The sequence below is a fragment of the Mobula birostris genome, chromosome 11, assembly GCF_030028105.1.
Source record: "Mobula birostris isolate sMobBir1 chromosome 11, sMobBir1.hap1, whole genome shotgun sequence".
In the NCBI taxonomy this organism is placed as follows: domain Eukaryota; kingdom Metazoa; phylum Chordata; class Chondrichthyes; order Myliobatiformes; family Myliobatidae; genus Mobula; species Mobula birostris.
In genome coordinates this window covers 19,352,340-19,640,697 of record NC_092380.1, presented here as the reverse complement: position 1 = coordinate 19,640,697, position 288,358 = coordinate 19,352,340, and the positions used below count along the sequence as shown (strand labels likewise).

The window sequence follows — 288,358 nt, the reverse complement described above, 5'->3', positions numbered from 1 at the left end:
TATAACCTACGGCAACCTGCGACACTGCCCACAACACCACCAACTTTCATGTCATCTGCAAACTTACTAACATCCCCCCCCCTTTCCACTTTCTCATCCAATTCATTTATTGAAAACCACGAAGAGTAACGATCCCGTAACAGGTCCCTGTGGAACAGCACTGGTCACTGACCGGGCAGAATGCACTCCAGCTACAACCATCCTCTGCCTTCTGTGTGCAAGCCGATTCTGATCCTTGAGGTCAGTCTCATTTGCAAGCACCCTTTCCAGCCATGGCCTGAACAGAATGCTACAGTACAGCACTAGAAGAGGCCTTTTGGCCCACAATGCTCTGCCAAACTAATTAAACTAGTTAACAAATGCCTAACTAATCCCCTCTGTCCACACAATGTCCCTCTGTTCTCTGTATTTGCTTATCAAAGAGCCTTTTAAACACTTTGATTATATTTGCCTCCACCACCAACATTGGTAGCAATTCCAGGCACCAGCTCTCTACAAAAAAAACTTGCCCTCCACCTATTCTTTGATTTCACCTCCTCTCACTTCAAATGCGTGTCCTCTAGTCTGAGGCATCTTGATCCTGGTAAATAGATAATGGCTGTCTATCCCCTCTATGCCTCTCATAATCTTATAAGTGTCTCTCAGGTCTCCCTTAAGCCTCTGCCACTCCAGAGAAAACAACCCAAGTTTGTCCAAACTCTCCTTATGTCATTTAATCCAGACAGCCTTCTCGTAATCATCTTCTGCACTTTCTCCGAAGCCTCCACATCCTTCTATAATGGGGCAACCAGAATAAAATGCAATACTTCAGCTGCTGTCTTTGCAACATGGCTTTGTGACTCTTGAACTCAGTACCTTGGCTAAGAAAGGTGAATGCCATATGCCTTCTTCACCACCCTATTAACTTGTGCAGCCATTTTCAGGGCTGCTATGGACTCGCTGTCTCTGTACATCAACACCACTAAGGGTCTTGCTGCTAACGGTGCATTGTGCCTTTTACATTTGATCTCACAAAGCGCATCACTCATACACGCTGGTTCAAGGTCCATCACCTTATATCTGCAACTGATCTATATCTCACTGCATCTTTTGGCAAGCTTCTACATTATCCCACAATACCACTAGTCTTTGTACCGTCTGCAAACGTATTAACTAATGCATCCATGTTTTCATCCCAAGTAATTTCTGTCACAAATAACAGGGGTCCCAGCATTGATCCCTGCGGAACGAAGCAGTGACAGACCTCCAGCCATAATAAATCCCATTCATCATTGCCCTCTATGTTCTAAGAACAAGCCAAATTTGAATCCAAACACGAGGAATTCTGCAGATGCTGGAAATTCAAGCAACACACATCAAAGTTGCTGGTGAACACAGCGGGCCAGGCAACATCTCTAGGAAGAGGTACAGTCAACTTTTTGGGCCAAGACCCTTCATCAGGACTAACTAAAAGAAGAGCTAGTAAGAGATTTGAAAGTGGGAGGGGGAGGGGGAGATCCGATATGATAGGAGAAGACAGGAGGGGGAGGGATCGGATCTCCCCTTCTCCCTCCCACTTTCAAATCTCTTACTAGCTCTTCTTTCAGTTAGTCCTGACGAAGGGTCTCGGCCCGAAACGTCGACTGTACCTCTTCCTAGAGATGCTGCCTGGCCTGCTGCGCTCACCAGCAACTTTGAAAGTTGAATCCAAGCCTCTTAACCTTCTGGATGAGCCTACAGTGAGGGATCTTGTTAAACATCTTCCTAAAATCTAAGTAGATAGCGTCCACAGCTCTACTTTCAATCAGATAATCTGCTCAGATCCAAGTCATTGATAATCTAATTTTGGGCAATCCTTGGTGGACCATCCATCAGCTTTCCTGCACTCGCATATGAATGGCCGAACGGAGCTGAGCAGATGAATGATTCCTCTCCTAATGTCACAATTGCTAGAACGGGTGTTGGACAAGCTGTTGCTGGCAGAGGAATATAGTTTGAGAAACAAGTTTTAACATTGTTCCTTTGCCGAGAATTAGGTCATCTCCCATTTATTTAACCATGTACATGTCTGACTTACTGTGGCTGAATCAATACCCAACCCAAATGCGTTGCGTATACCCTCCAAATGGAGTTATTTATTTTTCATTCATTTATGGGATGTGGGCATCACCAGTTAGGCCAGCTTTTATTGCCCATCCTTATTTTTAAGAGTCAACCATTGCTGTGGATCTGGGCCAGAGCAGGTAAGGACGGCAGGATTCCTCCCCTAAAGGACATTAGTGAACCAGATGGGTTTTTACGACAATCAACATGGTTTCATGATAAACAGATTTTTGTTTATTGAATTCAAATTCACCATCTGCCCAGGTGGGATCCGAACTCCTGTCCCCAGCGTATAACTGGGTCTCTGGATTACTGATCCAGTGGTGATTACCACTGCGCCAAATCATAGAAAAGAAACGTGGGCTCTTGTAGTCAAGCATTCTCAGTCCGGTGACCAAGAGTGCAGTCCACCCTAATTATTAAAAATTCCTGGCTGCAATATATTCACCTTTGGCTTTCCTTAATTGCTAACGAGAAGGTGATGGTGAGGCAAAGCCTTTCCGGTGGAGACTCTCCCACAGTGATGTTGGGGTAGGAGTTCCAGAACTGACACCCAGTTACGCTGAAGGGCCAGCAACATATTTAGAGGTCAGGTAGTGTAACTTGGAGATGAAATTGGTGGCAGTGGAGTACCCATAGCCTTACTCTTCTTTCCTTCTTGGTGGTAGAAGTCAGAAGTTTGGGAATACGTCCAAAATATGTAATGCATCGCTGCAGCTACTGTGCACTGTTTGATGGTGGGAATGTTTGATAAGATCTCATTCAAGTAGGTTCCTTTGTCCTGGATGCTCTTGCAGTTGCATTCATCCAGCAAAGTGGAGAGCATTCTATCAGACTCCAAACTTGTGCCTTGTTCGCTCGGAATGACAGGAATTAAGTCAGGATATCCAGCCTCATACCTGTTCTTGGAGTCAAGTATTTGTGTAACAGGTCTGATTGAAATACAAATGATTTAAACTTACTGTTGTTATCGGTATACACACATAATGTGTAAATGCCATGAAAATTTAGTGTCTTGAAGCAGCACAGTACGCAAGATAAGGACGAACATAAGTTAATTTAAGTTGTACACACCTTGCACGTCTGCGAAGTAAACAACAAAATAAACAGAACAGTGCTGGTGCAAGATTGAGAAAGAGAAAACAATTATTGTCCTAGGTAGGGTTGGGGATCTTCATGTCAGTTCATGAACCTGGTAGCAATGGATAAGAAGCTGTTGTTGAACCTTGAGGTGTAGGTCTTCTGGCTCCTGTACCTCACTTTCAAGGACACTTCATCTCATGTTCTCGATATTTATTGCTAATTTATTGATTATTATTATGTGTTTGCTTTTGTATTTGCACAGTTTGTTGTTGTTGTCTCCTGAACATTGGGTGAACACCCAAGGGTGTGGTCTTTCATTGATTCCATTATGGTTATTATTCTATTATGCATTTATTGAGTGTACATACAAGGAAATGAATCTCAGGGTTGTACATGGTGACATATATGTACTTTAATAATACATTCACTTTGAACTTTGACTACTACCCTTTGATAGCACTGAGAAGTTGAGGATCTCTGATGATGGATGCTGCCATCCTAAAATTAGATTAGATTAGATTATGAGGACACGCAGTCCTCTTTTATTGTCATTTAGTAATGCATGCATTAAGAAATGATATAATATTCCTCTGGTGTGATGTCACAGAAACACAGGACAGACCAAGACTGAAAAACTAACAAAAGCCACATGATTATAACATATAGTTACAACAGTGCAACAATACCATAACTTGCTGAAGAATAGGTTATGGCACAGTAAAAAAGTTCAAAGTCTCTCGAGAGTCCCACATCTCACACAGACGGGAGAAGGAAGAAAACTCTCCGTGCCATGCCCGACCACAGTCCGACTCTGAGTCGTCCAAAAACTTCGAGCTCTGATCAGCCCTCCAACACTGAGTACCGAGCACCATCTCTATCCGAACACTTCGACCTCAGCCTTGGTCGCCAGCAGCAGGCAAAGCCGGGGATTTTGGGGCCTTCCCTCCGGAGATTCTCGATCGCACAGTAGCAGCGGCAGCGAACTGGGCATTTCAGAAATTTCTCCAGATGTTCCTCTGCTTCTCACGTCTGTCTCCATCAAATCAGAATTGTGCACGGCGTCCTACTTACAAATACGATATCATTTCACCGGAGTGGCTACGCGGGCTGTGTCGCGCCGCCATCTTCTCCTCCCGCCCATCACCTCATATATATGTCCTCAATGTGAGGAGAGCTGTAGGCACATAGCCCGCTGTAGCCATGACACCACTCTCTGTCAATGCTGCCCCCCAGGATGCTGATGGTGGTGGTCCTGGCAACAAGAGGACATTGAATATTGAGGGGAGCAGGTTAGACACTGCCTTATTGGTGAAGGTCATTGTGTGGCAAGCTTAAAGCCTGCATGTTGTAAGCTGCTAATCAGTCTATGTTTTAAATGCGTTTTCTCCAGGCACGGTACTGTATGCTCAGTTTGCTGGGGTGCTGTGAATGAACTGCACACTGTGCAGTCATTCTCACTTCTGACCTTATCATGGATGGAAGGTCATTGTTGAAAACATCTGTAGATTTTGAATCTGGGACACTGCCCTAAGGAACTCCAGTAGTAATAGTCCTGCAGTGATTCCCCCCAAAAGCTGCCTAGTCGTCAAGGACAGTCACTCTTACGTCATTCAGCTCTCTGGATCAAGGCAGTACCGAGGTCTGGAGCTGAGTGGTTTTGGCAAAATCCAGACCGATGTGCAGTGAGAAGGCTATCAGAGAGTAAGTGTTGCTTTGATAGCACTGTCGATAAGCTTCTGTCACTTCACTGCTTCCACTGGGCAGAAGCCACCCAGGATGTAACTCCCCAGTCAGCCAGCATGTGTAGGAAGTGGAGCAATATTCTCAGAAAGGGGCAGCTTGGCCTTTCAAAACCACCCTAATATTTTGAATGTGCTGATCTGAATCCTGGTGCACCACAGCTGACATAGATGCCCACTATAGAGGACGACCTCAGTCTTTACACTCCAGGCCAAGACCGTAACCCATGAGTGAAACGGCAAGGATAATGGAAATAATCAATGCATTTTGAAGTTCAAAGTTCAACGAAAATTTATTGTCAATGTACATATACGGCCCTGAGATTCGTTTTCTTGCGGGCATACTGAATAAATCTAAGAGCTATAGCAGAATCAGTGAAAGACTGTACGCAACAGGGCAGACAATGAGCAAAAGACAACAAACTGTGCAAAGACATGAGAGAGAGAAAAAGGGATCAAACTAGAGTCGTTTAGTTGAAGAATTAAGAGAATGTGCTCTTCCTGTTCCCAGAACAGGGCAGTACAGAAGAGCATTCAAGTACAAAAGGGACCATGCCTCTTTTGGACTAACCACATAAGAGAATATCTTTTCTCAGTTAAGGGGACCAGAAGTGTGAGCTATACTCCAGATGCGGCCTCACCAACACTCTGCCCGATTGTAAAAGAGCTTTCCTATTTCTGAACTTCAATTCCTTTTCAATAAAGGCCAAAGCACCACTTCCTTGCTTAACAACCTGCTGCAGCTGCCTGCTAACTTTTTGAGAGCCATGCACAAGAGCACGTAAGGCCCTCTGTACTTCACTAATTTGTAGTTTCTCTCTGTTTAGATAATAATCTGCCATTTGATTCTTCTTATCGAATCTATGACCTCATACCTTCCCTCACTAAGCAACTTTTGCTGAGTTTTCACCCACTTAAATTTATCTCCTGCTGCAGAGTCACAACATTCTCATCACAACTTGCCACCTTTCCTCACATTTTTGTCTTCAGCAACATTATACTCTGTCCCTACCTGCAAGTCATTAATAGAAACAGTAAGTAACCAAGGGCCAAGACCTGATCCTTGGAGTACTGTGTTAGTCCAACCACAGACAAGAGACAATCTGCAGATGCTGGAAATCTAAGCAACACGCACAAAATGCTGGAGGAACTCAACAGACCAGGCAGCATCTATGGAAAAGAGTACAGTCATCATTTCGGGTCCAGACCCTTCAGCAGTACTGTATTAGTAATGGTTTTCCAACTTGAAAAATGCCCATTTATTCCAACTTTGTTCGATGGTTCAATGGTTCCATTTAATTTCAGAGAATGTATACAGTATACAACCTGAAATGCTTACTCTTCACAGACATCCACGTAACAGAAGAAAACCCCAAAGAATGAATGACAGAAAAATGTTACCCCCCTCACACCATTCCCACACACAAGCAGCAGCAAAACATCAACCCTCCCCCATCCGCTCCCCCCCCACTTGTTCCAGCGGGAAGCTTCAGCGCCCCACCATCCACCAAGCAAGCAATAGCAAAGCCTCCAAAGGTCTCATGATCTACAGTCCAACAAACAACAGTCCATAATCCAGAACTTCAACATGCCACAGGTGCGCTCTCTCTCTCTCTCACTAACAAGAGTCAGAGAGGTGTCACCTTTTCCACAGCAAGAGGGAGACCAAACAGATCGCTGTTTCGATGTTACAATCTGAAGCAACACTTATTTGAGCTCATCCGGCTTGAGAAGCAGCAGACTCTTCACCCTCCCACCCCCGCCGAGGGAGACAGAGCGCGATCGCCCGAGTGCAGAGGCCTCTGACAGCCGCATTGACTGTCTCTATGTTCCGATCTCTGCAACGCTCCAATTGGCGACACTGGTGAGGAATTGATTAGTCCTCCAGGGGCCACCCGAGGCTGCATCCTGCAGGCTCCAGGGGTGCACGTCTTCCTGGCCGCTCCTGGAACTATTGAAAATGCTAGGCGGCTTGGCATGCTCCAAAAATGGGAACCCATAGCAGTTTGAGTGCAGCTGCAGATCACGGACTCCAGTAGGACCCCAGCCACCAGGGAAAGAGACATTAAAGAGAAGGATTTAAGCTGTTTTGCAGATGAGCTTGAAAAAGTCACCCCCTGGTGTCAGCTTGGCTTCTCCCCAGAAAACTCTGTTTTTTGTGATTTTCAATTTCAACACATGCCAGCAGATTTCCTCCGAAACTTTGAGCTCTTAATTTATGCATCAGCCTTATTATGAGGCACCTTGCTGAATGTCTTTTGTCTGACGTTAACAAACACTCATTTTTTTCATTCCTAACAATTACATCATTAGTGTTAATTCTTAGATTGCCAAGGTGTTTTAAAGTCTCCTCTAAGAATGCAAATGATGAATTCTCTTGTGCTCTGAAAACAAGTGAAGTTCGGTGACCTAGACAATCTCAAAGTCAAAATCACAGGAGAAGTAAGTAAGAAATGCACAATGACAAGGACAGGTGTGCTTTTTGTTATAGGGGGGAAAATGTTTGATAAATCAGGGATATATACCCTAATGAGTCAATGGTATTTTAGTGGGTATTTTAAAATTAGACATCAGGTATAGAAGGGCGGATGAACCCTCTTGTAGGGTCAATGGCCATCTAGCAAGCACGTGCCGTGAAGCGCGGAAAGGGCATCCCTTGCATCGAAGCTTGGTCTGGCCACTCACTGCAACAGAACTTCCTCCAGCCGTCTTGGACCCCACCATGCCACTGGATCCAGGAGGAGATGTCAAGAGGGTGGATCTGGACCTGTGCAACCCCCTACTCACCTAAAATCCAATCACGCACACACTGTTCCTTTCTGTGGAGTGGGGTATAGACCTCACTAACTGACTGAGAGGAACCATCATCATCCTATGGGATGGATAGCCAGAGAGAGAGAGAGAGATAGAAGACAACCAAAGGAATCCTCTTCAATAAGTTAAGAAGACTCTTGAATGTTGTTCATGTGTCCCTTACCAACACTGCTGCCTTTTCACCCTTGGAATCTCTGACTCCACAATCGCAATGTTTCCCCCTTGTATTTGGGTCAAGGGGATTTATATATTCATGTGGGGACCCAAGAGCAGCCCACAAAATGCTGGAGAAACTCAACAGGTCAGATAGCATCAGTGCAGGGAAATGGACAGTCGATGTTCCAGGGTCAAAATCCTTCAGTCTATCAGCACCAGCTATCTTTACCATAACCACTACTGAGTCCCCAGGCGCTATGACAGAATGAATGGATTCTTCATTGTCACATACTGCAAGTGTGTAATATCAAGCGCCGCTACATCACAATTTGCTGAGTTTGAAAATGACACCAACACTGCTAAACACCACTTAGCTTGTTCTGATAAAGCTGCACGATATGAAGACTGAACGTTTGAATCCAGCCAAAGTACAGAACCATCACTCAATCTCTGCCCACCTATGTATATATTAGATTAGTTTAGATTAGATTAGATTATGAGGACACGCAGTCCTCTTTTATTGTCATTTAGTAATGCATGCATTAAGAAATGATACAATATTCCTCCGGTGTGATATTACAGAAACACAAGACAGACCAAGACTGAAAAAAGCTGACAAAAACCATGTAATTATAACATATAGTTACAACAGTGCAAAACAATACTGTAATTTGATAAAGAACAGACCATGGGCATAGTAAAAAAAAGTCTCAAAGTCTCTCGAAAGTCCCATCATCTCACGCAGACGGTAGAAGGAAGAAAAACTCTCCCTGCCATGAACCTCCAACGCCACAAACTTGCCAATGCAGCACCCTGGAAGCACCTGACCACAGCCGACTCTTGAGTCCGTCCGAAAACTTCGAGCCTCTGATCAGCCCTCCGACACGGACCACCGAGCACCATCACTGCCGAGCACTTCGACCCCGGCCCCGGCAATAGGCAAAGCCAAGGATTTGGGGCCTTCCCTTCCGGAGATTCTCGATTGCTGCAGCGAAACAGGCATTTCAGAAGTTTCTCCAGGTGTTCCTCTGTGCTTCTCACATCTGTCTCCATCAAATCAGGATTGTGCACGGTACCTACTTAACAAATACCGATATCATTTCGGAGCGGTCGTGCAATATGATTTGCATGTCATTACACCTCATGCGGCCCACACCTGAGAGTCTGTATAGTGCTATATTTTGATTAGTTAATAGGATAGTGTTGAACTTTCCCATGTGTCTCCTGCCATGACTGAACATCTCCACCAGACAATCACCAGTTTATTCCTGTTTTGGCCTTTCACCTTTCAACATACTCTTAAAATTACTGCTGGTTGAATTTTGGGAAAATACTGCTAAAACACACACTTTCCTTATTGCCCCCATTTACATAAATGGTTTGTATATTCTTTTGTGCTGGCTCCAAGAAAAAGATCTCCAATTGGTCCCATTATTTCTCCACAGGCCTACAAATTATTAATCCTTCAAATGTTTACTGAATTCCAAAGAATAAAAATGCACATGAAAATATTGGTTCTGGTGTATTAAACCTTGGATGGTTATTGATGGTTGGGGAGGATGCTTCACGGAAACAGCACAGAGCAGGGCACCTTGAGCCCAGCTTGCCCATGCCAACCGGGATGCCCAGCAAGAACATTAGGTCCTTATTCCTCTATGCCTTTCCCATATACGCATCTGTTCAAATGCTTTTTAAGCATTGCAATTGTGTCCGCCTCCACCACCACTCTTTCTGGATATTCACACTCTCCGTGTTAAAACTGTACCCCTCAGATCTCCTTTAAATTTCTCCTCGCTCACCTTAAACCTGCTCTATATAGTTCCAGAAGTTCCTGTCCTGGCAAAAATGGTTTTCACTCTGTGTTGTTTCTGGTTAAAGACCTAGCACGGTAACAGGCCCCTCCAGCTTGACCAGCCCACACCACCCAATTACACCCATGTGACTAATTAACTTACTAACCTGTACGCAGGTGGGAGGAAACCAGAGCTCTTGGAGGAAACTCACGCAGTCACAGGGAGAACGTTCAGATTCCTTACGGACAGCGGCAGGAATTGAACCTGGGACACTGGCGCTGTAATGGAGTTACACTAACTGTGCTGCTTCATTCTATGTACTGTATGCTCCTCAGCATTTTATAAACCTCCATAAAATATTGTAATTGTATCTGGCTCCACCAGATCTTCATTCACTACCCTGTGTATTAGAAGATTATCCTTCAGATCTCCTTTCAATTTCCCCCCTGACTGATTCTCTTTAGTTACAGACTCAGTTCCCTGGTAGAATAGATTCTGATTATCCTCCCATCTATGCCCTTCATGATTTTTAAAGCCCTGTATGGTCCAGTGAGAATAAACTCAGCCTAACCAATCTCTCCTTACAACCACAACCCACCATCCCAGGTGACACCCGGTTGACCTCTTAGAAACATAGAAAATAGGTACAGGAGTAGGCCATTCGGCCCTTCAAGCCTGCACCGCCATTCAGTATGATCATGGCTGATTATCCAACTCAGAACCCTGTACCTGCCTTCTCTCCATACCCCCGATCCCTTTAGCCACAAGGGCCCTATCTAGGGAGGAAGGGAATGTCGACTCAGACCATGAGAGGCCTGCGTCGGGCATTTTCATGCCTTACAAGGCGCAGATTGGAAGTCTGTGTGGGGCGCCACTCCTTGCACAGACTAGAGCAATGTGTGGTTAAGTGCCTTGCTCAAAGGCACAAACACGCTGTCAAAGCTGAGGCTCAAACTAACGACTTTGAGATAATTAGACGAACGCCTTAACCAATTGGCCACGTGCCCAACACCAATATCTAACTCCTTCTTAAATATAGCCAATGAACTGGCCTCAACTGTTTCCTGTGGCAGAGAATTCCACAGATTCACCACTCTCTGTGTGAAGAAGTTTTTCCTCATCTCAGTCCTAAAAGGCTTCCCCTTTATCCTCAAACGGTGACCCCTCATTCTGGACTTCCCCAACATCGGGAACAATCTCCCTGCATCCACCTGTCCAATCCCTTTAGAATTTTATACGTTTCAATAAGATCCCCCCTCAATCTTCTAAATTCCAGAGAGTATAAGCCTAGTCAATCCAGTCTTTCATCATATGAAAGTCCTGCCATCCCAGGAATCAATCTGGTGAACCTCTTCTACACTCCTTCTCTTGCTAATGCATCCACCTAGTAATGTGGCAACCAGAACTTTCGAAATATGCCATCAGCAGTCTAACCATTGCTTTGTACTATTGCAGCATGATGTTTCAACTCTTATTTTCAATTGTTTGGCCAATGAAAGCAAATGCCTTTTTCATAAGCACAATAGAATCAATCAAAGACCACAGGCAATGGGACGGATAAGCAACCAATATTGAAGAGGCAGCAAACTGTGCAAGAAAAAGAAAAATAACTAAATAAGCAATACATATCGAGAACATGAAATGAAGAGTCCTTGAAAGTGAGTCCATAGGTTGTTGGAATGAGTGATGGGGGTAAGTGAAGTTCAGCAAAGTTGCATTCCGAGGTCTTCTCTGTGTATATGCACTCCTGAGGTCCCTATTATTTCCTCAACATGTCCTACCTGAATTTGACCACCTAAATTGTGATGAGTTCTTTGGGCTTGTGTGGGATGCCAGAAGGCATTGGGCTCTAAGGTTTTTAGAGCACCTGAATTGACTTATTGGTGTTTAACAACAGTTGCTAATCATTTAGATTTCCTTGTGTTTTTCTCGAGCGAATCGCTCTTTGTAATGATGTCTCCTGGTGCTCTCGATTTAACTTGTTAAGTTTATTTTGATAGGCTCAGGGATTTCGTGTTACTTGTATTATTTAAGTGGACACCTGATTAGCATTAATCGCGGGGTCTTAGTTTGGAGAATGTTACATCTCGCAGTATCGCTTGGCCAGACCACCAATGTTCTTTTGGAATTCTAATGAATAAACTCTGGTCACTGTTTCCACATTAAGAGGCTGTCTTTCCTTTGCAGTTAGGTTCCAATATTGGCAGCGCACATTGTGTCATAAATTCCATTGCCTCACACTTATCTGGATTGATTCCATGTCACCACCCTGCCCAACTTTTCAGCTGATCTATACACTTAACACCTTCCCTGCTGTTGAAAAAAATCTGCCGGATCTGCTTCCAACATCCCTTTAGGTCGCCCATTCCAAATTCTAACAAATGAATGCATGCAATATTAAAAATAATTCAGCCTCATCCTACTCCCTTTCCAAGCTGTCACACTCCTGTTTCATCCCTAAGTACATGCCTTATGCTCACAGACTCTACTTAGCTCACCAGTGGCTTAATCCAATTTATAAAACCATTGTCAGAATTTTGAATGATGTTCTGAAGGAGGTTATGTTAGCATTGGTATCAGTGGCCCATAAACTGCATCGTTACATCAATCTGGACCGTGCAGGTGTAATGTATCTTTGTTTTCTGTGTCACAGCCTAGTCCGGCCAATTGCTGTAATCACTCTGAGTTCCTGTTACCAGGTCCCATTTGAAAATAATATTCCCTCCTTGATCCATACTCCAGGAAACTAGTTTCCTCAAATCTACAAAACAGACTTACTGACATGTTCAATCCCTCACGCAGTGCCCGAGGTCTCATTTCTCCCACGTTCCTTCTTAAGCATCTATTCATTGCCCTTCAGCTGGCCGTGCGGGTAAATTCCCGGGTTGGGTTCCCGCCTGCCACCTTCACAACACGTGATCATCTCCCGACACCCGTTGCCCAGCACAAAATCAGCGCCAAATTCCCACCTGACCTACACAGTTATGAAGAAAGCACGACAGCGGCTATATTCCATTACGAGTGTTGGTAAGTCTCAAATTTCTATGGAGAGTGTTCTAACTGTCTGCATCACAGTCTGGTATGGGGACTGGGGACACTGTACAGGATTGAACTAGGCTGCAGAGAGTTGAAAACTCGGTCAGCTCCACCACGAGCACTAGTCTCTGTAGTATCCAGGACATCTTCAAGGAGCCATGCCTCATAAAGACAGTGTTTATCATTAAAGACCCTCACCACCCAGGACAAGCACTCTTCTCATTGCTACCATCGGGGAGGAGGTACAGGAGCCCGAAGGCTCACACTCAGTGAAGCAGAGGCAGCGTCTCCCCTCTTCCATACAACATCAAGACATGATAAAAAAAAGCCCCACTAATAAAATAAAAATATGTAAATAATAGCAATAGTTATAATTAAGCAGTTGCTGCTCTTCAGAAGGGCCTGCTCTCTGTCATTGTGCTGTCTACTGTGTAGTATTTCATTGGGTTACATTTTGAGTGGTAATCTTTTCTAGGTCTATTTGTCTTTCAATGTTTATTATAGAACGATGCGCAATCAAGGTTGAAATATACCCACACAAACAATAATCTTCATTCCAGAAATAATGAGACATAACTTTTCAGGTGAGCAGACTGCATATTATTGAAAAGTCTAGTTCAGTGAGCGCTGTGGTGTCAATCAGACATAATATGAACCTAATTGCCCTTGCCAGATTTGTGCATCCAATCCCATTTATGCTCATCTCCTGAAAAGTAGAACACCACATTTAGGAAACTGGTACTTCACATACATTCTATCAGACATTAGCAGAGAGAGTGGGATCCTGAGCAGGTCGGGAGCCATTTAAAAACAAGTCTTGTTGGGAATTAGTCATGCTTCAAAGCAGCAGGTGAGAGAGAACAGGCTTTGAGCAAAGGGAGCTATTTAAAAACAAAAACAACAGGAATTCTGCAGATGCTGGAAATTCAAGCAACACACATCAAAGTTGCTGGTGAACGCAGCAGGCCAAGCAGCATCTGTAGGAAGAGGTGCAGTCGACGTTTCAGGCCGAGACCCTTCGTCAGGATGAAGGGTCTCGGCCTGAAACGTCGACTGCACCTCTTCCTACAGATGCTGCTTGGCCTGCTGCATTAACCAGCAACTTTGATGTGTGTTATTTAAAAACAACAATGTCTCGTTGGGAGTGAGTTTTACTTGAACCAATAAAAAGAAGCAAGGTTTAAGTGGAGCGGCCATTGTCTGAGCGCACCAGGGTTAGAGTGGTCAGGCTCCGGCATGAACAACTGGAGACTCCAAGTAATTTCCTAGTTTAAAAAAAAATTATCTTTCTTTGTCTATTGGTACATAGTTAGTGCAGTGAGATTGGATCCAGTGTTAGTGGTATGTTCCATGTGTGAGCTGTGGGAATTCTAGAAGACCTTCATTCTTCCTGATATCTATGTTATACCTGCATGAAGTGTATCAAGCTGCAGCTCCTTGGTGACTATGTTAAGGAACTGGAGTTTTGTTTTTCTATTTATTCATTTACGGGATGTGGGCATTGCCAGATAAGCCAGCATTTGTTTCCCATCCCTAGGTGCCCTTGAGAAGGTGGTGATGAGCTGCCTTCTTGAACTGCTGCAGTCCCTGAGGTGTAGATACTCCCACAGCGCTGTTAGGGAGGGAATTCCATGATTTTGACCCAACAACATTGAAGGAACGGTGATATGTTTCCAAGTCAGGATGGTGAGTGACTTGGAGGAGGATTTCCAAGTGGTGGTGTTCCCAGATATCTGTTGTTCTCATCCTTTTGCTTGGTAGTGGTTGTGGGTCTGGAAGGTGCTGGTTTAGGAACTTTGGTGCGTTGTTGTAGTGCATCTTGTAGACAGTACACACAGCTGCAACTGTTCGTGGATGGTGGAGGGATTGGATGCTTGTGGAAGGGGTACCAATCAAGTGGGCTGCCTTGTACTGGATGCTGTCAAGCTTCTCAAGTGTGATGGAGCTGCACTCATCCAGGTGAGTGGCGAGTATTCCATTACACTCCTGACCTGAACCTTGTAGATGGTGGATAGGTAGATGGTAACTCAGGAGGTGAGTTACAAATCAGTGACCTTCAGCTCAAATGGAAGAATGAGGAGGTGATAGATAGGAACTATAGGAAGATAGTCACCCCTAAGCTACAGGAGGTAGATACCTGTCAGGAGAGGGAAAGGGAATAGGCAGCCAGTGCAGAATACCCAGTGGCCATTCCCCTCAATAATAAGTATACCACTTTAGATATTGTTGGGGGAGGATAACCTACCAGGTTGAAGCCACAGTAACCAGGTCTCTGGCACTGACTCTGGCCCTGAGGCTCAGAAAGGAAGAGGGGAAGAGGGCGGAAGAGTACTGCAGCAATGATAGGGGATTCCACAGTTAGAGGAGTAGACAGGAGATTCTATGGACATGAGGGAGACACCCAGATGATGTGTTGCCTCCCAGGTGCCAGGGTCAGGGATGTCTAGGTGTGAATCCACTGCATTCTAAAGAGGGGGAGGGTGAACAGCTGGAAGTCATGGTACATATTGGTACCAATGACATAGGTAGGAAAAGGGAAGAGATCCTGAAGAGAGAGTATAGGGAGTTAGGCAGAAAGCTGAAAAGCAGGATCTCAAGGGCAGTAATCTCTAGGTTGCTGCTGGTGCCAGTGAGGGATGATTTGGCAGATGAATGTGTGGCTGAGAAACTGATGCAAGGGGCAGGGTTTCAGATTTTTGATCAATAGGATCTCTTCTAGGGAAGGGATGATCTGTACAACAAGGATGGTGTCATAGAGGGGCGCTGGTGGCAGACCCAAATGCAAGACACAGACACTGAAGCACTAGGAACAGGACTAGGCATGACAAGGAAGCAAGGGGAGAAGGGAAGATAGGACGTTAGACATGACACGGGCCCTGGACGAGACAAGGATTCAGAGCCTGGGCTAGGAACTGACTAGGATAGCGGAACCAAGACATGGAACTGGGAACTAGGAGCCTGGGCTTGGACTCTGAGCCAGAGACTGGACAAGGACCCAGAACCTGGGTCTTGATTCGAGCTTGGACTCTAGAACTAGGTGAGGACATGACGAGGCTTGGGTTCTACGAGGTGAGGGTACTTCAAGACTTGGGTATGGACTCCGAGCCAGAGACTGGGCAAGGACCAAGGACCTGAGACTTGACTCGGGCTTGGGCTCCGGAACTAGGCGAGGACAAGACGTAGCTACAGGATGAGGAGAGGCAATAGGACTGGACATGAGACTCCTGGACAGGACAAGGGAACTCCAGCACAGGATGGGGGATCTCCAGCACTGGGCTGGGCAAGGTACTCCTGGGCTGGGCAGGACACATGGACAAGACGAGAACACAAAGCCATGGCTTAGACAGGACAAGGTTCTAGGATCGTGGCGAGGACTGGACGAGACCTCAAATCCTTGACTTGGTCGAGGGAGAGACAGGAACGCAGAGCCTTGGTCAAGGGAGAGACAGGAATGCAGAGCCTTGGTCGAGGGAGAGACAGGAACATGGAACACAGAACTAGGACCCTTCCTTGGAAATAGGATGTAGGGTCGGGACTCATACACAGAACACAGAGCCAGGACCCCTCCTTGGGTACGGGACATAGGGCCGGGACTCATTACACAGAATGCAGAATACAATGAGACAGTTACCAACACAAGGTAGTGGCAGACAGCCAGACCTACCTAGCGAAGGTGTGGACACAGACGGTTCCCAACAATAGGTAGCATCAAACTGCCAGACCTTCCTAGCGAAGGCGTGGACACAGAGACAGATCCCAACACTATGTAGCAGCAAATGGCTGGACCTATCTAGTGAAGGCGTGGACACAGAGACAGATCCCAACACTATGTAGCAGCAAATGGCCGGACCTACCTAGTGAAGGCGTAGACACAGAAACAGTTCAAAACAATGATAGACAGTTCCTTATCTTGCTCCGGCGATTGAACTAGACAGCAGTGAAGGCGAGAATTACAGGCAAGGCAAGGCTTCAGACGAGGCAAGACGAGGCAAGGCTTCAGGTGAGGCAAGGCGAGGCAAGGCTTCAGGTGAGGCAAGGCAAGGCAAGGCTTCAGACGAAGCAACAGAAGGAAGGGATTCAGACAGGGGATATGGACAGGAAAAAGACAGCAACCAGAGGCTTCTTCTTCTTCTTCTTCTTTGAGTTTTTACGGCAGTTGGCATCCACATTGTTGCATTACTGCCATCTTCAGGATTTATTGTCCTTCACTGTCCATTCACTTTAAAGCCGTCTTTCCAGTCCTGTCGCCCTTAAAAAACTAAACAACCATTTCCTCCCCTGATCTCTCTCCCCACATTCCAATAAACCTTTTAATCTGTTCTCTACCAGTCCTATTTTGTGTAATTGTTGTAACATTTGTTGCCTTTCCTGTGCAAATTTCCAGCATGAAATAAGGATATGCTCTATTGTTTCACTCTCCTGACGTAGATCGCAAAAACCTGTTGGATGCTTATTTATGATGGCCAGAGTGCCATTAAGGTTGCTGTGCCCAATTCTCAGTCTACTTATAATTACTTGCTCCTTCCGCTTTACTCCCCTACTTCTTCCTATATCTACTCTGTTCTGAATTGAATGTAAATGTCTTCCTTTTATTGCTCTATCCCAATGCTGCTGCCACTGTTGATTTATCCTTCTCCACACTATGCTCTTCCCCTCTGATTTTGATAGTTTAATATTGACCTCAATAGATCCTTTTTTGACGGCTGCTTTTGCCAGCCTATCTGCTGTCTCATTTCCCATAATACCCGAATGTGCTGGAACCCACATGAATGCGATATTTTTGCTTTGTCTAGCCAGTCTTGAATTTGCAAACGGGATTTCATAAAGCAGATCCTGGTGACCTCTAGCTGTACCTGCCTTAATGCTTGCAAGGGCTGACACAGGATCGCTACATATCGCAATATTATTACAATCAAGCTGTTCACTCCATTCTAGTGCTAACAATATAGCAAACATTTCAACTGCATATACACTCAAGCAATCAGGTGTTCTCTTGCTAATTTCCACTTGATAAATTGGTACAACAATTGCAGACCCTGTTGCACCTGTTTCTGGATCCTTTGATCCATCAGTAAAAATCTGCACGCCTTTATACTTACGTTCCCTATAACTATGATATTCACTGAGAATATCAGCCGTCTTATTACTGTGCTTAATCTTAAGCAATTCCAAATCTACAGAGGGATTTTCTAATACCCAGAAAGGTCTGACAGGCCACACCACACTTGGACAAAACTCTTTATCGTATACATCCATATCTTTTGCTGTTTGCTCTCCTGTCCAGCCAAAACTTTCTTTTTGTGTCCTCTCCTTCTCCCAGCATGTCTGCAACACCTTTTTTGTAGGATGGCTATCACCATGCCTCCTTAAATTAATCCAGTAATTGGCCTCCAGCTGTTTACCCCGCAGCCCCAATGGCATTTCATTTGCTTCAACTTGGAGTGCACACACTGGGGAAGTTCTAACCGCTCCCAAGCACACTCTTAGAGCCCGAGCTTGCACGATATCCAGTTCTGCCAGCACGGATAGCGCAGATTTTGCTGCTGACCCATATACAATATTTCCATAGTCTAATCTTGATCTTATTAATGCTACATAAATATACTTCAGTGATGCAAAATCAGCACCCCATTCCAATCCAGCAAGATCCAGCAAGTTTTTTCGGATATATTAAGAGTAAAAAAGTGGATACTGTACTAGACTGCTGGAAAGTGACTCTGGAGAATTAGTAATGGGGGACCAAGAAACTGCAACCAAACTTATATATTTTCTTCAGTCTACTCTGTGGAAGACACCAGCATAATGCCAGAAATTTGAGAGTGTCAGGGTGCAGAAGTGAGTGCGGTTGCTATTACTAAGGGGAAACTGAAAGGTCTGAAGGTAGATAAGTCACTTGGACCAGGTGGACTACACCCCAGGGTTCTGAAAGAGGTTACTGAAGATATTGTGGAGGCATTAGTAGTAATCTTTCAACAACTACTAGATTCTGGCACGGTTCCAGAGGACTTGAAAATTGCAAAGTCACTCCACTCTTTAAGAAGGGAGGGAGGCAGAAGAATGAGAACTATAGGCCAGTTAGCTTGACCTCAGTGGTTGGGAAGATGTTGGAGGTGATTTTTAAGAATGAGGTCTTCCAGGGCTCTTGGAGGGACATGATAAAATAGGCCAAAGTCAGCATGGTTTCCTTCTGCCTGACAAATCTCTTGGGATTCTTTGAGGAAGTAACAGGCAGGATAGACAAGGGACAGTCAATCAGTGAATGCTGTTTACTTGGATTTTCAGAAGGCTTTTGACAAGGTGTTGCACATAAGGCTGCTGAACAAGATAAGAGCCCATTCTATTACAGAAAAATACTAACACAGATAGAAGATTGGCTGACTGGCAGGAGGAAGAGTGGGAATAAAGGGAACCTTTTCTGGTTTGCTGCCGGTGACTATTGGAACCACTTCTTTTCACATCATATATCAATGACTCGGGTGATGGAATTGATGGATTTGTGACCAAGTTTGCGGACAATATGAGAATAGGTAGAGGGGCAGATGGTGTTGAGAAAACAGAGAGTCTGCAGAAGGACTTAAACAGATTAGGAGAATGAGCAGAGAGGTGGCCGATGGAATACAATGTGGGGTAGTGTATGATCATGTACTTTGGGAGAAGAAATGAAGGCATAGACCATTTTCTAAATGGGGAGAAAATTCAAAACTCAGAGGTGCAAAGGGATTTGGGAGTCCACCCATAGGGTTCCTGAAGGCTAACTTGCAAGTTGAGTCATTGGTAAGGAAGGCAAATGTGATGTTAGCATTCATTTCCAGCGGACTAGATTATAAAAGCAAACATGAAATGCTGAGGCTTTATAAGGTATTTGTCAGACCGCATTGGGAGTATTGTGAGCAGCTTTGGGCCCTCATCTCAGAAAAGGTGTGCTGGCATGGAGAAGGTCCGGGGGAGGTTCAGGAGAATGATTCAGGAATGAAAAGATTAACATATGAGGAGTGTTTGATGGCTCTGGGCCTGTACTTGAGGGAGTTTAGAAAAGTAAAGGGGGATCTCATTGAAACCTATCGAATATTGAAAGGCCTAGATAGAGTGAATGTGGAAAGAATGATGTTTCCTATAGTGGGTGAGTCTAGGACCAGAGGCGCAGCCTCAGAATGGAGAGATATCCATTTAGAACAGAGATGAGGAGGAGTTTTTAGCCAGAGGGAGATGAATCTGTGCAATTCATTGCTGCATTTGGCTGTGGAGGCCAAGTCATTGGGTATATTTAAAGTGGAGATTGGTAGGTTCTTGATTAGTCCAAGGTGGGAGATTGGGATTGAGTGGGATAATATTCAGCCATTAAGGAATGGCAAAACAAATGTGATGGGATAAATAGCCTCATTCTGCTCCTATGTCTTATTGGCTGGAAGGATATTGTTTGCTGTTGTGTGCTGGGACAGCAGGCTGAGGGTGGCAGACACCAACAGAATCAACAGACTCATTCGTAAGGCCAGTGATGTTGTGGGGATGGAACTGGACTCTCTCACGGTGGTGTCTGAAAAGAGGATGCTGTCTAAGTTGCATGCCATCTTGGTCAATGTCTCCCATCCACTACATAATGTACCGGGTGGGCACAGGATACATTCAGCCAGAGACTCATCCCACCGAGATGCAGCACTGAGTGTCATAGGAAGTCATTCCTGCCTGTGGCCATCAAACTTTACAACTCCTCTCTTGGAGCCAATAGGCTGGTCCTGGACATTTCATAATTTACTGGCATAATTTACATATTACTATTTAACTATTTATGATTCTATTACTATTTATTATTTATGGAGCAACTGTAACAAAAACCAATTTCCCCCAGGATTGATAAAGTATGACTATGACTATGACTATTTGTTTTATATTTTCCCAGATACCTATTTATGCAAATCCCATATGTTCATATGAGACCCATATCCCTTAATGACCTTCCTATCGAAGACCTGCCCAAACACATTTTACATGTTGTATTTGTGTTTGTCTTTACCATAATCTCTGGCAGCACATACCAGGTAATCACTACTCCATGTATGAAAGATTACCCCTGAGATTTCCTTTAATTTTCTCTGGTCCACACTATTTCCAGAATGCCCTGCAAAGCAGATTCTTTTTATCTATTCCATCGAAGCCTTTCATAATTTTATAAAGCCCATCATGTCACCCCTCAAAGGTTCAAAGTTTCATTTATTATCAAAGCATGTATCCATATACCCTACAACTCTGAAACTTGCCTTTTCCAGATAGCCACAATAAAAAGAAAACATGACAGAGAGAAACATCAAACCCAACTCCCCCACAAAAAAGAACAGCATCCCAATCATCATCCCCCCAAAACCCCCAACCCCCCTGCACAAAACAGAACAGGAGAATTGATCCCCAAAAGCAACCTCCCCCCCCCACACAAAGCACTAACAGAACACAACAAAGCATCAAACCCAAACCCCTCCCCTCGCACAACAAAACAGAAAAGGAATGGGCAATTAAAAAACACAGTATAAAAAACATAAGTTTGAAAAGGTCTACAGCCCATAAATGCAACAGTCCAATCCATAAACGCAGAACTACGATACCATCCTATGATATCACCGACATTCATCGAAAGAGAGGGACACCACACAAGGTAGAGAGGCCTACCTACCTGCCACAGTGAGCCTCCTATGTTCTAAAGAGAGTAAACACAACCTATCTAATCTCTCTTTATAATTGCAGCCCTTCACTTCAGTCAAAATCCTGCTGAATCTCTTCGGTATTTTCTCTTTCGCTACATGACCTTCCTGCAGAATGATGACCAGAGTGTTTAGTGTATGACTATGAAAACAAAATTCCTGGAGTTTCCTTTTTAACCAGGCAAAATCTCATGCAATCAAGTGCAATATGAACAAGGTTTTGCACACATAAAAACATGACATCACACACATAAAGCATGACTACCGCTGTACCATTGAGAGCATACTCACCAACTGCATCTCAGTGTGGTATGGCAATTGTCCCGTATCGGACCGCAAAGCACTCCAGTGTGTGGTGAAAACTGCCAAGCAGATTATCGGCACCCAATTGCCCGCCATTGAGAACATCTACCATAAACGCTGCCTGGGCAGGGTGAAAAACATTATCAAGGATGCATCTCACCCTATCCATGGACTTTTTACTCTCCTCCCATCCGGTAGGTGCTACAGGAGCCTCCGCTCCCGCCCCAGCAGCCACAGGAAGAGCTTCTTCCCTGAGGTTGTGACACTGCTGAACCTCACATCACAGTGCTAAGCAGTATTGCACCCATATTGTACTGTCTCAGTACTTTTATATTTGTATGCTGTAGCACTTACTTCTTATTCGCAGTTATTTTGTAATTAACACTATTCTTTGCATATCTGGTCAGATGCTAACTGCATTTCATTGGCTTTGTATCCGTACTCGGCACAATGACAATGAAGTTGAATCTAATCTAATTTGATCCAATCTAATATGAGGGGTGATTGATAAGTTCGTGGCCTATGGTAGAAGGAGTCAATTTTAGAAAACCTAGCACATTTATCTTTCTCACATGTACACACTTAGTCAGCAGTCATGGAGCATACGGATCCCTTCTTTGTAGAAGTGGTCTACGGCAGGGGTGATTGGTAAGTTCGTGGCCTAAAGTAGAAAGATTTGAGTTATTAACTTCAAATTTACTGTACTTTCACTCAAAGAGTTGAACTGCACATGCGTGTAATGAGAGCTGTATAACTCATCTCCTTTTACCTTAGGCCACAAACTTATCAATCACCCCTGTTGTGGACCACTTCTACAAAGAAGGGATCTGTATGCTCCACGACCACTGGACTAAGTTTGTACATGTAAGAGGAGACTATGTTGAAAAATAAATGTGCTAGGTTTTCTAAAATTGACTCCTTCTACCTTAGGCCACAAATTTATCAATCACCCCTCATAAAAATCATGACATCACAACTCTTATATTCATTGCTTCAGCCTATGAAAAAAAGCCTTCACATGGTTTCTTCACTTTCCTATCCATTTTTGTCACAACTTTTATGGAGCTGTGGACTTGTATCCCAAGGTCTCTCAGTACATACATTTTCCTGAGGTCCCTGCTATTTGCTCTGTATGCCCAAACAGAATCAGACCCCTAAAGTGCATTACATCACACTTGTCCGTATTAAATTCCATCTAGCACAGCACCACCAAGCTTTCCAGCTATCTGAGTAGTTCTACCCTTAGACAACTTTCTACACAGTCTACAGCTCCACCAGTTTTTCTGTAGTGCTCAACCAATTTCATAACTATATACAAAAACCAAATGCTGGAATAACAGTGCATCAGGCAGCCTCTGTGGAGGCAGAAGAATTGTTAGTGTTTTGGTATGAGATCCTGCATCAGAACGCTAAGTGTCCTTATATTCTCATTCAAATAATTTATACATATATATGTAGGGCTCTCAGCATACTAGATGGACTGTTAACTGTTGATCGCTTATTACCAAAATGGCTTCTCTGAAGTGTTATATTAAAATGCCTTCTCGTAATGTTAACTGCTGAGCAAGAGGTTCTCTGTAACTGCAATGCTTGAGTTATATAGGGAGATAATGGAAATCATATTTATTTGTTAGCCAATGGAAGTCATGTTCTGTTATCTTGTATATGTGTGCTGAGTTGAGGAACGCGGGCTTTTTTCGGGAGGCGAGCAGAGAGGACGGACGTGTGAGGAACGGACGGTGGTTCCCGGGCAGCGAACACCGGACCTCGGGGGTTCGGATGGTGGCCGGAGTCTTGGAAGGACATTGTGGATGGAATCGGAGGAGTGAGCTCCAAAGTATTAAAATATTATGTGCACAAGACTGATAAGTTACTTATGTGATGCCTTTTCTGGTAGTTGTTTTTACTAACCCATCACCAAAAATTTGCTACAAAGTATAATTCTTTACTCGCACTTTGTATATTGTTTCATATTTGTGTCATGGCTGATCATTGGGTGACTCAAACCTTATCCACACCAAAGCAATTGCACTGTTTGGTGGGCTTGATGGCTATTCACCCTAGGCAACAGGGGGTCAGTGGGGCAAAGACCCTTACATATATTACAGACTAAAAGGCCCAGCACTTCTGTGATACATTACTTGTTACAGCCTCCCAATCAGAAAAGCACCCATCCACCACTAGCACCTTCCTCCTATCGCCCAGCCAGTTTTCCATCCAGATTGCCAATGCACTCCTGATTCCTTTTGCCTTAACCTTCTGGGTCAGAATGCCATGTGGGACCTTGTCAGGAGCTTACTAGAGTTTATGTACTCCATGTTTGCCGATCCGCCTTCGTTAATGTTTCATTCACCCTAGCTGTTTAGTACACTTGAAGACAGATTTCCAGAGATCCAGACAACTCATTGTTGTTGACTACAAAAATCTTGACTTCATTATTGAATTTCCCTGCTTGTTCCATCCTCAACCAAACTCTGCTAGAGTAGCTTTGTGTCTGGTGTGACAGACCTTTCTCTGAACTCTTCCACTGAGCTTTCTCACAAACTAGATATTTGTAGTGCAACTTAAGTCACAGAAAAAATAATTTTTCTTTATAAAATGTGGCTATTAGTTTCCCAACCAAAGTAAATGCCAATCTTTGGTTCAAGGGTCAGTAAAGATGTTCCTCAGAAGCTTGGGCACTTGCAATAAGAAATGTGCCTTCAGACCAATAAATAGCCATAAAATTTTGTCCAGAGTTGATCTAAGAGATAGCTTAGAACATTCAAGACTCAAAGCATCAGAAGTTTTCAGTTCCACATAAACTGTAAACATTAAAATGTTTGCAATCTTAAAAAACATAATGAACAGGAGGAGCAGGCTCTCCTAGATAATCAAGTCTTGACTTGAACATCAAACAATGCTCGTTGTTTCTCCATTCTTGTTGGCTTTCATGTCATTTAAATGCCTGCTAATCTCTGCCTTGAATATAGTCAATGATACTATCTCCACAGCTGGGGGAGAATTCCCAAGCTTTACAGCCCTTCAAGAGAAGAAATTCCAACTCATTGCTGTTTAAAATGATTGACTCTATTCTGAAACAACACTCTTTTGTTCAGATACCCCCGGAATCAGAACCAGGTTTATATTACTGACATATGTCATGAAATTTGTGGCTTTATGGCAGCAGTACAATAGATAGAATATACTTTAAGTTACAGTAAGAAATTAAATACAATTATATATCTATCTATCTATCTGTAAATATATATACACAGGTGTATAGTTGGCTGCATGGACACAATGTGCCAAATGCCCTGCTCTGTGCTTTATGTTTCTATGATTCTATAGAGGTTCTGGTCTTACATGTTAGTCTGTAAATACCAGTTTACCAAAACAGTACCCCAAAGTGTTGCATTTGCCAGAGATCTTATTCAGAACAATGACCAGGTTGGATGAATTTCCAAGTTAACCTTACAAGAATTTATTTCCAGATCATCAATGGTGTTAGAAATCAGCCACTGATCATTCTGCTGAGGTGGAATCCAGGCTCTTTCCTGGCCCGAAGTGTCGACTGTTCATTTCCCTCCGTAGATGCTGCCTGACCTGCTGAGTTCCTGCAGCATTTTAGTGTGTGTTGCTCTGAATATCCAGCATCTGCAGAATCTCTTGTGTCCACCAAACTTGGTCACTGAAACAATGAGTGTTTTGAAGCAGGTTGTTTTTCTCCCAGATAGTAATTTGTTTCTCTATAAATACAAGTCACTGACCTGGGGAGCTGTGACACGTCAATGGCTATGGGCTCTAACCTGCCAGAGCGTTCTCAGCTTCAAATATGTGACTAATACTGAATGTGAGAACAAGAGCTCCTGGTATGTTGTTGTCAAGTTCTGCTGTCAGGATCTGGACTTATTCAAGTTGACAGAAAGATGAAACAAAAGACAAAGAATGTTTATACTTACACTGCCTCAACATGACCATTGTCTCAAGACCACAGTAAACTACTTTCAGACTGCAGTGACTCTTGATGTTTTGAAACACTCCCAAGGATATGAATTTCACCATTGTCAATGAAAATTCCAAATGGATCTGACAGCATTCTAGGCTCTTAGGTAATTGCATTCAAAATGGATATCGCATGAATTAGAAGGAGAACTAGGAGGATTAAGGATGGGAAAGGCCTGCTCTTGGGTAGCACTTTCGAGAATCACAAAAAGCCTCACAGCCAAAGAAATAATTTTTGAAGCTGGGACACAGCTCATCTCATCACAGAAACCAGCTGCCCCTCCATGGATTGTGTCTATAGTTCCCTCTGCCCCAGTAAAGCAATCGACATAGTGAAAGCCCCTGGCCATTCTGGATATTATTCTTTTTCTATCAGGCCGAAGATATGATATTTGAAAGTACATACACTCAGCTCAAGGACAGCCTTTACTCTGCTGTTATAATACCATTGATTGGATCCTTAGTATGATAAGAAAGACTTCTGGCCTCGCAATCTACCTCTTTATGACCTTGCACCTCATTGTCCAAGTGCAGCTGGTACACTTTACTCCGTATTTTGCTTTTGTTTTACCTTGTTCTACCTCAATGTCTGGTGTAGTGATTTGATCCATATGTAAGGTATGCAAGACAAGCTTTATTATGCACTATTATCGTGTCAAAATGTACATCTGAGTGTCAAAATGGCTGTTGTGACACGTCTAGTGTGGTAGTACAGTGGGTGGTGGTTGTCACTCTCACTTTCAGTTTCCAGCACTGGCTAGCAGTCTTGCGAAGAGGAGAGCTGAATGTGTAAGCCCCTCCCTGCCCATACACAGCCCCTCCACCAGCAAGCCTCAGGTAGTGCCTCCTCACTGGGGGACACATGGAAACTGAACTCCTTTCAGACCCAGGCTCAACTACAGAGGATGGGGAGGAGGTCTGGCCCCTGCTCACTTACCACCCAGGCTCACCGGTGTGTGGACATGCCCCGGTGCTTGTGATCCAGATCCCCAGCTATGGGTAAATAGCTCCACTACCTCGTGGGCAGCCTCGGGAGAGACGAAGGCTACGGGAGTAAACCCAGACAGCAAATCTGGAGTGGATCCCCTAAGGTGGCTGGACGTCATTGAACATCCTTCCGGCAGCTCCTGGAACCAAGCTGGTGCCAAACAAATTGCTTCGTAAGCTTTCCTTTGGACTACACTGGTGAGGCTGAGAGGGGGATATTGACAACTGGGCATCTCAGGATCTCCATACCTTCCACCCAGGCTTGTGATGATCACCATCACCCATTGTCCATCAAGACAGATGGATGCCAACCAACTTTTAGGATCTCTTCTTCTCATGTCCTCAACATTTACTGCTTAATTATTTATTATTATTTTTCTCTTTTCTTTTGTATTTTTCAGTTTGTTACTTTTTTTTGCACAATAGTTGTTGTCCATCCTGTTGGGTGCGATCTTTCATTGATTCTATTGTGTTTCCTGCAGCTGCTATGAATGCCCACAAGAAAATGAATCTCAGGGTTGCATATGCTGACATATATGTACTTTGAAGACAATCCTTTCACTATATCTCAGTGACAATAATAAACCAATTCCAAATATTGTAAGTCAATATATTCCCACAATGTGTGTAATATATATTTTATATATTTTCCCCCCCTTTTATTCTCTCTCTCTTTTTTCTCCCTCTGTCCCTCTCACTATAACTTCTTGCCTGCTCTCCACCCTCTGGTTTCCCCTCCCCTCTTCTCTTTCTCCCCAGGGTTCCCGTCCCATGATCCCCTCCCTTCTCCAGCCTGGTATCCCTTTTGCCAATCACCTGTCCAGCTCTTGGCTCCATCCCTCCCCCTCCTGTCTTCTCCTATCATTTTGGATCTCCCCCTCCCCCTCTCACTTTCAAATCTCTTACTATCTCTCCTTTCAGTTAGTCCTGACGAAGGGTCCCGGCCCGAAACGTCGACTGTACCTCTTCCTACAGATGCTGCCTGGCCTGCTGCGTTCACCAGCACTTTTTGTGTGTGTTGGTTGAAGTGTGAAATGAGTTGTTTATAGGTTGATTGGACACCATTGCGAACTCCCTGCAAGGCCTCCTACTTTGGCCCATAGTGACATTTAAAGGACACAGGAACCCTAAACAGTGAACTCACTACTCCTGGTACTTACAGCATATCAGATATGTATCGTTATATGTATATAACATCATTGCATTAACAACGTGGCTTAGGGAGGGAGGAGAAGATGGCGGCGCGACGCAACGCGTGCAGTCATTCCGAATGAATATCGTATGTGTAACTAGGGGGGCCGTGCACAATCCGGATTTGATGGAGACAGCCGTGAGAGTACGGAGGAACACCTGGAGTAACTTCTGAAATGCCTGCTTCGCTGCAGCTGCTACTGTGCGATTGAGAATCTCCGGAGACAAAGGCCCCAAATCCTCAGCTTTGCCTAGTGTTTGTTGCCGGGGCTGGGGTCGAGGCGCTCGGCAGAGATGGTGCTTGGTGCTCGGTGTCGGAGAGGTGGTCAGAGGCTTGGAGTTTTCGAACGGATTCGGAGTCGGACTGTGGTCGGATGCTTCCAGGATGCTGCATCGGCAAGTTGGTGGCGCTGGAGGTTTACTGTTTGCGTGAGATGATGGGACTTTCGAGAGACTTTGAGACTTTACCGTGCCATGGTCTGTTCTTATCAAATTACGGTATTGCTTTGCACTGTTCTAACTATATGTTATAATTATATGGTTTTTGTTAGTTTTTAAGTTGGTTTGTCATGTGTTTTCATGATATTATTCTGGAAAAACATTGTATCATTTTCTTAATGCATGCATTACTAAATGACAATAAAAGAGGACTGCGTGTCCTCATAATCTAATCTAATCTATTACCATGTAATGCATCAATTCTGCACAGGGCCATTGTTTTTTAAGACGATTAAGTCTGAAAGTAAAGATGGACATCATTTTAAAACTGATTAGAAGTAAAGGTATTGAATTCAATGAAAAAATATTGTGTTCTGCCCAATTAGGTTCTGAATTACTTTTCATGACTTTTGAACTCAGTGCCTCAACCAATAAAGGCAAACATATGAAATAGGAGCAGGAGTTGGCCATCTGGCCTGTCGAGCCTGCTCCGCCATTCAATAAGATCATGGCTGATCTGGCCATGGACTCATCTCCACCTACCTGCCTTTCCCCATAACCCTTAATTCCCCTACTAAGCAAAAATCTACCCAACCTTGTCAAACTCACCATATGCCTTCTTAACCACCTTGCAGGAGCCATATATCTGTTCTCTAACTCTGTTGCACATTTATTGTTTATTATGCTCACTACTCACATTAGGGGGGCTGTGGTAAAAGCGAAGGGAATAAGTTAAATATTCTTGTTTATTTCATGGCAGTATGTAACTTGGGATCGGTGGAGGTCAAATCTTTTGCTGAGATAACACTCAATAATTCTTAATGATATGTTTGCTAATTGCTAATAAAGGATCGAATAAAGGGTTCGACTTTGGGAGCAATCATTGGAGCTGTGGGTGCAACAGTCTATACAGTCGCAGGCAAGCGGCAATTGGCTTGTTTTGATTTTGGATTAGTTTTGCTGCTACATTTCTGTCAACAAAAGTTTCAGCAGTTATACCAAATGAGCATCAGCATTTGATGTGTCTGAGAAATTAGAAGCACCACAGACAGCCTGGAGCAGTTTGTGGCAAGCAACAACCCTTCATTGATTCATGTTGCATGTTTTTGGGTTTGAAACACAGTTTTGAATGGTCATCGCTGCTGTGTCCAGCCGGGTTGGGCTGAAAAGCTGTATGGTGGTGTTTGCCTCAGTTGTTTGACCCTTGATTCTGTTGAAACGCTGAAGAATTGCATCGCTTCCATTGTTGAAAGTTGAATTGAAACTGCCATTGTTTTGTCTGGTTTGCGCACTTGTAAGACAAAATGAGTTCAGCTTGAAGCAGTGACCTTGAAGCTAAGATTATGAGAGAAACTTAATCCTGGGGAAAGTAAAATATTTACAAAATCATAGGACAGTCTGTGACTACATATAAAGAAGATGAGTAACCGGATGATGATGTATGCACTGACAATGGCGTGTCTAATGTACATGCAACTCGTTCTGCAGCCAGTAGCAAAACATTCTGTGTGTTTGGCACCACATTAGCATGCAGTAGCACAGTGGCTGATTTAGCAGAGTTATACACAAGGCAACAAATATTGAGGGATAAACATGCTCTGGAAGGAAAAAAAATGGAACGGCTTTGAAGAAACCAGGAACAGATGGAAGTGCAACTGACTATGAAGATGGAAGAGCTTAAGCTGCAGGAAGAAACTGCAGCCCAGATGGTTAGAATTTAAGTGCTAAGGGCTTCAGGTGCTGTGAATGCTAAACATGCTCCAGCAGGGCAGTTCTGTGATGAGAGTTCCTATGTTGACATGGAACAGGGGAAGTTCAACAAACTCAATATCAAGGTGAATACCTTTAAGAAACAAAGGAGCCATGAGTTTGCACCCCAAGGGGTAGTTCAGGGTGTTCACTCTCAGCCTGCACCAAGGAATCACTCTGAGCCGATGCCATATCCAATAACACAAGGTGCTCCAGAAGACATTGTTCTACGGTATGGAGACGCTCGTGTTTCAGATGGTAAAGGTCTAAATGCTGAGCTGGAGGCCATAAGGACGTGAAAGGAAATAACAAGCATAGTGACGCAACAACAATGCATTGCATCTCTACCTAAAAGAGAGATTCAGCTCTTCGATGGCAATCCATTGCAGTCCCATTCCTTCATGAAAGCTTTCAAGAATATCATTGAAAACAAGACTGATAATTATAGTGACTGTCTCTCTTCTCTTGAACAGTTCACTGGAGATTGTCCAAAAGTTTCCAGTGGGCCAGCGCGGAGCAAAGATATCTAAAGGACCAGGCTTTACCTCAGGAACATTTTGGTGATGAGCACAAAATTGCAGTGGCCTACAAGGAAAAGGGTCTTTCTTTGCCACATATCAAATCAGAGGACACGTAAGCTCTTCAAGACGATAGTCTTTTTTCTTAGAGGCTGTTGCAATGCCGTGGAAAACAGAAGTGGAACATACCTGCTGATAGGAGGATTGTCATAAATAAATTGCCCAATGATCTTTGAAAAGAATGGAGATGGGTGGTCTGTAAACTGCAAAAGAGGCACAACAGTAAGGTTACTTTCACTGACATTGTTAATTTTATTGAAAAGCAAGTGAAGATTGCTGCACATTCAGTGTTTGAGAAAGAAATACATTGCTAAATCACCAACTGTAGGCAAATGTGTGAACAAAACTGGGTCACAAATATCTTCTTAAGCTAAGGGAAGCAGCTTTCCAACTCCTGTGACTACTGTGGAAAGTTAAACTGAGCCCAGAGCTGATAAGGGGGATGCAGATTCGAAACAAGCCATGAATGAAACAAACACAGCAGTAAGTAACACCCTTGTAACTAATGGGGGCTGGTGATCATGATTGTAAACTTCCTATAATTCCAGTTCAGGTGAAGTCTAAGAGGAGTAACAAGACTGGTTTTATCCTTTTGTAAATGAAGGAAGTACCACAGTGTTCTGCACAGAGAGCCTCATGAACAAGTTCAACCTGACAGGAAAAAGAACGTGCATCCTGCCGAAGGGTCTCGGCCCGAAATGTTGACTATTTCCTCTTTTCCATAGATGCTGCCAGGTCTGTTGAGTTCCTCCAGGAATTTGTGTGTTTTGCTTCTCTTATGCATGATAAGTCAAGAGAAGATCGAGCACAGCTACGCCATTTCAGGATTGGAAGAGGCTGGCTTAGATAATGAAAGCTATTATGAACTGCCTGACTTGTATACACAGGAACGTATGCCTGTCCGCATAGGGAATATTCCTTGTCAGTGAGATCTTCAGGAATGGTCTCACTTGAAGCATGTTTATTTGCCGGAAATTAAGTCAGAAATTGAGCTACTGATAGGGGTGAATGTTCCCGAGGCACTGGAGCTGTGGCAAGCGATTTGCAGTGTTAATGATGAACTCTATGCAATCAGCACAGTGCTGGGTTGGATTGTTAATGGATCATTGAAAGGAAACTGCGGTGGTGGAAGAGACTACACTTGTCCAGAGCTGACAATGAATGGGACCTCAGTTTTGCACTTGGATAAGCTTTGGCAGCTGAGATTCAAGACAGAATTTCCTGATTGCAGTCAAGAAGGACAACCTGGGTTGGCAGGAGAAGATCATAATCCAGGACAGACTGCTTACCAAAATAGGACGTTGAGATTTTGTGTCTCCTGTGTTTGGCAGCATGTAGTTGTAATCATCCTAGTATAATAATTGGGGAGTTGAAATGTAGGAGCCATGTATCTATTCTCTCCCATGTATTGTATTCTGTGTTGTGCATTTATTGTGGTAACTAGTCACATTAGAGCAGGGTATGGTAAAAGCGAAGGGAATAAGTCACGTATTCTTGCTTATTTCATGGCAGTTTGTAGCTTGGGACCGGCAGAGGTTGAATCTTTTGCTGACCACTGAGATAGCGCTCAATAATGTGTAACTGTAGTTTGCTGTTGCTAATAAAGGATCGAATAAAAGGTTCTACTTTTAGAGCAATCATTGGAGCTGTGGGCGCATCACACAAGTATGAAAGTCCGTACGGTCTCAGGCAAGCAGCAACTGTTTTGCTTTGTTTTGGATTACCTTTGCCACTGCACACCCTGTCATCCTGTGCAGCTACTTTCAGGGAGCTATGAACTTGGACCCCAAGATCCCTCTGCTCTTCAACACTGTTAAGGGTCTTGCCCTTTTTACATTTGATCTACCAAGGTACAATGCTTCATACTCGGACAGGTTAAACTCCATCTGCCATTTCTCTGCCCTATGTCCTGTTGTATTCTTTGCCAGTCACCTAGGCTATCCACAGCACCACCAATCTTCATATCATCTGCAAACTTACTAACCCACCCACCTACATTTTCATCCAGGTTATTTCTAAATTAGTTGAAATAAGCTCTGTAACTCCGAAGGTCTGCATCGCAAAAAGAATTTCCTCATCTCTGTCCCGAATTGGTGACCACCTCTGTCTTGATACCATGCCCATTACTACTTAGTGGAATATTAGTTCAGCATCAACCTGGCCAGGCTTGCCCAAGGTCTGTCCAGATGAAGGGTTTTGCAACAGTATGTTTTTTAATGGAATAAGTACATTTAATGTCAGAGCAATGTATACAATATGCATCCCGAAACTCTTTTTCTTCAAAAATATTCACAAAAACAGAGGAGTGCCCCAAAGAATGAATGACAGTTAAAACTCAGAGAGGCAGAGTGGAGTCAAGATGGCGCTAAATGGCGACTCCTTTGTTTGCATCTTCAGAAACAACTCTATTTCTATCTTTGATATCTCCTTTTCAAGGTTCTTTTGAAGACCCTGACCTGGAGTTACACTCTGACCTTAGTTCTTTGCAGGAATGGAACCTGCTCTCAGGGCCTCATGACCGGCCGCTTTTTGATATCCCAAGGAATACACTGGGTTTCAAATTTATTTTTATTTTAACATAAGGTTTGTTGGAGGAAAGCTAAATATGATTAAAATTAAACAAAAATAATCTCCTTAAGCTTCCAGAGACCGTAGTGGTTAGCACAACGCCTTACAGTACTAGTGACCCATGGCTCATTTCCCGCCGCTGTCTGTAAGGAGTTTGTACGTTCTCCCTGTGACCGCGTGGGTTTCCTCCCACAATTCAAAGGCGTACTGGCTCGGGGGATTAATTGGTCATTGTAGATTGTCCCGTGATTAGAGTAAGGTTAAGTTAGGTCTTGCTGGTCAGCGTGACTCAAAGGTCTGGAAGGGCCTGTTCTGCGCTGTATCTTAATAAAGATTCCCAAAGGGGGAGCGATTAAAAAAAAATTCTGCCATATTTAACAATCCAGAATAAAGCTAGAATATGTGGGTAGCCAATGTGATGCATTTTTTAAAGAAAGGATGCATATATTTAATATATATTTAAAATATGTGATGTATATAGAACATAGAACATAGAATAGTACAACACATTACAGGCCCTTTGGCCCACAATGTTGTGCCGATCCTCAAACCCTGCCTCCCATATAACCCCCAACAATAAATTCCTTCATATACCTGTCTAGTAGTCTCTTAAGTTTCACTAGTGTGTCTGCCTCCACCACTGACTCAGGCAGTGCATTCCACACACTAACCACTCTCTGAGTAAAAAAACTTCCTCTAATATTCCCCTTGAACTTCCCACCCCTTACCTTAAAGCCATGTCCTCTTGTATTGAGCAGTGGTGTCCTGGGGAAGAGGTGCTGGCTATCCACTCTATCTATTCCTCTTAATATCTTGTATACCTCTAACATGTCTCCTCTCATCCTCCTTCTCTCTAAAGAGTAAAGCCCTAGCTCCCTTAATCTCTGATCATAATCCATACTCTCTAAACCAGGCAGCATCCTAGTAAATCTCCTCTGTACCCTTTCCAATGCTTCCACATCCTTCCTATAGTGAGGCGACCAGAACTGGACACAGTACTCCAAGTGTGGCCTAACCAGAGTTTTATAGAGCTGCATCATTACCTCGTGACTCTTAAACTCTATCCATCGACTTATGAAAGCTAACACCCCATAAGCTTTCTTAACTACCCTATCTACCTGTGAGGCAACTTTCAGGGATCTGTGGACACGTACACCCAGAGCCCTCTGCTTCTCCACACTAAAAGTATCCTGCCATTTACTTTGTACTCTGCCTTGGAGTTTGTCCTTCCAAAGGGTACCTCCTCACTCTTCTCCGGGTTGAACTCCATCTGCCACTTTTCAGCCCACTTCTACATCCTATCAATGTCTCTCTGCAATCTTTGACAATCCTCTACACTATCTACAACACCATCAACCTTTGCGTCGTCTGCAAACTTGCCAACCCACCCTTCTATCCCCACATCCGGGTCGTTAATAAAAATCACAAAAAGTAGAGGTCCCAGAACAGATCATTGTGGGATACCACTAGTCACAACCCTCCAATCCGAATGTACTCCCTCCACCACGACCCTCTGCCTTCTGCAGGCAAGCCAATTCTGAACCCACCTGGCCAAACTTTCCTGGATCCCATGCCTTCTGACTTTCTGAATAAGCCTACCGTGTGGAACCTTGTCAAATGCCTTACTAAAATCCATATAGATCACATCCACTGCACTACCGTCATCTATATGCCTGGTCACCTCCTCAAAGAACTCTATCAGGCTTGTTAGACACGATCTGCCCTTCACAAAGCCATGCTGACTGTCCCTGATCAGACCATGATTCTCTAAATGCCCAGAAATCCTATCTCTGAGAATCTTTTCCCACAGCTTTCCCACCACAGATGTAAGGCTCACTGGTCTATAAATACCCAGACTATCCCTACTACCTTTTTTGAACAAGGGGACAACATTCGCCTCCCTCCAATCCTCTGGTACCATTCCTGTAGAGAACCAGGACATAAAGATCATAGCCAGAGGCTTAGCAATCTCTTCCCTCACCTCGTGGAGCAGCCTGGGGAATATTCCGTCAGGCCCCGGGGACTTATCCATCCTAATGTATCTTAACAACTCCAACACCTCCTCTCCCTTAATATCAACATGCTCCAGAACATCAACCTCACTCATATATTTAAGAAGGATGCATATATTTAAATATATGCAATGTATATATTTAAGAAAGGATGCATATATTTAAAAACATATGATGCATATATTTAAGAAAGGATACGGAACATTACCAAAAAACTATGAATGAATCAGCTTGAAACTGATAGGAGGAAAATAATTGAATCCTCACTGAAGCGAGATCTCGAAAAAATATTCAGAAATCAAACTATAATAACATGGATTTTCAAAGTGGGAACTCTTACTTGAGGAACCTGATAGGGTTCTTTGAAGTTAGAGAGAGTAGGATAATGATAGAAGACGAGATTAACCCTGACTTGATTCTGTAATGTTTTGGTAAACAGAGTTGAAGAAAGTAATGGAATGGAGAGTTATCTAGCTGTGAAATAAAATGGGACAAAAGTTAATGGCTGTTTTTATTCATTTTCAAGATGTAGTTGCAGGTGCTTGGGGGTATGCAGTGGTGAGCCATTTCTTGAACCACAGCAATCCTTTACAGTAGATGATTATTCTAAGACAGCATTTCAGTTGAGCTGAGGGATCTCCCAGGTGTTGTGGGCAAACATTTACCTTGTAACCAGTGTGAAGTGAAATAGTTATCTGTTGATCTCACATTGAAGCTTCTGGGAGTGTGCCATATGCAGATTGATGTATTGCCTTCATTAACAGAGCGACTCCACATCACTGGCCGTAAAGCACTTTGGCAACTTGTGAGATGGGCACCATAGGAATGCAAATCGTTTGTTTTTTTGCTCAATTTTTTAGTCTTTCTTGTGTTCACTTGCAATTGAATGAATGGTCTAGCGGGACCCAGATATTCAGTCCAACTGTTTTTAGCTGCAAGGGTTATTATAAATCCTGTGCTCGATGCAGTCTTAAAACAGCATTTCACTTCCAAAGGCACTACTACCAGTGCTGAAATTACAAGGCAATAAAACTTCCCTGCTGTTTTCAGTTTTGCTGTCTCTCATCATAGTGTGCATTAAACCACAGGACAGAAGATGGCTGTGGGAAGTCCTATTCTGAGCTTAATGGTCTCGGCCGGGCTGTAGTGGAAGCCAGCCTTGGTTTAAAAAGCTGCAGGGTTTCAAACTAATTCTCCCTTCATCATAGGAACAAAGGAAATCAAACAGGAATAGCCATTCGGCCCCTCACTCATGCCCTGTCTTCAGTAGGATTATGACTGATCTTTTTACTGCAGCAGTCTTTCCTGGACTATCCCAGTACTGGAAAATAATGAGTGGAGCAATGTGTCTGATGCAAGTTCAATTATTTTCATCTTCTATCATGTCTATCATCACACATTGCCCAACATAACATTACAATGCAAGAAAGATGTCCCATTCACAGGCTGAGGACGTCTTGAAGCATTTTACCCAGTTTTGGAAATATTGCAACATAGGGAACCAGAGTATGCAATTGTTGCACAGTACATGAGACAGCACAGAGGAGACTCAGTAGGATGTTGGCTGGAAGGAGGCACTGGAGAGGCTAGATCTTATTTTCCTGGAGTGGATGAGGTGAAGAAAAGATATGGTTGAAATTATGATGGTAATAGATAAGAGTAGACTCTTCTTCCTTATCAGAGATGAATAAAACTCGGGGACATTGACTTAGGTTCCCATCCGCCTGGGTTAATATTAGGGGTGTGTGACATAAAAAAGATTGGGAATGCCTGATTTAGCAAAAGGGGAAGAGACTTTATACTTTATTGTCGCCAAACAATTGATACTAGAACGTAGAATCATCACAGTGATATTTGATTCTGCGCTTCCTGCTCCCTGGATTACAAATATTAAATATTAAAATAGTAAAAATTAGTAAATATAAAAATTTAAATTATAATCATAAATAGAAAATAGAAAAATGGAAAATAAGGTAGCGCAAAAAAACTGAGAGGCAGGTCCGGATATTTGGAGGGTACGGCCCAGATCCGGGTTAGGATCTGTTCAGCAGTCTTATCACAGTTGGAAAGAAGCTGTTCCCAAATCTGGCCATATGAGTCTTCAAGCTCCTGAGCTTTCTCCCAGAGGGAAGAGGGACGAAAAGTGTGTTGGCTGGGTGGGTCGTGTCCTTGATCATCCTGGCAGCACTGCTCCGACAGCGTATGGTATAAAGTGAGTCCAAGGACGGAAGATTGGTTTGTGTGATGTGTTCACGATCTTCTGCAGCTTCTTTTGGTCTTGGACAGGACAACTTCCACACGAGGTTGCGATGCACCCTAGAAGAATGCTTTCTACGGTGCATCTGTAAAAATTAGTGAGGGTTTTAGGGTACAGGCCAAACTTCTTTAGTTTTCTCAGGAAGTAAAGGCACTGGTGGGCCTTCTTGGCTTAGACAGGATCTGAGAGGAATCTTCTTATCCAGAGATTGGTGAGGACCTGGAACGTACTGCAAGAGTCGCAAGCAGAGACATTGACTCCGCTTAAAGGAATGTTGAAATGAACTGTTAAATTACCAAGCATAACAGGCTATAGTCCAGGTGCCGGATGCTGAGATGAATATGGATGGGGTTTCTCTGGTTACCACAGGCATGGCAGTCTGTTTCCATTGAAACTCATATCAACCAGACTGTGAGATGGAAATCCACTTCTAGCTGCTACTGCTAAATGGAGATGACAACGTGATTACTTGGAGACGATTGAATACAACTTTAAGAGTTGTGTTTTTTGTTTCACGGACTCTTGGTTAGTTCCTCCCATTCCGGAGGCAGCGATTCAGATTGACGGGCCCACAATACACCGGCAAGATAGGACTACTGCTTCTTTTATAGCCAAAGGCTGGCGGGGGGTGGGGGGGGGGGGCCGGTGGGTTTGCTTCATGATAAATTCCTCATGGTGTACAAATGTGGAAGTGCTGTCCCAGTCTTGTTCATCAGATCTGGAACACCTCGTGATCAAGAGTCACCCATTTTACCTGCCGCAGGAGATTTCTGTGATCATTTCAGTAGTGGTGTACATTCCAACTCAGCCAATGTCAAACAGGCTCTAGATGATCTGAGCAATATAATCAACATGCATAAAACAGCAAACCCTGATGTCTTCACCATCACTTTGGGGGATTTTAACCAGGCCAGCTTGAAAAAGTCACTAAATAATCATCATCAACAAATCACTTGTAGCATGAGAGGAAATAACACACTGGACCCTGTTACACCACCATGCTATTCCACACCCACACTTCGGAAAGTCTGATCACCTGTCTGTACTTCTCCTCCCTAGGTATAGGCAGAGACTGAAGACTGCAGCACCAGTAGAGAGGACCAGGAAGATATGGACAAGGGAGGCACAGGAGTGCTTATAGGACTGCTTGAGTCAGTGGACTGGTTTGTATTCAGGGATTCATCTTTGAATCTGGATGAGTATGCCACAGTTTTTACTGACTTCATTAAAACCTGTGTGGATGAGTGTTTGCCTACGAAAATTACTGTACATATCCAAATCAAAACCCGTGGATGAACCAAGAGGTTTCTAGTCTACTGAGGGCTGGATCTGTGGCATTTAAGTCTGGCAGCCCATATCTGTACAGGAAAGCCAGGTATGACTTGCACTGGGCTATTTCAAGAGATAAGAAACAGCTGTGAGTGACGAATAAACTCTTGTTGGGCTTCCAGCTGGGTACAGGTATTGATTATGACCGACATTTCGATGACAAATTCTGCCACCTTCATTAGGGATGATGCCGGGCACGTCTAGTCCGGTGGTATTTATACCCCCGTCATCAGTCCCTCCTGATTGGTTGGTCTTAATCTAATCAGGTTTCCGCTCTCCCACCTTGTTTATATTTGAATTCCAGTTCTTAGAGCAAGACCTTTGTCTTCGTGAAAATTCTTTTCCTCTAGTTTTATTTCAATGGCTTCCTTTACCAGGCAGTCCCAAAAGCCACTGGCACGGCACAGTAGTAGTACTTCTCTATATTTCTATATTACTGAAGAAATGCTGGATTAATTCCATCCACAAACCCATGAGAAAGCTCAAGTCGCTGCTTATGCAGGTGAACGATGACCTGGGGCTCAGGTTAGCTAGCATTTACAGGATTCCCTGTGAATGTGGAACAGTGTATATTCGCCAGATGGGATGCATGGTGGAAACCCGCATCAAGGAGCACAGGAGGTGTATCCATTTGGATTACCTGGAGAAATTGGCGGTGGCAGAATGTTGCATTCACAATGGCCATAGATCAACTTTGATGGTACAAAACTACTGTGCCCTGCCAATGGCTTTTGGGACTGCCTGGTAAAGGAAAGCCATTTAAAAAACTAGAGGAAAAGAATTTTAACAGAGACAAAGGTCTCACTCTAAGTAAGAACTGGAATTCAATTGTAAACAAAGTGCGAGAGTGGAAAACTGATTGAATAAGGACTAACCAATCAGGAGAGACAGACCACAGGGGTATAAATACCACTGGACTAGACATGTCCAAGCATCATCCCTGATGAAGATGGCAGAGTTTGTCATCAAAACATCGGTCATAATCGATACCTGTAGCTGGCTAGAAGCCCCAGAAGAGTTTATTCATCATATATGCTGGGAAAGCAGTAGACCTTTTGTCAATTCTAGGTGAGGTTGAATGTGACGTTGGATGAATGTCAACCCTGGCAGGGTTAGCAGGCCATTACTTCCTACAAAGCAAAATGCAACATCATGAATGGCAGTGATGCTTCATTCCCAGACAAGCTCAATGCCTTTTGCTCTTGCTTTGAAACGGAGCATATAACTACAGTTTCAAGGATCCCTGCTGCACCCAGTGACCCTGTGATCTCTGTCTCAGAGGCCGATGTCTCCTTTCAGGGGGGTGAAAGGTGACAGGTACCAATGGAGTACCTGGTAACGCTCAGAAAACTTGTGCCTACCAACTAGCGGGAGTATTCAAAGATATTTTTATTCTCTCACTGCATTGGTCAGAAGTTCCCACCTGCTTTAAAAGGGCAAGAATTACACCAGTGCCCTACAGGAGAAAGGTGAGCTGCCTTAACGAGTACCGCCCATTAGCATTCACGTTTATGGTGATGAAATGCTTTGAGAGGTTAGTCGTGGCTAGAATCAACTCCTGCCTCTGCAAGGACCTGGACCCACTGCTATTTGCCTATCGCCACTATAGGTCTAAGATGGACACAATCTCAATGGCTCTTCACTTGGCCTTTGATCACCTGGACAATACAAACACCTATGTCAGGATGCTGCTCATTGACTATAATTCAGCGTTTAACACCATCATTCCCACAGTTATGATTGATAAGCTACAGAACCTGGGCCTCTGTACCTTCCTCGGCAACTGGATCCTCGACTCCCTACTCGGAAGACCACAATCAGTGGGATTGGAAATAACATCAACACCTCGCTGACAAACAACACTGGCGCACCTCAGGGATGGGTGCTTAGCCCACTGCTCTACTGTCTCTATACCCATGACTGTGTGGCTAGGTATTGCTCAAATACTATCTACAAATTTGCTGATGATACAACCATTGTTGCCAGAATCTCAGATGGTGATGAAAGGGCGTACAGGAGTGAGCTATAATGGCTAGATGAATGGTGTCGCAGCAACAACCTTGCACTCAACCTAAGTAAGACCAAAGAGCTGAATGTGGACTTCAGAAAGGGTAAGACAAGGGAACAGAAACCAATCCTCATAGAGGGATCAGAAGTGGAGAGACTGAGAAATTTCAAGTTCCTGGGTGTCAAGTTCTCTGAGGATCTAACCTGGTCCCGACATATCGATGCATCTTTAACCACAGAATCAACCTGCGCAGCTGCTTTGAAAGCCCTATAGACTCGGACCCAAAGATCCCTCTGATCCTCCACACTGCCAAGAGTCTTACCATTAATGCTATATTCTGCCATCATATTTGACCTACCAGAATGAACCACTTTACACTTATCTGGGTTGAACTCCATCTGCCACTTCTCAGCTCAGTTTTGCAATCTATCAATGTCCGGCTATAACCTCTGACAGCCCTCCACACTAACCACAACACCTCCAACCTTTGTGTCATCAGCAAACTTACTAACCCATCCCTCCACTTCCTCATCCAGGTCATTTATAAAAATCACGAAGAGTAAGGGTCCCAGAACAGATCCCTGAGGCACACCACTGGTCACCGACCACCATGCAGAATATGACCCGTCTATAACCACTCTTTGCCTTCTGTGGGCAAGCCAGTTCTGGATCCACAAAGCAACGTCCCCTTGGATCCCATGCCTCCTTACTTTCTCAATAAGCCTTGTATGGGGTACCTTATCAAATGCCTTGCTGAAATCTATATATACTACATCTACTGCTCTACCTTCATCAATGTGTTTAGTCACATCCTCAAGAAATTCAATCTGGCTCGTAAGGCATGACTTGCCTTTGACAAAGCCATGCTGACTCTTCCTGATTATATTATACCTCTCCAAATGTTCATACATCCTGCCTCTCAGGATCTTCTCCATCAACTTACCAACCACTGAAATAAGACTCACTGGTATAATTTCCTGGGCTATCTCTACTCCCTTTCTTGAATAAAGGAACAACATCCGCAACCCTCCAATCCTCCAGAAGTTCTCCCATCCCCATTGATGATGCAAAGATCATTGCCAGAGGCTCAGCAATCTCCTCCCTCACCTTCCACAGTAGCCTGGGGTACACCTCTCCGGTCCCGGTGACTTATCCAACTTGATGCTTTCCAGAAGCTCCAGCACATCCTCTTTCTTAATATCTACATGCTCAAGCTTTTCAGTCTGCTGCAAGTCATCACTACAATCATCAAGATCCTTTTCCATAGTGAATACTGAAGTTAAGTATTCATTAAGTACCTCTGTTATTTCCTCTGTTTCCATACACACTTTCCCACTGTCACACTTGATAGGTCCTATTCTTTCACATCTTATCCTCTTGCTCTTCATATACTTGCACAATGCCTTGGGGTTTTCCTTAATCCTGCCCACTAAGGCTTTCTCATGGCCCCTTCTGGCTCTCCTAACTTCCTTCATAAGCTCCTTCCTGCTAGCCTTATAATCTTCTAGATCTCTAACATTACCTAGCTCTCTGAACCTTTTGTGAGCTCTTCTTTTCTTCTTGACGAGATTTATTACAGCCTTTGTACACCACAGTTCCTGTATCCTACCATAGCTTCCCTGTCTCATTGGAACGTACTTATGCAGAACTCCACACAAATATCCCCTGAACATTTGCCACATTTCTTCCATACTTTTCCCTGAGAACAACTGTTCCCAATTTAAGCTTCCAATTTCCTGCCTGATAGCCTCATACTCCAACTGAACGCTTTTCTAACTTGTCTGTTCCTATCTCTCTCCAATGCTATTGTAAAGGAGATAGAATTATGATCACTATCTCCAAAATGCTCTCCCACTGAGAGATCTGACACCTGACCAGGTTAATTTCCCAGCAGTTCGGCATAGACCTACTTCTGTGCTGTATTGACTTTATGACTTCCAAGAGCTCTGATTGGTTGAACCTACCAGAGATTGTGTCTCACAAAAAAAAAGATAGAAGCTGGTCAACAGTGAGGAAACTTCCCAACCATGAAAGGCAACAGTGTATACGGAAGATTATTATCCCATTATTGGGTATACAGTGCTAACCATTTAAAGAGTATATGCATTTAACCTGCCACCTATCACCACTGAAACGATGAGAGTGGAAGGAAGACATTGGTCACAAGCAATGGATAAATGCTGAGCTCAGTCTCATCAGAATCAGAACCAGACTCAAGTTTAACATCACCAGCATATATGCCGTGAAATTTGTTAACTTTGTGGCTGCAGTACAATGCAATACATGATAAATATAGAAAAAAACCTGAATTACAGTAAGTGTATAAGTGCATATTAAATAGTCATATTAAAATAAGTAGTTCAAAAACAGAAACTAAAATAAAACTAATGAGGTAGTGTTCATGGGTTCAATGTCCATTCAGAAATCAGATGGCAGAGGGAAGAAACTGTTCCTGAATCGCTGAGTGCGAGCCTTCGGGCTTCTGTACCTCCTTCCTGATGGTAACAATGAGAAGAGGGCATGTCCTGGGTGGTGGGGGTCCTTAATGATGGACACCAACTTTCTGAGGCACAGCTCCTTGAAAATGTCTTGGATTCTACAGAGGCTAGTACCTATGATGGAGCTGACTAATATTATCAGTCTCTGCAGTTTACACTGATCCTGTGCAGTAATAGCAACCCCACCCCCAAATCAGATGGTGATGCAGCCTGTCAAAATGCTCTCCATGGCATATCTGTAGAAGCTTGAGTGTTTTAGATGACAAACCAAATCTCCTCAAACTCCTAATGAAATATAGCCACTGTCTTGCCTTCTTTATACTTCTACTTCCATCTACCTGCACTGGGACTATAGCCTTCCATACCTCTACCATCCATGAACCTGTCGAAACTTCTCTTAAATGTTGAAGTTGAGCTCCACTTGTGCTAGCAGCTTGTTCCACACCCTCAGAAGCCTCTGTGTAAGGATTCTCCTCATGTTCCCCTTAAACTTTTCATCTTTCACCCTTAACCCATGACCTCTGGTTGTACTCCCACCCCACCTCAGTGGAAAAAGCCTGCTTGCATTTACTCTATCTATACCCCTCATAATTTATCAAATCTCCTCTCAATGTTCTATATTCCAAGGAATAAAGAAATAACTTATTCAATTTTTCCTTATAACTCAGGTCCTCCAGATCTGGCAATATCCTTGTAAATTTTCTCTGCACACTTTCAACCTTGCCTGTAGGTAGGTAACAAAAACTGCACACAATACTCCAAATTAGGCCTCCCCAATGTCTTATACAACTTCAACATAATTTATCACCTCCCGTACTCAACACCTTGATTTACAAAGGCCAATGTTCCAAAATGGACCTGTATTCCCAGATCCCTTGTTCTACTGCACTCCTCAGTGTCATACCCTGGTTGCTTCTACCAAGTGCAAAACCTCACACTTGTCTGCATTAAATTCCATCTTTCATTTTTCAGCTTATTTTTCTAGCTGGTCCAGATCCCATTGCAAGCCACGATAATCCTTCTGGCTGTCCATTACATCCCCAATCGTGGTGTCATCTGCAAATTTGCTGATCCAGTTAACCACATTATCATCCAGATCATTGATATAGATGACAAACAGCAAAGGACCCAGCACCGATTCCTGTGGCACTCTACTAGTCACAGGCCTCCAGTCAGCGGGATAACCATCTACTACCACTCTCCGACTTCTCCTACAAAGCCAATGTCTAATCCAATTTACCACATTATCTTGAATTCCAAGCAACTGAATCTTCCTGACCAACATCCCATGTGGGACCTTGTCAAAGTCCTTGCTAAAGTCCATGTAGACAATATCCACTGCCTTCCTTCATCAACTTTCCAGGTAACTGCCTGGAAAAACTCCATAAGATTGGTTCGACACAACCTACTCCACATGAAGCCATGTTGACTTTCCTTAATCAGTCCTGTCGCTTAGAATACCTTCTAATAATTTTCCCACTACTAATGTCAGGCTCACTGGCCTATAATTTCCTGGTTTATTTTTCGGGTCTTTCTTAAACAGTGGACCAGCATTGGCTATCCTCCAATCCTCTGGTACCTCGCCTGTCGTTAAGGATGATTTAAATACCTTTGCTAGGACCCCAGCAATTTCTGCACTTGCATCTCGCGCTATCTGAGGGAACTTCTTGTCAGACGCTGTGGATTTATTCACCGAAATTTGCCTCAAGACAGCGAACACCTCCCCCTCTGTAATCTGTACAGGGTCCATAAAGGTGATGCCACTTTGCCTCACTTCTACAGACTCTGTGTCCACCTCCTAAGTAAATACAGATGCAAAAAAATTCATTTAAGATCTCCACCATCTCTTTAGGCTCCACACATGGATTACCATTCTGATCTTCTAGAGGACCAATTTTGGCCCTTGCAATCACTTTACTCTTAACGTATCTGTAGAATCCCTTTGTATTTTCCTTTATCTTGTCTGCTAAGGCAACCTCATGTCTTCTTCTAGCTCTCCTGATCTCCTTCTTAAGTGTTCTCTTGCATTTCTTATACTCCATCAGCACCTCATTTGTTTATACCTGCTATGCACCTCCTTTTTGTTCTTAACCATGGCCTTGATATCTCTCGAAAACCAAGGTTCCCCTCACCTGTTACGTTTACTTTTTATTCTGACAGGCAGATACAAGCTTTGTAATCTCAAAAGTGAAGGCCTCCCACTTACCAAGTATACTTTTGCCAGAAAACAGCCTGTCCCAGTCCACACTTGTCAGATTCTTTCTAATACCATCAAAATTGGCCTTTCGCCAATGCAGAATCTCAACCCAAGGACCAGACCTACATCTTTGCATTTTCACTTTGAAACTAATGGCATTATGATTACTAGATGCAAAGTGTTCCCCTACACAAACTTTTGTCACCTACCCTGTCTCATTCATTAATAGCAGATTACGTATCGCATGTTCTCTTGTTGGCACTTCTATGTACTGATTAACAAAACTTTCCTAAACACATTTGACAGACTCTATTCCATCCAGTCCTTTAATGGTATGGGATTTCCAGTCAATATGTGGAAAGTTAAAATCACCTACTATAACAACCTTATGTTTCTTGGAACAGTCTGCGATCTCTCTACAAATTTGTTAATCTAAATCCCTCAGACTGTTGGGTGGTCTGTAATATAGCCCCATTCACGTGGTCATACCTTTCTTATAACTCAGTTCCACCCGTAACGCCTCACCAGACGGGTTCTCTATTCTGTCCTGACTGAGAACTATTGCGATATTTTCCCTGACTAGTATTGCCACTCCTCCTCCTTTAATTCCTCTTGCTCTATTATATATAAAACAACGGAACCCCGGAATACTGAGTGGCCAGTCCTATCCCTCTTGCAACGAAGTCTCATTAATTGATACAATATCATAATCCCAGGTGTTGATCCATGCCCTGAACTCATCTGCCTTTCCTTCAAATCTTCTTGCTTTGAGATTAGATTAGATTATGAGGACAGGCAGTCCTCTTTTATTGTCATTTAGTAATGCATGCATTAAGAAATGATACAATATTCCTCCGGTGTGATATCACAGAAACACAGGACAGACCAAGACTGAAAAACTAACAAAAATCACATAATTATAACATATAGTTAAAACAGTGCAACAATACCATAACTTGATGAAGAACAGGCCATGGCACAGTAAAAAAGTTCAAAGTCTCTTGAAAGTCCCAGGTCTCACGCAGACGGGAGAAGGAAGAAAACTCTCCCTGCCATGCCCGACCGCAGTCCGACTCTGAGTCGTCCGAAAACTTCAAGCTCTGATCAGCCCTCCGACACCTGAGTACCAAGCACCATCTCTATCCGAACACTTCGACCTCAGCCTCGGTCGCCAGCAGCAGGCAAAGCCAGGGATTTTGGGGCCTTTCCTCCAGAGATTCTCGATCGCACAGTAGTGGCGGCAGCGAACCGAGCATTTCAGAAATTTCTTCAGATGTTCCTCTGCTTCTCATGTCTGTCTCCATCAAATCAGAATTGTGCACAGCGTCCTACTTACAAATACTGATATCATTTCACCGGAGAGCTGCGCACGCTGCGTCGTGCTGCCATCTTCTCCTCCCACCTGCTACACATCTCAGGACATTAGTTGCACCATGATCAACCTTTTGGTTCTTGACTTTATCTGAGGTCCTAACAACACAACACTGTTCTGGTTCCCATTCCTCTGTAACTCTAGCTAACTCTCTGTTATCTATTTCCTCTGATTACTATACTTGCATAATTACGGTCTCATCATCTAATTCCCTTCATTACCAGTAACTCTGGTAACCTTTACCCATCGCACTGTGCACACTCGCAGTTTCAACAGATTACATTTCAACACAGTTTGTAAAGCAACTTAGAGTCCAAAGGTATGCTGACACCCTGCAATCAGGTCAAGGAAATAAGGATAGGATGCTCCTCTTGACTGGTTTCCATGGTCCAAAATGGAAAGACCGTCTGCATGGACACCAGTTGGTGAGGGGTTAGGTCTAACTCTGAAGCAATGTTGGTTGAGTAGTCCAACTGGCCAGCATTTGGTAAGGGGTCTCTTGGGTGAGGAACTCAAAGCTGAAGACAGTGGGGTTGTCTTAAACAATTTAGGAAACTTAATACCTTCCACATCATGGTGGATCTCAGTCCAAACCCTGCTGCCTGCATCCTGACTCATACCAAGACCAAGTAAACCAATTCACTGAGCTCTGAGATCATGCAGTCCTCAGTGGGGCATGGATTCAGTTTTATGTAGTTTCCACTCTTCTTCCTAATCCCACAGAGAGTCTCCTACTTTTTTCTCCATAAATTCCTTCAACACAACATAACCTAAAATCTTTACTTGTCAAATTCAGATCCCTTGAGCACTGATCTGTTGACAGCCGTGCCTTCATCTCTGGAGTTCTCTCTCTCTGGACTTCTCTACTTCTCTCCTCCCTTTGGCCCAGTATTAGGTAATCCACTCTGGTATTACCATATATAGTTCACAACAGCCCTTTAAGGCATTTAACATGTTAAAAGTACATTTTAACTAAATATTCATTTACAGGATGTGAACTCCAAGGCTATCATTTATTGGTTATGCTTAATTACCCTTGAGAAAGTGGTGATGAGCATTTGTCTTGGGTCATTTGTACCAATACAAAAGAAAAGCTTGCTAAGCCATTTCATAGCCAGTCACATCACAATGAGTCTGGAGATACGTTGGACCAGGCTAGGTTGAGGCCAGCAAATTTCCTTCCCTAAGGGACACAAGTGAACCAGATGGGGTTTTATGACAATCTGCTAGTTTCATGCTCACCATTACTAATGCTATCATTTTAATTCCAGATTTATGTAATTAACTGAACTAATTAACTGAAGTTAAATTCCACAGCTGCTGTGCTGGGATTTGAACTGATGCCTCCGGATATTAGCCCAGCCCTGTGTATTGCTAGTCCAGTAACACATGGTTCTGATGCCATATATAAAGTTCTCATAAGGTTGTCTGTCTTCTCATTTTTACAAGAACCCCACGTCTAAGTTATTAAGAGGATCTCAGATACGCTACACATCTGTCCAACTACTCACCCTGAAGCACACAGCACAGGGAATTAAGAGGCACATGGAAAAGAGAATTCACAGATATTCAACTCATTCCTGACTTCTCTGTCAGATCCCATTAATGAAGTAATATCACATGTCGAAGTGCAGAGCGAGCTGATCAGAAAGGAGCTAAGCTATTCTTTGGGGAGTGACTGCAAGGACCCAAGGTTGCAGACTATTGTCTTATGACTGATAGCAATCTCAGCCAGCGTGGAGAATTCCTGAGATAAACGAGCTCTGACAGAGATGGCCTTGTTGCCATAGCAACGTTCAACTTCAGCTTTATGACAGAGGGACAACTCTACCTGTTGCTATCAGAGGAGGAGCAAATTTCTGTAATCCTGACAATACTGGCCTCTGTGAGTTCTCCATCGAACCCCTTCACACTAAAGTGGATGTTTAACCAATCTAATTCTCCAGCCTCAATAAAAGTTAGGCTGAAAATTGAAAACGTATACAAGATTGAGACAATTAATCTTTCCATCAAAGCCACCTAATCTACCCAACTTCCAACTGAAGCATTTTAATTCCCCTGTTGGGAGGACCACAGGATGATGGATCACATACCCATCAGATTGATGTCCACCATCATTTGGGCCCAGATTTCTAACCAAGTAGAGGTCAGCAAAGTCCTTCCTTGCATGTGAAGCAGGTGGATGGTCCTAACTTATCAGTTCTCCTTTGGTTATTTACTCCAGATTTACTCATCAATGTAAGATTGCTTTGGGATAGCTAATCTAATGAAGCAGTTCCTCCCTGATCTCCTTTCAACCTGTCACATGTTTCAGTCCCATGCCTTTACACTGTAGGACCCTTTACCCACTGAACCTCCCCCACACTGCAGTGGTACATCTTGTAGAACTGGTGTCTCACATCTCTAGTGACCTGAGTTTAATCCTGATTTTGGGTGCTGTCTGTGTAATTTCCACGTGACCACATGGATTTCCTTGGGGTGTCCCAGTTTATTCCCACGTCCCAAACACCTGCAGCTTGATAATTTAAATGGGAACTATAAATTGTTCCTGGTGCAACCATGGGTGATTGAACCTGCGGGAAGCAAGAGAGTTGAGGAGAAAGTGGGGAAATTAAAGAAAAAGGAGTTAAGATAAGATTAGTCTAAACGGTTCTTCATGGCCGATTGGAACAATGCTCTAGCTCCCTATGACTCTGAGTAGTCTTCACTGCTTTTCTATGCTAGCTAATTCCATATTCCACTAACCCCTAGATATAAACTTTCCATCAAAGCCACCCAATCTACCCAAATTCCAAGTGAAGCACTTTAATTCTACCTGCTGGAGGACCACAGGGTGGTGGATCACATACCCATCAGATTGATGTCCGCCATCATTTGGGCCCAGATTTCTGGCCAACTAGGAGTCAGCAAATTCCTTCCTTGCATGTGAAGATGGAGTGCCATTGACAAAGCATGAGCTGTCTAATTTTAATCCCTACATTCTGAGGTAGATCAAGGTAGAAGGGAAAGGCATTGGGCCCACAATGAAGATAAAACTTTGACTATACATTTATTTCTTCACCATGGAAATATTCTCCAAGACTGAGCAGGAAAGACATATCACAAACCTTAACTATGATGTTATACTACCCTTGCCATCCTCATCCCTTCTAAAGTCCACTCACATGCCAACCTCAGTCCCTGTCTTCATCATTAGGGAACTGCCATCTTCCTCAGCAAAAGCACAAGCAATAGCCCTCCAATGCATAGCTGAGCATTGACTCAATCATGAAGAAGCCACGCCAGCATCTCTACTTCATGAGGAATTTGAGGTGATTCGGTAGATCACCAAAGGTTCTTGCAAGTTTCTATAGATGTACAAAGGTGAGCATCCTGGCTGGTTACATCACAGCCTATACAATGCCCAGGTTTGCAAGAGGCTGCAGAGTCATAGACCCGGCCAACTGTATCGTAGGCACTGCCCTCCCCACCATTGAGGATATCTTCAAGAGGCGGTGCCTCAAGATGGTGACATCCATCATTAAGGACCATCACCACCCTGGACATGCCCTCTTCTTTTTACTGCCATCAGGGGGAGGTATAGGGTCCACGCTCAACCATTCAATAACAGCTACTTCCCCTCTGCAATCAATTTTCTGAACAGTTCACAGGAGCCTGAAGACCCACACTCAACAATTCAGGAGCAGCTCCTTTCCCTCTGCCATAAATTTTCTGAACTGTCCATTTATGAACAACCAGGAACTCATTATTCCTTTTTTTACTGCACTATTTATTGTGTAATTTATCATGATTTTTTATTTTTGTGCTGTACTATTGTTGCAAAACAACAAATTTCATGTCACATAAGACAGTGATAGTAAACTTCATTCTTGCCAGCACTGAAAAGATGAAGAGCTGAAATTTGCAAAATGCGTTTTAATGCTGAGACTTCATTTTTTTGCGTGTATTTAACATTGCAGTCCAAAAGAAGCCATTTCCATTTTATCACATTGAAAATGCTGTTTTTGCAGTCTTGGGTAAGAATTTTTCATACTTACCTAATTGTTTTTTGGAATTGTGCAGTACAAAAGGAAGCCTCTGCCCATCATTCCTGTGTTGACTCCTCGAGAGAGCAAACATATCAGTCTCACTCCTCTGTTCTCCACAGCGAGTATTTCCTTCTTAAACATTAACCTAATTCCTTTTGAAAGTTGTTTCTATGTTTCTATGTTATTGAACCTGTTTCTCCCATCCCATCAGAGAATATACTCCCAATCATAAAACAACATTCCATCAAAATACTTTCCTTCCTGTCATTTCTTGTGCTTTTCTTTTCAATCGTTCAACATTAAATCTGATTATTATCCAAGCCATTTGTCAAAGAGACCCAGCTTATTGAAAATGGAAGAATGTAGAGCATGTTTCTGAAAAATATCTCTTTTCTCATGGAATGACAGCGATTTATAATATAGCAGGAGGCTGTTCTGACACTATTTGGAGTTCAGAGACTATAGAAGGTGACAGTACTGAATGAGATGGGATGTGTTGGGGATTGTGCAAAGTTATAGAGTGGGGTTCCCAACTTTTTTTATGCCATGTATGCTTACTATTAACATAAGAGCCTGTAGACCCCAGGTTGGGAACCCCTGCCATAGAGGGATTTGAGCTCAAGATAGATAACTTTAAAGTCACAAAGAAAACTCTCAGTTCTCTATTTAAGTGCTGGCCAGATCTACACCGAAATTTGCTCTTGCAGCCTTAGCAGCTTCGCAAACAGTCTCTTCCACTCAGGGGTCAGTGCTTGCAACTTACTGAGAGCCCTGGCCACATCCAGCTTGCTGGAAAACCCCAAAACAGAGAGGAAGGCATCCCTGTGACTGCTGCGTTTCTTTACTCTCCTTTGTTCGAAAGTAGAATCGGAATGGTACAAATTCAGTTTAAAGAACTTTAAACATGCCTCTGTTTAAATAATTCACACATATATAACTGGTTAGGACACTGAATAATTGATGCAGATTTTAATACTTATTCAGCACTAAGTTTGAAATCTGCATCAATTATTCTAATCGTTAAACCTTGGACTTGGAGAAAATATTCAGGTTTGATTGAAGACACAACCCACTGATATTTTACATCAAGGGATATGTATCAATTTTCTCTTGCCATTATCAAGAGAGTGGAATATTTTCCAACACAATAATTAGTGAAGCTTTGTAGCATCTTTGCTGACAGTTAACATTTGCAAGCTGTATTGAGGTAACATGAAGCAAGCTTTCCTTAAATAAGAAACTCCAAACTATTCTCTGTAATATATTAACATTCAGGACCATTGTATACCTTGTAGAGCAGGAATTGATTAAAAATATTCAAGGGCTGTTACTTACTGTGAGTCAGTTGAAAATTTTCAGCTTCAATCTGCGATCCTGAGCACGTGGGGGAACACAACAGTTCAATCAACACACACGAAATGCTGGAGGAACTCAGCAGGCCAGGCAGCATCTATGGAAAAAGGTACAGTCGACGTCTCGGGCCGAGACCCTTCCACCAGACTGGAGGGAAAAAGAACTGATGTAGATTGGGATACCATTTTGCCAAGCACCGGAGTCTGCCAGAAGAAGCAGGATCTCCCAGTGGCCACCCATTTTAATTCCACTTCCCATTCCCATTCTGATATGTCAATCCATGGCCTCCTCCACACTCATGATGAGGCCACACTCATGATGGAGGAACAACGCCTCACATTCCATCCAATTTTGCTCTTGACATGTGTATTTTGGTTTCAATCTCCAAGACTAGACTCCAGTTTTAATTCAGTAAACACAAGACATTCTGCAAATCTGGAAATCCAGAGTAAGAAACGCAAAATGCCAGAGGAGCTCAGCAGGTCAGGCAACATCTTGGGAGAGGATTAAAGAACCAATGTTTTGGGCCAAGGACCTTCACAAAGGGTCTCCAGCATTTTGTGTGTTGTCTGCATTACTGAATGTCATTTCTGAGACACGTAGACCTATGATGTGGCGCAGAAGCCAAAGGATGGGAGAGAAGTAAAAATTTTAGAAGAATTAAAACAGAAACTCCATGCGCTTCTAGAAAGATCAAGCAGAGGCAGAGGAGAATGGGCTATCAAGTTCTCCTGAGACAGGGTTGAAGTGGGTAACTAAAGGTGAGTAATAAAATTGTTCTTAGGACTGGTTGGATGGGCAATTAACCCCCACACAAGAATTAGGATCAGCGATTTGTAATGAACTCGCTCTGGAAGAACTTGTAGAAGCTCAAGAAGGTGGCACCCTGCCACTTTCTCAAGTGGATTGAGCAATAATGCTGACCTTACCGGTGATGGCACATTCCAAGAAGTAGACTCAGTGGCCATATTATTAGGAACATCTGTACATCTGCTCGTTAATACAAATATCTAATCAGCCAATCATGTGGCAGCAATTCAAGGCATAAAAGCATGCAGACAAGGTCAAGAGGTTCAGCTGTTGTTCAGATCAGAACAGGGAAGAAATCCTGGAGCCTGGGCAGAGAAATTCCGGTGCTCGTTCAACTGGGCTGGGTGTGAGATTGGATTGTCTGGGCATTGAGTTGATCTGAAGAGCTGGAGAGCGGCTTTGGGCTGGGCCCAAAGTGAGTCACTGGGTGTCATGGTCTAGGCCCAGAGCGACTTGCTGGGTGGTGAAATCTGGGCCCAGAGTGAGTCACTGGGTGCCATGGTCAAAGTGAGTTGCTGGGTGATGAAATCTGGGCCCAAAGTGAATCGCTGGGTGGTGTGGTCTAGGCCTGGAGTGAGTCTAGGGTTGCCGACTTTCTGACTCCCAAATAAGGAATAAAAGTAGCAGTCAAATACGGGACACTTGTGTTTACCCTGAGAAAGACTACGATGACCATGAAGCCTTGCGGGGGCATGTGTGTGCGAGCATGCGTGTCTTTTGCATATGTGATGTATGCATGTCGTTTGCATACGTGACGTGCACGTGTGTTGTTCGCATATGTGACATGTGCATGCGTGTGCGTGCCGATTTTTTTCCTACATATCGGTTTTGGCTTAATCTTCCTGATTCTGTTCAGTGAAACTACACTGTACATACATTATTTCTACTTTATATAGGCTGTGTATTTATCATATCATTCCTGCTTTTTACTATATGTTAGTGTTATTTTAGGTTTTATGTGCTATTTGGTATGATTTGGTAGGTCATTTCTTGGGTCTGGGAATGCTCAAAAAGTTTTCCCATATAAATTAATGGTAATTGCTTCTTCACTTTACGCCATTTTGACTTACGAATGGTTTCATAGGAACGCTCTACCTTAGCGGGGGAAATACGGGATAAGGGCGGTCCTGTATGGGACAAACCAATTTAGCCCAATATATGGGATGTCCTGGCAAGTATGGGACAGTTGGCAACCCTAAGTGAGTCACTGCAGCAGGGTCCAACTGTGAGGTATGATTTGCTGTTTAGATAATTTAAACACTGGCCCAGATCAGAAGCAAGGGCTGATTTTGCTTGCTTTTTGCGCTCCTCGCTCCTCTTTGCAGGGTGCCAGAGCCCATGGCTGTTCCGTCATCGGGTCAATTTAAACGCCAGCCCAGATAGACTGAAAAGACAAGGAGTCAGACGGGATGAGAGCCAATTTCACTCGCTCTACTTGATGGTCGTCTCCATGGCACTGAGGCTGTGAAGACTGCCCTGGCTGTTGTGACCCATGCCTGCTAAAAAGATGAACTGATAAGTGAGGCTTTGGGCCTACTTCAGGCTGCTCCATGGTTCGGATCTAAGGAGTCAGTTTTGGTTTAGATTGTTATTGTTTGCTTCAATTGATTCGAGCCAAGACCCTTCATCAGGACTGGACAAAAATGATGAGAAGTCAGAGTAAGAAGGTGGGGGGAGGGGAGGAAGAAGTACAAGGTAGCAGGTGATAGGTGAAACTGGGAGAGGGGAGGGGTGAAGTAAAGAGTTGGGAGGTTAATTAGAGAAAGAGATAAAGGGCTGGGGAAGGGGAAATCTGATAGGAGAGGACAGAAGGCCATGGCAGAAAGGAAAGGGGGAGGGGCACCAGAGGGAGGTGATGGGCAGGTAAGGAGATAAGGAGAGAGAAGGAAATGGGAATGGGGAATGGTGAGGGAAGCAGGAGTCCATTATTGGAAGTTTGAGAAATCGATGTTCATGCCATCAGGAGGCTACCCAGATGGAATATAAGGTGTTGCTCCTCCAACCTGAATGTACCTCATCACAGCAGCAGAGGAGGCCGTGGGCTGACTGACATGTCGGAACGGGAATGGGAAGTAGAATTAAAATGGGTGGCCACTGAGAAATCCTGCTTTTTCTGGTGGATGGAGAGTACATGTTTGGTGAAGCAGTCTCCCAATCTACGTCGAGTCTCACCGATATATAGAAACACTGGATAGAGTACATGACCCCAACAGACTCACAGGTGAAGTGTCGCCTCACCTGGAAGGATTGTTTGGGGCCCTGAATAGTAGTGAGTGAGGAGGTGTAGGGGCAGGTGTAGCCCTTGTTCTGCTTGCAAGGATAAGTGCCAGGAGGGAGATCAGTGGGGAGGGATGAATGGACAAGGGAGTCATGTAGGGAGTGATCCCTGCAGAAAGCAGAAAGTGGAGGGGGGAGGGGGAGGGAACGATGTGCTTGGTGGTGGGATCCCATTGGAGGTAGCGGAAGTTACGGAGAATTATTTGCTGGATGCGGAAGCTGGTGGGGTGGTAGGTGAGGACAAGAGGAACCCTATCCCTGGTAGGGTGGCAGGAGGACGGGGTGAGGGCAGATGTGTGCAAAACGGAAGAGATGTGGGTTAGGACAGCGTTGTTGGTGGAGGAAGGGAAGCCCCTTCCTTTGAAGAAGGAGGACATCTCCTTAGTTCTGGAATGAAAAGGCTAATTCTGGGAGCTGATGCAGCAGAGCTGGAGGAATTGAGTGAAGGAGATGGCATCTTTACAAGTAACAGGGTGGGTGTAGTCTGGGTAGCTGTAAGAGCTCCTTACCTGCCTGTTACCTCCCTCTGGTGCTCCTCACCGTTTTCTTTATTCCATGGCCTTCTGTCCTCTCCATCAGATTCCCCCTTCCCCAGTCCTTTACCTCTTTCACAAATCGACCTCCCAGCTCTTTATTTCACCCCTCCCTCTCTCCTGGTTTCACCTATCACCTACTACCTTGTATTACCTTCTCCCCTCCCCCTACCTTCTTACCCTGACTCCTCATCTTTTTTTCTCCAGTCCTAATGAAGGGTCTCGGCCCGAAACGTCAACTGATTACTCTTTTCCATAGATGTTACCTGGTCTGCTGAGTTCCTCCAGCATTTTGTGTGTGTGTTGCTCAGATTTCCAACATCTGCAGATTTTCTCTTGCTTGAGTTGCTGTCTTTGCCTGGTCTCAGCGGTGCTAGGCCTTCGGAGCTAATGGACCACATGCTGTCTCTCCTGGGAAATCACCTTCCTTGTTTCATTTTGAAAGGACTCTACATGCAGCAAATACCTTAACAAGTTCGCATAGCCTTGCTAATGTACCAATGAAAGACCACGGGGAGCTTGCTAGAGTGGCTGATAGTCCACACTCAGCGAGGCAATGGTGCATCTTTCCTCCTTCTTTCTCTACCTCAATAAGCCCAGTCAGCAAAACCCCCAACGTAAGGATGCCCACACCAGCTGGGTCTGTGTTTCTATCACGTTCGCTATGGTACAAATACTAGGAAGTGCCAACCACCTTGCAGCTTCAACGGTGCCAGCGCTCCGGGACATCAGAAGTCCATGAACACCGCGGGTTCTGGCTGCCAGGGTTGTCTTCTGTTCATTATGGACACCCTTTCAGGGCGACGCTTCCTGTGTGACGTATTAGTGCCGGCATCGCCTATTGATGAGAAGACCAAGAGCAAAGGAACCTTACCAACAACGGCAGGATCAAGACTTGTAGGACATGACGGGTGAAGCCCTTCTTCAGTGGGTGACGTTACACATGGGACTTCGTTCAGGCTAAAATGGCTAGACCTCTGCTCGGTGCAGGTTTCCTGTGTGCTCAAGGACTGCAGCCTGTGTGGTGTGCCAGTGGGAAAAAAATTAACTGTCATGTCCAGGCGCCCTTGGCACCTGTTCAGGTCCCTGACGACAGCTTGACCTTGTCCTGTGGACCTTTTTGGTCCTCTTCTCCCCCCCCCTCAACGGTTTCACACACCACCTTACCAGGGTGGGCTGTACCACCGGGTGGCTAGAAGTCGTCCCTCTAGCATCGATAATGGCTCAGAGATTCATCAGCTTCTGGGTTGCTCATTTTGGCATCCCATCTGATATTTCCTCCCACTGTGGTCCTCAATTCAGATCAGGCCTTTGGTCTGTGATGGCCCAGAACCTCAGCGTTAGGCTACATCACACCACGGCGAATCACCCGGAGTCCAAAGGCCTATGCGACTGGTTTCACCACTTCTTAAAGGCTGCTCTGAGAGCTTCCCTGATGGATGAGTGTGGGCATGATCATCTCCCGTGGGTCCAGCTGGGACTCAGAACAGCTCCAAAAGAGGGCTTGCAGTCATCCAGGGCCGAATTGGTGTACAGACAGCCATTGTGAGTGCTAGGTGAATTCATCCTTGACACCATGACTGCCAGGTTGGCCCCTTAACAGCATCCCACCTTCCTCGGTAAATTCAATTCCTTTGCACCTATTCCTACCTCTCATCATGGCGTACAGCACTCTTGGGTTCCTGTTGACTTGAATTCTGCCTTGTTTGTGTTTGTCCACCATGATGCACACCAACATCCCCTTAGGCCCCCTAAGTGATGGCCTGTTCTGCATTGTGAAATGGAGCAAAAAGACTTTTATCACATATAAGAGGGGTAAATCAGAATGTGTTTCGGTAGATCACCTTAAGCCAACCCACCAATATTTGAAGGATTCTGCTACCATGTCCCTGCTGTCATGACAGGACCATGAGCATGCCAACACACCTTTGGACGAGACAGAGGCACCTGCTGTTCCTCCACCCATGGAACATAGGAACTGGGCTCCAGACAGTCTCACAAGGCCGGTTTCAGTGAGGAGGGGGCGGTGAGCCTGTATTGGGTAACATAATTGGTGGAATTCACAGCCACTGACATTGAGTTGGGGTTCACTTTAAGAGGATGCTCTGACGTGATGATGTAATTACTGTACGTAAAGTACTTTTTCCACGCTCCGTGCTCAGTTTTGGTGTTCGGTAAATGACTTACTACGGTTTCTCTTAAGCATAAAATGTCTCCGTCATTTAGTTTGTGAAAACCTACAGGTGAAAATGCCTTGAGAGAGGTCAGGGGAGAATAGCCAGACTGGTTCAAGTTGATAGGAAGGCAATAGTAACTCAAATAACCACGTGTTACAACAGTAGTGCACAAGAATATCTCTGAATGCACCACATGTCAAACCTTGAAGTGGATGGGCAGAAGACTTCAGTACACTCAGTGGCCACTTTATTCGATACAGGAAGATAGAATAGAATTGGATAGGATGGGGATAATGTGATTGCCTTCTCAGGGACCAGTGTCCAACACCGCTTGTTGCTTGCCAATCATCCCAACACAAGAAAATCACTGTTGGAGTTCCTCAGGACAAAATCATCTCCAGACAAATCATCTATGACCCTCCTTCCATGTTTGCTGAAGATTCCACAACGTTCAACGTTCATTTGCAACTTCTCAGCAAGCAGCTCTTCCCTGCGTGCATGAGGCAGCACAGTGGTGCAGTTGTTAGCCTAACGCTTTACAGCACCAATTTCCCGTCGCTGTCTGTACGGAGTTTGTACGATCTCCTCGTGACTGAGCAGGTTTCCTTCAGGCTCCGGTTTAGACGTACAGGTTAGTAGGTTAATTTGGTCACTTGGGTGTAATCGGATACCACATTCTCATTGGCCAGAATGGCCTGCTACAATGCTGTATCTCTAAAAATAGCTTTAGCCCCATCACCTGTTAGGTGGCAAGTAACATTCATGTAACAAAAATGCCAATCAATTTGTCCAACAATAGTCTAACCTCTTGATATTCAGCTGTATGACCATCAGTGTTCTACGGATCACATCACTAGCCAGAATCTCAGCTGAACCAACCAGCTAAATACAGTAGCTAAAAGAGAAAGTCATCAGAATGAAAAGACCTTAGTTTACAAACCCAAAGTTCCCTCAAGATGGCAGCAAAGTAGAATAAAGAAGAAAGCGAATTGGAAACAGGCCCTTCTTTAGCTGGAGTGTAGAATATAAGAGCATGGAGGTTTTTGTGCAACTTCCTAAAACATTGTTCAAGCCACAGCTGGAATGTCATGTGCAGTTCTGGTCACATTATTGTGGAAAGGATGTGACTTCAGTGGAGGGTGTTCAGTGGAGATTCACCAGGATGTTGCTTAGGATGAAAGATTGGATAGGCGGGATGTAATTTCCTTGGAGCAAGGACACTGAGGAGGGAACTTGATAGACGGGTACAAGATAGCGAGGAGAAAAGACAGGGTAGGTGGTAGAAAGCCTTTTCTTTTAGTAGAACTGTCTAAAACCAGAGGGAATAAATTTAGGTTAAGAAGCAAAAGGTTTAGAGAGGATCTGAGGAACAGTTTATCCATCTTTGTGGCTGTATTCTGAAATACGAACCTGAGAAGGTGGTGGAAACAGGTAGTTGGCATCCATCTGTCTCGAAGGACAATGGGTGATGATCATCAACACAAGCCTGGCTGGAAGGTATGGAGATCCTGAGATGCCCAGTTGTCAAGATCCCCATCTCGGCCTCACCAGTGAAGTCCAAAGGAAAGCTTATGAAGCCATACGTTTGACACGAGCTTAGCTGCAGGATCTGCCGGAAGGATGTTCAATGACGTCCAGCCGCCTTAGGGGCTCCACTCCGGATTTGCTGTCTGGGTTTTCTCCCGTAGCCTTCGTCTCTCCCGAGGCTGCCCACAAGGCAGTGAGTCTACTTACCTATAGCTGGGGATCTGGTTCACTCCTCGAAGCAGGTACTCTCACAAGATTTAAGAAGCATTTGGACAAGCACATGAATCACCAAGGCTTTGTAGGCCATGGACGACTAAGTGCTGGTAAATGGGGTTGCTATGACTTAGTAGTGAAGGTGTCACCACTTTCATCAAAGCTCTAACTTAAATCCACCGTGATTCCTAGTGGCAAGAATGGGTGAGAAGAATCCTCTTGAGGAAAATCATTTTAGTTCTGTGAGTGAGGCAGGAGGAACAGAAGCTCTGCAGATGCCAAAAATCCAAAGCAACACAAACAAAATGCTGTAGGAACTCAACGTGTCAGATAGCATCTATGGAAATGAACAAGCAGTCGACAATTTGGGCTGGGACCCTTCTTCAGGACTGGAAAGGAAGGGGGAAGACGCTACAATAAAGAGGTGGGGGTGAGAGGAGGGAATCTGAAAGGAGAGGAGAGTGGACCATAGGAGAAAGGGAAGAAGGAGGAGACCGAGTGGAAGGTGGGAAGAGGTAAGGGGTCAGAGTGGGGAAATGAAGAAGAAGGGGGGAAGGAATTTTTTTCACCAGAAGGAGAAATCAATGTTCATGCCATCAGGTTGGAGGCTACCCAGACGGAATATAAGGTGTTGCTCCTCAGCCACACTTTATGCCTTTGTGATGGGAATCATCAGGGATAAAGATTTTTCTCTTCCACAGGGCCCTGCAGAAAATGTCATCATCCAGCAGCGGGCTTTCAGTTTAATGTCTCAGATCAACACTTCAGAGCTGTACCCTGGATTTTATTATTACAGGATTTGAGACCACAGTCTTCTGAAGAAACTGTGGACCTCTCCAAGCCTCTGTGGCCTTTCAGCAGGTGATGAAAATACAACTTCCCATGCAGCTCAAAGACGAGGGAAGATCAGCGACCTTCTAATCCTCTTCTCCTTTTAAATCCCATTCCTATTCTCAGAGGCTCATGGCAAGTGATGAAGGAAGCTGCTTGGGCTGCTGAAGCAGTCCGCTCTCTTTCTGAGCACCAGCATAATCCTTCAGGGATCAAGGTATTACCATTCCGATCTCTGTGATCCAGACGCTGTCTGGAATGACGCCAGTCTGGCGACTGGAAAGACAAAACCCTTGCACCCTGCTTTCGGAAAACAAATCACAGAGTGGGGAGTGGGATTCTGGAAGAAGACCATATCAGCCCATCACCTCTCAGGTGGCCATAACAGGGGATTTGATTTTAGACTGTCAGATTGCAGACTTCAAGATTTATTTATTTAATATATTTGTTTGTTTGTTTGTTTTTAATTGAGATACAGCATGGAGCAGGCCCTCAATGATAAGTATATAACTTTAGATTCAATTGATGGGGACAACCTTCCAAGGGGAACCACAGTGACCGGATCTCTGGCACTCAGTCTGGTGCTGTGGCTCAGAAGAGCAGAGAGTGAAGAGGACTGCAGTGGTGATAGGAGATCCCATAGTCAGAGGTACAGAGACGAGGTTCTGTGGGCACGATAGAGACACCCAGATGGTATGTTGCCTCCTTGGTGCCAGGACCAGAGATGTCTCGGATCATGTCATGGCATTCTCAAGGGTGAGCAGCCAGAAGCCTTGGTACATAGTGGCACCAACGACATAGGTAGACAAGGTGAGAAGGTCCTGAAGAGAGATTTTAGGGAACGAGGGAGAAAGCTGAGAAGCAGGACCTCCAGCATAATAATCTTTGGATTGCTGCTGAGGAGCTGGTGCAGGGGGGTAGGGAGTCAGATTTATGGATCATTGGGATCTCTTCTGGAGAAGGTATGACCTGTACAAAAGAGATGGATTACTCCTGAACCCAAGGGGGTCCAATATCCTTGTGGGCTGGTTGGCTACAGTTGTTTGGGTGGCTTTAAACTACAAACATTTGTAATTTTACAGAAGGATGGGAACCAGAGTGATAGTGAGGTGGTTAGTTTACAAAAGGGGGCAATGTGTAGTGAGATTCCTAGCAATGAGAGGCTGATGATGGGGCAATATTGCAGTCAACAGGATGAGTTGCAACGTAAAAGGTGGACAAAATCAAAAAGGGTGAATAAAGACTGAAGGTGTTATATTTGAATGCGCGCAGTATATGGAATAACCTAGATGAACTTGTAGCGCAGTTATAGATTGGCAAGTATGACGTTGTAGGCATCACAGGATCATGACTGAAAGATTATTATAGCTGGGAGCTTAATGTCCAAGGATACACATTGTATCGGAAAGATAGGCAGGAAGGCAGACAGGGTGGTGTGGCTCTGTTGGTAAAGAATGAAATTAACTCATTAGAAAGAGGTGACATAGGAAGATGTTGAATTATTGTAGATAGAGCTAAGGAACTGCAAGGGAAAAAAGACTCTGATGGGAGTTGTATACAGACCCCCAAACAGTGGTCTACAATTTAAAATAGGAGATAGAAAATGCACACCAAAAGGACAATGTTACGATAGTTATGGGGATTTCAATAAGCAGGTAGATTTGGAAAATCAGGTGGGTGCTGGATTCCAAGACAGGGAATATCTAAAATGGCTAAGTGATAGCTTTACAGAGCAGCTCATGGTTGAGCCCACTAGTTTATCAACTATCTGGATTGGATGTTGTGCAATGAACTGGAATTGATTCGAAAGCTTAAGGCAAAAGAACCCTTAGGGGAAAGTGATCATAGTGTGATTGAATTCACCCTGAAATTTGAGAAGGAGAAGCTAAAGTCAGATGTATTACAGTGGAGTAAAGGAAGTTACAGAGAGGCATGTTGGCCAGAATTGATTGGAAAAGAATATTGGGAGGGATGACAGCAGGGCAGCAATGGCTGGAATTTCTGGATGCAATTCAGAAGGCACAGGATATATACATCTCAAGGAGGAAGAAGTATTCTAAAGGCGAGCTGATACAACCGTGGCTAGCAAGGGAAGTCGAAGCCAACATAAAAACTGAAGTGAGGGCATATAATAAAGCAAAAAATTATTGGGAAGTTAGAGAATCTGGAACCTTTTAAATGCCAACTGGAGGCAACTAGAAAGTTATTAAGAAGGTAAAAATGGATTACAAAAGTAGGATAGCCAATAATATTAAAGAGGATATCAAATGTTTCTTCAGATACATAAAGTGTAGAAGAGAGATGAGAGTGGATATCAGACCACCGGAAAACAATGCTGGAGAGGTAATAATGGGGTCAACAAAAGAGCGGGCGAACTGGATAAATATTTCACATCAGTCTTCGCTGTGGAAGATACTAACAGTATGGTGGAAGTTCCAGGTCAGGAGTCATGAAGTGTGTGAAGTTACCATAACTAGATGAGAAGGTTCTTGGAAAAGTGAAAGATCTGAAAATAGATAAGTCACCTGGACCAGATGGTGAATACCTCAGGATTCTGAATGAGGGGGCTGAAGAGATTCTGGAGGCATTAGTAATGATCTTTCAAGAATCACTAGATTCTGGAATAGTTCTGGAAGACTGGAAATTGGAAATGTCATTCCACTCTTCAAGAAGGGAAATAGGCAGAAGAAAGGAAATTATAGGCCAGTTAGTTGGACCACAGTGGTTGGGAGGATGTTGGAGTCGATTGTTAAGGATGAGGTCTCAGGGTACTTGGAGGCACATGATAAAATAGGCCATAGTCAGTGTGGTTTCCTCAAGAGAAATTCTTGACTGATAAATCTGTTGGAATTCTTTGAAGAAATAATAATCAGGATAAAGAAAGGAGAATCAGTTGATGTTGTGTACTTGGATTTTCAGACGGCCTTTGACAAGGTGCCACACATGAGGCTGCTTAACAAGTTGAGAGCCCATGGTATTACAGGAAAGATTCTAGTATGGATAAAGCAGTGGCTGATTGGTGGAAGGCAAAGAGTGGGAATAAAAGGAGTCTTTTCTGATTGTCTGCCGATTACTCATAGTGTAACACAAGAATCTGTGTCGGGACTGATTCTTTTTATGTTATATGTCAATGATTGGGTGATGGAATTGATGGCTTTGTTGCAGAGTTGCAGACGATATAAAGGTAGGTGAAGGGAAGGTAGTTTTGAGGAAATAGAGCGGCTACAGAAGGACAGACAGATTAGGAGAATGGGCAAAGAAGTCGCAGATGAAATACAGTGTTGAGTAGTGTATGGTCATGTACTCTGGCAGAAGAAATGAAAGGGTTGACTATTTTCTAAATGGAGAGAAAATACAAAAAATATGAGATGAAAAGGGACTTGGGAGTCCTTGTGCAGAATTTCCTAAAGGTTAATTTTCAGGTTGAGTCTGTGGTGAGGAAGACAAATGTGATGTTTCATTTCCTGTGGACTAGAATATAAAAGCAAGGATGTAATATTGAGAATTTATAAAGCACAGGTGTGGGCCCCTTATCTAAGAAAGGGTGTGCTGAAACTGAAGTGGGTTCAAAGGAGGTTTACGAAAATGATTTCAGGATTGAACGGCTTGTCATATGAAGAACGTTTGATGGGTCTGGCCCTGTATTCACTGGAATTGAAAGAGTGAGGGGTGACCTCATTGAAACCTATTGAAAGGTGAAAGGTCTTGACAGAGAGGATGTTTCCTATGGTGGGAGTGTCTAAGACCAGAGGACTCAGCCTCAAAATAGTGGGGCGTCCTTTTAGAATGAAGGTTAGGAGGAATTTCTTTAGCCAAAAGTGGTAAATCTGTTGAATTCATTGCCATAGGCAGCTGTGGAGGCTAAGTCTTTATGTGTACTTAAGACAGAAGTTAATAGATTCTTGATTGGTCAGAGAATGAAGGGTTACGGGGAGAAAGCAGGAGATTGGGGCTGAGAGGAAAAATGGGTCAGCCATAATAAAATGGTGGAGCAGACTTGATGGGCCAAATGGCCTAATTCTGCTCCTGTATCTTACGGACGTGTGATCTTTTGGTCTTCCGGTCCTCTGGGCCACTCCGTCCAGCAATCCCCAAATTTAATCCTCACCCAATCATGGCACAATTTACAATGGTCAGTTAACTTACCGACTGGTACGTCTTCGGACTGTGGGAGGAAACAGGAACGCCTGAAGGAAACCCACTTGGTGAATGTACAAACCCCTTACAGGCAGTGGTGGGGAATGAACTCGGGTCACCTGAACTGTAAAGCGTTGTGGTAACCAGTACGCCACCATGCTGCCCTGTTATTAGGCAGGGATGCTCTGGAACAGATGTGGGTAAATGGATACAGGACATTATGATCAGCGTAGCAGCGACTATTGGCCTCCCCTTTCACTGGAAATGGGTGACATCTCTCTGCCCACTGTTAGTGAGAGAGAGACCCTGTGGCATGTCGAACTGTTGGGTAAACAATAGTTTCTGTTGACTGCAGGTCATGATCTCTCTTTGGGGGCTTTGCTGTTGCTTGCTGGGTGGTGAGCACTGACGTTTTTTTGCCGAAATGGGTGGGGGGAGGGGAGAGATTGTTGCTTTGCTGCTGCCTGCGTGGGGGACGGGGGAGATGTGGGCTTTGGGGCTCTAATGTTCTTTTGTTTCTGGTGCATGCCTGCGAAGACCAGCTATTTCAGGTTGTAAACTGTATATATTCTCTGATAATAAACAGAACAATTTGATGATCCATTGACAGCCACAAGGGTTAAATGGCTTCCTCCTTTTCCTTTCTAGGTTTGACTCCAAGTCCTTGGTAAGAAAACCGAATGGCTTTCATTTGCTTGATGTTTAACGTGGCTGTGTGCTTTTTTGGATAATGCACTTAATCTAAGCTGATTGTCTGCAGCTGTGACAAGCTGTGCAAGCACAGTTTGATGGGAAGGAGCCAGTTAGATCCATCTCCTGCTCCATTCACCCTCTCTCATCTGCTTTTTCCTTCCAGAGGTTGAAGTGGACCTTCAGACTCGACCTGCCTGTGTCCCAGAGTAATGTGTCCGAGAGTTTTCCAGGTTCAGAGAAGCTGGTTTTGACTTTGCCCATCACCACAGCCCTTCAAGGTCTCCAGTCCTCTAAATCAGCTCCCTTGTCTTCAGTTTCTTCAGCTACACCGTGGGTGAAAATGCTTTTGGCTGCCTACGGCTTAACCTCTGCAATTCTCTTCACAAACCCTTCCCCCACTCTCTCCTTTTATCGGCTTTGACCACAAATGTAAGAGAAAAAAAAACAGATTTTGGCCACTTGACCCCTCAAGCCCACCTTGCTATTCAGTAAGGTCATGGCTCATGTTGGCTCCAATTTCCTGCGTGATCCCCATAACCCTTGATTCCTCCACTGAATAAATATCTATCTCTCAATTATTTCACCTCCACTCCTCCCTCAGGCAGAGAAGTCAGAAATTCACAGCTCTTTAAGAGAAGAAATTCTTCCTCATCTCCAAACTATTGGGCAGTCTCTTGTTTTGAATCCGCCCCCCCCCCCCGCCAGTTCTATATAGCAAGGGAAGCAGGCTCTTTTTTTAAAATTTGTTCACTAGAAGTCGATATTAATAGCAACGGCAGCATTTATTGTCCTTTGCTAATTGCATCTCACCTCAGGAGCCAGGTTACAGACAAAATCTGTGTTTCTCATTACTGCTGATACCAGTCTTCTTTAAATAAAGAGGCCATCAGATTTCTAAATGAACAATGAACCCATGTGCACTACCTCAATTTGTTTCTCTCTTTTTTCACTACTTAGAAATGTAGAAACATAGAAAACCTACAGCACAATACAGGCCCTTCGGCCCACAAAGCTGTGCTGAACATGTCCTAACCTTAGAAATTAACTAGGGTTACCCATAGACCTCTATTTTTCTAAGCTTTTCCAGATTTTATCCAGAAGTCTCTTAAAAGACCCTATCGTTTCTGCCTCCACCACTGCCACCAGCAGCCCATTCCACGCACTCACCACTCTCTGTGTAAAATACTTACTCCTGACATCTCCTCTATACCTACTTCCAAGCACCTTAAAATTGTGCCCTCTCATGCTAGCCATTTCAGCCCTGGGAAAAAGCCTCTGACTATCCACACGATCAATGCCTCTCGTCATTTTATACACCTCTGTCAGGTCACCTCTCATCTTCCGTCGCTCCAAGGAAAAAAGACAGAGTTCACTCAACCTATTCTCATAAAGCATGCTCCCCAATCCAGGCAACATCCTTGTAAATCTCCTCTGCACCCTTTCTATGGTTTCCACATCCTTCCTTAGTGAGGCGACCAGAACTGAGCACAGTACTCCAAGTGGGGTCTGACCAGGGTCCTACATAGCTGCAACATCACCTCTCCGCTCCTAAACTCAGTCCCATGATTGATGAAGGCCAATGCACCGTATGCCTTCTTAACCATGGAGTCAACCTGCGCAGCTGCTTTGAGCATCCTATGGACTCGGACCCCAAGATCCCTCTAATCCTCCACACTGCCGAGAGTCTTACCATTAATGCTATATTCTGCCATCATATCTGACCTACCAAAATGAACCACCTCACACTTATCTGGGTTGAACTCTATCTGCCACTTCTCAGCCCAGTTTTGCATCCTATCAATGTAACCTCTGACAGAACTCTAGACTATCCACAACTTATTCAATTTAATTTTAAAAATACATTTCTTATTGAAATTTATCATTTTTTATTATTATGTATTGCAATGTAGATTGCTGATTGGTCAGGGCATGAAGGGATATGGGGAGAAGGCAGGAGATCGGGGCTGAGAGGAAAATTGGATCAGCCATGATGAAATTACGGAGCAGACTTTATGAGCCAAATGACCTAATTTTGCTCCTATGTCTTGTAGTACTTATGGTAATATACTGCTGCCACAAAACAATAAATTTCACAACATATGCCAGTGATATTAAACCTGATTCCATGTTTATTCAATAAATCAAATTTAACTTCCACAGCTACAATGACGGAATTCAAACTTGTGTCTCCAGGTCAGTACTCCAGAACTCTGTATAACGGTCTAATAAATTGTGGGGAAGGGCTGATCATCCAGAGAACTGAGTTCCAATCTAACTTCAACAGTCTGGAATTCACATTCAGTAATGGAATTCATTTCCAGTAATGCTCACTGGCTGTGAGGCAAGAAAAGCACAACAGCATCTCTTCCACCTCAGGCGACTGAAGAAGTTTGACGTGACCTTCTACAGGGGCACCATTGAGAGCATCCTGACTGGCTGTGTCACTGCCTGGTATGGGAACTGCACCAACCTTGATTGCTGGGCACTGCAGAGAGTGGTACGGACAACCCAGCGCATCTGTGGATGAGAACCTTTGCAGACATTTACAGCAGCAGGTGTGTAAAGAAGGCCTGGAAGATCACCGGGGACACCGGTCACCCCAACCGTAAACCCCTTCAGCAGCTTCCGTCTGGCCAATAGTACCACAGCATTAAAGCCAGGACCAATGGGCAACGGACAGCTTCTTTCTACAAGTCATTAGACTTTTAAATTCACGTCTTTACATTATGACGGAGTCATAATGCAAAGATTTTTACTTCCTCATGTTGTGGGATGGATGTAAGATGTAAGTAAATTCTCAACTCAGTAAATCCCTCAAGGTGTAGATTTAAGGGGACAGGTAAAAGATTTAAAGGGGTCCTGAAGGGCAACTTCTTTACGCAGAGGGTGATGTGTATATTGAGTGAGCTCCCAGAAAGAGAGCTTGCGGCACACATTGGTCCTCATTAAGAAGCCAACAGAGGAGAAGGTGAGCAGCTTCAAGTTTCTAGGCATCCACACCTTTGAGAATCTATCTTAGGCCCAACACATTAATGTCATTGCAAAGCAAGCACACCAGCGGCTCTGCTTCATTAGGGTTTGAGGAGATTTATTATGTCACTAACAACTCCTGCAGATTTCTGCAGATGTACTGTGGGGAGGATTTGGACTGGTTATATCACTGCCTAATATGAAGCCTCCAAAGCACAGGATTGCAGGAGGCCGCAGAGGGCTGCAGACTCAGCCAGTTCCATCACAGGCACAACGCTCCCCACCATTGAGGACGTCTTCAAGGGACAGTGCCTCAAGAAATGGGCATCCATTATTAGGGACTCTCAACATCTGGGACATGCCCTCTTTGCGTCAGGGAGGAGGTACAGGAGCCTGAAGACCCACACTCAACAGTTCAGGAACAGCTTCTTTCCCTCAGCCATGATTTGTCTGAACAGTGCATCAACTCATGAATATTCATCATTTGTAGCATATAGTAATGTTAATGTCTTGCATTGTACTACTGCTAGAGTACAGCAAATTTCACTGTGTACGTCAGTGATAGTCAATCCGGTTCTGACTCAGATGGACAATAGCAATGTTTAACAGACATTTGGACATGTATATAGATAGAAAAGGGTTAGAGCACCTTAGGCCAAATGCAAGCAAGTGGGACTAACATCTTGGCCACCATGGACGACTTGGGCCAATGAATCTGAATTTATTTAAATCTTACATCCATCCACAACCTGAGGGAGTAAAATTCTTTGTTACGACTCTGTCACAATGTACGGACATGTGAATTTATGAGCCTAATGACTCATGGAAAGAAGCTGTCCTGTAGCCTGTAGGTCCTGGCTTTTATGCTGCTGTACCGTTTGCCAGACGGTAGCAGCTGGGACAGTTTATAGCTGGGGTGACTGGTGACCCGATGATCTTATGAACCTGTCTCCATACTGTATGAATCCAAATAATCAGATATTATTGTAAAAAAAAACCTGCGATCAGGGGTTCCCAACCTTTTTTATGCCATGGATCAATACTGTTAAGTAAGGGGTCTGTGGACCCCAGATTGGGAACTCCTGTCCTAAATTATCCCGAATGTGACTTCAAACGCACCAATGTAGTTAACTCTTAAATGCACTATGAGATGGCAAATGTCCTTAGGAAGGGTGTAATATTCCCAGGGAGAAGACAATGTACTCTTCCTCAAACTGGGATTAGTTTGATTGTCGTTATCAGCACAAACTTGGTGGGCTGAAGAGCTTGGTCCTGCACTGTATGTTCTTTTACACTGGGTTTCAATCGTACAATGCAGGAGATCACAGACAGAGAGGTCCTGGTGAGATGCACCAGTGAAGTCACAGGTAACCAGAATCCTGGAGGAAGGACGCTGAGAGCTGGTGCTCCACAAGGTGACCATCATAATCAGGAATTGGTTTCTCCGCTATAGAGGAGACTATATTGAGAACTCAGAATGAGGTATACCAGACTGTAAGATGTGGAACTGAAAGAACCGTTTGAGAGTCTATCATCGGAAGGGAAGAGTAGAAGAGTAGTATTGCATCTCCTGTGGTTGCCCAGGAAAGGCCCATGAGAAAGGGAGTACCAGGGTAAATGGAGGAGCAGGACAGGAAGTTGGGAAGGGAACAGTCACCTGGAATGTTGGAAAAGGAGAAGAGAGGAAGGGGAATCCAGATTAAAGTAAAGGAAATTGCAATGGGTGATCCATTGAACGTGGAGGCGATTGGGATGGAAAGCAAGGGCCGGAGGAGCTCTCGTCCAGTTCTCAGTACAGTGGTACAGCTGGTAGAGACTCTGGCTCACAGCGCCGGGTCTCCTGGTTCCATTCTGACCTCAGATCCTCTCTGTGTGGAGTTCCTCTGTAACTCCACCTGCTGCTCTGGTTTCCTCCCCCAGCTCAAAGACGTGTCGGTAATGTGTATTTTGGCCACTGTAAATTACCCCTGGTGTGTAGGTGAGTAGTAAGGTCAGTGGGGAGTTGATAGAATTACAGAGGAATGCAGCATGGATAGATCCCCTTCCATGTGTCAGTCGATGCTGACCGTGGTGCCCAACCAGCTGGACCCCATATTGCGTTTGGCTCGTATCCCTGTAAACCCCTCCCCTCCAGGTACAGTACTTCTTCTTCAGAGACTACCGCCCCTGCCTCAGCTGGCTCATCAAGTAGCTCGTTCCATGTACTCACCACCTTCTACTGAAAATGTTGCCCCTTAGATCCCTCCCCCCGACCATTACCCCACTGGTTTGGACACCCCACCATCCACGGTTCTACTATGCTTCTCAGAATATTAATATTTCCACAAGGTCACCTCTCATTTCAATGAGCCTTAGCCAACCTCTCCCTATAACTTAGGTCCCCTAGGCTGGCCACATCCCTGTAAATCTTTTCTGCACTCTTTCCTGTTTAACCACATCTTATCTATAACAGGGTGACAAATCTATAGAGGGTACTCTAGGTGTGGCCTCACCAATGACTTACGATAATGACACCCCATGACTGCAACATAAGGTCTCAACCCGTGTACTAAGTACCCTCCCTGACTGATGAAGACCAGCATGCTAAACGTCCCTTTTTCACCATACGGTCTACCTGTGATGCCACTTTCAACAAACTGTGCACTCATGCTCTGTTCCATTTCACTCTCTAGTGCCCTGCCATTCATATTCTAAATCCTATATTAGCTTGACTTTTCAAAATGCATTATTTCACACTTATCTGTATTGAAATCAGTTTGCCACTTCTTGACCCACTTCCCCAAATGATTAAGATCACCCTGTAATATACCTTGCTTGCTCCCTACCACACTTCCTACTGATGAAAATGTGGGGAGAAATTTAAAAAAATTAATTCAAGTTCAGGCTTATTGTCATCTAACTGTGCATGTATACAACCATACGAAACAATGTTCCTCCAGACCATGGCACACCCCCTAAAACATACAGTGCATAAAAAAAAATATAACCACATATCATCATTCAGGACCCCCATCACCCAGGACCTGCCCTCCTTCTCATCGTTATCATCAGGAAGGAGGTACAGGAGCCTAAAGGCACACACTCAGTGATTTAGGAACAGCTTCTTCCCCTCTGCCATCCGATTCCTAAATGGACATTGAACCCACGAACATTACCTCACTACTTTTTACTATTTCTGTTTTTGCACTATTTTTAATTTAACTATTATATATATATATTTACTGTAATTCATTTATTTATACTTATCTATATTTATCATTGAACTACTGCTGCTAAGTTAATAAATTTCACGACAGATACCAATGATATTGAACCTGATTCTGATTCAAATCATTTAATAAAATATAAAATGTAATTCAAAGTGTACGTAGTGCACAGCACGGGTAAATAGAGAACAGTAAATGGGATAGAATGGACTCGGTGCATCGAAGGGATCGCTTCTATAACTTGGCGACTCTGACTTTCATTCCCATAAATTGGGCTTTACGAAACTGTCTCCTTGTGACTTTAAGAGAGAGCACGTTCTACGCTCTGCCCATGACGTGGCACTGACAGAAAGGAGCTGTGTTACCCAGTGAGCCAAGAGCTGAAGCAAGTCTGCTGGAGCTGCGTGACAGACCCGTTCAGCACCTGCTAATGGAAAAGATGCACTAGTTTCAAATCTCAAAGGCTGTTCGTCAATGTCCCGCAAATCCGGCAACTGGGTCCCTGTCCTCATTTCCCGAGTAGCTCAGCCGCCATTCCTCCTGTCTTTACACTACTTAACTCTCAGGGCAGGCGCCGGGGGGATGTGTGTCAGGCCCAAGAAGCCGCTTAATCTTCACTGGAACGTTGCTGCTAAGCAGCATGGCAGGAAGCTGTCTCAGAGGGAAGGGGCTTCAGTCAGTATGTGGCGGCAGATGACAGCCCAAAACAGGGGGGAAAGGGGTTGCCCCTAAATGTGACTACAAACCCACCAATGTGGTTAACTCTTAAATGCTTGGTGGCTGCATACCTCTCCTGGGCACTGGAAAGTGCACTGCCCTCACTTAAAGGGATCTTGCCCCCTTAAAGGAGAAGTGCACCGTTACTGCAGGAGAGGGGTGGGCTTGACACACTGCAGTGCTTCAGCACCCTATGCACCCAAGTATGTCGCCATGCTCGCAGGTTGATCAGCATCTGTGACCAGTTTGAGTCGACATCTGGGGCCAGAGTTAACCGTGCAGATGTTGAGGCCACGTTCTTTGGCAACTAGCCCCACTGATTCAGTGACCCCCTTCACGATCAGGTCTGACTATATGAAGGTGTTGGGGATCTGGCTCGGAGGGGCCGAGGCGCGCAGCAAGAGTTTGCAGGAGCGGACTAGGAAGGCAAAACAAAATTTGAGATCTGTAGAAATGATCTTCTCCGTCAATAACTGGGAAGGACTTGGTCATCTGGTGTGAGGTATGAGGCGCAGGTGGGGCCTGTTCCTCCCTCCTCTGCCTAGGTAATAACCTGGGTCATTTTCCAGTTCCTCAGGATGGAACAGATCCAATGAATCATGATGCATAAATCCTCTGAAAATGGGGGCAAACGTGTATCCAATGTTGCCCTCATCCTGATACCCACTTTCGCGTGTGGCTGCATCGGAATACGTGTGGAATCAAAGTATGTGGGCACCAAGTACCACAACCTACTGAGATTCTTCCAGTCCCTGGTGTTGTGAAGGATGGGTCTGGCCCCTTTGCCCCACAATGTCCCATTCAACTGGACACTGCAACACTACGTGTTCTTGGCAAAAACGCTCTTCCAGACCAAAACCTTTGACCACAGGTCCATCAGGCAGTGGTCAGCACGGAACATCCTGCAGGTTCTGCAGGAGAAGGACTTGATGGGTGCTTCCTCAGCAGACTTTCCAAACAAAACATCTGTCAGCACCAGATCTCACCAAGACCTCATTTGGCTGGTGATGAGAGGGGCCCTCCCAATCAGGTCCTTCCTGTACAGAAGACTCATCACGCTCGATGCATGCTGCCTTCGGGATGGTGGCAGTGAGGAAGAGATAGTCAATCATACTTTTGTATTGGCAAAGATGGTACTGAGCTGGTCTTGGGGGTCTGTGTCCCAGTTCATCTCCAACAGCTGTGCAACAGAGGACTCTCTGATCTATGGGTTTTTCCACAGATAAACACAGAGACAGGCTGCTGGAAGATCCCCAGCTCAGTGAAAGATGCTTTCGTCTGCCCGAAACCTGTTGGCCCGCCAACACATTGAGATGTCCGCAGAGGAGTTCTGCTGACTGGCACATTTGAGTACGTGCTGAGGGATGCACTGAAGCTTGGTGCAGATACCACAGTCCAGGCTCCTTCCATTACTGCACGAGGAGAGGCAGAGAAACCCCTCGAGCATTGAACAGGGTGTGTCACCCCGGGAAGTCGCATGAATAGCATGGTGCTATGTCTGTTTTTCTTTAAAATAAAAGCTTGTACTATTGAACGTAGTGGCGATGAATATAAAAGTTTGCTGTTTCTTCTGTTATATATTTTATTATGAGTAGGAATCAGAATCAGGTTTAATATCACTGGCATATGTCATGAAATTTGTTGTTTTGTAGCAGCAGTACAACACGATACAGAATAAAAAACTATGTATTACAGTTATATAATTATATATACAGTTAGATATAGATACAGATACATATATATATAATTAACAAAAGCAGCAAAAATGATAGGGAATATACATGGGTTCACTATCCCTTCAGAAATCTGACATTAGAGGGGAAGAAACTGTTCCTAAAACAAACTGAATAAAGTTTATTTTAGAAAAAAGAACTAGCCATCTGCCAAGGGGGGTTTCTAATATTGATGTAGCTCCCACAGTAGGCCTATCCTGGCCACTGGTCAGAACCGTCAGGGATGAATGAAGGGAATCGCCCTGATCAGCACTCAGTAACTGTGGTCAGGGCTCATGCCTAGCACACAGATGGGGCAGGGTGCTGGCATGGGCAGGTGCCAGGAATCCAGGCTTGGACCAGTGGTTGGAAACAGCCAGGCTCTTTTTTCTGTAAACAATCTAGTTCAGCATGGCAGGAGATCAAGGTCGATGCCACCTTTCCCTATCTGAAGGCCAAGGGCACACACACGAGACTGGGTTGGAAGAAACAAGTCGAGAAACTTCTCTCCCCCACCCATCTACTCCTGGGCAATTAAGGTTGGTCTAGCAAATCTCCTTGGCTCTGAAGCACCTTCTTTGGGGAGTGGGCCATCCAGTATATGCTTAGCTATGCAGTGAAATCTCATGTGGATAGGGTGGCCTTTATTAATCTGAGCATTGAGTATAGGAGTTGGGATGTAATATTGAAATTGTATAGGGCACTGGTAAGGCCAAATTTGGAGTATTGTGTACAGTTCTGGTCACCGAATTATAGGAAAGATGTCAATAAAATTGAGAGAGTACAGAGGAGGTTTACTAAAATGTTGCCTGGGTTTCATCTCCTAAGTTACAGAGAAAGGTTGAACAAGTTAGGTCTTTATTCTTTGGAGTGTAGAAAGTTGAGGGGAGACTTGAAAGAGGTGTTTAAAATTATGAAGGGGATTGATAGAGTGGATAGGCTTTTTCCATTGAGAGTGGGGACAATTCAAACAAGAGGACATTAGTTAAGAGTTAAAGGACAAAAGTTTAGGGGTAACATGAGGGGAAACTTCTTTACTCAGAGAGTGGTAGCTGTGTGGAATGAGCTTCAGCAGAAGTGGTTGAGGCAGGTTCGATGTTGTCATTTAAAGTTAAATTGGATAGATATATGGACAGGAAAGGAGTGGAGGGTTATGGACTGAGTGCAGGTCGGTGGGACTAAGGCAGAGTAAGAGTTTGGCACGGACTAGAAGGGCCGAGATGGCCTGTTTCCGTGCTGTAATTGTTATGTGGTTATATGTTATATGAAATGGCAGCTGTCCACCGGGAAGCAGTCAGTTCCTCAGAGGCACTGGGAGTCAAATTCCACTTTTACAATTTAATGTTCTGATTCCTGGGCTCCTAAACCCATTCATTTAGACCAGCTGTCACCTCTTCCCCCTTTCGTTTGTCCTTGATTTGGTATCATGCACCTCTGGTCTGTCCCCTTCTGCTCATTCAGACACATAAAATTAGGAAGGGAATGGTAGCAGACTGCTCGACCACACGAGGCATCACAAAAAGTTCTGATCTTCTCTGCTGGCACTTCAGCTGATGTGCTGACTTTCTTTGTGATACTCTACTTAATAATCAGTGATGGCTGAATGACTTTGTATCACTGCCTTACCTGAGGGGATTCTGGCAGTCATTAAGCCATGCCAACCATTAGCTTCAGCCACAACTGGGACCTCAGAAGCTTGAATCTCATTGGACATCTCCCCTGCCCTCAATATTACGGGCAGGGAGAGGATAAGTTACTTAAAAATGCACTCATTTTTCAGACAATCTCGAGCAGAGATGACAGACTGCCTGATGAAAAAGGATTACTGTGTTCTTTGTGTCATGTTGTGGCTGGAATTATAGATTTATTCATTCAACAGTGCAGCAGAAAACAATTTGTTTCCAAGCAAACTCATAAACTTTATGAAGCTGGTTTTTAAAATGTTTATATCCATCGTATATCAAACCTTGCAGCCGTATGTAGATACTTTCTACAAGGCTTTGGTTTGCAAAGATCTTTGAAGTATTTTTGCTGCAAGATTCTCTTTACAAATCCCTCTGTCCTAACAGGATCTGGCTCAGAAAACTGCACTCACTGTAATTATGTCTTTCATCCAAAATACTTCCTTTAATGTATTTGTTCACAGGATACGGATGTTATCCAACGCCAACAGTCATTGTCCATTGCTAATTGGCCCTGCACTGAGGAGGCAATTACGAGTCAACCACAGTAGTGGGTCTGGACTCACATTTAGGTCAATGAGACATGGTGGGAATTGTGGCAAAGGCATCAGCACTTCCACATTATTGCTCTGTGGACCTGGATTAATCCCGGCCTCCGGAGACTACACATTCTCCCTGTGACTGTGGGCTTCCTCTGGGTGCTCCAGTTCCTCCCCTCGTTCCAAAAACGATGTCGATCGATTAATTGCCTCCAGTGAATTACCCCTAGGAAAGGTAAGTAGCAAAAGAACCAAAAGGGAATTGACAGCAATGCGAGAGGGTTAAAGGGACAAGGGAGTGGTCTGCTAGCAGCCACCGTGGACATAACTGTGCTGGATTGCCTCCACTTCCATAATAAGCGAGGACGTCAGTAAATCAGTTGCGAGCAGTTTCAAACTCCTGGGAGTGCTCATCTCGCACAACCTCTCATGGTCCCAGGACACAGCCTGCACAGTCAGGATAGCTCACCAACGCCTCTACTTTCAACGGAGGCTGAAGAGAGCTGGACTTTGCACATCTATGCTCACATCATTCTACAGGTGGGCGGTAGAGAGCATCCTAACAAGCTGCATCACTGCCTGGTACAGAAAATGCCCTGCGGCGGGCAGGAAGGCTCCCCAACAGGTAGTCAAAACTATCCAGCGCATCACTGGCACCAGCCTACCCGCCATCACGCCATCTATGTATATACAGAAAGGTGCCAGAAAAGGGCCAGTAACATCACAAAGGATCCCACCCACCCTACTCATGGACTGCTTGTCCCACTCCCATCAGAGAATGTCTGCGCCAGGACCACCAGACTCAAAAACAATTACTTTCCCCAAGCAGTAAGTCTGATCAACACCTCCACCCACTAACCCACTCCTCCACACCCACCACCACCTCTACTTTATTATTTCCTGTCAGCCACCTTATGTACAGACACTCCTGTACCTAGCAACACACATGAAACGCTGGAGGAGCTCAGCAGCGAAACCCCAACAGCCACCATGCTTGGATTTCCAGCATCTGCATTTTCTCTTGTTTGTGTTTGAACTCCTATACCTAGCATCATTTTATTGATGTACAATCAATCTCAATCTCATGTATTTATATTTATTATGTTTTTATTATTATTCTGTCCTTTATCTTATTGTATTTTTTTGGGCTGCATCGGATCTCGAGTAACAATAATTTTGTTACCCTTTATACTTGTGTGTAGCCGGCTGGTGGTGTAGTGGCATCAGCGCCAGACTTCGGAGCGAAGGCTCCCGAGTTCGAATCCAGCCGGCTCCCTTGCACGCTTTCCATCCGTGCTGGGTTGAGCGCCGAGCTAGTAACTTGGCCTCGTAAAAATAAGAAAGCCTGCTTAAAAAAAAGACGCCGTCATGACGGCGTCCCGATGACTCCACTCGGAGTTAAGGGCTTTCTTATTATTATTATACTTGTGTAGTGAAAATAACATTAAACAATCTTTTGGCTCTTGAATCTTTTACAGAATGCAAGTTTTGTTGAGATTAACTCCAGTTTTATTCAACTACCCAAATTTAAATTCCGTAGTTGCCTTTGTGGGATTTGAACTAACATGTCTTGCTCAATGGTCTACAGCTCCGGCTGCTTGTTCAGTAAGTTAACCATGTCACCATTGAGCTCTGGGCTTCATGTTGATGCCTCACATCCATTCCTTGTGTCGAGAATTTTACAGGGACTTCCTTTGTGCTGTTCACATCTAGCACTGTAACCTTACTGGAAGAGTGGTGACAAGTCAGACTGCAAGCACGAGGCAACCTCACTGTGGTCAGAGTATTCCAAGTTGCTTTATGGTGCAGTGATCAACAGGAGTTCGACACCAGGCCTGAGAAGCTGGCAATAAGATGACCTGCCTGAAATAAATGGCAGTTCAAAGGAAAACTGGATAAATAGTCAGGAAGATTGTGCAGAGAAGGGTGTCGAACAAGAAGCTCTGTCAAGGAGCTTGCGCAGGTACAATGGGCTGAATGGCCTGCGATTCTAGGCTTCTAGTGGGACATGGCAGGCTGCAATGCAAGCTCTTTCAGGGCACAGGGAGTACCTGGAGTAGAATCAGTTCTGTGATTAAAACTCAACCCTCGTCACTTCTTGTTACAAGTGAGCTGCATTCTTTTCCCAGTCAGGACTTTGGGAGTTAACAGCCAAGACTTTGCAGCCACCTCAAGCCTCCTGAACAGCAGAGAGGAGAAATCAGATGGGGTTATTTTCCCTGCTCACAATCCTGTGGTTCAAACTGAAGCCGCCACAACGTCTTCCTCTGTTCCCATGGATTGCATGATCCACCCTGAGCTGTTGTCCTGGGATTTGCACAATCTGCTTCATTGTCATAGATTTGTATAGAACCTGGAACAGGCCCCTCAGCCCCTCATGACTGTGCTGACCATGATGCCACTCTAACTAATCCATCTGCCTGCATATCCCTCCATTCCCTGCCTCTTCATGGGCCTGTCAAAATGCCTTTAAGATATTGCTATCATATCTACTTTTACCACTTCCCCTGAGACCATCTTCTAAGCACTTAGCACTCGCTGTTTCAAAAAGAACTTGACCCGTACAACTCCTTTAAACTTTCCTTCTCTCACCTTAAACCTGTGCCCTCTTGTATTTGGTATCTCCACTCTGGGGAAGAGAAAAAAGACTCTGTACACCTCCTAATTTTATAAACTTACATCAGGTTCACTCTTCAATCTCTGATACTCCAGAGAAGGTGATCCAAATTTGTCCAGCTAATCTGCAATCCAGGCAACATCCTAGTGAACTTCTTTAAAGCCTCTACATCAGGGGTTCCCAACCTGGGGTCCATGAACCCCTAGCTTAATGGTATTGGTCCATGGCATAAAAAGGGTTGGGAAAACCTGCCTTATATGGTAGATGACCAGAAATGCACACAATACTCCAGCTGTAAACAACACACATAAAAGTTGCTGGTGAATGCAGCAGGCATTTTATATATATAAAATAAATAAATAACGGATGGGGTACGAGGGGGAGGTGGGGCATTAACAGAAATTAGAGAAGTCAATGTTCATGCCATCAGGTTGGAGGCTACCCAGACGGACTATAAGGTGTTGTTCCTCCAACCTGACGAAGGGTCTTGGCCCGAAACGTCGACTGTACCTCTTCCTAGAGATGCCGCCTGGCCTGCTGCGTTCACCAGCAACTTTTATGTGTGTTGCTTGAAATTCCAGCATCTGCAGATTTCCTGGTGTTTGCATTTTTAAACTCCAGCTGTAATGTGTCTTGCTGACTTTCATACTCAGTCCCCCAAACAATTGAGACAAATAATAAATACTTCTTTACCAGCTGTGTTGCCACTTTCAGAGAACTGCGGACTGGTACCTCAAGATCTCTGCGTACACATCAGTTCTGTTAAGAGTCCAACCATTTATGCTTTCTTCTTGCATCTGATCACCCAAATTCCCCTTGCTTTTGTCTGGATTAATCTCTACCTGCCATTTCTCTGCTCAGATCTAAAAAGTAAGTTCAAAGTAACATTTATTATCAGAGTACAGACATGTCACCACATACAACCGTGAGATTTGTTTTCCTGTGGCCAAACTTAGCAAATCTATAGAACAGTAACTGTAAACAGGATCAGTGAGCAACAACCTGTGCAAATGCAAGTGTAAATAAATAGCAATAAATAACAAGAGCATGAAATAACAAAATAAAGAGTCCTTAAAGTAAGACTATTGGTTGTGGGAACACCAGGAATATAATGATTGTAGTTACCCCCTTTTGTTCCGGAGCCTGATGGTTGAGGGGTAGTAACTGTTCCTGAACCTGGTGGTGTGAGTCCTGAGGCTCCTGTACCTACAGTGTATCACTGTTGTATCCTTGAACATCTTTCCCCACTATCCACAGCTCCATCAATTTTCATGTCATCTACAAACTTACTAATCAGACCACCCACATTTTCATCTGAATCATTAAAATGATTCATCTGAATCAAAAATAACATAAGTCCTCGAGCATCATCGCAGAACACTGCTAGTCATGGACCTCCAGTGAGATAAAACTCCTTTCCAACACTGCCTCTGTCCCCTGAGGCCAGGACAGTTCTGTATCTATCTTACCAACTCACCATCTGGTTTAATTTTCAAGATTCAAAGTACATTTATTATCAAAGAATGTAGAAATTATACAACCTTGAGATTTGTCTGCTTGTAGGCAACCACACAGCAAGAAACCCAGAAGAGCCCAATTTTGAAAAAGACCAACATCCGACACCAAAAAAAACACCAATTGTGCAAACAATAGAAGCAAGCAACGGCTGCAGCTTTCCGAACCAAATTGAGTTTATAGACCAGAATCTCAGGAGTAGTTCATCAGTTCATTGGTCTCAGTTCATCATACCCGTGGCCACAAAGCTCGCAGACGTGAAGCACAGCAGCCAGGGGCAGTCTCACAACCTCAGCATCAGGGAGAGAAGAGTGAACATCACAGGAGAGTGAGCGAAATCGGCCCAACTCTCACACCCAGTCCCAACAATAGGTTTCAACAGGTACATTTAATGTCAGGGAAACGTATACAATATACATCCTGACGTTCTTTGTCTTTGCAAACATCCACTAAAACAGAGGAGTGCCCCAAGGAATGGATGACAGTTGAATGTTAGAACCCCAAAGCCCCCCCCAGCTCCCCCCTCCCACACACAAGCAGCAGCAAAACAATGCCTTCCCCCTCCCCCACCAGCAAAAAAGCATCTGCACCCCTACTGAGCACTCAAGCGTGCAGCAAAGCATCAGTAAAGACACAGACTTGCAGTACTCCAAAGACTACTCGCTCACCTGGTAATAAGGGAGAAAGGGATGTCTCCGTTTCACAGCGAGAGGGGAGACAACAAAACAAGTCGCTGATTTATGTTGTTAAAAGTCTGTTGCGTCACTCTTTCTGAGCTCTGTGCCCAAAGAACTTGGGTCTCTGGGCACGCAGGCAGTAGCCAGCTTGCTGCCTTCGATCTTCCGTGTCCTCCCACGACACATCAGGCGGCAGCACTGGCCTCGAATCCGCCCGCCTCCAGAGCCACAGAAATCCGGCATCCTGAAGGCGCGCTCGCCTTCCAGGCCGCATCCCTGGCATATCGAAAAGCGGCCGGTCGTGAGGCCCTGAGAACGGGTCCCATTTCCACGAAGAACCGAAGTCAGCACATAACTCCAGTCAGGGTCTTCAAAAGAACCCTGAAAAGGAAATAAAAGAGATATTAAAGATAGAAATAGAAAGAAACACCCTGCCTTTCCAGTCTATCTGAGCCGGCATTTAAATTGTCCAAACAGCAGATCTGAACCAACATTTACCCTTGTTGACAGTGATGACTATCTACACTATGTATAAATACATTTTTTTCTTGTGACTGTATACCTTTCTGCTACCACAACTCTATGTACTGTGTGTGACTGATGGGTCTGTGTTTAGCACCTTGGCCCGGGAGTGACGCTGTGTCATTGGCTGTATTCATGTGCGTGGTTGAGTGATAATATTGGAACTTGAACTTAATCCCATTTGCCCTCATTAAACTGATATTTATCCTTTCCAAGTAGCTGTCCCGATGTCTTCTCAACATTGTAATTATTTAAAGGATAACAGAACATTTCATTGTTGCCCTGGGGTCTGAGCGATCCAGTTCATGGAGAAAGGGTGCCCATCCCCTCTGCCCATTGTCCTGTGGGTGGGACGGTCCACCGTAGGGTTGGAGGATGATTACGCTGACCAAGCACTGATGCAGTTTCTGTATGGTTAACGAGCAGACCCATTCTCTTCCCGTTGTCCTGGCTCATGGTTACGGAGTACGCAACACCCGCCTCCTGTTACCCTGGGGATCTGCGTACTGCCCCTCACATTTCGAAGGTAGAGACACTCTCCGCCTGTGGCCCTGAACTCTGCATGGACCGCCTTGCGGTTGAAAGATAATCGTTGCGCCCCACGCGGTTAGAGTTACTGTATTCACTGATGAACTGGGATCTGCACAATCTGCCTGTTGAATCACTCCCTTCACACATTGTGCTGGGGTGTCCAATTAAATACCTGTGCACTCCATCTGTTGTCCTGCTATCTGCACTTCGTGGCTAAAGGAGAACTGTACCCACTGTTCTGGGGTGCACGGAGTCAACAGAATATTCACATTTTCTTATGCCATAACGGAGGCCATCACCTCTGTGTCAGATCAGTGCTCCGAGAATATTCTTGCTCATCCATCCCTCATTAATTTTCCTGTACCTTACTCTCTCACGTTCATAGAGTCATAGAAAAGTACAGCACAAAACAGGCTATTCAGCCCATCTAGTCCATGCAAACCATTTAAACTGCCTACTTCCATTGGCCTGCACTGGGACCATAGCCCTCTGTACCCCTCCCATCCATGTACCTAATCAAGCTTCTCTTAAACGTTGAAACCGAGCTCGCGTGCAGCACTTGTGCTGTCAGGTCGTCCCACACTCTCTGGACCCTCTGACTGAAGGTTTCCCTTCTCGTGAGACAAACCAGGTGAAGTGAAGAAGCCTCAGGAAATATGAACCAAGTGCCAGCCACCACGGGCACACGGTTCGGTCAGTACCCTGTAATCAACCTGCCTCCTGTTCACCCTCTTCTTCCACTACCGTGGCTTGCTCCAGCTGCAGTGATACCTGGCTTCGTGTCTTCTGTAAAGCTTCAGTTCTGAATGCTATTTGCTTATTTTTATTGTTTGCTCAATTTGTTTTTTTTTTCTCTCTGCACATTGGGTGTTCGATGGTCTTTTTCTTAAGGGGTTCTTGTTTTGTGGCTGCCTGTATAGAGACGAATCTCAAGGTTGTATATAGTATACATACTTTGATCATAAGTATCCCTTGACCTTTGAACTTATTGACCTACAGGCCGAAGACAGCGAGAACTGCGTTGCCCACTCCATATTTAGCAGCCAGGGCCTGACGACTGAGCATTTTTTATGGAAAGAATTGTTTGATGATTCTGGCTGATATCTGAACTACCTTTCCTCTGTGCCTTTTGAATCAAAGCCTTTGAAGGTGGGGCACAGCAGGAAGCAGTAAGAAAGAGGAGAACAAGCAAATGCAGCACGTGTTGTCATTGAGAATTGGCAAAGGCAGAGTGAAGAGCCTGGCCTCTGGCAACCTAGCCTTGTTCCACCCCAGCCCCTTCCATCACACATTCCTCCCTTTCCAAAATCTCAACCTCCCTCTACAACATCCTCATGTTAGTCTTTTCCCTTAGCCCAACACAGCCTGGACCCCAATCCTTTCTTCCCACAGCCTTCCAAGAAGTCCCTGCACCCTCTTTGCTTTACTCCGCCCATGCCAGTCCAACCTCCAGAGCAACTCAGACACCCTCTTCCTTTCCCACAACCTCACAAACAAACCCTCAGCCTTTTTCCCTGCCCCACCTCTCACATCCCCTCTCAACTCAACCTTTCAAGAACACCCCTACCATCCACACCTCCTGTATTCCTGACCTCTTACCTTCCCACATCTAAACTCTGCTACATCCAAACTCATTGCCAACTGTTGGAATGTTTACAACCCTCTGGTCATTCCCCTCCAAGTACATGGGTTTAAGGCTGTAGGAGCGTGTGTGCGGGGGGTGGGTGGTAAATGGAGGTGAGGAGAGGCTGGATGACGTGGTGGGATTGATGTGGAATGGGATGCTCGGCTTCAAGAATAAGTGTCAGAAAGGAGTAAGAAAGGGCAGGGCATCATCTGAGTATGTTTCCAAGAGTCATACTAAGTCAAGGAGGGAGTCCAGAGGAGTTTCATGGGAAAGATTCCAGGAATGAAAGGGTTAAGATACGAGGAGCATTTGGTGGCTCTTGGCCTGGACTCGCTGGAGTTTAGGTAAGGGCTGAGGTGGCCGTAGGAGGAATGAGAGAGATGGGATAGGTTGATGTTAATTCAGCATTGATTTAGAGACCGTCTGTAGAATGGTCTGATGTGTGAGTAGCAGGGTCCCCACTGGAGTTTAGAAGAATGAGGAGGGATCTCATTGAAACCTACCAAATTGAAAAGTCTGCATGGGGTGAATGTGCAGAGGATGTTTCCAACAGTGGGAAGGTCTAGGACCAGAGAGCACAGCCTCAGAATAGAAGGACGTCCTTTTAAAATAGAATGAGGAGAAATTTCTAATCAGAATGTGGTGAATCTGTGGAATCTATTGCCGCAGACATCTGTGAAGGCCAGGCCATTGCGTATATTTAAAACAGAGGTTGATTGGTACTTAATTAGCAAGTGTGTCAAAGGTTATGGGGAGAAGGCCGGAAAGTGGGGATTGAGAGGCAAAATAAATCAGCCATGATCAAATGGTGAAGCAGAGTTGATGGGCCGAATGGTCTAATTTTTTACCTATGTCTTATAGTCACCTTAGGCACAGCAGATCAAACTGCCTCCTCTGGTGCGGCGTAGTGCCCACTGCCGTCGTACATACTCGTCCTGGCTGCTGAGCACGTGCTCTGCCTCAGGGAGTGCTCCTTGCCCCACGGCTGGCTTTGCCGAGGACTAAACAGCAGCAGCCGATTGCCAGGGCTGAGGCCACTGCTGGGCCAGCAAGAGGCCACCGAGAGCAGGCATCCGCCGGTCACGGTTCTCCTGCGAGCGGCTCTTTGACTCCGGCAAGTCCAGCCAGCACCTCTTACACAGAGTGACAGAGATCTAACCGGTCCCATCCCCCAGCCAGGCATCCAATACAACTCGATGCTCTCCCTGCCAAGGACAGATGGAAAACCTTTAGGTGTCAATGGCCTACTTTCTGTTGCTACTCAGACGAAGATTATTTTTATCTTCTCCAAGCCAAAAGGGAAAATCGCTTTAGCAAAGCGTGAAAATATTTTCCCTTCACGATTAAATATTTCTTCTCCAGTGGGACTGGGGGCCCTTCCCCCATCCTCATCCCTCGCTGTCAGATCGTCAGCCTCTCGGTGGTGGTGGGGGGGGGCGGGGGGGGGCAGAGCTGAAAGCCCTCCCTCAGGCAATCAGCGACAGTCAGCACTTGTTCCCTCTCTAATCCCTGACACGGGTTCAGGGGCTGTAAACTGAAATTGTTAGCCCAGCTACATCCAGGCAAGGAAGGAGAGGTGAGGTCTGGACCATGTGGGGTGGGAGAGAGAAGTAGTAGTGAAGGGACAGGGAATAGTGAGTGGGTAGGCAGCGGGAAGTGACAATGAGGGAAGAAGGCTTTAGATCTGAGTGTGACAGGGGCCGTTTGAAGAAGGTGAACAGGGCCAGGGCTGGAGTTGTGAAAGTAGGTGCTGGAAAACAAGGGTTGCGCCTTGAGTGTGCGGAGATATAGGGGTGGTTGAAGGAGGTGGGGAATTTGGAGGGTAAGGGTGGGGGAGGTTAAGGAGAGGTGACCGGAGAGGGAGGGAAGTGGAGAAATGTGAGGAGATTAGGGCTGTGAGTGTGGGAGGAATGAGGATTAATTCAGTATTGATTTAGAGACCTGCTGTATGTCTGATGTGTGAGTAGCAGGGTCCCCACTGGAGTTTAGAAGAATAAGGAGGGATCTCATTGAAACCTTTGTGTGTTCGTCCATCATCGACGTCGATGACGACCTTGACACCATTATGATAGTGTTGAGACTAGCGCGTGAATTGGATTTAAGTGAGGGAGAGTTGCGTAGTGTCAGCCTCACTCTCTCTTCCCAATTCCCATCTGGATCCAGTAGCAAGACAGACTAGGCGCAATGGATGACCAGGACGTCTTCTTGTGTCTTGTCCTGCTCTACACATTCCATGACGCTTGCAGAGACCGCCTTCTTGACCGTTGGGCCTTCCATTGGTCTCGTCCGCTCAATCCGCCGGAGTCTGTCTTCACGTGCTGGGATAGACAACTCCTTATCTCACCGAGGGTTTGAGACCCGTCGGCTACCCTCACCTGGTTTAGCCGGCTTGTCGAAGCCGTTGCCCGGGGTGTGGCCGCTGTCACGTGCAAACAGCTACGGAGAGCCACAGGTGAGAGCTGAATGCCAGGTGGGGACCAAAGGTGGACTAACCGCAATGAAAAGGACGTGACATGTTCCCCCACCAGAGGTGCTACCTACCATTGAAACCTACCAGATATTGAAAGGTCTATATAGGGTGAATGTGCAGAGGATGTTTCCGACCGTGGGAGATTCTAGGACCAGAGGGCACAGCCTCAGAATAGAAGGACGTCCCTTTAAGATAGAATTGAGGAGAAATTTCTACAGTCAGAGTCTGGCGAATCTGTGGAATTCATTGCCACAGACATCTGTGAAGGCCAAGTCATTTGGGTATTTTAAAAATGGAGATTGATAAGCACTTAATTAGCAGGGGTGTCAAAGGTTACAGGGAGAAGGCAGGAGAATGGGGTTGAAAGGGAAAATAAATCAGCCCATGGTTGAATGGTGAAGGAGTTTTGATGGGCCGAATGGCCTAATTAAGGCCTAGTGAAGAAGGTGGGGAATTTGGGAGGGAGGGTGTGGAGAGGGTGGGGATAAGGGATGGGGAGGCTAAGGAGAGGTCACCAGGGAGGGAGGAAGTGTTGAAGTGTGAGGAGATGAGGACTGTGAGTGCGGGAGGAATGAGACAGGATAGGTTGATGTTAATTCAGTATTGATCTATAGAGCTTCTGTAGAATGGCCACAAGTACATCTGATGTGTGAGTAGCAGGGTTCCCAGTGAATGGTACACAGCGCAGTAGAAAGTTTTCAGCATCCTCCTTTGCTGCACACTGGATCAAAGGAGAAAGAGTGGGGACTGGCTTCTCAAGTCTCAGGGCTGCTCATTTCTCCCAGCATCATATTCCTGCTCTCTCCCACGCTGTCATACTTCCTAACGATGTGGAAGAGGGTGATTTGCCCCATCAATCCTATTCCTATTTCCATGTACCCCTTTTTCCCTCACATCCCCATCAACTCTAATGGATTCTTCTACCGCTAGGGATAAATTACAAAGGTCAGTGAACCCATTAACCTGCAAGCCTTTTGGAATGTAAGAGGAAATCCATGCAGTCACAGGGAGAGCCTGCAAACTCCACACAGACAGCATTTCTAGTCAGAATGGAACGTGGGTGACTGGAGGCTGCTCAGTCACAGTGGCCGCTGTGTGTCATGGTGAGTTATAGCCTTTCAAGTCTTTTGCAACTAGAAATGAATCTATTTAGTAACTTGGCCATCAAAGTCTCCTTTGATAGAAAATTTCCTATGGTTACAACTCTCTGAGTGAAGAAATTGCTTCTCTCCGCAAAATAACATCTCCTGCCCTGTAACCTGAAACTGACCCTCAGTCAGTGGGTTGGTTCCACAGTTCTTTGTTTTGTGACTGTCTGTGGGGGAGACAGATCTCAGGGTTGAATACTGCATACAAACTTTGGTAATAAATGTACTTTGTATCTGCTGAGACCTGTCTGCATCTTGTCAGTTTCAGTTCACTCCAGTATTCTAAACTTGAGTGAACACAAACTAATCTCCCTGCGTGGGGCAGTTCCACAGTGGTAAAACTTTGTTCCGCCACCTCTGTGGTGGCTGGTGAGGAGACCGATGGTAAGGCAGGCAATTCTTCAAGGATGGTCTCATCAGAGGCCAGTATGATTGTAGCAAGACATCCTTGGAGACAGAAGGGTAAAGTGGAACTGCGGGATAGGAGCGCTGAAGGATGGAGTGAAATAAAAACAGAAACAGCCAGGAATACTTAGCAGATCAGGACGTACCTGTGGGAAGAGAAACAAAGTTCAGGTCAAAGGCTCTTTCAAAATTGAGAGGAGAAATAAAAAGCTCATTACAGTTTAGGGAGGGCGGAGGAGGCGGATATCCCTGATTGAGTAAATCAAGGGTTACCTGGTCAATGAGTGAATGGGACCAGTTAGAGAATGAGAATACAGACTGAAGAACGTGGGAGCTGTAAAGCACAGAGCAGGAAGATGTGAGTTTGATCTTCATTACAGAGAGAGAGGCTTGCTTCTGAACTCAAATCCATTTGTGATGAAAAGCAGTGTACGTGATCTCAGGGTGACTGGTGCTGAGTCTTGGCACCCAGAGGTGGGAGAGAGACATTGCTCAGAGAGCAGTAAAGTGGCAAACCTTTTGTCACATTTAGGATGTTCCAGGCGCATTCAGTGACTTCTGTCTGTAGTGTGCTGACTGCCAACCAGAGGGAATCGTGGCAGCCAACATGTACATAGCAATCTCCCACAACACAGTAAGGTCCAGATCTTTCATTCCAGTTGCAATTAAGCAGATCCAGTGCCTATCTTGTATCCGTTCAGGAGTGCAGTTGGGAACAGTTTAACGTCTGGACTCAGCAGAGTTTTCTCAGCACTGGTCAGAGTTCAAATTAAATTTATTATCGAAGTACATATATGTCACCATATACAACTCTGAGGCTCACTTTCCTGCGGACATGCTCAAAAGAATAATAACCATTACAGAATCAATGAAAGACTGCACCTACTTGGGCGTTCAACCAACGTGCAAAAGACATCAAACTGTGCAAATGCAAAAAGAAAGAAATAATAATAATAAATAAATAATCCATATAGGGCTGGCTGGTGGCGCAACAACATCGGTGCCGGACCCAGGAGCGAAGGTTTCTAGGTTCAAATCTAGTCGGGTCTGCTCCCGAGTACGCTTTCCATCCGTGCCGGGCTGAGTGCAACTCGACCTCGTAAAATAAAGGGAAAATACTGCGAAAATGTCTGTGTGAGGAGTGGCACGCCACACAGTCTCTCTCTCGCTCTGTGCCTTGTAAAAGCCATGAAAAAGACATCATCACGGACACATACATGGACACACAGACACACATGCACAGACGCGCATGCACACAGGCACACGCCAAAAAAAAAGCAATGTAATCGAGAACATGAGATGAAGAGTCCTTGAAAGTGAGTCCGTAGCCTGTGGGAACATTTCAGTGATGGGAAGTGAAGTTATCCCCTTTGGTTCAAGAGCCTGATGGTTGAAGGGTAATAACTGTTCCTGAACCTGGTGATGTGAGTACAGTCGATATTTCGGACCAGTCCTGCCGAAGAGCCCTCCGGTATTTTGAGGGTGCTGCCTTGGATTTCCAGCATCTTCAGATTTTCTCTTGTTCCTGTGGCTCCTGTGCCCTCTTCCTGATGGCAGCAGTGAGAAGACAGCATGACCTGGGAGATGGGGGTCCCTGATCTTGGATGCCACTTTCATCAGCAGACAGCAGGGTTGGCTACAGCTTCTCGAGGCTGCATTACTATTCCCAAGATCTTTGCCTCAGTTCCACCCTTTGCCTGTTCCCTGTATTCATTGACTCCCCACAGCTGGGAGATGAGTCCACACCCAAAGAGCTACAGACAATTCTAAGAACCATGGCCCATGGTGGATGAAGGGGTTAACCTATGAGGAGAGATTGAGTTGCCTGGGACTGTACTGTCTGGAATTCAGAAGAATGAGAGGGGACCTTATAGAAACATACAAAATTTTGAAAGGGATAGATAAGATGGAAGTAGGAAAGTTGTTTCCATTGGTGGGTAAGACTAGAACTAGGGGACATTGCCTCAAGATTCAGTGAAGAAGATTTAGGATGGAGATGAGGAGAAATTCTTTTTCCCAGAGAGTGGTGAATCTGTGGAATTCTCTGCCCAGGAAAGCAGTTGAGGCTTCTTCACTAAATATATTTAAGATACAGTTAGATAGATTTTTGCAAGGTAGGGGAATTAAGGGTTATGGGGAAAAGGCAGGTAGATGGAGCTGAGTTTACGGACAGATCAGCCATGATCTTATTGAATGGCAGGGCAGGCTCGATGGGCCAGATGGCCTACTCCTGCTCCTATTTCTTATGAATAGTCCAGTCATAAGGCATCAATCACTGGTCACAGAATGAGTGAACCATTTCAACCAACCTTGGTACAAAACTGGGAAAATTCAGATTGAGCGTCACTCAGTAAACAAATTATAATAGCGTTTGCTCCAGGGTGTCTTATTTTAAACCTTGGTGAACACTTAGGGTTCCAAAAGTTTAAAAAAACATCAGATGCTGGAAATCGGAAATAATTGAAACTGCTGGAGATATTCAGATGGCTCAGCAGCACATGTACAGAGGGGAATGGTTACGGTTTGCTGGAATTTCCCATTTGCTTATCGGCGATCAGTGAGAGCGTTGTTGCATCTCTTCCCACTGTCTTTTACAGAACACCTTACACTATGTTGTGTAACGTGAGGTATTTCAGTGGAAACACAATGATTTAAAACCCTCCCGTTCCTTCCCGTGAGTAGATACATATGTCAGGGTGATGGCTGAGGGATGAGGGGTCCTTTACACCCAGGACCACCCTCAACTCTTCTTCAGACCATGGGAACCTACAAGTTTAACATGCTATCTGGCTAAGGCTCAGAACACTGTCAAGGAGTATGCCTAGGACAGGCTTCAAACACACAAAGCAAATCGTAGAACTAATGAATTGTACAGCACTGAAATATGACCTTTCGGCCCACCTTGTCAATGCTGACCGTGATGCCAATCCACATTAATCCCTTTTATCTGCATTAGGCCCACATCCCTCCTTCGCTTTCCAAATGCCTTTTAATCATGGTAATTGTATCTGCCAGTCACTTCCTCTGGCAGCTCATTCAGAGGATACTCAGTGTGAAAATCTTTCCCACTATGTTCCTTTCAACTTCTTTCCTCTCATGTTAAACCTGTGCCCTCTAGTTCTAGGCTCTGCTGCCCTTAGGAAAATGATTTTGAGTGTCTAATCCATCTATGTCCATATTAGAGTGTCTAATCTATCAAGATTTTATTAACTTCTATAAGGCGTATTCATTCTTTTTATTCAAAGACACAGCACGGAACTGCCCTTTCGAGTTGTACCACCCAATTTAATCCTAGCCTAAACACGGGACAATTTACAGTGACCAATTAACCTACTAATTGTCTTTGGACTGTGGGAGGAAACCAGAGCACCCGGAGGAAACCCACACATTCCACAGGGAAGACGTACAAACTGACGCAAGATGCAAGAAGGGGCGGAGTGAAGTTATGATGGCGTTAAACGGCGACTTCTTTGCTTGCATCTTCGTAAACCTCTCTGTTTTTATCTTTGATATCTCTTTTTGTCCTTTTCAGGGTTCTTTTGAAGACCCTGACCTGGAGTTACACTCTGACCTTGGTTCCTTGCAGGAATGGGACCCGCTCTCAGAGCCTCTTGACCGGCCACTTTATGATGTCCCAAGGACGTGGCCTGGAAGACTAGCAGGCTTTCAGGGTGCTGGATTTTCGTGGCTCTGGGGACGAGCTGATTCTAGGCTGGTGCCCCTGACTGAAGCGTCATCAGAATATTGTAAGTGTGGGTTAGCTGCCGGGGTTTATGTGTTCAGAGATCTGCGCCTTTCTGGGGCTGACTCTCTGGGTGCAGAGCTCGGATAAAGCAATGCAACAGACTTTTAACATCATAAATCAGCGAGTTGTTTTGTTATGTCTCCCCTCTTGCTGTGAAATGGAGACATCTCCTTTTCCCTTATTAGGGAGAGAGAGAGCCTGTGGTATGCCGAATTTCCGGGAGAACGGTAGTCTTTAGGGTACGGCAAGTCTGTGTCTGTATAGATGCTTGCTGCACGCCTGAGTACTCGGTGGAGGGCGCCCATGTTTTTTTGCTGGTGGGGGTGTGGGGGCAGTCGTTGCCTTGCTGCTGATTGTGCATGGGAGGGGGTAGGGGGGCTTTGGGGTCCTAACGTTCAACTGTCATTCTTTGGGGCACCCCTCTGTTCTCATGATGTTTGTGGAGAAAAAGAATTTCGGGATGTATATTGTATACATTTCTCTGACATTTTAAGTACCTATTGAAACTCCTTACAGAGGACGCTGGGATCGAACTCCAAACTCAGACGTCCTAAGCCATAATATTGTTGCATTAAGCCGTTACGTTACTGGGGCACCCTAAATGTGAAGCATGCAGATGTAGTAAAATTTATTTTGGAATACAGACCTTTCTGGTCCAATTACACCCAAGTGACCAACTAACCTACCAACATATACATCTTTGGAATGAGGTTACCCCGTAGCCTCCTTCATTCCGCTGAGAATAAACCCATCAATCTCTCCTCATAACTAAAGCCCACACTCCAGGTGACATCCTGGCGAACCCCTTCAATTTGTTTCTTGCTCCCACATTGCTGCTGTTGTGTAGTGACTCTCACTGCCGGCCAATGTTTTATGTAGCTCCCAAATGAAGTCCCAGCTCCAGCACATAGCGCCTCAGCCCATGAACGCAAGCATACCAAATGCCTTCTTCGCTCCCCTACCCATTTGCGTTGCCATTTTCAGTCTGGCGTGGACTTGCGCCCCGGCGTCAAAGTTGCTCAGGACGCTGCCATGTACTCCACACGCGCCATCTAAATCTGACTTCCCGAAATGAATTACCTCATACTCGGCTGGACTAAATTCCAGCGCTCTCCTGAGGCGGGAGCGGAGTAAACAGGGCGTCACTCTGCCTCTCGTGGACTAATGGACTCTTAAGCATGCCTCCTCGTCACAGTGTGACCTCAAAAAACAACGGACGGGAATAAGACGCGGTTAAAGGACACAAAAACAATGAATTAAATTGAGCTTCTCTTTAATGAAGTCAGGCTCAGCCGAGGAGTTAAACAGAAGCCCAGTTCAGAAGATAACGCGCTGCGGACTTGTTTGGTTTTATTCGCCTTTGACTTCAAAGGGCTGCAAGTAAATCTTCTTCCCGGCAGGTTGCTGAAGATACTAATGAGGTGTCTTTACAACAGGAGCTTAACTCCTGATAGAGACGTGGACGGCGCTTTTCTCCCTCGATACTAACTGCTCAATCAGAGGACTGTCGCCTTATTGTTTGCGCTATGATCAGTGGCTCTTAAGCGGGAACTGAATTTCACATTAACTGTTGTTCAATAGACCAGAGAGAAGGAGAGCGAGAGAACGAGAGAGAGTGTGTTTGTGTGAGAAAGAGAGAGAGACTGAGGTAAACAAGAGGTTCTCCTTCACCAGCAAACTGCAGGAGTTCAACGTGAACGCTAAGTAGCCTCAATGCCCTGCTGAAGCTTTGGATTAACAGCTGAACACAGGTTTAATAAGCTCATGAATCGCTGCTTGGATTCATTTATGGTAAGTTTCGATTAACCTTAAAGATCATAATCTTTGGAGATATGGTTTAAACTGTGTGTTGTGGAGAATCAGAGTCAGTCCTGTGGCTAGTATCTGATGTGAAGATACTTCATTTGATTTACTTCCTTGAGCTGTCCGAAGCACAGAATATTAGACTGTAGAGGAGCTGTAACTACTTTCTATTGCTGTCTCTCTCCCCCCCCCTTTCTATCTGTCAGCCTGACTGTCTCTTCTCCTCTCTCCCTCACTCTCTCTCTCTATCCACCTGTCTGTCTCTCTCCCTCTCTCCTGTCTTTCTCCCTATCTGTCTGTCTCTCTTGCTTTTTTCTCTGTCCCTCCCTGCCTCTTTCTGTTTCTATCTCTTCCTCTCTCCCTCCCTCTCTGTCTGCCTGTTTGTCTCTCTCCCTCTCTGTGTCAGTCTCTCCCTCCCTGTCTGTCCCTCTGTCCCTCCCTCTCTATCTGTCTGTCTCTCTACCTCTCTCCTCTTTTTCTCTTTGTCCCTCCCCATGTCTGTCTGTCTGTCTCTGTCCTTCCCTGTCTCTGTCTGTCTCTCCTTTATCTCACTCCTTCTGTCCCTCTCTGTCTCCTTGTCCCTCTCCCCCTCTCGCTCCTCTCTCCAACTTGAAAGAGATGGTGGCAGATAGACTGGGTGGTGGGATGGAAGTCAGGAGAAAGACAGAAAGCGCCAGTGTCGGGAGAAGTAGAAACGGCGGGGCAGAGAGTCTGTGGAGACAGTGAATGGAGGAGGGTGAAGGAAGAGTAAAAGCTAGAGAGGAACCAATAGCCAACGGGTGGCAATGAGAGAGAACAGACTGTGACTGGGGTAAGTGGGAACACAGAGCCAGGGTTAATCTATGGCAGGTGACCGAAAGAAAGTGTGGCATCAAACCATCTCTGTGAGGAGCAATTCTGACATACAACTCTCCAGGTTGAGAGGAGAGGACAGGCTCTGAGTCACCACTGAATCATCGAATCAGCTTAGAAGGTCACCATTCAACCCAGCGTGACTGTGCTAGCTCTTAGACTATCTCTGAAAATCCCAGTGCCCTTGCGCTGCTGGGGACTGCAAGCTTCGCCCCTTGGCTACTTGAGCAGGACCCTTCTGCATGTTGCTTTCGCACTGGCTCCCAGCATTTCTGCAGACAGCGCATTGCTGATCACAACTCAGCACGCAAAAGGACACTATGCCACCCAGCCTTTGGTTCAGATTGCCTTAGAGGGGCCAAGGAAAGAGAAGTTTGAATGCCAGCAGCTGTGCGTTGTGGTCAGCCCGACGATCGGGCATTTCAACCCCATCCTCTAATAACGAGTCGTGTTAAACTGTGATTTGATGTGAAGGTGGGGAGCCTTGAGCTTATATTGAGTACAGATTGTTCCCTCGAGGCTAACGAGGAGATTCCAGACTGAAGTGTTGACTGTGGTTAATTAAAACAATTCAAAAAGATCCTAAAATATTTACATCAACCCTGAATACTCCTGGATCCTTTAATAGGGCTCGAACCCCCTCCACTCACTGTCATTTCTCCCATTCCTCTCCCCAGCTAGAGGTTATATTAACCCTTCCCCTTCCCCCTCCCCCTCATCTGGTGACCTGAGGGCAATGGGCAAGTGCAGAGCAGGGTAGTGTGTTACGCATTGCTGCTTGTACACATCCCTGGAGAGCTCATCATATAACCTCCCTCACCTCAAACTGCAAAATTTGTGCTTCTGATATTTTTACAATTAGCAGGAAAAGAAATTTTTATTTTGCACTGATCTGGTTAATTTCCTTCCATACATCCATTGCGAGCAATGCCTTAGAGCTGAAACTCCAACTCGGAGACGCTTTGAGCCACCGGGAGGACTGGGGACCCGACAGTGAGGTAGGAGGGATCTATTGGGACCAGTCTGCTGCCCCTGCCCCTGTTCCCCACCGTATGCCTTTCCTTTTGTATAAAGGGGTTTCCAGTAACCACAGCAATGTCCCCTTAGGGTAGGGTGAAGGATTTCATCCAGAGTTCCAGACCCCTGCCCACTTCATTCCAGGCGTCCGGGTCCTCTAGGACAGTCCTGCAGTCTCCCAGAGGAAGGATAAATTAAGGTAGATGGGTGAGCTAGTTAGATTGCGGATGATACCAAGATTGGTGGAGTTGTGGATAGTGTAAAAGACTGATAAAAAATACAGCACAATATAAATCGGTTTCAGATATGGGCAGAGAAATGGCAGATGGAGTTTACCCCAAATAAATGTGAGGTGTTGTATCTTGGTAAGGTAAATATAAGGAGGCAGTACACTGTTAAGGTCAAGATCCTTAACAGTGTTGTTGAGCAGAGAGAACTTGGGATCCAAGGTCACAGTTCTTTGAAAGTGGTTGCACAGGTCAATAAGGTGGTTAAGAAGGCTTATGGAATGCTTGTGTTTATTAATTGAGGCATTGAGTTCAAAAGTCAAGAGGTTATGTTGCAACTTAATAAAACTCCAGTTTGGTCACATCTGGAGTATTGCCTACAGTTCTGGTCACCCCACTGTAGGAAGGATGTTGAGGCTTTGGAGAGGATGCAGAACAGGTTTACCAGGATGTTGTTTGGTTTAGAGGGTATGAACTATCGTGAGAGGCTGGATAAACTTAGGTTGTTTTCTCTGGAGTGTCGGAAGCTGAGGGGAGATCTGATAGAGCTTTGCAAGATTATGAGAGGCATAGATAGAGTGGACAGGGAGTATCGGTTTCTCAGGGTGAAGTGTCTAATATCAGAGGGCACACATTTGGAGGTGAGGGGCTAGGTTCAAAGGGGGATGTGAGGGGTGAGTTTTTGACTCAGAGTGGTGGATGCCTGGAATGTACTGCCTGGTATGGTGGTAGAGGCAAGTATATTAGAGGATTTTAAGAGTCATTTGGACAGGCACATGGATGTGAGGAAGATGGTGGGATATGGACATGGTGTAGGTAGGAGGGATTAGTGTTTGGTGTTTTTGATTTACTTTTTAGGCCAACATTGTGGACTGAATGGCCCATTCCTGTGCTGTACTTTTCAATGTTCTAATTTCCGGAGACTGAATTCAAGATGTAACAAGATTGATAAAAACATGATTGGGAAGAGCACAAGGAAACTGTATTTCCTTTTCAGTTCAATTTCTTTGAATGCTTTCATCAATTACTAACAAGAACACTGAAGTGACGGGGTTGGGAGGAGGAGAGGAAAACAGAGCTGTTTGACAATGTGAGGCAGTCAGAGGTAAGGGACCACATGAGATGGGAACCTGAAGGACTCATTGAGTCAGAGCTGATGGTCCTGTGCGCTGGTGATGTGGGAAGTTCTGTTGATTGTCCCAGTGCCAAGGAGCAAACCCCTCCAATAAATGCACGCCTTTCTTTAAGTATACCTGCTGCAAACTGGAGGAATCGGGTCCTACCCAGATGGACACAACAAGCAAACAGAGATATGGCTTTGCACCATAAAGCAGTCCAGTCCATTGTCTCCATGGTAACGCCATCTTGCTGTGCCCCATCTCTCTCACACTAACCCTTACTTTCCAAGGAGTGCCCAGCATTGTTGTTCTTGCTGTCAGAACAAAGCAACAGGTGGTGACCATTTTGAGTCTAGAGATTAGAAACATGGAATTGTTAAGGCATAGAGGAGGCCATTCAGCCAGTTGAGCCGCTGTTGTACCCCACTATTCCTGCTCTTTTGCTCACTGCCTTGCGAGCTATTCTCTCTCCAGTCAAGCTCCCTTTCAAAGGTCCCGATTGATCCCGTTTCCAACATCCCAGCAGCAGCAAATTCTCACCCTCTGCAAAAGCACAATTTCTCGTTCCCACTGAGCGAAAATTTTAATTCCGAGTTCCAGACCTTGAGTGCTAGCAAGCTAAGAATGGTTCGACATGACAATCAGCCTGCAGGTTCAAAAGCCAAGGATGCCCGGAATTACTCGGTATGTCAGGATAATGTTCCAGATCCGAGACCTTTCAGAGGCCAGTCTGTTTCTTATTGGAGTGAAAGGAAGGAAATGCTGGAAACCAGGCAATCCAATTGGAATCAGTCTGTGGGATCTGGAAAAGGATTATTTGCTGATGTTAATGATGGCTCTCTCTGGCCCTTCCTAAGTTTCTGTTGTTTTTGATGGAACCGAGCTTTGAGAGCAGGGTATAGCCACTGTACATGGTGTGCTAAGTGCTAGCATTGAAGAGGGAATGTAGACTTCACCCCCGCCCTTCCCCGGAGAGTTGCTGAGGAGAATAGGGACGTCTCGTTGGGGTTGCTGCACAAGGGTGCAGGGTGACACAGCTAATGAGCATCACACACTCTGTGAATGGAGTTTACATTTCCCCCGGTGCTTTGGTTTCCTCCCATGTTCCAAAGACGTGCAGATTGGTAGGTTAATTGGCATGGCAAATTTCCCTTAAGTGTGTAGTAGGATCTATCTGGGATGAATTGATGGGTATGAAAGGAGAATGAAATGGACTCAGTGTCAGATTAGTGCAGATAGATGCTTGATGGCTGGCATGGATTCAATGGGCCGAAGGGCCTCTTTCATGCTGTATGACTCCATGACAATGAAGAAAGGAATATAGTGATATGGGAAATGGATAGGTAGATGGGCTGAATAGCCTGTTTCTGTATATCCTATGCAATTCCATATAATTTATCATGCAATAAAAATCATTCTTGGTCCCCCTTGGGGAGCTCTGTCTTTCTCCTCACAAAAAACCTTTCCCCAGATATGTGTGTGAACCACCAATGGGGAATATAACAGATGGTTGCTTCTAAAGCCTCATGTGGCTGATGAGGAGGGGGAAAGAGGTAAGTGGGTCCACGTGAAACTAAAAATGGTACAACGAGAGCAGCTTTCTACCAGACAGCGGATCAAATGCCCGGAAACAATCCCAGGCCAACAGCTGAGTGGTGTTTGCTGTGATTAATCCTGAGATAATGGCTGTCTGCTTGTTGGAGATGGCAGTAATATTTTATGGGCCTCTGTCTGTTCTGATTCTTCCAGGGTTCAGCCAATGATGTGAGCTACCGTCTCTGCCTCCAGCACATTGAAACAGCAGGTCGAGAGCTCTGGCAGCGCTTCAAAGCTTCTCATACACGCAAAGAGAGAAGGGCTTCCGGGAAGCTGTCCTGAGGAGGGGACTATTTCTCAGAGCAGTACACAGCTGCCTCTGCTTTGCTACAGCTCACAGACCTGCCCTTGACCAGCGGAAGCCAGCGTCCCTGACCATCGGACGCCGCCGCCAACCTTCAAGCTCTGGATGAAAGCCTTCATGGAGCTGCGCTTCATGGTTGGACCGTGGGGTTACCTTCTGGTAGGACAGGCGCTGATGTGGGCCAGTACACACAGTGGGAAGGTGGGACAATTGGAAGGACTTGCCGCTCACCCCGAGAACAGCACCAAGGTCTCCCCCTTGGACCAAGCGCTGGAGTCCACGGAGGTGCCCCAGAACTCAGACAGGTGTCGGGGCTACTACGATGTGATGGGGCAGTGGGACCCCCCATTCAATTGCAACGCGGGTACCTACCTTTACTGCTGCGGGACGTGTGGCTACCGGTTCTGTTGTGAGTTTAAGCATGACCGCCTGGACCAGAGCACCTGTAGTAACTATGACACGCCGAACTGGGCCAACACGGGGAAGCCCCCCGTCAAGGTGGATGACAACATCGAAGACCCAGCAAAGGACAAAACAAATATGATTGTTTACATCATCTGTGGTGTCGTGGCTATCATGGTGCTGGTGGGGATCTTCACCAAGCTCGGCCTAGAGAAGGCCAGGGGCCCACAAACCGAGATGAATATGTCCAGGTAGGAGCTCGGGACTGCCTTCTGAGCCCGGTGGGTCGGGTATGTAAACGTGCTGCTTGTCTGTCTCTTGTATTGTTGCACCCAGGGCCTAGCTTAGTGGTTAGTGTAACACAGCGGTACCAGCTGCAAGATTAGGGTTCAACTCCCACTTTTGTCTGTAGGGAATTTGTAGTTCCTCCGCGTGACTGTACGGGCTTTCCTCCGGGTACTCTGGTTTTCTCCCAATTTCCAAAAATGTACGGTTGGGGTAGTAATTTGAGGGAATGCTATGTTGGCGACCCTTGTGGGCTGCCCCCCAGCTCATCCTTGGACGACGTTGCTGGTTAATAAAACGACCTGTTTTGCCGGATGTTTGCACGTACATGTAACAAATAAAGCGATTCTTTAAAAATCTTTATCTTCAGTGAAGAGGAATCAACTGGGTCGGGCCTACAGGCCATTGGTTCTGATTCTATCTCCTTCCAGCATTAGTGGGAACAGGCACAGTAGCGTAGTGGTTAGCACAGCGATTTATGGTTCACTTCCCACCGTCACCTGTGGAGAGTTTGTACGTTGTCCCCGTAACCGCTTGGATTTCCTCCAGGTGCTCTGGTTTCCTCCCCAAGTCCAAAGGCATATGGATGGTAGATTAATTGGTCATTGTAAATTGTCCTGTGATTAGGCTAACGTTAAATCTGTGAGATTGCTGGGCAGCACGGCTCAAAGAGCTGAAAGGGCCAACTCTGTGCTATATCTCAGGTGGAGACGAGAGGGTGTACAGGAGAGAGATACTCCAATTAGTGGAGTGGTGTCACAGCAACAAGCTGGCGCTGTAAGAGGAAACATCAGTAAGAGGAAAGAGAGCTGATTGTGGACTTCAGGAAGGGTAAGATGAAGGAACACAGGCTTCAAGTTCCTGGGTGTCAAGATCTCTGAGGATCTAACCTGGTCCCAACATATCGATGCAGTTATAACGAAGGCAAGACAGTGGCTATATTTCAGTAGGAGTTTGAAGAGATTTGGCATGTCAACAAATACACTCAAAAACTTCTATAGATGTACTATGGAGAGCATTCTGACAGGCTGCGTCACTGTCTGATATGGAGGGACTACTGTACAGGACGAAAGAAGCTGCAGAGGGTTGTAAATTTAGTCAGCTCCATCTTGGTACTAGCCTACAAAGTACCCAGGACGTCTTTCTGGAGCAGTGTCTCAGAAAGGCAGCGTCCATTATTAAGGACCTCCAGCACCCAGGGCATGTCCTTTTCTCACTGTTATATAGAACATAGAATAGTACAGCACATTACAGGCCCTTCGGCCCACAATGTCATGCTGACCCTCAAACCCTGCCTCCCATATAATCCCAACAATAAATTCCTCCATATACCTGTCTAGTAGTCTCTTAAACTTCACGAGTGTATCTGCCTCCACCACTGACTCAGGCAGTGCATTCCACGCACCAACCATTCTCTGAGTAATGAACCTTCCTCTAATATCCCCCCGAACTTCCCACCCCCTACCTTAAAGCCATGTCCTCTTGTTCTGAGCAGTGGTGCCCTGGGAAAGAGGCGCTGGCTATCCACTCTATCTATTCCTCTTATTATCTTGTACACCTCTATCATGTCTCCTCTCATCCTCCTTCTCTCCAAAGAGTAAAGCCCTAGCTCCCTTAATCTCTGATCATAATGCATACTCTCTAAACCAGGCAGCATCCTGGTAAATCTCCTCTGTACTCTTTCCAATGCTTCCACATCCTTCCTATAGTGAGGTGACCAGAACTGGACACAGTACTCCAAGTGTAGCCTAACCAGAGTTTTATAGAGCTGCATCATTATATCGCAACTCTTAAACTCTATCCCTCGACTTATGAAAGCTAACACCCCATAAGCTTTCTTAACTACCCTATCTACCTGTGAGGCAACTTTCAGGGATCTGTTGACATGTACCCCCAGATCCCTCTGCTCCTCCACACTACCAAGTATCGTGCCATTTACTTTGTACTCTGCCTTGGAGTTTGTCCTTCCAAAGTGTACCACCTCACACTTCTCCGTGTTGAACTCCATATGCCACTGCTCAGCCCACTTCTGCATCCTATCAATGTCTCTCTGCAATCTTTGACAATCCTCTACACTATCTACAACACCACCAACCTTTGTGTCATCTGCAAACTTGCCAACCCACCCTTCTACCCCCACATCCAGGTCGTTAATATCAGGTAGGAGGTACAGAAGCCTAAAGGCACACACTCAGTGATTCAGGAACAGCTTCTTTCCCTCTGCCATCCGATTCTTAAATGGACATTGAACCCTTGGACACTACCTCTCTTTTTTAATATACTGTACAGTATATCTGATTTTTGCACTTTTTAAAATCTAATCAACATACATATAATGTAATTGATTTACTTATTATTACTACTATTTTCATTCTATTTATTATTTTTTTTCTCTTCTATATTATGTATTGCATTGAACTGCAGCTACTAAGTTAACAAATTTCACGTCACATGCCGGTGATAATAAACCTGATTCCGATTCTGATAACTAAAATAAATAACCGTGCATATAACTGTCAGTGCAATCCTGGCATTTGTTGTGATGCTTTACCCGAGATGTTTACACAATTTATAAAGAGGAGCCTGGGAATTTATAATCAGAAACTTTGACGGGGAATGCACACAGACATAATGCGTGTGGACCGAAGGAAATGTCCATAAAATCTTCTATAATCTTGGATATTTAGGAAGGGTGTCTTTACCTTTTTTTTGGGATCTGGGCTTCACTGGCAAGGCCAGTATTCATTGTCCATGCAGGATTCTGTCATGTTGCGGAGTTGCTTTAATCCCTCTGGTGAAAGTAGGGGGGTTCCATGATTTAGACACAGGGTGCTGAAGGAGTAGTGAACCCTTTCCAAGTCAGGATAATATGTACCCTGGAGGGGAATCTGCAGATGGTAGTGTTCCCTCTTTCAGCAGTCCTTTTCCACCAAGGGTGGAGATAATGGGTTTGAGAGGTCCTGTTGCAGTAATCTGAGCCAGCAACGGTGGTGAATGTTGAGGATGGTACACATTGTGGCCATGGAGAGCATTCTGACTGGCTGCATCACCATCTGGTGTGTGGGGGTGGAGGGGGGGAAGTACTGCACAGGATCGGAAAAAGCTGCAGAAAGTTGTAAACTCAGTCAGTTAGCTCCATCATGGGCACTACTCTCCCCAGCATCCAGGGCATCTCCAAGGAGTGATGCCTCAAAAAAGGAGACATCCATCATTAAGGGCATCCATCACCCAGGCATGCCCTCTTCTCATTATTACCGTCAGGAAGGAGGTACAGGAGCCTGAAGGAACACACTCAATGATTCAGGAACAACTTCTTCCTCCACTGCCATCAGGTTTCTGAATGGACATTGAACCCAAGAACACTACCTCAATACTGTTTTTTTCTCTTTTTGCTCTACTTATTTAACTTCTTAAAAATTTTTTTATATATATATATATATATATATAATCTTATTGTGATTTACAGATTTTATTATGTATTGCAATGTACTGCTGCCACAAAACAACAAATTTCATGACATATCACCACCAAATGCTGGTGTTTAGGGCAACAATGATCTCTGTCTCTGTCTCCATCTTTGTCTGTCCTTTCATGACATATACCTGATTCTGATTCTGTTCACCGATGGTGGAGAGGATCAACGTTTAGGCAAGTTACAGATCAGTTAAATCTCTGCAACACACACATATATATACACACACACACACACACACACACACACACACACACACACACACACACACACAATGCTGGAGGAACCCAGCAGGCCAGGCAGCATTTATGGAAAAAAATTACAGTCAGCGTTTTGGGCCGAGACCCTTCAGCAGTGAAATCTCCCGTCACTTATGGCTGAAGTTACAGTGTCATCGAGGGAAAGTTTTCATGCGGTCTTCTCCAACTTCTCAGTTATAAATTCAACGGAAGTGTTGTAAAACTCCAGAAAGTGGTCTGTTTTTATTTCAAGGTGTTTCTGCAGCTCTCCCAACAGCTGTTCTGGGGAGAATTTCCCCTCAGAATGCTTCCTCCAAAGTCCCATTATCAACCTCCTCAGTCGTGTTTGCTTGAGCGGCAGTTCGATTCTGTGCTGTTCAGACACCGCACAATGTCATGAGCCGGACTGAGACCTAATATTTTTGGAGGGGTGGGGGGAAGGCAAGAGTAAGGAGGTGGGAGATATCAATTGCTCACACTCTGGTCTGCCTTCAACCAGCTTGTCCAGCTTATCTGATGAGCCAAACATTTAACAAAGGCAATGCCTCCATAACCACCCAGCAACAGGCCACTCAGCTCCTCAAACCTGAGAGTACAAATGAGACAGAGGTCATTTAGCTCATCAAACCTTTGGAGAATCATCTCATTCTCTTTATTTTTCTCCTAAACTCCTGTTACTTTCATCCTCTATCTATCTCTATACTTAAAGGTAGTTGAGTCTACCATCCCCAGACACAGCGATGTAGAGTATCTCTCTCTGGTCAGGCCACATATTAATTATAAAACATGCCTGAAAATCATGTGTTTCCATTCACCAATAATAATGACCAAGCACACAATGAAATCCAGCCATGCAGAATATGTATCTTCATTAATTTCACCTTAAGAACAGCCCATATGGATTTCAAAATGGCCACATGGACCATGGATTGCATTTGTCTGTGGAATATATTTATCTATCTATTTATTTGTTGACATAGAGTGTGAATAGGCCTTTCTGGCCCTATGAGCAATGCCGTCCAGTTATCCCCCGATTTAATACCAGCCTAATCACGGGACGGTTTACAATGACCAATTAACCTGCCAACCTGTTTGTGTTTGGACTGCGGGAGGATAGCGGAGCACCTGGAGGGAACCCACGCGGTCGCGGGGGGAGACACACTCCATGGCGGGATCCATGACGTGACAGTCTGGAAGAGTAAGAGCCGCGGGTGGGAATGGAATAAAATAGCTGAAGGAAGATGGAGCCTGAGAAATCACGCCTGGGCTAAGAGTCATTGTTTTTTTTCTGTTTTGATTTTGATTGAGTTGGGCTTCCAAAGGGCTGAAAACTGACACATCTCCTGAGAGTAACCGAAAGTACTCAACCAATAAAACAACCTTGACCTGAACCAGAAATAAAAATTGCGAGGTTCAAGCTGTAATCAGTTTTCATCCGTCCTTCTACATCAAATAACCTGCCCTGGAAGCAGAGCCCTTTATAACTTCAGTTAATATAGATAGATTATGGCAAATTTTGAAAATGTTGACTGAACTGGCATCTGCAGCCTTTAAGGAATTTCAAATTCCCACTGGCTCAAAGGACTTCATGATCTTCTTGCTGAAGTGCCAAGTTTGAATTCTGAGATTGTTCCCTTTTGTTTTGGATTCCGGGTATCAATAGAAGTACTTTTCTCTGTGTCTGCTCGATCAAATCCATGATTCATTTTTAATTCCTTGATTAAGTTACCCATCAGCTTCGCAAAGTCAAGAGAACACAGCCTAAGTCTGTATAAGAATTAACTGTTCCTACACCAGTATCACATTGATATACAGTATGTGGGGAGTACATCCTTCAGGATCCTGTGGTTCTGCACAGAGGTGCAGCAGCTAGTGGTGGTGCTGCTGCCTCTCAGCTCTATTGATCCAGGTTCAATTCCAGCCTCAGGTGGAGTGTCGTCCTGTGACCTTGTGGGTTTTCCCTGGGTGGGTTCACCAGTTTCCTCCTGTATTCCATGGAATGAGTGAGAGGTTAACTGACTACTTTACTTATTTATGGAGATACAGTGCAGAATAGGCCTTTCTAGCCCTTTGAGCCGTGCCACCCAGCAACCCCCCAGTTTAACACTAGCCTAATCTACAATGACCAATTAACCTACCATCCGGTCTTTGGACTGTAGGAGGAAACCAGAGCACCTGGAGGAAACCCACGAGGTCACGGGGAGAATGTACAAACTCCTTACAGGCAGTGGTGGGAATTGAACCTGGGTTGCTGGGACTGTAAAGCATCATGCTAGCCACTACACTACTGTGCCGCTCCAACTCACTGGAGTCACTACTCACTACTTTGACTAAGTTATCGGTAAAATAATCTAACTGTGAATTGATGGGCACGAGTGAGAGAGTAAACTGTAGGGGAATAAAAAGAAGGGAATTGGGACTGGTGGGTTTGGGAACTGGTCCCTTGCATTACTAAGTCATAGTGTTAAGTGGCGCAGAAATAGGGCCCTTCAAGTCAATGCTGACCATCAGATACCTATCTACATCACACACACATCTTGATACTTTAATACTGCGAGAGCACGTGCCTCCAGTTTCCCTCAGGCAGGATGTTCTAGACTGTAACCACACACTAGGTGAAAAAGTTAATCTACAGATTCCTGGCCAGTAACATCATGAAGATCCTACCCACCATGCTCATGGACTGTTTGTCCCACTTCCGCCAGGGAGGAGGCTGCATAGCATCCACTCCTGGACCAAAAGACTCAAAGACAGTCACTTTTCACAAGCAGTAAGGCTGATCAACACCTCCACCCACTAACCCATCCCTCCAAACCCCCAACCACCACAAGTTTGCCATTCCCCGTCAGTCACCTTATGTACAGACTCTCTTGTACCTCGCGTCTCTTTATGGACATACATCAACCTACGTATATAACCTATCTTACATGTTTACCTTGTGTTTTTTGTGCTGCATCGGATTAGAGTAAAAACTATTTCATTCTCCTTTACACTTTTTCAAAGTTTCAAAGTACATTTATTATCAAAGAATGTAGAAATTATACAACCTTGAGATTTGTCTGCTTACAGGTAGCCGCAAAGCAAGGAACCCAAAAGAACCCAATTTAAAAAAATAAGACCAACCTCCCAGTGCCCACAGAGAAATAAAAAAAAACAAATCATGTAAACAATAGATGTGAGCATTAACTCCTTAGATCCAAATCCCCGGAACAACCCAGAATAGGCCCAAAGCTCAGTATTCAGTATACTAGAAATGACTTATAATGTCCTTGATATCTTCCAAAATCCTCACTCCATACCAGTGCTGAAATTCATATCCATGGTGAGCACAAGTTCCAGAACAGACTGCCCAAGACACATTTTTCTCCCCTTTAACCTTTATGGTTTCATTTTACACCGACTTACACTGACATCTAATTCCACTCTCTCTCCATCCCATGCTCATCCACTCCTCTCTGACCCCCCCGCCCACCCTTGGCCCCAAAGCTCACACTCCTCAACACCACCAAACCTTCCTCAGTCCAACCTCTACTGACGTGGCTGGCAGATGCACGTTGCTGATAGGCAGCCACTACTCCTCCCTAACCAAGGGAAGTTAAACCCTCTGCCAAACTCAAGCCATCTGCCCACTCTTGTTTACACCTCAGCATTTTATCAGCAGATGCTCTGAAATGTCTTGTGCGTGCAGCGTGGAAAGGAACATTTACTCCAGCAGTGGCTTCCACTGCTGATTTTTATTAATTAATCAGAGTTACACCGCACCGAACCAGGATGGCCAGTTGTCAACCTGGGGGCGGTGAACCGATCACCTGCTTTGTGGAAATGTTACAGCCTGCCCTACAAGCCCTGATGCCGCATTGTGCCAATAAGGGGGCTGTTAAGGCGCAAGCTGCCAGTTTACTTCCGTCTCTGTGCCAGCTTTGCAAAGATAATCAAAGTCACCCAGTGACAAGAAGAGCACAGGGGTCAAGATCTGGTGCCAGTGCACCAGTGCCCAGGCAGGGAGAGTCCCATCCAACAGTGACAGGATAGCCTTCTGCTTACAGTGCTGGTCTATCAAGCAAACTATTGACGGTGAGGAGACATGCAATTAAATCTACCCACAGCGGGGCGAGTGTTTCAATCCAGTTTGGGACAGAAAGGGCTGTTGTCTCTGATGACGTTTGTATGTTCTCTCCGTGACCGTGTGAGTTTCCACCAGGTGCTCCCATTTCCTCCCGCAATCCAAAGACATTTGGGTGGGGCAGGTGTGGGCGTGCTGTTCTGGCACCAGCCACTTGCCAGCATATCCTCAGATTGTGTCGGTCGTCGGCGCAAACAAAGCATTTCACTCCAGGTTTCAATATGTTCTGACAAACAGAGATCATCTTCGGAAGGTTACTAACAAGTGGAAACCCGCAGATACTGGAAATCCGGGCAACACACACACAATGCTGGAGGAACTCAGCAGGCCAGGCAGCTTCTATGGGTAAAAGTGCAGTCGACGTTTTGGGCTGAGACCCTTCGGCAGGACGGGGAGAAAAAAAGCTGAGGAGTAGATTTAAAGGGTGGGGGTGGAGGGGAGAGAGGAACACCAGGTGATAGGTGAAACCTGGAGGGGGAGGGATGAAGAGCTGGGAAGTTGATTGTTGAAAGAGACAAAAGGTCGTGGAAGAAAGATAAAGGGGGAAGTAGTACCAGAGGGAGGCGATGGGCGGACAAAGAGATAAGATGAGAGAGGGAAAAGGGGATTACCAGGAGTTCGAGAAATCGATGTTCATGCCATCAGGTTGGAGGCTTCTCAAACAGAATGTAATGTGTTGTTCCTCCAACCTGAGTGTGGCCTCATCACGACAGTGGAGGAAGGTTCCTGTCCACTGCCACCTCACTGGCAAATGTACAACAGGGAGGGAAACCAGATGATCTCAATGTGGTCTCCAGACAAGGTGGCTGACTTATCTGCCACTCTGAAGCCCCCTAACAGGGCACTTAGTTCGTGGATAATTAGGGGCATGCAATGAATGCCCTCTTAAATCCCCTCGTGCCTTTAGGATTGCACATCCTGGTGGTGCTCCCGCAGCTGGAGTTCCAATGAAGTGGATGAATTCCAAGGCAGCGGGAGAAGATGGTGAGGTGCATCTCATCAGGATTGTGAGGGGGCTTGGGAAGGTCAGGGTTGTAACTGAGAACACTTTAGGCTGGAGGGTTCCTCTGCAAGTTTGTTGGTGTAGCAGTGCTTTTTATTTTGTTATTGAGATACAGCACGGAATTGGCCCTTCCGGCCCATCGAGCCATGTTACTCAGCATTCCCTCTACTTGTGTTGACCAATTAACCTACATCTTTGGACTGTGGGAGGAAACCGGAGCACCCGGTGGAAACCCACATAGCACGACCTCCTTACAGGCAGTGGCGGGAATTGAACCCAGGTTGACTGTACTGTAAAGCATTGTGCTAACCACTACACTGCCGTGCCTCCCCACTACTGCTCCTTGGAGTGTCGTGAGGTTCTGAAGTGTTCTTGGTAGAGTTGCTTGGCAAGTTCCGTCACAAACTTCACTCGGGGAGGCCTCTTGTATGTCGGTGAGAATCATTCTAGAACGAAAGGCGATGTCCTCCTTTTTCAAAGAAAGAGGCTTCCCTTCCTCCACTATCAACGCTGCCCTCAACCACACCTCTTCCATTTCACGCATGTTTGCTCTTGCCCCATCCTCCAGCCACCCTACCAGGGATAGGGTTCCTCTTGGTCTCACCTCTTCTCCTGACCCTACACCTCTCTCACTACCATTCAGGGCCCCAAACAGTCCTTCCAGGTGAGGCGACACTTCACCTGCGAGTCTGATGGGGTCATATACTGTGTTCAGTGCTCCTAGTGAGGCCTCTTGTATACTGGTGAGACCCGGCATAGATTGGGAGACCACTTCACAGAGCACCTACGCTTCAACTGCCAGAACAAACGGAATCTCCCAGTGGCCACTTCCCATTCCCATTTTGGTATGTCCATCCATGGCCTCCACTGTTGGGATAAGGCCACACTTAGGTTGGAAGAACAACACCTTATATTCTGTTTGGGTAGCCTCCAACCTGATGGCATGAACATCAATTTCTCAAACTTCCAGTAATGCCTCCAAACCAACCCCTTCACCATTTCCCATCCCCTTGTCCCTCTCTCATGCCATCTCTTTCCCCGCTCATTGCCTCCCTCTGGTGCTCCTCCCCCCTTTCTTCTTTCTTCCATAGCCTTCTGTCTCTTTCACCAATCAACTTCCTAGCTCTTTGCTCCATCCCTCCCCTTCCAAGTTTCACCTATCGCCTGGTGTTTCTCTCTCCCCTTCCCCACCTTTTAAATCTACCTCAGCTGTTTTTTCTCCAGTCCTGCTGAAGGGTTTCGGCCCGAAATGTCGACTGTACTTTTTTCTGTGGATGCTGTCTTGGCCTGCTGAGCCCCTCCAGCATTTTGTGTGTGTTACTCAGGGGGGGGGGCCATCTTCCAGTCTGATGGAATGAATGCAATGCTTGTTTGTAGAGTCACCAGATGTTTGGTCACATCTGCCGTTGGGTGCTCAGTGCTAGCTCTGGGATCGTGAGTAGGCTTGTCCCTTTGTTATTTACTCTGTCAAGCAAGTAATATGCTCTGCGTGCAGGCTGTGCCAGGAAGGGATGAGACACAGAGGATGTAGAGTGGCTGTCCTTGGACACTCAGAGAGCACTTACAATAGAACGCCATGGCAATGCCCACTGCAAAGCCATTAGTTGCAAACAACTGATGTACAACTTGATGGCAGATGGTCCTCACTTCTAACCTACAACTAAATGGACTACGCTCCTGGAAATCAGTTGGCTGATCGATAGTGCAGGCAACCAAGACCATGTTGAGTTGCTGGTCTGTGAGCCCTAACCCAGATTGATTTAACTGATGGGATCTGGACAAGGCTGGCTTTATCGTCCGCCCCTAATAATCCTGGAAGCTAATTTCACGACATTGATCTGGAATTACACAGATGTGTAACACGGAGTAAGGACAATGAACCTGCTACCTTGAAGGATATAGTAATAAACTTTAAATATCAGTCTGAAGGTTCCTCACCATTACTGTTTCCCGCTTTATTTTTAGATATATTTAATTATTTAGTTTCTGTGATTCAGGAACTAAATAGATCAGTAGCTCCAACTTCTGGATCAGTAATTTTTGGACTACTAACCCAGAAGTTTGGACTTCTAGATCATTAGTCCAAATCACTCAATGCTTGTCCAGAAAGTTAAGCATGCTACTGCATCCAGGCCAGTGAACAGATTCAGAGTTTGGAATTCAAAATCAGGTTTAATATCACCAGCATGTGTCGTGAAATTTGTTGTCTTTGCAGCAGTACAATGCAATACATGATAATAGAAAAATCATGAATTACAGTAAGCAGATTATATTAGATAGTTATTTAAATCAGTAGTGCAAAAATAGAAATAAAGAGCAGTGAGGTAAGGTTCTTGGATTCAATGTCCATTCAGAAATCGGATGACAGAGGGGAAGAAGCTGTTCCTGAATTACTGAGCGTGTGCCTTTAGGCTCCTGTACCTCCTACCTGATGGTAGCAATGAGAACAAGGCATGACCTCAGTGACAAGGGTCACCCAGGTTATGCCTAATACTTTAGGTCACCCAGGTCACCTAATATTCTATTAAGATGTTAACCTGGCAGCACAGTACTTTTGGTCTTGGTCTTGTTTTAGCTGGTAAAAGGTGTACAGTGATCACTGATATTCTGCAGGTGATGGAACTCTTGAGCAACACACACAAGGTGCTGGAGGGTCAGGCAGCATCTATGGAGGAGAATAAACAGTCAGTGTGTCAGGCCGAGACCCTTCATCAGGATTGAAACGGATGGGGAAAGAAGGCAGAATTAGAAGGTGGGGAAGGGGAAGGAATACAAGCTGGCAGGTGATAGGTGAAAGCGGGTGTGGAGGATGGTGGGTGGTGGGTGGGGAAGAGTGGATGAAGTGAGAGATTGGAAGGTGACAGGTGGAAAAGGTAAAAGGCTGAAGGCAGAATACCATGGAAATAAAGGGAAGGAGGAGGGGAAACATAGGGGGGGGTGATGGTCAGGTAAGTGCAAAGGAAACGGTCAGAGGATAAACAGAATGAAGAATGGACAAAGGGAAAAGGAGAAAGGGAAGTAATTACCAGAAGTTAGAGAAATTGATGTTTATGCTATGACATTGACCATAAGATACAGGAGCAGAATTAGGCCATTTGGCCCATTGAGTCTGCTCCGCCATTTCATCATGGTTGATCCATTTCCCTCTCAGCCCCAATCTCCTGCCTTATCCCCGTATCCCTTCATGCCCTGACCAATCAAGATTATATCAACCTCTCCCTTAAATATACCCAACGTCCTGGCTCCACAGCTGCCTTTGGAAATGAATTCCAAAGATTAACCACTCTCTGGCTAAAGCAATTACTCCTCACCTCCATTCTAAATGGACGTCCCTCTAATCTGAGGCTGTGTCTTCTGGTCTTAGACTCCCCTACGATAGGAAACGTCCTTTCCACATCCACTCTATTGAGGCATTTCAACATTTGATAGGTTTCAATGAGATTCCCCTTCATTCTTCTGAATTTCAGTGAGCACAGGCCTAGAGCCATCAAACACTCTTCATATGGCAAACCTTTCAATCCTGGAATCATTTTCGCGAACCTCCTTTGAATGGTCTCCAATGTAAGCACATCCTAATTGTAGATAGGGGGCCCAAAGCTGCTCACAATACTCTCAATGAGTGCCTTATAGAGCCCTCACATTATATCCTTGCTTCTTCTTGAAATGAATGCAAACTTTGCATTTGCCTTCAACACCACAGACTCAACCTGCAAATTAACCTTTAGGGAATCCTGCATGAGGACTCCCAAGTCCCTTTGAACCTCGGATTTTTGAATTTTCTCTCCATTTAGAAAATAGTATACACTTTTATTGCTTTTTCCAAAGTGCATGACCATACACTTCCCAACACTATATTCCATCTGCCACTTATTTGCCCTTTCTCCTGATCTATCCAAATCCTTCTGTAGCCTCTCTGCTTCCTCAATACTATCTGCCCCTCCACCTATCTTCATATCATCCGGAAATCTGACCACTAAACTATCAATTCCACCATCCAGATCATCGCATATAATGTAAAAGGAAGCAGTTCCAATACAGACCTCTGCAGAATACCACTAGTCACTGGCAGCCAACCAGAAAAGAATCCCTTTATTTCAACTCTGTGCCTCTTGCGAATCAGTCAATGCTCTATCCATGCTAGTATCTTTCCTGAAATACCATGAGATCTTAACTTATTAAGCAGCCTCATGTGTGGCAGCTTATCAAAGGCCTTCTGAAAATCCAAGTACACAACATCCACCGATTCTCCTTTGTCTAACCTGCTTATTATTTCTTCAAAGAATTTCAACAGATTAGTCGACAAGATTTTCCCTTAAAGAAATCATGCTGACTTTGGCCTATATTATGCGCTTCCAAGAACTCCAAAACCACATACTTAACAATCGGCTCTAACATCTTCCCAACCACCGATTGGCCTGTAATTTCCTTTCCTCTGCCTTTCTCCTTTCCTGAAGAGAGGAGTGACATTTGCAATTTTCCAGTCCTCCAGAACCATGCTGGAATCCAATGATTCTTGAAAGATCTCTACTAATGCCTCCACAATCACTTTTGCCACCTCCCCCAGAACCCTGATGCGTAGACCACTTCGTCCAGTGACCTACCTACCTTGAGATCTTTCAGTTTCTCAAGCACAGTCTTCCTAGTAATGGCAACTTCTGCCTCCTGTCACTCTTGAACCCCCAGCATATTGCTCGTGCCTTCCACAGTGAAGACAAGTGCAAAAATACTTATTCAATTTGTCTGGCATTTTCTTGTCCCCTATTGGAAGCTAACCAGATGGAATATGTGGTTTTATTCATCCAAACTCAATTTGCCCTCATCATGGTAGGAGAAGAGGCCTTGAGCAGACAAGTCAGAGTAGAAATGAGATGTGAAGTTGAAAAGGCTGGAATCCAGGAGATCCCATCTTTTGCGGCAGACAGAGTGGAGGTCTGTTCTGTCTGAAACTCTGCCATGGATGATCCCTAGCCCGGCTGCATGGGGCTAGCAACCCCCTCCTGTAAAACACCAGAGCTGCAGAAACGGTAACAGAGGCTCCAAAGTCCTCGTCCATGGGAGAGGAAGGATCTTCAAAGATGGGCTACACCTGGGGACAACTGGAAAGACTGGCCCAGGACAGAAGGCTCTGGTGAGCTGCTGTCGGTGGCCTATGGTCCAGTAGGGGGGGATGAGCTTGAGCAAGCAAGTAAGAGTGAAGTTGCTTGAGGAAGCGTTTCCCCAATCTGTGTCGGGCCTCACTAATGTTGAGGAGGCTAACCCGGAAGCCCCAGATACAATAAATGACCCCAATGGAACGACAAGTGAAGTGTTGCCGCACCTGGAAGGTCATGTAGGAGAAGGTGTAGTACCTCCCCTGTCTCTGCAGGGAGGGTGAAGGTTGGATCGGGGATTGGCGGTACTGGGGTAAATTTAAATCCCACTTCCATTTCCATGCCGTGTACTCAGGAGATGCTCCCCACTTTCATTCCCTGATATCGGAATTGCATGATGTCCACCCACTAAGCTTATCCTCTGCATCTGGTGCTGCTGGGCCTCTGTGAGCGTTCTCAGGCACACTGTTCCTTATAAGGCAAACGGCCTCAACACTCTCCTTGTTAACTCAGCCTCATCCCCTGTTGTGCTCTGCCTGCTGCCCTGTTGCCGTTGCTGCGCTAGATACATGCACTGGTGAGTTTGTGACACAAGGGGTTGGTCTTCAGTAGTAGTAACAGAAGGTGATGAACAGGGGCAGGGATTTGGGGTTGCTCCCATCTTGGCCCAGAGATAGAAATGAGTTCAAAGTTCTCACCATCCACACTCAGGACAGCTTCTACCACGCTGTTATAAGACTAATGGTTCCCTTGCACAACCAGTTGGACAGATTGCTTGCAATCTACCTTGTTTTATGTCCTTGCAGCTTATTGCTTACCTGCACTTTCTCTGTAGCTGTTACACTTCATTCTGCATTGTTATTGTTTTACCTTGTATTACCCAATACACTGAATTGAATTGAATTGAATGATCTTTATTGTCATTATACATAGGTACAATGAAACTCTGTTTGGCTTCCTCTCAGGCACTGTGTAATGATTTGATCTGTATGAACAGTAGACAAGACAAGCTCTTCACTGTATCTCGATACATGTGACAATAATAAACCACCTCCAATTCCTCGCATAGCGCAAGTGAGGAAACTCTATAATCTGACAAAATGCATTCAAATTATGGATACACGACACATAATCACACTGCATTATAAATGAAAGAAGTCCCAAATACTTCTTGTCCAATGGTCTTTCTAGCCCAAACTGTGAATAACATCGCACATCAGCGATTTTACTGATTCTAGAGTCATAGAGAGTCACACAGCTTGGCAAGAGGACTTTTGACCCTCTGGGTCTGAGTAGACCATTAAGCGCCCATTTACATAAATCTTATTTTATTCCCACTCAATTCCGATCACCTTGCCCCCAGATTCCACCAGTCACCTCAACACCAGGGGAATTTACAATGAACAATTAACCTACCAACCCATATATTGTTCAGAGGTGGGAGGAACTTCGACCCAGTCTGGAGAATCCCATGAAGCTGTAGCAAGAGTGTACAAACTCTCCCCATGTCTGCATGACCGGTTTATGAAGGCGCTGGTGACGCACAGCGACGATTTCCAGCTGGCAAAGATAACAAAAAAATCACTGTATTAATCACACTTTTTCACGGATGTGATCTCTGTAATTTCCCTCTTGGAGCTGAGCTGTTGAACCACATGAACGACCTGGCATTTCTGAGGTGTGAACTGGAGTCTCGAAGGTGCAGGATGGTTACGGTGTGGTGCCGTGTATGGGCCGAATTGAGGCGGCTTGGCCTGGGCACAAGAATGGGGAATGAGCCAATTTTGGCCATTTCTGGAGCGAACTTGGAGGCAATTTGATGCGGTAGAACTGAGCGGAGGCAATGCAGAGACGAGATAGCGAGGACCTGGGCTCGAGAGCGAGGACAGACCCGAGGTTTGACCAAATTAAACGCTGGGCCAAATTGGAAAGGTCGGGTTGGATATGGGCCAACTCAAGGCAGCAGGGCCTGGGCCTGAACACATATCGAAGCAGCAGGGCCCGGGTCTGAGAGCGAGGAACTACCAGGGTTTGGACGATTTAGGCACCGGACCAGATTGAAAAGGGTCTGGATGTTGAGGCAGAGGTGAGAGATGGGCCAGATCAGCTCGCTGCTGCGCAAGGTTTACTCATTGCTGCGCTGAAACAAGGCTGTGGCCTACAACTAACAGGCTCCTGAACATAGTTCACACAAGTTTTTCAACCAGTGCACAAAGGAAATTAATGTGCCCACAAAAAGTTAGTTACCTAAAATAATGTAGTAGTTAATAATTATACTTATTGAAAATAATATTTTAGCTAACTGTTTCTGTTAACTAGTTAGTCCGTTTTTCAAATACCACAATGTACGTCACTTATTTACGTCACCTCACCTTTCCTGTTCCGGTTTGTGCGGCTGCATCAGGACGGAAGCCATGTTTGGCAGACAGTGTTCATATCGTAAAGTTTACAAAGATCTGTTTCAAATCCTGTAGATAGCTTACTAAGTTTTTATTGGGAAAGATATTGATTCACTATGTCAAATTCAAAAGAAGCGAAGGGCGTGAAGCGCAAAAAAACTGCAAATTTATTTAAAATTGAATGGCTTAACAAGATAGTAGAAACTGTTACACCGAAAGCTAATGAGGTCATGAACGTTCAGCTACGAGAAATATTTATGTATGATTCGGAAACTGGAGTTACCTGCTTGTATTGTCATGATGCGAAAGTTACTGGAGAATTTGCCAGTGGAAAGAAATGGAATGATATTTGGAAACTTGAATTTTTGAGCGTCATTTGGCAAGTAAATTGCATTTGGATGGTGTACAAAAGCTCAGGCAACAGAACCCGCCATTACCCATCACAGGATTGCTGTGCATGTTATGGTTGAGTGCAGATGAGTGAGAGTGAAAATGATCAAACCCAGAGTAGATCGAAGTTGAGGTACAAGAATGGTCAGCTTTTGATTTCTCCGCAATTGCAGATTGTGACTTCACATTTGGCGATGAACAAGTTAATGCCTTATGTCTAAAATATCATGATTTTCTAGCTGAAAATATTGTAATAGTTTGACAGTTTAATGAGTTCAAATTTTCCGTGCAAGAAAAAATTAAATCCAAACCGATTTCAAACTTTGCTCAAATGGTGGCATTTGTACTTCAAACTGAACAGTTTTGCGACTTTGCACAGTTGATGGACTTTGGGGGAACCTTTCTTGCGTCTAGTGCAGACTGTGAGCGAAGTTTTAGCCGAATGAATCAACTCAAAAACAAGCTGAGAAACCGTTTAGGTGAATGTCATTTGGATATATTAATGAGAATCAATTAATGGGATGGAAGTTCTATTAGTCAAGATAGAGTTTACAAAGAATGGGTAAATGCCAAAGACAGGAGAAAGAAAAAATAACTGAGTGACGTAAATATGACAAAAATTAAATATCTCCAACCTGATGGCATGAACATTGACTTCTCTAACTTCCATTAATGCCCCTCTTCCCCTTTGTACCCCTTTATTTATTTATTTATTGGTGTCATTATAATGATTTTTTCTTTCCCCTCTTTTTCTCTCTTTTTTTCTCCCTCTGTCCCTCTCACTATAATTCCTTGTCCATCCCCTGGGCTTCACCCCCCCCCTTTCTTTCTCCCTAGGCCTCACATCCCATGATCCTCTCCCTTCTCCAGCCTTGTATCCCTTTTGCCAATCAACTTTCCAGCTCTTAGCTCCATCCCTCCCTTCCTGCCTTCTCCTATCATTTCGGATCTCCCCCTTCCCCCTCCCCCTTCCACTTTCAAATCTCTTATTATCTCTTCTTTCAGTTAGTCCTGACGAAGGGTCTCGGCAGGAAATGTCAACTGTACCTCTTCCTATAGATGCTGCCTGGCCTGCTGTGTTCACCAGCATCTTTTGTGTGTGTGACTTAAATATGCATATTATTTTGTTGTTATTCTGTGCAGTTTTATGTCAAATATTTTGTAAACCTACATAATCTGTCCCATGTGTGCATTCAGTGCGCACATACTTTTGTCACAGGAAAAAAAATGGCACAACATAAGATTTTTGTGCACACTGACTACTCAAAATTAAGAGGGAGCATTGCTCCTGAATTACCTGCAGTGATGAACTGGCTTCGAGGCTGTGGACTCACTTTTGTGAACTTCAGTTCTGAATGTTATTTACTTACTTCCATTGTTTGCACAGTTTTATTTTATTACACATTGAGTCTTTTTTTTCAAAGGGTTCTATTGGATTTCTTTGATTTGTGGCCTGCCTGTAGGGAGACGAATCTCAAGGCTGTATTTAGCATACATACTTTGATAATAAATGTACTTTGAACTTTGAAACTCCAGAAGTCGGGACCACACGTGGGTCGCAGGGGAGCGGTGAGGCGGAAGCACTATCAGTTGTGGCTCTGCCCTGTCTGCTCCTGCTGTTCAGACAGTTTGCTTTGATGATTCTCTGCTTAGTACATGAAAGGCGATGGGATGGATCCTTACTGAATTTATGAAAGCACATGAAAAAGAAGCAGCATCTCACAACACTTGCTCCTTCATTCAGTAAGGACACAGCCCTTATTTTTTTTTGCTTCAGCGCCGCTTTTGTGCGCTAGCCCGATACCTCAATTCCCTTAATGTCCAAGCCTCCATCTATCTCCCTTATTAATTTGCTCAGTAACTGAGCCTCCACACTCCATTGGGTAAACAGTTCCACAGTTTCACTGGCCTCAGAGAAGAATGCGTCCATACGGAAGAAGGGAGGAGGGAATGTTTGGGATCTTGCTGTGCACAGAGGGGCAGTCATATAATGAGCTGATGTAGGGAAGGGAAAGCTTTGGCCTCAACGCTGGCTCCCATTCTTACTTTATTAATACCTTTGTAACTCTTAAGATTCGATAAAGCACAGGGGAAATGAGACTGGTTTAGGAAGGCACCTCAGTCGGCGTGGACAAGATGGGCCGAAGGGCTTACTTCCATGCTATATGACTCCATGCCTCTGTGAGAGAGGGGCTTTGGGCTTACACCTGATCCAAAAGAGCGTGAGGTCCCTCAGAGCTGTACTGGGTATCAGCCTAGATGTCCAACGTTGTGATATGGACTTGAATCCACAGTTATCAGAAGCAGAGCTGAGTGATTCTTACTCCAGGTGCCCAGAGTAGTCTCCCGGATGAAAACCTTTCATGCTTGGATAACTGAGAGTATAGAATCCAGAGAGCTCAGAAGGCCATCAAGTGCCGAGTCTGTGGCAGCTCAGCGCAAATCAGTCCCAATCGTTACATCTTGTTTTCCCCAGTATCTGCCCTGCTCTCTGTTACTGGGACAACAGATCCACCTCACTCTCCAATAGCACTTCCCTCTGGGCCGACAGGCATTATTCCAGAGGAGAACAGAATCTAATGTCACAAGATCAGTTAAACCCAAAGATCAATTCCTTAAGACTGAGACGAAGACCACCGAACTGGGTTCAGTCAGTTTTATTGCCGAATCTTGAGTATCCTGGTGGGGTAAATTGGTAAGCTGGTTTATTACTGCCAAATACCAAACGCACAGTGAAAAACTTTGTTTTCCATCCATACAGATCAAAGTCAGTCATGTTTCATGCACAAGTATGATTGTGGTGATACATCTCCACCAAAGGAGGCGTAGGGTGTTCCTTCCCTCCGCTAGCCTGCAGGTCACCCTTGGACAAGGTGTAACACCTGTTTAGCCCCCGATCAGAGTTATGTGAAGATATGGGAGCAGGTGATGGATGGGTGTATGAGCAGCTGGTGCATATCACAAGTCCTGACAATGCGACCACTGATGCCAGGCAGATAATCTCTGAAGAGTATTGGTAATGGCTGGGGTCACCCGTCTTGTAAAGACACTGCCCAGAAGAAGGCAATGGCAAACCACTTCTGTAGAAAAATTTGCCAAGAACAGTCATAGCCATGAGACCATGGCCACCGATATCATATGACAAGGCACATAATAATGATGTCATATGATATGGCACATAATGATGATGTCATATGACATGGCACAGGTGCAATTAAGAAGTTACTTGCAGCAACATCACCAGGCACAGAGCATCACAGATAAACAGCATTGACAAGAAAAGCATAAATTAAACATAAATCATACATTATTATTATAATAAAACATAATTAGATACTACCAGTGGTGAGGAGGGATTTGCCTGTGATACAATGAGCTGACTCCACTGTTCTCTGCAGCTTCTGACATTCCTGCACATTTGAAATTCTGTAGCAGGCCGACCAGTCAGGATACTTCCAGCAGTACACTTGGAGAGGTTTGAGTGCTCAGTGACAAGATGAACCCCACTAACCTCCTCAGAAAGTTAAGTCTCTGGTGCACTTTCCCTGTGATTGCATCAACGTGCTGCGCCCAGGACAGGTATGTTACCGCACAGGAACTTAAAGCTGCTGACTCTATCCACTGGTGTTTCCCATTGTAAACGGACGCACGTTCACTCTCCTTCTCCTTCCTCAAGTCAACAGTCATCTCTTTAGTATTACTCACCTTGAACAAGAGGGTGTTGTTATGGCACCAATCAACCAGATGTCCTATCCCGTCGCAGTAAACTGACTCATCGCCACCTGTGATTCATCCCTCGACTGTGGTGTCATTGGCAAATCTGAAGATGGCACTGGAGCTGTGTTTAGCCACACAGTTATGTGTGTTTACGGAGTAGAGCAGGGGATTACGCACACTGCCTTGAAGGTGCATCTGTGTCGATGGCCAACATGGACGAACGGCTGTTATCAATCCTCACTGAATGGGTTCTGCCGATGAGTAAGTCAAGGATCCGACTGCAGAGCTCGTAAGAACATAAGAAATAGGAGCAGGAGTAGGCCATCTGGCCCGTCAAGCCTGCTCCGCTATTCAATAAGACCATGGCTAATCCCGCCATGGACTCATCTCCACTTGCCTATCTTTTCCCCATAACCCTTAGTTCCTCTACTATGCAAAAATCTATCCAACCTAGTCTTAAATATATTTACTGAGGCAGCCTCCACTGCTTCATTGGGCAGAGAATTCCACAGATTCACCACTCTCTGGGAAAAGCATTTCCTCCTCACCTCCTTCCTAAATCCACTCCCCCGAATCTTGAGGCTATGTCTCCTAGTTCTAGGCTCACCTACCAGTGGAAACAACTTCCCTGCCTCCATCTTGTCTATCCCTTTTATAATTTTATATAAGATCTCCCATGTCTTGAAGCTTGGTGATGAACTTGGATGGGATAATTGTGTTGAATGCGGCGTGGTAGCTGATGAACAACAGCCTGACGTATTAGTTCCCGTTCTCCCGACGGTCCACATCAGAGTGAACATCCAGGAAAAATTGCACCTGCTGTTCACTTGTGGTGGTGAGCAGATTGGACTGGATCCAGGTCACCTCTGAGGCAGGAGCTGATTACCAAACTCTTACCTATGATGATCATTGATGCAAATCACCGTACTCTTCTAGGGCACCGGTACAACAGATGGCTTTTAAAGCAGGTAGGAACCTCAGACCACAGAAGTAAGGGGTTGAGTAATTCCATAAATACTCCAGCCATTTGGTCCACACATTTCTTTAGTACTCGGCTTGGTACACTATCTGGACTTTCGTGAATTCACCCTCTTGAAAGATTCACGCTCTTTGGCCTCGGAGACTGGTGTGGGTTTGTTGTGGGTGTCTCTATCAAAATGGGCAGAAAAGGCACAGAGCTAATCTGGGAGTGATAGATTGTTGCCACATAAGCTCCACGTTCTCGCCTTCTCACCTTCTCAATCTTGATCTCCCTGGGTATTTCATCACAACGCTGCATTGAGCAAGTAGAAGGGAAACCAACTATCAAAATGCAGAATAAGTTTTTAGATCATGAGAACACTCAGTCCTCTTTTATTGTCATTTAGAAATGCATACATGCATTAAGAAATGATACAATGTTTCTCCGGAGTGATATCACAGAAAACAGGACAAACCAAAGACCTACACTGACAGAACCACATAATTATAACATATAGTTACAGCAGTGCAAAGCAATACCATAATTTGATGAAGATCAAACCATAGGCACAGTAAAAAAAAAAGTCTCAAAGTCCCCGAGTTGATCGACTCCCGAGTCCCCGATAGCAGGTGGCAAAAGGGAGAAACTCCCTGCCATAACCCTCCAGGCACCGTCAACTTGCCGATGCCTTGGAAGCAGCCAACCACAGCCGACACTGAGTCTGTCCATCCGAAAACTTCAAGCTTCCGACCAGCCCCTCTGATACAGCCTCCCGAGTGCCATCCTCTGCCGAGCGCCTTCGACCTCGCTCCAGCCGCTGAAACACCCAAAGCCGAGGATTTCAGGGCCTTCTACTCCGGAGATTCCAGTTACTACACAGTACCTGTGGCAGCGAAGCGGGCATTTCAGAAGTTTTCCAGATGTTCCTCCGTACTCTCACATCCGTCTCCATCAAATCAGAATTGTGCGCGGTCCCCTACTTGACAGATAACAGACATCATTCACCGGAGAGACCGTGCGTGCTGCCGTCGCGCCGCCATCTTCTCCTCCTCCCATAGCCTTTCAATTGTTGCAGTTTCCGAGAAAGTCCAGTGTAGGTAAACAATAAGGTGCAAGGCTAGAAGATAGATTGTGAAATGACAAGGTCATTCAATAGTCTTACAACATAAGGTCGTACCGTGAGACTGATGATAATGTGTTTTCATGCTTTTCTATCTTCTGTCCAATGGGTTGGGGGTACGAGAGGGGAGAATGCCCAAGGCGGGTGGGGTCTTTGATCACGTTGGCTGCTTTACTGAGGCAGTGAGAAATGTAGACAGACTCCATGGAGGGGAGACTGGTCTCCTTTATTGCTGAGCTTCATCCACAACTCTGCAACTTCTTGTCATCTCAGGCAGGACAGCTGCCTGACCAAGCTGTCATGTCATGGACGTTTTCCGCAGTGGTGGGGGTCGACAGTGGAGTAGATAAACTGTGCAGGACCTTTAGGAGAAAGACTTAACCGATCGCTACAGGCCATCCCATGGAACAAATACATTCACATTTACAGACGTCCATAAATTGATTTTGTCAGTAAGTTGGAAAATGCACAAAAGTCACTCGATATTGTAACCAACCTTCCACAATTGAAATGAAAGATATCTGAAACATATAACACTGTTAAGAAAAAATGAAGTGGAGAGAGAGTGGGAACTGATTCTGCTGTTCATAGAATAGAATGTGTGTACAAAAGGCAGAATTTTGAATTTAATAATATGATAGTAGCTTAGTCACATATAAGGAGGTCCATTAGTTGGATGTATGTAACTGGCAGGAATGGCACCTGGTGGCTGCCTTTAGGATATTTTTACATTAAATACCAATCACTGCCATGGGAACTGAGGCAAACTCCTTTTGCTTTGCACTGCCGCCCACCATGGTGAGCGGATGCCACTGGCTAAACTACTAAGCCATAAAGACCCTTGACTCATGTTGCTGCTTGGTTGTGATTGGTCCCCACGGTGGAGGAGCAGCAGGTGAACATCCCCTGGGGTGCCAATACCTCTCAAAGTAACTTGAGTTTCTACATCAATCAGATAAAAGACAGCCAACCAAAGCTAGACCTTTTACTCTGTAAAATGAATGATCCGCCTTTTTGGCATGGCAACCTCCAGCCTTAAAGGCTGCAGGGAAAACAGGAGACTTTACTCCTTACAGATCATTGTCAGGCCTCTCATGTCTGCACGGCTGAGAGTTCGGGGTGAACGGAGGACCAGAGGTGAACTGTCCTGCGGTTAGAGGTGTGTGTGTGTGCGTGTGTGTGTGTGCGTGCGTGTGTGTGTGTGTGTGTGTGTGAGTGAGTGAGTGTGTGTGTGCGTGCGCGCGGATGGTAAGTAAGGGCTTTGTTTTGCTGTTGTTACATTGTTTTGTTGTCGCTTTTGAACCTGGTGAGCGTTCTGTGTTGGCGCCAGAACGTTTGGCAACACTCACGGTCTGTCCCCAGCACATCCTTGGGCTGTGTCGGTTGTTCATGAAAACGATGTTTTTCGCCAGATGTTTCGATAAACAAATGAATCTGAATCTGAATTGCAGACACCTTACTTGTTGAGATGAAGTTGAAGCACTGGCTGTTGTTATGAAGCAAAACATGAACACTTTTCTCTACACAATGAAATCCTGCAGGCAGCAAGGTCCTGGATGAGCAGCAAATCAAGGAACCCGAAAAAACCCAAATTAAAAAAAAAAGACCAACCCCCAATGCCCACAGAGAAAGAAGAAAAAACAAAACAAATCATGCAAACATTAGAACTGAGAAACAACAACAGAATTCCAAACCAAATTGAGTCCTTAGATCCAAATCCCTGGAGCAGCCTGGAGTAGGCCCAAAACCTTGGCATTCAGTTCACCATATGAGTGGAACAGATCGCAGCAAAGTTTGCGGACTGAAGCAGTCTCACTGCCTTAGTGTGAGAGAGGAGATCCCAGACTATCTGGGTCGGCATTTAGATTGTCTGGACCTCACACTAGGTCCCGGCCCTGCAACAACGAATCTTCGCTGCCAAAGAAACCATTCTCGACCTCTCCAAACTGGCTCAGCACCCAGCTTTTTCAATCCAGTGCATTGAAGCCTCCACACCAGACAGTGATGCAGCCAGACAGAATGCTCACATCTGTAGAAATTCGCTAAGATTCTTTAGCGACATACCAAACCTCCTCAAACTTCTAACGACGTATAGCCGCTGGCTTGCCCTTCTTCCTGATGGCATCAACATCTGATCTGAAAGTGTGAGCAGGTTCAAGTTCAAGGGTGTCTACATCTCAGGGGTACCCTGGGCACTTTGTGTGGTTGCTTGCCAAACGGCTGAGGAGGAAGGCTGTTTCGTCCCACAGCATTTAGTGCTGAAGGCAGATATGGAAGGAGTTCCTCAAAACTCACTAACCAATGGCTTGGCTCTGCTTTAACTCCAACAACAGGAGCTCCATCCTGTTCCTTCTTCAGCTACATCTGGCTGATCTGAGACACAAAGCTGAGTCTGGACTGCACTGACAAGGGTGGCAGTGGAGGCAATTAAAAGAGTCTCATGTAGGCACATGGAAGAACATGGGCATTGTGTTGGCAGAAGGCATTTGATTATTAGTTTAACTAATATGGCACAACATTGTGGGTTCCTGTGCTGTGTGTTTTTTTATTAAACTGGCCTTTTCTCCTCATATCTGAGAATCATTATTTATGGAAAATCAATTAATAGTTTTAAGGTTTATAAATGATCCAGCATCAGTTGTCCTTGTTAGGTGAGAGCTCTGGGCTTCTAGCGCACTCCGTGCAGCAGCATTTCCTATCTTCACTCCTGAACATTTCAATGCTACTTTTTGAACTCTTCTCCCAACCCGGAATCCCCAGCCAACAAAAATAATCTCCTCCATTTACCCCATAATAGCTCAAAATCCTTAAGCATGTCACCTTCTGAACTGCAGAAAACAGAACCCTCATCTGTGTAACCTCTCTGCGTAATCTGACAAATGCAAATTCCACACAGTCGGTGTATTACTGGGTGAATGGACAGAACGGCCTCATCCTCAGAATCAGAATCGGGTTTAATATCACTGCCGTATGTTGGGAACTTTGTTGTTTTGAGGCAGCAGTACAATGCAACACATAATACTAAAAGAAAACTGATAAACGACAATAAGACATACAGTGGATTCCGGTTAATTGGAACACATTGGGACATCTTGGCTCAATCTTGGCAGCTGTCCCAATTGGTCGAAATGGAAATAGTTAAAAAGGTATTAAGAAAAGAATAACTACCATTTAACTGAGTAACAAATTTTGTATTTAAATGAAATACAGAATAAACTAGAACACTACTAGAGCTAATACAGTACTACAAAACTATCTATTAATTCCTAATAGTTATCGACAGAGGAATTAATCCAATGTATGCTGCAGTGTTCTTTCGATTGACTGTAAATGAATAAAATCAGTGCAGATTCCTCATGCAGATGAACGCCTTCAGGCAATGCGTTAGATGACTGCATCCCCCCCAAATCTTCATTTTCATTGTACCATTCAAGATGATTGTTGATGCCTTAAAATTCTTTGTAGTTCCTAACTTATTGAAGTAGAAATCCTCTCGTTTTCATTCCTGGTCATTTCTGGTACCTGAATACTTGAAACTTCAGTGAGCAAAACAGTTCTGAATTGACTTTCTGCTTATTAATAGTGACAAAAATCACTGCTTTTTGAACAAAACTGCACACAATACTCCAGGTGTGGTCTCACCAAGGCCTTGTACAACTGCAGTAGTACCTCCCTGCTCCTGTACTCGAATCCTCTTGCTATGAATGCCAACATACCTTTCGCTTTTTTCACCACCTGCTGTACCTGCATGCCCACTTTCAATGACTGGTGTATAATGACACCCAGGTCTCGTTGCACCTCCCCTTTTCCTAATTGGCCACTATTCAGATAATAATCTGTTTTCCTGTTTTTAACCACCAAAGTGGTTGGCAGACCACAGTACGTGTGCTTGCAACACTGTGTGTCCGACAGAGTGATCAGCAGCACTGGGGCTCCACAGGGGACTGTCTTGTCTCCCTTTCTCTTCACCATTTACACCTCGGACTTCAACTACTGCACAGAGTCTTGTCATCTTCAGAAGTTTTCGGATGACTCTGCCATAGTTGGATGCATCAGCAAGGGAGATGAGGCTGAGTACAGGGCTACGGTAGGAAACTTTGTCACATGGTGTGAGCAGAATTATCTGCAGCTTAATGTGAAAAAGACTAAGGAGCTGGTGGTAGACCTGAGGAGAGCTAAGGTACCGGTGACCCCTGTTTCCATCCAGGGGGTCAGTGTGGACATGGTGGAGGATTACAAATACCTGGGGATACGAATTGACAATAAACTGGACTGGTCAAAGAACACTGAAGCTGTCTACAAGAAGGGCCAGAGCCGCCTCCACCTCCCGAGGAGACCGAGGTCCCCCAACATCTGTTGGATGATGCCAAGGATGCTCCACGAGTCTGCGGTGGCCAGCGCCACCATGCCCGCCGCCGCATGCTGGGGCAGCAGGCCGAGGGCAGCAGACACCAACAGAACCAACAAACTCATTCGCAAGACCAGTGGTGCCGTGGGGACAGAACTGGACTCCCTGACGGCGGTGTCCGAAAAGAGGACGCCGCCCAAGCTGCACGCCACCCCGGACGTCTCCCATCCACCGCACAATGAACTGGCAGCCAGACACCCACCCCACCGAGATGCAACACTGAGCGCCACAGGATGCCACCCCCTCCTATGGCCAGCAAACTCCACAACTCCTCCCCTGGAAGGCCAGACATGCCTAGCCAATAGGCCGGTCCTGGACCCACCTCCCAGCATAATTTACATATTACCATTCAACCACTTATGGTTTCATTACTACTCAATTATTCACGGTGCAACTGCAACGAACACCAATTTCCCTCGGGATCAATAAAGTATGACTATGACGACTATGACTACTATGACTAAACCTCACATTTAGAAGCTTTGGGGATTCTCCTAGAGCAACCTCATGCCTTTTTTCAGTCCTCCTAATTTGCTTCTCAAGTATTCTCTAGCATTTCTAATACTACCAAATAAACAGCTGCCCTGATTAACCAATGGCACAGTTAACCAGATTCCACTGTATATATAAAAAAAATTTAAATGAATTAAGTAGTGCAAAAAGGGAGCAAAAACAGAGTGAGGTAGTGTTCGTGGGTTTGCTGTTGATTCAGAAATCTGTTGACCGAGGGGAATAAGCGACTTCTAAAGCTTTGAGTGTGTGCCTTCTGGCTCCTGAACCTCCTCTCTGATGGTAGCTAGGAGAAGAGGGTTTGTCCTGGGTGATGGAGGTCCTTAATGACAGATGCCGTCTTCTGTAGGTATCCCTGATGCTGGGGAGACTAGTGACCATGATGGAACCCCTTCCTTCTGGTGGTTTCAGTTCCTTTCTACTGTAGCCATTTAAACTTAGTGCAATCCCAGCAAATGAATGAATTAACAGAGATTCCAAGCAGACAGGGAGCTTTCGGAGAGTAAATAGGAGGTTTTTACCCACACATCTGAGGATCTGGATGCCGAGTTAGTAGAAACCTCTGGGTGTTGGAAGAGGAGGAAATTAACAGGAGGTGGGACTCATTTATAAGAATATAACTCTTATAAAAGTCAGGAGGAGTACTTGTCAACCTGAGCTCACCCTGTCATTCAACAAGCTGCTGGAGGAACTGCGTGGTCAAGCAGCAACCATGGAGGACAAGAGATGGTCCACATTTCAGCTGGGGGCCCTGACCCACTGAGTCCCTCCAGCAGTTTGTTGTTTGTTTCAGGTTCCAGCATCCACAGCCTCTTGTGTCTTCTCCATTCAACAAGATCACAGCCGATTTACCTCAACCCTCACTTTTCTGGACTGTCCCAGTATCTTCCAATTCCTCTGACATCCATAAATCTATCAACCTTGAGATTTAACTCCATCAGTGGCTGAGGCTCCAGAACTACCAGGATAGGTAATGCTAAAGGAAACTTACCTCAGCATTAAGTGGCTTCCCCTCAATCAGGGGAAATGTCCTCTTTATCCTCAACTCATTGAATCCTCTATCTCAGGGCCTAATAACCTCCTGTGACCTGTGCACTTCCATGAATTAATTCAAGAATCAGAAACAGGTTTATTATCACAGACATATGTCATCAACTGTGTTGTTTTTGCATTGTGTTAAAATTACCAGAAATTACAGTAGAAATATGTAAAAAGTCTAGAAATAGAGCAAGAAGCAATCAAAGTAGTGAGGAAGAGTTCATGGGTTTGTGGACCATTCAGGATTCTGATGGGGGAGGGGAAGAAGCTGCTGATGAATCATTGCGTGTGCCTCTTCAGCCTCCTGCACCACCTCCCTCATGGTAGTAATGAGAAGAGGGCTTGCCCAGGATGATGAGGGTCCTTAATTATGGATGACACCTTCTTGAGGCATCACCTGTTGAAGATGTCCTCAATGGTGGGGAGGATAGTACCCATGATGGAACTTGTCTACAACCCTCTGCAGCTTTTTTCATCCCTGTGCAGTGGCCCTTCCAGACTAGACATTGATGTAACCAGTCAGAATGCTCTCCAAGGTACATCTGTAGAAATTTGCTAGTGTTTAGTGACATGCCAAATTTCCTCAAACTTCTAATGAAATGTAACCATCGGTATGGCTCCTTCATAATTTCATTAATATATCAGGCCCAGGATAGATCATCTGAGATATTGACACCTAGAAATTTGAAGCAGTTCGTCCTTTCCATTGCTGATCACTCGATGAGGACTGGTGTGTGTTCTCCCAGTTTCTCCTCCCTGAAGTCTACAGTCAGTTCTTTGGTCTTGCTAATGTTGAGTGCAAGGTTGCTGTTACAACTCAACTCTCAATGTCACCACTCAATTGATGATATTGGGTTTCTTAATCATCAGAACTCAGAGAAGAAGGCTTTGCAGTTGAATGCCCCAGCTCTTCCCCTATGGAACTGAGGTTGTTGCTTGGCCCAGAATGCCACTGAGAACTAACATCACAACACATAGATAAGAAACCAAGAGATTCTGCAGATCCAGGAAATCCAGAGCAAAACACACAAAATGCTGGAGGAACTCAGCAGGTCACGCAGGTCATCTAGGGAGAGGGTTTCAGCCTGAAATGTCCACTGTTTATTCCTCTCCATAGATGCTGCCTAATCTGCTGAGTTCCTCCAGCATTTTGTGTGTGTTACAATACAAAGGACATGTTTCAGTCCAAGCAACACACACACAAAAGCACTGGAGGAACTCAGCAGGCCAGGCAGCATCTATGGAAAAGAGTACAGTCGACATTTTGGGCCAAGTCCTTTCCTCAGGACTGGAGAGAAAAAGGTGAGGAGTCAGAGTTAGGAAGTAGGGGGAGCGGAGGAAGAAACACTAGGTGAAACCGGGAAGGGTGGGAGGAGTGAAGTAAAGAGCTGGGAAGTTGATTGGTGAAAGAGAAGGGGGGGGGGGAATCTAATAGGAAAGGACAGAGACCATGAAAGAAAGAAAAAGGGGGAGGAGCACCAGAGAGTACAGGCAAGGAGATGAGGTGAGAGAAGGAAAACCATATAACCATATAACAATTACAGCATGGAAACAGGCCATCTCAGCCCTTCTAGTCCATGCCGAACTCTTACTCTCACCTCGTCCCACCGACCTGCACTCAGCCCATAACCCTTCATTCCTTTCCTGTCCATATAGCTGTCCAGTTTAACTTTAAATGACAATATCGAACCTGCCTCAACCACTTCTGCTGGAAGCTCGTTCCACATAGCTACCACTCTCTGAGTAAAGAAGTTCCCCCTCATGTTACCCCTAAACATTTGCCCTTTAACTCTCAACTCAAAAAAAACGGGATGGGGAATGGTGAAGGAGGCAGGAGGACATGTTTCTTGAAGAGAAAGGGAGGGCAGAGGGGAGGAGAGGAAGGAGGAGGATGTCACACCCAACTCCAGTTACTGTGGGGGGGGGGGTGTTGCATGCCAGCTTTAATATGGACTGGGCTGACATTTAAAAGCAGTCAGAATCCATGGGCAGTGGCAAGAATAATTAGTAGAGCACTAATCGTTTGCAATCCCTGAGCCCAAGGCATTCACTGAGTTCCACTTGAAAGCACAGAGTTCAACTGTGTGCCAAGGATGTTGCTGTTCTTGTCTTGTAGTGACTGTGGCGTGAAATCTGTTTATCAATAGAAGAAAGTAAACAGTGCTGACATGTTCAGAGGAGCTGCAGGGGTGAGGAATGCCTTGGCGTAAATAATGGACGAGCACTTAGCACTGCTGTTGCCACTCGGCGGTGTGTCCAACAGGAACAAGACCGGAAGGTGGCCAGGGTAGCTTCCAGTTACTGATCTGATTGTCCCGGCTGTGCCCATCCTCACCCCAGATTCCTGTGGCCAGCGGCTCCATGTGAAAATGCTCCTTCGCGGAATCTGCTTTTCAGTGGGTCTAGACGCAGGGAATCTTTAAAGTGCTGCCTGAAAGCAGGGTCAGTCGCAGCAATTGCAGTGCAAACTGGATAAGTATCAGAAAGATGTGGCCATTTGGCCCCTCTAGCCAATTCTGTCACTCAGATCATGGCAAATCAACTACAGCATCGTTTCCTGTGTCGCCTGATATCCACAAATCCCGCCTTCTCAGCTCTGTCTACAATCAGTGGCCAAGCCTCCACATTAACCACCAGGGTAAAGAGTGCCAAAGATTCACTGCCTCCTCTGACTACTACCAAGTGAACTTTAGAAGGAAGTATTGGGTCATGCCCTCCTGCGTGGTCTGCCCAGACTTTGCCCTCTCTGCCATCTCGTCTGGGTCCCCAACCTCTGTCACTGAGGACAAGGGCAGCAGTCACAGGGACCACTGCCCCTCCAAGTTCCTCTCCGGGTCACCCACCGTCCTGTGGTCGGCAAAAGGACTCAGATCCATCTTCCCATGGGCAATTCCGGATGGGGAATAAATGCTGGCAACATCCTCGAAAAACTTATAATTAACACCATCCCATCCAGACCATCAATCTGTGTGTTGATACCCCATGACTAAACAGAGACTTGAGGCAGAGTTGAAAGCCACTTAGCTTTCATAGATGTCACTAACAGTGCTAACTACTCCAGCCCTGATGCAGGGTCTTGACCCAGAAGTCTAACCATGCCTCTGCCTCCACAGATTCTGCTCAACCCAGAGTCACTCCAGCTGTTTCTTTTGTTCTCCACGTTCCAGTACCTGCAGTGTCTCCGGCTGTTCCTTACTGGCTCACTGTAATAGCTTGCAGTCACCCCTGGCTCAGAGGCAAATTTCTAATGCAATCCTCTCCACCTCACCTTTCCGCCATTCCTGTCACAATGCTTGGGGAATGGGTGGGGAGAGAGCTAAACAATGCTTGGTTCTGGTTTAATCCTGCCAAGGTCTGGGGGCTTCCAGATGACCCACTCTGAAAACAACCCGTTAATGCTCAGAACGAAGCCTGGAGAATGGAGGCTAGAGGACTGTCCTGGAGTTGGAGGAGTGTTTGTGCGTGTTTGTGTGTGTGTGTGTGTGTGTGTGTGTGTGTGTGTGTCTGTGTGTTTGTGCGTGTTTCTGTGTATGCGTGAGAGAGAAGGGGCTTGTTTTGCTGTTCCTGTTTTGTTGTTTATTGTGCTCTGCTTTATTGGGTTCTGCGTTGTTCTGCCAACCATTATGGGCATGCTGTGTTGGCACCAGAGTGTGTGGCAACACTTGCGGGTGGCCCCCAGCACATCCCCAACTTGTGTTGGGGGTTGTTAACACAAATGAACCATTTCACTGTATGTTTCGGTAAATAAATCTGAACCTGGATTTCAAACAAGAGAAAATCTGTAGATGCTGGAAATCCAGGTAATGCCCACAAAATGCCAGAGGAACTCAGCAGGGCAGGCAGCATCTATGGAAGGGTACAGTTGACATCTCTGGCTGAGACCCTTCAGCAGGACTGGATCTGGAATTCCAGCATCTGCAGAATCCCTTGTATTTATGCTAATGAAACCCATGTTATCCATGAGGACATTTCCCAGGGTAACTGAACATATACCGGGAAGTGCTCTTCCATCTCTGCTTGTGGCCAGCTCCATAAACTTTCCCCTCCATTGACCCGTTCAGTTGTGACCCCTCCCTCCCCTCGAACTGAATGCCCACCTTAGATAAAGTGGGCGCGGAAAAGACGTTTCCTATCGTGGGGGAGTCTAGCACCAGAGGGAACAGCCTCAGAAAACCTCAGGTGGAAGGATGTCCCTTTAGAACAGAGATGAGGAGAAATTTCTTCAGTCAGAGGGTGGTGAATTGGTGGAATTCATGCCACAGATGACTGTGGGGGTCAAGTCATTGGATATATTCAAAGCAGAGGTTGATAGGTTCGTAATTATGAAGGGCGTTAAAGGTTATGGGAGAAGGCAGGAGAATGGGGTTAAGAGGGATAATAAATCAGTTATGATAGAATGGCAGAGACTTCGTGGGCCGAATGGCCATATTCTGCTCTGATGTCTTATGGACTGACATTGCCTTCCCCCCTGTGCCACCTACCAAGCTTATCTCACTGATTTCCAACAGCCTCTGTCAGTCTAACCTCAACCCTAATGCAGCATCGGGGAGCAGGTGGGGCTGAACCCGCCACAGCAAGAACACTACCCTCTCGGCAGCGACTGATTGTTCGAACCCTTGCTGGGTGACCTGCCAATAGTGAACCATTGACGCAGGAGCCAGTTGATCTACGCCCTCAGCCTGCAACTTGAGCCGGTGTCTCACAGTTAATCAATGGCAGGACTCTTGCACAGAGCAGTGAGCCAGCCCGTCGGGGACAGGTACAGAGCAGACAGTTGCCAGTTTGCTCCATGTCATTGAGGGCAGCTCACACACCATCCACACTGACTCGCGACCCCTCCCTCAGGATGGCACTGTGCCACTTCCATACCCACCAGAAGGTTTCTCGTGTCTGTGTTGAGGCAGGATAAGGTGGGGTAAAGCCTCCGGGTGTGACGAGTTTCACCTGAAAGGACATTGCAGAGTGTTGGCTGATGGACAATGTCTGGGATTGCGTGAGAAGATCGTCTCCCAGCCATTGATCTGTGGGGTTTCAGTGCCTGCTTGCTTCTTCCTCTCTCAGGGACGAGAGTACAGCCCAAGGGCACAGCTATGCTTTGCTACCTCGTCCATGCACAGAGACCACTACTGAGCAAAAGACCTCCAAGTCAAAGTTGTGGAACCATCCAGCATGGAAACAGGCTGTTTAGACTAACCATCAAGCAGCCATTTATACTGATTCTACACCAATTTAATGTTGTTCTTTCTATTGTGACTGTCAACAAGAACCAGCGGAGAGACACACAGCTGGTTGTATCAAAGTCTTTATTCAGCACACACAAGCTGACAGAATTTGGAGCCACTCTGGAGAGGGGCTCTCTAAGCCAACATTACATCACATTTTTATATGCTGAAGATCAATGGTAACAGTAGGACAATTTCTATAGTTACAATGCATTCAAAATGCTTCCTTTGAGGTGCGTATAATTTTCAAACACCTAGATCTTCACACCAACACATTCAAAATGGCGGGAGGAGAGAGAGCAGCACGCCGTGCACTCGCAGCCTTCCAGTGAAAATGATATCGTATCCATTAAATAGGGACTGTGGACAATTCTGATTTGGTGGAGATAGATGTGAAAGCACAGAGGAACATCTGGAGAAATTTCTGAAACGCCAGTTCGCTGCTGTTGTTACTGCGCGATTGAGAATCTTCCGGAGGGAAGGCCTCAAAATCCCCAGCTTTGCCTGCTGCTGGTGACCGAGATTGAGGTCGAATCGTTCGGATAGAGATGGTGCTCGGTACTTGGTGTCGGAGGGCTAATCAGAGCTCGAAGTTTTCGGACGACTCAGAGTCGGACTGTGGTCGGGCATGGCAGGAAGAGTTTTCCTCCTTCTCCCGTCTGCGTGAGATGTGGGACACTTGAGAGACTTTGAACTTTTTATTGTGCTCATGGACTGTTCTTTATCAAGTTATGGTATTGTTGCACTGTTGTAACTATATGTCATAATTATGTGGTTTTGTTAGTTTTTTCAGTCTTGGTCTGTCCTATGTTTTGTGATATCACACAGGAGGAAATATTGTATCATTTCTTAATGCATGCATTACTAAATGACAATAAAAGAGGACTGTGTGTCTTCATAATCTAAAAAAAAATGAATGTTAGTCATTGCTGTCTCTGAGCTGCATTTATGCGTATGCAGACATCTCAGGTCAATGGGATGTTTATTGCATTCATGCATATGCAGACATCTCAGGTCAATAGGGTGCTTATTGCATTCATCCACTTGCAGACATCTCAGGTTGAACAGGGTGTTTATTGCATTCATGTATATGCTGACATCTCAGGTCATTGGGGTTTTTCCTAGTCTGCAATCAACCCCAGTCTGCAGCTCCAGGAAGACCATTCTTCTGAACTACATTTTAAACTCAATCTACAGTCCACATTCAGATCTGAAGACTGGTTGTTGTTGAAATTAATCCATAATCCCAGAATACTCCCTAATGCTCTTCACATCCCCATAAAGTTCCCCTAGATTCTACCCCCACCTAGATGCTAGGGGCAATTTACAATAGCCAATTAACCTCCCAATGCATATTTGAGATGCAGGAGGAAACTAGAACACACAAGAGAAGCACATATGGTTTCCTGGAAAACATGCAAACTCCACACAGACAGTATCAGAGATCAGGATTGAAGCCAGGTCACAGGAGCTAAGAGGTACCATTATTCCACCAAATTGTTTCGTAGCTCCTTCTCACCCATTACCCTCAGTTGCCAAGGATCAGCTCCCTCCATTCTCTCTGATAGGTGGAGCATGAAATGGGGGAAATGGCAGGAAATTGCAAAAGAACTCCAAGAAACAAAAACTCTGGGAAAAATTCTCAGCAGGTCAGTCAGCATCTGTAAGCTGGCTGGTGGCATAGTGACATCAGCGCTGGACTTCAGAGCGAAGGCTCCTGAGTTCGAATCCGGCCGGCTCCCTCGCATGCTTTCCATCCGTGCTGGGTTGAGCGTTGAGCTAACAACTTGGCCTTGTAACAAGAAGAAAGCTTGCTTAAAAAACACTGTCATGACGGCATTCAGATGACTCCACTCGGAGTTAAGGGCTTTCTTCTTCTTTCTTTCAGTCAGTGTCCGTAAAGGAGGCACAACACTTTGGTTGTAGGTCATTGTTATCAAGCAGGCAACAAACTCAACAAAGTGGAAAGTTTTCTAGGAAGGGGAATGATTTGACACTATTTAGTGGCTAACCCCACCTACACCATATCCATCCATGATCTTGATTGTCTTGTTGTTCCTTTCCACGTCTTGTAGTAAAATGTGCGGCAACCTTGCGGTTTCCTCAGTATTTGTTTTTTACAAGGCTGAGTTGCTAGCTCGATGGTCAACCCAGTACAGATCAAAAGCGTGCAAGGGGCCAGCCGGATACAAACCTAGGACCATTCACCTTGAAATCCGGTGCTGATGCCACTACACCACCTTGATTGTCTGCCTCCCAGCGATCCCCTGCTCCCTGTCAGACACATGGACCCTTCCCTCAGGTCTGACCATGACCGGCTGGTATTCTGGGGAGGGAGTGGGAGGAGAGGTTAAAGGTCAGTCAGAGCAGAACATGTGCATGTTTTGTGAGCAGAGCATTAGAAAGAGAAAATGTTGGGAAGACAGAGTAGGTCAGACGGTCAGACAGCATCCGATGAAGGATCTCAAACCAGATCTCGAAATGTGTCCTCTTCTACAGATGAGTGCTTCCAGCATTTGGCATTTTTATTTCAGGTTTCCAGCATCTGCGCTATTTCTGCGAAGACAATTATAGGACTTTTCCCTACAGCTTGTTTCTCAACCATCAGCGCTAACAGCTCTGTGGGATTGTTCTGTGCACACTGGGGCTGATTGCATTTGCCTCTATTGCAATGGTGTGTTGTGGCGTATTGGTTACAGAAGGCTCCGCGTTAAGGCAAGCGCTTCGCTGTTTCTGCAGCTGCTCTGGATGATGCTGCTGCACCGTTCCTGGTACCACGCTGGGCTGTTGGCATTGACTCACTGTCCAGATACATTTACAGGCACACTGTAGGTCATCATAGACTACTGTGTTTCCATGGAAACCACCAAGGCAGTTTCCAATAGCAACGGTGTGTTGCCGATCTACAGGCAGTGTTGCTGGGTGGGTGTCGTCCCTCCTGAGCGATGTGACATCTCACTCCCACTGATTATCTGTGCCACAGCACAGTGATCCTCCTCCTCCCGGACCAAGGACAGGGAATTGCCGTTAAGTATGTAAACACCCGGAAGTGACGCCATTCCCAGAAGCGCTCGCTCCTTCCCGCTGGGCACAGCCAGGGTGGTGCACAATCCCACTCTCCCCGAGCAGTTTCTGGCCACCTCCAGCAGCCTGACACAGACCACCCAATGCTACTGGAGAGAAAGCGTTCCTACAGCACCCGCCAGACCTTCAGCACATCCTAGAGTGTTTCACAGCTACAAGAATTTAGTGATATTCACACTGCCACTATGAAGGGAAACAGCCGGTGCTGATTTGCACATACTGAGCCCCCTGAAAAGAACATCACGAAACGATGGCGCTGGGAGGTCGGTATGAATCAGGACACTGGAAATAACGCGCCAGCTCTTCCTCAAGACCTTCTCAGCTCACAGCAGAGAGCAGAGATCTAGTTTTTGTCCCATCTGTACGACAGTACCTCTAGCACACCTCCTCACTGTATCAGTGGACAACCTGCACTGCCTTGTTCTGGCTGCCCTCCAACCATAAAAGCTCATTTTGAGATTTTAGTTAACACGAACCAGTCCTCATACCATGGGAGCCAGCTCCCAGTGGAGACAGATACTGACAAGGAAATCCACCACAGTTTTCACCACAGCACGACCTTTGGTCGATTGAGGAAAAAGGTGCTTGAAGATCAAGTTTACCTGACGGCAGTGATCTCTGTCCTTTGTAGGTGGAAGGGTGAGCCTCCCCCAAGCTCCCAGACGCACCTTAGGCAGTGTCCGATCCGGATCAGCACCCACAACATGCTGAAGGGTCTCAGCCCGAAACGCTGACTGTTTGATCTTTTTTCATTGATGCTGCCTGGCCTGCTGAGCTCCCCCAGCATTTGAGTTTCCAGCACCTCCGGACTTTCTCATGTTGGCGATGATCCTATCTGGATGCTTGACCGCTTGGCCTGGCAATTGCTCTGGCCAAGCCCACAAGGAATTGCGGAGAGTTGTGGATACAGTCAGTCAGGCAAGCCAGCTTCCCCCTCCACTAACTCCATCCACACCTGAGAGAAGCAACCAACATAATCAAAGTCACCTTCCACCCTAGTCTTTCTAACTCTTTCCCCCCTACCTTACTATCAGGCAGAATCTACAAAGGCTTGAGATCATATGCCAGCTGACTCAAAGGGTGCTTCAATCCCACTCTTATGAGAGGATCTCTCATGTGCTAAAAAATAACTTCTTGATTTCTCTACTTACCTTGTTGAGGCCTTTGCACTGTATTTGTCTGCCTGCACTGCGTTTTCCTTCTGCATCTCTTTCTGCCGTCTCGGTGTACTTATGATCCACCTGGATCACGTGAAGGCAAAAGCTTTTCCTTGTACCTCTGTCTACGTGGCAATGGTCGACCAAATTCAAAACCCACATCAGCTGTCTCTTGCCCCACTTGTAGAAGAGTGTGAGTGGTCTGGTCACTTCAGAACCTGAATGAACCCTGAGGGACCGACCAAGCAAAAAAAAACAGACAGGCATCAGGTGAATATGGGTTTCCCATGGTTCCCAGTGGGAGAGAAAACAAGAAGCAAGAGCAGGGAGGCCACTCAGCCCCTCAGGCCTGTTCTGTCAGCCAGTAAAATAATCCTAATCTTCCATTGCACTCTATTCACAGGTTGGGTGGGACTACAACTAGGGGTCATGGGTTAAGGGTGAAAGGTCAAATGTTTAAGGGGAACATGAGAGGGTGGGACGAACTGCCAGCGCCAGTGGTGCATGCAAACTCAATTTCAATGTTTAAGAGAAGTTTGGATGGGTAAGTGGATGGGAGGGGTACAGAGGGCTATGGTCCAGGTGCAGGTTGATGGGAGTAGGCAGTTTAAATAGGTCAGCACAGACTGGATGGGCCAAAGGGCCTGTCTCTAATATCCCATAATCCATCCACCTCCCCTTTGGAATGAACCATTATTTAGCCCTCAGGGATTGAGGATTACGAAGATTTGCCATCCACGTAGTGAGTGGGCTTTTGATCTTTGGTTTTTATTCAAGGAGAGGAAATAGGAAGGAGATGCTGGACTCCATCCTTGGCTGCAGTGTTTGCTTGCGGAGATTTGCCAGGGACTGCCTCACCAGCGCGTCTAAGCTCAGAGGATATCTCACAGGGATAGGTGTCCGTTCCATGTGCAACCAGTAAAATCCACACAGCTGGGGAGGGATCGCGCCATGTCCTGGGGAACTGCGGACTGCAGAGAATCCATGACCATCCTTCTCTTCCATGTGCCCATGACCTTCCTGCCTGAAGGAAATAGGCAGGCTGCTACCCCCAAGTGATAACCTCCCAACAATGGGGCCCACCACTGATCCCTGTGGCACACCCCTTACCATGGTTCTCCAGCCCCAAAATAAAATGCCTTTCTACCCTCACCCTCTGCTTCCAATTATGTATTTACTTAGCTACCTCTCCCTGGATCCCATGTGGTCTAATCTTTCATGCTGGACCTTGTGTAAGGCCTTGCTAGGGTCCATCTAGAGAATATCCACCACCTTGCCCTCCCACAATTGATATCCTCCTAGTTACCAACCTTCTACCTAGTCTCCCAGTTAAACCCCTCATAGCAACCAGATGGGACAGAGGAAACCAGATTGGTTGAGGACTAACCAAACAGGAGGGACGGATGACGGTGTGGTACATATACCACCAGACTAGACATGCCTAGGTGTCATCCCTGATAGGGATGGCAGAGCTTGTCATCGAAACATTGGTTAAAATCTATACCTGTACCCGGCTGGAAGCCCAAGAAGAGTTTATTTGTCACGTACGCCGGGAAAGCGCTAGATCCTTTTCCCTCATAGCTGATACCCCATGAGTTTCCAACCTCTACTCACAGCTGTCAGCCCTTCACACTGGCTAATCCCACCCTATTATCCTCCTCACAGCAAATACCCTCCTAACTAGCCTGCCCCCCCAACCCACCCCCACTACTGCCCACCTTCATCATCAATCAATGGCAGTCAAGCCACCATTTGACACTCCCTGCAAACACACATCACTCCAACCTCTCAGATCCACTACCCTCTCGATTGTCCGCACATTTCTACTTGCCAAACTGTTTTGCAGAGTGGAGGGCACTGCCAGAGGGGGTGCTGGAGTCAGATACAATTGCTGTGTTCAACAAGCACTTAAAGACTATTAAATAAGTGGGACGGAGAAGAATACAGGGAAATGGGATTAATGTAGATGGGCAAACAGATCGGCAGGGATGCTGGTTTGAAGGGCCCCTCTCTGTGCTGAAAATCTCTGTGACCGCTCCTCCCTGTACAATTGCCACCCACACACTGCTCTGCAGATCATCAATCCTATCTGGAGTTAAACTGAGAGCTGAACCAAGCACTGTGACTCACTAACTGGGAGGTTTAATTGCTGCTAAACACTGTGGTATGACATGATGTACACTATTCCTCATTGAGGAACCATCTCCCTGAGACCCAGACTCAGAGGATCCCGGTTTTCTTTTGCCATGTAACAATAGTTAGTTTGTTAAGATGGGCTCTCCTCCAGCTAACTGCACATGAACTGAATCCTCAGATCAGAATCAGGTTGTGAAATTTGTTGTTTTGCAGCAGCAGTACATTGCAATACATAATAGTATAAAACTGTAAATTATACTAAATATGTATGTTGAGCAAGATTTAAATCAACGAGGACAAGAGTGGAAGGCAAGCTGGTGTTCAGCTCAGTTTGCCTGCATTTGACCGGTTTTCCTCTCCCCCTTCCTTGTTGCTGCCAGAGAAAAGTGCCAGAGTCTTGGGTCTTGGGCAAGGTTCGATTGGCACAGTATGTGGATTGGACTTGTTTATAGAGGACTCTGCAATTCATGTTATCTGCTTTTCAGATTTCCAGTTACTCCTTTTTTTTAATTGCTATTTTGCACAATTTTATTCGGGACAGACTGGCTCTGCAGCCTGCAGGCAACGAATGACATAGTGCTAAATAGAATTGAACTGAACTGAACTGAACAAACTGTTTCAAGGACTCCATGGTTTGATGTTTAATATTCTGTGTTATTGGCTTGTTTTTTGCCATTTGTGTGATTTATTTTTTTGTGATGTGGGTATTTGCTGCTTTCTTTGAACAGGTTCCTTGGTGTTTCCTTGTTTTGTGGCTGTCTGTGGGAGGACAAATCTCAGGGTTGTATACAACATACATGCTTTGATAAGAAATGTGCTTTGAATCTTTGAAAAAAACATATACACACACACATATATATATATACAGGTTGACCTTCACTAATCCGGCACGATTGGGACATAAGGAGTGCCAGATTAGTGAAAATGCCAAATTTCAGAAGGATCACATCAAGCATAATCAGTGCCAGATTATCGAAGGAACTGAATTACAGTAGTCGGATCAGTGAAGGTTGACTGTATATCAATATAAATTAAATAAGTAGTGCAAAAAAAGCAAAGAAAGAAAAAAGAAGTGAGGTGGTACACATGGATTCATCCTCTATTCAGAAATCCGATGGCGGTGGAGAAGGAGCTGTTCCTGAAGCATTGAGTGTGTGTCTTCAGGCTTCAGGATCCTTGATGGTAGCAATGAGAAGAGGGCACATCCTGGGTGATGGAAGTCTTTAATAATGGATGCAGCCTTTTTGAGACCTCGCCTTTTGAAGGTGTCCTGGATGCTGGAGAGGTTAGTGCCCTTGATGAAGCTGGCTGAGTTAGCAGCTTTTTCCAATCCTCTGCTGTGGCCCCTCCATACTAGACAGTGATGCAACCAGTTAGAATGTTCTCCACAGTACCTCTGTAGAAATTTGTGAGAGTCTTTTGTGACATACCAATTCTCCTCAAACTCCTAATGAAATATTGCCACTGGCATGTCTTCTTTGAAATTGCATCAATATGTTGAGCCCAGGATAAATCCTCAGAGATGTTGACACCCAGGACTTTGAAACCACTCACCTTCTCCACTACCAATCCCTCGATGAGGATGGGTGTTTATTCCCTCTACTCCCTCTTCCTTGAGCAACCATTCTCCTAATGATTGCTTTTACAACAAACTATCCACTGGAGGAACTCACTGGGTGAAGCAGCATCTGTGGGGGTGGGTTGAGTGAAAGGAAGTGTCAACTTTTGGGTTTAACCCTACATCAAATCTCAGTGCGCCCCTGCGGCCACATCTCAATGAGCTCCAGGCCCATCATGAAGTTCTTCTTCCATCATCCCTGCCTCCATGCCTATTTCTTTGGCAGGGAATCCTCATCTCCTACCATCCCCCTTCCACTGATGATCCCCTTCTTGTGTCTTCAACTCTTCCCTTCCACTTAGACATTCCCTTTGGGCCTTTAACCCCCTCTTCACCCAATTCCTTTCCCTTTACAGATGCTGCTTGACCTTTTGATTTCCTCCAGCAGATTGCTGGCTTACGTATTTATTAGAGGTACAGGCCCTCCCGGCCCAACATGCCATGTTGCCTAGCAACCCACCTATTTAACCGTAGCCTGATCACAGGACAAATTACAATGAACAATTAACCTACTAACCGGCATGTCTTTGGACTGTGGGAGGAAACTAGCACGCCCGGAGTACTCCCACGCAGTTCATGGGGAGAACGTGCGAATTCCTCACAGGCTGCGCCAGAATTGAACTCCCAACTCTGGAACGCCCTAAGCTGTAATAGCATTGCACTATCTGCTACGCTACCATTGCTCCAGGTTCCAGTGTCTTCATGTCTATTGCCAATATCTGCAGAAGAACAATTCAAACTGGAGGTTTCTTTCTGAAGATACTGATACTGGACATGGTCCAGAAGCTCCCAGTGATGGGACCGAGCCCATCAATGCTGCCCTGGAAAATCTGCGTTACATTCAGCTGGCATTGTCTTACTTCATCAGCGTGGGTGAGGTTGATGTTCGGCAGGGTAGTTAATGATCTCCACAGGCGCTAGACTACTATCCAGGCCAATGCCACATGCCATTAGACTTACTTTTACTTACTACGTCGATTCAGGCCTAGGGGGCCGGCAGCAGGCACGATGATGGACTCTCCACTTCTCCCTCTCTCTCATCAGTGTGTTCAGTTCATCTACATTAGCCGCGCCGCTGTCTTCTAGGAGCGTGTTGACCATAGTCTTGGGAGGGCGCCCAGGGTTCATCCTCCTGTGCTTGGGCTCCCATATGATGACTAGGCTGGCAGGTAGCTTGGGGTGACATAGACAGTGCCCCACTAGTTGCAGTCTTCTCGCCTCGATTTTAGTGGAGAGCATCGGCAGGTTGTTACAGAGCTCAACGTTCATCATGTGCTGTTGCCAACTCCGTCAAGAGCCATCTGGAGCATTCGTGTATAGCAACCATCTAGGGACTTTCGCATCGTCTTCGTGAGTGTCCACGTCTCGCATCCGTACGTGAGAATGGATTCTAGTGAGAATGGATTCTATGACTGCTATGAAAATCCTCTTTTTAAGCCCTCTGGTCAGGTTCGACTTCCAGATTTCCTTCATGTTGTTCATAGCCCTCCACGCCAGCACCTTCCGTATCTTTATGTCCTTCTCCGAACTCATCATTCTTGACCCGAGGTACTTGTAGTCAAAGACTTTCTTAATGGTATCATTATGATGATGCCATTAGAAGTGAAATGCAATCCAGTGCAAGATGGCTCAAACTGAGAGATCCACAGCTGATCGCCAGACATAGAGTTTAACGTAACACCATTACAGCGCCAAGAACCCAGGTACAATTCTGGTGCTGTCAGTAAGGAAATTGTACGTTCTCCCAGTTACCATGGGTATTTGCTCCGGGTGCTCCGGTTCCCAGAGAAATGCGGGTGAATAGGTTCATTGGCCACATGGATGTGATTGGGCGGTGCAGGCTGAAGGACCTGTTACCATGCTGTATCTCTAAATAAATGATTAAGTAAAAAGGATGGTCACTGTTCAGCCAGAGGGAATTCTGGGAAAACCTCTCAGCCCGAAGGCACCAAGAACCTGGAAGCTGGCACAATAGGGCGAATTGGAGGGAGAATCATTTCCTCCTCGTCTGTGAGGGAGAAGAAAGCAGCAGAGGTGGAAGGGATGATGAGGAGAAGGGCAGAGGATAGTTGACTCGTGTCACGATGGACCAACTGTGTGGAGCAACCTCTCTCCGTACATTTAGGGCATTCTGTTTCTTTGTAATATGAAGCCTCTCTGAACCCAGAAGCTTTGAATCACTCTGTTAAACTACATGGTATATGATATATTTGTCCATCTGTCTGTGTCTGACTGACGGAGCTGGAATCAGACCATTTGGCCAGTTTTTAACCCTATTCTCCCACCTTGTTTCCATAACTCTTAACCCCTTTACCAATCAAGAACATATCAGTCTCTGCCCTCAGTACAACAGTGACTTGGCCTCCACAACCCTTGTGGCAACGAAGTCCACAGATTCACCCCCTGCTGGCTGAAAAAAATTCCTCCTCTTTCCAGTTCTAAAGGGAATTCTCTCTGATCCTAGACTCTCCAACTAATGGAGACATTCTCTCCACGTCTGAGTGACTGTCTGTCTCTCTGTTTGACAACCTGTTGGTGTAACTGTCTGTGTGTCCACTTGATGTCTTCCCAACTCTTGTCTCTGGCCGAGTGACTGCCCATCTTTCTGTCTGACAGCCTGTCTACCAGACTATCCGTCTGAGTGTCTGTCTGTCCCTGTTTGACAGCCTGTCTGTCAGACTATCTGTCTGAGTGACTGTCTGTTTCTCTGTCTGGCAGCCTGTCTGTCAGTCTTTCCATTTGAGTGACTGTCTGTCTCATTGTCTGACAGTATATCTGTCTGACCGTTCTTCTCTCTATTTAAGTGAATCTCCGTCTCACTGTCTGACAAGCTGATAGTCAGTTTATCTGTCTGAGTGACTGTCCATCTCTCTGTCTGATGATTGTCTGTCTCTCTGTCTGAGTGACTTTCTGTCTCTCTCTGTCTGAGTGAGGCCTCTGACGATCAGGGTCAACCACGGATGTTGTGTCCTAGCTGTCTAGATACGCAAGCCTGGGCAGTACGATAAGGAGAGCAAGTTGTTGCCCATGTAGCAAGCTGCCCCCCTCCACACATCTGATGAACCCAAAGGAACGGCAGAGACCGATACAGTTTGGTACCAGCAGCTTCGCAGGAGTTGCCAGTCAGCATCAAACTCAATGTTGGACTGCCTTAGGGACTCCAGCTCTGGAATTTTCTCCTCGGGGTTTACTCCCGAAGCCTTCCCCGTGAGTGGGTATAGCCGCAAGGCAGTGGAGTTTTGAGATCAAAGTTTTCCTTCTCCTAGATGAGCTGTCAACCGCGGCCGATGAGCCCCATCTGCTTGAAGTGACTGGTTTTAAGGCACCAGCAACCCACCTTTGCCTCTTCTCCCGACAATAGAAATGGTTCCTCAAGGCTTAGTAGCTAAGCCACACGTGGAGGCCAGGAGCTGGACTTGGTTGTCAGAGGCTCTTTGAGTTGTATTGGGAGCATTTAATAGGTAGTGGGAGCTTGTCCCCATTACCACCCCAACCACTCCCCCCCCCCGCCCCCCGCTATAACAACCTAAAGGTACCAGGCGACCTGATTTACTGTGTAACGCCGTGAGGAGAACCTTATTCAGTGTCTGTCTGCCTGTCCAGAATTTGTTGACATATTTCCTGCTGCCGAGGCAAATCTCCATCCAGGTTTTAGGATGGTCGGCTGGTAATGAAGCAGCCTGTTCAGATGAGTATTAGATCCTTCCTTCAATGACCAACAGTTACTGGGCCTGAGGTCTCCACACCCATGAACCCTGAACCTGATCTCACTGCTGTCCTGCCTGATTTTTTTCCAGCTGGAATGGGGGGAGGTTGGTGTTGTCAGGCATTTATGTGGAGAGATCTTTACTCCATTCCTGGTTGCCTCCTTTCTTTCCTGGATAATGGCACAGGCTCCTCATCGAGTCGAGTGCTACCCCACGTAGGTCGCTGTGAGAATCCCTTCCTCCTCTAAACTAAGACTTGCATTCACACAGTGCCTTGGGAGATCTCAAAGTATATCACAAAAGACGCAAATACTGGATGAATTCAGCAGGTCAATCAGCAGCTACGGAGGGGAATAAACAGTTGGCACTTTGGGGCAAGACCCTTCTGGGCAGTCAATATTTCTGGACTGTGGTTGCTGTTGTAGAAAGTACAGCAGCTGATTTGTGTACCAATGGATAAAAAACTAGAAGTCAGCTAGAAGTCAGGGTGGACATTGTCCGAATGAATCATTTTGTGCCAACAAACACTTGAGTGAAGACACCCGCCCTTCAGCATCTTTCACCACGTGTTTCTCCGTCTACAAAACCATTTTACTTGTGTGTGTCGCTCTCCAGTCTGGGAAGGAGCAGACAACATCTCTTCAGTTCTCGCCAGGGTATTGCACCAGTGCAGAATCAGGTTTATTGTCACTGATGGTAATCGGTAAGGGCCACGTCCAAGTGGTGGCCGTCCATCACTAAGGTTCCCCACCACCCAGGACATGCCCTCTTCTCATTGCTACAATCAGGAAGGAGGCACAGAAGCCCAAAGGCACATGCTCAGTGATTGAGGAACAGCTTCTTCCCCTCTCTCATCTGAAAGGATTTGAACCCATGAACACTACCTCTCTACTCTTTTTAATTTCTGTTTTTGCACTACTTATTTGATTGAACTATTTAATGTACATATATAAATACTTACTGTAAATTGCAGTTTTTTCTATACTACCTTGCATTGAACTGTACTGTTGCAGCACAATTAACAAATTTCACGACATATGCCAGTGATATTAAACCTGACTCCGATTCTGACTTAAATGACATGAATTTTTTTGTTTTGAAGTAATGGTACAGTGGAAGACTTAAAAATGACTATAACTTACATGAAGGTTGCATTGTAAAGGAATAGCCAGGTACGTCCATGGGTTTGTGGACGTTTCCATAATGAACAGAACAAGCTGGTGTAAGGGCAGAGGTTTGGGCAGCCCAGCGACCATTTTGTTTAACATGGCTGTTCAAGGGGTTTGCTGGTCCCATGGGGCAGATCATCTGCGGGAGCTCGGCTTTCGAAGCTGGAGGCTGACCCTCCAGTCCAGTTTCTGGGCATCATCCCCAGCCCCGCAGCCCAGCTGTTCTCAGATCTAAGTTTCTCCTAACACAGAAGGAGGCCATTCAGCCCATTTAGGCTCTGTCAGTCTTGGAACTATCCCACTCATCCAATGATTTCTCTTGAACCCTATTCTCTCCTACATTCCCTGCGCATCTCCCTCACCTCCACCAACAGAGTCTACCACCATCCACCTACACACTTGGGGCAATTTACAATGGGAAGTTAACCTCCCAGGAAAAGGGAGGAAAAAACCAGAGGACATGGGATTAACGTGGGAGGGGGAAGATTTAAAGTGGACACAGCGGGTACTTGGAGCTGCCAAAGGAAGTGGTAGAGGTGGGAACACAAACACTTACTGTTGTTTGCAGCAACGCACATAAAAATTGCTGGTGAACGCAGCAGGCCAGGCAGCATCTATAGGAAGAGGTACAGTCCAAATTTTGGGCCGAGACCCTTCGTCAGGACTAACTGAAAGAAGAGATAGTAAGAGATTTGAAAGTGGGAGGGGGAGGGGGAGATCCGAAATGATAGGAGAAGACAGGAGGGGGAGGGATGGAGCCAAGAGCTGGACAGTTGATTGGCAAAAGGGATATGACAGGATCATGGGACAGGAGGCCTAGGGAGAAAGAAAGGTCGGGGGGGGGGAACCCAGAGGATGGGCAAGGGGTATAGTGAGAGGGACAGAGGGAGAAAAAGGTGAGAGAAAAAAAAATTATATATACAATAATGATAAATAAATATAAAACGGATGGGGTACGAAGGGGAGGTGGGGCATTAATGGAAGTTAGAGAAGTCAATGTTCATGCCATCAGGCTGTTGTTTATTGAGAGATATGACATGGTAACAGGCCCTTCAGCCCATCAAGCCTGTGCCACCCAATTATACCCACGTGTAGACCAATTAACTGACTAACCGGTGCGTCGTTGGGAGATAGGAGGAAACCAGAACACCCAAGAGAAACCCACACAGTCGCAGGGAGGAAGAACAAACTCCCCACAAATAGCGGCAGAACTGAACTGGGGTCACGGGTGCTGTCATAGCGTTACTAGACGCCACGGTAGCGTATCGGTTGGCGTGAAGCCTTTACAGCTCGGGGCATTCCAGAGTTCGGAGTTCAATTCTGGCATCGTCCTGTAAGCAGACCCTGTATGCCCTCCCCGTATGAGTTTTCCCCTAGTGCTCCAGTTTCCTCCCACAGGCCAAAGACGTACCGGGTAGGTTAACAGAGTCATTGTAAATTGTTCTGTGATTAGGTCAGGGTTAATGGGGTTTGTCAGAGGTTTCTGGGGCAATGTGGCTCAAAGGGCCTGATGGGCCTTCTCTGTATTGTATTACTAAATAAATTACACCAATTAGTATAAAGCTATTCAAAAGTCATTTGGTCAGGTATGTAGATAGGAAAGGTTTAGAGAGGGTTAGGGAGCAAATGTGGGCATTTGGGACTAGCTTAGGTGGGTATGTTGGTCAGTATGGGCCAGGTGGGCTGAAGGGCCTGTTTCTGTCCTCTAGTACTTCCTGTATCCCACAAATGTTTGGAATCAGGGAGGAGTGGGAGCATGGGAAATCCATACAGTCACAGGGTGAATTTGCAAACTCCACACAGAGAGGGAGACCCCCGTCACTGGCGCTCTCTTCACCATGCCGTCAGATGGCAGGGCAGGGCACAGTCGTTGAAAATCCCCTGGCCTGGGGACATCATCAGATGCTCCGATCCATTCTTGACAGAAGCCATTAAAACCCGTGAATGTTTCCTTGGCAAGCACTGTGTCTCATAGAGCGGACGCCAGAGAACTGCGAAGAGGTGGTTTACAATCCACCACGCCTCATATTAGCATATCTTCAGATTAGCAGAATTTACATATATAATTGGTATGCAATTACACTAAACATTAATGTTGTTGCTAATAGGATAATGATCATTCTCTGAATTTCATCAAAGTAAGATTCTATTTTATTGTTGGTGTAAGTGTAGTTTCCAAGTTGTGCTTGTTTAGACATAGAAATCTGATCTTCCTAATTAGATATGTATTTTACCTTGTCCTATTAATGGGCTAAATTAATAATTACTCCCTCTACATTTATTATTGGAAATTAATACATTTTTAGAAGTGTTTCATTAGCACTCTGTATTTTGCAATCTTATTACAACAGCAGAATTTTAAATTTAAGGAACAAAAGGGCCCTCATCCCATTGTACGTGTCAGCATTTCAAAAATGCTCGGCAATTAGCCGCAATTCTCATTAGCCCTACAATTTTCACCTTTTCAGCAGTTTAACTGGTTCTCTTTTCGAAGGTTTCACCTCAATGTGTCTCCTCCAGCACAGCTTGCAGACCTCACCGATTCCCAGTTTAGGAGCAATTCCGTGTTTACCTCAGGCTTTCTTCCCTCGTCCTTCCAGTTGGTGTCCTCTGGTTACTGACCCTTGGGAAAGAGCCAACCTTAGAAAGGTCGAGCGACACTCGCAAAATGCTGGGAGAACTCGGCAGGTCGGGCAGCGTCAATGGAGGGAAATGAACAGCTGACATCTCAGGCTGGGGCCCTTCATCAACTCCCCCAGAATTCTGTGTGTGTCGCTCAAGATTTCCAGCATCTGCAAAACCTCTTGTGTCTGTGACTTAAGAAATTTCAGTTGTTGTAAAGCATTCTGACTTTATGACCTTTGAACCATTTTACCCACAATCCTCTCTCTCCTTCTCCATCAATTTTCACTTCAATCTATTCTCACACCACCTCCCTACCCATCTATCTGCTCCCATCTATCCCCAGACAAAAGCCAATATTTCTGAGTGGTAATATTGCGCTTTCTTTTTAGTGTGACTCACTTTGTGGCCATTTATCTTCAGACTCATTCACAGATGGATTGCAATATTGGGCTGTTACAGAGCGATGGCTGAAGGAAAACCAGGACTGTCATCTCATGCTCCAGCGCCTGGAATCTTCTTGAGTCATAGTAGGGAGATGGCATTACAGTGATGATTACCACAAAGAGGCTAAAAGATGGTAGCGTAGTGGTTAGCATAACACTATCACCATGTCAGTTAGCAGGGTTTGATTCCTGCTCTGTCTATAAAGAGTTTATACATTCTCCCCATGACTGGGTGGGTTGCCTCGGTTTCCTCTCACGTTCCAAAGACGTACGGATTAGTACGTTAATTGGTCACATGAGTGTAATTGGGCAGTGTGAGCTCGTTGGGCTGGAGGAGCTGTATCTCTAAATAAATCAGTAAACAGGGCCCTAAGGAAATACAAAAGGGTAATCACTCTGTTGGAGGTCCCGGTAGTCAGTGGGAGATAACAGAGTAGATGTGGAGGCATATCACGGAGGTGTGATAGAAATACTGAGGCATAATGTCTGCCCCTACATTTTCTCCCTCGCCACCATCCAAGGCCTCACAGCTTTCTCAGGTGGGGGAGACATTCACCTGCATCTCCTCCAATCTGGATTATTGCATTTGATACTCGTGGTGTGGCCTGCTCTACATCAGTGAGACTGAACACAGGCTAGGAGACCGTATCGCTGGACACTTGTGCTCACCAGCCATTCTAATTTGCTTCCCTTTGCCACACTGACCTATCTGTCCTTGGTCTCCTCCGCTGCCAGGGTGAGGCCAAACACAAATCGGAGGACCAGCACCTCGTATTCTGAAGGGGTGGTCTAAAATTTACAGGGTCAACATTGAACTCTCCAATTTCAGATAACCTGCTCCTCCTCTGTCCCTTCTCTCTCTCACACACTCCTCCTAATCCACCCAGTTCCTCCTACGCCCACCCCAGTCCCAAATCTCCTTATTTCTTTCTCCTCCTCCATCCACATCATCTGTCCGTTGGGTCCCCTCCCCACCTTCTTTGCTTATTTCCATGTTCCATCTTTCTTTCCTATCTGATTCCATCATCTGCAGCCCCTTGTTACCTCCACCTATCACCTCCCAGCTTCTGTTGCTAGTCCCACTTTTCATTCCTTCATCTGCCTATCATCATCTCATCTGGATGGACCTATGCTTGTCTGGTCCTACTCCATCCTTTCTCATCATTTCTCTATACTGGCTATTTCTCCCCCCTCTCTCAGCCCAGGTGAAGGGTCTTGCCCATTTTCCTCTGCAGATCCTGCCTGACCTATTGCATTCCTCCAGTTTCTTTGTTGCCCCAGATTCAAGCATGTGTAGTCTCTTTTGTCATCAAGGAATAAAGCAAGATGGTCCCATTGTTGGACAGGTCTTGAGTTCCCATTGTCAGTTCTCCAAAGTTCTCCAAGACCTTCATCTCCAAGCAGTTTCACCCTTACACCTGTCATTGGCTTTCATCACTGGCCACCCTCTGATGAAAAGCCAACTGCAAAGCCAACAACATCTTGTTACCCAATTGAACAATTCTCGATTGTCAGCAAAAGTTCAGAGGTGGAGAAGATTAGCAACTTCAAATTCCTCAGTGTTATTATTTCTGAGGGCCTGGCATGTAAGTGCAATTATGAAGAAGCACAGCAGCGCCTCTACATCTGTAGGAGTTTGTGTAGATTCCACATGATATGTAAAACTCTGACAAACTTCTATAGCTGTGTTGTGGAGAGTGTATTGACTGGCTTCATCACAGCCTGGTATGGGAATACCAATGCCCTTAAATGGAAAATCCTACAAAAAGTAGTGGATACAGCCCAGTCCATTATGGGTAAAGCCCTCACAATCATTGAGCACATCTACATGAAGTGTAGTCGCAGGAAAGCAGCATCCATCATTGAGGGCTCCCACAACCCAGGACAAACTCTCTTCTTGTTGCTGCCATCAGGAAGGAGGTACAGAAGCCTCAGGACTCGCACCAGCAACTTCAGGAACAGTTATTACCCCTCAACCAGCTGGTTCTTCTACCAAAGGGTATAATTTCACTCAGCTTCACTTACCCATCATTGTGGGGTCCCCACAACTTACGGACTCACTTTCAGGGACTCTTCATCTCATGTTCTTGATATTTATTGATTATTATTTATTATTATTTCTTTTTGTATTTGCACAGTTTGTGTCTTTTGCACACTGGTTGAATGCCCTAGTTGGTGAAGTCTTTCACTGATTCTATTATGGTTATTATTCTGTGACGGGGTCTTGAATTACCCCTATGAACTGTGCTCAATTACCCCTATGAACGGTGCTTTTGAAAAGAGAGAGAGAGAAGTAGTTAACTCTGACAGCTTGTTTTTAAGAGAGAGAGAGAGAGGAAGACTGCTCACAGTTTGTTTATACTTTCTCAAGGACTACACCTGCTTGTACGTTCTTACAGACAGAGAAGGGAGGAACTGTTTGAATGACAGTTGGTACTCAGTACGGGAAGATAAATAGAAGGTCAGATGATAGACCTGAGACACATGATTTTGGACACTGAATGAGCTTTGTTGTGCCCACAGAGAAAGTGGGTTTTGGAGGATCAATTAGGCGGATCGATCAGTGGCTCTTGCAGTATGAACAGGGCGTGACTGGTGGGGAGTTATTTGTGTGGCCAACCCTCGCCTGAGTTGATAGCTCCACCACAGAAGAACGTCCCCTTTTGTTCTGGTTACAGTTGGTGACTTCTAAAAGATTTCAGAGGACAACGGGAAGATTGACGACGTCAGCTCACCTGAAGACTCAAATCTCTCCCTCTCTCTCTCTCCATTACTACTCAACTCAATACCATGAACTGAACTGAACTTTACTCATCATCATAAGACTATCTATTTACCCCTAGACTTGAAGAAGCTTGGTTCTCATATATTTCAACACTCACTGATATACATACTTAAATATAATCATCGCTAATCTGTTTGATTTATCTGCATTTATATTACTGTATTGCGTAGTTACTAATAAATACCATAAGTTAATAGCAATACTGGACTCCAAAGTGTTTTCCATTTCTGCTGGTTCTTTAACCCGTCACAAGGTATGTGACAATTCTATTATGGGTTTATTGAGTATGCCTGCAAGACAATGAATCTCAGCGTTGTATATGGTGACATATATGTATTTGATAATAAATTTACTTTGAACTTTGAACTCTTGTGCCAAGTTCTAAGTTCTTATCAACAGTAAGTGGAGCTATCAGGAGAGGACAGGTAACCTACCTCTCTTTAACAAGGGGATGACTTCCCAGCATGAAGACAGAAGCTAGGAAAGAACAAACTTGGAGGATGTGGATAGAAGATGACCGGCAAAGAACGAGATGGGAATTTACCTTTTTCACTTCAGAGTGCGAAGGATGTTACATTTAGGACCATAGAGGTAGCTAGCAAGGAGACATTTCAGGGCTAATAGAGGGAGCAAGTGATTAGAGGGTTTGCTGATGGGAGGTGGGAAGGATAAGGCGAGGTATGGCTGAAGCTGTTGTGGTGAGCAACATATCTCTGTGCGGGGTGCACATAAAATTGTTCAAAGTAAGTTGCAAAATGCTCTCTCTGTTTTTATTCTAGAGTTCAATTGGTGGAGAGTTTCAGGTTCCAGTTCTGTGTCTGCCTATTATCTGAAGCACTTTAAGAATATTATGGAAGTGTGGAGGGTTAGTCTTTTCAGAGACTTGGATCTGAGGGCACATGCAATGCAGCCATTTTGTGTGTTAGTGCCATCTTCCCTGCTCTCCATTTGACAGCCTACTAAAAAGGTTAAGTGCTTAAAAAATAATATTTTCAAATTTTTTTTACAATATTTCAAAATTCTGACCAGTTTCCTAGAGTTGCTGGGATTGTTTGGTGATTGTCAAAGACATCTGCAAAGATTCAAAGATTCAAAGTACATTTATTATCAAAGAATGTATAAATTATACAACCTTGAGATTTCCTTGCTCACAGGTGGCCACAAAGTAAGAAACCTGAAAGAATGCAATTAAACAAAAAAAAATAAAAGACCAACACCCATTGCAAAAGAGAAAGAAAAAAAAACACAAATCATGCAAACAATTGCAACGAACAACAACAATCTGAACCAATATTGAATCCTCAAGTCTGTGCCCTGGAACAACCCAGAGTAGGCCCAAAGCCTCGCTTATCAGTTCACCATATTAGCGAGCACGGAGCAGAGCAGCCGGGGCAGTCGTCATGGCTCACAACCATGGAGAGAGGAGTGACCATTGCGGAAAGCGAGCAAAATCGGATCTTGCCTCGTAAACCAGGAGCCATGTCTACCTACTGGCAGTCAGAGCCAGTGTCTGAGGGCAGCTGGCTACCTGGGTGGATGGCAGCCACACCCATGAGATGGGAGCTGGGAAGGCAGCAGGAGACTGATCTTGGACATCGCTAAAAGCACCAGCAGAACCACGTGCCCCGGCATCTTGTTCTGGGAGCTTGCTGTGCTCAAATTACATGCTGCATTTGCTACAGGACTGCAATCAGTAACTGATGAAGGATTGGTTACAAATTGTTTATTTAGTTAGTGACAAATTGCTTTCAGACATCATGATATCCCTTAAATAAATGCAAATCTGTCTGCTTTTCCAATAAATCATAAAACGTGTGACAGCTTCATCAGGGCCAAGGGACTGGCAGGTCTGGGTGGATTGCTCTGGCCCCAGGCTACACTGAGAGACCACGCTTAGATTAATTGTTACAGATTAATAGAATGAACATTTCCTTTCTTTTCTCACTGAAAAAAAAACTGAAGTCACAGCAGAAGGCACAGTTTTCATAGTCGTCAGCAAGGCTTTTTATCCAGACTAGTCCCAAAAGGTTCAGGCTCAAGGAATCTGAGGCATGCTGGCAAAATGGATCCCAAATTGGCTTGGTGGTAATAAGCAGGGGTTAGTGGTTGGTCAACCGTCTGACTGGAACCCTGTAACGAGTGGTGTACTGCTAGGACCAGTGCTGGGACATTCAGCGTATTTGATTTGGATGAGAATGTAAGTGTTCTGAATTTAGAAGATGGAGGGGAAAGATATTGTAGAGAGCGATGGAGGCTGGTTGAGAACACAGGAAGGTAGATCAGGTGGAAAGTTGGGCAGAATAGTGGCAGGTGGAATTTACTCCAGGCAAGCGTGGAGTCAAATTCTGGTAAGGTATGTAGAGTAAATGACAGGGACCTTAGGAATGCTGGAATAATGAAAGACCCTGAGATGTCAGTTCATAGCTCCTTGAAAACAGCAACACAAGTGGTAATAGGATAGGTTAGTGTAGTGAAGATGTATGAGTTCAGAATCAGAATCAGGTTTAATATCATATGTTGTGAAATTTGTTAACTTTGTGGCAGCAGTACAATGCAATACATGATAAATATGGGAAAAAAAAATCAATTATATTAAGTGTATAATTATAGAGAGTGTAAAAGGTGTCCACTAGATGTTGTCTGGAATGGAGGGTTTTAGTTACAAAGGGAGATTGGATAGGCTGGGTTTATTCTCATTGGAATATAGGGAGCTGAGGGGCGATGTTATAGAGACATATAAGATTATGAAGGTCCCCAACCCACTGGCAAGGGATTGTGGAACTAGAGGGCACAGGTTTAAGGCGAAAAGTATGGAATTCAGAGGCTGCATCTGGAGTACTACTTGCAGTTCTGGTCTCTTTGCTTGAGGAAGGATAATACTGGCTTTAGAGGTGATGCAGAGGAGGTTCACCAGGTTGATTCCAGAGATAAGAGGTTTAGACTATGAGGAGAGATTGAGTCACCTGGGACTGTCCTTGCAGGAATTCAGAAGAATGAGAGTAGAACTTATAGAAATGTATAAAATTGTGAAAGGGGTAGATAAGATAGAGGCAGGAAAGTTGTTTCCACTGGTTGGTGAGACTAGGACTAGGGGACGTAGCCTCAAGATTCGGGGGAGTAGATTTAGAACGGAGATGAGGAGGAACTGCTTTTCCCAGAGAGGGGTGAATCTGTGGAATTCTCTGCCCAATGAAGCAGTGGAGGCTACCTCAGTAAATATATTTAAGATAAGGTTGAATAGATTTTTGCATAATAGGGGAATTAAGGGTTATGGGGAAAAGGCAGGTAGGTGGAGACGAGTCCATGGCCAGATCAGCCACGATCTTATTGAATGGCGGAGCAGACTCGATGGGCCAAATGGCCGACTCCTGCTCCTACTTCTTTTGTTCTTGAGTTATGAAATTTAAAAGGCAGTCTGAGGGGTGAGCTTTTCACACAAGGCGCTGAGTTTTTGGAACAAGCTGCCAGAGGAGATGGTGGAGACAGATACAATTACAACGTTTATAAGGAAAACAAACGGGAATCTGTATAGGAAAAGCAGAGAGGGATGTGGTTAAATGAAATGATGTAGATAACTATCACAGTAAGCATGATGAGATGAGCTGAAAGGAGCCTTTCCTGTGTGCATCTTCGATGATTGTACAACATGACATAATCAACTCAGGGCAATTGTGTAGCCGGAGGCCTATAGACCATTATTGATCAACTGCCCACAGTAATCTCCAAATGTAGGCCTTGAAACACACTAATACAATATCCTATTGCTCTGTAATTAATCTTAAAGTGTTTTGCTCACTTGGCTTGGTAGATGGGGAACCAGTGAACATAGTACGACTGAATTTTCAAAATTATTCATTAAGGCTGTCAGATCAAGGACGCAAGCAGCATGGCTGAGGTCAGAAAGCTGAGAGTAGAAACATGAGAAAGTGCTTGTTGGAAATCCAGAGTAACACACACAAAATGCTGGAGGAACTTAGCAGGTCAGGCAGCATAAACAGTCATGTATTGGGCTGAGACCCTTCTTCAGGACTGAAAGGAAGAGGGAAGATGTTAGAATAAAAAGGTGCAGGGGGTGGGGAGGCTAGCCGGATAGGCTGGAGAAGTCAAGGGTTGGAGAAGAAAGAATCTGATAGGAGAGGAGAGTGGATCACTGGAGAAAGGAAAAGATGAGGGGACCCAGGGGGAGGTAATAAGCAGGCGAGAAGAGATAAAAGGTCAGAGCAGGGAATAGAGGAAGGGAGTTGGGAGTGTGTTTACCAGAAGGAGAAATCGATATTCATGCCATCAGGCTGGAGGCTTTCCAGACAGAATATAGGATGTTACTCCACCTTGGCACAAGAGGAGCCCATGGAGCGGCGTAGAAAGAGGTGCCTCATTTTTGGGCTGGCATGTTAGTGATAGAGTGGCGTTGGGCCCAGTTGTTCACAAAGTGTGCTAAAGGCCCTGCTGAGAAGGCAGAGTGGACCTTATCCAGGTTCATAGATGATGTGAAGCCAAGTGGAAACTTGAGGAGTCTGCAGATGGATGTAAACGGTGGAGAGTGTATTCAGGAAGGCAGGTACGGAAAGCAACAGCGGGAAATTGGAAATGCCTGTTTGCTTTGGAAACCTGACCTGATGCACTGGTTCCAAACATGCAGGAGCCATGGACAGGTCAGAAGGCAAATGAAAGGAGCTTATCAACTCCTTATCTCACCCATGTGAGAAATTCCTCTCCCTCTTTCTCAGCTCAGACAAGGGATCTCAGAACTGGACTGCTGACTTCTTCCCCTGACATCTGTTAGTTTATCTCCAGCAATTACTGCTTTTAATTTCAATAACACAATGTACTTATATTGCAGGGGTGGAGTACTAGAGTGAAGAAACTAGTGAGAAGTGAGATTTGAGGGGAATTTATTTATTTATTTACTCATCGATTGAGCCTTCTGGTCCACCCGATTTAACTAATTTACAATGGCGAATTAACCTACTAACTGGTACATCTTTGGAATGTAGGAGGAAACCCATTTCCCAGCAGAAATGGAGAGAACGTACAAATTCCTTACAGACAGCGGCGGGAATTGAACTCGGGTCGCTGGTACTATAAAGCGTTATAATAACAATTACAGCACGGAAACAGGCCATCTCAGCCCTTCTAGTCCGTGCCGAACTCTTACTCTCACCTAGTCCCACCAATCTGCACTCAGCCCATAACCTTCCACTCCTTTCCTGTCCATATATTGATCCAATTTAACTTTAAATGACAACATTGAATCTGCCTCAACCACTTCTGCTGGAAGCTCGTTCCACACAGCTACCACTCTCTGAGTAAAGAAGTTCCCCCTCATGTTACCCCAAAACTTTTGCCCTTTAACTCTCAACTCATGTCCTCTTGTTTGAATCTCCCCCATTCTCAATGGAAAAAGCCAATCCCCGTCAACTCTATCAATCCCCCTCATAATTTTAAATACCTCTATCAAGTCCCCCCTCAACCTTCTACGTTCGTAAGAATAAAGACCCAACTTGTTCAACCTTTCTCTGTAACTTAGGTGATGAAACCCAGGTAACATTCTAGTAAATCTTCTCTGTACTCTCTCTATTTTGTTGACATCTTTCCTATAATTCGGTGACCAAAACTGTACACAATACTCCAAATTTGGCCTCACCAATGCCTTGTACAATTTCAACATTACATCCCAACTCCTATACTCAATGTTGTGCTGACCACTATGCTACCATGCCAACCCCAGCTTGTTGAGGCCACATCAGGAGTGTTGTAGTCTCTGTAGAAAGGGGAATGTACAGAACCTCCTTGGGGACAGTTCAAGGAAGTTCCCCATGTGATCCCATAAGGACACACTGAAGCAAATTGATTTACACTCTGAAGTTTTGAACAATAAGAAGCAACTCCATTGAAATAAATGAGATTCTAAAGGATAAATATAAGAAAGTCTGCAGACGCTGGAAATCCAGAGCAACACATACAAAATGATGGAGCTACTCAGCAGGCCAGGCAGCATCTATGGAAATGAATAGGCAGTCAACCTTTTGGTCCAAGACCCTGACATGTCGACTGTCTATTAATGTCCATAGATGCTGCCTGACCTGCTAAGATTCTAAAGGAAATTGCAGGTAGATGTTTCAAGAGGAGTGTCGGTCGAGGGTTTAGCCAGTTCGGACTGATATGCTAATTGAGTTTATTCTTGTTGGAAGTCCTAAGGTACAATGAAACACTTTGTTTTGCATACCATTCATGACAACCGCGCATTGAGGTGGTACGAGGGAAAACAGCAACAATGGAGGACCTGGAGTTGGAGTCACAGAGAAAGTGCAGCGTAGGCAGGTGGACAGTAAGGTACAAGAGCTGTGATGAGATGGATTGTGATGGATTGAGAGTTCATGTATTCATACTAGGGGACTGTTCAACACTCTTCTAACAGCAGGACATAAGGTGCCCTTGAGCTTGGCGGTAAGTATTTTCAAGTTCAAGGTCAGTTTACGGTCATGTATACCGGCAAATGAAACAATGTTCCTCTGGACTAAGGTGCACATCTCAGCACATCTAACTCACACACATAACACATGAAGTAATATTACCACAAATAAACTAACGAATAGTCAGATACATATACGATATAAGTTATAAAGTGAACAGTATAATGCTACTGGCGCTTCCTACGTGATGAGACCTGGGTGGTGGCAGGGAGTTCCGCAGTCTTACGGCCTGGGGGAAGAAGCAGTTTCCCATCCGAGCATTCTTGCCCTAATGCTATGGTACTCCTGTCTGATGGTGGGAGATAAAAGGGATGCAAGAAATCAAAGACCATTGACAACGCTAAGAGCCCTGTGTACAACAGCGCTCCTGATAAATATCTCTAATGGCTGGAAGAGAGACCCCAAGGATCCTCTCAGCAGCCCTCCCAAGCCTTTGTAGGGACTTGCGGTCAGCTGCCTTGTAATTCCCATACCAGATGGTGATGCATCTGGTCAGGACACTCTCGATGGTGCTCCAGTAAAACTTGGTTAAAATCAGGGGAGGGAGAGCCTCACTCACCTCAATCTTCTCAGGAAATGGAGATGCTGCTGTACTTTCTTGACCAAAGTGGTGGTGTTGAGGGACCAGCTGAGGTCGACTGTCATGTTCATTCCCAAAATCTTGGTGCTCCTAACTCTCTCCATAGAGGAGCTGTGTATGTGCAGTGAGGAGTGGAGAGCCTGCACCTTCCTAGAGTCCATAATCACTTGTTTGGTCTTGTCCAAGTTGAGACTCAACTAGCTCTGCTCGCACCATTCTACCAGCCTTTCAGACTTTTGTAGCTCTTACCTGTTGGGAGGAGAAGAAGAGAGAATGCCTAGGCTGGGTGGGCTCTTTAATTACGCTGCCTGCTTTACTGCAGCAGTGGGAAATGTAGACAGAGTCCCCAAAGGGGAAGCTGGTTTCCATGATGTGGTGAGCCGTGTCCACAAACCTCTGGAATTTCTTGTGGTCATAAGAAAAGAGGTTGCCATACCAAGCCATGATGCATCCAGATAGGATGCCTTCTATAACAATTGGTGAAGAACAATGGCAACATGTTGAACTTCAATAGCTTCCTGAGGAAGTAGAACTTCTGGTGCACCTTCTTGGTCATGACATCAATGTGGTTGGACTAGAACAGCTTATCGGTGATGTTCACTGCAAGGAACTCGAAGCTCTCAACCTTCTTAACCTTAGCACCCGTTGATGAAGACAGGAGTGGGTGCACCACTCCCATTTCTGAAGTTAATGACCAGCTCTTTCATTGACTATTATTGATGGAAAGGATGTTGTCATGACACCACGTCACTAGGTTCTCTTTCTCCTTCCTGCACTCTGACTCATCGTCGTTTGCGATACGGCTCACTCCAGTAGTATCCTCTGCAAACTTGTAGATGGAGTGACAGCAGAATCTGCCACACAGTCATGAGTGAACCGATGGCAGTGGTGTAGAGTAGGGGGCTGATGATGCAACCTTGTGGTGGACCAACATTGACAATGTTGAGAGGTGCTGCTGTCCATCCTTAATAATTGTGGTTGTTGACCAGCAATTCAAGAAGTTGCAGAGGAAAGGATACTATAGAGAGAGTGCAAAGGAGATTTACAAGGATGTTGCCTGGACTGGGGAGCATGCCTTATGAGAATAGGTTGAGTGAACTTGGCCTTTTCTCCTTGGAGTGATGGAGGATGAGAGGTGACCTGATTAGAGGTGTACAAGATGATGAGAGGCATTGATCGTGTGGCTAGCCAGAGGCTTTTTCCCAGGGCTGAAATGGCTAAGATGAGGGGGCATAGTTCTAAGGTGCTTGGAAGTAGGTGCAAGGGGGATGTCAGGGGTAAGTTTTTTCACACAGAGAGTGGTGGGTTTATGGAATGCACTGCCAGTGATGGTGGTAGAGGTGGATACAACAGGGTATATTAAGAGACTCTTAGGTACATGGAGCTTAGAAAAATAGAAAGCTATGCAGTAGGGAAATTCTAGGCAGTTTGTAGAGTAGATTACATGGTCGGCACAAATTTGTGGGCCGAAGGGCCAGCAATGTGCTGTAGGTTTCTATGTTTCTGTGAAGGAATTGGGTCTCAGGTCAACAAGTTTTAGGACAAATTTTCTTGGGATAATAGCACTGAAGGTGGATCCATAGACAGTAAACAATAGCCTGATTTAGGAGTTGATGCTATCCCGATACTCCAGAGATGAGCATGGGGCCAGGGAAGTGGTGTCCATTGTTGATCAATTTCAGTAGTAGGTGGATTGCAGTGGCACAAGGCTAGGAGGATGGAGCTCATGCATGCCTCTCAAAGCACTTCATGACATGGATGTCAGAGCCACCAGGCCTCCGTCATGGCTTTGGGTGGTGCTGTCGGTGCATTTTGTAGATGTCGTACGCTGTAGATGGAGGAATGTTCCAGTTGGTTGGTGGACTTCCAGTCAAGGGCAACACAAGCGATTCTGCAGATGCTGAAGATCTAGATCAACACACACAAAATGCTGGAGGAACTCAGCAGGTCAGGCAGTCTCTACGGAGGGAAATGAAGAGTCAACATTTCAGGCCCCAATGAAGGGTCTCGGCCCAAAATGTTGACCATTCATTTCCCTCCACAGATGCTGCCTGACCTGCTGGGTTCCTCCAGCATCTTGTGTGTGTTGGTTCCAATCAATGGTACTTGAATGAGTTGCAAATGTTCTTGTCGGTCTCAGTTCTGCAACTAAATCTGTTAAGGTTGAGACCAACGTGTTTGGGAAACTTAAGGAAATCCTAGGATACAGAGGCTGTGTGATGAAATGGACTTGGGCGTAGGTTGCCCCTGGACCTCGTGGAATGGTATGGAAAAGCTTCAGTGACTGAGGCCTTCCTCCTGCTTCAGTTCTACGTTTCTGCTGAGGTAAATTTATTGTTCGAGATACAGCGTGGAATAGGCCCTTCCAGTCCTTCGAGTCGCACCGCCTAGCAACCCCCGATTTAACCCTAGCCTAATCGCAGGGCAATTTACAATGACCAATTAACCTACCAACCGGTACGTCACCGGACTGTGGGAAGAAACCAGAGCACCCGGAGGAAACCCATGCGGTCACGGGGAGGATGTACAAAGTCCTTACAGACAGCAGTGAGAAGTGAACCCAGGTTGCTGGTACTCTAAAGCGTTGTGTCACCATTAAATAATTTAATCCATGCAGTAAAAGTAACTCAGATTAAAACCCCCACTCCCCTCCCTTTGAGGCAAATAATTTAACCTCGTTAAGTGGGTCTGTTCCCACCCCCAAGATAATTCATGTTTCGCTCCTGTGAAATCGCACAGATTGTGACTCATAGACAGATGGGACACCAGTGTATTAAAATTGAAACCTATTTGCAGTTAATTATCACTTAAAAGTCACAGCCAAAGAAACATTTATTCATTAATGGAATGTGGAGATTTGAGTTGCAGATCTCTGCACCACTGACAGTGGAGTTTCAGTCCAGTCCAATCTATTCTCTGCATCTTGTCATTGCTGGTGGGACAGCAGAGCAATGGTTCCCAGTCCATTGGCGCTTAACAGTATGCAGGGTTAGCGCAACGCTGTACTTAATTCTTTTAGCCTGGGGAAAATACACATGCAGGACAACAAATACTTTTTTGGGCCATTAATTCCTTTATCTGTTTTCGATGTTTTAATGCAGGAAGAGGGTTTAAAAATAAAAACAACAAAATGAATATTGAAAAAAAACAGCTCCAGCTGTTACAATTTCAGTTTAATTTCAGACCACACTTTTGCAATGTATGCACTATGAAAATAAATAAAATATACAAAGCCAATACAATAGTGGCAATTCTTAACAAAAACAATACAAACAACATTAGAATCCCACCAACCCTGTAGTTTATACACATCAAAAATATGAATAAATATATCTCACCTTAACTAAGAGGTATACTCACTTTGGCACAGATGTGTGTAACATCCAAACACATATCGGCTAGACCCTGAAACGCGTTCTCCCTGCTCACGCTACGTGAACAGAGATTAACATATTCACATTACTCCGTTACATTCACATTTGGTCATGAAACAATAAAGTAAGACAAAGATAAACTTTTGCAAAACTTTTACAATATAGTGCCTTGTCTTTTAAATGACGAGAAAGTCTAATATACTAGGCTGAAAAGGAACTTTGCACAATCATGCGTCCAGTGCTGATACCTTACTCGCGAAAATCATGTCAAATTACCAATATTCTAGATTTACGAACAAGTATAAACAAATTTACATGAATATTATCAATTCACCTTTCCTTGCCATACGACTAGCATTTGACATTCTTTCTAGAACCTTGTCACTTGTCTTTCTACTCCACACGTGCATAATGACGTCACTGTTTTCTCTTCAAGGCACAGGCAGCTGTTTTACCAGGGTGAATACATAAGTGCATGTTAACAATAAAAAAAATACTCAACAGTCACCTGGTTACATAAGGTACATAGAACATTACAGTATAGTACAGGCCCTTCAGCCCAGAATGTTGTGCTGACCTTTTAACCTACTTCAAGATCAATCTAACCATCAATGGAGTTTATATGTTCTCCCCATGATCATGTGGGTTTCCTCTGGGTGCTCTGGTTTCCTCCCATGGTTAGGGTTAAGATTAGTGGGTTATTGGCACGCTATGTTGGCATCAGAAGCATGGCAACACTTGGAGGTTGCCTCCAGCACAATCCCCACTCATTTGATTTGACACAAGTGACACTTTTCACTGTAGGGTAACAAATAAAGATAATCTATCTTTAATCTGATAGATGCGAGATAGAAGCTGTCCTTGAGCTTGGGGGTACGTGCGTTCGGGTTTCTGTATTTTCTGCCTGATGGGAGAGGGGAGAATGTCTGGGGTGGGTGGGGTCTTTGATTGTGCTGGCTGCTTTACTGAGGCAGTGAGAACTGTAGACCACGTACACAGAGGGGAGGCTGGTTTCCGTGATGCACTGAGCTGTGTGCACAACATCTTGTAGTCACACGCGGAGCCGTTGCCATACCAAACCGGGATGCATCCGGACAGACTGCTTTCCATGCATTGATAACAATCGGTAAGGGTTAACAGTGATATCTAGAACGTCTTTGGCCTCCTGAGGAAGTCCCGTGATATCAACGTAGATGGAAATCCTTTTGGCCAGAGGTAGACCCCTCAGACATGTTTCTGAAGTTGACTGGGCAGGGAGAGCCACAGCTTCACACCTCCGGCGAGCTGGGATCATCCTGACTCCTGGTGTTGCGCCTTCTCTCTGTGACCGTGTGGGCTTCTGCCGGCTGCCTCAGTTTTCTCCTACATCCCAAAGACTTGCAGGTCACTATAAATTGGTCCTCATGTGTAGGCAAGAGATGGGTCTTTTCGGAAGGGGGCGAGGTGTGCAGGGTTGATGGGAATGTGGAAAGAAGATGTTAAAGTGAGGAAATAGGACCGATGGGATTGCTCTAAGTCAGCATTGACTCAGTGGGCTGAACGGCCTCCCATGTGGTAAGGAACTATAGAAATCTCACTCTCTTATTGAAGGCCACACGTCGGGCCTGCTCCTGGTAGATCTCTGCATTAGTAACTGCCCCAGGCATGCAGACATCTCCACCTGGGTGTGAGCTGGAGCCAGACTATACGCTGGTACTTAGCAGAGGTAATGGTGTCAAAGCAGAGATTTGTCTTACTTTGACGTGACTGTGGAGCCTTCTGGTGTACCTGGTGTAAATCTGACGCGGGCACCATTAGGTGTTTAGTGGGAAAACTGTTTAGTGAAGAATAAGGAGAAAAGGAGAGACTGGCGACAGAGGAGTCTGCCGACACCAGAATCCGGAGCAACAATCTATCCGCTGGATGAACTCGCTGGACCAAGCAGCGTCTGTGGGGAAGGGAACTACTGATGTTTCGGGTCAAAACCCCGTGACAGGACTGAGAGCCGGAGAGGGAAGATCGTCGGTGTAACGAGGAGAGCAGAGGAGCTGTGGCAGGCGTTGGTAGGTGATGGGTGGATCGAGGAGGGGTAACGGATAACAGGCAGATGGAGCCGGGTAGGGAGAGGGGTCGAGGTGGGTGGGTGATCAGTAGAGGTAGGTAGATGGAGTCAGTGGGGTGTGGGGAGGATGAAGGCAGAGACAGAGGCTGGCAGGCGATAAGTGGGGACACAAAGGCTCCCTGTGCTGGAATTAAGTTGGATGTGTGAGTAGTGAATTGGATGGAACCGAGAGGGAAAGGAAGAGATAAAAGGCTGATGGGGGAGGCTGGAGGAGGTGTATGGAAATAGGAATAAAATTGGGAGGACCGGAGGTGGAAGAGAAGGAGAGAGACTGAAAAGCGTGGAGAAAACAGACAAGGTATGGTTTACCTACTTACTGCCCCTTACGCCGCTGGCGTTTAGGACAGCAATGAAGGTCCTATATCTCCAGCGGTGACTTCCTTCATCATGTCAGAAACATCCTCTTGGTTTTCACTACTGTCAGTCACACAGGTCCCAGGTGGAGACTCAGGAATACTGTCACACTCAGATGTAGAAGGATTCTTCATTGCTGTTTCTGTAACGATCTTGTTTGGTCAGTCGGACCCCACTTGGAGTACTGTGCTCAGTTCTGGTCACCTGACTACAAGGAAGGATGTGGATTCTCTAGAGAGAGTGCAGAGGAGATTTACAAGGATGTTGCCTGGATTGGGGAGCATGCCTTATGAGAATAGGTGGGGTGAACTTGGCCTTAGAGCGACGGTGGATGAGAGGTGACCTGACAGTTTCTCCTTAGAGCGACGGTGGATGAGAGGTGACCTGACAGAGGTGTATAAGATGATGAGAGGCATCGATCATGTGGATAGTAAGAGGCTTTTCCCCAGGGCTGAAATGGCTAACATGAGGGGGCATAGTTTTAAGGTGCTTGGAAGCAGGTGCAGAGGGGATGGCAGGGGTAAGTTTTTTCACACAGAGAGTGGTGGGTGCATTGGAATGCACTGCCGGCGACGGTGGTAGAGGCGGATACAATAGGGTCTTTTAAGAGACTCTTAGAGAGATATATGAAGCTTAGAAAAGTAGAGGGCTATGCAGTAGGGTAATTCTAGGTAGTTTCTAGAGTAGGTTACATGGCTGACACAACGTTATGAGCCAAAGGGCCAGTAATGAGCTGTAGATTTCCATGTCAGGGTTACAAGTCCTGGGTTGAACCCCTGAACCTGGAGGACTGGTGGACCACTCTTACACTGTCCTCTATCCTTTGACCTGTTTGACATGGGTGACCCAAACAAGAGCCAAAGCAACAAGTCCTGACTTCAGCCAGAATAGCTCTCAGGGTCATTGAGGCACACAAGCCTCCAAACCACGGCAAGGTTGTGGCCCTCCTAGAACTGGAAAATTCAATAGCCAATCATTATAGTTGTAGACCACCCAGGTGGAATCTGAGATGCTGTTCTTCTATTGAATTTCTGTGATATCTTTGTCAATTGCAGGACAACAGCAGTGCAGTGACATTGGGTGTGTTACAGCTGATCAGTGCAAGGCAGGATCCTTCCACATCACCCCGCGGAGGCTGGATTGATGGTCAGGCCCTAGTGGGCTTTCCCTGCTCCTCAAATGCTGACCTGATATCTCACACATTCACCCGAGAGGCAGAAAGGGCTTAGGTGAACGTCTTCTTTGAAAGACGATACCACTGACACTGCAACATTTCCTCAGGTCTGAAGTTGGAGCACAAATTCACACTAACCTCACTGTATTTGAGTAGGTCTTGAATCCACAATGTCTGGTCCCGGGAGAAGCAGCTGAGGCAGAGATGGCAAGGAGAAGATCCCTCAAAATGCTTAATCAACAGTCCCTCAGTGACCTACTGCTGGCAATGGCTTTCTACTCCAGTTCCAACCCCAGCATCGGACATGTTCATGTCACAATGGGGTGCTGGAAACAGACCCAAATGCAAGACACAAACACTGAAGTACAAGGAACAGGACTTGACTAGAGTAGGGATGAGACAGGATTCAGGCAAGAAGTAGGGACAAGAACGCAGACTTGGGCTAGGGAAAGTGGGACCAGGACTACGAACCATTGACTAGGAGACAAGGCTTGGACTCCGACCCTGAGACCGGACAAGGACCCAGAACCTGGGTCTTGACTCGGGCTCAGACCCCAGAACCAGGCAAGGACATGGCATAGTTTGAGGCTGGGGTCTTGGGTCTAGAGGGTTGGCTTGAGGCTGGGGTCTTGAGTCTAGAGGCTTGGCTTGAGGCTGGGGTCTTGGGTCTAGAGGCTTGGCTTGAGGCTGGGGTCTTGGGTCTAGAGGCTTGGCTTGAGGCTGGGGTCTTGGGTCTAGAGGCTTGGCTTGAGGCTGGGGTCTTGGGTCTAGAGGCTTGGCTTGGGATCCTCAAGGCTAGGGGTCTTGGGTCTTGAGCTTGGCTTGGGATCCTCGAGCCTTGGGGTCTTGGGTCTTGAGCTTGGCTTGGGATCCTTGAGGCTGGGGTCTTGGGTCTTGAGCTTGGTTTGAGATCCTCGAGGTTTGAGGTCTTGGGTCTTGAGCTTGGTTTGAGATCCTCGAGGCTTGAGGTCTTGGGTCTTGAGCTTGGCTTGGGATCCTCGAGGCTTGGGGTATTGGGTCTTGAGCTTGGCTTGGGATCCTTTAGGCTTGGGGTCTTGGGTCTTGAGCTTGGCTTGGGATCCTCGAACCTTGGGGTCTTGGGTCTTGAGCTTGGCTTGGGATTGTTGAGGCTTGAGGTCTTGGGTCTTGAGCTTGGCTTGGGATCCTCGAGGCTTGGGTTCTTGGGTCTTGAGCTTGGCTTGGGATCCTTGAGGCTTGAGGTCTTGGGTCTTGAGCTTGGCTGCAGGCTGGGGTCTTGGGTCTTGAGCTTGGCTTGGGATCCTCGAGACTTGGGTTCTTGGAGCTTGGCTTGGCTTGGGATCCTTGAGGCTTGGGGTCTTTGCCTTGAAATGTGGAGGCTGATAACTCAGAGACTGGAGCTGAGAGACAGACTGGGAACTGAACATCAACTTAGAGCTGGGACTTATCCTTCGACAAGCCAGGACTCATTTTTAACACAACACAAACATGAGACAGGACAGAACATTGACATAGAGCTTGGACTTATCTTACGACAAGCCAGGACTCAACTTCATCTCCACACCAAGGTGGAACAGGTCTCTCCGTCAGGTAACAGCAGAATGGCCAGACTTACCCAACAAAAGCAAGGACAAGACAAGACAGGTCCCCCCCACAGGGCAATGACAAAAGGGCTTGGCTTACTCCACAGAGGCAAGGACAAGACAGGACAGATTCCCCCCACAGGGCAACAGCAAAATGGCCTGGCTTACCCCACAGAGGTGAGGACAAGACAAGGCAGATTCCCCTGCAGGGAAACGGCAAAACGGCCTGGCCTACCCCACAGAGGCAAGGACAAGAAGAGACACACACAAAAGAACGACAGACAGTTCCATCTCTGCTCCAAGGAAGCTCCGAGTCTCAGTTTGGCCAGCAACCTCCACTGGCTACAGAAACAGCCAGATCCCTACCTAGCTTGGAGTGGCTGGCAGCCACTCAGCTGGCCCAGGAAACAGCTGAATCCATACCGCAAAGACCACTCCAATGAGTGGCAACAAGGCTCCATGAAGCAGTGGTCCTCCAACCAGGCCTAGAGATCACAAATGGTTTCATCAGCAAGTTGCTCCAAGGGGGACTGACAAGACAAACCAGCAGCCCACACTCAACCCCAAGGCTACTTAAATTGCAAGCCCAAGGATGAAAATCAGGTGCCTATGATTAACTCAAACAAGGGTCAGCTGGAAGACCCGGAGTCCTGTGTCCACGGACCGGACCGTGAACCGGAATGGGGACTTTACGGACCGGACCATGACAGTTCAAGGTTATTGCACAGGACCAGTCATTTTTAGGCCTTGGTCCAAACATGGACCGATGAGTTATATTCCAAAGAGGGAGGTGGGAGTGACTACTATTGACACTGAGGCAGCATTGTTCAGTTGTGGAAAATCAAAGCAAAAGTGCAGATGCTGAAAATCTGAGGTAAAACCAAAAAACACTGGGAAGACCCATGTCAGGCTGCATCAGTGGAAGGGGACTTGACCAACGTCTCAGGTACAGGACCCTTCACCAGAACTGAGAACTCTTCCTTCGGCATTTTTGGTTTGTAATTTAGTCACTGAAATCCTGTTTGTGAGACTTGCCTTGTCTCCTTCAGTACAACAGTTTCTCACTGAGAAGTGCTTTGGGAGTTCTAGGAATCCAAATCCTTTCTTGCGTGCTTTGAGGAAGGCTATGCAAATGCAGCTTGCTGTTGTCAACAGTTGTGTGAGTGACATTTCTGACAGTCAAGGTGGTCTGACTGGCAGATCTGCTGTCTCAGGAGATGGGCTTCCAGTAGTCTTCCCCCAGCTAGGCTTTCCCCAGGAGCTCTGCTCTCCCCGTCACGTGTACTTCATTTGCTGTTAATGCTGGCTGCCGCTTGAGCAAAATGGGTGCAACATGACAGGCCGATAAATTATTGACAATCGCTGTAAGTTGAAGATGGTACTTCAATTACAGAAATGTGAATTTTTATTCGGTTCCCTTCCCTGCAAAACAGAAATACTGTGACAGAACTAATCAGCATCATTGTGAGTGAGCCACTTTCAGATGGTCTGTCAAGGGGACCTGACTAATTTATCAAACAGTTCACTGACTCTAATGCATGTATGTAACTCACCGCACGGATAGACAGTTGCATCCCACTCCATCTGAAAACTCATTCAATATAAAAGCAGAAAACACTGGAAGCACTTAGAAGGTCAGGTGGCAACAGTGAAGAGAGAGAGAGAGAGAATGTTTCAAATTAAAAAATCTTCGTGTAAGGTCTTGATGCAAAATGTCACCTCCATAGATGCTGCCTGACCTGCTGACTTCCTCCAGCATTTTGTGTGTTTTACTCATCTGCAGAATCCCTTATGTTTACCCTTCACCATCTGTGTTTTTCTCTCTACAGATGCTGCCCAACCTGAAGTGTTTCCAGTTTCTGAATTTTTTATTTCAGGACTTCCAGCGCCTGCAGCTCCAGGTCACTCATTGAGGGGAGATTGAGTCGTCTGGGACTGTACTCGCTGGAATTCAGAAGAGTGAGAGGAGATCATCTAGAGACATATAAAATTATGAAAGGGGTAGATAAGATGGAGGCAGGAAAGTTGTTTCCACTGGTAGGTGAGACTAGAACTAGGGGACATTGCCTCAAGATTCGGGGGGAGTACCTGATAAAGTGGCCACTGAGTGAATGTTCATGGTCTTCTGTTGCTGTAGCCCGTCCACTTCAACAGTTGACATGTTGTGCATTCACTGATGGTCTTCTGCACATCACTGTTGTAATGTGTGGTTGTTTGAGTTACTGTTGCCTTCATATCAGCTTGAACCAGTCTGGCCATTGGGACTGTGCTGTAGAGCTGTACACAGGGACTGTACTGTGGGACTGTACTGTAGAGCTGTACACAGAGACTGTACTGTGGGACTGTGCTGTAGAACTGTACACAGGGACTGTACTGTGGGACTGTACTGTAGAGCTGTACACAGAGACTGTACTGTGGGACTGTGCTGTAGAGCTGTACACAGGGACTGTACTGTGGAGGAAAGGACTGAATGCAGATATGATGTATTTCTCAGCCCAGCAGATTCTCCACTAATGCTTACAGCCTGCAACTGCTTGTGATTTTCTGTTTGTTCTCTTGTGGTACTTCTTCCAGCTGTGTGAGCTTCCAAACACATCACTCAGCATAGTCCCAGCACAATTCCTTTTAGCCCAGGGAATCTCCACACAAGACCCATTTGCAGCCCTGCAGACGCAGCACTGCTTTGGTCGCCATTTGACACTACGGTCTGGCTCCATACTTCTCACCCACAGCAAGGCCCCGTGGTGTGGCTCCATAATGGAGCTCCATGGTGCGGCTTCATGTCACAGCTCACAGCGCCATTGCATGGTACAACTCCGTAACCCATCCCCATGGTGTGGCACCATGACGGAGCTCTGTGGTACAGCCTCTTGTTATAGCTCCAGAGTTATGGTCCTGTGATGCAGCTCCATGTTCTGGCTCCTTGGGCCATCTCCACAGTCAGGCTACATGCCACAACTCCATAATATGGCTGGTTATACACCACTGACTTGGCATCTGTACCAAAGTGGTTATAGCTAAGGCTTCATGAAGGGCTTCTCCTCTACAGAGGTAACACAGAACTGTTGGATGAGGCTCCATCACCTGCCCAGGGAAGGAGTGAAACCTGTGGACAAGATGGCCTCAGTTCGATCTGGTCAATTTGGATTGGAGAAGCCTGAGGGGAAGGGGCCTAAAAGCGGACAAGCCACCAGAACCTGATGGACTGCATGCCAGGCTTTTTAAAGGAAGTGGCCTATTGCCTGACAATCTTCATAACCACCCACACCATGTCTTCTTCTCACTACTACTATTGGGCATGAGGTATAGAAACCCTAGATCCCACACCCCCAGGTTCAGGAACAGTTATTACCATCAGGCTCCTGAACCAGCATGGATAACTTCAATCAATATTACTATGAACTGATTCTACTGACTCACTTTCAAGGACTCTTTACAACACACGTTCTCAGTATTATTTTTCATTTGCACAGTGTGCCTTCTCTTTTACATTGGTTGCTTCTCTGTCTTGGCATCGGGTGGTGAGATGGCGATACGTCTCTACCAAACGAGGTGCAAGAGACACCTTCCCTCTGCTAGCCTGCAGGTCACCCTGGGCAAAGTATAGCACCCGCTTAACACCCCCCCCCCACCTGATCAGGCTCACGTGAAGCCATGGCAGGAGGTGGTGGATAGCCGTATGAGCAGCCGGTGCACATCACAAGTCCTGGTTATGCGATCACTGACATCAGGCAGACAATCTCTGAGGAGTACTGATAATGACTGGGGTCACCCGTCTTGTAAAGACACTGCCCAGAAGAAGGCGATGGCAAACCACTTCCGCAGAAAAATTATCAAAAACGATCATGGTCATGGGATAGTTTTTCCATATTTTCTATTATACAGTATCATAGACAAAATGCTGGAGGAACTCAGGAGGCCAGGCAGCATCTATGGAAAAGAGTACAGTCAACGTTTTGGGCTGAGACTCTTCAGCAGAAGAAGATGAGGAGTAGATTTTAAAGGGGGGGGGCGGGGTGGACCAGAGAGAAAATCACCAAGTGTTTGGTGAAACCGAGAGAGGGAGGGAAGAAGTAAAGAGCTGGGAAGTTGATTGGTGAAGGACATACAGGGTTGCAGAAGGAACAGTATTGTACAGTATGTCATTTTTCATCCATAAATGCTTGTAAGAAAATGAATATATGTGGTAACATAGATGTACATTGATAATAAATTTACTTTGAACTTTAGCTCATGCATCTTTAGGAGGGCTTATTGGATTGCAAAAGATTACAAAACAGGAATTGTGACTCCCTTGTTCAAAAAGCAGAATGGGAGAAGGTGGAAAGCTATGGGCCAGTTAATTGAACATCTATCATTGGCAAATTGCTAAAGTCAGTAATCAAAAATAAAATAATTAATCGTTGAAGAAAGCTGAATCTTGTCATCACAGTTTTAGGAAAAATCATGCTTAAATTCCTTGAGAATATGGAACGTTGAAAGAGGAGAAACCGCAGATATAGTATATTTAGATTCCGAATGGCATTTGACAAGGTACTGCATAAGAAGTTGGTGCATGAAGTCAGTGACCAAGGTATCGAACAAAGTGTGTTTGGATGAATTGAAAACTGCATATCTCATAAAAAAACAAGAGTTAGAATAAATCTGTCCTTTTCAGATTGAAAGAGGTAATTAATGGAGTACCTCAGGGATCAGCTTTGTTCACTATTAGTGAGCTGGAGGAGGGAACAGTGCGTAAGGTTACTAAATATGCCGGTGATGCAGAAGTAGGTGGAAGGGCATTTTGTGATCAGAACACTATGATTCTGCAAAGGGATATGGATAGGTTTATTGAGTGGCAGAAGATTGACAAATAATGTTATAGAGTCATAGAAAAGTTCAGCACAGTCACAGGCTCTTCGGCGCCTCTAGTCCATGCCGAATGATCTACCTACTCTCATCGACCTGCACTGGGACCACAGCCCTCCATATTCCTACCTTCCATCTACCTATCCAAACTTCTCTTAAATTTTGAAGTTGAGCTCGCATGCACCACTTGTGCTGGCAGCTCATTCCACACTCGCACAATCCTTTGAGTGAAGAACTTCCCCCTCGTGTTGCCCTTAAACTTTTCTCCTTTCACCCTTAACCTATAACCTCTAGTTGTAGAACCAGTCAATCTCGGTGGAAAAAGCCTGCTTGCTTTACCCTATCTACACCCCTGACAACTTTGTATGCCTCTATCAAATCTCCTCGCAGTCTTCTATACTCCATAGAATAAAGTCCTAACCTACCAATCTTTCCTTATACCTCCGATCCTCCAGACCCAGCAATATCCTTGTAAATTTTCTCTGTACTCTTTCAACCTTATTTATGTCTTTCCTGTAGGTAGGTGACCAAAACTGCACAAATTCTCCAAATTAGGCCTCATCAACATTTTATACAACTTCAACTGTGAAAGTGTGACATTCCACACTTCAATAAGAGGGAACAAAAGGCAGAATTTTAGCTAGGTGGAAAGAGCTGCATGTGAGTGAGGCACACACAACATGCTGGAGGAACTCAGCAGGCCAGGCAACTGTACATTTTTTCTATAGATGGTGCCTGGCCTGCTGAGTTCCTCCAGCATTGTGTGTGTGCTGCTTGGATTTATCTCCTGTTTGCATGTGAGTGAAGTTTAGAGGAATCCAGGTGCTCCAGTACATGAAATACAAAAGTTAGCAGCTAGGTTCGGCAAGCAGCTAAGGAGGCAGGTGACACGTTGGCCTTTATTATAAAGGCATGTGAATAGGGAGGTTTTGGTAAAGCTGACAGGATGTTGGTGAGGCCACACTTGGAAAACTGGGCACAACTTGCTCACTTTAATTCAAAAAGGATACAGCAACATTTTGGGTGGGGGTGGAGATACGTCTCTACCAAAGGAGATGTAAAGCACTCTTTCCCTCCGCTACCCTGTAGGTCACCCTCGGGCAAGGTGTAGCACCCGCTTAGCCCCACAAGCAGGTTCAGGTGAAGCCATGGAAGGAGATGGTGGATGGTCATATGAGCGGCTGGTGTATATCACAAGTCCTGGCTATGTGACCACTGTGGCCAGGCAGACAATCCCTGAAGAGTATTGATAATGGCTGGGGTCACCCGTCTTGTAAAGACACTGTCCAGAAGAAGGCAATGGCAAACCACTGCTGTAGAAAAATTTGCCTAAAACAATCATGATCATGAAGACCATGATCGTCCACGTCATACAATATGGCACATAACGATGATGTCATATGGTACGGCACATAATGATGATGTCATATGGTATGGCACATAATGGTGGTGATGATGATAGTAACAATGGAGCCAGTTCAGAGGAAATTCACCAGGTTAATTCTTTGGATGGAAGGATTGTCCTTTCAAGAGAGACGAAGATCTGTATTTCCTGGAATTTAGAAGAATTTGAAATGACAATATTCAAATACCTATGATCCCAAGAAGGCTCAACAGGGTGGATGTTGAGATATTTTCTCTAGTAGGAGATTATTGATCAAGGGAACATAACTACAATGTATGGGCTAGTCATTTCAAACTGAGGTACATAGAAATGTCTTTTTGCAGTGGAGGGTGAATCACTAGAAGTCTGTGTCCTGGTGGATGGTGGGATCTGGATAAGCAGAAGTATTTAAAATAGAGATGGATGAAAAAAAGACAGATTGAGGAAGAGAGTGGTATGGAGAAATGGTGTTGAGGCCGGCCTAGACCAGCAATGGTTATACTGAATGGTGGGGCAGACCTGAGGAGCCTGATGGCATACCCTGCTCCCATTGTCTAGCATTTTTGTCTGTGTTAGGCCAAACATATCATTTCCCTTGATGAATCAAACAAGATCTCAAGTTCCAAAGGTTTTCCAGGTTGTGTGTAGGGAGGACTATAGTGGATGGCAGCCCAGTGCTGATGCTCACTATAGGCTCATACACACCACCGGGGCTCAGAGCCAAAGGGCAGCTGGGAGACCCATCCCAGGAGTGTGGGACATTGGGAAAAGATGGGACAAAAGGTGGAAGAGCTGCGTGTCTGGCACTTGTGACTCAGTGTTCCCTCCTCTCCCTTCCAGGGCCCTCACTGATCTCCTGAAGCAGCAGGGAAACCCCCCGATGGATTGCATCGAGCGCGATGGGAGTGTCGGAGCAGTTCAGGTGCCCATCACGGGCAGTCTCTCGCCGAGACCATCGAGGAACACTGCTGGTAGGTAGCCCCTCCTTCACCAACAGCCACTTTCGGCGACGCCTGCTGAGATTACAGCTCCGAGATTAAGGGCCAAAGCAACTCCTGCAGTGTGAAGTGATGGATGCCCCATGGACTGTACGGTCCTCACTGACCCAACATACTCCAGACCTGAGTCAGGTATTCCTTCCATATAACACTGGCATCAGGGGTCAGCAGTGATCCAAATGTCCAACAAGTTGTTCATGGGTCAGGTGGGAGGGGGCTAAATTCAATCTGATACCAGAGGGCATGCATATATAAGATGAGAAGGGGATGTTAGGGGAAAGTTTTCATACTCAGGGAGTGATGGGTGCCTGGAATGAGCTGCCTGGGGTGGTGGTAGAGGCTGAAGCATTGCAGACTTTTAACGGACATTTAGATGGGCAATTGAATGTGAGGGAAATGGAAGCATATGGACATCGTGTAGGCAGAAGGGATTAGCTTGGCAGGCCATCTGAGTCCTAATTCAATTGGTTCAGCACAACATTGTGGGCCGAAGGGCCTGTTTCTGTGCTCTACCGTTCTATAAGTGACAGTCACTGCAGTTGAGTGTGGCTGTGAGCCTCGGCGCTGGTCCAGATGTGGCACAGCGCCAGTTCATCGGATCCAGATGTTTATCGATGAATGTGTTGGAGTCCAGATGTGCAGCCACGAGCACGCAGATGTCTACCGACCCGTCGGTTCAGATCTTCTGAATGTGTAGCCATCTCATTGAGGTCACCCACGGTGCAGGCACGTTAAATGTTGAAAACAACCCTGCTTTCGTCAATAGAATCTCAATGTGTCACTCTGATGGAGCGCTGTGTAGGTACACTGAATCAGAAACAGATTTAACATCACTGGCATATGTTATGATACTCGCTGTTTCGCTGCAGCAGTACATTGCAATACACAATAAACATCCATAAATTACAATAAGAAATATATATTAAAATTAAATTTAAAACATGGTGCATAAAGAGAGCAAAGCAATGGCGAGGTAGTACGCATTCAGAAATCCGATGGTGGAGGGGAAGGAGCTGTTTCTATAATGTTGAGTGTGTGTCTTCAGGCTCCTGTACCTCCTGCTTGATGAGAAGAGGGCACGTCCTGCCTGTCGGGGGTCCTTAATGATGCACGCTGCCTTCTTAAGCCATCGCCTTTTGAAGGTGTCCTCGATGCTTCCCAAAGAAGGTGCCTGTGTGTCAGGACAAGAGAAAGGGTAGCAGGGAGAGTGTGCAGGCAGCAACCCATCATCCAGCTTCTCCACACTACGACAAGAAGCTCTTTGGCCAGTGACTTGCTGCTCCCAGTGCACAGGATATCAGGCAATACGAGGCTTACTCATAGATGCGTTTGCAAATGATAATCAAGTCTCCAGGGTCAGCTCCTCGAGTGGAGAGACTGCTGGGCCGGGCACATTGCCTGGACTCAGACTGGAGGCAGCTGGTGGAACGAGGTCTGCTACGTTCAGCACAGACAAAACTCTGTCCACCTCAGTCAAAGCAGTGTACCCCAGAGGTTGCTGCTCACGGAGAGGCAGATGAGTAATTACAGGAACACTCACAACATGCTGGAGGAACTCAGCAGGTCAAGCAGCCTCCATGGAAACGATCAGTCAACGATTCAGGCCAGAACCCTTCGTCAGGACTGAAGAGGGAAGGGGCAGAGGCCCTATAAAGAAGGTGGGAAGGAGATGGCTAGTAGGTTCCAGGTGCACCTCATATACCATCTGGGTAGTCTTCAGCCCCTTGGTATGAACACTGAATTCTCCAACTTCCGGTAATTCCCTCCCCCTCCCTTCCTCTATCCCTATTTCATTCTGCCCCCTCCCCCAGCTGCCTATCACCTCCCTCATGGTTCCAACTCCTTCTACTACCCATTGTGCTTTCCCTTATTCCTCCTTCACCTTTCCTGCCTATTCCCTCCCTGCTCCCCCTCCTCCACCCCTTTATCTTTCCCCTTACTGGTTTTTCACCTGGAACCTACCAGCCTTCTCCTTCCCACCCTCCCCCCACCTTCTCTATAGGGCCTCTGCCCCTTCCCTCTACAGTCCTGATGAAGGGTTCCGGCCCGAAACGTTGACTGATCATTTCCATGGATGCTGCCCGACCTGCTGAGTTCCTCCACTGTGTTGTGAGTGTTGCTTTGACCCCAGCATCTGCAGAGTATTTTGTGTTGTGTTGAGTAATTACAGGAGCAGCTGAAGTGTGGGCCTGAAGGAGTGTGTCGGTGCTTACAGGGAGTCGTGAGGTGTGTAGTCAGTTTCCCTGGGGGACTCCGCGAAGTGTGTCAGCATTTACAGAGTGTCACCAGGGCATGTGTCCGTGTTTACAAGGGGTCCTGGGGAGTGTCGGTACTTATTGGGGGAGCTAAGGATAGTGTCAGCTTTTAGAGGCGGACCCAGGGGGTGTGTCAGTATTTACTGGGGGACCCAGGGGTGTGTCAGTATTTACTGGGGGAACAAGGGGGGGGGTGTCAGTATTTACTGGGGGAACAAGGGGGGGGGTGTCAGTATTTACTGGGGGAACAAGGGGGTGTGTCAGTATTTACTGGGGGAACAAGGGGGGTGTCAGTATTTACTGGGGGACCCAGGGAGTGTGTCAGTATTTACTGGGGACCCAGGGAGTGTGTCGATATTTACTGGGGACCCAGGGAGTGTGTCAGTATTTACTGGGGACCCAGGGGATGTGTCAGTATTTACCAGGGGACTCAGGGGTGTGTCAGTATTTGCTGGGGGACCCAGGGGATGTATCAGTATTTACTGGGGGGCCCAGGGGGTGTGTCAATATTTACTGGGGGAACAAGGGTGTGTGTCAGTATTTACTGGGGGGCCCAGGGGGTGTGTCAGTATTTACAGGGAGATTGAGGGAGTGTGTCAGTATTTACAGGAAGATCGAGGGAGTGTGTCAGTATTTACAGGGAGGTCGAGGGAGTCTGTCAGTATTTACAGGGAGATCGAGGGGGTGTGTCAGTATTTACAGGGAGATCGAGGGAGTGTGTCAGTATTTACAGGGTGGGGGCTAGGTAATGTGTCAGTATTCACAGGGAGACCAGGGAGTGTGTCATTACATAGAAGCAGACACAGGTAGTTTTGTCAGTATTTAAAGGGAGACCAAGGGGTGTGTCAGTACTTGAGACCATAGGCCCGTAAGACATAGGAACAGAATTAGGCCATTCAGCCCTTTGAGTCTGCTCTCCCATTCCATCATCCTGGATCCCACTCAACCCCATACACCTGCCTTCTCGCCATATCCTTTGACGCCCTGACCGATCAGGAAATGACCAACTTCCGCCTTAAATATAAGCACGGACTTGGCCTCCACTGCAGTCTGTGACAGAGCGTTCCACAGATTTACTGCTCTCTGGCTCACAGAATTCCTCCTTACCTCTGTTTTAAAGGGTCGCCCCTCAATTTTGAGGCTGTGACTTTTTGTTCTGGATACTCCCACCATAGGAAACATCCTCTTCACATCCACTCTATCTAGTCTCTTCAACATTCGGTAGGTTTCGATGAGATCTACTCCCCCTGCAGTCTTCTAAATTCCAGTGAGTACAGGTCCAAAGCTGCCAAATACTCCTCATATGTTAACCCCTTCATTCCTGGAATCATCTTTATGAACCTTCTCTGGACTCTCTCCAATGACAACACATCCTTTCTGAGATACGAGGCCCAAAAATGTTGACAACACTCCTACTGCAGCCTGACTAGTGTTTTATAAAGCCTCAGCATTATCTCCATGCTTTTATATTCTGTTCCCATTGAAATAAATGTGATCTTTGCACTTGCCTTCTTCACCATAGACTCAACTTGCAAATTAACCTTCTGGGAGTCTTGCATGAGGACTCAAGTCCCTCTGCACCTCTGATAACCATATAACAATTACAGCACGGAAACAGGCCATCTCGGCCCTTCTAGTCCATGCCGAACTCTTACTCTCACCTCGTCCCACCGACCTGCACTCAGCCCATAACCCTCCATTCCTTTCCTGTCCATATATCTATCCAATTTAACTTTAAACGACAATATCGAACTTGCCTCAACCACTTCTGCTGGAAGCTCATTCCACACAGCTACCACTCTCTGAGTAAAGAAGTTCCCCCTCATGTTACCCCTAAACTTTTGTCCTTTAACTCTCAACTCATGTCCTCTTGTTTGAATCTTTCCCACTCTCAATGGAATTTTCTCCCCATTTGGATAATATCCACATTATTGTTCCTTTTACTAAAATGCATTATCATACATTTCCGAACACTATATTCCATCTGTCACTTTTTTGCCCATTCTTCCAATTTGTCTAAGTCCTTTTGCAGTCGCATTGCTTCCTCAGCACTACCTACCCCTCCACCTATCTTTGTATCATCCACAAACTTTGCCACAAAGCCATCAATTCCATTATCTAAATCATTGACAAACAATGTGAAAAGTAGCAGTCCCAATACTGACCCCTGAGGAACACCACTAGTCACCAACAGTCAACCAGAAAAGGCCCCCTTTTATTCCCACTTGCTGCCTCCTGCCTGCCAGCCATTCCTCTATCCATGCCAGTATCTTTCCTGTAACACCATTGGATTTTATCTTGTTAAGCAGCCCTATGCATGGCACCTTATCAAGCGCCTTTTGAAAATCCAAGTAAAAGATATCTACTGCCTCTCCTTTGTCCACCCTGATTGTTACTTCCTCAGAAAACTTTAACAGATTTGTCAGGCAAGATTTCCCTTGACAGAAACCATGGTGACTTTGACTTATTTTATAATTAGTCTCCAAGTTCCTCAAAACCTCATCCTTAATAGACTTCAACACTTTCCCAGCCAATGAGGTTAGGCTAACTAGTCTATAATTTCCTTTCTTTTGCCATCCTCTCTTCCTAAAGAGTGGAGTGACATATGCAATTTTCCACTGATCCGGGATCATGCCAGAATCAAGTGATTCTTGAAAGATCATGACCAATGCATCCGTTATCTCTTCAGCAACCTCTCTCAGGACTCTGGGATGTAGTCCATCTGGTCCAGGTGACTTATCCACCTTAAGACCTTTGAGTTTCCCTGGCACTTTTCCCTTTGTAATAGCAATGGCACTCACTCCTGCTACTTACTGGGGTGCCTGGGATTCTGTTTGTATTTAGAGGGGGAACCAGGGAGTGTGTCTGAATTTACTGGGAGAGCCAACGAGTGGGTCAGTATTTACAGAGGATCTAGGGATTGTGTCAGTATTTACAGAGGACCAGGGAGTGTGTCTGAATTTAGTGGGGGAGCCAGAGAGTGGGTCAGTATTTACAGAGGACCCAGGGAGTGAGTCAGTATTTACAGAGGACCCAGGGAGTGAGTCAGTATTTACAGAGGACCAGGGAGTGTGTCAGTATTTACTGGGGGAGCCAGAGAGTGTGTCAGTATTTACAGAGGACCCAGAGAGTGGGTCAGTATTTACAGAGGACCCAGAGAGTGAGTCAGTATTTGCAGAGGACCGAGGGAGTGAGTCAGTATTTACAGAGGACCAGGGAGTGTGTCAGTATTTACTGGGGGAGCCAGAGAGTGTGTCAGTATTTACGGAGGACCCAGGGAGTGAGTCAGTATTTGCAGAGGACCCAGGGAGTGAGTCAGTATTTACAGAGGACCCAGGGAGTGAGTCAGTATTTGCAGAGGACCAGGGAGGTTGTCAGTATTTGCAGAGGACCAGGGAGTGGGTCAGTATTTATAGAAGACCAATGAGTATGTCAGTATCCACAGGGAGACCCAAGAATGGTGTCAGGATTTACAGGGAGATCCAAGGAGTATGTCTGTATTTACAGGGAGACCCAGGGAATGTGTCTGTATTTACTGGGGTAGCAGGGAATGTGTCAGTATTTAGAGTCAGATAAGGGGACCAAGGGTGTGTGTCAGTATTTACTGGGGACCTGGGAGGATGTCAGTATTTACTATGGGACTGAGGGACTGTGTCAGTTTTCACAGGGGTCACAAGAAGTGTGTCAGTATTTACTGGGGGCGCAGTGGGTGTATCAGTATTAACAGAGGGCCAGGGAGCACGTTAGTAATTACAGGGTGATCTGGGGAGTGTATCAGTGTCGTGAAATTTACTGTTATACGGCAGATTTACATTGCAATATATTATGATAAATAAGCTAAAAGTTGCAGTAAACAAATATATTGTGTGTGTGTGTGTGTGTGTGTATTTAAAAAATTAAATTAAATAATTATGCAAAAAGAGAAACAAAAGCAGTGAGGTAGTGTTCATGGGTTCATTGTCTGTTCAGATATCTGATGGCAGATGGGAAGAAGCTGTTCCTGACTCACTGAGTGTGTGCCTTCAGGCTTCTGTACCTCCTTCCTGATGGTAGCAGTGAGAACAAGGCATGTCCTGGGTGATGGGGGTCCTTAATGATGCCACCTTTTTGTGGCATCGGTCTTTGACCACTTCCTGGGTGACGAGGAGCATCATACAGAACATCTTCAGCAGTTTCCTGGGGAAGTTTTAATATTCGCACAGTTCACGGGAATGTAATTGGTTTTTCCAGGGTCCCAGGATGTGTAAGAATTTTCGGAGACTACCTCAAATTGTACATTACAAAACATGCCATTCAGTCCCCCACTTCCACCCCAGCCTTTCTGCCCATAAATACTAGTCCAATTTGCCCTTTTTAGTATCATATCCCCCCTATTGCTTATGTTTTTGAGTTCCTGACTGAAAGCTCCTTCAACATAGTATATGTTCCTGAACCCAGCACCTCCTCTGGCAGCATATTCCAAATATCGATCATTCTCTTTGTAACAAAAAATACCCCAAATCCCCCTTAACATTGCTCCCTCAAACCTGTGCCTTCTCATTTCTGATAGCCCTACACTGGGAAAAATACTGACAGTCTAGATATCCTGCGCTTACGGTAGTATTACGGTTGGTTGGTTGGTTGTTCGTCCATCGTTGGCATCGATGAGGACCTCGACACCATTTATGATGGTGTCGAGACTAGCGCGTGATTTGGATTTAAGTGAGGGAGAGTTGCGCAGCGTCAGCTTCACTCTCTCTTCCCAATTCCCATCTGGATCCAGTGGCAAGACAGAGTCTAGACGGCTGGAGATGGGACTAGATGCAGTGGATGACCAGGACGTCTTCTGTGTCTTGTCGTGCTCTACACGTTCCACGACGCTTGCAGAGACCGCCTTCTTGACCGTTGGACCTTCCATTGGTTCCGTCCGCTCAATCCGCCGGAGTCTGTCTTCGCATGCTGGGATAGACAACTCCCTATCTTACTGAGGGTTTGAGACCCGTCGGCTACCCTCACCTGGTTTAGCCGGCTTGTCGAAGCCGTTGCCCGGGGTGTGGCCGCTGTCACGTGCAAACAGCTACGGGGAGCCACAGGTGAGAGCTGAGAACCAGGGGGGGACCAAAGGTGGACTAACAGCCCTGAAAAGGACACGACATGCTCCCCCACCAGAGGTGCTACCCCTCCTTGACACCCCATACACCCCGGTAGTATTATACTCCTTAACCAAGTCACCCTTCAGTCCCGTCATAAACACAAGCAAACCTGAAGATGCTGGTAATCCAAGGAAAACACACACACACACACACACACACCACACACACAATGCTGGTGGAACTCAGCAGGCCAGGGGTCCTGATGAAGGGTCTCAGCCTGAAACGTCGACTGTAGTCTTTCCCAAAGTTGCTGCCTGGCCTGCAGAGTCATTTTGTGTGTGTGTGTTGCTTGGATTTCCAGCAACAGCAGATTTTCTCTTGTCTATAACAGTTACACCATGACATCCCAACTCTTCCATTCTACAGCCTAACCATGCCAAATGCCTTCATTTAGCGCCCTATCACTCTGTGCTGATACTTTGAGGGAACTGTGACTTGGATCCCTTGATCATCATTCCTTCCTGCCCTACATGTCCTACCCCCATTCTGTTCCCCAAAACACAGTGCCTCACTCAAATTCCACCTGCCAAAGTTCTGCCCAATTTCCCACTTGCTGTAGCCTTAGATAACCTACCTTGCTATCCAGAGTACCAGCAATTTTCACGTCATTCACAATTTTACTAATCATTCTGCCTAAATTTGCACCTAAGTTGTTAATATATATCACAAATAACATATTTCCCAGCACTGGTCCTGACGGTGCGCTGCTAGATATCGACTTTTCTTTAACAGAAGAAAATCTGTAGGCGCAGGAAATCCAAAGCAACACACATGAAATGCTGGAGGAACTCAGCAGGCCAGGCAGCGTCTAGGAAAAAGAGTAAACAGTCGACGTTTTGGGCTGAGACCCTTCTTCAGGTTCCATAGATGCTGCCTAACTTGCTGAGTTCCTCCCTTGGCATTTATGCCTGATCTCCAAAACCCTCTAAAATACTCATATGTTCCTTGTAAATGCTGGCCTCTCCCAGGCCCACCCTGTAAGCACAGGCACTCTAAGCAACTGGAATGAAACCAGTCCATTGAGGAGCACAGAGTGTGTAGAAGCAGGCTTCGAAAGGAAATTACAAGAGTAAAAGGAGATGAGAAGGTAAGAGTAAGGAGAATCCTTAGACTCTATAAAAAAGTATGTGAGAGGAAGAAGGCAGGCAGAAAATGAGTGGAATTTATCAGCAAGGAATCAGGATGGGACAGGGCTTTCACTGACAGATTGTACCTGTCCCTTCTCCCCCATCTTCTTATTCTTGCTTCTGCCAGGACCCGAAATGTTGACTGTTTATTCATTTCCATAGATGATTAGATGATGCCTGTCCTGCTGAGTTCCTCCAGCATTTTGTGTGTGTTGACTTTTCTTCTTAGAGCCACCTTTTCACAGCTACCATCGGGCAGCAGGTTCAGAAGCCTGAACTCCCACACCACCAGGTTCGAGGACAGCTGCTTCCTTTCAACAATTCGGTCTTGAACCTACCGTCAGAACCCTAATCACCACTACAGTTTAACAGCACTCTGATCACTTCGCATTAAAATCAATTTTGTCATTATTTTGCTCTCATTGTGTTCTTCCTTGTAAAAAATGGAGTACGATTTATGTTTATGAATGCTGCTTATCTCCTGCTGTGTGCATGTGACGCCATTGCATTTCATGTGTGCATACACGTGCTGTGCATATGACAAAAGACTCAACTTTAACTTTTAGTCAGGAAAATATCCTTTAGCCCCTGCCCTCTGCCTCTTATCACCAAGCCAGTTTTGGATCCAGTATATTGTATCCCATGTCATTACACTTCTGATCCAGCCTAATACTATATACTAACCTCCAGCTTACCTGTGGGCAGCAACGATGCAAAAACCCTCTGACAGGGTCTCAGCAGTCTCCTGCTTTGCTTCCCACAGCATCCTGCGATAGATCTCAAACAGCCCTTGGTGTTTATCCATTCTGATCCCTCCTAACAACTGACATCTCCAGATTCTTAATACTGCCATTCTCCTGGCTATCACGTAACCCTCTCTGAATTCACTAACCTTCACATCCTCCAGAATACAGACTGTAAGCATTCAGTCTGGACACACACACACACACACACAAAATACGAGAGGACCACAGCAAGTCGGGCAGCATCCATGGAGGAAAGTAAACGGTTGATATTTCAGGCCAAGACCCTTCATCTGGACTGGACAAGAAAGGGGCAGAACCCAGAATAAGAAGATGGAGGGAAGGGGAGTGGTAGCTAGGACCCTCTCCCTTCCTGATTCGTTACTGATGGATTCCAAAGTTCAAAGTACATTTATTATCAAAGTATGTATACATTATACAACCTTGAGATTCATTTCCTGACAAGCAATCACAAAGCAAGGAAACCTTAAAAGAACCTACTATTTTTCTATCTACCCTCTTTTTCTAACATACTTTTATAAGGATTTTCTTTACTCTTACCTTCAAGGTGAAGAGGGGCATTGATCGTGTGGATAGCCAGAGGCTTTTTCCTAACACAAGGGGGCATAGTTTTAAGGTGCTTGTAAATAGGTACTGAGGGATGTCAGGGGTAGGTTTTTCACACAGAGAGTGGTGGGGGTGTGGAAGGCACTGCCGACGGTGGTGGAAGCGGATACAATAGGGTCTTCTAAGAACCTCATAGATAGGAACATGGAGCTTAGAAAAATAGAGGGCTATGTGCTAGGGAAATTCCAGGCAGTTCCTAGAGTAGGTTACATGGTCGGCACAACATTGCGGGCCGAAGGGCCTGTAATGTGCTGTAGATTTCTATGTTCTATGTTACCTACCAAGGATATTTCACCTCCTTTTGCTCTTGTAATTTCTTTTTGAAGCCCCCTTCTACGCACTCCGTGCTCTTCAATGGACTGATTTCATTCCAGTGGCTTAGCGTGTCTGTGTTAACAGGATGTGCCTGGGAGTAGTCAGTACTTACAGGGAACATGTGAGTGAGTATTTAGACAGTTTTTGGAAATCAGACATTGAGTAAACACCAATGAGGAACTCAGCAGGTCAGACACTTACTTCCAGCCTGCTACACCGGCTGGGGTTTAGGGCAGCAATGAAGGTCCTCCATCTCTGTCCTTGGCCACTCAGATGTAGAAGGATTCTTCATTGCTGTTTCCATAACAGTTTTACTTTACCAGTTAGAGTTGTTAGCCCCGAACTGAACCCCCAAACTGATGGAACACTCTTAGTCTGACCTCTAGCCTTTGATCTGTTTGGCGTGGGTGACCCTATCAGGAGCCAATAGCTCTCCAGGTCACTGAGACACGCAAACCCCAACTAGGTTGTGCGCCTCCTGGAGGAGGCAGCATCTACGGAAAAGAATAAGAAGTTGGCGTTTCGGGCCAAGATGTAGAACGTTTATTCATTTCCATAGATGCTGCCCGACCGGCTGAGTTCCTCCAGTATTTTGTGCTTGTTAGATTTCCAGCATCCGCAGAATCTCTCGTGTTTATAAGTACCAAGGAACGATTCAGTATTTGGAAATGCATTTGGAATCCACCTTCAGTCCTGGGAGTGGTTCAATATTAAAAGAAACTCCCCAGATGGCCGTTTTCACCCAGAACTCTGTCATTATTTCCAAAGTATCTCCGGAAGAGCGTCCGAGTTTACAAATGCTCCTCAGTTACAGGTTAGTGTTCCCAAAATGAGAAAAATCGGGTCATTTTCCTGTCTGCCATTTCAGAAGCCTGCTCTGCTCCACGGAGATGGAATTAATTCCATCCACCTGTCATGCGTTATGTTTGCTGAGGGATGGACCCGGCGCTTCTTGGGAAATGTAGCTGTGGTTTTGAAAATGATTGTTTTGTAGAGTCTTTTTAAGTGGTATCTGTGGACTGCTGGCTCGAGTGATTGGGCTTTTACGACTCCTGCCATTGGCTCCGTTCCTCTCCAGTAATTTGGCTTGCGCCAGTGTTATGAGTGTTTGGAGGTTTGTTCCAATCACCGGGATGAATTATTTATCCTGCAGGAGATTTTGGTGCACATTTAAGTGGGTTCGTTATGGCTCGATTGGGCTGCTGTCGTTCGTTATAAACGACGGAGCATTTGGATGTCAAAGCATCACCCGGTCCCCAATTTACTCAGCAGGGGAGAGGGGAGAGCTTGCATTCGTGTTGCATGTTTGAGTGGGTGAGACAGTTCCGACCTATGATGGGTTTTGAAGTGTGGCCACTGCTTGCCTTGCAGATCTTCTCAGCATGGGGAGATACCCGAGTAACAACAAGGCAGAGACCGGTCGACGTGTGAGCGATAAATGTGGGCCATGGCAGCAGGGGCACTCATTTCTTTCCTTTGCAATGACCCCCATCTGGGAGATTGGCAGGGCCTCATCTCCAAGCTCCAGCTGTTCACAGCTACCCCTGTCCTGCGCCAGGTCCCTCAGAATTCCGGTGTGTACCCTGATCCCCGACATCTGTAGTCCCCAGTGTCATTGCCATGATCACACCTCCAGCACTCCCATTAGCTCTGAACACTGCAGAATAGCTTGAGGTTGAAGGGGGTGCTATATAAATGCAGCTCTGAATGCCCACTTTGAATGCAGATGCATTGATTGCATATTACCCAGTCATTGACAACAAAACACACTTCACTCCTCTCAGGTTTTGTTTGACAAATTCTTGCTAAAAGTCTATAAATTACTAAGTTGTTGCTTCATCCTGGCACCTGTGCCTTCAATTATAAGAGAACAGGTCTACATAGAGAAGTACAGCACAAGAACAGGCCATTCGGCCCACAACATTGTGCTAAAAAGTAAATCAAAAACACCAAACACTAATCCCTCCTACCTACACCATGTCCATATCCCTCCATCTTCCTCATATCCATGTGCCTATCCAAACGTCTCTTAGAAGCCTCGAACGTATTTGCCTCTACCACTGTACCAGGCAGCGCATTCCAGGCATCCACCACTCTCTGAGTAAAACACTTACCCCTCACATCCCCCTTGAACCTACCCCCTCTCTCCTTCAATGCATGCCCTCTGGTATTAGACATTTCAACCCTGGGAAACAGATACTCTCTGTCCACTCTATCTATGCCTCTCACAATCTTATAAATCTCTATCAGATCTCCTCTCAGCTTCTGGTGCTCCAGAGAAAACAACCCAAGTTTGTCCAGCCTCTTGTGATAGCACACGCCCTCTAAACCAGGCAGCACCCTGGCAAACCTCTTCTGCACCCTCTCCAAGGCCTCAATGTCCTTCTTATAGTGGGGTGACCAGAACAGTGCTGAGGTCACTCCAGCAACCCACCAGGAGCAGTTTCTGCTCCCTGGACGATGAGGTGAAGCTCTGTGGTAGCACTGGGAGAGTTCTGTGGCGTCCAGACACAGGTAAAGTTTGCGGAGATTGCAGGGCACAATGCTGTGTATGGTCTCACAAACTCTTATATATCCATACAATTTTAAAAGAGGCCACTCAGTCCATTGACTCTCAGTGCAATCCCATTCCCCAGTCATATCCCCTGTAAATGATGCTGTCCCAATTCCCATCAACCCTACCCAGATTCCATCACTCACCCACCCATAAAAGCCACAAAGTTATATAGCATGAACAAATGGCCCTCTGGCCAATTCTTGCCCAAGCCGACCAAGATGTATGTTGCAACTCTTCCCATCTCCCAGCACTTGGCCCATTCTGGTCACCCGTGTACCTGCCCACATATGAACCGGCCTCAGCCAGTTCCTCTGGCAGGTGGTCCATACATCTACCACCACTGTGTAAAAAAAAAGTTGCCCCTTTCACCTCTAACAAAACTATGCCCTCTAGTTCCCGATTCCCCAACCCTGGGGAAAAGACTGCTCATCCTGACGATTGCCCTCCTGACCTTATAAACCTCTAAGATCATCCCACGACCTCCTCGTCTCATTGCTACCATCAGGAAGGAGGTCCAGGAGCATGAAGACACACACTCAACGATTCAGGAACAGCTTCTTCCTCTTGGCCATCCAATTTCTGAATGGACATTGAACCCATGTACACTATCTCACTACTATTTCTATTTTTGCACTCCCCATTTAATTTAACTATTTTATTTTATTTTTTTTCTCCATTACTAGGTATTGCATTGTACTGCTGCCGCAAAGACAATAAATTTCTCGACGTATGCTAGTGATATTAAACCTGATTCTGATTCCTACACTCCAAGGAGTAAAGGTCCTAGGGGTAAATAAGCAATGATAATTAACCTCCCAACCCACATGCCTTTGAGAAGTGGGATAAAACTGGAGCACCCAGGGGAAATCCACATGGTCACAGGGGAATGTGTAGACAGCATCAGGTTGGGTTCAAGCACGGGCTGCTAGAACTGTAAGTGACAGTAGCCCAGCCTATGGGGCTGTGCCTTAGCTTGGTAAAGCTGATGAAGAGGTTTATAATTATGCACCGAACGAGGATCAGTAACCAGAGACACAGATTACTACTGGCAGGACAGGCGTAGGTGGTGGGGGGGAGATGTGAGTTCTCCTGATCTGGAGCACACAGCCGGGAGGGGCCACTGGTGGAGAATCAGCTACAATATGTAAAAGGGGAATTGGGGTAAATGCTTGAGCAGCAAAAGGCCAGATCAGCGACATCACCTCCAGAGCTCTTTCGAGGAGCCAGTAACAGACACGTGGGCCTGAATGTTACCTTGCTGTGCAGTATCATCCTGAGACACCCTGTGCAGCAGCGAACAGGCTGTGACGACTCACAGTGGCCTGCTGGTCCTACGTTGGGGCAGTCAGCTGGTTAGTGGAAACCTTGGGCATTGATGGTCCCCCATACCTGACTGGGGTGGTTAGCGGCTGACAAGTCTCCAGTATATGAAGGCTTCCAAGGCGTTCCTTTACCTAGAGGCCCCGCTCCCCACACTGCCTGGTTACACCCAAACATCTGGAAAGCTCTCCAGCACACTCCTACCTACATCCGGCACCATTTTGACCAAATAATAACATTTGTACGACGTTCCCATCAGGCGGCCTGGGATGATTCCTAGACCATACCACAACATCTGGAAGTGTTTTCCATCACCATTGCAGTGCTGTGGCATCTGGCTGCTGCCTTAAGGCTCTCCCGAATGCCAGGGACCATCCCCGTGGTACCAATACACCACATGATGGTAGTAGTGAGAAGAGAGCATGACCTGAGTAGTGGAAGTCCCTGATGATGATCCTGGGAAGTGGGGGGGTCCCAGCTTCTCACAAGAGCCTCCCTCTCTCAGACATCCACCCACATTCCCACTCAACTGGCGTCACCTATCACCTGCCAGCCTGTACTCCTCCTTCTCTCCACATACCTTCTTATCCTAGTTTCTGTCCTCCTTCCTTTCTAGGCCCCAAGGAAGGTTGAAGCCCAAAACATTGACTGTTCATTCCCCTCCATAGATGCCGCCATTTTAGCATCTTGTCAGCATCCAATACTTTTCTTTCAGGTTTATTATTATTGACATACGCCATGAAATTTATTGTTTTGTGGCAGCAGCACAATGTATGACATAAAAATTACTATACATTACAATAGATCAGTAAATTGTGTGAAAGAGGAACAGTGAGGTAGTGTTCAGAAGTGAATGGACCACACAAGAAGAAGCTGTTCTTAACACACTGTGTGGGTCTTCAGGCCCCCGTACCTCCTCCTTGATGGCAGTAAGTGTGAAGAGGGCATGACCCAAATGGTGACCTGATCACTCAGGTGGCCTGTCTGAGTACCTCCACACATGCCTCATCAGGCCAATGTCTGATAATGCTCCAGCGCAGCACACTGGGACATTTAACTACATGAGGGCTGTTGTTCTGTTCTGTCTGATGCTTCAAATAGCTGTTGACAGTCAGCACAGACATGTGAGTTAGTTAGCTGTTAATTGCCTCTTGGGCAGGTGTATGGTGGGGAGGGGAGGGAAACGGTTATGTGGATGGAGGAAGTTTAAAAAAGGGTAAAATTAGTGTAAGTGTGTGCCTGATGGTTGACATGGACCTGATGGGCTGAAGGGCCTGTTGTGCTGTTTCTCGTTAAGCCTCTACACAGCCACCCTGTTATGTACCCTTATGATCTTCCATGCTTTAATGAAGATCTCTCTGATTCTCCAGTAGATACAAACACTACCTGTGCAGCCCTTCCACGTGAGACAAACAGTCCAGTCAAGGTCCTTGTCTGGGAAATGTTCTCTGACCTGCTAATATCCAGCCCCAACACAGGAGACTTACACTCAGTGACAAATAAACTCTTCTTGGGCTTCCAGCCAGGTACAGGTATCAACTTTAAGTGACATTTGGATGACAAACTCTGCCATCTTCATCAGGGATGATGCCTGGGCATGCCTAATCCGGTGGTATTTATACCCCTGTCATCCGTCCCTCCTGATTGGTTGGTCCTCATCCAACCAGGTTTCCGCTGTCCCACCTTGTTTACTGCAGCAACATCAGACCGCCTTAGGTAAGTTCAACACACGTGAAGCATTTTGAAATTGAATTCCAGTTCTTACTTCGAGCAAGAGCTTTGTCTTTGGGATGTGGGAGGAAGACCAGATGGCAACAGGGAGAATGTGTAAGCTCCAGACAGAGAGCGCGCAAGCTTAGGACTGAATCTGGTTTTCAGGAGCTGTGAGGCAGCAAAGTTAGAAGTAAATTTATTAGTAAAGTACATATATGTCACCATATACAACCCTGAGATTCATTTAATTGTGGGCATACTTAATAAATGCATTGAATAATAACCATAACAGAAACAATGAAAGACCGCACCAGTTTGGGCATTCAACCAGTGTGCAAAAGACAACAAACTGTAAATACAAAAAGAAAGAAATAATAATAATAATCATAAATAAATAAGCAATAGATATCGAGAATCTGAGACAAAGAGTCCTCGAAACTGAGTCCATAAGTTGTGGGAAAATTTCAATGATGGGGCAAGTGAAGTTATAGATTATAGATTTTTTTTTATAGATTATGAGGACACACAGTCCTCTTTTATTGTCATTTAGTAATGCATGCATTAAGAAATGATACAATGTTCCTCCAGAATGATATCACAGAAACACAAGACAAACCAAGACTATAAAAAAACTGACAAAAACCACATAACTATAACATATAGTTACAACAGTGCAAAGCAATACCGTAATTTGATAAAAACAGACCATGGACATGGTAAAAAAAAAAGTCTCAAAGTCTCTCGAAAGTCCCATCATCTCACGCAGATGGTAGAAGGAAGAGAAACTCTCTTCCTGCCATGAGCTTCTGGCACCACAAACTTGCCGATGCAGCACCCTGGAGGCACCCGACCACAGCCGACTCTTGAGTCAGTCCGAAAACTTCGAGCCTCCGACCAGCCCTCCGACACCAAGCACCATCTCTGCCGAGTGCTTCGACCCTGGTCCCAGCAACAGGCAATAGGCAAAGCCGAGGATTTGGGGCCTTCCCCTCCGGAGATTCTCGATCGCACAGTGGCAGCGGCAGCGAAGCAGGCATCTCAGAAGTTTCTCCAGATGCTCCTCCATGCTTCTCACATCCGTCTCCATCAAATCAGGATTGTGCACGGCCCCTACTTAACAAATACAATATCATTTCGGAGCGGCCGCATGCGCTGCGTCGCGCCGCCATCTTCTCCTCCCCTCCCTTATTCCTCTTGGTTCAAGAACCTGATGGTTGAGGGGTAATAACTGTTCCTGAACCTGGTGCTGTGAGTCCTGAGGCTCCTGTACCTTCGTCCTGATGGCAGCAATGAGAAGAGAGCGTGTCCTGGGTGGTGGAGATCCCTGATAATAGATGCTGCTTTCCTGAGACAGTGTTTCGTGTAGATATACTCAATGGTGGGAGAGCTTTACCTGTGATGGACTGGGCCATATCTACTACTTTTTGTGGGATTTTCTGTTCACAGGCATTGGCTTTACCAGCTTTGCCATATTGCTGTCCAAGTAGAGCGTATGCTTCTTTGTGTTGAAAATTAGAGTGGGGTCACTGTTTAAAAGAAAAAAACATGGTCCAGTTCCAAGAAGTAACTGCTCTTGGGGAATCTTTGCAACACCCTTTGTCAAAGAACAGCATGATCACAAGGATTGAATATTTCCAAGGCAGAGGTGTCCACAGCTGGCCCATCCATGGGGGGGGGGGGGGCTGCTGGTGGGGACCATTTCACTGGTTTTAAGTGTCTGACACTAAAATACCATTGAAATTGATTAAAATAATTCAAAATCATTAAAATTGGGAGTATCCACAAGGCTTCATAAACATTAATTGGGTGTTATGTGGTGTGAGCAACTCTCCCTCGTGAGCAACCCATGAAGATCAAGAGGTGCTCAAATTCAACGGGGCATCAGTGAAAGTCGTGGCACAAGCAAACACACAGCATTCAAGAGAATTCCTGAAAGAGTGGTTTTCCACAAGCAATTCTATAAACAAACGTGTAGACCCCAATCTAATTTATGAGCCCTACGTGGGCAAAACTCCAGACCACAACACACAAAGTTCACCACACAACCAATCAATGATGAAATTTCCTCCCCACATCACAACTGAGCTTTTGAAATGACGTCCAATCAGCTGATTGAAAAGTATATAAAGGCCAAACATTCGAAGGGCATACCACAATTGACAGCGCATGGATGATGCCCCCTCGCTAGGTGATGAAATGTTTGCAAGTAAATTTCCAGCTCAGTCCAACCATTGACCACCAGAGCTAGGCACCTCCTGAATTATTTCTAACATTTAAACTCATAAAAGTTAAAAAGGATAAATTTTATAACTCATTAAATTGCTGTTAATTAATTGAGAACAGAAACAGTGAAATAAAAAATACTGAACAAAAAAAGACCTAGCCAGCTTACCATTTCATCGAAGGATGATAACGGTTCTCATGAATGGGCCGGTGCTACTGAGGGGCCAGGTATGAAGTGCATTCTGCCCCTTCACTCAGCCATGAGTAAAATGTCCCCGGACTCTAAAGTAAGCAAGAGGTCAGGTGGGTTGATATCCAGTCTCCAGGCATTCCATAGATCCACAATCATGGTTTTTGTATGGAATTACCATGTAACTGTTGGTGCAATCCAATTTAAATTGAAATGCAAGTGCAGAAAATCACAGACCAGAAAGCAGGTTTAAAGGTTAATTTAGAACTGGGCATAGATTTAGCTAAAAGAAATGCTTGCAATAAGATGGGGGAGAATTTTTAAGAATTTTTTCCAAGAACTGCCCTGCCACTGATGTTAGATTATAAATTTCCCTGCTGCTTTTCTTGAAAAGTGGGATCACACTCGCCATCTTCCTGTCATCTGTTGCCACAAAAGTCCAGCAAAGATTTCTAAGTCTCAGCCAGAGCCCTAGCAATCTCTTCCCTAGCCTCCAACTGCAGCCTGAGATATATCTCATTTGATCTTCAGGTTTATCCACCTTTAGGTCTGCTAAGGCATCAAGTACCTCTTCTTTATTTTTAGGGACATGCTCTAAAATATGCCTCACCCTTTGATGTGTTGTCAATTTCTAAGTCCATTTTCTTTGTGAATACCAAGGAAAGGAAAAAGCATCATCCATTTCCAGGAAGAAACTGCTCTTGGGGAGTCGTTTGCACCTCACTCGCACCTCTGATCCACACACAAATTGCCCCTGTTGTCCTCTTTCCCTGGATATGTTTTTACCCTTAACAGACCAGTACAATGCCTTCATATGTACCTTCATCTGCCAGTGACATTTTGTGACCCATCGCTATCACCCTATATATTTTGTACTCTTAACAGGCCTCATTGTCATTAGTTCCCTATACTTGTCGAGTGCTTTCTTTTTTTCTCTTTATCCATCCTTCGACATCCAGGGTTCCCTGTATTTGCTGCCCTGACATTTACCCTTACAGGAACATTATGGCCCTGAACTCCAGCTACTTACCGTTTGAACGGTTCCCATTTTACACACGTACCTGCAGGGACACTCTCCCAGTTTACCTTTGCCAAGTACTATCAGAGCTGCCCACAGTGTAAGACCATTATTCCTGGTTGATCCCCATCTCCTTCCATAGCTACTTTGAAATATATGAAGGGCTAGCAACTACCTCCAGAATGGTCCCTCCTGCCACTCCTCTACACTGACTGGCTACATTTCCCAAGATCCAGTAAGGCTCCTCTCTCACTGGTCTGTCTACTGTGTCGAAAATCTCTCCTGGACACATAACAAAAATTCCTTTGCCATCTTTAATCCTCTCTTCTGTAACCTTGCTTCACTTACCAAATCTACTCTGAAACCCAACCCCCCTCCTTGCTTTGTTTTGATATTAGTTTGCGTTTGTTAATGCTCCTGTGAGGTGGTTTGGGGTGCTTCATTCCCCTAAAGACACTATTAAGATGTGTGATAAATTTGTAGATTCTCTCAAGGTATGCTGCATCTGGAGGTGAGGATATTTTAAGTATAAACACGGGATGCTGGAAAAAATTGTGTGGAGGCTGTAATGGCAAAGTAAAAACTTTATTAGAGGACAGCGTTTCAGCATGTCTTTCGATTTCTTTTCTCCACAGGTGCTGACTATCTTACCGAGTACTTTTCAGCCTCTCCAGTTTTTATTTCAGATGCCTGGGATCTGCAGGACTCTTCCCAGCAGCGCAGTGGGTGAACCGATGAGGTTCGGAATGCCCTGGCTGGAAGAGTTCAGTCATCAACCGCTTGAGTCCAGTGCTGGTGGCTGCCCTGGCCCTCTGGCCACGAACCTTCGCAATTCTCTACCCCATGGAGCTGTTGAAGGCAAATGATCAGATATGTCTATGGCTGTGATAAATGGTAATCAGTGATCGTGGAGGCAAAGGTAAGATCTGCCATGATCTTATTGAATCAGGGAGCAAGCACAAAGGAGCCATACTCCTGTTCCTGGTTTGTGTGAGCTATTTTCTTATGTGGAGAAGCTGAGCTTCTTCCCTTTAGAGCAGAGCTGTTTAATGGGAGATTTGCAGGATATGATGAAAGCCCCTGTGGAGTGGAGGGAAGGGAAACTGTGAACAAGGGGTCATCCCATTGAGGGAAGGATTATACAAATGCCAGACACTTGGGAAGTGCAGCCACAACTGGGTTGTTTCCAGTTTATTGGGAGTAAGCTCTCAATAAATAGCAATCAGATAATTGATCAGTTAATCTAGTCTAAATGAAGATGGGATAAGGGATAAATATTCACTCCGAGCCCTGAGATACTTGGAAAACATTCCCCTGGGTGGGAGAACATGTAGTTTGTTACTATGTGGAATGACAGATACAAACTGTACAGCAATACAACATATCACTGGACCATTCTGCCCATTGTGACTATGCCAGCCCTTTGGAAAAGCCACTCCACTCCACGGTCCCCATGCCCCTTTTGAGGGTGAGGTAGATTTTTGGATGACAAGGAAGATCAAAGGTTGTAGAGACTGGGCAGGGAAGTGGATCTGAGATCAGGATTGGATCAGGTACGTGTTTAGTGAATGACAGATGTCACTTTGGAGTCCATTTCCATTACTCTTCCAGGCCAGGCATTCCACTTCCCAGCGACTCACTCTGCAGAACAGCGTCCCATTCGAGCCGCACCTGGGACTTTTGCCAGTCACCTTAAACCTGAGATTGCTGACCACCTCTGCTCTGAAGGGAAGAAACTCAGCTTCTCCACGTAAGAAAACAGCCCATAAAAACCAGGAACAGGAGTATGGCTCCTTTGTACTTGCTCCCTGATTCAATCAAATCATGGCAGATCCTACTTTTGCCTCGGACCTGACTGACGTCCACGATCACTGATTACCATTTATCACAGCCACAGACATATCTGATCATTTGCCTTCAACAGTTCCATGGGGTAGAGAATTGCAATGATTCATGGTGTTCCGAAAGAAGAAATTCCTTCTTCTCTGTGTCTTCACCTTTGGACTGTGACCCAGTTTCCAAGCTCCCCTTCCTTATCTTTTAAAAGTGTTCCCTATCAAGCTCCCTTTGAATTGGGAACAATAAACAATCTGCTGGAGGAACTTAACAGGTCAAGTAGCATCTGTGGCAGGGAGAGAGAGAAATTGTTGATGTTTCAGGTTGAGATCCTGCATCAGGACAACTCGGTTCTCCCCCCCACAGATGCTTTTTGACTCATAGTGTTCCTCTAGCAGTTTGTCCATTGCTCCAGATCCCAGCATCTTGTATTTCCCTCAGAGTCTTAAATACATCAGTGAGATCTCCTCTTATCCTTCTGAAATCCTGAGAGCATGGAGTCTTTTCATTATCTGTTAAAAATAAGCACCTCTCCCAGGAAGCAATCTACTGACCTTCCCTCTTTAAATACAAGAACAAAACAACACACAAATCCTGTATAAATTGAGCAGGAATCTCTGCCACTGACACTCCACCCCATTGCAATGAAGACCAACGTCCTATTTAACTTCATAACAGTTCATTCTTCCTGCGAGCTCATTTTCTAATTCAATGAACATTAGGATGTCATGGAGTGTCAACATATATTGACATCACAACATTTAAACACTACTGATTTAAATAATTTTCACAATGATTCAATCAGATCACAGTCCATCTTCGACCTCACTTTCCTGCTCTCTCCCGAGACTCTTTCACTCCCTTGTCTAATAGCGTTTTCAATGATTTCACTTCCACAGCTCAAAGATTCATAGCCCTCTAAAGCAGGGGTTCCAAACCCTTTTTTAAAGCCATGGACCGCTACCATTAACAGAAGGGTCCACAGACCCCAGGTTGGAAACCCCTGCAAAAAAGGAATTCTATCTCATCTCCGTCTGAAATAATTCTGAAACTATTCAATACATAACATGAATAAAATATACTCATTTGTTTCTCGCAACATCTGCTCTGTCAGCCCCCTCAAAGCTGGAGTCCTCTATCCATGGTCCCATTCTGATGAGACTCCCAATAGGTCCAGATGGGCCATGGATTCTGCCTTGGACCATCAAGCCTGTAAACGTAATGCGTCACCGCATGCCTGGAAATGTTGCTGTAAGATCATATGTTTTAATCTGACCCCGTGGCCGGAGCTGTCTCGCGAGAGGCAGAATACTGGGTGGGTGGAAGGATTGGCTGAACTGCTGAGCGTCGAGCTTCAGCCCAAGGATGCAAGAACATTTCTGACCTGTACTTTGCAAACCACAACTGCTGTGTTTTCACCAAAGAGGATAGGCTTCAAAACACCGGAAGACGATCAGAATGGAGTCCAATAGGTTATCCACAGAGAATGGTCACCTGTTCCAGGGTTGGCAACATTAGGACCCAGCCATGGGTATGGATCCTGCTATTGTTATTGTTCCACAGACTTTGGCACTAATATCTGTAGTTTATCATTGCTACGGCAGCCCTACTCAACAGGCACCTCGACCTCATCAACTGTTGCCCTAACAGGATTACTCAGTCCTTCCTATGCACCAGCCTTCTTCCCATGGGCACTCCGATTTTCCCTTGGGAACTCCACCCATCCCATGGCATCCAATCCTTCCTATGGGAACCCTCACATCCCATGGGAACATGCGTTTCCCATGGGCACCCAAAACTTCCCATAAGAACCCCACCCTTCCCATGGTCATCCCATTTTCCATGGCCCCCCTTCCCATGTACACCCGCTCCTTCCGTATGGCACCATTACCATGGGTACCACACCCATCCCGTGAATGGTAATCTTCAAATATTATCAGAAACTCTCGCTAATTTCTACAGATGTACCGTGGAAAGCATTCTAACTTGTCGCATCACATCTGGTACGGAGGGGCCGCTGGACAGGTTTGGGAAAAGCTGCAGGAAGTTGTAAACACAGCCAGTTCCTTCATGGGATCGAGCCATCCCGGCATCGAGAACATCTTCAGAAGTCGATGCCTCAAGAAAGCAGCATCCATTATTAAGGACCTCCATCATCCAGGCAATGCTCTCTTCTCATTGCTACCTAAGGCACACCCTCAACATTTTAGGAACAGCTTCTTCACTTCCACCATCAGGTTTCTGAATGAAAAATGAACTCACGTACACTACCTCAGTATATTTTGCTCTCTTTTTACACGATTTATTTAATTTATTTTTCATACATATTTCTTTTTGTAATTTAGTTTTTTAATTGTCATATATTGCACTTTGCTGCAGCCACAAAGACAAAAAGTTTCACAACATATGCCAGTGATATAAAACCTGATTCTGATTCTGAATCACCATGAGTACAATCATACCTATTCCATTATTCAATAAGATCATCGTTCACCCAATCCAGGAGGATGACATTCTTCTTGTAAGGTCTAAAGGCTTGTGAGCCTCAGTGACCCAGAGAGCTATGTTGGCTGGAGTCAGGGCTTTTATGCTTTGACCCTTGGTAGGGTCACCCATACCAAACAAGTCAATGGGTAGAAGACAGACTACTGGTCCTCCAGGTTCAAGGGTGCTCAGGGCTAACAACCTTGACTGGTAAAACAAAACTGTTACAGAAACAGCAATGAAGAATTCTTCTATATCTGAGTGCATCAGTATGGACAGACAGATAGAGGACCTTCACTGCCACTTTAAATGCCCCCAGCATAACAGGCAGTAAGTCCCGGACAGCCCACCCACCACTCTTATGGGCACTCACGCCCTTCCCACGGACAGCCCGCCCAACTGTAAGCCGCCCCTCCTTACATAGAACATAGAATAGTACAGCGCAGTACAGGCCCTTCGGCCCACAATGTTGTGCCGACCCTCAGACCCTGCCTCCCATATAACCCCCACCTTAAATTCCTCCATAGACCTGTCTAGTAGTCTCTTAAACTTCACTAATGTATCTGCCTCCACCACTGACTCAGACAGTGCATTCCACGCACCAACCACTCTGAGTCAAAAAACCTTCCTCTAATATCCCCCTTGAACTTCCCACCCCTTACCTTAAAGCCATGTCCTCTTATATTGAGCGGTGGTGCCCTGGGGAAGAGGCACTGGCTATCCACTCTATCTATTCCTCTTATTATCTTGTACACCTCTATCATGTCTCCTCTCATCCTCCTTCTCTCCAAAGAGTACAGCCCTAGCTCCCTTAATCTCTGATCATAATGCATACACTCTAAACCAGGCAGCATCCTGGTAAATCTCCTCTGTACCCTTTCCACTGCTTCCACATCCTTCCTATAATGAGGTGACCAAAACTGGACACAGTACTCCAAGTGTGGCCTAACCAGAGTTTTATAGAGCTGCATCATTACATCGCGACTCTTAAACTCTATCCCTCGACTCATGAAAGCTAACACCCGATAAGCTTTCTTAACTACCCTATCCACCTGTGAGGCAACTTTCAGGGATCTGTGGACAGGTACCCCCAGATCCCTCTGCTCCTCCACACTACCAAGTATCCTGCCATTTACTTTGTACTCTGACTTGGAGTTTGTCCTTCCAAAGTGTACCACCTCACACTTCTCTGGGTTGAACCCCATCTGCCACTTCTCAGCCCACTTCTGCATCCTATCAATGTCTCTCTGCAATCTTCGACAATCCTCTGCACTATCTACAACACCATCAACCTTTGTGTCGTCTGCAAACTTGCCAACCCACCCTTCTACCCCAACATCCAGGTCGTTAATAAAAATCACGAAAAGTAGAGGTCCCAGACAGATCCTTGTGGGACACCCCTAGTCACAATCCTCCAATCTGAATGTACTCCCTCCACCACCACCCTCTGCCTTCTACAGGCAAGCCAATTCTGAATCCACCTGGCCAAACTTCCCTGGATCCCATGCCTTCTGACTTTCTGAATAAGCCTACCGTGTGGAACCTTGTCAAATGCCTTACTAAAATCCATATAGATCACATCCACTGCACTACCCTTATCTATATGCCTGGTCACCTCCTCAAAGAACTCTATCAGGCTTGTTAGACACGATCTGCCCTTCACAAAGCCATGCTGACTGTCCCTGATCAGACCATGATTCTCTACATGCCCATAGATCCTATCTCTAAGAATCTTTTCCAACAGCTTTCCCACCACAGACGTAAGGCTCACTGGTCTATAATTACCTGGACTATCCCTACTACCTTTTTTGAACAAGGGGAAAACATTCGCCTCCCTCCAATCCTCCGGTACCATTCCCATGGACAATGAGGACATAAAGATCCTAGCCAGAGGCTCAGCAATCTCTTCCCTCGCATCATGGAGCAGCCTGGGGAATATTCCATCAGGCCCCGGGGACATTTCCGTCCTAATGTATTTTAACAACTCGAACACCTCCTCACCCTTAATATGAACATGCTCCAGAACATCAACCTCACTCATATTGTCCTCACCATCACCAAGTTCCCTCTTATTGGTGAATACCAAAGAGAAGTATTCATTGAGGACCTCGCTCACTTCCACAGCCTCCAGGCACATCTTCCCACCTTTATCTGTAATTGGTCCTACCTTCACTTTTTTTTTCTTTTTTTCCTTTTTTTCTTCACATAATTGAAGAATGCCTTGGGGTTTTCCTTTACCCTACTCACCAAGGCCTTCTCATGCCCCCTTCTTGCTCTTCTCAGCCCCTTCTTAAGCTCCTTTCTTGCTTCCCTATATTCCTCAATAGACCCATCTGATCCTTGCTTCCTAAACCTCATGTATGCTGCCTTCTTCCACCTGACTAGATTCTCCACCTCACATGTCACCCATGGTTCCTTCACCCTACCATTCTTTATCTTCCTCACCGGGACAAATTTATCCCTAACATCCTGCAAGAGATCTCTAAACATCAACCACATGTCTATAGTACATTTCCCTGCAAAAACATCATCCCAATTCACATTCGCAAGTTCTAGCCTTATAGCCTCATAATTTGCCCTTCCCCAATTAAAAATTTTCCTGTCCTCTCTGATTCTATCCTTTTCCATGATAATGCTAAAGACCAGGGAGCGGTGGTCACTGTCCCCCAGATGCTCACCCACTGAGAGATCTGTGACCTGACCTGGTTCATTACCTAGTACTAGATCTAGTATGGCATTCCCCCTAGTCGGCCTGTCCACATACTGTGACAGGAATCCGTCCTGGACACATTTAACAAACTCTGCCCCACCTAAACCCTTGGAACTAATCAGGTGCCAATCAATATTAGGGAAGTTAAAGTCACCCATGATAACAACCCTGTTATTTTTTCAACTTTCCAAAATCTGCCTCCCAATCTGCTCCTCTGGATCTCTGCTGCTACCAGGGGGCCTATAGAATACCCCCAATAGAGTAACTGCTCCCTTCCTGTTCCTGACTTCCACCCATACTGACTCAAAAGAGGATCCTGCTACATTACCCACCCTTTCTGTATCTGTAATAGTATCCCTGACCAGTAATGCCACCCCTCCTCCCCTTCCCCCCCTCTCTATCCCTTTTAAAGCACTGAAATCCAGGAATATTGAGAATCCTTTCCTGCCCTGGTGCCAGCCAAGTCTCTGTAATGGCCACTACATCATAATTCCATGTATGTATCCAAGCTCTCAGTTCATCACCTTTGCTCTTGATGCTTCGTGCATTGAGGTACACACACTTCAGCCCTTCTACCTTACTGTCTTTACACCGTTTATTCTGCTTCTCTTTCCTCAAAGCCTCTCTGTATGTTAGATCTGGCTTTACTCCATGCGCTTCTTTCACTGCTCTATCGCTCTGGGTCCCATCCCCCTGCAAATTAGTTTAAACCCTCCTGAACCATGCTAGCAAACCTACCTGCAAGGATATTGCTCCCCCTCGAGTTCAGGTGCAACCCATCCAATCTGTACAGGTCCCACCTTCCCCAGAAGAGATCCCAATAGTCCAAAAATCTAAAACCCTGCTCCCTGCACCAACTCCTCAGCCACGCATTCAACTGCCATCTCCTCCAATTCTTACCGTCACTGTCACGTAGCACTGGCAGCAATCCTGAGAACGCCACCCTTGAGGTCCTGTTCTTCAGCCTTCTGCCTAGTTCCCGAAACTCACACTTCAGGACCTCATCCCTCTTCCTGCCTATGTCGTTGGTACCAATGTGGTATCATGACTTCTGGTTGCTTTCCCTCTCATACCAGGATGTCGTGCACCCGGTCAGAGACATCCCGGACCCTGGCACCCCGGAGGCAACAAACCATGCGGGTGTCCTTCTCATGTCCACAAAATCTCCTGTCTGCTCCCCTGACTATAGAGTCTCCAATGACGACAGCTCTCCTCTCCTCCATCCCACCCTTCTGCATCACTGGGTCAGACTCAGTGCCAGAGGCCCTGCCATCGTGGATCACCCCTGGTCGGTCGTCCCCGCCAACAGTATCCAGGATGGTAAACTTATTATTCAGGGAAATGGCTACTGGGGTGCTCTGCACTACCTGTCTGCTCACCTTCGGTTTCCCCCCTCTGACTGTCACCCAACGACCTGCTTCCAACAGCCTAGGTGTGACTACCTCCCTGTAGCTCTCATCTATGACTGCCTCATTCTCCCTTATGAGTCGAAGGTCATCGAGCTGCTGCTCCAGATTCCTTACATGGTCTTCCAGATCGCCCAGCCATATGCACTTCTGGCAGATGTGACTCTGCGGGAGAGGGGCGTTCCCCCAAGACTGCCACATCTCACATGAGAGGCACATCACCATCTCAGGAGGCATTGTAAAGACTAACTGCGAGCAAGCTTGTCCTCCAAAGACATCCCTGCCCATACTTTGGCCACTTGTGGTTCAACACTGAACCTGTGTTCTGCTGTCTAGTCCTCAGTGCTCTTGAACTTAGAACATGGAACAATACGGCGCATTACAGGCCATTCAGCCCACAATGTTGGGCTGACCTATATAAATCTACTCCATGATCAATCTAACCCTTCCTTCCCATAAAACCCAAAACTCCTCCATTTTTCTTACATCCATGTATCTAAGTCTCTTGAAAGCCTCACCACTCCCAGTGCTACCTAGGCACCCACCACTCTCTGTGTAAAAACAAAACTTCCTCTGACATCCCCCACTCACCTCAACTCATCTTAACTCACCTGAAATGACTGTCCTCTGGTATAGGCCATTGCCGCCCTAGGAAAATGCCTGACACCTCCCCCGCCCCCCCCAAGTCTCAGTGTTCCAAGCTCCTGCAGCTAATGCTTTTGCTTCCTCAGTCCACCCAAGGAGTGGAAAGAGCCAGTGACATCCTCCTCAGTGAAAGGCCAGAGTCCTCTCACACCTCACCTGACCAGTAAGGGCCATGCTGGATACTGGAGGCAGATTGGCAACAGTTGAGTTAAGATCTCCCACCAAGTGGGATGATAGTCCAGGCACACAGGGTATTGTCAGGAAATACTTCCTCATCCGAAGGGGAACGCACATTCCCTGTGAAAGTTTGTCCAGACATTTGAGGCACATGGGATCCAAGGCATACTGGTAAACTGGTAAACTCGGTAGAAGACAGAGGACAGTGTCTTCTGAGTGGAGGTCGAAAGTGAGAAAAACGTTGGAATTGGAATTTTTTTCATTCACTTATGGGATGTGGGCATCACCAGCATTTATTGCCCATCTCTAGTTGCCCTTGAGAAGGTGGTGATGAGCTGCTTCTTGAACCGCTGTAGTCCCTGAGGTGCAGGTACTCCCACTGTGCTGTTAGGGAGGGAATTCCATGATTTTGACCCAGCAACAATGAAGGAACAGCAACATGTTTCCAAGTCAGGATGGTGAGTGACTTGGAAGGGGATTTCCAAGTGGTAGATTCCCAGGTGTCTGCTGTCCTCGTCCTTCTAGATGGTGGTGGTGGTGGGTCTGGAAGGTGCTGGCTTAGGAACTTTGATGTGTTGTTGCAGTGCATCTTGTAGACAGTACACACTGCTGCAACTGTTCATCGATGGTGGAGGGATTCGATGCTTGTGGAAGGGGTACCAATCAAGTGGGCTGCCTTGTACTGGATGATGTCAAGCTTCTTGTTTTACTGATGTCACATGTACTAAGAAACAGTGAGAAACTTAGTTTTACAGTCCACCCATGCAGTTCATTTTAAAACATTAGGTCACTGAGGTAGTACAAGGGAATAGCACTAAAAACACAGCTTTATTGATTTACTTCATTGCTGAGATTCGGCACAGAATAGGCCCTTGGAGCTGTGCCACTCAGCATCCCCCAATTTAACCCTGGCCTGATTACAGGACCATTTACCATGACCAATTATGGATTGCTGGAGAAAGCTGGAGGACCCGGAGAAAACCCACACATTCCATGGGGAGGATGTGAAAACTCCTCATAGACGGCATCAGAATTGAACTCGGAACTGCGACACCGCGAGCTGTAATAGTATCGCACTAACCGCTACCGTGGCACCTGTGCCTTACGGTAGGGTGAAAATGCAGTGCAGGTAAGCAGTAAGGTGCAAGTGCTGTGTCAAGGTAGATTGCGAGGTCAAGTGTTTATCATTGACAAGAAGTCTGTTCAAGAGTCTTTTTGCCAGTGGGATAGAAACATGACCTTCAACCTCCCTCCACAGACGCTGCCTGACCTGCTGGGTATTTCCAGCACTCTCTGTTTTTATTTCAGATCCACAGGATTGGGAGATCTTTCGGTTTTGGTTTCAGACCTATTTTGTCCTGTAGGTGTACAGAGAACATCAGGTAAAAAGAGTTCAAGTTTGCATCATCCAAGCAAGTGGAACAGGTTTACAGGCTGAACTGCCTCCTCCCCACACTCCTGGTTATGCAGTAACCTCCTCTACTCCCAGTGGGACCCAGCCAATGCTTTAAGCTCGTGGAAGTGGGTTTAAGTTCAGAGGACTTTTTTTTACCTGAAGGATACTGCCTCGAGTGGAGAGATTGCTCACATAAGCCAGGGACTGGTATGAACTCAAGATCTAGAGGTCACAGAATGATCAGTCGAAAACATAGTCAATACGTGCTGCTATTAGTAAGGCCAATACTCTCCGGGGGCACTGCTGGAAGGGATTTTATTCCCGGTCACCGGAGAGCATTTTAACCTTGTATATTAACCATGAGAATATCGGCCTGGCTGGTCGATTGCCGTCACATTTACTGAAATACAGAGAAAACCTCTTGTTTGCATGCCATCCAGGTAGTGAAAACCAAGGTCACCAAGGAAGGAAGGAGGGAGCAAGATGTAGTGTATGACACACACAAAATGCAGGAGGAACTCAACAGGTCAGGCAACATCTATAGAGGAGAACAAACAGTCAACATTTCGGGTGGAGACCTTTTATTGTGGTCATCCTGACCCTTTATGATGAAGGTAGCGGTTAGCCTCACGCAATTACAGCACTGGCAACATGGAGTTGATTCCACCGCTGTCCGCGGGGAGTTTGTACACGCTCCCTGTAACCCGCGTGCCCCGGTATCCTCAAACAATCCAAAGATGTACAGGTTAGGAGGTTAATCGATCCCATTAGGCCAGAAGGAGCTGCATCTCTAACAATTAATTAATCAACTTGTGGAGATCCCCCAACATTTTGTGTGTGTTGCTCTAGATTTCCAGCATCCGCGGGATCCCTTGTTTGTATCGAACAGAGCGTTGCCGGCACAGAGAAGCCGCAGTGCAGGTAGATAAGTAAAGTGCAGGCTCCACGAGGTGGTGGATTGGGAGATCAAGGGTTCATTTTGTAGCATATAAGAGGTCCACTCACAGTGGGAGGGCTGTCCTTAAGCCTGGTGGTCTGGGCTCCCCACGCTCTCTGCCCTTAACTGCAACAGCTGACGGGAGAATAGAGGTGAGGAGTGCAGCAGCGTCGAGTACCAGCAATTCGGAGCTCTTGAGCTGGAAGTGTTTCAGGAGAGCTGGCATCGGTTCTATCCATACGGAGAACACATGGCTCTCCGCAGGCAGTAGTCCTGATCGCCCGGCGGGGGGTTCACCTCGCACACAGTACAGCACCTGGCCTGCTACTATTCAGTGCCACCTCCTTCGTGCTAACTGGCAGGCCTCCCGCTGGCTCCTGCTGTCACACGGCAGAGTGAGTGCCCCGCACCAGGGCCAGCGCGCTGACAAAGTCACGGCGCTTTCATATCCTTCTGTCCGCTGGCAACCAGAGAGGTGGGCGCACATGAGGAGGAGGTGGAGGCTCAGTGCCGTACAGGCACAGTAGATGTCCCTGCGCCCCCTCCCAGCCTGCTACCCACCAAGCCCGGGGCAACTCGGCCGCCCTCACCCTGCAGACCTCCCGGGACAAAAGACGAGGCTGCAGCAATTAACACCAATCAGGGGGCACTTCGCAGCTAATTATCGGGCCAGTGGTGGTCTGCAAACTCGTGTCACTTCACCGGACTTGCCAAGGCTCCGCGAGGGGCCTGCAGTCTGCAGAAACATTGCTGAAATATCATCCCGTTGTCCAACAATCTTCCAGCACTACAATTGTGGTAGGGATATTAGAGGGGGTTTGAGGGTGGAAGAGTTTTCAAACATAGGATGATTATAAAAGAAGGAACCCAATAAGCAATGTCCCAGAGGAAACTTGCCAGCTCAGGCATCATCTGTTGGAGGGAAAGAATTGTCCTGTTGCACACTTTTGACCCGAAACATCGACAATTCCTTTCACCCCCACAGATGCTGCTTGACCCGGCAAACTGCTCTCCAGATTTCAGCATCTGCAATCTTTTGTTTCTCCACAGAAGGTGGCCACTCAGTCTGTCAAGTGTGTATCATCTCATTCCACTGCCTTCTGCTCACAACCCTTCGAAGTTACTTCTTCCAGATACTTTTTCGGCTGCCCTTTGAATCTCCACCCACTACATCTGACCATCCTCCAACACCCCTCCCATGGGGTCCCCCACTCCCTGCTGGTCCCACCTGCACAGCCCACACCCCAACTCTTACTTCATTTCATGTTCTACCTTACTTTCCCAACAGACACCACCAACTTCAGCCCTTTGTTGCCTCCACCCATCACCTCCCAGCCTCTGTCACTATTCGCACCCTCCCATCCTCCATCTGCCTAACCCTCACTACCCCCTAAACCCCAAGGGCTACCTGTTGTTCATTCAGTTGAAGCACTGGCATCCAAGGCATATCGAGAAACTGGATTTAAAATTGGCTCGGCGATAGAGGGCAGAGAGTAGTGGCGCATGGGTATCTTCTGACTGGAAGTCCTGGAACGACCTGTTGTTTGCCAGCCCTTGCTCTGCCCATTCCCTTCCCCTTTTTATACTGGCTCTCCCCCTCTTGTTCCTTCAATTTTGTTGAAACCTCTTAATTCGAGTGTTGACTGTCCATTTCCTTCCACAGATGCTGCCTGAGCCCTTGGGTTCTTCCAGTACCTTGGTTGTTGCATCATTGAATCTGCCTCTTCCATTCCCTCCAGATGCCAAGTACTCACTGCATCAAACATTCTTCCTCACCTTTGCTCTTTCTGCTAACCTCCATTCTATATCACCTGCTTCTTCACCCCTTGGCCAATGGGAAGACTGCAGTTTTTCTCCAGTCACTCTTCCTAAGCATTGTAAGATCATAATACCATAAGACATAGGAGCAGAACTAGGCCATTCAACCCATCAAACCTCCTCCGCCATTTCATCATGTCTGATCCATTTCCCTCTCAACCCCATTCGCCTGCCATCTCTCCCTAACCTTTCATGCCCTGACTAATCAAGAACCTATCAACCTCTGCCTAAAGTACACCCAATGACTTGGCCTCCACAGCCGCCTGTGGCAACAAATTCCACAGATTCACTTCCCTCTGGCTAAAGAAATTCCTCTTCATCTCCGTCCCTCTATCCTGAGGCTGTTCCCTCTGGTCCTAGACTCTCCTACCATAGAAAACATCCTCTGCACATCCACTCTATCTAGGCCTTTCAACATATGATGGGTTTCAATAATATCCCCCTCATTCTTCTAAATTCCAGCGAGTAAAGGCCCAGAGCAGTCAATCACTCTTCATACAATATGCCTTTCAATCCCTGAATCGTTCTTGTGAAATTCCTCTGAACCCCCTCCAATGTCAGCATATTCTTTCTTAAACAAAAGGCCCAAAACTATATGCAATACTCCAACTGGTACTCCTTTATGGTATTATCCAATCAGGTAAGAGGGTGTGCTTGCTGACCAATTGATGAGTGAAGGCAGGACACCGTAACCATTGGTGGAGATCACAGAATTGGTGGTCTTGGTTTCCATACCTAAGGATAGACTTGTGTCGGATGTTCTGGGTTGATTCCAGGCTTGTTCTGGAGAGAGACAACACAAAACAGGTCCTTTAGTTCTTCGAGTCCACACTGATCGTCCATAATCCCCATTTCCCCACTTTTCACTGACCTCCACATCTCCATCAACCCTCCCCAGATTCAACTGCTCACCTACACATAAATGCTAATTTACAGTGGCCAGTTAACTTTCTAACTTGTACGTTTTGGGAAGGAAACCACATCACCTAGGAGACTGCATGTTCCCACAGGGAGATCATGCAAACACCACACAGACAGCGTTGGAGGTCAGGATTAGGCCAGGTCAGTAGCACTACTCTCACCCCATTCAGCCACCATTTACTGAGAGGAATAGTTGGAGTAGGATTGGCTTTTGCTCGCTGGAGTCTGGAGGAACGAGGGGACTTTGTACTGAAGTATGAAGGTCCTGGGGCAGGCGGATGGCTCCATGCAGAGGGATTGGTTCCTCAGGCTGATGAAGAACCCACAGTGATCAGACACAGCACCAAGAGGAAGAGAAATCCCTTCACTCAAAGGGTTGCCAGCATTTGGAGATCTCCACTCCAGAAAGCCGGATTTCTCCATCCTGAGGGAACAGGGCAGCAAAAGCACGTGCAGGACGAGTGGCTGCTGTCTCACTGTTCCAGTAAACCATGGTTAAATCTGACCTCCACCCGTGTATGTCTGCACTTTCTCCATGTGACTGGAGAGTCAACAAACTGCGGATGCTGCAACCTGGAGCAACAAGGAAGCAGCTGGAAGAACTGATGCAGCATTTCGACCCGAAACATCAGATGTTCCTCCCCTCCCATGGATCCTACTTCTGGAATATTGTTTGCCTGTCCCTGTGACCGCATGGATCTCCTCCGGGTGTTCCAGTCTCCCAGGGACCCTGCAAGTTAATGGGTTAATTGACTGCTATAGATTGCTCCTAGAGTGCCCACAAGAAGTCGAATGTGGGGGATTTGTTGGGAACGTAGGGAGGATGAAATGGGATGAATGTGAATTGGTGCCTGATAGTTAGCACAGACTCAATGGGCCAAAGGGCCTTTTTCTGTGACTCTATAGTCAAGGCTGAAACTAGCGGGGTTTTGAACACTAAAGGTATTAGTGGAATTGGGAATGGGTAGGAAAGGGGATTTGAGTTGGAGGATCTTGGCAAGTGGTGGAGAGCTGAAGGTGAAACATTTGCCCACTGCTACACTTCTCTAACTCGACTCTGTGATGGAAACTCCGAGGATGTGTCCAACGGGAGCGAGTGAACTCTGCTCTCAGCTGAAACCAGTTGTACAGAGGTTTAATTTCTGTTTGTTGTGCTTGGTCGTGTCCTGGGCTGCCCGGTCCAGTGAAGGACCCGCTCGGCCTGTGGCTGTTCCTCGGGAGGACTGAACTCCAGAAACCCCTCCTGCAGTCAGGGTAGGGTTTCCTATGAACAGCTCACGGTGGATGGGTGACCCTGCCATGCTGGATGCCCAGGGTAACAGCCAGTGCCTGTTTTACCTGTCTGGGTAGGTGGGTGGGTGTCAGCTGGGGGGTTTCTGGTAGGAAGTAGTTGTGGTCAGCATCACTCCAGAACAAATCCATTCTCGGTGCAGCCTGTGGCTGTGAAACAACCTGAAAGTGGAACCTTGCTCAGCGGCTCCTTTCGAGTAAGGTGGCACAGCTGTTAGAACTGCCGTCTTTATGAGACACAGGAGCAGAATTAGACCATCTGGCCCATTGAGTCTTCTCTGCCATTCCATCATGGCTGATTTATAGAACATAGAACAGTACAGCACAGGAGCAGGCCATTTGGCCCACAACGTTGTGCTGGACCAGCTAAAAAATAAATCAAAAAATACCCAAAAACCAATCCCTCCAACCTACACAATGTTCATATCCCTCCATCTTCCTCACATTGATGTTCCTGTCAAAACATTCCTTAAAAGCCTCTAATGGATTTGCCTCTACCACCATACCGGCTACTCTGAGTAAAAAACTTACCCCTCACATTCACCTTGAACCTACTCCCTCTCATCTTCAATGCATGCCCTCTGGTGTTGGACGTTTGAACCCTGGGAAACAGATACTCCCTATCTATGCCTCTCATAATCTTATAAACCTCTATCAGATCTCCCCTCAGCATCCGGCGCTCCAGAGAAAACAACCCAAGCTTGTCCAGCTTCTCATCCTAGCACACACCCTCTAAACCAGGCAGCATCCTGGCAAACTTCTTCTGCAACCCTCTCCAAAGCCTCAACTTCCTCCCTAAAGTGAGGCAGCCTGACCTGTATGCAATACTCCAGGCCAAACCAGAACTTTATAAAGTTATCCTCCTCAACCCCATCCTCCAGTAACCTTTTGACACCCTTACTAATCAAGACCCTATAAACCTCCGCTTCAAATACACCCAAAGGGACATCCCTCATTCTGAGTCTGTGCCCTCTGGTCCTCGACTGTCCCACTGTAGGAAACATCCTCTCCACATCCACTCTCTCTAGGTCTTTTGCAGGTCCAGTGACTCAGGTTCGATCCTGACCTCGGGTACTGTCAGCGTGGAGTTATTTTATGCTTTCATAGATTTTATTCCTACTGTATGCAGTAAATATAATGAGGATATATCTTTCCCAAGGGTCTTCGATATACAGCATGGAAGCAGGCTCTGCAGGCCACAGAAACTGTGCTGTCCATCAGTACCTACTTCTGCACAAATCCCTGTCTAACCCTTTTAATTTTCCTGACATCCAGTCAAGTAACGTTTATTATCAAAGTACACACAATATATGTTACCATATGTTAGCTTGAATTCCATTTTCTTGCAGGCCTTTACAGCAAAATAAAGAAATATTGAATTCATGAAAAACCGAACACGAACAAAGACTGGCATTCCCTTTCCCTCCGCTTCTAACTCACCTGCATATTGGGGCAATTTACCGCGGCCAATTACCCTGCCAAGAATTTTCAGGGCTGGAATCATGAATCAAGATTGACTTAGTTGTCGCATGGCTTCCCTTTTGCATGGATTTGAGGAGAAAATCGCTTCTTCTGGCACAGATATGATTGGGATGGAAGCAGACATGGGTGGGAGCAAATTTCGCATTGAGGACTCTTCGTCTCTGGGATGGATATTGAGCGGAACATCCCACAGGCAACCAAGGAACCTCACCTAGTTTTGTGACTTCAACCTCATCTTCCATGGCATTCACTGTATCAGAAATTCATGACACTTCCTCATGACCTATTAGCATTGCTCGTGTCTCCTCTTTAAATTAGGGAACGAGAAAGGGATGGTCACCTTGATGTGGTTAAAGAACTTCACAATTACTCAGTGGGAATTAGAAGAACAGAAAGTAGGCAGATAGTAAAGTGTGTAAAAGTAATGGGGTCATAGTAAGAGACAGGCTTTGTAGATCAGTGCCAGTGATCTGGGTTCAATTCCTGCCACCGTCTGTAAGGAGTTTATACGTTCTCCCTGTGACCAGACGGGTTTGCTGCAGTTTCCTCCCACATTCTAAAAACGCGCGGGTTAGGGTCAGTAAGTCGTGGGCAAGCTACGTTGGTGCCAGAAGCGCAGGACAATTGTGGGCTACCCCCAGGACGTCCTCGCACTGTGTTGACTGTTGATGGAATCGATGCATTTCACTGTACGTTTTGATGTACATGTGATAATAAAGCTGATCTTAAATCTAATCTGTAATGGGGAATTTAATTTTCCCAATGTTGACTGGGATTGTCTTAGTGCAAAGAACTTAGAACACAGAACAGGACAACACAGGAACAGGCCCCTTGACTCACGATGCTGTGCCAGAATAATTAAATTACTAATCAAATGCCCAGCTAAACTAATACCATCTGCCATAAAAACACTCATGGCTTTCCACTTCCTATCGAAGACCCTCATGAAAGCCTCTATCATATCTGCCTCCACCACCACCCCGCGCATCACAGTGCAGGCATTCACCACTCTCTGTGTGAAAAAAAGACCTTTCCCATCCCTTTCACCCTAAATACATGCCCTCTGGTATCAGACATTTCAACCCTGGGAAAAAGATACTGACTGTCTACTTTACTCATGCCTCTAATAATCTTATAAACTTCTCTCAGGTCCCCCCTGATTGTTCAGAGAAAACAACCCAAGTCTGCCCAACCTCTCCTTGTAGCACATTGCCTCTAATCCAGACTGCATCCTGGTAAAGCTCTTCTACCCTCTCTCCGGGGCCTCCTCATTCCTCCTGCAACAGGACGACCAGAACGAATGTTTAGATGGGGTGAACTCAGAAAACGTATCCACTTGGGTTTTATGAAGCAGTATGTACACAGTCCTACAACAGAGTGAGGTGGACCTGCCCTTGTCTTAGGAAATGATTGATGTGTCTGTGGAGGAGCCCTCTGGGAACACAGACCATAGTTCGGTAAACTTGAAGGTGTTCTTGGAGAAAGTTAAAGCTGGAGCAGGGGATGGGGCCCTGAAGGTGGATTCTGATGACGTAAGTCGGGACCTGCTTGAAGAAGTCTGGGAGCATTTGCTGGAGGGGAAAACAACCGTTGATAAATGGGAGGTGTTTAAAGGTAAGAACTCAGAGTCAGCAGGTCCCTGTAAGGATAAGGAGCAAAGATGGTAAGTTTAGAGAAGCTTGGTTGACAAAGCAAACTGAAGGTATGATCAGTGAAAAGAAGGAGGTGAATGGCAGGTATGGCAACTTGGCATTGAGGATTATTGGCTAATTATTGTCTCATGTACAAAGGTACAGAGAAAAGCTTGTCTTGCATTTTTTTCACCCCGATCAATTCATTGCACAGTGGATTGAGGTAGAACAATAACAATGCAGAATAAAGTGTAACAGCTTTATGGTGAGGAGCATTCTGACTGGCTGCATCACCGTCTGGTATGAGGTTGGGGGTTACTGCACAGGATTGAAATAAACTGCAGAGAGTTGTAAATTTAGCTCCATCATGGGCACCGGCCTCCATAGTATCCAGGACATCTTCAAGGAGCTGTGCCTCAGAAAGGTGGCATCCATCATTAAGGACTCCCATCACCTGGGACATAACTTGTTCTCATTGCTACCATCAGGGAGGAGGTACAGGAGCCTGAAGGCACACACTCAATGATTCAGGAACAGCTTCTTCCCCTTTGCCATCAGATTTCTTAATGAACATTGAACCCGTGAACACTACATCACTGCTTTTTTATTTTTATTTTTACACATTTTTTTTTCACTCCTTATGGGTGGTGTGTATGTACATTTTCCCCAAATCTCAAGGTCCTCTACCAGAGACCTGGGAGCTTGGGGACTCAGCACAGTATCTTTGCTGTTCTTGGTAGCGTGCTCTTCTGGACCGAGATCTCAGATGTTGTTCCTTGGGTTTGTCGGAGCCACTCTCCCAGTCCAAGTGTCACAACCCCAAGTGCTCCTATCACCACTGGGATTACTCCGGCTTTAAGCTTCCACATCCTTTCTGTCTGCTCTTTCGAGCCCTGATACTTCTCCAGCTTCTTTTATTCTTTCTCCCTGATGTTACTGTCGTTGGGGATTGCCACATCTATTACTATTGCTTTCTTCTGTTCCTTGTCCAGTATTACTATGTCTGGTTGGTTGGCCAGTACCTGCCTATCAGTCTGTATTTGGACGCCCCACAGTTTCTTAGCTCTGTCATTCACCACTCCCTTCTCGGATGTTTCCCAATTGGACTTGGGAGTGTCCAATCCATTCATACAGATGTTTCTATACACGACTCCTGTAACTTGGTTGTGCCATTCAGTGTATGCTGCCTCTGCCTGCAGCTTGCGCCCTGATACTATGTGCCGGACGGTTTCAGCAGCTTCCTTGCACAGTCTGCATCTTGGGTCTTGTCTGGTGTGACAGCCCCCTGCTTCTTTTGTTGTTGTGCTCAGTGCCCGTTCTTGTGCAGCCATGAGCCTCTGCTGTCCCTCAGCCCTGACACTTCCAGCCATTGGTAGGACCTCCTTATGTCAGCCACCTCTGATATCTGATGATGGTACATCTCATGCAGTGGCTTGTCCTGCCATGGCCTCTGGTCCTCTGGCTCTGCTTCACACACTTCCATATCCATGTCCCCTGCGTATGAGGTATTCTCCTAGCAGGTCGTCCTTGGGGGCCATCTTTCTGCCATGCTCGTGGATGTTTTCCATTTCTTCCAGGACTGAGTCCTTGACATTTCCAAATCCCCATCCTCCTTTAACTGGCAGGTTTACAGTCACTTGATGTTGGACTTTGGGTGGAATCCTCCATATATTGCCAGTAGTTTCCAGTTCATTCCTTGGCCAGCACATTATTGCGGCTGGGTATCTGATGACTGGTTGGAGTGAACATGCTGATGGTTCTGATCTGGTTCTTCCCATTTCTAGGACCTGTCTCACTCTTTGGAGGTACTTGAAGTTGCAGCCTTCCCTGTGTCCTCATCGTGGCTTCCTTGTACCTGCAGGCTCCCCAGATATTTGTAGCTGTCTGTACATCCAGTATGTGGCCTTCGGGTAACTCGACTCCTTCAGTCTTGATGAGTTTGCCTCCTTTCACTACCATCCAGCTGCAATTTTCCAGTCCAAATGACATCCCGATGTCTCTGCTGAACACCCTTGTCAGGTGGACTAGTGAGTCAATTGCTCTTTCATTTCTCCAACATGAAGTCAATGGAACGCTACTTCAACAGCAACCCACATCAAAGAGGATACATCAAGCGCCTGTGGGGACTCTGACAACAGCGAAGACCATTGTCCACATGTACTGCTGCTGCAAGGACAACAAAGCCGGAGATATTACACCTGATTCTGACTCCGAAGAGCTACAGAGACAGTGCAGTGCAGGTAAACAAGGGTGGATATATGGAACAAGCTGCCAGAGGATGTGGTTGAGGCAGGTACAAATTAAACGTCGAAAAGGCCTTTGGACAGGCACTTGGTTGAGAAAGGTGGCTCAATGTGAGCAGGTGGGATTGGTGTAGATAGGCATCACGGTCAGCACCGAGGCAGTGGGCCGAAGGGTCAGCTTCTCCATGGTAACGGGTCTATCGTCCTGTGAAAAAATATGCCCGTGAGGTGCCTAAGAGGCTGTGACTCAGGGCCCACCCGCTCAGTAAGACCAGAACAACAAGAGGCTTTTAAAAGATATGTTTGAACAGGCATATGGATATAAGGAAGATGGAGGGATATGGGCATGGTGTAGTTTGGAAGGATTAGTGTTTGGATGTTCTGATTTGCTTTTTAGTTGGTTCAGCACCACATTGTGGGCTGAATGGCCTCCTCCTGTGTTGTACTGCTCTGTGTTCTATATTCTAACCAGCCTTGGCAGCGGCTGCACCAGGCTTTGCAGGTTCAAAAGTCGTAAAGTCATTCAGCAAGGAAACAGGCCTCTCAGCCCAATTTAGCCATGCTGACCGTGATGTTTGTCTATTCCAGTCCCATTTGCCTGTGCTTGGTCCATATCCCACAAAATTTCCCCTGTCCCCTATCTGTCCTTTAAACATTGTAATCAGAGGCTGGGTTGGAGCCACAGCACCTCATTGACGCACAGTGGCCAAAAAAACCCTCTTCAACCCCTTCCCCACAACCCCTTCCCCACTCGACCACGTCAATATTCCACCAAATGTCAGTGTGTTCCCCCAGGGGTGCTCTGAGAGAGGTCCAGGCAAACTCCTCAGGTCCTTGCCCCCTCCTGCTTCACCTTCCACCCCCACCCCCAGGCGTTAGCACACAGCTAGTGGCTTGCAGATGTGCAGAGGTCACGCCATACCTGGGAATCGGGTTTTGGGCCTGTTGCCCATGGTATAAATAGAACACTTAATGTCCTGCAGCAGGTCCATCGTCTGCCGGCTTCTCTGTTCAGTCAATGTGGCCGAATGCCATGCAGATAGAGTGGCCTGTTCAGTTATTCCCTGCAGTGTTGGGTGACCCTCGTGCGAAAACCAGAGCCAGTGACACACTGGCGCCTTGTGCTGGGGGAGGCGGTGGTAGACCGGAAGAGGACAATTGAAGGATCGGCCAGACGCAGGAGGGACAAATGCAATGATCACAGAGGCAAAGAGAGAATATGATCCACTATGTTTGTGCTGGGACCTCGTAACACTTCAGGCACATGGGTCCTGAGCACTGGAAGAGGGAGGGGGGACCTTGGTAGATTGATCCCCCTGATCTTCCTGACCTGGAACAGATCAGGGACCTTGCACTGGGCTCAGGGGCACAGTGCAAGTCATTCAGGCTTCTCTTCAAGAAACACTGCAGTAGGGCCTGTCACCAACGAGCTGCCAAATGAGGCAGCATACACACTGGGCAGAGAGCAGCCATTCAGCCCATGTGCCTGTACTAGTCCCTTGAAGTTGCATTCCAATTGGTGTCCCTCCCCTGTTCTTGCTCCACAGCCCTTTCCCACTGCTCAGGACCAACGTGCCTGAAGCATTACAAACATAGATCATACTCTCCTTGTGTTTGGCTGATCTCTCAACCTTCCTCTTCCAGCCTATCACCACCTCTGCCCTGCATGATGATGGTCAGATGCATTTGTTTTTGGGAATTACCAGCCAGGACACAGAGGATGGATGGAGGGGGGGATGGTAACTGTCCTGGGCCTCAGGGCAGTGACCCGGGTTTCTGAGGGGGCAGTTGGGGTGGGATGGGGGCTTGGTTTAACACCTGGTTAGAAAGGCAGCACTCCAGCAGTGAGCAACACCCAATTCACCTGTGGGGCCTCGAGCTCAGGCCTGGAGGCTGCTTGCTGGGCCACAGCTCCGTGCAGGCAGGGAGATGATCGGCAGAAGAGGCAAAGTGAGGGGTTGAGGGAGGGGAAGTCTGACATACCCTCAAGTGACGCAGACTCAACATCAGCAAGGCAACTGGAGGATGGGGTCTGGGCTCCCAGAGTAAACCAGTCCCCCTGCCCCATCCATTTCATGCTCACAAAGCTGTTGAGCAGCCTCTTTAAGAACCACAACTAATTATCCCTCACTCACCCATGAAGGACCCATCTGAATCTCCAGCCACTGAACTCTGGGGGCGATTAACCCACTGACTCACCTATCTATTCTGGAGGGAAATTAGAGCATGGGGAGGGGCGGGGGACCCACATGGTCACAAGGAGAACGTGCAGACTCTGTGCAGACAGTGCCAGAGGTCAAGATTGAACCTGAGAGGCTGCAGGTCCAGCTGGGATGCATTGGCCCTTGCGGACTGAGAAGTCCCCAACTGCAGAGTGGAGATACAGTCACATTTGCAGTACCTGCATCCTTATTTAAGGAGGGGTGAAGGTCCATTGGAGTGAGTCAAGTAGGTTTCCGAGATGAACGGTTAACTTTCAGAGGATCGAGCAGCTTCAACCTTCATCCTCTAAAGCTGAGGGAGAGTCCAGAAGAAGATAATGAGAATGATCCCAGGAAGGAAAGGGTTAATTTATGAGGAGCATTTGATGGTTCTGGGCCTGTACTCGCTGGCGTTTAGAAGAATGGGGGGGGGTGGGGGGGAGAGAATCCCAATATTTGAAACCCATCAAATATTGAAAGGCCTGATAAGAGTGGATGTGGGGAGGATATTTCCAATAGTTGGGTGTCTAGGACCAGAGGGAACAGTCTCAGAATAGAAGGAATCTCTTTAGAATGGAGATTAGGAGGATTCTCTAACTAGAAGGTGGTGTATCTGTGGAACTGATTGCCAGACAGGTGTGGAGGCCAACTCATTGGGAATGTTTAAAGCGGAGGTTGATAGATTCTTGGTTAGTCGGGGTATCAAAGGTTATGGGGAGAAGGTGGAGAATGGGGTTAAGAGGTAAATAGATTAGCCATGATGGAATGGCAGAACAGACTCAATGGGCCGAATAGCCTAATTCTACTCCTATGACATGGCCTTTTGGTCCTCTGTGCCCAGCTCGCCCTGACTGGTGGGTTAGCCTAGGGACAATACCCCCCTCTCCGTGACCCCTGACAGTATGGAGGAGAGAAATGGAAGCCAGCTGAACCTACTGGAGCAGGCGAAGATCCCGCTTCTCAGAAGCAGCCTGCAGAGTGGGTGACTAAACGAGGTACGACCCAAGGGCTTTGTCACACTCGTCTGCAGCACAATCTCCCAGGCCTGTCAGTTTAATGGGAGGTACAGGGAAACAGCCTAATTACCACCCCTGCCCTGTGAAGCTTAATTGATTAGCTTCCCTGTGAAAATGTTGCCTCCGTAATTACATCTGAGCTGACACATTGGATAAGGCCTCGGCTGTAGATGTGCCGCCTTCTCTGCTGCTCGTACAGATCTGCCCGAAGCCCTCTTCCTGAATCCTACCCTTGACGCACTCTATAAATAACTGGAGCGCAGTGACTTTAACCCCCTCACATCTGCAGAGCGCAGCTCACTGCTCACCAATGGCTTGTTGCTGAGACTGCAAGGAACTTACAGCTGTCGGTGCTCACTCACCAGGGCTGCTCCCTGCTCCTGACAAACCCCTCCCCATCCCTTTCCTCACACAGAAGCAGAACCAAGTTTATTGTCACTGACGCAGGTCGTGAAATGTGTTATCTTGCAGCAGCCATACAAAGCAAGGCATTAAAAATAATAGTGACAGAGGAATTTGTTGGGAAAGAATTGAACAGCTGGGGGGTAACAGACACAAAATGCTGGAGGAACTCAGCAGATCAGGCAGCATCTATGGAAATGAATAAAGGGTCTACTTTCTTTATTCTTCAGGACTGGAAAGGGAGACCATAAGATTATAAGATACAAGAGCAGAATTAAGCCATTTGGTTCATTGGGTCTGTTCCACCATTTCATCATGGCTGATCCATTCTTCTTCTCAGCCTCAATCTCCTATCTTTTCCCCACATCCCGGCATGCCCCGACTAATCTAGAATCTATCAACCTCTGCCTTAAATATACCCAATGACTTGGCTTCCAAAGCCACCTGTGGCAACAAATCGCTCTGGCTAAAGAAGCTCCTCCTCATCTCCATGCTAAAAGGACGTCCCTCTATTCTGAGGCCGTGAAGAGAGAAGACACCAGAGTGAAAAAGTGGAGGGTGGGGAAGAAGAAGGAGGATAGCTAGAAGATGGTGGGAAAGGTAAAGGGCTGGAGAGGAAGAAATCTGAGAGGAGAGGGAACCACAGGAGAAAGGGAAGGAGGAGGGGATCCAGGGGGAGGTGATGGGCAGGTGAGAAGAGGTTAGAGGCCAGGATGTGCAATGGGGGGAGGGGGGAAGCTTTTTTTTAATCGAAAGGAGAAATCGATATTCATGCCATCAGGTTGGAGGCTACCCAGACAGAGTATAAGGTGTTGCTCCTCACATACTCCTTATATAAATTAGTTGAGGTCATTTCTGATAACAGGGCCCAGGACTGGTCCTCCTCTATTGGTATTGGTATTTGTTCATTATTGTCACATGTACCAAGGTCATTTCAGAATGTATTGAGCCTACAGTTACCAATAACAATGCAAGATAAAGTGTAAAAACTACCGTAAAGGTGAAGTGCAGTTAAACGATAAAGTGCAAGATCATAACGAGCTAGACCGTGAGTCCAAGAGTCCATCTTACCGTCTGTTCAAAAAGAGTCTGATGCCAGAGGGACAGAAGCTGCCCATGAGCTTGGGGGGTACTGTACATGCTTTCAGGCTTTAGTATCTTCTGCTCGAATGGAGAGGGGAGAAAAGAGAATGTCTGGGATCGCCAAGGCTCTTTGATTATGCTACCTGTTTTACTGAGACAGCAACAAGTGTAGACAGTCCATGGCTGGGAGGCTGGTTCCTATGACATGTTGAGCTGTGTCCAAAACCCTCCGTGGTTTCTTGTGGTCACGTTCAAGACAGTTTCCATACCAAGCTGCAATGCTTCCAGACATTGTTGTTAAGGAAAGATGTCAGCAGTTCAGAGAAATTTTATTAGACTAGTTTGTGGAATGGGTGAGCTCCCTTACAAGGAAATGTTGGACAGGTTAGGCTTGTATCCACTGGGGTTTAGGAGGGGACTCTCCCAGTAAATAGTGAGGTAAGCGTTCATGGTCTGTTCAGAACCTGATGGCGAAGGGGAAGAAGCTGTTCTTGAAATATTAGATGTGTGCCTTCAGCTCCTGTACCACCCCGATGGTAGTGATAACAAGAGGGCGTGTCCCAGGTGCTGAGTGTCTGAAATGATGGATGCCGCCTTCCTGAGGCACTGCATCTTGGTGATATCCTCAGTCATGGGGAGGGTTGTGTCTGTGATGGAGCCAGCTGAGCCTATGACTCTCTGCAGTCCTGTGCATTAGAAGCTCCATATCACACAGTGATGCAAACGAGATCAGTGCTTTTAACAAAACGGTTTGTATAATGGAGACACAGGAAAATACAGATGCTGGCATCTGCAGCAAAAATCAAAGTTGGAGGACTGCAGCAGGTCAGGGTCAAAGGTCTCCAGCTGAAATGCCCACTGTCCACTTTCCTCCACAGACACTGCCTGACCCATCGAGTTCCTCTAGTAGTTTGTTTTTCTTTGCAAAACAGAAATGATCACCTGTTTGAGAGGAGCTGTTTTCTCTTCTGGAGCCTCTGGGATTCATCCTCAAAGGCCAGTGTGAGCGGAGAGTTGGAATATTTCTAAGGCAGAGCTAGACATCTGCTTGATAAGTGGTGGAGAGAGGAGGGGAGGTTACAGCGGGTCACCGAGCTTACATCAGATCAGCCATGCACTCTTCAAATCGTGAACAGGCTTGAGGGACCAAGTGGCCTGCTCCCACTCCTCGTACGTACATTTCTGTGTCTACGATGTAACGTTCATTCCCTCACCCCACCCCGTTTGTCGTATGTACTGCCCAAAATCTTTCTCAGACCAGCTCTGTGCACCGACACTGTCCTGGGGCTTTTGTGTGTGTGTGTGTGTGTGTGTGTGTGTGTGTGTGTGTGTGCGAACGCGCACATGGGAGAGAGTGTGTACAAGAGAAAGCATTGTGTGTATGTGAGGCAGTGTTACATATGTCAGGGTGAGAAAGTGTCTAGTTGTATATGTGTGTCAGTCTGTGAGAGAGAGACCATTGTGGGTGAGAGTGTATGTGTCTCAGAGAGCTTGTGCATGTGTGTGTGTATGTGTGTGTGTAGATGTGTGCATACGTGTGTGTGTGCATATCCACGTGCGTGTGCACTTACGTGGTGTACGTGCGCGTGAACTTGATAATCACTATTTTGGACACGTTTCTTAGAGTCTTAGAAAAGTACAGCGCAGAAGCAGGCCCTTCATCCCATCTAGTCCATGCCAAAACCATGTAAACTGCTTACTCCTATCACCCTGCTCCGGGACCACAGCCCTACCATCCATGTACCTATCCAAAACTTCTCTTAAACATTGAAATCCTGCTCACATGCGCCACTTGTGCTGGCAGCTCAATCCACACTCTCACCACCCTCTGAGTGAAGAAGTTTTCATGATGTGCCCCTTAAACATTTCACCTTTCACCTTTAACCCATGACCTCTGGTTCCACTCTCACTCAACCTCAGTGGGAAAAGCCTGCTTGAATTTACCTTACCCATACCCCTCTATCAAATCTCTCAACCTTCTACATTCTAAGGAGTAAAGTCCAAATCTATTCAATCTTTCCTTATAACTCTGGTCCTCCAGTCATGGCAACATCCTTATAAATTTTCTCTGCACTCTTTCAACGTTATTGACATCTTTCCTGTAAGTAGGTGACCAAAACTGCACACAATACTCAAAATTAGACCCACCAATGTCTCATACAACCAGACATCCCATCTCTCCCGGAAGTTCCGGGAGTCTCCCGCAAATTAATAGTGGCTCCCTGATGCCCACAAATTATATACAATGTCCCGGAAATTGATTTTTTTGAGAGCGAGCGCGAGAGAACGCGCGCAAGAGCAAGAAAGCAAGCGCGAGAGAGCGAGAGAGAGAGAGAGTGAGAGCAAGAGCGAGAAAACAAGTGCGAGAGAGTGAGCGCAAGTGAGAGTGACCACGAGCGAGAGAGCGCGCACACGCGCGATAGAGAGAGAGTGAGAGGGTTCCAAATAAAAGTCAGAGTGGCAGAGTGTTCCAAAAAAAGAAAATATAAAATGTACATCACCCCAGACTACACTAAAGTGTACCCCTGCCTAATAGGGGTCAAAAATAATGACAGTGTTGCTCGCTGCACTGTTTGCAACAGTGACTTTTCTATTGCCCATGGTGGGTTAAGACTGTAAAAGACATGTTGAGGTGAGTTTAACAGGTGTCATTCATTCATTAGCATAGCTAACGTTATTTAAACTAGCTGGCTAGCTGCTAAGGAGCTACTCTATTGCAGACATCCCACCTCTCCCGGGAGTCTCCCGCAAGTTGATGGTGCTACCTCCCTGAAATGAATTTTTGCGGGGTGGGGTGTCTGCATACAACTTCAACATCCCAACTTCTCTACTCAATAATTTGACTTATGAAGGCCAATATGCCAATAAGCTTTCTCTACGACCCCATCTACCTGCGATGCTGGATCTTCTGGTTCACCACATGCTGGCATTGATGTACAGGTGAGGTTGATGGAAGTGGCTCTTGGGATGAAGGTTTAGACTGGAGACTGGAGCAGAGAGGGTCCAGAGAGAAACGAGAGAGGAGAGTGAGCACTGGCTTGCTTGGACAGGGGAGGTCAATAGAAGCTCCTGTGGTGCCTCGGTCGTTTGAGGACCAGGGAGACACAGACTGAGAGTGCAGACCCATGGCTACAGGAGGGATGTAAGGAAGGGAAAGGTGACACTGAGCTTTCACTGGGGGTGGTACAGACTGAAACAACCAGCGGGGGAATCGGAGAGGCAGGATGCAGGAGAATGTGCCGAAGTGGGGGAAATGTTGGAGAAGGCGATCCAACTTCCTGCACCTGCTCAGGTGCTCGATTCCTCGCCCCTCCTGACCTCAGTAGCGCCCGCTGGGGCTGCCCAGACAGGAGTCAGCAGGGAGTCGCCGGAGGAACAGGAGCCCTCCATGTTGACTGGCTGAGTGCTTGAGGTACTGGAGAGCAGTGATTCACAGACAATGCCGTGTGCTTGCTCCACAGACCCGCCCCACCTGAACAACGCCGCCATGACCTCGCCCGCGCTCTCCCAGATGGGACTACCACACCCACACAGCAACGTGCTCCAGCGGGTGGCCAGCGCCCCCATCCACTCCGCCGACTACAACAAATACGCGACGCTGAAGGCAGTGGGTGAGTAACACGTCACAGGCAAGAGGGAGAGACGTTGGAATTCCCCAGCACCGCTGCACAAAAATGCTGGGGGTGGGGGTTGGAAATCTCAGCAGGACGGGCAGCATCTATGGAGGGGAGTGAACAGTCAATGTTTCGGGCTGACCCTACCGTAGACAGGAGATGAGGGGGAGAACTGCAGCATCCCGGGGAAAACATCGCGGTCATGGGGAGAATGTGCGGACTTCCCACAGGCAGTGCAGGGAATCAGCTTGGAAGCCGGGCTTCCAGCGCTGTGAGACAACGGCTCTACCAATCGCACACCACTGTGCGACCCTGGGCGTGCAGCCAGCGGAGGCGCTGTGATCTCAGTCTGAGAATCCCCGTCCGGTCCACGACATGGAGAGCTGGGCGGGGGAACTCCAGAGCACGTGCTCTTGCATCTGTCGCCGGGGTCTCAGCTGAAGTTCTTAGCTCCTTGGTCTAAATCCCACAGGTTCCTCTCTTCCATACTCTTCATCACCCGAGAAACTGACCAGAAAGTGGGAATTTTGGGTCACCACAGGTCCCCCAGAACAATGAGCTCCAGTCCCCCATCAGTTTGCCTCATCGCGTACCCGTGGTGACTGTGATTGGTTTTAGTTCCTCCCCCTTTTCGCTGCTGGATTTTTAATAGGATGCTTTCAGTGTGATGACAAAGTTTCCCCCATTTCATCAACCCTCACTATTAACTCGCCAGCCTCATCAAAGTTAACCTGATTCACTCCCTTCCTTCTTAGCATTTGGGGCAGCATAGTAGCGTAGTGGTTAGCACAACGCTTTACAGTACCAGCGACCCGGGTTCAATTCCCGCTGCTGCCTGTAAGGAGTTTGTACGTTCTCCCCGTGACCGCGTGGGTTTCCTCCGGGTGCTCCGGTTTCCTCCCACAGTCCAAAGACGTACCATTTGGCGGGTTGTTTGGTCATTGTAAATTGTCCCATGATTAGGCCAGGTTTAAAGTTGGGTGTTGCTCGGTAGCGGTTCAAAAGGCCGTAAGGGCCTATTCTGCACTGTATCTCAGTAATTAAATCAATCAGCACTTGCCGGTTCGATATTACTTGCTAGCTTAATCACACAATGTATTTTTCCCCCTCTGTTTTGGTTTCTAGAATGTTCCCAATCTTCAGGCCAGCTGCTGATCTTTGCAACAAGCTCTATCATTTCTTTCACATCCGTAACTTCCTTTGTTAGCCACAGATGGATCACCCTTCTCACGCAATCTCTCTTTCTCTGCGGAATATATCTTCTGTAGACAATTATAAACTATCTCATTAAGTTGCCAACTTACCAATTAATGAGCTGCTCAGTCCAGCTTCTGCCGTAGTCACTAGCTTCATGTAAGTTTGAGACACCAGTTTCAAACCAAGACTTTGATTCTCAAATAGAATAAGAAATTCTGTCGCGTTACAATTGCTCATACTTGGAGTTTATTTTACTGTTCATTAATCTGATTTATTATGCATGCCGAGATTTAAAATAGCCTGTTGCTTTTGGATCCACAATGTATCACTCTAAGAAACTGCCCCGAGTAGTCTATGACCTCGTTCTGAAGCATTCTTTGCTGCTTTTGACTAGCCGATCCTTATGAAGCTTGAAAGATTCCCGTGATTATCGCAGCACCTTTATCGAGCTGCCTTTACATTTTGATTTATCTCCCATTCCGGGGCTGATTTCACATCCCATAAAGCCGTCCAATTAACCTACTAAATCGCACAAGTCTTCTTGGGCGTGGGAGGAGCACCCAGGGGACACGCCCTGCGGCCGGGGGAGAAGTGCACGAGCCACGCAGATATGGTAGCGTAGTGGTTAGCACAACGCTTTACAGTACAGGCGTGCTGGGTTCAATTCCCGCCTCTGCCTGTAAGCAGTCTGTGACTGTGAGGGTTTCCTTTGACTGCTCCAGTTTCCTCCCACAGCCCAAAGACTTACTGGTAGGTAGGTTAATTTTTACATTGTAAATTACCCCCTGATTAGGCTCAGATTAAATCAGGTGGCACGGCTCGGAGGCCTGGAAGGGCCTATTCCACGCTGTATCTCAATAAGTAAGTAAAGATAGTCCTAAGGATTGGAATTACAACAGGAATCACAACATTTTTTAACTTCTAAACATTAAGCTAATTCAAAGAAAGACATAGGAGTCAGAAAATGTGGGTGTGACATAGGAGTCAGAAAATGTGGGTGTAACTTCGTCATTACTTTAAGCAAGGCTTGCTAGCTTAATCACACAATGTATTTTTTCCCCTCTATTTTGGTTTCTAGAATGTTCCCAATCTTCAGGCCAGCTGCTGATCTTTGCGATGAGCTCTATCATTTCTTTCACATCCGTAACTTCCTTTGTTATCCACAGATGGATCACCCTTCTCACGCAATCTGTCTTTCTCCACGGAATATATCACGTGGTAGTGTGATGATGTATGCAATTAATGTATTTTTACATATAACTTGAAATTAATTATTTAAATGAACAAGAATGCTTAATCAAAAACATATTTACAGGATTACTCAAATATTATTGAAATACTCAGTACAGAATAACTGGTCTACCAGCTGTGCTCTGTATCGCCCCCTACAGACTACTTCCAGCACTTGCTCTGGTCTCGTGTTGCTTATCTCCCGCCAAACTGGTGGTCCACCATGATTTTCTGAGCTGAGTCATTACACACGCCTGCACAAATGCCATCTACTCTTAGCCCTTAAACTTCTGGCCTACCACCCCTGGCTCGGCCACCAGGTCAGCAGGGATCTCACTAACGGTTTGATCAAGGTAGGCTTTGGGAATGGGTTGATTCGGCTGCTGGGCAACTGATGTAGAACCCTGAAAAAAACCAAACAATTAGAGTGTTGGCCTGGTAAATCAGAAATTCAATTTCAATCACAAACTGAAGAAATCCAAAGTAACACACACAAAATGTTGGAGGAATTCAGCAGGTCAGGCAGCATCTATGGAAATTAATAAACAGTCGACTTTTCGGGCCGAGACCCTTCATCAGGAGGGGAAAGGAAGAGGGAAGACGCCAGAATAAAAAGGTGTGAGAAGGTGAAGGAGGATAGCTGGAAGGTGATATGTGAAGCCAAGATGGTGGGAAATGTAAAGGGCTGGAGAGAAGGAATCTGATAGGAGACAAGTGTGGGCCATTGCAGAAAGGGATGGAGGAAAGGCACCAGGGGGAGGTGATAACACAGGTGAGAAGAGGTAAGAAGCCAGAGTAGATAATAGAAAAAGAGGGAAGGGGGAGGGAATTATTTTTGCCGGAAGGAGAAATCGACATTCATGCTATCAGATTGGAGGCTACCCAGACGGAATATGAGATGTTGCTCCTCCACCCTGAGAGTTGCCTCATCATGACAGAAGGGGATGCCATGGACTGACATGTCAGAACAGGAATGGGAATCTGACACGTGAATGACTAGAGACAACCTACCCTGATACCTCAGTGACTACTGACGTCCTATCCCTGACACCTCAGTGACCAGAGATGTCCCACTCCCGACACCTCAGTGACCAGGGATGTCCCACCCCTGACACCTCAGTGACCAGAGATGTCCCAACCCTGACACCTCAGTGACCAGAGATGTCCCACTCCCGACACCTTAGTGACTACTGACATTCCACCCCCGACACGTCAGTGACCAGAGATGTCCCACCTTTTTATTCTAGCGTTTTCTCTGACTGTAAGAGGGGAGATGGGTCCTTCAGTAACTACAAATGGTGTGTTGTCTCCCTGGTGCCGGGGTCAGGAATGTCTCAGAGCAGCTACAGGGCATTTTGAAGGGAGAGGGTGAACAGCCAATGGTGTGGTACATGTCAGTACCAATAACACAGGTAGAAAAAGGGACAAGGTCTTGCGATGTGAACTTAGGGAGTTGGATAATCGATTATAGAGCAGGGCCACTAAGGTTGTAATGTCTGGATTACTCTGACCTTATAACTTTGAAGGTGGATAGGTGAGCCATGTTTATATTCCATTAGAAGTTTGAGGAGATTTGGTATGTCACCAAAGACACTCGCAAATTTCTACAGATGTACCGTGGAGAGCATTCTAACTGCTTGCATCACCATCTAGTGTTGGTGGGCTCTACACAGGGTCAAAATAAGCAGCAGAAAGTTGTAAACTCAGTCAGCTTCATAATAGGCATAGCCTCATCAATGTCCCAGGACACCTTCAAGGAGCAATGCCTCAGAAAGGCTGCATCCAACATTAAGGACCCCCATCACACTGGACATGCCTTGTTCTCACTGTTACCATCAGGAAGGAGGTACAGAAGCCTGAAGGCTCACACTCAATGATTCAGGAACAGCTTCTTCCCCTCTGCCATCAGATTTCTGAATGGACATTGAGCCCATGAACACTACCCCACTACTTATTTATTTCTATTTGTGAACTGCTTATTTAATTTAACTTAAAAAGAATATATATATATACTGTAACTTACATTTTTTTATTATTATGTATTACAATGTACTGCTGTCACAAAACAACAAATTTCACAACGCATGCCAGTGACATTGAGCCTGATTCAGATTCTGATAAGTGCTTGGCTAAAGAAATGCTGTAGGAGGGAGGGATCTAACTTTTTCGATCACTGGGACCATTGTGGTGCAGGACGGGATGAGGTGAACTGGAACACGTCAAGTGCCCTTGCTAGGAGGTTTGCTCAAGCTGTTGGGGAAGTTTTAAACTAATTTGGCAGACGAATGGGAACAGCAGGCATACAGCTAGGAGAGAGGCACAGGGAAATATTGCCGAAAATCTGGATTAATGTATTCGGCAGGAAAGCCCGGGGAGCCGGGGAGGGGGGGGGTGGTGGTGGTTGCTGAGCATGGCAGAGGATGGCTACGTTCAGAATCAGAACCAGCTTTAATGTCACTGGCTAATGGTGCAAAATTTGTTGTTTTTTTTGCAGCAGCAGTACATTGCAAAACATAATAATAAAAATTATAAATTAGAATAAGAAAGATATATTAAAAATTAAATTAAGTAACCAATGCAAAAAGAGAGCAAAAAAAATAGAAAAAACATAGTGAGGTAGTGTACATGGTTTCATTGTCCATTCGGAAATCTGACTGGTGGAGGGACAGAAGCTGTTCCTGAAATGGTGAGTGTGCATCTTCAGACTCCAGTACCTTCTCCTTGATGAGAAAAGGGCGTGTCCTGGGTGATGGAGGTCCTTAATGATGGATGCTGCCTTTTTTAAGGTACTGTATCTCCTTTTGAAGATGTCCTTGAAGCTGGGGAAGCTGGTGCCCATGATGGAGCTGACTGAGATTACAACCTTCTGCAGCTTTCTCTGCTCCTGTGCAGTGGCTAAATTGCAACTATCTCAATGCAACGCAACGCAAAAGACCTAGAGTGCTACTCAACACGCAGAATTATTGTATCGTAGCAATATCCAGCTTTCTCAATACTCCACGGTCTAGAATTTGAGGGTGTGGTCGTGGGGAGAAGTAAGAGAGGAGGTGGCACTGCTAGAATGCAGGAGGATGCTTTGGACAACTCTCCAAATGAGGCTGTATGGATCCGGGTTAGAAGTAGAAAGGGAACAGTCTCTTTGCTTGAGGCCTCCCAAAGGCCAGTAGGAGATAGAGTAGATATGCAGGGGAATCACACAAAAGGTGTAATAGCAACAGGGATTTGGTAACTAGGACTTTCAACTTCCTAGTGTTAATTGGGATTGCCTCAGTGTCAAAGGTTTCAGTGAGGTGGGATTTCTATGCTGTGTTCTTGTGCCTGCTGGGGAAAGGACAGTGCTGGACTGATCTCGGGGAGTGAGATTGGGCAAGTAAATTATATGTCAGTAGGTGACCATTTAGGAGACTATGACCATAACTAGTAAGCTTCAAAGTGATAAAGATCGTCTGCAAGTTGTAGGGAAGGCTGATTTCCATATCTCTAACCCTGACCATAACACTGGCAGATAAAGACTGGGAAAAGCTAATGTGGGTCAGTCTACATCCAGCAAGTAGGAGTCTTTTCATGGATGCCTACCCATACTAGCCCCAGTTGCCCATATTTGGCCCATATTCCTCTATTTCTTTCCTATCCAATTATCTGTCCAAATGTCTTTTAAACCCCACAATTGTAGCTGCCTCTGGTAGCTTATTCCAGATAACTAACCCCTCAGATCTCTTTAAGTTTCTCCCCTCTCGCCTTAAACCCGTGCCCTCTAACTCTTGACTTCCCTGCCCCAGAAGAAAAATTCTATCAGTACTTTCTGTGCTCCTCAAAATGTAATAAACCTCTCTAAGCTCACCATGCCAGCCTCCTGTGTTCCAGTTTTGAGGATGAAATAGTGAGAGTTCAAGGCCAACATCTCCAACAGGGTGGAAGGCAAGAACAGAGAGTCCTGCATGTCAAAGGACAAGCGTTTGATTAAGAAAAGAAAGGAAATATATGGCTGGTGTAAAGCATAAAACTGGGCAGGCCCTTCGGAAGGATAGAGTGTAGAGAGGTGCTTAGGAGAGGAATTAGTTGGCTAAAGTAAGGCCACAAAATATCACTGGCAGGTAAGGTGAACGAGAAGCGCTGGGCATTTTATCAGGATCTTAAGAGGCAGGGAAAGGTTACAGGGATGCATAGGAAGTGGGAAGGGTCTTCAGCGGATCTTTCTCCTCTGTATAATGACATTGCCGCTGGAGATTGCTGAGAGTGAGATATGGATATTTCAGAGCACTTAATCATTGACAAGCAGAGGGTAGTCAATGTCTTAGCAGATATAAAGGTGGATAGATCTCCAGGGCTTCATCAGATGAGTCCTTGTTAGCAAAGGGAGGACTAGCTGAGGACCTGAGATATTTTAAAATCTTCATCAGGCACTGGCTAGCACAGACCACTTGGGCCAAAGGGCCTGTTTCCCTATTCTATGGTACTTTGACTCAATGATGAGGAGCCAGAAGACTGAATGACAGCTAATATGGATGCTTTATTCTGGAGGGGTAGCAGGAATAATCCAGATAACTACAGGCCATTGAGTATTACATCAGGATGGGGAAACTATTGGAAAAGATTCCAAGGGACACTATCAATTTACACTTAGAAAGGGATAGAACATGCATGGTCAGCAAGGTCTTTTTGGTGGTCCTGTCTAACTAATTTGATTTGACTTTTTCAAAGTGGTTTCTTGGTATATTGAAGCAATGCACGCAAAATGCTGGAGGAACCCAGCAGGCCAGGCAGCATCTATAGTAAAAAGTACAGTCAACGTTTTGGGCCGAAACCCTTCGGCAGGACCTGGTATATTGATGCAGCCAGCGTTGTTGAGTTGTGCGTGGGGCTTTTGTGGGGCATTGGGCATCTCATGTGGAAAGCTGCTGATAAAGGTCAAATAGGAGAAGACACTAGATGGATAGGACGGTGGCTACCTGCCAGGTCTGTTGGAGATGTATCCCGGACTGCTCTGTCTGCCTCATGGGATCTAAGGCAAACCGGATCCAAACTTACCTGGAAATGGGAGACAGAACGTGATGGTAGAGGGGTTCTTTTGTGATCGCCTTTGACTTGTGGTGTACGTCAGGAATCAGAACTTGGTCCATGAGACCATAAGAATTTGGACCACAATAAGACTAGTCAGCCCTTTGAGTTTGCTCTGCCATTCAGTCATGTCTGACTTATTAATTTCCCTAACGTCTGAAAACCAACCCCCTCCGTTTCTCCACTGAAATCTTCTACTCTGTCTTTCATTCCCCATTGTGGTGGTCCTCTTACCCTTTCTCTTCTCTTACCCCGCCCTTATGACCTGCCCATCACCTCCCTCTGTTTCCCTTCCCTTCCAGCCCTGATGAAGGGTCTCGGCCCGAAGCACTGACCGTCCATTTCCCTCCATAGATGCTGTCCGACCACCTGTGCTCCTCCAGCCTTTTGCTTTGACTTATTTAGAGATTCAGCACAGTAACGGGCACTTCCTACCCATTGAGTCCACACTGCTCAATTGCACCCATGTGACTAAATTAACCTTCTCATCCTTACGTCTTTGGAATGTGGGAGGAAACCAGAGCACCCGGAGGAAACCCATGCAGTCATGATGCGAATATATATATATAGACTGTGGTGGTATTTAAACTGGGTTGCTGGTGTAATACCATTACACTAATCACAATGAGCACACTTGCCCACCTATTCTGTAATAAAACTAATTTTGAGTGTGACGCCTATACACACTAGCCGCCTCTGAGCCCTGCCTTTTCTCCCAGCAGAGGCAGCCTCGGATGAGTTTTACTCGAAGCGGTACCCTGTGATGGATCTGCCCGTCTCGGGCCCCGCCTTCCCCGCGATCAAGGACAGGCAGCCGGGCGAGCCGTGCGCTTTCCTGGCCGTCACGCCCAGGCAGAAGACCAAAGCCAGCAAAACGAACACGCACCCTCTGTACAGCTCGGGCTACGGGGGCTGGGAGCAGGGGCAGCCCCTGGGCCAGAGGCAGGCCTACACCAGCAAGAGGCAGTACAGCATCGAGCACCTGCCCGAGATCTTCAGCCCGCCGCTGCACTACAAGCAGCCCCAGCGACACCTCTCCACCAACAGCAAGACCGAGGTGACCGTGTAGCTGCCCGCGGCTCCAGGGAACAAGTCTGTTGTACCAAAGGCCACAACAAAGAGCAAAGTGAAGGAGAGCAGTGGTGGACGGGAGTTGTATAGGGTGGTGGGGGGGACGGACGGATCAACACGGCAGGAGAAGCCTGGGCTCCAGGCTCCGGGCTCTGAGACAGGATGGTGAGAGGGGGTCACAGGGAGGGAGGGAGCTCTGCAAAGGAGGGGACAGGAACTGTGAGGATGCATGGGGAAGTAGGTACAGCGCTCCCCTAGGGCACAGCAGTGCTGCACTGGGTTCCAGTGATGCACTGGGCGGGCTACAATTATGCAATTGGAGTTACTGTGGTCACACTGGGGAGTTACATTGCTGAACTGGAGATGCAGTGTCTCACTGGGAGGGTTGAATTTGATGGTTGGACAGATGTGACACTGGGCCTCTGATTAACTTGTTTACCTGTACCGGTAGAATCTCCGGCCTGCCAGCGTCCTTCTGTCCAGATCACCCAGGACAGCCTGCAATTCCCATCCCTGCCCATCACCAGGGCCCTCTTACCCTTTCGCCGTTCTTCATTTCTCAGCTCAGGTGCGCCTCAAACTTTCATCCTGTCAAAGAGCGAGTGGCGAGGGCAGGGAGACCCCAGCCTCGCCAGGGCTGCCTGTGGCATCAGGGCACAGGGAGCAGCCCCAAGTAAGGCAACTCTGCATGGGTCTGCTGAGAGGAGTGGGAGCGCAAAATCCAGCGGAGGCCAATGGGCTGAATGGTCTGTTTGTGTAGATTCTCTGTAACCGCCTGCTCCAGCATGCAGGCCCCTCCTCCTCCACCAGTTCCAGACAAGGGAGCAGAGAAACCTCTCATCAACATCTCAGTGGTCCTCTGTCCTACCCTTCATCTGAATTCTTCGGTGCCCAGGAATTCCTCGTTCACAGTTTTCCAAGAATTCACATCCCTCCCTACCTCTATCCCAATTGGCTGCCCCTTCCCTAAGGGCTGCATGCTGGGTTCCAGAATTTCCAGAATGTTCTCTGTGCCAGATTACAGCTGACTGTAAACTCCTCATCTTGCACCATCTGCACACCTCTGTTGTCTAGGAGTTCCTCTTGTCCTCAGCTTCGGATGTGCCTGTCATCTGATTAACCCCAAACCACTGCCTCCTCGAAGCTCCTTCCACACTGCATCAATATTAATCTTTCACAGATTCTTGCTTGTGATCCCCTCGTGTAGGAAGCTGAGAGGCCTCGCCTTCCTGTAGAGAAACGGGAAAACACTCACCAGGCCGGGCAGCGTCTGTGGAGAGAGAAGCAGAGTTAATGGTTCCAAGTCGAAACTTCTTTGTCACAACTGGGTAGGAGAGGAAAGCTAATTAGTTTTTAAGTTACACACACAAAACACTGGAGGAAATCAGCACATCAGGCAGCATCTATCGAGGGAAATGAACAAAAGCACAGCTTGGGTTGAGACCCTTTTGTTTCCTTCCATAGAGGCCGCCTTACTCATGAAGTTCCTCCAGAATTTTAATAAACCTGTTTCCTCTCTGCCAGTGATGACAAACAGTCTTTGGTCTGAAACGTTAACTCTGTTTTCCTCCTCCACAGATGCTGCCTGACCTGCTGAGTGTTTCCAGCAGTTTCTGTTTTTATCTCAGAATTCCAGCATCAGCTGTTTCCTTTTTTTTTCCAGTTTTCATTCTCTTCTCAGGCCCTGTTGTAGAGAGACTGATGAATCCTACTTGGCCCCACAGGGTCAGACACCCTCACCTTGTCTGGAGTGCTCAGTCCTTGGAGCTGCCTCAGGAATCCAAGGGGAACTCCCTGCCCAGCTTGACACAACTCAGTAAGGCTCCCACCATTTCAGGAAATGCACAAAGGAAGAAGATACTTGCCTCTGCAGCTCGAGAAGAGTGTGGGAGGGCTACCCACAAACCTCGATCAGCTCAGGAATCAGAGCAACCCCACAACTCACTCAGCGCCATCTTGTCCTTGATGGTGAAAATGACCACCCCACCATCTTCCCCGACGATGCCAGTTCGGGAACACGCCAAGCACCATTTAAGTGTCACAGGATTGAACCAGGCCCTGTGGCCCAGTTGGTGCTGACACTCAAACCTATTCACACTACTTTATTCTGGCCAGATTCCCATCAGCTACCCCCAACCTTAGATTCTAACCTTTACTAACCCACGGGGGCTGATTTACAATGGGCAATTAACCCCCTGACTGGCACGTCTGAGAGAATAGGTAGGGGGCACTCAGAGAAAGCCAACGCAGTCACAGGGAGAACATGCAAGCTCCACACAGACAGAAGAGGAGGTGGGATCGGAGACTGGGCAACTGGCGCTGCCAGGCCAGCAGCACTATCTGCTGCTCCACTTTTTTTGAGAGCTACTGACCCCCCACCCCCACCCCTGCCAGCACCTGCGCACAGCTCTTTCCTGGAACTGGCACGCCCCTCTCAATGAGGACCCCTCCTCTCCTCGCAGCCCTTCCACGTAACTGCTCCCCCACCCCACCCCGCTACCTACCCCGGGGTCTAATTGCACAGGGAGGAGCGGACCCGTTCTCCAGCCGGCGGGAGTACCCAGACATTCCATGGCATCTCACGGGTACCTGAGACCAGGCTGGAGCTCTGCTTCAAGCCTGAGCGTGGGGGCAGCATTCGCAGAGGGGCAGGAGCCACCGTCCTGTCTGAGGGAGTCGGTAGCTGGACTGTTTTGTGGTGGCCTTTGACAATGTTGAGCAAAAAAAAAAAGACAAATCTGTAATGTATATTTTTATTAAGCTAAAAACCTGAATCCTCATCAACAGGGATATAAGTAATGATTTGTGGAACCTAGATCGTAGAAACTGTCAAACTGTCTGTACAGTAATATATATGATTATTTAAACATTGGGGAGCTGGGACTAGTGTGTTTTCAACACCCTGAAACCTACCAGTGGGACTCTCGCCAACATTCATATCCCACTTCCACTGCTGCCCAGATCTGATTGGCTGGTAGATTGACTAATCCCTCCCTTCCCCTAGGCACGCAGAGAACAGCGGAGCCAGTGTGGCTGATTGGAAGCTCTTCCCGACGGGAGAATCTGGGCCTGACTTGCAGGCCGGGTTCTCCTCTCGCGTAAGTGCCCTCGTTATCGAGGCTGGTCCGCGATCTGGCTTTGGTCTCTGAGAGATGTAATCCTTCCTGTCATGAGAAAGCTTCAGGGCTGGGCGTGGCACACCTGCCAGCCTTCAGGAGTGACAGAGACAGTGGAAACCCGGCAGATTCTAACAGAGAAGCAACACACATCAAAGTTGCTGGTGAACGCAGCAGGCCAGGCAGCATCTCTAGGAAGAGGTGCAGTCGACGTTTCAGGCTGAGACCCTTCGTCAGGACTAACTGAAGGAAGAGTGAGTAAGAGATTTGAAAGTTGGAGGGGTAGGGGGAGATCCAAAATGATAGGAGAAGACAGGAGGGGGAGGGATGGAGCCAAGAGCTGTCTAAACTTCTTCGGTGTATGCATCACCGGAAGAGGCTTCGCAGTAGTGAATTTAAAAACGCAAACGAAGGGTCTCGGCCTGAAACGTCGACTGTACCTCTTCCTAGAGATGCTGCCTGGTCTGCTGCGTTCACCAGCAACTTTGATGTGTGTTGCTTGAATTTCCAGCATCTGCAGAATTCCTGTTGTTTGCGTTTCTAACAGAGAAGGCTGGAAATACTCAGTGGGCCAGAAACAGAGGTTACAGGTTGATATAAACTGGAAAGGCTGGTTATCTGATATTGTTTAATCCAATGTGGAGCTCCAACTGAAATGTTGGTCCTCAGGTTTATGTTGGACCTTGACGGGACACTGTAAGACACAGCGGTGAGAGCAGGAGTGGAACGGGGAATTAAAGAGACATCATCATCATCAGGTGCCACGCCCAGTTTGAGCTCTGACTGCCATGGCCCACACACTCCTGAGACACCCTTCTCAATCCTTCAAAAATGATAATTGTGCAGCTTCTGTTAGAGAAAGCCCTCATACACCAACCCCCCCCCCCCACCCACCAGAAGCAGCCCTATCCACACAGGACTGTAACCTCGGCCCCCTTCCTCCATGAAAACCCAAAACCTGGAGGGCAGCTGAGACAAAGACCCAGTGCTGAGATCCGGATCTCCCTCCACACTGAGATGGAACCGCATGCTGTAGTTTAAATGCTCCCGCGATGAGCGCTTGATGGCAGGAAGCTGTAAATTGAGAGTGCGTTTGGCCTTTGGCCAGCATGGACAGGTGGTGAGAGTGAGCAGTGAGTTTCCTGCAGGGGCGCAGGAAGTGTGTCGGGGAATTGCCAATGAACCAGGCAATGTCACAGATCTGAACGGCTCACACCTGCAAAGGCAGGAAGATGTTCAGATGAAGAGCGGATTCTCACCACCCCTGATAACAGACAATAAGACTATGACACAGGAGCAGAATTAGGCCATTCGGCCCATTGAGTCTGTTGCACCATTCCATTACGGCCGATTTATTATCCTTCTCAACCCCATTTTCCTGCCTTCTCTCCATAACTTTTGACAGCCTTTCTAATCAAGAACCTACCAACCTCCAGTTTAAATATACCCAATGACTTGGCCTCCACAACCACCCGTATTGAATTGAATTGAATTGACTTTATTTCTTACATCCTTCACATACATGAGGAGTAAAAATTTTGACATTACATCTCCATCTAAATGTGCAATCATAGTAATTTATAATAAATAGAACAGTCAATGTAATATAGAGTACAGTCAGATCTGCGTGAGTTCATCAGTCTGATGGCCTGGTGGAAGAAGCTGTTCCGGAGCCTGTTGGTCCTGGCTTTTATGCTGCGGTACCACTTCCCGGATGGTAGCAGCTGGAATAGATTGTGGTTGGGATAACTTGTGTCCCCAATGAACCTATGTGCCCTTTTTACACACCCTCATCTGAGGCAATAAATTCCTCAGATTCACCAATCTATGGATAAGAAATCCTTTGTAAAGGGACATCTTTGTTTTCTGAGGCTATGCCCTCTGATCCTAGATTCCCTCACTATAGGAAACGTCCTCTCCAGGCTCAATCTATCCAAGCCTTTCCATATTTGATAGGTTTCAATGAGGATCCCTCATTCCTCCAAATTCCAGTGAGCACAGGTGTACAGCCATCAAATACTCCTCAAGCATTAATCCTTTTGTACTTGACATCCTCCTCTAGACTCTCATTGAACACAGTCACATAATCACATATCAACACACGTCTATACTTCTGTGTGTATCGTCCATTTTATATCTGCCACCACCCCCCCGGCCCACCCTTGCCCTGGTGTGAAGAAGAGGTGACTTCAATGTGAAACCCCATGTCCACTTCTAACTTAGAACCAAGGTTGGATCTAGGGACAGGTCCTTTGAGCCGTTCTGCCGTATATTAGATCTGTGAAAAGAGCAGGCAGACCTCTTCCACAAGCAGCACACCTACCGGGTTACTGTGAAAAGGAAAGTGTGTTCCTTCATCTTAACTGCCTGGAGGTGCAGGAGCCAACTGGGTCTCAATTTGACAGTATTTGGGATCAATGCACGTTTGGCCACTTTCTCAGTTGCAGCTCTGAGTTTGTCACTCTCATTTCATTATTTATCGTCCTGTAGAAAGAGGAGAGAGAATTGGCCATTCAGTGCCCTGAGCCTGTTGTGTCACTCATTAGGATTATGGTTGACCTGACAATAGATGCTCCACCTTCCCACCTCATCCCCATAGCCCCCAGATCCCCTGTAGTCAACATCTGCCCACCTCCGCCAGGGATATACTCAGTGACTCTGCCTCCACAGCTCTCAGGAGAGAAAATCTCTAAGGCCCTGGACTCCGAAAAGAAATTCCTCCTCTTCTCCACCTAAAATAGCAATCCCTTCTTCTAAGGCTTTCCTTTCCCCATGCTTCTAGATCCCCTACTATCTCCCAGCCTCCGAATCTTCCACCTAAAATTGCCTCCCATTCCTCAACCTGCAAGGAGTTTTGGCCAAAGCAACTCACTTAATCCTGGGTCCCTTCCCATCATCCCAACAATCACCCTGGAGAATGTTCTCGCATCAGTACTCAACGGCCTAGGAGCTTGGCAGAAGGATTCACCTTCAGCCTGTTGTTGGCTGGCATGCACACGATGGGCAGAATAGCCTCCATCTGTGTGGATGTTTATATAATTCTTTGAACTGGTACACTCTTTTTTTCCCCATTTAAAGTGATAAAGAACTTTCTTCCCAGCATGCTGCTGCAGGAGAGCAGAGTCCACATGGTACTACTGGGAAGCAGGGACTGTCGCTGTCGGGGATTGTGGTAAAGAGTCTATCCTATTCAGTGGGATGAACCAGTTGGTATGTGAAGGAAACAGTGAATGCTGGAAACATCCAGCAGGACAGGCAGCATTTGTAGATGGATAGAACTAACCTTCCAGACTGATGACCTTTCACCAGAGCTTGTCCATTCTGATTACTTTTTTCATACTGAAACCTTAACCCAGTTTCTCTCTCTACAGATGCTCCCTAGCCACGGAGTGATTCCAGCATTCTCTGTCTTTATCTTAGGATTTCAGCATCTGCAATTTTTTTTTAACCTATGAGCTATTGGAGATTTCACTTAGTTGGCCCAAGACCCAATATCAACAATTTTCTCACCTTTTAGGAGCACCTTATTGGCATGACACAGGCCATTCAGCCCGTTGTTGGCTTCTATCAGAGTGATCCCCCAAGTCCCCTCCTGGTGCACCTGCATCTCATTCTCTCCCCCATGTCCATCCATTCCCCTTTGGTGCTTGTTGGCCTCTGGCACCTCCGTCAAGGCCACCAAGGTACCGAGGTCAGAAGCAGGTTGAGTAATAGATGGTGGGTGTCATTGATCACATCCAAACCAAAATTATTGGATGTGATGGGAATCCCGGGAATTAGGGATGGGATAGGGAGCTGGAGTTGAAGTGGATAACTAGCTGTGATCTCGTTGAATGATGGAACAGGGTCTGGGTCAGAATGCCCTTGATTATCCCTGTTCATTGTTATCTCCCCTCCTGGTTACCTTTGTTTCAGGCTACATCTGCCACTGGTAACCTTTACCTCTGGTTACCTCTGACCCTCGTAATCTCTGCTCCTGGTTACCTCTGCCTTTGGTAACCTCTGACCCTGGTAACTTCTGACCCTGGCAATCTCTCTTCCTGGTTACCTATGCCCTTGGTGACCTATGACTCTGGCAACTTCTGACCCTGGCAATCTCTCTTCCTGGTAACCTCTAATACTGATAACCTCTGACCCTGGCAATCTCTCCTCCTGTTTACCTCTGCATCTGGTTACCCTTGCCTCTGTTTACCTAGGCTCCTGGTAACCTTTGCCCCTCATTACCTCTACCCTGGTTACCTCTGACCTAGTTATCCCTGCCCCTGGTTACCTCTATTCCTGGTTACCCCTACCCCTGGTTACTTCTGTTCCTGGCCCTCATGCTAGTTATTCCGACCCAAAGGCCTTGCCTGGGAAGGTAAACACAATATCGAGCAGCAAAAGTAATCACAGGGCTGTGAGAGCTGAGGTGGGAGTGTCAGATCTGAAGAGTGGCTCTACCAAAGTGCAAGTAAAAGAGAGATGGGCTGAAGAATCTCATTCAGTTCTAAGCATTCACCAGAATCGTGCCGGACTTTTCCGAACTACGATTCTCCATTCACCTCCCACCAGCCTTGGCCTTGGGCCTGCTCCCCAGTGCAGAGCTATCTCCATAGTTACCAGTGAGGAGGAAGCCTAAGGCCAGAGTACGGGCTTCCTGCAGCCTGGGCCCTGAATGCCTGCAGATTATAGGGAAGGAGGGCCCAGTCAATGCGGTGCGCCAAGACCAGAGTTTGGTTTTCAATTTTACAGAGGAAATCCAGCTGGTCGCTCGTCCGTTACACTTCTCCACAACTGTACAGAAGAGCAAATTTTCTTTCAGTGTGCCCTTCCTCCTGCTGCCTGTAAATGTACCGTAGATTTATGTTACTCATTCGATGAAAGCAGCCTCCATTCCCACCAGGCAAATGTTCTCTTCGATGTTATCAGGGGCAGTTCTTTACGTCGCCTTCTATTTGCCAGCTGGAGCTTTCCAGTGCTGTAAATTCGGAGCTTTCGACTTCCTCACACCATCCTGAGTTGTAATTATAGAACAGGATTTTATAAATAAATCTGGTTTTGTACTATAGTGAACTTTCTACATCTGAGGGCTGAGATGTGTAGCCAGTGTGTCTGCACAGTGTGCTGTTGTCTGTGGACCCACCATTAGTCTGACTGCAATCCCCACCTGGTTCAGGGTGGGTCAGTGTGTCAGTAAGGGGAGAGGGGGGAGGGGGGAGGCCTGACTGTCCTACCTGTAGCCAGGGTGGGCTGCAGGTGATGGCTGGTTTGTATGCTGTGGGGTTTGGGCTAGGCCTGTATGATCGGTAATCTGTGGTTCCCTCGTGCTCACTTCACCAAGATCCCAACCGCATTGGGTCAGTCACTGGCAGTGGTCAGCCCCTTTGCCCCAATAGTCGAAACATGGTGGGGCACTCCGAAACATGGGAGCAACTGGCCAGAGGCATGGGGAACCCACGGCCACAACGTGGACTCAGCCAGTTATGCGTTTCAGTGCTGATCTGATCTGTAAAATGGCCACTCGTTTCCATGGAAACCGGAGTGAAGGCCAGCTGGTGGCAGTGAGCGCCACCGTCCCGCTTCTGTCCAGCAGCCGCGAAGAGAGTCTGCTTCGGAGGAGGCTCCTTCACCAGATGGTTGCTGTGCGTAACCAGAGAACGCCACGCTCAGGTTTGCCTGGTTGCGACGAAGCTTCAGGATGTGAAAGTCCTCAAGTCCCACAAGGACTGGCAGATGGGGAATGCCCCAGCAGATGCCCCCATTCTCACTGGCATGACGCTTCCAGGTGGAATTTTACCATCCCACCTCCGAGGAAGTCATGGTATTGCGTTGGAGCACCTTATGGGGTGATTTTCGGCTTGCTGGTGGGACAAGCCCATCTTCAGGGTCGTCCAGTCAAGGAGACCTCCTGCTTTCTGGAACCCAGGAACAGTCCTCCCCTCAGTGACCTGAGATCAGGTTCCCCAAACTATTCTTTGTCCCAATTTTCCAGAGTTGGGATTCAGCCGTCTCCCAGCCCTGACACGTGGGTGGACGGATTAATGGTGGAACTATTGGGAGACACAGATTGATTACTTGATGGACCAAGCTGAGAATGTTTAATAAAGTATTAATTATTCTATGTCTCCCGGTGCTGTGTTATTATTACACAAAAAGACAAAACAAACAGAAGAAAAGACCATCAGACCATAAAATACAGAAGTAAAATTAGTGCATTGAGTCTTCTCCACCATTTAATTACGGCTAATTCTTTTCAATCCTATTTTCCTGCTGACTCTCCATAACCCTTAACAATCAAGAACCCATCAATCTCAGCCTTAAGTACACCAAGTGCTTGGCCTCCACTGCTCTCAATGGCAAAGAATTCCACAGATTCACTGCCGCCTGACTGAAGAAATTCCACCTCACCTCAGTTCTAATGGGATGGCCCTTTGTCCTGTAGCTCTGCTCTGTGATCTCGGTCTCTTGTGCAGATAGAAACATTCTCACCACATCCATTCTATGCAGAGTTTTCAGTAGCCAATAGGTTTCAATAAGATCTCCCCTCGTCCTTCTGAACTCCATTGAGCACAGACCCAGAGGCACCAAGCGCTCCTCATACACCTTTCCAGGATCATTCTTGTGAACCTCCTCTGGACTGTCTCCACCCTAGATATGGGGCTCAAAATCCCTCACAATATTCCAAATGTGGTCTGACTGACATCCTTGCTTTTACATATTCTAGTCCTCCTGAAATGGATGCTAGCATTGTGTTTGGTTCCTTTCCGAACTTGGATTCAACAAAAACTAGGGGAGCATGGGAAGTTGTGTGGGCCTCCTCACGAAAGATCATGGAGATCTGTAGGTGCTTCATCTGATCTGAAGGAGTGGAGGGGAGAGAGCCGGTATGAAAAGCCGAGGGAAAGGGGTGGGTGAGAGCTGATTGGTGGATCCATTTAAGGAGGAGTGACAGGTGCTGGGGGTGGGGATTGGGACGTGACAATGAGCTGAGTATGATGAGATCTGATAGGAGAGGAAAGTGGAGCATAGAATAAAGGGGGGAAATGGAAAGGGCAGATGAGAGGAAGGGGGGAATGGTGGGATGAGTGTGTGGGTAATGAGCAGATGGAGTGGGCAGAATGATATTCAATCTAATGGAATTGGGGTGCAGGAATTCACATTAAAAGGGTTGCTGGGCATGGGTAAGAGCACAGGTCAGGGTATTTTTAGCTTTCTTAAGGGGTACAGGGGTTTTTATAGGATATGATGAATAAGCAGGAATAGGGTACTAGGATGGCCAATGATGAGAGTTTAAAATGTAGGTTAGGGTATATATGTGTGTATGATTGGGTGAAGGAATTTGGAATGTAAGTCTATTGCACACTCCGGAGCAGTAGGTGGCAGTAATGCACCATTAAGCTGGGTGCCAATCGCCGTAAAACAAGAAGAAGAAGAAGAAGATGGAGTGAGCGGAGGAGGTTGAGGCAATGATGGGGAGCTGGGCAGAAGGAGATAGAAAAAGGACAGAAGGGGAACAAGATCCTTGAAAGTGGGGAATTCTGTGATGCCTTCAACTTGCAGACAACACAGCCAGAAAGCACAGTGCTGTCGCTCTAGTTGATGTTTAGCCTCACCCTGGCAGTGGAGGAGGCCGAAAACAGAGAGGTCGGTGTGGGAATGGGAAGTGGAAGGAAAATGATTGGTAATTGAGTGCTGGTGTTCGGCAAAGTGGTCGCCAAGTTTGCGCTTGATCTCACGCTAATGCAATAAACCAGGCTGAAGGAGATGCCGGTGAATGTCTGCCTCACCTGGGAGAGCTGTGGGGAGCTGGATGGTGTGGAGGGAGGTGGTGTTACACCTCCTGTAGTTGCAGGGGAGAGTGCCTGTGTGGGCGGGTGAGGAGGGTTGAGTGAGCCTGGGAGGCACTGAGAGAGTGGTCCCTACTGAAAGCAGAAAGGGTACAGAGAGAGGAAGATAAGGCTGGCGGTGGATCACATTGCATATTGAGAATGAAAGGGAATGTTGGTTGTAGCTTGGTTTACAGTGTAGGACAATGGGTGATGGAGGAACTAACTCAGCCCTTGGTCTCTCTGGAGAGGGAGCTGGGGTGTAGCAGAGCTCACAAAGGTGGGTGCTTCATCCTGGAGTTACTCCCTCCTTTTCCGGTTTCCAGGTGGGGGGATTATTAGTTCCAGTACCCAGGGACCTGGACTGCAGACGTGTGGATCACCCAGATGGCCGGGAATTTAAACAGACCAGGTTCACCTGAAACCCGTCCAGCTGTACAGGGGAGAGGACTGTCCTCCTCACTCAGTCTACTCAATGTATGCCTCGAGGCAAACAACACAGTTGACCCTCAACTGCTGTCAAAACCGAATGAGCTACCTGGTTCTGCGTCAGTCAGGGATGGCCAGCTCATGGTGGCACCGTCAACGGTGACCAAACATTCAAGGATTCAAAGACTCAAAGTACACTTAGTATCAACCATGTATGGAGCATACAACCCCGAGAGTCATCTTCCCCACACACAGCCACAAAATAAAGAAAAAAAACATGGAACCCGTTCAAAGAAAAACATTAAACCCTCAACGTACAAATAAAACCTGATTGTGCTAACGGCAAAAGAACGAGTGAAAAACACAGGTCCCAGGGGTGGATAAGGAACAAAAGCCCATCATCACAAAGCACAGGGAGAGACGATTCAGGCCACAATATGTGTTTATGTATGTGTGAATGACTGAGTGTGTTTGTGTGCGAATACGTGTCTGTGTATACATGAGTGTGGTCAGTGGTGGAAGCTGAAAGTGAGAGCAGCAAACACTACCCACTACAGTACCACACTAGACACAAAAAGGGGAGCTAAGTGAAATCTCTCTCTGCCAGTACACAGCCTCTCCAACAGCAAGCGTCACCCAGTGCCTCCTCACTGGCGTCACACGGAAACTGAGCTCCTTTCGGACCCAGGCTGAACTACAGGGGACGGGGAGGAGGTCTGGCCCCCGTACACACAGCACGCAGGCCCACCGGAGTGTGGACATGCCCTGGAAAGAGGAAAAAGGTACAAAGTTGTAGATGATGGGTGAAACCGGGAGAGGGGGAGGAATGAAGTAAAGAGCTGGGAGGTTGATTGGTGAAAGAGATAAAGGGCTGGAGAAGGAGGAATCTGATAGGAGAGGAAGAAAAGGAAGGGGAAGGAGCACCAGAGGGAGGTGATGGGCAGGTAAGAAGATAAGGTGAGAGAAGGAATGGGAAGGGGAATGGTGAAGGAGAAATGAGGAAGCAATCACCAGAAGTTCAAAAATCAATGTTCATGCCATCAGGTTAGAGGTTACCCATATCATATAACCATATCACAATTACAGCACGGAAACAGGCCATCTCGGCTCTTCTAGTCCATGCCGAACTCTTACTCTCACCTAGTCCCACCGACCTGCACTCAGCCCATAACCTTCCATTCCTTTCCTGTCCATATAGCTGTCCAATTTAACTTTAAATTACAACATCGAACCTGCCTCAACCACTTCTGCTGGAAGCTCATTCCACACAGCCACCACTCTCTGAGTAAAGAAGTTCCCTCTCATGTTACCCTTAAACTTTTGCCCTTTAACTCTCAACTCATGTCCTCTTGTTTGAATCTCCTCCACTCTCAATGGAAAAAGCCTATCCACGTCAACTCTATCTATCCCCCTCATAATTTTAAATACCTCTATCAAGTCTCCCCTCAACCTTCTACGCTCCAAAGAATAAAGACCCAACTTGTTCAACCTTTCTCTGTAACTTAGGAGATGAAACCCAGGAATATAGGGTGTTGATCCTCCAACTTGAGTGTGACCTCATTGCGACAGTAGAAGAGACTATGGACTGATGTGTTAGAATGGGAATGGGAAGTAGGATTGAAATGGGTGGCCACTGGGAGATCCTGCCTTTTCTGGTGGATGGAACATAGATGCTCGGTGAAGCGGTCTCCTAGCCTACATCGTTCTTACCAATATACAGGAGGCCACTCTGGGAGCACCAGATACAGCAGATGACCTTAAAAGCCTCACATAATTCTGGATCCAGCACATAATTATCCATATCCATGTCCAGTACATAATTCTCCCTAAACTCTGACATTTGTAATGGGATCTCACCACCATGCACATCTTTCCCTAACCCCCACTTTCTGCTTTCCGCAGGGATCGGTCCCTACGCGATTCCTTTGCCCATTCGTCCCTCCCCACTGACCTCCCTCCTGGCACTTCTCCTTGCAAGCAGAACAAGTGCTACACTTCCTCCCCCACTAGCATTCAGGGCCCCAAACGGTCCTTCCAGGTGAGGCGACACTTCACCTGTGAGTCTGTTGGGGGATCATCTACTGTATCCGGAGCTCCGGGTGTGGTCTCCTGTATATCGGTGAGACCCGACATAGATTGGGGGACCGCTTCACCAAGCACCTACGCTCCATCTGCCAGGAAAAGGTGGACCTATCCTCCTCATAGTTTTGCACACCTCTGTCAGATCACCACCAAACCTAGAGGCTCAGCACAGACATAGAATCACACACACACACACACACACACACACACACACACACTCACACACTCACACAAACAGCCCATCTAGCTCACTCCAACCTGATCTTCTGCATAGTCCAATCTACCAGCAACTGGACCATACCCCTCCAAAACCCTCCCATCCATGTATCTATCCAAACTTCTCTTAACTGTTAGAATGGAAGCAACATTCCCCACTTCCTCTGGCTGCTCCTCCCACACTAACACCACACTCTGAATAAAATTTCCTGTTAGATTCTCCTTAAATATTTCACCTTTCACCCTGAACCATGACCTCTAGATCTAGTCTTACCCAACCTGCTGGGCAAAAGCCTGCATGCATTCTCCCCATCTATACCCATCATAATTTTGTTTCCGTTTGTAAGATCTCCCCTCATTTTCCTGCAATCTACAGAATGAAGTCCGAACCTATTTAACCTATCTCTGTAGCTCAGATCCTCAAGTCCCAGCAACATCCTTGTAAATTTTCTTTGAGTTCTTTCAAGCTTATTGATAGCTTTTCTGTAGGTAGGTGACCAAAACTGCACACAATACTCCAGATTTGGCCTCACCGACATCTTATGCAACTTCAACATAACATCCTGGCTCCTGTACTTCATAATGGGCTGAAGGGCCTGTTTCTGTGCTGTACATCACTGTGGCTCCTCTGCTTCATAGAAACCAAACCCATTCCATCTAGTCTCTCCTCATAACTAAAACACTCCACCTTGGTGAATTGCCTCTGTAACCTCTCCTGTACAATCACTTTCTCTCTATTTTGTGGTGACCAGAACTGTCTCTCAGAATGTTTTCCAATTGTTTCTCTTGATGTAAGACTGACCATTCTGTAGTTACCCAGTCAACCAAAAATGTGACAGTGCAGTTCCCTCTACAGATGCAGTAAGACTCACTGAGTGCTCCCTGCATCTTGTTTGTAACAGACATTGCTATCCCAGTCATCTGGTACCTAACGAGGGTAGAGAAATCTTTTGCAGGTCCCCAGCTATCTCCACCTTCACTTGCCATAGCATGGGTTACATCTCATCCGGCCCTGGGGACTTATCCGACTCTATGTACTCTAAGGCATCAAAAACTTCCTCCTTCCTGATGCCAGTGCACTCCAAAGCATCACCGACCCTCATCTCGTACTGTCCCTCTATCTCGTCCTTCTCCTAGGAGAGTATAAATGAGAAGTTCTCACCCAGGAGTTCGCCTACATCTGCGGCCCAGTCAAAGAGTTGCCCTTTGATTACTATGGGCCGTACATTTTTTCTGCTTAACCTTTAGATCCTTGTAAGTATCAGCTATTTTGGGATTCTTCTTTCTCCTGTTTACTAATGATAGTCTGCAACACTTTTGCTCTCCTATGTGCTCTGTATTCCTCCATGGACCCTCCACCATCAGTTCCCTACACCTGTCATGTACTTACTTTGTTTTCATAATTGGCTCCTTGGCATCCCTGGGCATCCTGAGTTCTCTAACCTCACCATCCTTACCTTCCCCATATTCAATGGTTCAATTTAATTTCAGAGAAAGCAGGCAGTGTACACTCTGAAATTCTTGCTCTTCATAGACATCCATGAAACAGAAGAAAAATCCCAAGGAATGAATGAGAGAAAATGTTAGAACCCCAAAGACCTACCTCCCCCCTCCTACGCAAAAGACCTACCTCCCCCCTCCCACGCAAAAGACCTACCTCCCCCCTCCCACGCAAAAGACCTACCCCCCAATGCAAAAGCAGCAGCAAAAGTATCAACCCCATCCCCACCCACTATGCAAGCAATAGCAAAGCACCCCAGACCATAATCTAGAGTCCATCAAAATCTAATGCCACCCCAACACTTCCGCATCTCGGGCAGGCTCCCTCGCTCGTTAGTGAGGGAGAGAGAGATATCGCTCCTGCAGCAGACAAGAGGGAGACCAACAGCTCACTGTTTCGACGTTGCACTCTGCAGATCGCTTATTTGAGTTCCCTCAACTTGGGGAAGCGTTTTCGACAGCTGCGTACGCTGTTGTCTCAATGCTTCGATCTCCTGCAACACTTCAGTCAGCGACACCAGCGAGGAATCAGGTCATCCTCATGGCTGCAACTTGTAGGCGCCTGGAGATATCGAGGAACGCCAGGCCGCTCGGTGAGTTCCGAGAACAAGGACCCACTACCATGAGGAACTGCAGTTTGAGAGCAGCTGTAGATCATGGACTCCGACAGAACCCCGGCCACCTTGTAAAGGAAGAAAGAGACATTAAGAGAAGAAATTAAACTGTTTTGTGGGTGAACTGAAAGAAGCTGCTCAGGTCTGCTAAAACCTCCAATATTATTTTTAGCTCCTCCCACTCTCACTAACTCCTGCTTAAAGCTTGTTGGATTGTTTTTCAACCTATAAGCAACCCCTCCCATCCTTCACTTGTCTTATTGAAACTAGGTCTTCCCCGATTTAGGACCCTAACTAGCTGACCTTCCTTATTCATCTCCACAGCTACATTGAAAGTTACAGAACTATGATCATTATTCTCACAATGTTCACCAACTCTTTCCCGATTTGTCTTTTCCACTTCTCGAGCTTCAGTCCAGTTTTGAGACAGTCGTCTCTTTCCCTCTCACACCAGTTATCATTTGAAGCACAAAGTGCCACTTCAACTGCCCTGGCACTTTGTCTCTCTCACAGATGGCTACACCACATCACCAGCACAGCAGACTTTCAGAACTCCTAGCAAACTTAGATATCTCTGAGCTTACAATGGAGAAAACAAGTAAATAATTTATTCTCTTAAAAAAACCATCCTTTAAAAATGTAAGAGGACCTAAATAATTAATAACGAGCACTTAAAATGAAACATTTAAATATTTTTAAATTAACATTAAAATATAATTAAAATAATTAATTAATTCAAACAGATGCAAATTACATGAAGCTTGCCTTTTTCTCTGCTAGTGACAGAAATGGGCTATCCTGTCTAGATTCCCAGTGACAGGAATGGGCTATCCCAGGGAGATCCCCAGCACAACTACCAGGACACCATAGGAAGTTACCATTCAACCAAAGTCCTGAAGTCTGAGCAGCATGGACTTGAGACTAGACGGCAGTCACAGGGAGCTCAGAAGTTCAAGCCCTTGGTGGTGGAGCCCTTGTTGAGCTGCTCCTCCTCACAGACCAGGATGTGCCACCGGTTTTGCAGCTTCTGTCTCCAGGAAGCTCTCAAACCTCATCTGTAACTCTCTGAGTGACTGCACCTTGCTGGTCCCAAGAATTCCTGAGCATCCACATTAAAAACAATCACCTTTCTGCTAAATTGAGTCACACAGCAGAGAAACAGGTCTTTCCGCAAATCCAGGTCCTGCTGACCATCTACACTAATCCTACGTCAATTGAATCTTATTCTCCCCACATTCATATCAACTTCTCTGAGATTCCACCACTTACTTAATTGGACAATGTTAATTGGGCGCTGTAAATTGCCCCTACTGTGTAGTTGAGGGGTGGGTAGAATCTGAGGGAATTGATGAGAACGTGGGGAAAGCAAGTGACAGGGAAAAGTGTGGGAGGGCGCTCCCAAGCAACTGCGGTTCCTTCATGATATGAGAATCCCCTTGATCAACAGTCCATTTGCCATCTTACAGTTCCTGCTCACCGTACACAGCAGAGGAGGTGCTGGATGTCATAAATGTATGAAGGGAGATAAGTCTCCGGGGTCAGACTATCTTCTGAGAACATTGTGGGAAGCTAGAGCAGAAATTGTGGGAGCCCTGTCTGCGATGTATGCATCATAGTTACCACTGGGTGAAGGGTCGAAAGACTGGAGGGCAGCTAATGTCGTACCTTGATTTAAGAAGGACACCAAGGAAAACCTGGATAAGCCAGCCTGTTGTCACCAATACAACTTCAATGTGGTGGTGTGCAGGGAAAATGGCATCAACACGGGTGATGCCAATAGGCTCAATAAACGGATTAGAAAGGCTGGCTCTGTTATAGGAGTCAAACTGGACGCACTGGGGCTGTGGTAGAACAAAGGACCTTACAGAAAATCCTGGCAATTCGGGACAATGTTTCTCACCCACCTAATGCCACCTTGGCTGAACAGAGGGGCACTTTTTGTAATAGTCTAAGACAACTACACTGCTCCAAAGAGCGCTATATGAAGTCATTCTTACCCTTGGCCATTAGGCTCTATAATGAGTCAACCTATAGCCAGGGAAGTGACAACACCCTCCTGATAGACTGTTCGTGGTAACTTATTTTTAAAATTTTTTTCTACTTCTCTTCTAATATTTGTATGCTGTATACTTGTAATGCTACTGTGACACTGAAATTTCCTTTGGGCTCATTAAAGTATCCATTTATCTGTCTATCTATCTAAACTAATATCTGTGATAGATAAGTCACCGAAAGGGATTTGGAGGGGTAGTATATACTGTACATCCACTTGGAAAGACAGTTGGTTATTGTAGATAGCAGGTGTGGCTTTGTGCATGGGAGATCATGTCACACAAATCTGAATGAGTTTTTTTTGAAGAAATATAATCAAGAAGAAGATTAAGGAGCGCAGGAGTCTACATGACCTTCAGAAATGTCTTGATAAGGTTTGTAAAGCAAGTTGCTATGGAAAGTTAGATCATATGGGACCCAGGCAGAGCTAGCTAATTGGATACACAATTGGCTTGATGGTAGGAAGCAAATCTTGATGGTTTTGTAGACTGGAGGCCTATGACTCGCTGTGTGCCTCAGAGTCAGTTCCAGCATTGTTGCTATATGTCATCTATATTGATGGCTTGGGTGAGGATATATGATTAGTAAGTTTGCAGGTGACACTAAAATAGGTCAACAGGGAATTCTGCAGATGATGGAAATCCAAAGCAACACACACATAAAAATTCTGGAGGAACTCAGTAGGTCAGGCAGCATCTATGGAAATGAATAAACAGTCAGCATTTCAGGCCGAAACCCTTCTTCAGGACTAAAATGGGTTGTGTCTTAGACAGTGAAGATGATTACTAATAATTACAAAGACATCTCCATCACTTGGGTAAGGGGGCCAATGAAGGACAAACGGAATTTAATTCGATAAGTGTTACATGTTACATTTTAGGATGGCAGATGAGGGCAAAATTCTCACAGTACGCAGCAGAGTCCTGGGTACTGTTGTAAAACCAAGGGACCTGGAAGTGAAAGTATATGAATCCATGGAAATGTAGTCACAGGTAGACAGGATGGTGAAAAAGCCTTTTGGCATCCTGGCCTTCGTCAACCAGGACACTAAATATAGAAGTTCAGAGGTTGTGTTGCAGTGTACAATATACAGGTGAGGCCACATTTGAAATGTTGTGCTCTGTTTTGTCATCCCTCTGCTAGAGGAAAGATGTCATTAATTTGGAATGAGTGCAGAGAAGATTGACGAGGTTTCTGCCAGGACTTGAGGGACTGAGTTATAGAGAGAAGGTGAGCAAGCTGGGACTTTAATCATTGGCGTGTGGGAGATTGAGGGCAGCTGGTAGCTGATTATACTTGCCACCCTTTATGTGAAAAGTTTGCCCCACTAGTTTCTCTTAAATCTTTCCCCTCTCACTTTAAACCTATACCCTTTCTTCCTTAATACCCTAACTCTGGGAAAAAGACTGAGTGTATTCACCCTATCTATGCCCCTCATGTTTTTATACACCTCTATAAGATCACCTGTCAGTCTCCTAAGTAAGAATTAAGGCCTTAGCTTGTCTCACCTCACCTTATAACTCAGTCCCTCAAGTCCTGTTGGCATTCGTGTAAATCTTTTCCACAATCTTTCTAGTTTAATAATATCTTTCCTGTAAGAGGGCGACTAAGACCATATACAGTACTCCATGTGCTTCCTCAGCAGGGTCCTGTACAACTGCATCAGACCTTCCCAACTTTTATACTCAGTGCCCTGACTGATAAGGCCAGTGCACCAAAAGCCTTCTTCACCAACTTGCCTACCTGCAACTCCACTTCAGCAGATCATATACTCGCACTCTGTGTTCCCTCTGTCCGACGACACTCCCCAGGGCCCTGCTGTTCACTGTGGAAGGTCTACCTGGCTTTAACTTTGCAAACTGCAACATTTTGTACGTATCTGAATTAAGCTCCATTTGCCTCTCAAGCCACTTATTCAGCTGATCAAGCTACCCTTATAATTTATGATAACCTTCGCTTTCCACTATACCACATCAGCGTCGTCTGCAAACTTATTAACCATGCTTTGTGCTTTTTTAATCCAAATTATTATTTAGATGACAAAAAAAAACATGGGTTCAGCACCTAGTCCTGAGACAGACTGTTAGTCATGGGCCTTCAGTACAAAAACCAGCCATCTACCGTTACAATTGCCTATTCAATTAGCCAGCCTAGAACGGATCCCCTGCAATCTAACCTTTCAGAGCAAGCTAACATGTGCAACCTTAGAAAAACCCTTTCTGAAGTCCATCTGACCATGTCTGCGCTCTATACTCATCTACTTTCCTGGTCATATGATCAAAAAACTCAATCAAGTTCATTAGACATAACCCATAGCCAACCCCTTACTTTAGATCTCAGGACTCTCTCCAGTAACTTAACTACCACAGGGCCCTGGTGAGACCACACCTGGAGTACTGTGTACAGTTTTGGTCTCCAAATTTGAGGAAGGACATTCTAGCTATTGAGGGAGTGCAGCCTAGGTTCACGAGGTTAATTCCCGGGATGGTGGGACTGCCATATGTTGAAAGATTGGAGCGGCTGGGATTGTATACACTGGAATTTAGAAGGATGAGAGGGGATCTGATTGAAACATATAAGATTATTAAGGGATTGGACACGCTAGAGGCAGGAAACATGTTCCCGGTGTTGGGGGAGTCCAGAACCAGAGGCCACAATTTGAGAATAAGGGGTAGACCATTTAGAACGGAGTTGAGGAAAAACTTTTTCACACAGAGGGTTGTGTATCTGTGGAATGTTCTGCCTCAGTAGGCAGTGGAGGCCAATTCTTTGGATGCTTTCAAGAAAGAGTTAGATAGAGCTCTTAATGATAGCGGAGTCAAGGGATATGGGGAGAAGGCAGGAACAGGGTACTGATTGTGGATGATCAGCCATGATCACAGTGAATGGCGGTGCTGGCTCGAAGGGCTAAATGGCCTACTCTTGCACCTATTGTCTATTGTCTATTGTTAGACTTACTAGTCTATAGCCCCAGATTTATCTTTGCCACCTTTCTTAAGTAAAGGCACAACTTTCATTACTCTCCAGTCTACTGGCACCTTCCTCATGCCCAACGATGATTCAAGTATCTCAGCCAGGGCTCCCGCAATTTCTTCTCTAGCCTCCCAGAGCCTTCATGGAAATACCTGGTCAGGTCCTGCAGGTTTATCCAGCAGCTCCTCTTCTGTAACGCTGACCAATAATGCGCCAATGAATGTAGTTTAAACCCACCTGAGCAGCACAGCAAATCTGCCCAGCATGATATTGGTCCCCGCGAGTTCGAGTGTAATCTATCCCTGTTGTACAAGTCACCTCTGCCCCAAAAGTGCAAAGGTTTGGAATTTCTGCCCCTTGCACCAATTTTTCAGCCACACACAATCTCCTATACACTCCTGTTTTCACTCCCATTAGCTCGCGGCGCTGGTTGTAGTCTAGAAAATGCTACCTCAAAATCCTTCTCAAATTCTTCCCTAGCACCCTATACTGACCCCTGCAGGACCTATGTCATTTGCGCCAATATGCACAACAGCTTCTGGCTGCTCACCTTGACTGCTCCCTGCAGACCGAGCTGGGAGAACACCTTCCCAGCACTGACATGTCGAGGCCGTGAGCAACTATGAGACTTCGGTGAGGTCACTACTCTTCCTCCTGATCCCTTCAGGCTGCTGGCTGCTCTCAGCCCGTCTCTCTGCACCTAGCAGACGGACAAGAACATCGGATTCCTCCGTGTGTTGGGTGAGCGTCATTCATTCCGTTGCCGAGATTATGGGAACTGGCAGGGAAATAAGCTTCGGAATGATGGCGCAGAGCAGATCCAAAGAAATTCCCAAGATTGGGATCAACCAGAGTTTGGGTTCATTAGCTCCAATCAGTCATGGGCTAATTAAGGCTTTCCAAGCATTAATTATTTGCAATTTGAAAACCACATGTAAAGCCAGAAAGGAGCAGAGGCGTTGAATGAGACAATGAGACTGTGCCTGAGGTACATGGAGCTTCTAATGAAAGGAATAATCTGCTCTCACATATTTAAGAGGATTAGTCTTGTTTAAAGGATTCTGTAACCACTGAGGATGATTCATGTTGAATAGGATTGCTTGGTTTGATCTTTTGTTCTTTATGCAGAATATCTCTACTGGTACATAGAGTAGCACAAGAACTGTTATATCATACACTGTCCTTTAGTTGAGGGTTGCAATAATGTTTTAACGTTGATTGTTTGACCTCTTGTTAATTGCATAAACAATTTACTTACACTCTGGCGTTTAGGGCAGCAATGAAGTTACTCTGTCTCTGGTGGTGCTTCATCGTGTCAATAGCACTCCCAGCAGTCGTGAAAGTCCCGGGTGGAGGCTCAGGAATACCATCGCACTCAGAAGTAGGAGGATTCTTCACTGCTGTTTCCCAAACAGTTTTGTTTTGCCAGTCTGCGTTGTTAGTCCTGAGCTGAACTCCCGGACCTGGAGGACTGGTGGACCACTCTTAGTTTGGCCTCTACCCTTTGATCTGTTTGGCATGGGTGACCCCAGTCAGAGCCAAAGCATGTAGCCCTGACTACAGCTGACATGCTGAAGATCTCTGAGCCATTGAGGGACTCAAGCCTCCAAACCGTGACAAAATTATGGTCCTCTTGGAGGAATTACATAGAAACATGGAAAATAGGTGCAGGAATAGCCCATTCGGCCCTTCGAGCCTGCACGGCCATTCAGTATGATTGTGGCTGATCATCCAACTCAGAACCCCATACCAGCCTTCCCTCCATACCCCCGATCCCTTTAACCACAAGGGCCATGTGTAACTCCCTCTTAAATATAGCCAATGAACTGGCCTCAACAGTTTCCTGTGGCAGAGAATTCCACAGATTCACCACTCTCTGTGTGAAGAAGTTTTTCCTCATCTCGGTCCTAAAAGGCTTCCCCTTTACCCTCAAACTGTGACCCCTCGTTCTGGACTTCCCCAACATCGGGAACAATCTTCCTGAATCTAGCCTGTCCAATCCCTTTAGGATTTTATATGTTTCAATAAGATCCCCCCTCAATCTTCTAAATTCCAGAGAGTATAAGCCTAGTCGATCCAGTCTTTCATAATATCAAAGTCCTGCCATCCCAGGAGTCAATCTGGTGAACCTTCTTTGTACTCCCTCTATGGCAAGAATGTCTTTCCTCAGATTAGGGGACCACAACTGCACACAATACTCCAGGTGTGGTCTCACCAAGGCCTTGTACAACTGCAGTAGTACCTCCCTGCTCCTGTACTCGAATCCTCTTGCTATAAATGCCAGCATACCATTCGCCTTTTTCACCGCCTGCTGTACCTGCATGCCCACTTTCAATGACTGGTGTATAATGACACCCAGGTCTCGTTGCACCTCCCCTTTTCCTAATCGGCCACCATTCAGATAATAATCTGTTTTCCTATTTTTGCCACCAAAGTGGATAACCTCACATTTATCCACATTAAATTGCATCTGCCATGAATTTGCCCACTCACCTAACCTATCCAAGTCACCCTGCATCCTCTTAGCATCCTCCTCACAGCTAACACTGCCGCCCAGCTTCCTATCATCCGCAAACTTGGAGATGCTGCATTTAATTCCCTCATCTAAGTCATTAATATATATTGTAAACAACTGGGGTCCCAGCACTGAGCCTTGCGGTACCCCACTAGTCACTGCCTGCCATTCTGAAAAGGTCCCGTTTATTCCCACCCTTTGCTTCTTGTCTGCCAACCAATTCTCTATCCACATCAATACCTTACCCCCAATACCACTTGCTTTAAGTTTGCACACTAATCTCCTGTGTGGGACCTTGTCAAAAGCCTTTTGAAAATCCAAATATACCACATCCACTGGTTCTCCCCTATCCACTCTACTAGTTACGTCCTCAAAAAATTCTGCGAGATTCATCAGACATGATTTTCCTTTCACAAATCCATGCTGACTTTGTCCGATGACTTCACCGCTTTCCAAATGTGCTGTTATCACATCTTTGATAACTGACTCTAGCATTTTCCCCACCACCGATGTTAGGCTAACCGGTCTATAATTCCCCGGTTTCTTTCTCCCTCCTTTTTTAAAAAGCGGGGTTACATTAGCCACCCTCCAATCCTCAGGAACTAGTCCAGAATCTAAAGAGTTTTGAAAAATTATCACTAATGCATCCACTATTTCTTGGGCTACTTCCTTAAGCACTCTGGGATGCAGACCATCTGGCCCTGGGGATTTATCTGCCTTTAATCCCTTCAATTTACCTAACACCACTTCCCTACTAACATGTATTTCCCTCAGTTCCTCCATCTCACTAGACCCTCTGTCCCCTACTATTTCCGGAAAATTATTTATGTCCTCCTTAGTGAAGACAGAACCAAAGTAGTTATTCAATTGGTCTGCCATGTCCTTGCTCCCCATAATCAATTCACCTGTTTCTGTCTGTAGGGGACCTACATTTGTCTTAACCAATCTTTTTCTTTTCACATATCTATAAAAGCTTTTACAGTCAGTTTTTATGTTCCCTGCCAGTTTTCTCTCATAATCTTTTTTCCCTTTCCTAATTAAGGCCTTTGTCCTCCTCTACTGGACTCTGAATTTCTCCCAGTCCTCAGGTGAGCCACTTTTTCTGGCTTATTTGTATGCTTCTTCTTTGGAATTGATACTATCCCTAATTTCCCTTGTCAGCCACGGGTGCACTACCTTCCCTGGTTTATTCTTTTACCAAACTGGGATGAACAATTGTTGTAGTTCATCCATGCGATCTTTAAATGCTGGCCATTACATATCCACTGTCAACCCTTTAAGTATCATTTGCCAGTCTATCTTAGCTAATTCACGTCTCATACCTTCAAAGTTACCCTTCTTTAAGTTCAGAACCTTTGTTTCTGAATTAACTATGTCACTCTCCATCTTAATGAAGAATTCCACCATATTATGGTCACTCTTACCCAAGGGGCCTCTCACGACAAGATTGCTAATTAACCCTTCCTCATTGCTCAATACCCAGTCTAGAATGGCCTGCTCTCTAGTTGGTTCCTTGACATTTTGGTTCAAAAAACCATCCCACATACGTTCCAAGAAACTCTCTTCCTCAGCACCCTTACCAATTTGGTTCACCCAATCTATATGTAGATTGAAGTCACCCATTATAACTGCTGTTCCTTTATTGCACGCATTTCTAATTTCTTGTTTAATGACATCCCCAACCTCACTACTACTGTTAGGTGGCCTGTACACAACTCCCACTAGCGTTTTCTGCCCCTTAGTGTTATGCAGCTCTACCCATATTGATTCCACATCCTCCCGGCTAATGTCCTTCCTTTCTATTGCGTTAATCTCCTCTCTAACCAGCAATGCTACCCCACCTCCTTTTCTTTCATGTCTATCCCTCCTGAATATTGATTATCCCTGAATGTTGAGCTCCCATCCTTGGCCACCCTGGAGCCATGTCTCTGTGATCCCTACTATATCATATTCATTAATAACAATCTGCACTTTTAATTCATCCACCTTGTTACAAATGCTCCTTGCATTGACACACAAAGCCTTCAGGCGCTCTTTTACAATACTCCTGGCCCTTATACAATTATGTTGAAAAGTGGCCCTTTTTGATTTTTGCCCTGGATTTGTTGGCCTGCCACTTTTACTTTTCTCCTTACTATCTTTTGCTTCTACCCTCATTTTACACCCCTCTGTCTCTCTGCACTTGTTCCCATCCCCCTGTTGTGAACTAACCTCCTCTCTCTTAGTCTCTTTAATTTGATTCCCACCCACCAACCATTCTAGTTTAAAGTCACCTCAGTAGCCCTCGCAAATCTCCCTGCCAGGATATTGGTCCCCCGAGGATTCAAGTGTAATCCGTCTTTTTTGTACAGGTCATACCTGTGCCAAAAGAGGTCCCAATGATCCAAAAACTTGAATCCCTGCCCCCTGCTCCAATCCCTCAGCCACGCATTTATCCTCCACCTCATTGCATTCCTACTCTCACTGTCGCGTAGCACAGGAGGAAATCCCAAGACTATTACCTTTGTAGTCCTTTTTCTCAACTCCCTTCCTAACTCCCTATATTCTCCTTTCAGAACCTCTTCCCTTTTCCTACCTATGTCATTGGTACCTATATGTACCACGACCTCTGGCTCCTCACCCTCCCACTTCAGGATATCTTGGACGTGATCAGAAATATCCCGGACCCTGGCACCAGGGAGGCAAACTACCATCCGGGTCTCTGGACTGCGTCCACAGAATCGCCTATCTGACCCCCTTACTATCGAGTCCCCTATTACTACTGCCCTCCTCTTCCTTTCCCTACCCTTCTGAGCTACAGGGCCGGACTCTGTGCCGGAGGCACGACCACTGTCGCTTCCCCTGGGTAAGATGTCTCCCCCAACAGTACTCAAACAGGAGTACTTATTGTCAAGGTGCACAGCCACAGGGGTACTCTCTAATACCTGACCCTTCCCCTTCCCCTTCCTAACCGTGACCCACTTGTCTGCCTCCCGTGGCCCCGGTGTGACCACCTGCCTGTAACTCCTCTCTATCAACTCCTCACTCTCCCTGACCAGACGAAGGTCATCGAGCTGCAGCTCCAGTTCCCTAACGCGGTCCCTTAGGAGCTGCATCTCGGCGCACCTGGTGTAGATGTGGACGTCCGGGAGGCCTGGAGACTCCAGGACCTCCCACATCCAGCACCGAGAACCATAAGCTGCCCTCACACTCATACTGCCCCTCTCCTCAAGTAACAACAAAAAATGAATACCAAACCTTCCACGCCTCGCCCGTTGAGTTGAAGCCCTTAAGCCTTCACTCTGCTCCCGGCTCACTCCGCCACCCTCAAACTGCGCTGCCCGCTGTATAAGGCTCTGTTCCTTTTAAATCTTCCGCGCTTCACTGCCCGATATCACACCCTTGCGCAGTCCCGCCTCTCTGAACGCCAATGGAAAAAAAAACCCAAAAATTCAAAAATGGCTTCCTCCGCACGCCCGCTTCAATTCTCAGACTTCCTTCTCCGAATTGCATAAACAAGCAGCTCCATAAAAGAGCTGAAGATACCACCACGGTCAGATCAATCCCAATGGAGGGTTTGTACCCGAAACATCACCAATTCCTTCCCTTCCCCCAGAGATACTGCTTGAACGGCTGAGTTCCTCCAGCAGATTGTTCAGGAAGGAGATAGAGAGCCTAGTGGAACAATATTTCTGTAAAGTTAGCAAAACAAAAGAGTTGGTTTGACCTCAGGAAAGCGGCGGGCACTTGCTCCCGCTTACATCAGGATGCTGAGGATGGGAAGGTTGAGAGCTTCACGGGGCTAGGAGTAAACGTCAAGAGTAACCTGTCCTAGTCCGGCCACATGGACATCACAACCAAGAAAGCTTGCCAACACGTCTACTTCCACAGGAGGCTGAAGAAATTTGGCACGTTCTCGTTGATGCTCACCAATTTTTATAGATACCCAATAGAAAGCATCCTATCCAGATGTATCACAGCTGGCATGGACTAAGACTGCAAGAAACTGCAGAGAGCTGCCAACACAGCTCGTCACATTATGGAAACCTGGCTTCCCTCCATGGTGGCCACTGTATTAATTGCATCTGTGCACCTGTTTGTCGATGCAAATATCTAATCAGCCAATCATGTGGCAGCAATTCAATGCATAAAAGCATGCGGACTTTGCCAAGAGGTTCAGTTTTTGTTAAGACCAAGTATCAGAATGGGGAAGAAATGTGATCCAAGTTACTTTGACCGCGGAATGATTGTTGGTGCCAGACACGGTGGGTTGAGTATCTCAGAAACTGCTGATCTCCTGATTTTCACCCACAGCTGTCTCTAGAATTTACAGAGGATGGTGCAAAAAACCAAAAGGAAAACATACAGTGAGCAGCTGTGGGCAAAAATGTGAGGGTGGTCCGAGGAGGATGGCCAAACTGGTTCAAGGTGACAGTAACTCAAATAACCATGTGCTACTGCAGTGGTGTGTAGAAGAGCATCTCTGAAAGCACAATGGGTCGAGTGTATTTTTCACTGCCTTCATAAAGCAGCCAATAGAATTAACCGTCCCTTCCACTCCAGTCATTCCCTTTTCTGCATTACCCCACCGGACAGGAATCAGAATCAGGTTTAATATCACCAGCACATGTTGCAAAATTTGTTAGTTTTGTGACAGCAGTACAATGATAATAGAGAGAAAAAGAAAATTGTGAATTACAGTAAGGATACATATATTAAGTAATTAAATTAAATAAGTTGTCACGATCCATGGATTTGGCAGTGCAGCAGATACAGCAATTGAGCTTGTGAATTTGCACATATCAGCAAATGATTATTTACTTGTGATAGCATTTAACTCCATACTTGTCCTCATAGCACTTGTTGAGACTTGGACAGAGCACAGCAACGCTTCGCTGCCTGTTCGCTTTCGGCCTTCCCTGAGGAAATTGGACTTCCGAGTCAACTGACTCCAAAGACCAGCAGTATTTGTTTAATGTTTAGATTTTCGGTGTAGATTACTATTACCAGGTTCGGGTATGGCCCAAGTGTGGGGTGAGAGACACTGAAGCAGGTCGATAGTTCATAAACTTTACTGTGAGCAGTGTTAAAAGGGAAAGTAAACAATAAACGCTAGGCCAGAAAGGGCCGTTAACTAAAACTCTCAAATGGGAAACGAAACCTGTACTGCAGAGGTTCAGTTATCAGCTCTGGACAGGCACATTACTGGAGATTTCATTACAAGCCCTTTACTTGTCCGGCCTCCAAATGACTGCCATTGGCTAGCCAACACATTGTGACATCTGCACCTTCACTATTCCATCCAGTCAACCTTTGTCCCATATTTTTACAACTAAATACAGGAGTGACAGAAATCGAAATGACATGCAAAAAAAGGTTATTCTAACGTTTGTCCTGCTTTTGTGTCGCCTGGATTGTACTCCAAGCAAAAGTCCAAAAGAGTAATCGTCTGTGAGGATTCTGGTCAGTCCGAGGGAGATGTTAGAGAACTGAATTAAGTTTGAGTGCAGACCTGATACTGTGTCAGATCAGAGCCATGGCTTCCCGCGACTGCAGAATCACTCAGGGGGTGGCCTGTAATCCTTGATAAATTTAAGCAGGTAAGTCAATCTCCCCACTCATTGTCTGCACAGTCGGACTGGGTTAGCACTGGAAGTGATCACAAATCCACCTCTTACACCCACCACAGGGGTAGCAGACAATTGTTCCATTCCCTAGTTCCCAAAATTACACACGAGAGAAGTAAACTCTACAGTTCTCAACATATCATCTCTCTCATTACCAGACCTCCCAATCTCACCAACGACATTCCAACAAACAGGTCCATCCCCCCTCATCGGTCCTTCCTTATCACTGTCTCCTCCCAAGACTGGTTTATCTCCCTCCCCATCACCGGTTCTTCTCCCTCACTGTTCCCTCCCCATCACTGCTCCCTCCCCCTCACGGGTCCTTCCCCAAGACTGGTATATCTCCCTCTCCATCACCAGTCTGCTTCTTCTCCCTCACAGGTCTTACCCTTTAATGATTCCCCCCATCACTGATCCCTCTCCACTATGTGTCACTCTCCCTCATTCTCCCTGTTTCCCCCACTCCTGCAGTAGTCTGTGAAGCTGACTATAATTGTTGAGTCCTGATGAAGCATTTCGGCCTGAAACTCTTTTCCATCGACGCTGCCTGACCTGCTGAGTTCTTCCAGCATTGTGATTGTGTGTGTGTGTGTGTGTGTGTGTTGCTTGGATTTCCAGATTTCTTAGTGTTTGTAATTGTTGTCTGATCACTAAGACACGGAGTTTTGAGCGCTGTAATTAGCTTTAGCTTGAGATGATCTGACTGTAATTGATCTGGTCCTTGTCCACCATCAACCCCAGGACGCCACAGGACAGCTGGCGAGGCAGCAGTACCCCCCTCGACCAGGGCACCTCACAGGCCAGCTGGAGAACTGTCGTAACAGCACAGGAAGAGTGTGAACACACCGGAGAGGGGCAGAGGAGATTCCCCAGGATGATTCCATGGGATGGAATGCTTCAGTTATGAAGAGAGTTTGTTTTCCTTGGAGAAGAGGAGGCTGAGTGGGGTACGAAATTACGGGGCGTAGACCAGGCAGACCACAAGAGGCTCTTCCTTATGACAGAGATGTCTAAGACCGGAGTGCGTGGGTTTATGATGAGGAGTACAAGGCTTTGAGGGGACCTGAGGAAGAATTTTCTCACCTGGAGGGTGGGTTAGAACACTGTACACACTGCCTGAGGGGTGGGTTGCTCATAGTTTTTTAATAGTATCCAGGCACTTGAATCTACCAAGGGAGAGAAGGCTGTAGAACAAGTGTTGGTGAACAGGAGTAGTGTAGGTGGGTACCTGATGGTCAGCAGAGGCATGGTGGGCCGAACAGTCTTGTTTCCATGAGTCTATGACCCTGTGACACAGTGATCTAACCTTCCCATCTCCCGTCCCATTCCCCGCCTTCCTTTTCTGTCTCGGTTCAAACTTCTCATTCCTTTCTGTCACCTCCATCTCCCTTTTCTTCCCCAGGAGGGAGGAGAAGTTGGCGGCGTGACGCAGTGCGCGCAGCCGTTCCGAATGATATCGTATCTGTAAAGTAGGATGCCATGCACAATCCTGATTTGATAGAGACAGACATGAAGAAGCACGGAGGAACATCTGGAGTAACTTCTGAAATGCCTGCTTCGCTGCCGCTGCGACTGCGCTATCGAGAATCTCTGGAGGGAAGGCCCCAAATCCTCGGCCTTGCCAATTGCCTGTTGCCGGGGCCAGGGTCGAAACGCTCGGCAAAGATGATGCTTGGTGCTCGGTGTCGGAGAGCTGGTTGGAGGCTCGGAGCTTTCAGACGGACTCGGAGTCGGACTGTGGTCGGATGCTTCCGGGATGCTGCATCGGCAAGTTTGCGGCGCTGGAGGTTCACCGTCTGCGTGATTTGATGGGACTTTCGAGTGATTCTCTGACATTACTATGTCCATGGTTTGTTCTTATCAAATTAGAGTATTACTTTGCACTGTTGTAACTACATGTTATAATTATGTGGTTTTGTCAGTTTTTCAGTCTTGGTTTGTCATGTGTCTCTGTGATATCATTCTGGAAAAACATTGTATCATTTTTTAATGCTTGCATTACTAAATGACATTAAAAGAGGACCGAGTGTCCTCATAATCTAATCTAATCACCTCTCCCTCAGGATGGGTAAATCTGCTCCCAGTACTCACTTTCTTTGCTCTGGAGAACTTATCAATGGGCCAATTTCTGGGAGAGATGCATTGTGGGATGTGTGCCCTTCCATTATTGCTCCTCTCTCAGGAATGACAGTTTCTCTAGCCTGCAGAGTTCTCCAAACCTGCAGAGACACGGCAACTCTTGAGACCCCCATTTGAAATTAGGATGAGAGGAGGGTTACAGAACCAAAAGAGTGTGATGTAGAGCAGCTGTACTGTACTTGAATGGTTAAAAGGGATCAGAAGACCTCTTCCTCTTCCAGTGGGAAATCCCTGCGGCCAACCTGATGCTGGGCAGAGTTTTACATTCACAAGATCATCGCCTCCTGTCTCCAGAACTCCCATACTCAGCGTTTTGCACCTCTTTACAGTCCAGAATGGAACTCAACCCTTGCTCTCCATCTTTCACACTCATCAAGCCACAAGGTGTCTCTGCCAGTTAAACCTAACTTGTTTTCTCTTTCCCAGTTTCGACAAAGAGTCTTTGACATGGAATATCAACTGCTTCTTTCTCGACAGCGGCTGCCTGGCCCACAGCATTTTCAGGTTTGGCGTTTGAAGATTGTTCGCGCCATTGGCATCTTTGAGACAGTGTTATTAACTGTCCTGTTACCCAGAATGTTCCCCATTGCCCGGGAATGTCTTTCCCCGTTCCGACATTATTCCTGTTCCCTGCACCTGTTCCACGCATTTATGGTCGTAGCGTCTCTCTGCATGAGAAGCCTCTCCTCATCTCTCCGAACTCCTCCAGTCTCGAAGCTCTAGTTGCCAATCTGGTTGTCTGGGACCACAGCCTTCCTTTCCATCTCACAGCACAGTACAGCACAGTATGGACCTTTTGGCCCTTAATGCTGTGCCAACCCATTACTTATTTAGAGACACAACACAGTAACAGGTCCTTCCTGTTACACACACATGACCAATTAACCTACTAACCTGTACGCCTTTGGAAACTGGGAGGAAACCAAAGCACATGGAGGAAACCCACACGGTCAGGGGGAGAATGTACAAACTTCCAGACAGCGGGCAGAATTGAACCAGGATCGCTGGACCTGCGATAGTGTTGCACTAACTGCCTCACTACTGTGCTCCTCTGTGATCAGTCTAAACCCTTTCCTTCCACATAGCCCTCTATTTATCTATCTAAGAGTCTCTTAAATGTCCCTAATGTATCTGCCTCTACCACCACCCCCGGTAGTGTGATCCCTGCCCCTTCCACTTTCTTTGTAAAAAACTTCCTCTGATATCTCCCCTATGCTTTCATCTCACCCCAATCCATCCAATCCCAGGATAATCTTTCAAAATCTTTCACACCGGAGGAATATTGTATCATTTCTTAATGCATGCATTACTAAATGACAATAAAAGAGGACTGCGTGTCTTCATAATCTAAAAATAAATCAGAGATGATCTTGATGGTACACCATGCCAACACCCATCACGCGTCGTCATGTCAACAGCTGCAACTGGAGATGACGCACCTCACTGCTGTGGGATCTTGCTGTGTTTCCGATGACCCTTGCCTTTCCTATATAACCCCACCCCCCCCGGCCCCTGGACTTCACCCTGTGCCTCACTGACTGCGAAGTGTCTGTGTCTCCTGAGGGTCAGTAACATCTCCCCACAACACGAGAGATTCTGCGGATGCTGGAAATCTCGAGCAACCCCCACGCGCACTGGAGGAACTCGGCAGGTCGGGCAGCATCTATGGAGAGAAATAAACGGTTGACGTGTCAGGCCCCAATGAAGTTGGAATACTGAATGGTCATGTCCCTCCATAGACTAGCACATCCAGCATTTACAGTGTTTTGTTCAGTATCTGTTTTTCTATTCCTAGATGGCAATTTTTTTGAAATTTTACACCTCTTTGTAGGTGATAATCCTACTGTGAGTAATTTCCCCAGCCCTCCTCTCATTGAGGGTGTCTACCTCTATCAGTGTATCTATGCCAGTTGTTTCTGGTGCTGGAAACAATGTACATCTTTCTCTGTACCCACCCCCACCGTCCCACCCCCACTGTGACACAGAGATGTCAGCTCGTGTTTGTCTGATAAAGTGGTGTCCCGGGGACTAACGAGTCTCCTACTGGGCCCAGTGACAAGATCCATTACCCTCATCCGCCGTGCACACAGTATCGCGGGCAGGGAGGAGGCTGGTCTCATCTCTGCTGGGCTGCTGCGCGATGGGCAGTGACAAACCACCACTCAACCACGACCTCTTCAACAAACCCGGCAGGTTAACGAGGTGGCCAGGCCGCCTTACGGGACATGCGTCAGTCGCCGTCTGTGGGAACCCATGCAATCACACGGCCCAAGCTGCGACTCCGAGGAAAGGCCCTGTCCGCCTGCCAGTGTAGTGATAGAGAGGACTGCGAGTCATTATCGAGCCGAATATTGACCCATGATAGAGCCTAATGGCCCAGGGTAAGAATGACCTCATATAGAGGTCTTTGGAGCAGCACAGTTGTCCTAGTCTATTATAGAAAGTGCTCCTCTGTTTAGCCAAGGGGGCATGCACAGGGTGAGAAACATTGTCCAGAATGCGGATTTTTCTTCTTCCACAGCCTCCAGTGTCTCCACTTCGATTCCTATAACAGCGCCGGCCTTTCTAACCGGTTTATTGAGCCATTGATGCCATTGCCCCAGCACACCACCGCAGAGAAGAATGTACTGGCGACAACAGACTTGTAGAACATGTGAAGGAGAGACCTGCGTACTCCAAAGGACCTCAGTCTCCTCAGGAAGTAGAGGCGACTCTGACCCTTCTTGTACACAGCCTCTGTGATGGTGCTCCACTCAAGTCTGTCATCCAGGTGCACCTCCAGGTACTTGTGGGTCCTCACCATCAATAGTAACCGGGAGTGGTGCAGGCTTAGTCTTCCTAAAGTCCATCACCATCTCCTTCGTCTTACTGATGTTGAGCTACAGATGATTGCTCTCATTGTTATAATGATTACAATGAATGTAGATTACAAGATCCTGTCCAAGGCTATCGCCAACAGGGTCAAGTCTGCTCTGGGACAGGTGATCCACCCGGACCAAACCTGTGCTGTACCGGGCAGGAAGATCTCAGACAGCCTCGCGCTGCTGAGGGACACCATCGCCTACGTGCAGGACAGGGGGGTGGACGCCTGCCTGGTCAGCTTGGACCAGGAGAAAGCCTTCGACAGGATATCGCACACGTACATGGCGGACGTGCTCTCCAAAATGGGATTTGGGGAGGGAATCCGGAATTGGATTAGACTGCTCTACACAGACATCCGTAGTGCAGTCCAGGTCAACGGGTGGGAAACAGACAGCTTCCCCATCAGGTCTGGAGTCAGGCAGGGCTGTCCCCTCTCCCCTGTCTTGTTTGTCTGCTGCATAGAACCCTTTGCGGAAGCCATCAGGAGGGATGAGGGCATAAGAGGGGTGATGCTGCCAGGCAGTGGAGGGACCCAAGTGTGTGTGTGAGACTGTGTATGTGTTTGTGTGTATGTATGTATGTGTGTGTGTGTGTTTCTGTGTGTGTGAGACCCTGTGTGTGTATGTGTGGGTGCGTGTGTATGTGTTTGTGTGTGTGTGTATGCATGTGTATGTGTTTATATGTGAGTGAGTAAGTGTGTGTGTGTGTCTGTGTGTGTGACTGTATGTGTGTGTGTATGTATGTGTGTTTGTGTGTGTGTGAGACTGTTTGCATGTGTGTGTGTGTACGTATGTGTGTGTGTGTGTCTGTGTGTGTGACTCTGTGTCTGTGTATACAGTATGTGTGTGACTGTGTGTCTATGAGTGTGTATGTGTTTGTGTCTGTGTGTCTGTATGCATGTGAGTGAGTGAGTGTGTGTGTGACTGTGTATCTGTGTGTGTGTGTGACTGTGTCTATATGTGTGTGACTCTGTGTGTGTGTCTGTGTGTGTGTGACTGTGTCTATATGTGTGTGACTCTGTGTGTGTGTGTGTGTGTGTGTGAGAGAGAGACTGTGTGTGTGTGTGTGTGTGTGTGTGTGAGAGAGAGACTGTGTGTGTGTGTGTGTGTGTGTGTGTGTGAGAGAGAGAGACTCTGTGTGTGTGTGTGTGTGTGTGTGTGTGTGTGTGTGAGTGAGAGAGAGACTGTGTGTGTGTGTGTGTGTGTGTGTGAGAGAGAGAGACTGTGTGTGTGTGTGTGTGTGTGTGTGTGAGAGGGAGAGACTCTGTGTGTGTGTGTGTGTGTGTGTGTGTGTGTGTGTGAGTGAGAGAGAGACTCTGTGTGTGTGTGTGTGTGTGAGAGAGAGACTGTGTGTGTGTGTGTGTGTGTGTGTGTGTGTGTGTGAGAGAGAGAGACTCTGTGTGTGTGTGTGTGTGTGTGTGTGTGAGAGAGAGAGACTCTGTGTGTGTGTGTGTGTGTGTGTGTGTGAGAGAGAGAGACTCTGTGTGTGTGTGTGTGTGTGTGTGTGAGAGAGAGAGACTCTGTGTGTGTGTGTGTGTGTGTGTGTGTGAGAGAGAGAGACTCTGTGTGTGTGTGTGTGTGTGTGTGTGTGTGTGTGTGAGAGAGAGACTGTGTGTGTGTGTGTGTGTGTGTGTGTGTGTGTGTGTGTGTGTGTGTGTGAGAGAGAGAGAGACTCTGTGTGTGTGTGTGTGTGTGAGTGACTTCAGCACGGGCCCTTTGTTCACTACTCCTGGCTGCCATTCACCCTGTCGGTGCTGCTTTCCACATTAATTATGGATCAAACCCGCTGCAGTACATAGAAGCCGACAATTAATCGAGCACAGCCTCTCCTCGTGAGAGGGCATCTCATCCAGCAAAGGTCTTAGCCGCTGAAGTCCAAAAGGAGAATCGATGCACTCTGTCGATAAAAAATACTAAAACCATTTTAATTGTGTTCCCAGTTTGCCCACACCCCCTACAGTTTACAGACATGCTAAGAGCAAAAGGATTGCAAGGGATAAAATTGGTCCTCTGGAAGATCAGGATGGTAATCAATGTGTGGGGCCAGAAGAGATGGGGGAGATGGTAAATGGATTTTCTGCATCTGTATTTACTCAGGAGGTGGGCACAGAGTCTATGGACGTGAGGCAAAGCATCAGCCAGGTCAGGGACCCGAAACAGATTACAGAGGAGGAGGTGTTTGCTGTCTTGAGCCAAATTAAGGTGAATAAATCCCCAGGGCCTGACAAAGTGTTCCCTTGGACCCTGTGGGAGGCATGTGTGGAAATTACAGGGGCCCTAGCAGAGATATTTAAATCATCCTTGGCAACAGGTGAGGTACTGGGGGATTGGAGGCTAGCTAATGTTGTCCCACTGTTTAAGAAAGGCCCTTAAATAAATCAGGATATTATAGGCTGGTGAACCTGACATCAGTAATGGGAAGTTATTGGAAAATATTCTAAGGGACCAAATATATGAGTATTTGGATAGACATGGACTTATTGGGAATAGTCAGTATGGTTTTGTGCTTGGTAGCTTGTGTCTAATCAAACCTGTAGAGTTTTTTGAAGAGGTTAGCAGAAAAGTTGATGAAGGCAAAGCAGTAGATGTTGTCTACATGGACTTAAGCAAAGCATTTGACAAGGTCTCACATGGAAGGTTGGTCTAGAAGTTTCAGTCGTTTGGCAGTCAAAATGAGGCAGTAAATTGGATTAGCCATTGGCTTTGCGGGAGAAGCCAGAGAGTGGTAGTAGATGGTTATCTCTCTGACTGGAGGCTTGTGACTAGTGGAGGGCCGCAGGGATCGGTGCTGAGTCCATTGTTGTTTGTCACCTATATCAATGATTTGGATGATAACGTGGTTAACAGGATCGGCAGATTTTCAGATGACACCAAGACTGGGGGTTTAGTGAATAGTGAGGAGGACAATCAGAGTTTGCAGCGGGATCTGGACCAGCTGGAAAAATGGGCTGGGAAATGGCAGATGGACTTTAATGAGGACACATGTGAGGTTTTGCACTTTGATAGAACTACACAGGGTAGGTCTTACACAGTGAACGGTAGGGCACTGAGGAGTGTGGTAGAACAAATGGATCTGGGAATACAGATCTATAATTTATTGAAAGTGGCATAAAGTTGTAAAGAAAGATTTTGGCACAATGACCTTCACAAATCCAAGTACTGAGTACAGGAGATGAGATGTTATGTTAAAGTGTATAAGATGTCGGCGAGGCCTAATTTGGAGTATTATGTGCAATTTTGGTCACCTACGTACAGGAAAGATGTAAATAATGCTGAAAGACTACTGATAAAATTTACAAGAATGTTGTCAGACCTACAGGCCTGAGTTATAAGGAAAGATTGAACAGGATAGGACCTTATTCCTTGGGACATAGAAGACTGAGGAAAGATTTGATAGAGGTATACAAAATTATGAGGGGTATAAGTAGGGTAAAATGCAAGCAGGCATTTTCCACGGAGGTTGGGTGGGGGTAAACTAGAGATCATGGGTTAAGGGCAAAAGGTAAAGAGTTTAAGTGCAGCATGAGGGAAGACTTCTTCACTCAGAGGGTCATGAGAGTGTGGAATGAGTTGCCAGCCAATATGAGTCTCTATGACTCCATGTCATGTAAAACTTTGACAAACTTTTATAGATGTGTTGTGGAAAGCATACTGACTGGTGGCATCACAGCCTGGTATGGAAACACCAACATCTTTGAACTGAAAAGCCTACAAAAAGTCATGGATACGATGAGGTCCATCAAGTGTAAAACTTTCTCCACTATTAAGCACATCAGCACTAAGCAGGTTGCAGGAAAGCAGCATCCATCATCGAGGATACCACCAAACAGGCCATGCTGTCTCCTCGTTGCTGCCCTCAGGAAGGTGATACCAGGAGCCTCAGGACTGACACCACCGGGTTCAGGAACAATTATTACCCCCCACCATCAGGCTTTTGAATCAGTGGGAATAACTTCACTCACCCCGTCACTGAACTGCTTCCACAACCTATGGACTCACTTTCAAGGACTCTTCATCTCATGTTCTCAATATTTATTGCTTATTTATTTATAATAATTTTTTTTTTTTGCATTTGCACAGGTTGTAGCCTTTTGCACGTGGGTAGATGTGTGTGTTTTTTCATTGATTCTATGGTGTCTCGTTGTATCTACTGTGAATTCTTGCAAGACAATGGATCTCAGAGTTGTACTTTGACAATAAATTTACTTTGAACTTTGAGACTAGTCCACTGGAATTCCAGTTGGGAAGAGTGAAGAGGAGGGAATTGGTCCACTGGGATTCCATTCACTGGGAGTGAAGGAGAGGGAATTCATCTAATAAGCATGAAAGAGTTCAGACAAAGTTTACACAGATGTTGCCAGAACTTCAGTATCTGAGTTGTAGAGAAAGGTTGAATTGGCTACGACTTTCATTCCTAGAGTGTAGGAGAATGAGAGGAGTTTTGACAGATCCATGTAAAATTATAAGGGTATAGATCGGGTTAATGCAGGCAGGTTGTTTTTCCCCTGAGGTTGGGTGAGACTAGAACTAGAGGTCTTGAGTTAAGGGTGAAAGGTAAAATATTGAATGGAAACCTGAGGGGGAACATCTTCACTCAGGGGGTGTTGCAAGAATGGGATGAGCTGCCGGAGGCAGCGGTGAATGCAGATACAAGTTTGGATGAGTATATGGACAGGAAGACTATGGAGGGCTATGGCCCAGCTGTGGGTCAATGTATCTAGGCAGAATAGCAGTTTGGCCTGGGTTAGATGGGCTGAAGGGTCTATTTCTGTGCTATACTGCTCTATGACTCTATTGAAATTCCATTCGATGGGAGCGAATGGGAGGGAATTAATCGATTGGAATTTCATTTAGTTGGGGGGGGAGGGGTGATGAAAGGAAATTGGTCCGATTGGAATTCTACTTGATGGGAGTGAATTGGAGATTGGTCCCATCGCAATTGGATCAAGTGAGAGTGAATGGGAGCTGACTGATCCATTGAGATCCATTCAATGAGATTGAAGAGGAGGGGAACGATCCACTGGAGTTCTATTCACTGGGAGTGCATGGGGGGAACTTGGTGCAGTGGAACTCTCTGTAACTGCAGTGAGTGTGTGGGGACTTGCCCTGCGACTTGACTCCACAGAGAGGCTGAGCAGGGTACAGTGGGGCACGTTTGGGTAGGAGCACTAGGACCCAGCAGGTGTCTGCATGTAACAGAAGCTCTGGGTGATATGTTGTTAGATACATCACCCTGACAACCTGTTCCCATGCTATTTTTACAACTCATTTCACTTTATATTTTACAAAAAGTCTAGTGCTAATGCTGTCACTAGAAGTAATTTTCATTGTGTGTGAGAATGTGTGAGTTTGCTGATAATTAAAATTTAATTTCCCCGGATAATTGCAATAAAACTTTAAAGAGTGAGAACACAATTTTGCTCTCCTCTTCCTCTCCGAGCCCGTGAGCATGACCTGCAGGTACAGCCAGAGGGACGATCTCCTCTGCTGTTAGGTCACTTTCACCCAAGATATGTGTAAGGCTGACCTGAAAGGAGAGTGCCAATCATACAGCACAAAAAGGAGCCACTCTGCCCATCACCTTGGGCTAGACCTTCGAGAGACCTGTTCAACCTGCCCCATTGCCCTGCTCCTTCTCCTTCAGCTTCCAACGTTTTGATTTCCACTTTCCAACAGGGAATAAACCCCAAATTGTGCAGAGGCTTAGTCTCAGAGGATGCCCCTTTCCCAGAGAGCAACAGTCCCAACGGGAGAAGCTCCCAAACCCGGGCACGGATGCCAATTCACACACAAAGTGCTGGAGGGGCTCAGCAGGCCAGGCAACACCTATGCAAGAGAGTACAGCCGACTGTTCACCCTTTTCCGTGGACGCTGCCTGGCCTGCTGAGCCCCTCCAGCAATTTGTGTGCGTGGCTTGGACTTCCAGCACCTGCAGATTTTCTCTTGCTTGCGAACGGATGCCAAGCTCTTGCAGCAGGAGCTGGGATTGGACGCCATCCCAGCCCGGAAGCAGAAATCTGCTATCATTAGTCCAAGCCAATGAGGATAGGCCCGATATTTCCAGTTACTCCCCCCGATTGATCCAGGCATGGTTCAGAGCCTTGAGTTAGGGGGTCCATGGGTACTTGGAGAATAGTTCAAGTAATTCTATAAAACAGAATAAAAAGGAAGAAGGAAGTGTTGGAAACAGAGACCAAGGTATTTTGCAGATGACACAAAGTTGGTAGAGTTGTGGACAGTGTAAAGGACATAGCAGGATGCAGATATGGACAGAGAAGTGGCAGATGCAGTTTAACTTGAGCATATATGTAAGGTGTAGCACTTTTGGGAGATCAAAGGTAAGGAGGAGGGTATACAGGTAACAGCAGGACCATTGACAGCATTGATGCACAGAGAGGTCCAGCACTCCCTGAAAGAGGTCATGGAAGCAGACTGGGGGACAAAGGAAGTCCTCGGCATGCTTTCCCTCATCACTTACAGCATTAAGCATAAGAGTCAGGAAGCTCTATAAAAGCTTTGGTTAGGCTGCACTTGAAGTACTATGTGCTATTCTGGAAGAAAGTGGAGAGATTCCAGAAAAGGTTCATTAGGATGCTGCCTGGATTAGAGGGTATCAACTATAATGAGAGGTTGGTTAAACTTTGGCTGTTTCGCCTGGAGCGGTGGAAGTTGTCGGGCGTGCTGATAAAAGCTTATACATTTGTTAGAGGCGTAAGTAGGGGAGAGTCTCACAGAATCTTTTGTCCGGGGTTGAAGTGCCAAATACTCGAAGGCTTAAATTTAGAGGAGAAAAGTTAAAGGAGCTGGGCGCAGGGCAAGTTTTTTAACGCGGAGGGTGGTGGGGGCCTGGGTCAGGCTGCCACAGGTGGTGGTGGAAGCAGATACAACAGAAGCAGTTAAGAAGCTGTTAGATAAATGGATGAATGTACCAGGGAATGGAGGAAGATGGATCATGAACAGACATAAGAGATTTGGTTTAACTTAGCATTATGTTCAGCACGGACATTATGGGCTGAAGGGTCTGCGCTGTGCAGTCCTGCGTTCTTATCGGGTCTTGGTGAGATTCCGCTGGGGCAGGAGTCATGATCTCGGTCTCAGAGGCCAGGGATCACCCAACCTTTTCTATGCCATGGCCCCCACCGTGAGCTCCAGGCTGGGATCATCTGTCAGAGACTGATGTCTGAACGTCCTTCCAGAGAGTGAACCCTCGCAAGGCACAAGGCGCTGACGGTGTACCTGGTAGGGCACTGAAAACCTGTGCCAACCAACTGGCAGGAGTGCTCAAGGACATCTTCAATCTCTCACTGCCGCAGTCTGAGGTTCTCACCTGCAAAGGGGCATCGATCATACTGGTGCCAGAGAAGAGGAGGGTGAGTTCTGTCAGTGAATATTGCATGGTAGTACTCACATCTACTGTGAAAGCAGTGTTTCGAGGGGTTAGCTATGGTTATAATTAACTTCTGCCTGAACAAGGACTTGGACCTGATGCATTAGGTCTACAGCCGACACAATCTCACTGGCTCTCCTCTCTGCTTTGGAGAATCTAGACAATCGCAACCACTGCCCGTCGACCTGTGACCCACTGTGCCAACATCTGCAAGTGCCAGAGCACACAGTGGGAGCACCAGCTGCACCGGAACATCGCCCCTCAGTGTCAGCTCTTCACTGCGTAAACCTGGACATTGAGGGAAAGAAGTATAAACACAGGAGATCCTGCAGATGCTGGAAATCACGAGCAGCACACACAAAACGCAGGAGGAACTCAGCTGGTCTGGACGTCGTATTCCAGCAGTTCTCGAGGATGGAGGTCAGGTCGGCAGGCGCTGAGGATGAAGATCTGCGATTCCCGAGGTGAAAGACTGCGGTCAGTGGGCCCCGAGGAAGAGGGTCAGTGCTCCCTGATAGGGGAGAGGGTGCGGGTAGGAAGGGGTTTGTTTTGCTGTTGTTGTGTCTGTTTTGTTCTATGTTGGCTGCGCGTTGTTCTGCTGAACATTGTAGGCATGCTATGGTGGCGCCAGAGGTGTGGCAATACATGTGGGCTGCTTTCAGTATATCTTTGGACCGTGCTGGTCGTTGGCACAAGTGCCACACGCTTCAGTATATACGTGACTAATAAACCTAATTGAATCTAATCAAAGCATGCCCTAGGCTACTAGTTACCAATTACATCTCGCCACCCAACACCATTGTTCCATGAGCACCAGTAACCAAATTTCAAAACATGGGCCTCTGTACCTCCCTCTGCAACTGGATCCTCAAATTTTTTATTGGGAGAGCACAGTTAGTGTGGATTGGTAATAAGACCTCCTCCTCCTCACTGACAATCAGCACCGGTGCACCTCAGGAATCCGAAGTTTAGCCCACTGCTCTATATTCTTCGCACTCATGACTGTGTGGCTAAGCACAGCTCAATCTGGGGAGGAGAAGATGGCGACGCGACGCAGTGCACGTGGCTGCTCTGAAATGATATTGTATTTGTAAGTAGGTACCGTGCACAATCTTGAGTTGATGGAGATAGCCGTGAGAAGCACGGAGGAACATCTGGAGAAACTTCTGAAATGCCTGCTTTGCTGCCGCTGCTACTGTGCGATCGAGAATTTCCAGAGGGGAAGGCCCTAAATCCTTGGCTTTGCCTATTGCCTGTTGCTGGGACCAGGGTCGAAGCACTCGACAGAGATGGTGCTCGGTGCTCGATGTCGGAGGGCTGGTCGGAGGCTCAAAGTTTTCGGACGGACTCAAGAGTCGGCTGTGGTCGGGTGCTTCCAGGATGCTGCATCGGCAAGTTTGTGGCACTGGAGGTTCATGGCAGGGAGAGTTTTTCTTCCTTCTACCATCTGTGTGAGGTGATGGGACTTGCGAGAAACTTTGAGACTTTTTTTTACTGTGCCCATGGTCTGTTCTTTATCAAATTATAGTATTGCTTTGCACTGTTGTAACTATATGTTATAATTATGTGGTTTTGTTAGTTTTTTAGTCTTGGTTTGTCTTGTGCTTCTGTGATATCACACTGGAGGAACATTGTATCATTTCTCAATACATGCATTACTAAATGACAATAAAAGAGGACTGCGTGTCCTCATAATCTAATCTAATCTATAAATTTGCCAATGACACTACTGGTCGCTGGCAGAAATTCAGCTGGAAATGAGGAGGCTATAGGAGCGAGGCAAATCAGTTGGTTAAGTTTAAAGTTCAAAGTAAATTTATTATTAAGGTGTATCTATGTCACCATATACTATCTTGAGATTCATTTTCTTGCAGGCATTCACAGTAAAACAAAGAAATACAAGAGTTGAAAAACTACACACAAAGACTGACAAACAACTCGTACAAAAGAAGACAAAACTCTGCCAAAAATTAAGTTTACTCTAACTTACTGAATCAGACAAAAATAGTGTGCCAAATCAGAGACAACCAAATGAATTATACCTTGACACACATTCTATACATAGACAACATGAAATTATACGCTCCTTCATTAGTAAAGCAAAAGCAATTAGTTCAAATAGTAGAACTACTTTCTAAATATATAAACATGAACTTTGGACTGGATAAGTGCAGAACACTAAACATAAAGAAAGGTGCAATCGAGCCAGTAGAGTATAAGACAGAGCAGCAGGGTACAATAAAACTTATGGATGAATATGAAATATAGAAATATCTAGGATATCAGCAAGCAAAGAAAATAGATCACTGGACAATAAAGGAAAAACTTCTGACTGTGTTTACTTCAAGGCTTAAGAAAACCTGCCAAATAGAGCTCAACAGTAAAAATATAACAAAGGCAACAAATGCTTTTGCTACATCCAGATCATGGCATAATATCTTGATCCGAAACTGATCTGGAAACTTTACAAAGAAAAATAAGCGCTGAAATGACAAATTTTAGAAAACACTAGAACAGACTAAGGTTAACGCTGCCAAGGACAGAAGGAGGAATCAGAATCAGAATCAGGTTTAATACCACTGGCACATGTCGTGAAATGTGTCGACTGTGGCAGCAGTACAATGCAATACATGATAATAGAGAAAAATGGTGAATTATAGTATAAATAGAGATAAAAGATAGAAATAAAAGAAAGAGTGTGGTAGTGTTCATGGGTTCAATTTCCATTCAGAAATTGGATGGGAAGAAGCTATTCCTGAATCATTGAGTGCATGCCTTCAGGCTTCTGGTCCTCTTTCCTGATGAGACGAGGGCATGTCTGGCTGGTGGGGGTCCTTAATGATGGATGCCACCTTTTTGAGATATCGCTTCTTGAAGACGTCCTGGATACTATGGAGGCCGGTGCCCATGATGGAGCTGACTGACTTTACAACTCTCTGCAGCTTGTTTCAATCCTCTGTGATAGTACCCCCTCCCCTCCATACTAGACAGTGATGCAGCCAGTAAGAATGTTCTCCATGGCACATCTATAGAAATTTGCAAGTGTCTTTTGTGAGATACCAAATCTCCTCAAACTCCTAATGAAATATAGTCACCGTCCTGCCTTCTTGGTAGCTGCATCAATATGCTGGGCCCAGGATAGATTCTCAAAGATATTGACACCCAGGAACTTGAAACTGCTCACTCTCTCCACTTCTGATTCCTCTACGAGGCTTGGTGTGCGTTGCCTCGTCTTACCCTTTCTGCAGTCCACAATCAGCTCTTTGGTCTTACTGATGCTGAGTGCAGGGTTGTTGCTGCGACACCACTCAGCCAGCTGATCTACCTTGCTCCTGTTTGTCCTCTCGTCACCATCTGAAATTCTGCCAACAGTAGTTGTGTCATCAGCACATTTATAGATGGCATTTGAGCTGTGACTAGTCTCGCAGTCATGGGTGTAGAGAGAGTAGAGCAATGGGCTAGGCACACGTCCCTGTGGTGCACCTGTGTTGATTGTCAGCGAGGTGGAGATGTTATTTTCAATTTGCGCAGATTTTGTTCTTCTGGTTAGGAAGTCGAGGATCCATTTGAGAGTAACCGTTTAGCGGTGTCGTCATAAATGTGAAGATCCCTTTCACTGGTGAGTACTGAAGTAAAGTAGTCATTAAGAACCTCCTCTGGCTCCAGGTATATGTTTCCTCTTTTATCCCTGATTGGCCCTACCCTCAATCTAGCCATCCTTCTGTTCTTCACAAACATGTAGAACTCCTTGCGTTTTTCCTTAATCCTACTCACCAAGGCCTTCTCACTCTCCTAAGTCCATTCTTCAACTTCTTTCTTGAAACTCTTGGGAGCCCTGTTTGATCTTTGCTTCCTAAATCCAATGTAAGCTTCTTTCTTCCTCTTGACTAGATGTTCCACATCTCTTGTCAACCATGGTTCCTTCACTCCACCGTCCTTTCCCTGCTTCTCTGGGACAAATCCATCCAGATCCCATGCAAGTCCTTCCTAAACAGCCTCTACATTATTGTACATTTATTCTCAATTTGAGCTCCCATTCCAGCCTAATAGCATCATAATTCTGTGACAAGAACCTTGACGAGGAAGGTTTGGACCCAATGCTGGAATATCTGAAAGATCAAGACACGGTATTAGATTGGATCTAGAACTGAGCACAAAACAAACCTTAGACAATAACACCAGTAGGGCTTACAATTGAGCACCAAACCTCAGTTCAGGTGTTCCTTAAATCCTCAATTCTTGGCACCCAAAGCAAGATTACCAATTAGTGGGACTGTCCTGAACTCTTAAAGGGGCCATGCCAGCTATCCGTACTCTGGAGAGTTAGAGCATCTAAATCTTGGGAGCTGGCATGGTTGGGGGTGTCCTGTAACAGGACTATCTCCCCTACAGCTGACTCCTGATGGCCCTGGCTGCTGGGAGAGGCAGTGATGGTAGTCATGGATGAAAACTGGATCCAAGGTGACTCTTTTGGGCACCCAGCTCCTCTCCTCTGGTCTCAATCCTTCCCAGTCCACGAGGTATTGCCGAACACCCTGAACAGTACACGAGTCCGAAAGTCTTCTCATTGTGAAAACCTGTTCCCTATCGATAAAGCTGGATGTTGGTGGGGCTAAGGGCTATCGCAGGTAGGACTTATTTAGAGTTGTGGAAGGTGGGATTGAACTTTAAAGGCTTGGGAAGCTGCAAGTTATAATCCACTGGGTTTACTTTCCTCAGGACTTGAAAGGGTCCAATGAACTTGGGCACCAACTTCCTAAATTCCACCTAGAGAGGCAAATCATGAGTGACCTGTTAACTAAGGTCACCAAGCCTGTTGCCCAGGCTGTAAAGCGGGTCCCTGTCTTCTCCTTTGGTTCACCTTGGTCTCTGCCTTTCGGGTAAAGGCCTGCAAAAATCTTTCGTTCCCGACTCCATTTTTGCTTGCAATATTGGATGAGATCTTTCGCCTCAGGGACCCCAGCCACGGCCTCCTGTTCCAGAAAGGGAGGCAGAGGGTACCAAAACTGGCACTCGATCAGTGACATCCTGTGAGCCGAATGCTTTAAGGTGTTGTGGGCGATCACTGCCCACATCAAATGGTCACACCGCTCATCAGGTCTTTCTGAGGCCAGACATCTTAGAGTGTGCTCTAAATCTTGGTTGGTCCACTCCATCTGACCATTGGACTATGGGTGAAACCCAGAGGAACGGTTTGCTGATGCCCCATCAGCTTGCAGAAAGCTTTCCAGAAATGAGATGCAAATTGTGGACCACAATCCGAGACAATGTCGACTGGGAATCCATGGATCCTGAAGACCTGGTCTAGGACAATTTCAGCCACCTCCACTGAAGATGGTAACTTCTCTAAGGCAATGAATTAGCAGGCTTTTGAAAATCGATCAACAATTACCACGATAACCATCTTCTCCTTGGATGTCAGAAGACCCGTGACAAAGTCCATGGAGAGGTGCGCTCATGGAATTTCCGGAAGATGGGCGCACACCTCGATGCCTGCACATACTGCCGAACTTCCTTTGTCATCCTGGGCCACCAGTACCTCCACTTGATAAACTCGAGGGTCCTGGCAGTCCCTGGGTGAGCGGTCATTCTCGATGAATCTCCCCATTGGAGTACCTGGAACCGGACGGAACTCGGGCCAAACAACTGACCTAAAAGGCCATTCTCAGAAACACCCTCTTACGTTTGGGCCTTGTGAACAAGAGCGTCGATTCTCCAGTGAATTGGTTCTACCACCATGGCTTGAGGCAAAATGGTGATAGGCTGCTCCTCTCGTTCCAGTTCACCAAACCCTCAGCACAGGACATCTGGTTTCTGGTTCTTTGACCCCAGTCAGCAGGTCAGGATGAAATCAAAGTGGTCAAAGAACAAAGTCCACCTGGCCTGCCTGGAATTCAGTCTCGTGGCTTCCTGAAAATAAGCCAGGTTCTTGTGGTCAGTCCAAATGATAAAAGGGTTCTTGACCCGCATTTCACTCCGCCCCCCCCCCCCGGCCAGTGATGCTATTACTCCAAAGCTAACTTAACTGCAAGGAGCTCCCAATTCTCATTGTCATAGATCTTCTCTGCTGAGGATAGCCGCCTGGAGAAGAGTGCACACGAATGCAGTTTACTGTCCGGAGGTGATCTTTGAGACAAGACAGCACCCACCTCGACGTCTGAGGCATCCACCTCCACAATGCAAGGAATGAAGGAGAAACCACGAGGGGAGCTGATGTGAACCGCTGTTTAAGCTCTGCGAAAGCAGCCTCTGCTTCAGCAGGCCAGACAAAAACGTCCTTGGATTTCTCAGTTAGCACCGTCATCAGAGCTGCCACCAAGCTGAAGTTCTGGATGAGCTTCCAGCAGAAGTTCGCAAACCCAATGAATTGTCAGAACTGTTTGATGCTGGAGGGTGGTGGCCAGTCTCTGACTGCCTGGGTCTTGGTAGGGTCCATCTTGAGATTGTCATTGGAGATGATGAAACCCAAAAATAAAACAGTCGTCATGTGAAATTTGGACGTCTCCAGTGTGATATAAAGTCCATGGTCAAGAAGCCTGTTTACAATGTCCTACCATGAGCGACATGCTCCTCCATGGAGTTTGAGAAGATTAGGATATCATCTGAGTAGACGGAGGCATACTTATACAGTATCCCGGAGCACGTTGTTTATAAAGGCCTGGGAAATGGCTGGAGAGCTCACAGGGCTGAAGGGCATAACCAGGTACTTATAGTGCCCTATTGGTGTATTGAATGCAGTCTTCCACTCATCACCTTCTCTTATACGGACCAGATAGTAGGCACTCCGTAGGTCTGGTTTTGTGAATACTCTTGCTCCTTGTAGTGCCTCGAAGGCTGTATTCATGTGTGGAAGTGGGTAACGATTCTTGGCTGTTATGTGTTCTAACCCCCTGTAGTCAATCTCAGCCACAGGCTCCCACCTCTCTTTTATGCAAAAAAGAAGCCCGTGAGCTGAAGAGCTGAATGAAACCCATCTCTTCCACAGTGCTTCTTTCTGGGCCTGAGAGCACCTATAATCGACCCCGCGTGGGACAAGTACTGGGCAGCAGGTCTATAACAGACGTAAGGACAATGTGGCGGAAGAGTCAAGGCCTTTCCCTTGTTGAAGACCTCCTCCAAGTCCTTGCAGATGGAAGAGAATTCAACCAGTTTGGGTTTGCTGTCTCCTCTGGATCTTCCTTCGAGGATGACTCCTGAGGCTCCCTCGGTGGTAGGGGTGATTTGGCAGACCTCAGAGTCCTCTCTCTAGGCTCTCAAAGATTTTTTTGTAGAAACAGTGGACAAATCAGAGTCCAAATTCCTGTCTGTACCTTCAGGTGATGGCAGCGACACATTACAGATGGTTCTCGCCCATCCCACTCCCTGGGAATAGGCTTCAAGGATTGGTGTAAAGGAGGCTTTCCCTTCCTTGAGTCCTAGTGGCTGAATTCCTTAAGCTTAGCTGCAAGTCCTCCAGACTTCTTGGGCATCTCCTTGGTCCTCTGCTGAACCAGAGCTTCCCCCTGTTCCCAGGCGGTTCCAATTCGATAGTGTCAGAACTCGCACAGTCCCATTATCCGGACCGGCTTGTCCATCCTTGAGGGCAGGACTAGGTCTCCAGAAGGGGTCAGGTTACCTCGCACTAAAGGCTGCCCCCTTTCTGGTCGTTGGTCACTGGAAAGTCCAGGTGTCAGAACACCACACTGCAAACAGACCCACTTACAATGACTGGACCAAGCAATGATTCTCCCCTCCATCTGGTCAACCTTAACTCTCCAGACCAGGCAAACTCTCCACCTTAACACTGGCCAACTTCCACGATTACCTGTGACTGCACCTTTGTTGTATCACCTATAACTTATGACCTTGCCCCCGTTATTTTACCTTTAACCTGTGACCTTGACCCTGTTACTTCACCTTTAACCTGTCACCCTCACCCTGCTCTGTCACCTCCAATTCCAGGCACATTTAGCCGAGGCCCAGCTCCTTCCACAGCCCAGCGGATTGGGTGGCTGTCCCTCAAGACGCCCTTGAATCGGTCCTCGTTATCCCGCTGCAGGGCCTGTATCCACACGCGTGAGGATGTAAATGAGCCACGGTTGGTGCGTGTGAATGAGCTGCCAACACCCTCACCTTCACTGGGCATCATTAACACCATGTGACGCTGTGAGAGTGACATAGTCTATGAGATGGTCTTCACTGGCCTCTGCTGGGAGGGGGGGAAATCACACACCATGCATAGATACCAGCATGGGGCAGATGGATCGAATGGCCTCCTGTATAACCCTTTAGAAAATGAAGCTTGATTGGAAGTAAGAGACCTGTGTTAGAGAGAAGAGGTGCCTTCAGGAACTACGAGGACACAAGACACTGTGAGCTGCTTTGTATACACAATGAGTTGTATTGATTTCCCATTTCTGCCGTTCTTCGGGACAGGAGCAGATTACTGAGTCTCTCAGACAGCTCCGGCCAGTCAGACGGGGTAAGTGTCTCAGACACTGATTCCACGGGCGCTGTCTGACACCTCCGATCTTGGTATTGACACTGGTACAGTTTATTGCGGGTGGCAGGGTGGAGATACGTCTCTACTAAAGGAGGTGTGAGGCGCTCCTTCCCTCCGCTGGCCTGCAGGTTGCCCTTGGACAAGGTGTAGCACCTGATTATCTCCCCTGATCAGGATATCGGGAAGCCACCAGAGCAGGTGGTGGATGGTCATATGAGCAGCCGGTGCACATCACAAGTTCTGGTTATGCGACCACTGACGTCAGGCAGACAACCTCGGAAGAGTATTAACAATGGCTGGGGTCACCCGTCTTGGAACATAGAAATCTACAGCACATTACAGGCCCTTCGGCCCACAAAGTGGTGCCGACCATGTAACCTACTCTACAACCTGGCTAGGATTTCGCTACTGCATAGCCCTCTATTTTTCCAAGCTCCATGTAAGAATCTCTTAAAAGACTCTATCCTATCTGCCTCTACCATCTTCGCTGACAGTGCATTCTGGAACCCACCACTCTCTGTGTGATCAAAGTAGACTGTGAGATCAGAAGTTTGCCTTTATCATAAGAAGGTTCATTCATCATTCTTATAGCAGTGGGATAGAGGCTGTCCTGGAATCTGGTATGTGTTCTCAAGCGTTTTTCTCTCTACCTGATGGGAAAGGGGAAGACAAGAGAATAATTGAGGTAGGTGGGGTCTTTGATTATGTTATCTGTTATCTCAAGCCAGTGAGAAATGATGACCGAGTCAGTGGACAAATGGGTGAAGGACTGGGCAGTGTCCACAACTCCCTACAGCTTCTTCTGGTCTTGGGTAGAGCAGTTGTCATAGCAACTGTGATACATCTAGATAGGGTGTGTTCTGTAAAAATTGGCGAGAGTCGAAGAGGACACGCTGAAGTTCCTCAGTCTCCTGGAGATGCTTCTATATTTGCACAAACCCTCTGCCCATCCTGACTAAACACGGACCTCGAACTTGGGCCATGCATGAAGGACAGAAGACAGCCAACACTTTTGCAGGAGGTTTGACTGGACTCTACCCTGAAAGAGACAGAGCGCCACGCAAGAGACTGAACCTTTAGAACTGTGCGGTTAGTTATGGACTGTTATTGTGAAAGCATGTTTGTTTGGAATTTGGGTTTATGAAAGGGAAATTGAATGTCTTGTAATATACAGTTTCATGCTGCATTAATCTAAATGGGAAGGAAGTGTAATGTATGGATCTATTTCTTTAGAGGAATGACCCCCCCCCCCAGTACTATGTACTGATCTATTGTTTATGCCCATGCATTGTTTTCTCTCGCTCTCCCGCTGTAATGTGAATACATCAGTTAAAGCCATCACCCGCGTGCGTGCTTTTATTTAATCGATATGTAGTCGCACACAGGCACAATAGTAACAGGCCCTTCCAACGAACCCACGCTGCCCAACTACACCCATGTGACCAATTACCCTAGCAACTGGTCCATCTTTGGAATGTGGAAGGAGCACACGGAGGAAATCCACACGGTCACAGGAAGAGCGTGCAAACTCCTTACAGACAGCAACGGGATTGAACCCGGTCTCTGGCACCATAATAACATGGCACTAATCTGTTCCAGCTTTCTCCAGCTAATGAAAGCATCTGCCCCACCGTCCGACTGCATTGTCCATCACGGAGACCTGATGCCGCGGGCTTGTGGCCGGGGTGGCAAATCGCAGCTCAGTCTGCCGAACTTACCCCTCCGTTGTCAGTTTTGTCCTGTAGCGTGAAACCTCAGACAGCCCTAAGAGGCAGGTGGGGAACTGCTCTCCAAGATTATTGGCTCCTTCACAAGGACAGAGTGTCTCTGAGAATGAGGGAAACATCATCTTGTTCTGGATAACATTTACCTCTCAACCAAGGTCACTGCATCACAACGGAGACACAAGAGATTGCAGAGGCTAGAACCTGGAGTAACAGATAATCAGCGGGCCAAGCAGCTTCTGTGGGGTGGAAGTTATAGTCAGCGCTGCAGGCTTTGCAGGTTCTCAACAGTTCCCTTCCTTCCACAGATGCTGCTCAGCCTGCTGGAAATTGTTTGCAGTTCACTACATCAGAAGAAAGCCTGATTCTGTCTTATTTATGCTCTGCTAGAGAATCCAGCTTCTCTGCGCCTATGTGCCTGTGATGCTGCTGCAAGTTAAATTTCTCATTGCACCTGTGCGTATACGCGTATTGTCCATGTGCCAATAAACTCAACTTTGAAATCTTGAGTTCTTCCTGGGACTTTCACAACCTCAGGATGTCTCGGCTCACAGCCAAGGAAATATTACCTGAGGCAGGGTCGTGGCTGAGATGCAGCAGCTAACCTGCGCACACCAAGCTTCTTGTTTTCCCTGCTTGGGATCTTGCTTTGTGCAAACCAGCAATAACATTTGCCATTAAAGCAACAGTTTTAAATGTTTCAGAATCAGGTTTAGTACCAGTGACATATAGTATGCCGTGAAAATTGTTGTCTTTTGGCAGCAGTACAGAGCAATACAAAAATGTACTTGATTGCAGGGGGGTTAGGATTGGGAGCTCAGTGCTCCAGCATTCTTTATACTTTATACTTTATTGTCGCCAAATAATTGATACTAGAATGTACAATCATCATAGCGATATTTGATTCTGCGCTTCCCACTCCCTGGATTACAAATCAATAGTAAATATTAAAAATTTTAAATTATAAATCATAAATAGAAAATACAAAAATGGAAAGTAAGGTAGTGCAAAAAAACCGAGATGCAGGTCCGGATATTTGGAAGGTACGGCCCAGATCCGGGTCAGGATCCGTTCAGCAGTCTTATCACAGTTGGAAAGAAGCTGTTCCCAAATCTGGCCGTACGAGTCTTCAAGCTCCTGAGCCTTCTCCCAGAGGGAAGAGGGACGAAAAGTGTGTTGGCTGGGTGGGTCGTGTCCTTGATCATCCTGGCAGCACTGCTCTGACAGCGTGCGGTGTAAAGTGAGTCCAAGGACGGAAGATTGGTTTGTGTCATGTGCTGTGCCGTGTTCACGATCTTCTGCAGCTTCTTCCGGTCTTGGACAGGACAACTTCCATACCAGGTTGTGATGCACCCTAGAAGAGTGCTTTCTACGGTGCATCTATAAAAATTAGTGAGGGTTTTAGGGGACAGGCCAAGTTTCTTTAGTTTTCTCAGGAAGTAAAGGCGCTGGTGGGCCTTCTTGGCAGTGGACTCTGCTTGGTTGGACCAAGTCAGGTCATTTGTGATATTGACCCTGAGGAACTTAAAGCTTTTAACCTGTTCCGCTTGTGCACCACCAATGTAAATTCGGTCATGTGGTCTGCTACTCCTTCTGAAGTCAACAAACAATTCCTTCATCTTGCTGACGTTGAGGGATAGGTTATTGTCTTCGCACCATGCCACCAGGTTCTTAATTTCCTCTCTGTACTCAAACTCATCATTACCCAAGATACGGCCTACAATTGTTGTGTCATCAGCAAACTTATATATTGAGTTTGATGTAAACTTGGCTACACAATCATGGGTGTACAGCGAGTACAGCAGGGGGCTGAGTACACAGCCTTGTGGGGCACTGGTGCTCTTGAACGTGTCATCACAGGTAGATAGGGTCATAAAGAAAGCTTTTGGCACATTGGCCTTCATAATTCTGAATATTGGGTACAGGAGTTGGGATGTTATGTTGAAGTTGTATAAGACGTTAGTGAGGTCTAATTTGGAGTATTATTGCAGTTTTGGCCACCTACCGACAGGAAAGATGTCAATAAGATTGAAAGAGTGCAGAGAAAATTTACAAGGATGTTGCCAGGATTTGAGGACCTGAGTTATAGGGAAAGATTGACCAGGTTAGGACTTTATTCCTTAGAGTGTCGAAGAATGAGAGGAGATTTGATGGAGGTATAAAAATTATGAGGGATATAGATGGGGTAAATGAAGGCAGGTGTTTTCCACTCAGGTTCAGTGAGACTAGAACTAGAGGTCACAGGTTAAGAGTGAAAGGCTAAACGCTTAAGGAAAACATGAGGGGGAACTTCTTCACTCAGAGGCTGGTGAGAGTGTGGACCGAGCTGCTAGCAGAAGTGGTGAATGTGATTTCAATTTCAGCATTTAAGAGATGTTTGGATAGGTACATGGATGGGAGGGGTACAGAGGGCTATGGTCCAGGAGCAGATCGATGGGACTAGGTAGATTAATAGTTTGACATGGACTAGATGGGCTGAATGGCCTGTTTCTGTGCTGTTGTGATCTATGACTATTATTCTGGTATATTACAATAAAAAGTATTTCTAAGAATAAATAAGTAGTGGAAAATGAGCAAATAGTGAGGTAGTGTTCATGGGTTCATGGTTTGTTCAGAAATCCGATGGTGGAGGGGAAGAAGCTGTTCCTAAGGTGTTGAGTGTGCACCTTCAGGTTCCTGTACCTCCTCTCTGATGACAGCAACGAGAAGAGGGCATGTCCTGGGTGGTGAGTTTCCTTAATGATGGACGCTGCCTTCTTGAGGCATCGCCTATTGAAGATGTTTTCAAAGGTGGAGAGGCTGGTGCCCATGAAGGAGTTGGCTTAGCTTACAACCCTCTACGTCTTTTCCCAGTCCTCCTCAATCTTACTGACGGCTCTCAGCCCAACACGTGGATGGCTTTGATGCCTTATGTGTAGATGCTGAGTGAGAAGAGCTTTTCTCTTTGGAGTGATTGAGGATGAGAAATGACTTGATGATAAAATGATAAGAGGCATAGATAGAGTGGACAGCCAGAGACTTATTTCCAGGGTGGCAATGGCTAAAACGAGATTACTTTTAAGAGAAATGTAGATGGGGGATGAGAGAGTAGGTTTTTAATAGAGGGGATGTCTGATGCGGAACGCTTTGCCTTTGGCTGTGTACAGGCAGAGGAACTGAGGACTTTTAAGATAGTCCTAGATAGGCCCATGGATGAAAGAGAAATGTGGGAGGGAAGGGTTAGATTGATCTTGGAGTAGGTTGAAAGGGAGGCACAACATTGTGGGCCGAAAGGCCTGTACTCTGTTCTATGCCCCACACTGATTTCCCTCCATAGAATCTTTCTGACCTGCTGATTTCCTCCAGCGTGGATTGCAGAAGGAGTAAGGCTTAAACTTACCGGACCGTGGCTGGAGACTGAACTGTCAGCCCAGGGAGGTGAGTTCAGCAGCTGGGGAGCTCGGATTCGTCTTGGAGTGGGTTGGAAGGTTGAAACTTAGAACCGATGGGGGGACAGTGTCTGGGGCGTTAGGGTGATGACTTACCTCAAGAACAGGAAGTGTAAAACCACCAGCGTGCTGCAAAAAAACACACACCTGCTTCACTGAGGTTCATCCGGAATGAGGACTGCGAGCCCTCCAACTGAAGCATAATAACCCAGTCCAAAAGTGGGGTTGACTTTTCCCAGTTTCTCACTGGCATGGGGGCACGGCTAGGGATGGTCGATATTGGCTGGCAGTCTCACTGATAACCACATCCTGGAAATGATCCGTTATCGTTACTTAATTCTAGAGTTAGATAATGCATCTATCATGTATACCATAGAAATGGATAGTGTATGTTTACACAGTGGCCACCCTGTTAGGTACCTTCCCTACGTAGTAAAATGGCCACTGAGAGTATGTTTGTAGTCTTTTGCTCCTGCAGCCCATTCACTTCAAGTTCAACATGGTGTGTGTTCAGAGATGCTCTTCTGCACACCACTGTTATAATATGTGGTTATTTGAGTTACTGTCACCTTCCTGTCAACTTGAACCAGTCTGGCCATTCTCCTCTGACCTCTCTCACTAACAAGATCTTTTTTTTTCCCCCACAGAACTTTATCGTATGTATGTTTTTTTTTTGTTGTTTTTATACTATCTTCTGTAAACTCTAGATATTGTTGTGGTGACAATCCCAGGAAATCTGCAGTTTCTGAAATACTCACACCACCCCATCTGGCACCAACAATCATTCCACGGTTTAAGTGACTTTGATCACATTTCTTCCCCATTCTGATGTTTGGTCTGAACCTATTGACCATGTCTGCATGCTTTTACGCATTGATTTGTTGCCACATGATTGGCTGATTAGAAGTTTGCGGTAACGAGCAGGTATACCTAATAAAGTGGACACAGAGTGTAGATAGCAGGGCTTATACAGCAAGCCCATTCTCCCTTGTCGTAACAGTTCACGAAGGCTGTCAAAGCCTGGGCAAGAGTGCAGAGTCTGGATAAGGAAGGGGAGTGATTCTCTTTCAAAACGATGTGAGATTTCATGGAGTATATAAGAAGTCAGTACCAGAGGGCATAAATCTAACATAATTGGCAAGAGAGGAGAGTTTATTTTTGCACAGAGTGTTATAATCAGGAAAAGGACAGTTGTAATAATAAATCTAAAATAGTACAAGCTGTCGAGAAGGATTAGGAGAGTGGAACTAATTAGGAAGCTCCTGCAATATCAAAATGTTATGTTAAATATAACACAAATGTTATGGAGAAATGTTATTCTTTTGGGGCTGGTTAAATTCAATTTAATTGAAGTGACATGACAACAATAATGTGGCTGAGTTACAGGCATGATTAAAACCTCTATTTATGTAACATGTCCAAAACCTTCCAGCCGACTGCATCATCAGCCTTGCGGTTAAAGAGCGCAGTGCCTACGTTTATAGAGGAAGCTGCCAATCGGTCATTGTTCACCCCTCCACTGAGGGCAGTGTCAGGGGAGTTCACCGCTTACAAAGCCATTATCCAGGGTGAACATGGCCTAGAAACGTACCTAAAGCTATGAGGGAGGTGGAATCAGTTGACACTTTTAGTCACCAGCTCAAAACCTACTTATTTAACCTGGCTTTTAACTAACGTCCTTTTTGTCTTTTATTTTATTTATTTATTCATTAAATTTATTAAATTACAGTGACGAATAGACCCTTTCAGCCCTTCTAGCTGCGCCGCCCAGCATTTCCCTGATTTAACCCTCCCCTAATCACGGGACAATTTGCAATAACCAATTAGCTTACCAACCGGTACGTCTTTGGACTGTGGGAGGAAACCGGAGCACCCGGAGGAAACCTACATGGTCACGGGGAGAACCTACAAACTCCTTACAGGCAGTGGTGGGAATTGAACCGAAGTCACCTGTACTGTAAAGCGT

The 288,358-nt window shown here is 46.2% G+C and overlaps 1 protein-coding gene across 2 annotated transcripts; it reads left to right on the top strand.

Moving 5' to 3' along the window:
• The first annotated feature begins 92,768 nt into the window (after positions 1 to 92,768).
• On the top strand, positions 92,769 to 231,536 carry LOC140205424 (protein shisa-9-like). Of its 2 annotated transcripts, none has more exons than XM_072273025.1 (5): positions 92,769 to 93,317; positions 98,293 to 99,096; positions 174,238 to 174,368; positions 222,755 to 222,904; positions 231,115 to 231,536. In XM_072273025.1, exons 2-5 carry the CDS (start codon positions 98,549 to 98,551, stop codon positions 231,459 to 231,461), a joined length of 1,176 nt encoding a protein of 391 aa, XP_072129126.1. In that variant the 5' UTR covers positions 92,769 to 93,317; positions 98,293 to 98,548; the 3' UTR covers positions 231,462 to 231,536. The 2 variants fall into 2 exon arrangements, with proteins under 2 accessions (XP_072129126.1, XP_072129125.1); XM_072273024.1 differs by having other exon boundaries at positions 231,112 to 231,536.
• Positions 231,537 to 288,358: the final 56,822 nt, after the last annotated feature.

What these genes read in the sequence shown, in the direction of transcription:
- LOC140205424 (XM_072273024.1), top strand. Translation starts at nt 98,549, where the DNA reads ATGAAAGCCTTCATGGAGCTGCGCTTCATGGTTGGACCGTGGGGTTAC. An exon ending in ACCATCGAGGAACACTGCTG is followed by an intron (nt 174,369 to 222,754) that starts GTAGGTAGCCCC and finishes CTTGCTCCACAG; the next exon opens with ACCCGCCCCACCTGAACAAC. An exon ending in CGCGACGCTGAAGGCAGTGG is followed by an intron (nt 222,905 to 231,111) that starts GTGAGTAACACG and finishes CTTTTCTCCCAG; the next exon opens with CAGAGGCAGCCTCGGATGAG.